This window comes from Simochromis diagramma, unplaced genomic scaffold (assembly GCF_900408965.1).
Source record: "Simochromis diagramma unplaced genomic scaffold, fSimDia1.1 OVJJ01000663.1, whole genome shotgun sequence".
NCBI classification, from domain to species: Eukaryota; Metazoa; Chordata; class Actinopteri; order Cichliformes; family Cichlidae; genus Simochromis; species Simochromis diagramma.
In genome coordinates, this window is record NW_024387049.1 from 970,004 (window position 1) to 1,258,361 (window position 288,358).

Genomic DNA, 288,358 nt, shown 5'->3' on the forward strand with positions numbered 1-288,358 from the left:
CCGCTTTTGTCATAATAATTTCTGTGCTGTGTAATAGATCTAAAGGGTTTTAAGGGTTTTCTGTACAAATAGGATATTTTTGTGTGATTGCTAGACATCTTGACTACTGGATTTTTCTGAAGAGCAGTTCTTTATGCAAACAATAAAGTCCACTAACTGAACATGAAACAGCTCCGGGCATGACAGAAGCTTTTGTGTGTGTGTGCGCGTGTGCGCGTGTGTGTGTTCTCTTATTGCTTGCATCATGAGGACATATATCTGTGTAAACAGTCAAACATAAACTCTTTAGTCCCATTCATTTTCCAGCTTCAGGTTAAAGATTTGGTCTACGTGTAGGTCGACCATTCGAACATCCAAAATCATGGCTGCACAGCTGAAGGTGTTTTTGAGAGAGAGAGAGCGTGAAAGACCATACTTATTAGAACTTAAAACCACTTTGGAGTTTTACGATTCCTCCATTTGGCTTAACATCTGATGGCTTTTTTTTTTCATCCTGGAGTTCACCGTGGCGTGGTGATGAGACTGATAATAATGGATGGATTAATAATAATAATGGATTGCATTTATATAGTGCTTTTCAAGGCACCCAAAGTGCTTTACAGTTCCACTATTCATTCACTCTCACATTCACACGCTGGTGGAGCCAGCTACAGTTGTATCCACAGCTGCCCTGGGGCAGACTGACAGAAGCGAGGCTGCCATATCGCGCCATCGGCCCCTCTGACCAACACCAGTAGGCGGTAGGGTAAAGTGTCTTGCCCAAGGACACAAGGGCCAGGACAGGGAGCCCGGGGATCGAACCGGTGACCTTCCGGTTACAGATACACTTCCCATCCCTAGAGACAGCAGAGCACTAAAGAATGAGAGTGAAAGGAGGTAAACAAAGGCAACTATGAGCAGAGACCGTAAGAAGGATCATAGTGCTGACAGAAAACGATAGAGACATGAGGCAGTTGGGAGATAAAGGAATGATTAACATTAACATAGAAGTCACTCCAACAAAAAAGGTGTAGCACTGACAAAGGATCGCATGTCATTCTAAAACAAAATGTGAGGTTGGTAACTTTGACAACAAAAACCACTTCGTTGAATAGATATTAAAGAGATATCGCAACATGCTCCCGGTTGATACAAGAGTTCAAAGGAACAACATAATAATGAAGTTACAGTAATAAGTCATCATTTTATTGGCTGTGATCCATCCATTTTTTTTTTTTGGCCTATCCAATTCAGAGTCGTCAGTTTGTAATGTTTAGAGGACCTGATCTGTCACAGATGATTATATGGATATTATCCAGATAGTAATATCATAAAATATTTTGTAAAATACAAACTACATGTATCACAAAGATCACAGATATGGCAAAATGTCATCAAAGATTATTCAGGAAATATAATGAATATAATATCTGAATATAATGAAATAAAACGGGATTATATTATTTTCACCTATATCACCATTACCGACTTGGTGAAATGAAAATATCAAGGGTCAGACACAGATCCTTCCAGATGTTAACTTATCTTAACTCATAGTTTTCTGTAAACTCACCCACACCCTGAAATCTTACTTGGCAAAGAATCCCTTATAACTCCCAAAAGATCCATTACATGCAGTTTTTTATCTGCCACATATAGGAGTCACTAGGATATGAGTGAATGGGACAAGTATCCATGATCTTTACAGAGTTCTGCTACTCCACAGATGGTGATAAATGATGTGATTACAAACCACACCAAGTCAGGGACTGTGAGGGGAAAAAGCTAGAATACCCAAGAGATCCCACAGAGACGCAGGGAGGACATTTATTTATTTATATTGGCCTTGTGAAACTCTTATTGATATAATGTGATTTAAAAACGTTTAGATACTTTCATGGTTTATAGAGCTAGATGTGTGTGTGTGTGTGTGTGTGTGTGTGTGTGTGTGTGTGTGTGTGTGTGTGTGTGTGTGTGTGTGTGTGTGTGTGTGTGTGGTTTTCTACTTGAGAAAAAGTTAATGCTTGGATTAGTTGAGTCACCTGTACTTCTTACACAATCTCTGTTGGGCATGTTCACTCCACTGCCAGGGTGGAATGTGTGCTTCTCCGTGTAACATGATGGAGTACTGTGACCAGTAACCCTGCTGCAGCCCTACGTTTTTAAGAGTATCAAAGATAAAAGGGACCTACTAAGGGCTGCAGATGACACTGAGCAGAGGACCTGTTTGCCCTGAAGGCACTCCAAGTGTCAAGAGGGCAAAAGTCGAGGCTATTTGTTCAGCTCGGGTGAAACTCGTTCACCTGTTCCCAGTTTCAGTAAAGCTTACTCTGATGCTGTGTAGTTTGTTTTATATCCTCTGGAAACGACTGTAGGCGGTCACTCATGCAGGATATGGTTATTTTTACTGTACTCGGTCACAGTAAAAAAAAACATCATGTGACATGGCAGACTTGTATTTTCCTCTGTTTGGAGAAGCAATGCTAATACAAACTATACAGGGGATCTGACTCTATTGAAACACTCCTTAAAAGCTTTGAGGTTACACTTCTATCCTTTTGGCAGGGCCAGTGATACAAATACAAAGGATTATTTATCAGGTGCCAGGAAGTTATAAGGAAGGTATTCATTGAGAGGATTGACTTGTAATGTATAAGCGACGATAACGGTGCACTGTGTCAATATTTACATTACACTTCAGTAAGTGAAATATTGACCTAAAACTGATCGACAGTTTTAGGTAATATAGCTTAATATATTGGCATAATATAGGTCGACACACTTCATGCAACTTTTAAGTCTAAAAATCTTGGAAGTAAGAAAAAAAAACATAAACAAAAAGAGACACTGAAAAACACACAACATTTCAGACTGATAATGTTCTTGCTCTTGTTTTTACACACCTGCCTCTAAGTGCCTCTTACTTTTACTGGCTTGAACGTTATATGAATATTAACATTTATATAAACCAAATCTTAAATCTTTTATCTGTAAGGATATTGGCGAAAGGAAGGAGAATAATGATGCTGACATCCGTTATTTCAAAAATAAACATTTACAATTATGTCATTTACCTATATACACACACGCGCACACACACACACACACACACACACACACACACACACACACACACACACACACACACACACACACACACGCTGTTCTTTCTTTTGGAAACTGTCCAAATCAGCTCATCTCATCTTACCAGCCAGAGCAACACCTACAAAATAACAGCAGTGACAGGTAAGATAGGCTTCTGTTTGTGTGTGTGTGCGTGCGTGCGTGCATGTTTTCAAGATACCTTTTCTGTTGGAGAGATATACAGAGTTACCAGTGTGGATAAGCTCCCATAGGAAACCAGTGAGTCCCATTTGTCTTATGCCCTGAAGTGTAACACCAGAGAAAGGACACAACAGCCTACAGAGCTGTGAAAGAGTATTTGCCTCCTTCTGATTTCTTATTTTTTGTATTTGTCACACTCATATCGTTCAGATCAACAAATAACTTTTAAAATTAGACAAAGATAACTTGAATAAATACAATAGTTTTTAAATGATGATTTCCTTTATTAAGAGAAGAAAGCTATACAAACCTACCCACCTTTATGTCCCCTGAATTGCCCCCCTTTGTTAAACCTAATAACTGATGGTGCCACTCTTGGCACCAAGTATTGCAATCAAGCCTTATCCAGTAACTGACACTAATAACGCTGGATTTTTCCACATCACTGTGGATGAATTTTGGCCCAGTCTTCTTTGCAGAATTGTTTCAATGTAACCTTCCGGTTGTGATCGGGTCAAATCGCCCTGATTTACAACTTAAAACACTCATAAATGTTGTGTTTTACATTTGATTGCCTCGAGGCTTTGTGACATCCTCCACACTATGCACTTGAAAATATAAATTGAAGTTTGAGTGTTTTAATCAACCTCTTACATCTGTGGTGTTCCCGGTTCTAAAGGAAATGAATGGGAATCCCCCCCCCCCCCCCCCCCGTTGGCCCCCGACCCCCTGAGTGGCCCACTGAATGAGCAAATGAACGACCCACTAAACGACCCACTGAACGACCCACTGAACGACCCACTGAATTCCCTACTGAACTGAATTTGGTGATGAAAAAAGTTGTTATGCTAATTTAAGAGCAGAAAACTGGAAGCTTAAAGTCATGCCAGAACATCTCAATTTGGTTTAAGTCTGGACACAAAAATCTTCATTTTCTTTTTCTTTTTTTTTCTGTTTTTGAGCCACTCAGAGGTGGACTTGCTGATGTGTTTCGGTCACTGCCTTGTTGCATTATCCGCGTGAGCTTGAGCTTCAGTGCACAAACTGATGGCTGGACATTCTCCTTCAGGATTTTCTGATAGAGAGCAGAAAGTCATAGCTCAATCAAAACAGCCCCATACCATTGCTCTACAACCACCATGTTTGACTGTTGGTATGATACACTTTTTATTAAATCCTAGTTTTACCCCAGATATAACAGAGTACAAATCTTTCAAAACGGTTCAACTTGTGCCTTTTCATCCTACAGATCTTTTTAAATCACACACACTGAGGCCTTAACCGACAGCAGTGATGTCTGAAATTCTTTACAGATTGTTCTGGGTTCTGTTTTTGACCTCTTTGATGAATTTTTGATGCTCTCCTGGAATAATTTTGTCAGCCGGCCAAAGATGTTGTTAAGCAAAGTTGTATTTAAGTAAGTTCTTGATTCAACAGGTCTGGCAGTAGTGTGACTTTTATTATCCAAAGGTGTGACCAAGTGAAACTGAACTCAGCTTTTTATAAAAAATGTGGGTAATCACAGTTAATTCAAGATTTAACGGTGGATTAGTCAAAACATTTCTCTCTCTCTCTGTGTGTTTTTGTCCAACTAGATAGCTTTCAGACTGAATAGTTTTGACTATAGAGATTCTTTAAAAAGAAAAAGAAAAAAAAACTCTATGTGATCCTTTATTTGTGTGTTTTTTTGTTTTTAACTTGAAATATTCCTGCTGCTCTGGTAAATGATTTTAAGCTTGAGCCATTGGTTTTATTCCTGTGGTGTGAGCAGCTGTATACTGATTATAAGGTGTGTAAGGTAAATCTGATAAATATTCAGTTGTGTCCAGACATGTGTTTGCTGCTGGGCAGAGCACCAATTAGTGTACAATGGGTTGCCATAACAACAGCAAAAACTGATCCAAAATAGTGGAGTTACAGCTACACATTTCCCATTAGATGTTGACTTTTGTCCCACTGTTAATATAAAAATATTATCTTTAAGTTTTCTTTCAATTGTTGTTCCTGCATCCTGGCTTTGCCTCTCTTATTAAAGCATTAAGTCATTTAGTAGTTGATTTCCATTTCAAACACCTTGTGGAACATCTGATAGTTTAATATATATCATTGTGCGTGTTGGGGTACTCTGGGTTAATGCTGATGGCAAACATAATATTTGTAGTTTAGCCACATTATAGGGCCGTGCACTTTCGACAGTGTGCAATGGCTCCTGCTGTTTTGTTACTTTGGGATAGTAAAAATCTGGGTTACGCTTGGTTAAAAATCCACTTTAGCAGGCTACAAATGTAACAGTACCTTAGGTCATAAGCAGTTTTATTTTACTCACTATTTCCATTCTATCAGTAGATCTGAACATGTAAAAACACTTGGTTATGTTTAGGTACTTTAAAACTATATGGTCATAAATTATGGTTTTGGCTTGTATGAATTACTTAAGCGTCACTGTGGCCATAACTAGTTGCATCAGAGGATGGGTGTAAATGCTGGCATGCCATATCTCACCAAACAGTAGTTTTTAAACGCCTCGGAAATAAGAACAGGTCAATCAAGCTTTTCTGAATAAGAGTGACATCCCTGTCAGTTTGTCATGCATTATTCTTTAATCCTCACTTTCTATTTATTTGTTGATTTTCTCCACCAACATGGAAAATTTATGAGTGAGCCTATCCCTGCAATGCACTGATTAAAAGGGAGGGAAAACGTGCTGGACAGCTCACCAGTGAACACGCCAAAAATTCGCTCTCACACTCACATCTACACCTAAATGCATTCCATGTTTTACATAATCTTTAGGTCTTCAGAGGAAAACAGAGAAAATACCGTGAAACAGTAGAACCTTTCTGATGCAAGCAGCATTGCTACTGAATGAGTCATCCATCTACAGGTAGTTGTTTATTATGTTTCCAAGATACCAAATATGGAATTACTTTCCACATCAAAGACTCGGGATTTCATTTTCATTTGTTGTATAAAGACATAAAAACAAAGAGTCACCCAGCCTGACCCGTACAGTATGTGCTTTATCTTGTCAATGATGTGGAAGTAAACTACACTAGAAGTACAGTAAAGCTGAAAATGAAAACAAAACTGTAAACCAATGAAGAGCACAGACAAACATGTCAGATACGCTGATGATGCTGCTTTAGCTACTGCATATGAGAGTTGTTCCTAATAGACACAATTCATTTATGCTGAATGTGTTTATGCTGAAGGGGCTGCGAGTGATGACACCTGCAGAAATGCATTGTTGATTCTGCAGATGTTTGATGTGTTAGCAATGGGCAGGGGGAGGAGAACTCTGTTGTGTGGTTTTGTAGAGCGGTCTGGGAGGAATCATCTGCTTCTGAATTAGAATCAGATGGACGACCCATGTGTATTCTGGGACAAGGTTGTGTAGTGTGAGGTAGGACCTGGGTGTCCAGGCTGAACTGGAACACTGAATAAACTGATTAAAAAGGCCCGACTTTGTTACTGGCTGCAAATTGAACATTTCTGAAGCTGTGGAAGAGAGGAGGTCATTGAACCTGTTAGCTGTCACAGATGACCACCTTACCCTGCCACAAGAAAGGGCTGATTTTTCATACCACATGCTATCATCCACAGAAATACAGTGACAAGGTTAGCAAACTGCATCAATAAAGTGCATGGCCGGGCACAGCACTAAGTAAAAGACCTTTTTTTAAAATCATTTTTGATGTTCTGATATTGGATGGATTATATGTTAGGACCCTCCTTTTATTTTATTTCTTTCCATGACAAAGAAATTGCTAAAGCTAGACAAATTTCTGGTGAGTTGTGTCAGTCATGCAATTTCCTAAGCATAAGGGCAGATTTTACGCAAAGATGCATTCAGACAAACAGACAGAAATACATCCACCCCATCTTGTGAGAGTTCTGCAACTAGGTTCAGTCCATATCCTGTTACAGTGGTTTATTTCCAGTATATTTAAGGCAAGCCTAATTTATCTTCTTAGAAAGCTCTTTGTAAGCTAACACACTGTGCAAGAAAATTCATGTTTGTATCATTCTTTTCCTATTTCTTACTTGGGATATTTACCGAAAATAGTGACTTTCCACATACTGGATGACTCATCACTGACAGAGGAAATGAGATAGACGAGATAAAACGGGGTAGGCATTCATCAAATGAAGAGTCACAGAGTGTGAGAGAAAACTGTTTTGTAATTTAAGTTATGAAAGGTAACATAACAGTGCCGCAGTGACCTCACAAGAAATCTTCAATCCTTGTTTGGTATAAACACTGTCATTTGTTGACCAGTAATTCTGTGAGCGACTGTCATCTAAATGTCTTTAAATGAAGTGACGGCTCCTTTAAAAACATGAGAACACTTTGTGAGACTTTGTGCAGGTGCAAAAGCTTGTGAGACTGCTAATATCTTTTTGTGTGTGTCATTCTAATATGCTGTTAAGATGTTGTGTTCCTTCACTGCTAATGGTATAATTGGCTGTCGGTTTTTCTCTTCATGTGGTTGCAACAAGCGACGCTATCAGCAAACCATCGGCGCCATTTCAGGACCCAACCAATAGAAGGGAAGAAAAAAAGAATAGGGGAAAAAAAAGAAAAGAACACAACACCAGCAATGTGCTTTTTAGCAAAATGTGTGGTTTGCTCTTGATGTGAGGTACGCACTGGCAAAGATGGTTGTCACTATTAGTGTGTGGGTGTGCAAGAGAGTTGCAGTATATTGCTTGAAAATAACATCAAAGACCACAAAGCGAGCCAGACCCCACTCTCGATAAAATAATTAAGTACCCTGTATATCTCAGCAGGATTAAGAAAATAAATGTTTAAATAAGTATATAAACAAATAAGGCAAATGCAGTTTATTTAGAACGTAGCTGTGCACTATGTCCCACACCTTTGCATTCTCTTCCCCGTGTGGTAAAGACGTGCCTCACACGAAGCACTCAGAGCAGAGTGCTGCTCTGCCAAAGCAGCTCACTCTTTGCCCAGTATGTTGTATATATGTATTGAATAGTATTGTATTTTCTATATATTCATTTTGTTTTCTTTTAAACATGCTTTAAGAATTTTACAGTGCAGTAAAAATCAGGAGCAGCCTGACAGATGTTACTTTGATTACATAAACATTATGTAGGAGCAGATAATGGATAATTGGTTGAGCTGGTGTGTAAATGAACAGACATGAATAATTTGAGCTTATTATCTAATAATATACTACAGTACATTTCTAATTAACTTGACAGATCATTCTCTTTCTCACAATTCCTTCTTCAAAGATTCATACAGTCAGTCTAGTAAAACTTAGCAATTGCTGTAAAAAATTAAAAAACTTAAAAAATGGAATTTACCACATTGAAACAAGCACCATAAACAGTTTTTTGGCTCAATCTTCTCTTACTGATTAAGACTACAGTGCTGTTTCTTTTATGCACACATACATTTTTAAGTAGTCAGATCAGGCAAATGATGCACATTTCTTGCTTTAGTGTTAGTCTTGTTCTTAGGTGTTGCTACAAGTGGCTGATTAAACACCAGACAAATCCCAAAATGTTAAACTGTATTAAAAGATTTTCATCAAGCCTTCATATTGGTTACATAACATTGTTTCATTACAACCATCACTGTGCAGCTACACCTATGAACACTGGGCAAGGCAGCATAATTACTCTGATACATTCATTTGGAATCACGAGATTGATTGTGACAAACAGCCTGCATGTGTAGCCAAAACAATTAGACATGTCCACGCACATGCTGCATTACAAAATCATCCCATCAAAGTGAGAGAAACATGTCCAAGAGAACTCAAGTGTAAAATATCATTTAATTTGGTTTAGCAGCCAAATTAAGTAGACAAGTAAGAAAGGAAGTAACTAAGAATTGACACAAAGTTGCCAAAGTTTGCTAATCACAATAACCACCATCCTAACTACTCTCCAAGGTTTTGGAGACTCACTATCATCTTCAAAACTGAACTCTCAGTTTAAAAATAAAGAACCCCTTTACAATTACAAGAAGGCAAAACCCAAATAATGACACGTGAAACACTTGCTCACAGGAGAAAGACAATAGTCACTTTTATGTTCAAATCTTGTGATATCACCATATTTTCAAAAATGAAAATCTTTCAGAGAATTCCCTCTAATGACAGGAAGCTCTGGGTGAAATGCAAAACTGAGCTGTGGAAGACTAAAGAAAGAAAGAGTAGAACAAAACCAAGCAGCGCACAAATAAAACTAGAATTCCAGCAGCCAAAAGGCCAACTGAGTACGGAACAACATTTGTAAAGTGGAGTTATCTCCACTAATCTGTGGTGGACAGACTGGACAGAATAGAGGGCTAGGTGAGATAGCGCCTTCTCTCTAACGGACACACAAGAGGTCAGAGTGTGATAAGAGCTGTGAGGAACTGTCCAGGCCTCTACGTGCACCTCATGGATGAGGCGATAGCACATCAGCAAGTACGATTCTTAGAAAACATGACAGAGCATCTGCTCACAAGCAGAAACCTTCTAACCTACAGGATGGTCAGAAATCCAGTCATACTGTGAAGAATTACAGGCCACAGTTTACTGTTTACTATTGCACTTAATATGATGCCGATCGGGCACATTTAGCACATGCAAGAGAGGAAGATAACTGTGACATCACGGTGTTTGATGGAAGCAGTGCGGCTGTGGGAGACAGGAGAACTGCAACCAGGAATCTAATTAAATAAATATTTAAAAGCTAACTAATTAAGAGACAACTTTTAGAAAAAATCTTTGTGTACATTCACAGAACATCACTCCATCAAAGGAGACAAAACAGCTCTTGTTTGTATAGAAATAAATGAATATAGTAAAATTAGACTATAAAGATATTAATAGATTTTGACGAGAGTAAGAATTGAAATCTGTAAACTGACAGCTAAGGAACTGCTAAACGCTACCAGTCAACAACCACAAAGATCTGGAAAGTCGAACATGGAAAACATGGGCAAACCCAGAAACTTTACAATTGAAAGTTCAATATTGTAGCAGAAAAAATGCAGAAATGTTACCGATAATTAATTATGATTCTGTGCTTGTTTCTGGGAAGCATTGTGCAGGTATGTCGTAGTGCGGGTAACCTCTTTGTTCAAATTTGTTTTGGGTGCTTTGCTTGTTAAAACAGAGGTATGAGACAGACCTGGTCAAACAACAGTTATCTCAAGTGGACCCCATTAGCCCTCTGCATGTGACAGGAGAGCAGGGGTGAGTGATTTAGCAAAGTCAGTGGGCACATATGATGATAAATTAGAGGGAGAGAAAACTTGTCAGCCTCATTTGAAAAGCCAAAAGATGAATGCGTGGCAGCTAAGCCCCGCGGAAAACATCCAAAGACCACCTGAGGGTTCTCAGGGAAGTTCACAGAGGCAGAGAGGATTTAGCCTGTCTGTAGAAAATTACACCATTAACCAAATATAATGACAAATTAAGACTAAACAGCTGGCTTTTCAGAGAAAAACAAACAGATAAATGAGCTCAGATACCAGAAGATGACTCCACAAAGCAAGTCTCTTTTTGTGGGTACATGCTTTTCTCTCAATGACAGCGCACATAAAAGTCTGAAATTTCAATTTCCTCATGGCAAACACAACAATGGGAGGTATGGGAGCTGCTTTCTGTGAGAGAGGAAAAATAGCACTGAAAAAGCTTTCCCCATAAAACAGTCTAGACTTGGAGGGAGCAAAAACTCCAACAGCCGTGGCTCTGTGCCATGCTATAAAGATGTATGTACACATCACGTGAGGTACATGCCGACTGTCTACCAGAATGTGAAACATCCTTTCTACTGGTTGAGATTGCATCTAATAATATTTTATTCATACACATGCTTTCCTAGCATTTCATGTGTGCATAATTGCACCACAGTAGGTGTTGGATAAGTCATCAGACAAAAGTGACACTACAGGGGGGACAGTGGAGGGGACAGTGAAAAGGGTGGTGATGTGCAGTTTCAAAAATTCCTCAGAGATGGCTGCACGACAAATACCGAGGCTTTCAGCCAGCAGCTGGTCCTGTTCTTCTGCTCGCAGCCTCCTCCCCCCACATACAATATAAAGATGCAAGTGCAGGCAGGTTACAAATGAGAGGGAAAAAAATAGAATAAAGGTTAATAAAGATCAACCGTCACCAAAACACCAAAGGGTGAGGAACATTTTGCGGGAATAGTGGAGTCCAGAACCTTTAAACAAAAAGATCCAGAATTTTGTGGTGGACCAAAAGGCTCTTTATAATGGCAATTTTTTAAATGTGCATTCTTATTTTAGCAGCATACTTTAAAATACAAAGCATATGAGCCGAGACACATGCAGGACTTTAACTCAGGTGACTGAGGTTCTTGTTCCATACAATATAATTCTTTAATATTTTTAATACAATTTAAAAATTCTTACTTTTTGATTACCAACTTGATGTTTGACTTGATTTTACCTTTTCTTTAGGCCCTTTCCTTCCATGGTATATATGTGCATCCATACACAAACACAGAGATGCATGCCTTTATGCATTACTCTGCATTTAGAGTATCTTTATTTGCATGTGTGTGTGAGAGAGATAGACTGGATGCGTGTCAGGATCCCTCCTTGCAAGAAGGTAGGACTTGCTCTCTTTGATCGGGGGCCCTGCGGCTGTTCGGTCCTTTAATCTTATAATGGCTTCAATAACTGCAACCATATCTTCGTGACAGCAATTTCAAAGGCCCGACAGGTTTAATGTACTGTGCATCACAATGTATACTGACAAGACAAAACACAAGAGGATAGGTAACGAAACACTTCACCCTAGGAAAGAAAAAAAAAGACAGGCACAAAAACTGATTGGCAGTTTGCCACCTTGTGTCATAAAAAGTGTTTTGATGAAGGTTTGGCCTGTTGTTTCTGAAATTCTGAAAGTAAAACATAATAACAATGATTTAGAGATGTGAGCACCTAAATTTTACTGCAGTATTACCATTTTACTACAGTGGCTTGACGCATGCTCAAATATCCAGGTAAGGAAATCTGAAAAAGCTGATTGTGCGGGAAAAACGTTTCGTCACTTGGATGAGCGAGGAAACATTTCTCCCACTCAAAACACAGAACAGAACAGAATCAATAATGCTTCTCAATGGTCTGGCATCTACGTAAAAGATATTCTACTTTAGTGTTTCATCTGTTCAACTGACTTTTTGTCGCGTGTAGAAAAAAAAAACCCAACAACCCAAAAACCACAGCTGTTAATTATACGTAGTGCTGTTAAAACCACAATGTCAGGATGTTGTGCAATGACAGTAAAGTTCCTTAAGTTCATCCTTTAGATAATGTTTCAGACGCTGCCTTAAAGGCTCAAGTCAGGGAGCAAAAAGATGCTGAGATCAAAGTCATATTTGTCCGTTGCTATTTTTAGGTGGATACAAGGTAAATCCCTCTTTCCACGGGGAATCACACGCTGTACGCCAGCATGAAAACACCGCTGCGCCTCAGCAGTGCCGTCAGATGTGGTCTTTTGTCTCGAGATCGGAGCAGAAATGAAATTAATTGATTTGGGAGTAACAGCGTAGACAGTACTGCAAACAGTGTTCCCTATCACTTTTAAATTGACTTAGTCACTATTTGTTTGTTTTTTTAAATTGATCTTTAACATGACATTTCATTGGCAGGCTTGCACAAAGAAATGCTGCACTCCTTAACTGATGATGCGAAAGTCTTTCGCAATGTTTTTCTTGGATAGAAGTCACAGCAATGCTGGCATGGACTGAACGATTGCTTGCGTCAAGCTTTCGAGCTTTCGAGAATCACGAGAGTAAGGAGTGACATCAGGTAAAAGATGAAAAGTTACTTCACTAGATTGTTCATCAAAATATACATTTTTGTTTCTGTCTATGAGGTAAAGTGTGAGCACCATCCATGCGGGCGTGTGCGTCGTCCACATAAATGCTTGCGTGAGATTAAAAACAAGCAGATTTAATACCAGTTTCGGGGTTAGGTGTTAGAGTATTCACATGATTTCACAATCACAGCCACACACACATGCCACTGAGGAGGGATCTGGATTCTCTGCCCGATTTTTGTATGAAATCGCACAATGTGATCTGAAGCCAGCTGACACCTGCAACAATGCCAGATCTGTAAGTAAAGCCGTTCAGTGCAAGTGCTTGAGGACGTGCTCGAACATGTTCACGCACCTCAAGGCATAAAGGAATGTCATTAAATGCTTGGATGCTTTTATTACTTTCAATTAAATGAAAGAAAAAAAAACAATAAGTATGTTGTTTTAAGTTCTTTAAAGTTTCAGCTCCTTTCAGAAATTCCTCCCTCTCTGTACTCACAGATGTACACACCTGACCCCTCCTCCGCTAATGAAGAGCCTCCCAGCCTGGTCCCGGTCACTCATCCTACTCGACTCCCCTTTGTCTCCGTTGGTGGCGCGGGGGTGCGGGGTGGGGGTAATTGGCCGAGCCTGCTCAGGTGAAAGCAGGCCTCTTGTCTGGGGACACAAAACCGTCTCTCTGTGTGTGTCTGCAGTGCTGCAAGGTCAAAAGGACATGCCATGTTCAGACACACACACCACACACACACACATACATTGAGGGACCTCTTCACTCATCCACTAGCGCCCGACAATCAGTGCAGCTACCTGGGAAAGGTAATTATTTGCTCTTGTGTCTGTCTTCTGGCTTTCAGAGCGCTCAGCTGCCGGCTCTGAGGGGAAACAGAGACAGTGGCAAGTTTGTTGGATTCATTTTTACTGGGTTTTACAGTAATATTACCAGATTATCAAACAAACATGATTCCACTCGCTCAAACATCAAATTTTAATAACTTATTACAGCTGACTGATATAGATCAGGTGAGGAAACATAGATGGTTCCAGTCACTTTTCTTCTTCCTTTCCTAACCCACAATCAAAGCGTGTCATGCTCACTAGCTGTTGCTCAATAGCTTCTCTGCTATGTCATGTATGTGTCTATTGTCCCTGAGGCTAAGTAACCATAACATTTTAGTAACTTCAAACCTTAAGTTCGTCATAAACACTGGATTGCCCAATTACTTGTATGCAAATACTTCAAATATTTCCCATCCATCTTATTTGCAAACACATTCATCAAAGAAGTAGGTTGACTATTTCTGTTTCCACAGAAGAGGGAGATGAAAGCTAAAGGCTCTGCCTCCCATTCTACTTGGAGAAACTCTAGGAACCACAAGTAAACAAGCAGTTTGAGACTGAACTGCTGTATTGGAGTTATGGTACTTTAAAGTGAAGATAAGAGGGAGCCTTGTATGTGAGGAGAAGAATTTTTATTCATTTTGTGGATCTAACAGGTAGCCAGTGAAGAGAAGCCAGTATGGGATATATATGCTCTCTCTTTCAAACATTCAGGATCAACTGAAGCCTTTTTATGAAACTTTTATATCAAACCGATAACAATGAATTACAGTAGTTCCACTCAGAAGCAATAAATGTATTTAGTAGCATTCCTGCATCTCTCTGAGATGCTGTAGTTTTAGAGTTACTGTGTAAATGCACAAACAGTCACTGGGGTTTGGGTTTGTTTATAGTTTCTTACATATATGTCAGTGACTCTTTAACAGTTAAAATGCTCAGTGTTCACCATCTTTACTTTAACATGGGCCATGTGTGTTTGTTACTCATTGCAAACCATCCACAGATGTGAAGACATTTCAGCTAAAATATCCATTACCATTCTTGTGGAGATACCAGAGGAAAAACCTCTCAAAAACTTATCACCGTCATTTGGGTACATTCTCAGGAAATCTTGAATGTTGGAACAAAAATTTATGTCTATATGGTCAGTGTTTAAATGTAATCCTGGTTATGCTACGAGAAGTCAGGGGATCACCAAAGTCATTAGCTCTCTCTTCTCTTTCCTCTCACCCCCAACCAGCCACTGAGAACGACTGCCCCTTCCTGAGCCTGGTTCTTCCTGCTTGCTCACAGGGGGTCATCTGATTGTTGGGTTTTCATTGTAGGGTCTTTACCTTGCAATTTAAATCACCTTGAGGCAACTGTTGGTATGAATTGATTGATATATAAATGAAATTGAACTGAACTGAACATGGTTGCCCAGTCAGCCTTATAATGCCACAATAATCATATTTTAAGCATAATTTAACAATTAACAACTTTTATCCTCTCAGGACTGTGAACATCTTGAACAATCATAAAGCCAACAGAGCTGATATAGAATATGGACACAAGTACTGGGCAGCCTACACATTATAACTACAGGAGCTATTCAGCCATGGAAACCCATGCCATGTAGCTCAGATAGCACCATTTCTTTACTGAGTGAGCAGAACCTCTGTCACCTTTCGGCTCTATGTGCCTCAGTATGATTAAAGATTCCACTGTAACATTATGTGATCTTCATGACTGAGTTTCTATAGTTTCTAAACACTTCTTAGTACTACTTAGAGCTGATTGTTGAATATCTAGAAAAGAAAGAAATTCACAGACTGACTTCTTATAACAGAGGAATCCCATTACTGTACTAGGTCCTTGGTTTTATACACCTGTGGCAATGGGACTGAAAACTGAATTCCAGGATTAAGAGTCCCAATTCTTTTGCCATCATTTTAGTACGCACCAAGGAAGTGGCCTGATAACATAGCTGCACTGCTAGTATAGCTAAAAACAAGCACAGCACTGTTTGCTTTTTGTCAAAACTCTATAACGTACCAACCAGAGTCTTGCAGTGACAAAATTCTTTTCTCACAGATTTATGGTCTGCATGGGTGGCCCCACTGGGAAACAAAATCAGCACGTTACCATGAGACACTATACTGACACTGAATACACAAAGTTACACACAATGCATCACCCTTTGGCCTCTCACTCGCCCTTGTGGAGCACCAGCTTTATTTAGCTTCTCCACTGCCCGTGACAGAAGGCAAAGATCTGAATTTTTTCAGTTCTCACTACACCACTTGACATCCATCATACTGAAGCTGATCAGGTTGAATGAATCATTTCTGGTGAAAACACAAACCCACAAATTTGGTTTCTGATGCCTCATGTCAGAGCAGAAAAAGTGCTGGTGTGAATATGAAACTGTTACACAAACAGTGGATCAGCATCTTGTAATCTAATACTCTCTCAAATGAAATCAACACCAAGACGTGTCAAATAATAACCAGGAATTTTAAGCATCATATGTTTTTCTTATGCCTCTTTCAAGAACATAACAATGGGTGTAATTTTGTCCCTTTTGTCATGTCTCCAGCTAGAGTATCATTGCTGGACAGGAAGGTAACACAGCTTAGCTACAGAAAGACGAGCTAAGTGGGACAGGCAAACTGGATGAACTATCGCTTATTGCCCAAGAGCACAGTGATTGCACCTAAACATATCACATATGCATCAACAGCAACACTACACCATCTTCTCGTTTTGCACTTTTTCATATTTTCATATAACTTCTTTAATTGCGTTATTTTACCAAATGCAATTTATTATTTTACCAACAGCAATAATGTAGCTGTAGCGTAGTTGTTATTATTTTCACCTGGTGAGTGTCTGTCGTTATGCTAAAAAGTGGACCTGACAGGTGTTTGTACACCTGTGTGCACTGTCTTTGTTAACACCGCAGTGTTACAAGCTGCAGACATAACTACACCAGCATGCTGTGGAGGCCAAAAAAATGTTCTTTCCCATTACATTTCCTGAAACCTTCAAACTGCATTCAACTACTTTGCCTGTGCTCAAAGCCACATCATGTTGTCAGACCGTGCAATTAAAATAATGAATGCTAATGAGCACTGCAGCGCTGTGGTTTGACAAAACTGAAAAAAAAAACTGAAGGAAAAGCTGAAATAGAAGGAAAACATGCTTCTATGTCACCGTTGCTCAGATTTAAACTGAAGTTCCTGCTCTTGCTCATACTTCTCCCCCTGCCTCTCAGGTTGTTTCCTGAACAAAACAATGCTTAATGAACGAAATAACCAACACACGCACAAACTACTGATCAGAGGTTCATAATGTTGCAGACTAATAAACAGACTGAAAGAAAACAAAAATAATCCTTTAATTTGTGGCTGATTGCAAAATTGGGAGAAAAGCAAAAGTTCACCCACAGATAAGAGCCAAAGGACTCCACCACAGGCAGGAAACACACAAAGGAGAGGAGCAGATACTCGGACAAATACTAAAGTGAAAGGCAGGGCTTAAACACTCACACATGATGTAATAAAAAGAAGTAGACATGTGATGATAATGAGACATTGATTAAACTGATCAAATCAACACAGGGAACTAACAAAATAAAACAGGAAGTAACTCAACAGGTAAACACTGAACAAAGAAAAGGGCATCACAAAAAGATACTAGGGAGGTTAGCACAATACATCAAATCACTCTGGAATATTAATAAATATGAATAGCTCAGTGTACTAACAACACTCATCGTGTTCAAATAATCGTGGAAATGACATCAAAATCAACCAGTCATAAATCATAAAATTAGGAAGCGTAATAAAGCCAAAGTAAAAGTCTTCAAGAAACACAAAAAGCTCTAATCAGGAGGTCAGACTGAAAAATCTCAACTAAAGACTCAAAACAAAACTCACAGACCATGACACTCACCCTGAATGGTTGAGCACTCTGAACTGGCCTATATCAGTTTCATCACATCATTAGCAACAAGTGTGAACAGTTTTAAGATGCTCAGTTTACCCTCACTCTGTGACAGCTGGGATGGGCTCCATCCTGCCTGACACACAGAATTAGATGAGTGATTAAGAGTATGGATGGATGAGTTCATGGAGATTAATTTTTATTTTGATCATGAAAAAAAAAGTTGAAAGGTGTGGGAGACGATGTAACAGTGTGATTGCACTGCAAGGTTGCCTCTAGTTTTTAACACTGCTTAACAAAAAGATACTTTCTCCCCAACCGGTTGCTGCAGATGGCCCCGCCCCTCCCTGAGCCTGGTTCTGCGGGAGGTTTCTTCTTGTTTAAAGGGAGTTTTTCCTCCCCACTGTCGCCAAAGTGCTTGCTTACAGGTGATAATATGATTGTTGGGTTTTTCTCTGTATGTATTATTGTAGGGTCTACCTTATACTATAAAGCGCTTTAAGGCGACTGTTGTTGTGATTTGGTGCTGTATAACTAAAACTGAATTGAAAGTGAATTGAACACCAATCCAAACGCAGTGATATAAACTGGGTTTTTTGGCAAGAGAACAAAAGTTTTTTTGCTTTAAGATCCATAAAAGTCAATAAGTAAAGAAGTTATCATTTATTATTATTATGTTTATGAATTAAGTATCCTTATAGGACTTGTAGGAATATTCTAATCTTAGCATAAAAGGAAATAAACCTAAAAAAAATAGACATGAACATTTAGAGACCAAAATAGTTCACAGGAGCTATGGTAATATAAAAATATTGGCTAAATGATAATAAAACTAATAATAAAACCATCATTTTCTTGGATTAGTAAAGGAGCACACTACAAAGCCAGCTAAGACATTTAGGATACAAAGGGAAAGTAAGTCTCACAGTTTAAAAAAGTTGAACTTCGTAACTACTGGGTGAAATGTATATATAAATGATGAGTTTCAGTAATGTTCTCTGTGGTTTCTGATCTGGGTTTTGATATGTTAGCTGTATCAAAGCCAGCAGACAACTTGGAGGACAGCTTGAGAGCCTGGCTGCCTTCCTGTCTCACATACCAGGAAGATGCTTGAGGTAGATACAAGTATCAGGAGTTAAAAACACAGAGGAAAGCTTATTCTAAAAAAGAAACTCTTTTAGTTTTACTGCCACTGACTTTTCCTGAATCATTCCCTATTTACACATTTGCTGAATTACTTCACAGTGTTGGCTTTTGGTACAGTTATATTGTTTTGGGAGTGACTGTGAGTTTTTTTTTTAAATATATATAATTTTGGCTCAGAACACCACCGCAATAGATTTAAAATGAAATAATCATATAATATATTCATAGAAACAATAATCTTATCAAATACCACAAACTCTGTATTTTTTAACACATGTCATACAGTCTACTGATTCTGATTGGCATGACTTTACACAAAAGTGATCTCAACAGGTGGAACGGGTGAATTGCCCTCGAGGCACTGAGTGAATTGGTAGCTGACACTCAGCTGCTGTTACAGGCTGAGAGACATCAGCCTGAAACTAAGACGAAAAGAAGTGAGACCGGTTCTTCCCATCCCACATGAATAAAAATGCGAGGATTATAGATGACGTTAAATAAAACCTGCCAGCCTTTAAGTCAGCAATTTAGTTACTCAATCAAAACCTATCCTCTTTAATCAGACTCACTGTGAAATCTCTCCATACAATTAGTTTCTTTCATAAATCGTTTGAATATTTTCACATTTTTCAGAAAGTAGATAAAACTTTCTCTCTCAGAATTTTAACTTTTTTCCTTTTATTGTGTCCAAGATTTTTAAACACCACAAAAGTTCCACAGAAATCAGAAGCTTTCAGTTACTACTGAGCTGGATCCGTTTTCTCCACAATATCAGAGGAATGATAATTAAACCATGATTAATGAAAAAAACGTCAACTGTGATATCACGGATCAGCGGATCATCATTATTACTCAAGTTCCTCATTACATCTGATCCTGAATACACACAAAAGATATGTAATCAGCCAATAATCTACTCAAGAGCAGTCAAATGTGGAGCACCCTTATCTCATTAGGCTGTCACCTTGATGCAAATGACTTCATTAGTCCTGAATGCTACTAAACCATTTAGCTAAAATGAGTGTGAGTAAACCTTTTAGCACTGCTGGTAGCTAAATACTCTAATACAGCAGGGATGTAATCTTTTGTTTCACATAAGGAGTGCCTTAAATAGCAAGTGGGGTGATGCTGGGCCGAACATGCGATTCAGGCATTTCCAGATTTGTAACAAAATATAAAAACTCTTTCAGTTTAGGTTTGTGTCATCTTAGAGTTGCTGTGTTTCTGGATTTGAAAGGATTCGGTGCTACGGTACTTTAAAAAGTCCCAGTCTAGCCAGGTCAGAGGTAAAGAGCCTTCTACCCTTGTAATCAGACTGTTTAAGCCAACAGGCGTCAGTGTCTGGCCTCAGGAAGAGCAGAATTAAAGATTAGAGGGTCTCGGGGCAATGTTGTTGCCATACCTCTTTCCCATGATTCTCCTTGTTGGTTTGCGTTTGTTCTTATTTCCTCTCCTCCCCGACTCCTTTAGATATCTTTCTAGAATATAACTAGCCAGTCTCTGTGCTATCGTTATGCTTTCTTTTTTCTCTCTAACCACTTTGCTTATTCATGCCATGCATGGCAGCGTATTTATCCAAGATAACAGCTGGGTTTCCCCTCAGTTTGTGGGTGATGGAGGATAATTGCTGTTAGTGTGTGTGTTTGTCTGTCTCTCTCTCTCTCTCTCTCTCTCTCTCTCTCTCTCTTTCTCCCTCTTGTGTGTGTGTGTGTGTGTGTGTGTGTGTGTGTGTGTGTGTGTGTGTGTGTGTGTGTGTGTGTGTGTGTGTGTGTGTGTGTGTCCCCAAAGACTACATAAGTAAATTGTTCCTGGCTGCTCTGAACACAGCTACTGTTTGGACAGGAACAGAAAAACAATGTGTATTTATGGTCATGTGTGCGCCTCTAAATGAGAAAATGACAGTGATTGTGAAACATATTTTGTCTCAAGCCTGACTGCACTCAATAGCATAGAAGAAATGTTTTCAGAGGATCAGGTTTTGATATGATCTTGAAAATCTATGTCTAACATATCCCCCATAGGCTGTTGATCAAAGATGAACTTCAGTATTCTTTTGGCACATGTCATTCTCTGAATTCTCGGATTTTATTTCACACAAAATTAACAATAATTGTTCTTTTTTTAAAACATATCTACATTGATCTTTTACTTACTGTTGAAACTTTATCCTTTGCAACTATTAACTTGTTGTTGTTCTTGTTCTTGTTGTTAAATCCTTTACTTGTGGCATTAAACAGCTGTTCAGAGTTATTGCAACCATGGATGCATCAGTTTATTCAAGCCAACTGTATCGACTGACATTTTAACTAACTGTGACAATTTAGCTCAAACACAGTTCCTTTAGTTATTGCAGATCGTTAACAATGGAGCCAATCACTTCATTAACCATGGAGCTACTTTCAGTGAGTTACTTCCACTGTCAATTTAGTGAAACTACTCCTAGCGAGAACTGTGGTTTCTTTACTGGACTATCTTAACAATTTTTGCTTGTTAGCAGTTAGTGATAATTTGTTATCAACTCGATCTACATTTTACCCAAACTGAGAGCCAACAGTTGCTATGTTTGTCTGTTTTAATGCTGTTCCTTGCTTGCTAACTAATTTTAAAAGATCAAGCTTATAGTCAGGACTGGAACAAGTGAGTCTGAACTAGCTGCAATAGGTTTAGGCTGCTGGGTGGCTTTATGATGCACTGAGCACTTAACCCATTATCATTCACATGCTTTTATACACCACTATTGCATTAATCATTACTAATTATCCAACTCTGGCTGTCTTCCATAATGTGTCATCCCCCAACCCCCCGTCATGGTTCTGCTGGAATTTCATCCTGATAAAAGCGAGTTTTTCCTTCCCACTTTGACCATGTGCTTTCTCACAGCGATTTATATGATGTTGAGGTTTTCCCTCTAATCTTCTATTTTGAGCTCTATCTTACAATATTAAGCACCTTGAGGCGACTGTTGATGTGAATTGGCACTAAATGAACAAAACTAAATTAAAATAGTCTGTTATGTGTATTTAAAGGACGCACACCCACAGCACCGCACCACAACAAAATAAAACACTTTTCTAAATGACAACAAACAAAATGAGATATCCATCTTTTAGCAATGTTTTTAAATCAAGTAACATGACAAACCAAACACAAACAAAGGGGAAAAAGGACAGCTTTGAACTTAATTAGAAACGCAAAGAGCTGACAGTGAAACAGCTTTTTGTGTTTTCCGAGTTAACATGTTTGTGCATCCAGGGTAAGATCTGTCTGTCTGCTCAACTGTAATCTTAAGTAATTGTGTTTAGAAAGCACTCAAACTGAAAGACTTCCTCCCTTTTAAAAACCGTGACAAAAGAGAAACCTGAGCCCAGGGCAGTTCTTTATCTGTATCTGTCTCTCTAGTCTCTGTTACTTGTATTTTTCATGACATGACTGTAATAAGGTCTTTGACGACCCAAGGTAAATCGCTGATTTTTGCACATCGTGTGGGTTTGTTTTTCATTGTTTTTCTTAAGCAAAATTCAGCAGAATTCAGTGTGTTAGTGTTATGGACAAATTCAGTTATATTAATCAGCTATAAACCTCTAAACATCTATCATAATCCCACAAAACACAAAGTAAAGCAGACATACTTTTCTTTTCCAGCATAGGAACATAATAAGTGGTTTAAAATGCAACAGGCCCAGAGCACCTCAACACGTCTGTATGCTTTCAAGCATCTGAAGGTGATTGAGAGTGAAAGCAAGGGAAGCAAGTGTGAAGTTTTTCCTCAGGAAACAGAGTCCATTTCCACTTGGCTCACAGACAGAACCGGAATTTGTTTTGCGTAAGCTCAGCAGGTCAAAAATAACAGAGTATAAAAGCAGAGTGCTGCAGGACGCCGCCTGTGACAACACCTGCAGGAGCGGAGCGGGGTGGAACAAAAGTAACACTGCTTTGTGTGGCTTAGCTGCAATTTACGAATTTACAGAAACTAAACCCAATATCTGAGATACGGGCAAGTGAAATGTTGTGCTGCGATATCAGTTATCTGTAAGAATATTAGACTACTGTTATCTTAACATCAAATCATGTAATGTAATCTATGCATACAGTCTGTATTTATAAGTGTCTCCACACATACTGACATACTGTAACAGACGCATGCAGCCACTGAACATACTGCTGTACCTTCTTCTTTCTGTGCGTTTCTTCTTTAAATACTGAGTAAATTTCATTGGCTTTGTATCAGTTCTCTGCTCAGTGACAACAAAACTGAATACAAAAATGTAAAAACATTTTTTTAAAAACATTTTTCAGTAGACAAGAACTCCTTTTCTATATATCTGCAGAGCAAACTAAAAGTTTGAAAGGTGAATTCATCCTCCCACTCCAGAGGGAAAGGAATATAATGTGTGTATATCGTTTGTAATCTGTATCTCAACATTATTTTAGAAAGTATGCAACTAGTTTGCCATGGAATATTACTCTAATGGGGTGATAACAGGCATGCAAAAAGACAGAGACAAATGGTGGTTGGAGGGGGGTCATTATTCATGGATCTGTTTTCCTTCTTTTCTTGGAGTCTTCAGTTTTTTGTTTTTTGCTTATCCCACCACGAAACCCAGTCAACCTGTGCATTATCATAAGAATGACTGCAGGGTGCCGTATCGTTTCCTTTTGCGGGGGAAGACCGTTTCGAAACATGTAGCCCTTTGTTTACCATCAGATTAACCGGTTGTTCGGACTGGCCTCGGGAATGAGCAGCTTCACACGCAGAGATCAATGTAGGACAAATAAGTATGTCAGAGATTGGAAAGAAACTGGTAAGATACCAGATTTGCTGAGTTTAAAGGCACTCAATGTTTTGTTCTCGATTTCAACAATATCAGTTATAAAACACACAAACACATTACTTTAATCACTTCATTGTACTGAAGGGCACCTCAGCAAAGCATATATGCCAAATATATCTTGGAATATTTGATACACAGAGTTAAAATTCCATTCCTAAGCTGCCCTCTGTAGCTTCCTCACGGGAAATGTTCGGCTTCCCTGGGAGATACACTAGATTTACTGCTGTAGAGGTGAACTCGATGCTTTTCCACGCGTTTATGTTATGTTCAGGTATGAAAGTCATCGCAGAAAGCTGAAGAATAAATAAATAAATAATCTACAAGCACAGTGAGAAAGGTTAGTTTTATTGTTATTGAGCCTCATCATTATTTACCAGCATATTTGTGATGAGTGAAAACAAACCAACATATTCACCACATTAAATCAAAAATTATAAAATCCAGTCAATTCAATCAAAATAATTATTTTCGCTTTTGGAATTTATTTAAGTTTTCATTCATCTTATTTGTTTTCCTCTTTCTGTTTTACATTTATAGCAGCGGTTACCTGACACGAACCCGTGCTTGGTTTAACCTGTTTGCACTATTTGCTGTGTGAATGTGCAGGTGATGGGGGAGGTGTGTACGTGTGTGCGCGCAAGAGGAGGGGTTAACCCACACTTCCGTATGCTCGACCGTAGACCACTATAAAAAGTCCATCAGTCGGGCTGTTACTCATATCCTGAATCCTGGTTTCACTCAGAGAGCACACGGACGCGGAGGACAGCATCTGCAGGACTTCGGCGTTTTAAACTCTTTTTAAAAACGGTCAACATGGCTGTGGCTGAAGCAGTGATGCCTGCCTTAATCTCGTTTCCGAGTCTCAAAGGACTGGATAATGTAAGTAGAGAACATTTAAGTATGGCACATTGTGGTAACTCTAGTGTGTTATTATAATATGTTTGTAGATCTATTTCTCACTGTTGACCGACTATGCAGCTTGGCTTTCTTCTAACTTTTTTTTATTTTGCGCTCCTTTACATATTTAAAAGGTGGATGAGGGTGTGCAGAACAGCGCAACAGGTGACGCAAATAACCCGCCGTGGGAAGTGGAGTTCAACATGGTGCGTTCTCCTGCTTTACCCTCCAAAGAAGACGACGAACTGGGAAAGTTTTTGGATCTCGATTTTATTTTGTCCAACACCATCGGCCGCGATGCTCTAAGCGACAGCGACGGCAATGGGAACATCCCACCAACGCAGCAGCAGCAGAACTGCATGTATTCTCTCCCGGATTCGCCGGAAAGCTGCAGCGGTGGTTCTGTGACAGAGTGCAGCGATCATCCTCCCTCTCACCTGGGCTGCCACGGAACTGCAAACGTCGCAAAGTCGAGCCCAGCTCACAGTCTTATGGTGGAGCTTCTCAGGCCTGAGATAGGTTACCCGGCTGATGCTTCACCGGACTGCGCGGGCAAGGAGAGAGATGACCGGGAATTCACCGAACTGCGAGCTTTGAATTCAGCCTCAATTCCATCGGCTCCCCTTCACCGCCCAGCTGCCACCGCACAGATCCCGCTTGGATATAAAATCAAAACCGAGTCTGGGGGTCCATCTTGCATGATGGCCGCCAGCGGTGAGAACTTTATGGAACACGTTCACGGGAAAAACCTAATGCAACCAGTAACCTTTACGCACCACCAGGCTGCATTTCATGGTGGGTTGCAGGCTCACGGCGCGCATCCCATGCAGCACGCTGCATCCCACGGACATACGGCACACTACCACTTAAACGCGCAAATGAGCTCTCACCATCCCAGTAATCAAAGCCATCTCCAGGGTCAATATATGAACGCGCCATATCACTCGATTTACGCACACCAGGGTGTGCCATCGTTTCAGGGACACTACAACGCGCAGAGAGAGCAGGTCCACGTTCACCAGCAGCAACAGCAGCAGCGTCCACTGTCGATGCAGGGGATGGTGCTCACTCCTCCCTCTTCTCCTTCTCCGGTTCTGCTCGAGTTTTACTCGCAGGATGAGACCGGGTGCATGAAGCAGAAACGAGCCCGCAGATCGTGGGCTAGAAAACGCGCTGCCACGCACAACTGCGAGTTCCCCGGCTGTGGAAAGACCTACACAAAGAGCTCCCATCTCAAAGCGCACATGAGAACACACACAGGTGAGAATCTAAAATCTAATATCCTTTTTGTTTTATTCTGCTTTTTTTTTTGTTTGTTTGTTTGTTTTGTGAGCATGTCATATAAAATATGTTAATATGCTTCTGTTTACATCTTTCAGGTGAGAAGCCCTACCACTGTAACTGGGAAGGATGCGGCTGGAAGTTCGCCAGATCAGATGAATTGACCCGCCACTTCAGAAAGCACACCGGACACAGACCCTTCCAGTGCCACCTCTGCGAACGTGCCTTCTCCCGCTCAGACCACTTGGCTCTCCACATGAAGAGGCACATGTAGGCCACAGTTCTTCTGGACTCTTGCATCCATAAGAATCCACCCCTCAGAAGAGGACCGACTTGGTTTCTCCCTGCTGGACTGTCCAAAATCTGTGTAGCATGAACTGTTTCCCCCCTGACAGACAGTTGCAGTTGTCCTCTTCCACTCCACTCTTATTTTTTTATTACCACTTGTATAATATACTGCTAAATTAAGTGCCTGTGGTGGTTACTGTACATATAGAATCTGTGCATACATGTATAACACTGCCTAAATTCTAGTTCAGTAGTATTTAAGACACTTCCTCACACTGTCTCTAAAATAAGTTATTGCCGTGAGTGCCTTACCAGAATTGCATAGGCCTATCTGCTCATCCTGAGCAGTTTTTGTATTTTTGTAATGTTTACATCTTGTATCTTTGATACTATAATCAGTCAGGGTGGTAATTACTTTTTTTTTTTTTTTTGGTATTCTGTTTTCTTATCGTAGATTGTAAACATTTGCTAAGCATTGTAGACTGCTGTGGATCTTTATAGTCTGGTTCAGCAAAGATTCAGGTACTAAAGATTGTTTATAGGATCCCAAGAAACTGGTGCAGTGTGAAATGTTTTTTTTTTTTTAATGAGAGTTTTTGGCAAAGTTGTCCCTGTGGTTTTGTTTTTTGTTATGTTTTTATGTTTGCTGTGAGAAAGAATCCACTGCAACCAATGGTCGATTTGGTGAACTTGAAAAGTGTCATTCTCCTAACATGCAGTTGTTTTAAATTGCGCTCAAGGGCTCCAAAATAAAAGTTTGTTTACAAATGCACCAAGTTTGTTATTGTGCATTTCTCACTCATATGTAATCTCTCCAGAAGCAGGTTTGTCTGGTCATGGTGTTTTATCCTTCCTTCTGGCTTGTGTGTTCCCACAATCCCAAGAACGGGCAAAATATTAGTAGGTGCATGTGTTACTCTAGTCCATGGTTGGAAATGTAGGGGACAAAGTTTGTGCCTAACATCCCATCAAACATTAACAAAAAAATAAGACTCAAAGTGAAATCTTACTGAAATTGCTGGATGTAGAAGCATCAGTAAGCTCTTGTTGCTTTACTTTACCTACACAAAATGTACTCATTTAACTCTGCTTCACTTCCTGTCTCCTGGCTTCAAACCCCACAGTTTAAAACCATGGTTTACCCTTAATGGCCAGGTGTTCCTGTAATAACAGAACACATCCATGTTATTGAACAAGGATGTTGCTACCATATTTTTCAAGTTGAAAAAACTGAAATGCTTTCATTTATTTTATATGCTTTGATATCCTGACATGCTCTGTACTGAGACCTGAAATCACAAAATTTCTAACTACAATAAAGCCACTTTTCATAGAGGATTAATGACTCAAACAGCTTTGGATCACTACTTATGAAAGACTGCCATCTAATGTCATTTCATATAATAACATTATCTTTAACAGGGCGTTCAATGTCTTAAACTATCCTCTTGCATGTATGTAATGTTCATCTGTCTAATATTTATTTAGAGATGGTGAAATCTGGAATCAGGAATATGTTCCACACCGCTTTGTGATACAATGACTTCTCTTTCCTTTGTGATCACTGTTATACTTAAGAATCAGAATATTTTAATCCCAGAGGAAAATTATGTTTAGAAACGACTTTAGAGTCAGTTGAAAAGATATGAAGAGAACCCAGAGTAAATCATGAGACAGAAATTCAGCCAGGACAGTCACAGCACTGTGCTTCTGCCAAGAGGAAACTTGATATACAACAGTATGCTCAACGTGTTCAATTTACAACCAACATTCAAACGGACCACTACTTAGCGTGGGAGCAATAAAGGACCAAACGGTCAAAGAGGACTGCTTTGTTGTTCCACCTCAGTTTCATTGATCAATTAACCGTGTGAAAACACTGGGGACTGGGGTCCTGCTTCTGTGCAGGTATCCATATGCTAATTCCCCACAAGCACCCGTGCTTAACAGCTCACAGGTCCTCCTACACAGGAAGGCGGACCTGCCCATGTATGAACTGGGGATCTATTGTGAAGCGATTTACTGATAATAAAAGCAACCGTCTACAATAAAAATGCATCCCAGGCGCCGGCGCACTGTCACCACACCCGGACATTTCACGAGCTTTTCATGTCTGCTTAAGCAACACTGCCCTCTATTGTTAATGTATATGATAATCTCCACCTGTTTGTGGGCGAAATGCGACGAACTGCCATTTACTACAAATATTTAAATGTTGGTTGTGAATGGGAAATGGTACTTAAACCATGAAAGGTTGCCGGCGAAGATAAAGGAGCCAACGATGGAACAAAAGCTGTTAGTTTTCCCACATCAGGCAGTTAGAACAACAGCGCCCGTTGACTGTCTCACTCCTCCCCTGTTTTAATAACCTTTCAGTAAAAATGTTAGCAAAGAGCCAGTTATGCCACCTAGCCCTCACGGACTGATTTTTGGGCTTCTTAATTAAACACAATTCATTTTCTGTTGTAAATGTTTATTAATTGTTCTCCTTTGTCGTTTTGAATCATACATTGCTAAATTGAGGGATTTTACACATATGGAATCAAGGTTATTATAGTTCATTCAAACTAAACTAAACTAAGACTAGATGTGGGAAAAACGTAACATAAGTTAAACGCATTAAAAATAAAAACTAGACTTTAGAATAAAAAATATACAAATTGAAAACTAACTAAAATAAAATAAAATAAAGTGTTTTAGTATCTGGTATCACTCTACAAGTCTCAATAAACATGCTTACTGTGTTGACTGTGAGCCAACTGCTTTCATTTCATGCTCCTGATGTGTATAAAAGACTAAAACTAACACTGAAACAAAGAGGAATTAAACTGAAAGTAAACACGTTCATAAAAACCAGAGTGAAACAAGAAAATCAACTATGGAAACTAAACCAGATTAAAAAGTCAAAATGAAATATGAATAAAAGCTCATTAGAAAATACAAAATTTAATAACTCAAATAAAATCTACGTGTACCAGTAGTTTAGTTGCAATTAAGACATTTCCTCACACTCTTTAAAACAAGTCACTGACTTAAAATAAATGTTTTACCTGGATAATAAGATAAGGAATTTTTGTAATGTTTATTTCTCATATCGCTGATACTCTTATCATGCATTATATGAATCTGTATTCTTTGCCTGCAGATTACTTAGTGGATTCTTTCTGGTTTGGCAACTGTTTTCTTGTTCAAGACCAAGAAATAATGTTGCTAACAATTATTTTCAGGATCCCAGTAAGGAGGCACGGTGTGAAATGGATTTCTTGTTTCTGACAAATTGTCTTTTTACTCATTTAAAACATAATTCAGAATAAAGAAATCTGTATAAATATTCTATGTGCTACACTTTTCTTCTGAAAGTTTTTAAAACTGAGCTCAAATATATCTGCAGGACAATGAAAAACAAAAACAAAACATATAAATGATTGGTATTAAGCCAACAAACTGAAAGATTAAAGTGAATTCTGCCCTCACTCCAGAGGAAAAAAGAAATGAAATCTCTGCACTAACAATTTGTATTTCCAAATTGTTTAAGAATATACACAACTAGTAAGTGACTATCTCGAAGGTGATACTACACAGACAAAAAGACAGAGCCAAAGGGGGACTGGGGGAAACATTATGTAACCTGCTTTTCTTCTTTTGGAGCCCCCTCCTCCTTTTGTTATTGATGAAAAATGATGTAGGCAAAGACTAAAACTGGAGCACCGCTGTTTATTTTAAAATGAATACATGATAGTTCAATAAATTTCATCCAAAATTGGTGCACTGTACATGTTTGCAAAACAAGGGTAAATAGTAGTAGGGAAAGTGAGAGCACAGGTAAGACTGGAAGGAGGAGAGAGGGTAGAGGTTTGGGTTTAGATCCTCTGCTCGAGCTAATCTCTTTTCTTCTTTCTTGCTGCTTTGCGTCTGCCACCTTTTCTCGTTTCTTCTCAGCTGTTATTTTGATCTTCTATGTTCTCATCACATCTTTCTCTCACTCTCAAAGTTTTCTTCACTTTCTTCTTCTGTTCTTCGTTTTTCGTCCTTTTCCTTTCTGCTTTCTTTTGTCCTTTCTTTCTTTGTTCATTTCCTCCTCTTCTGCCTCTCTGATTTTCCAGTTTTTCCTCACGAGAACTTGTTTCTAGGGTTTGTTCCTGATGTTTGGCATTGGGTGCAAGCTCCTGGGTAGAAAGACTACAAATTATTTTGTTAAACTCAGTCTAAAAAAGATGTTAAGACCAAAAATGACATTATGATGGAGTGACACAATCAGCTAACCTGAAGCAAGGTTTCCCATTCAGCCTCATTTTCCTTTAATTTCTCACAGAGAAGGGTTTTCTTAATTTTAAGCTCATCCATAGGCTCCCCTCAGACGTCTGGTAGGTGCAGCTCCAGTGTTGTTTCCTGCTGTTCATCTCTGTGTCTTTTTTAATTAATGCTGGTCTACGCAGGCTGGGGTTTGAGCTCTCCTTTTTAAGGCATCTTTGAAAAGCCTCATCCTTGCGCTTGAGACAGTGCAATGAAAAACATCCATTTGTTCATATGAGTAAATTAGCCAAAGCATAAGTAATTTTTTAAAGACCCCTGTAGTGCATCCTTTTGTCAGATTAGTTTTATCAGATTAACCATTTGTTCTAATGAACAGCTTCACACCAAGGTATTTATGCTTAGACTGCCAGAAATATTATTCACCAGATTTCTGGGTACCCAGTTGGGTTTTTTGCACATTTGTAGTTTCAGAAGATTTCAAAAATCTTTAAGCATACGACACACAAATTTCAAAAATTTCCCAAAATCAATTTCGGAAATCAGAAATTTTGTTTTGGATAAAATGTGATGATAAAACGTGATGATTACACTATGAAATAAGTCACTATCTAAAGATTTATAATTAAAACAACCTACATGGATTAAGCTACAATACTACAGTGAGAGCCAACACCAAGTGTAGCAAGAAACACTCAGCAGAAAGTATAATTAAAGAAAATGTTGCACAAAAAATCATTTTAGTCATTATGGATCAGAGAAAGTGTCAAGGTATAAATAAACCAGTCAAACAAGAGTCACAAGTTTATACACTGCAATTGCTGCCAATTTCAACTGCCATAAGACTTGACTGCAACGTGCATTTAAACTGTTTTTACCATTTACCACGAAAGTAACAGTTGTTAAAGGTTTTAAAAGGAACAAAAAGTACTAGTTTTTAGCTCTGTTAGTACTTTTCATGTTGTTGGAAACATCTTAGAATTAGGTTCTCCTTCTGTTTCAGGCCCCATGCAGTAAAACCTGTTTTGCACTGTACAGGTATGCATATGTAAATTCTCCCCACAAGCACCCGTGCTTTACATCTTTAAGGAAAGTGTTGAAGGGTGATTCTCACATGTCAGCATTGTTAACATTTGCCAGTTTAGGAGTGCCTGAAATGAGTTCTTGACAAGTGATCTGTTTCCCAGCGAGCCATATCACTGCTGCAAGTCCAGCTTTGTTAGCTTTGTTTGGAGAATTAACTGCCCCATCTAACCTAATGAGATATATAATGAAATAGGAATGTAAAGTTGTTAACTAATGTTAAGGTTTATTCACACAGAATGATTTATCACTAAATACAACATGAGGATACTTGGAAAGTCTGTCAATCCAAACTTCATATGCATGATTGTTTTCCTGATCCCTGGTACAAGCCCCTTTGCCACTTTGTTTCTCTACCTTTAGTTCTGAGCCAAACTTATGAAGATCATTAGATTCATTTTGCCTATTGTGGGTTTGTGACTTCTTTTTGGTTTTAAAGCATGTTAAAGCTCCTTAGCTTCCTGTTTATGATGTTACTTTTACTTTCCTTGTACTTTTAAATTGCTTGTTTCTCTCTGTCTTTAGTTCTCTTTAAATCCATAACTGTAACATTAATTACACAGAGTGTTACACATTCTACCTGACAAATAACCCTTGCCACCAGGGCATTACACTGATATAATGATGCTGAGGGCGTCAGCATGCAGACACACTAAGTGAAACGACTTTGCAAAAATACTGGGAAGAATGGCTTCATTTCAACATAGCAGACTCAGTGTCAGATTTGATAACTCCAGTTTTAGGTGTATGAGTAATCTTCATGGAACAATAGGGGTAAGATTTTCCCTGTCAACTGGGGAACTGTTTTTGAAGTCAAACACAGAAACAGAAAAATCAAAACATAAAAGAATGTCACTGGAGGGAATATCATAGACCAGGAGCTTCAGGATGAGAGATTCAGACTGACAAAACTGATTGCTACACTCCTGTTTTACTCATCTTTCTACCATTTTCTGCAGACACATTATCAGTACAGTCATTTAAATCACAATCCCTCTCATCTATAATTGCTTTCAGATTACTGACTGTTCGGCTGCACTGTCTAGCCACACTGCTAGAAGGTGTTAACCTCTTACAAACCTGAATGGGAAACGTCATTCCCTTCACTTGGCATGTTAGAATAAATTTTACAAGATCCCAGCTCTCCGGCTAGTTCTTCATAAACCGTGATTTCCTTCTCTTACAAACAGTAGTAATAGTAGTAGTTTGTAAGAGGTTAACACCTTCTAGCAGTGTGGCTAGACAGTGCAGCCGAACAGTCAGTAATCCCACCACCTTTGTTAGAGGACCTGACATCATATTTAGGAGGTAACAATGTTTCGGTCCTTAACACACAGTACTCACCCATCAGAGCTAAACCATTTTGGACTTTTGTACTCGGCCCTGAAAAGCTTAGAAATATGGTATCTAACCAGATTCTTACTCTGGATGGCATTACCTTGGCCTCCAGTAACGCTGTGAGGAACCTTGGAGTCATTTTTGACCAGGATATGTCCTTCAACGCACATATTAAACAAATGTGTAAGACTGCGTTCTTCCATTTGCGCAACATCTCTAAAATTAGAAATATCCTGTCTCAGAGTGACGCTGAAAAACTAGTTCATGCATTTATTACTTCCAGGCTGAACTACTGTAATTCATTATTATCAGGATGTCCAAAAAACTCCCTGAAAAGCCTTCAGCTAATCCAAAATGCTGCAGCAAGAGTCCTGACAGGGACTAGAAAGAGAGAGCATATGTCTCCTGTTTTGGCTTCCCTTCATTGGCTTCCTGTTAAATCCAGAATTGAATTCAAAATCCTGCTCCTCACATACAAGGTCTTAAATAATCAGGCCCCATCTTATCTTAATGACCTTGTAGTACCATATCACCCTATTAGAGCACTTCGCTCTCGCTCTGCAGACCTACTTATTGTTCCTAGAGTATTTAAAAGTAGAATGGGAGGGAGAGCCTTCAGTTTTCAGGCCCCTCTTCTGTGGAACCAGCTTCCAGTTTGGATTCGGGAGACAGACACTATCTCTACTTTTAAGATTAGGATTAAAACTTTCCTTTTTGCTAAAGCATATAGTTAGGGCTGGACCAGGTGACCCTGAATCCTCCCTTAGTTATGCTGCAATAGACGTAGGCTGCCGGGGATTCCCATGATGCATTGAGTTTTTCCTTTCCAGTCACCTTTCTCACTCACTATGTGTTAATAGACCTCTCTGCATTGAATCATATCTGTTATTAACCTCTGTCTCTCTTCCACAGCATGTCTTTTATCCTGTCTTCCTTCTCTCACCCCAACCGGTCGCAGCAGATGGCCCCGCCCCTCCGTGAGCCTGGTTCTGCTGGAGGTTTCTTCCTGTTAAAAGGGAGTTTTTCCTTCCCACTGTCGCCAAAGTGCTTGCTCATAGGGGGTCATATGATTGTTGGGTTTTTCTCTGTATCTATGAAGCGCCTTGAGGCGACTTTTGTTGTGATTTGGCGCTATATAAATAAAATTGAATTGAACTTCATGATTGAGTTATTTCATGTCATTGAGATTTGGTTTATTTTGTTTGAGCATATATCTGTGTATGTGTGTATACATATGCAGCTATCTATGTATATGTATATATTGGTTGTTTGTTTTATATGTCCAAAATAAAAGATTATCTTCATCATCATCATCAAAAGGGTGAGTGAAGAAGAAAAACGCAGCAGACTTGTCCTATTGCAGTGTAACTAAGGGATGATTCAGGGTCACTTGAAGCTTTATCAGAGAGGAAGGTTTTAGGCTTAATCCTAAAAGTAGAGTGGGTTTCTGTCTCTTGAATGGAAACTGGGAGCTGGTTCCACAGAAGAGGGGCCTGAAAGCTGAAGGCTCTGCCTCCCATTCTACTTTTAACTACTCTAGGAACAACAAGTAAACCAGCACTCTGATAGAGAGCTTTGTATGAGAGGAGAAGGATTTTAAATTTGATTTTGGATTTAACAGCTAGCAATGAACAAACGCCAATATGGGAGAAATATGCTGTCTCATTCTAATCCCTGACAGTACTGTCACATTTTGGAACAACTGAAGTTTTTTCACAAAGTTTCTAGAAGAACATGAAAATAATAAATTAAAATAGTCCAGCCTCGAAGTAATATATGCATGAACCGTCTTTCAATGGAATGTTGTGTACTTGAAATAAATAGCACGTGATAAAACCCACTGGTATCCCAAAAGCTCTTCTGTAGAGAGGAATAGGCTGAAATTCCTGTTAAATTAATGTTTAGCTGAACCTATTACTGCAGTCACTCTGAAAACAAAGGCTCATACACTGCAGCCTCTCACAGTTGTGTATTATTGGATTTTTTTCCTCAGATCATAAATGACCAAGTCTAAATTACTTTGTCATGTGTTGAGTTGAACTTCTCTTAAGATTCTTCCACCTGGACATTACCATAATAATGGGTGCATAACAAAGTAGAGAAATTTTATGTGCTATGAGGTTGTTTTCTGGATTTCCAGCAGCTCACAAATACCTAAAATATATCACCAGAAATCCATGTTACCAATATCGTTTGTGTTTTTAAAAAATAAAAATGAATTTGATCCAAACTGTAGTTCAGTTTCAAGGGTTATCTCTACACAGCCATGTAATGTGTGTTTGTATGCAGGAAGAATACTGAAAGTAATCCCAGTACAAACGTCTGGGCATCGTGCTTGTGTTGTTTTAGGCTACTGCCAGTTGGGGGCAGTGTATCAAACATACTGTTAGCTACTTCACTTCAAGTTTTTACTTGAAGTGTTTACTTTTGTTGTTGCTTTTCCCATGTTACTAAGAAGACTAGTTATACAGAGAAAAGGCATGCTGGGATTCAACTAATGCTTGTGTGCAATTATCCAAAAAGCCACAACTTGCAGCTCATCACATGTACACTAATCTGGTGAGAGCGAAAAGTCAACAGATAACTGTTAATCATTAGATTTATATCGCAGGCTGACTTGTATCGAAGGCTGAACGAGACATAAGACGCAGAGAACTGTAGTCTTATACCCTTCGTCCAACTCCAGTGCTCCAGTGCTCGTGTTGCATTGTGAAACTCTTTGTAAATCCTGAGGTTCCTCACTAGTTGTCCTTCTTGTTTGCAGATCACAAGTAGCCGACCACTAGTACTATATTTAAAAATCAGATTAGCTTCTTGTTTAAACCTCTTATAACTCATTATGCATAATAGTTATGTTCATGCATTTTAGATCCTACAGTCCTTTATTGATTTTGTTTCCACTTTCTTGTGATTAAATAAAATAATGAATTTTGTTTGTTTTGGATCACTGGATTGGTTAAAGTACCTAAAGACTTACTGTGACGCTTTGCTTTAATGTATTTATGCATGTATAAACATGAATACTTAAATCATTTTTAATCGGTGTGTCCAAAAAACGAGGAAGTCCTAATATTTTGACCACACATTTTTTTGTATGTTTGTCGCTCTGCATTAAGTCAGCATGCGGATTATTTGTTTAAAGAATTTACAAGAAAGGTGCCTAAGACAGCTCAGACTGTGTTGAAGAATTAAGGTGGTTATCATACATAAGATCCTTTCTTTTTAATACTGTCTATTTATCTAAATTTGCTTATCCAAATCAGAGTCTCCAGAGGTCCACTGGAGAGGTTGGTGAATCGTGGGAATTATTACAGCACCCTGCTACCAGTAAGGACTACTCAGCTCAAGTGCATCATCTTCTGGAAAAATCTGGCTATTGCTAACAATGCACTAAACAAGCTAAAGCAGTACCTGGAAATCAAACTTCGAAGGGGGATGAAACTAACCGAAAAGGCTGTTAAACCACTTATTGGCTTGACTGAATGTATTGGGTAAGGAGATGGAGCTAAGGCATATGCTAGTGGAGTTTAGTGTAAGGCTGAAGAAACATCACACAATAACAAAAAAATTCTGCTGCCACACTAGGTTGAGATATGAGAAATGGGCTATAAAACATCCCTCTGTCTTAGGATGTAAACATAAGAGGAATTTATGACATAGAGGCTAATTTGCACAAATAAGAATTGGAAATGGCACAATACCACTTTTTTTTTTATGTCCGACACTGATACCGATATCATGAAATTGGATATCTGCCAATACCGATATGAATCCGATATAGTCTATTTTATAATCAATAAAAATGTTTGGTTTTTTTTTTTTTTTTTTTTAAATATCTCGCTGCATTTTGTATACTCAAGCTTAAAGAGACAAAACACTAAAGCTATGCTATTACACTTGTATGCAAAAATACACTGCACCCAAAATATTTTGCAGCAATACTGATCTTTTTATTTAAACCTTTAGGAGAACTTTAAATCTTAGTATTTAAAAAGTAATTTAAAATGCAATTTTATACTGATTTCAAAAACTCTTTGGTTCTGAAAAAAGAAGTGCAATATCAGCACAAAATGTTTATATTCAACAAGTTCAAAAAAACAAGTTGTAGACTGGACCCTTTTATACTTAAAGCTTAACATAAATAGACATCCAGAGTGGAAAACAGTGCAAATAAATGAGAAAACAGCTTCATGACACTCATCTTTTATCAAGATGGATGTCAGTGTGAGCTGTTTCTATCACATTTAACTTGAGACTGAATTTTGTGTAATTTCTATACAAAACTTAACACAAGTATGAAAAAAAAGTGTTTTTCATAGTTTTTTTTTTCCTGAACCACAAAACTGTTTAGCCTGCAACACATTTTTTTTCGAAGTATAACTTGAGTCTATCCATTGTATGGTCAGACTTAGCAACAACAACGCACAGACCTCCGAGCTCCATATATCGGTTGTTAAGCTTAACATCAGAATGCTTTAAAAACATTCAGAGATGAACTTAAACACTTGCTTTACTTCTCTGGGATAGCTTGCATGGAGATGTAACGCTGGTTTGGCAGCACGTAGCGAGGCTCCAGGTGCTTTCAGTGTGAAAGCAATATCCCCGATATCCGATCCAGTAATTTAGGTCAGGATCGGACAGATACTCTATATCAGATTGGTCCATCCCTAATAAGAATTCAGGTGAATCTCCAAACTTTGCCATGCCCATAAGTGAGACCATAGTTTGAGCTACACTAAGGTTAGAAGCTACTTTACCGTTGCTTTGGTAGTGACCAAAATAGTGACTTTGCAATGTACCCCATACAGAAACAGTGTGAGAAGCTCAGACACCCAGAAGGAGCTCAAAGTAGCTGTGGGCATCCGTTGCAGATCCCAGATGAAAGACTTCCATCATTGTTTTTTGGGGGCATGTCAAACTCGATAGAGATTGACTGGTAAACTCACAGAACACCCACAGAAAGTGCTGAAAATATTCATCGTGAGAGGGATGGGTGGGTAACCTTCTTCGGCCTGCTGTTACCACGATCCAACATTGTATAAGTGGAAGAAAGTTAATGAACTGATGAATGAATTTAATTATAAACAGAATCCCATAACCTACAGCAAAAAAAGGACCATTTACTTAATGATACACTTCCTGCGAGGGTGCTCTTATAACTGTATAAATCTAATAAAGAAAGATATGCTCAAAAGGAGCAATGTATGGTGTTGCAAGTCCTCATGTTTTGAAATAAACGATCATGTATTTAAAATCAATCTCACTAATTATAGGTTCGTTTTTCAAACATGAGTCAACAATATTATGTATTGAGCCACTCTGTAACACAACTCCTTGCTAGTTCACTTTAGTGGAATATTTGCATTCTGTGTGAGTGTTGTCAAGGAGGTTAAACTATGTATACATCTCTGGCTTTGTTTATCTAACCCAAGGGATTCTGGGCCTTGTCAACTGTCACTAGGTCAGAAGTCACTACCCATCTACAAATGCTAGGCAGAAAATGGTTGATAATGGTAATGAATTCAAATTTTTGACTACTTAATCTTATGTCACCTTTAGTTACACTTTGCCTGAAATTATTGAAGCAGTGAAAAAGTTGTAAGTCACTTATTTTTGTATTTTCTGAAAACATCCTTTTTGACAGGGTTTCCTTTCAGACATGCCATTCCTTAAACACTTAGATGCTATCTTTTGGGGTCAAAGGTCATGAGAAGACTCATCCTTCTGCACCATTCAGTCGAAATAACTTTCAGTTTTAACTAGTTGAAAAACAGCTTAGTTTTACTTACTTTTCAAAGTGACTCACAAAAAAAAATGTCTAAATCTATTTTGTGCATTCTATTTGTCAGCTGAAAAAACTGCACTGTAGAAATCAATGAATATTTAGTGGCTGTACTGAGGTCGTAAAACCGCACTAGGCAGTATGTTTACAGTGGCAAATTCACAAAATCACATAACTAGATAATTGATAAATAAAATCAACATTAAATTAACCCATTAGTGCAGTTCATGAAATATCCAGATAAATATTGTCACTCATCGATACTTTCTAAACGCGCATATATATATATATATATATATATATATATATATATATATATATATATATATATATACACACACACACACACACACACACACACACACACATATAAATAAAATGGCACTCTGCGCGATTCCAGTTTCTTTTTTAAAAGCAACAGACAATAGAAATGCTTTAAATGTCCTGACATAACTTTTTTTCCATTCTTAACATATGTAACCGGTTTTATTTTAAGCTATGTAACAACCATTTCTACGGAAGGCGTGTTTCTTTACAGCAAAAAAAATAACTTCAAAAGCACATTAGACCAAAGAAATTTGAGGAACAGTGATAGACAAGAAATGGAACAGAAAAGTTTCCTCTTGTAACATCTTGTAGAGTTTTAAGTAAGTTCCTGTTGCAGAATTATAGCCTCTTATTGTAAAGTACGCTGCCCCTAAAAAAAGAAGCACAAAGCAAGAAGTCTCTCTTTCCTCCTCTTTCGGTTTGAGTGATTTCACACGTGTTTGCATCGACAGGTTACTAGATTTATTTCTAAGAACCTTTTTAGTCGATAGACAAAACATATTTTCTAATGCATGTTTAAAGTACGTCTTGAGTAATGAGTCCAAAATTGTTTGTACTTAAATACAAAGTGTCCAGTACTATTCAAATGGGCTTTAGAGATTGGTGATATTAAGTGAGTGACAAAAATTGTGCTATCCTTGTCCACATTACATACAGATCTACATAGTATAGATTTAAAAATATTTACATCTCTAGGCTAAAGACATGAAGGCTAATTGAATTCAGGAGTTAGCAAGCCTCAAGTCTAATTCACAAGATACACCTGCTGATTGAACCATATCTTCCAAAAATCAATTTTACAAGGCTTATGATCATAGAGCTGAAAAGTCTCAAAGATAGAAATGCATAGAATATGTAATATAGACTCAAAACACACAACTGAATGTTTAGCAGAACAGGCCACCAGAGCAGAGCAGACCAAATCTGCAAATGTATCAGATCACAATTTACAAATGGAGAAAATCAATAACTTCATGTACAGTAATGTGCAAAAGTCTTGCACTAACTGCCATTTAAAAAAATATTTTGCAAGGACAATGGGAAATAAGTACAGCAATTTTTCAAAACTTGTTACAAGATACATGGAAATACAGTGTATACGGTAGAAACTGTTTGTATAATTCTAGCACGGCTGAAAGACTAGATTTTGTATCAGAATCAGAATCAGAATCAGAAAGGGGTTTATTGCCAAATGTTGAGCAGGTTTACAACATTAGGAAATTGCTGCGGTGCTTCAGTGCAAACATAGTGTCATAAAGATATAAAAATAAGAATAAGAATTAAAAGTGCTACATAGAAAGATATGTGCATGAGATATACATGAGATATATACATGAGAATAAGAATTAAGAGTGCTACGTAGAAAGATATATACATTAGTGCAGGTGGTGATCAGTGCCAAACATGGAATGATGCAGTGACACAGCGTAGGGTCATGTGATAGTGGCGGGGACAGTCATATGGTTATTGTTCATGTGTCCAACAGCAGAGGGGAAGAAACTGTTCTTATGGCGAGAGGTTCTGGTGCAAATGGACCGGAGCCTCCTGCCTGAGGGGAGCAGGTCAAACAGACTGTGTCCAGGGTGAGAAGGGTCAGCTGAGATCCGAGCTGCACGCCGCAATGTCCTGGAGGTGTACAGGTCCTGCAGGGATGGGAGTCTGCAGCCAATCACCTTCTCAGCAGAGCGCACAACACGCTGCAGTCTCTGTTTGTCCCTGATAGTGGCTCCAGCGTACCACACGGTGATGGAGGAGGTGAGGATGGACTCGATGATAGCAGTGTAGAACTGCATCATCGTCCGTGTTGGCAGGTTGAATTTCTTCAGCTGCCTCAGGAAGTACATCCTCTGCTGGGCTTTCTTGATGACGGAGGTGATGGTGGGCTCCCACTTCAGGTCCTGGGTGATGGTGGTACCCAGGAAGCGGAATGAGTCCACAGAGGTGATGGGGGTGTCAGTCAGGATGATGGGGGGGAGTGGGGCTGTGTGCTTCCTGAAGTCCACAATAATCTCCACTGTCTTCTGGGCATTCAGTATGTATATCAAAGTATGACCACCTTTATTCTTTAACAAAGCCTGAAGTCTCTTTGGCTGGTTTTCTTATAATTTCTTTAAGTGGTCTTCAGGAATAGTTTTTCAGGCTCTTGTGAATAATTCACAGGTCAGTGTTAGGTGGCTTCCTCTGAAACGGGTTAGGCACAAAGCAGTCAGTATTGAAAGAAAAATTATTGAAACCTTCGAAAACCTGAAGAACTACTGCTCAAAAGTACTTGGAAAAAAATGCATAATAAAATGTGTTTCCTTGGACGCAAATTATAAAGAAATGAGGGGTCGTTCAGTACTTTACTTTTTCTTGATATTGCAAGACTGAAAAGAATATTTTTTGTAATATTATCAGTACATTGTTGATTTGCAATAGATGTTCATATTTTTATATATTCTTATGGGTATATATGTGTATTGTTTATTTCCATAGGTTTAAGGTTTATGTCCATAGTGCTCATTCAGCAATTTGATTTTCTGGAAGAAATATAAAGATAAATGAAATTGTCAACTTCAAACTTAGCTTTAACTTTACCCAAGAGCCAGCTGAGGTAACTGAGTTGCTTAGAGGTTGTCAAAGCCCACAGAGATTATTCCACAATCCTATTTTGTTATACATTAAAAGAAAAACTTCCAAATCCCCATAATTGCCATATTATTAATTTCTAGATTATATAGTGTTGAAAGAAAGAAAAATGTAAGCATCTATTTGTGGATCCATTTGCTTTCATACCTTTATTGGCATTATAGATAGACATTATTATACGGCGTTCAACATGAACACCTTCACCAAAATGTTGTTTACCACCCCGACTGTAGGAAAACCCTCACCTCCCTCCTCTCACTCCAGCCTCTGACCAGCACCATGCCGGCGTGCCTGCTTTCTCCTCGGCGTTAAACCTAACGAGCCTCCAATCTGATCTCTCCAGAAGCAAGGTAGAAGGTAAAGCCCATATCTGCATGCCATTCAAAAAAACCCTCCGGAGTATTATCATTCATTCTTCAGCTGCGTCTTATCATCCGCCACACACCCATCATGTTTTCTGTGGACGCCCAGAAGCTTCATTCTATCAGCAGTGGCTTACTGCACTACACAGCCTATAGGCTACCGCACCTGTCTGGGGCATCGCATGGACTCATTACCTCTGCCTTTATTGGGCTCAATTCGCTTCTTAATCAGAGCACACTAACCCATACCGGACATACAAAATGTCAGAAAACACGCACATGCGGTGGTCACAATCACACTGATCTGCGAGAGGAACCGCTGCAGTGTAACAAAAGAGAAAGCGTTCAGCACACCGCTGAACACGTGTAGCTTCACTAATTATGCATTATGTAGAGGGGGAGGGAGTGACAGGCACCTACATCGTGTCACAGCAGTTTAAATGCTCCCGTATTAATCTACAATGTTTCCATGGCACCCAAGTTTGGCTTCTAGTCACCATATAAGGGCTTGTATTCATATATAGAAAAGGCACGTGCTGTTCGGGATCGATACTTAAACGCGTAATTGGTGAGTGTCTGAAGCTGGCCATGCACTACAGTGAGCAGATACAGGGTAGCACCGCCAAACTGACGCAGTAACCCGCATCAATAAGAGCCTCTGACAGGTCTGTTCAGTCAGTGTGCCCCACATGGTCGCCGATTTTGGAGTAAAGCGAAAGAAAGAAAAAAAGGAGGAGCTGCTGTTGGCCAGGCGGTGACAGACGCCGGGGGGTGGACGACAAAACCAAGGTGATGCAACTTCCAATAAGCAAAACTGACGGAAAAACTTGTACACAGTGCAGAGTGCGACCAGGTGGCAGGATCACCTCTACACGGCCAGATCTCCTAACGACCGGCAAAAGAAAAAGTAGGTTGTGTTTCAGTTTTTCACCTCAGTGGTCTTTTAACGCGGAGTCATTAAGGAGCAACTTTGTCTTTTACCTCGTTGCGCGTCGAGCGGCTGATGTTAAAGGGAGACAAAGCGTACAGCCGGCGGTCTCGGTTTGAAGTAAGGGTGATGATTGCTCTGGTAACTAAGTGATGTTGAGGAGCTGTTATTTTAACGGCAGCAGGGAACACGTGGCACTGCTTGTAAACCCTCCTTGTTACTACTAGAAGGGGGAAAGGGAGCATTTTGGGGGGGATGCTTGGAGATGATGTGGTGGTGGTGTTTGGGGGCGGGATAAAGAAACTGAAGGAGGAGGGGGAGGGGGGGGATTTCCGCGGTAGAATGTTCTTACTTCCTCTCCCCTTTCTTCCTGTCAGATACTCAAGGGTGAAAGGCTTGTATCACTAACAGAGACACTGTTGAATGAAATCAAACAAGCCCACGCTTGAACTACAGAAACTTAGTTGTAGCGATCTAACATGCTAGATAGGTTTAAAGTTGGCCTCAATCAGCAATTGTCCAACTTGATCAAACACATTTTTTTTGTTCTCATGCAATGACATTGCGGTGACATGGTTGTGGCCTTTGTCAAAGTGGGTGGGAATCAAGTGCAGCGGTCAGACTCTTTTCTTGGCACCGTCTTGATCATTCCTGACAGCTCTGTTGCTGCTATTCTTCCTTCCTTACTTTGATGTTGTCTACCATTACATATCTGAAAATTGCTTGTGCTCATAGTGAACTTCTTTGAAAACTTCACTTTTAGTTACATGATTTGTTATGTACCTAAAAGTGAATAACAAATTATGTACCTAAGGTAAGATGCCAGTGTTACATTTATTTAATTCAAGTAATGGTTATTGAACTTCTAGTGTTATTACTGATGATAAATGCTGTAATGGCCTGAAAATCACAAAATTATGCATTTCTTGTAATATTACAGCAAGCCAGGTTGTTGTTGTTGTTGTTGTTGTTGTTATTATTATTATTATTATTATTATTATTATTATTATTATTATTATTATTAGTGGTAGCAGTAGTAGTATTTACAGAGAATTTCTATACAGAAAATTAAAAGTATCAAATCCCTGATGATGTTAATTGAGACAACTGTCAGTTTTACATAAACAAAGATAAACATCAAATAAAGAGTTGCTGTTTCATTGATGATAAAATGAATCATTATGTCATCAATGGTGATTCTCTAGTTTTTCAATGCAGTCTAAGCTTCCCACTGATCAGTAAAGAATTAATGTGTTCTGTATGCTTCAAGTGCATCGTCACAACTTATTCAAATTGTGTGTTGGGCTGAATGATAAATGTGTAGTATGTCAACAGAGACTGTGCATGCATTAACAACAGTCCAGCCCACTATAAAAAGACATGCCACCCTTTTCCATTGAATCTTTACTCCCACAAAAGAGTACTTTTCTTTAACATTTTCTATTTGTTTTCCCGAGGCACTGCTCTCTAGGCCACATGGGTTCCTTTACCGTGATCACAAGTCCAGCCCTCCTTTGAGTGTTTTAAAAGCTAGTGAAAAGTAAATTACCAATAAGAGTGTTATTTCAACAATATAATGTGGTAATTTAATGCTAGAAAATGAAAATTAAGCTTTTCCAACTTTGTTATGTCTCCAACACATCCTCATAGCTAAATAACAACGTTTATAGGTAGTGACTCCTGAACTGTCAAATCTAACCATTTACATGAAAAACATCAGTGAGTTGCTCTTGCTCACATGGTTTCATAATGCACTTCCTGACACAGAGTCTCATTCTGTTAAAGAGTTCAGGTTTTCTACAAAACATGCGTGCATCTGAACAATCCAGGTTATACAAAGTGGAGAAGGGGTCTAGACAGGGCTGGCAAACCTGTTTTGATAGCTTAATTAAGGACATTTAAACTTTAAAATGAATAGCTTTGTGTACTTAAGCTATTATTCAGTGGCTTACCTGCAAGTTTCTTGTTGAACATTGAAGGGGAAGTGGTAGTGTAGGAGGAAGCTCTAACATTTGCCAAGTGGTAAACCAGCTACCAATAGTTAACACGAGCCTTCATTTTTCCTAGTTTATTAAATAGTTCATAAAGTTATAAGTGATAAAATTTGTTCCCCATCGCCGGTTCTGTAAAGTTAAACCCTACCTGTAAGTTGTCACATTGGTTCCTTATGTTTTCATATATAAATAGGAAATCCTACCCGTCTGGAATTGGAATGCCAACATCCAAAGAACAGTTTCAAAGTTAAATGCATTAGGCCTTGGTTGCTGGGGGCTTTCCATGATGAGTGTTTTTTTTCCTTCACTCGCCTCTTACCACTCTCCATGTGTTTATACACCACTCGGCATTTAATCATTAGTTATTATGAATTTCTCTTCCACAGTATGTGTTTTCTTCTGTCTCCTGCCCCTCATCCCCAGCTGGTAATGGCAGAGGGCTGCCTCTCCCTGAGCCTGGTTCTGCCAGATGTTTCTTCCTGTTGAAAGGGAGTTTTTCCTTCCTGCTGTCACCAATTGCTTGCTCATAGTGGGTCGTCTGATTGTTTAGGTTTTCTCTACTTGAGGCAACTGTTGTTGTGATTTGGCACAATATGAATGAAATAGACAACATGAATTAAATAAACTGTCAGCTGGAAGTGGAAGTAGTTAAGTCTTAACACGTATGCCATAAAAAAGGTTAGGATAATATGTCAATGCTCTGTTTAAAAACATGTTGTTGCTCACTTAATCTTTAACTAAATGGTAACTCTGGGGTTAAAAGTGTTGCAGAAGAACTGCATTGTAGTAGGTTATAAAAACTGAGCAGGGCTGGCTCCAAAAACTGGTTAGTTGCCGTGGTGATGTTGGTGCCTTTTTGGATGTTATCTGACAAACTGTGTGACAGCTTGAGAAGTCTGTGGTCCATTCATCTATGTTCACTCAATCATCATCCATGTTTCACCTTGTTACTTAATCATCAAGTTATAGAAAAACTGTATCCTTTGGCACTGATTATCAGTCCAGATGTCAGTCATGTGTCACAGAAGGGTTTCATGTGCTTTAAGGTATCTTGCAACACATTTGTCTATAGCTTTGAATACCTGTAACTGTGGAATTTTCCCATGGCTTGCATCAGACAGTTTTCACAGAATGCTCTCAGATATTTCAGTGTTATTTTTGTGAAGCGTTGGGTCGGACATGTCCAGATGTCTGGAATGCCCAGACAACTAGAGCAGAAGATGAGCTTTACGCACTGAAAGACATCAAGACAAAAACAAAAGAAAACTGAGCAAAGGTATGCAGAGAAGTAGCAACACAACATCAGCGGGTTAGCTGTGGTGTCACAGATCTCTGTAATTAATAGCTGTAATTGCAGCTGCTTTGAAGTAGGATCAAAATGAGTAATTGATGGTACCGTTAAGTAATGCATAAAAGCTTTCTGTTAAACTCCACCCTAAAGTGGAGGAGATGACACTGGACTGGTTTAAAGGGTGGATGGATTCTAGCCACAATATATGTTACCACCACTAGGGGGCACCGAAGTTCCTCTTTACTCTTGCTTTGTGGTATTTGTCCTCAAAGATCCAGTCATGAAAAACATCAGGTGTTTTTTGTACACAGCCCAAGTGGATCTGGTGCAAAAATAATCTGCAAGGAAATCAAAAGCAGCTCATAGTGGGGGGAAATTACTAATTATGGCAACCCTGCTTATGTCCTGCATGTTTCGCTGGACTGACATATTTTCACAAAATCCACAGCAAAAACCTGCATATTTTATTCAACTTCCAGAAGAATTTGACTGACTTTTCATTTTAAAGAAAAAGACTCCTTCTGAAATGACAGCAACTGTAAATTTACACTGTTTTGGATTTTTTCCACTCTTCTTTGCAGAATTTGTCCATGTTCGACAGGTTTTGAGCACAAATGGCTTGTTTATGCCAAAAAATCTCAATTGAACTTGTGTCCAAGGTGGTCACAATGGTAATAGGAGTGTTCGGAGCTGTAACCTCCAAAGCTTCATTCGAGACACAACATCAAAGGTCTCTGTGCTAAGAAGAACTAAGATACTGCACAGAACCCCCAAACTCTTACTCAAAAATGCTGATGTAACAATACAAATTTTTGCAGCTGATAAGACATCAAATCAAGCAATAAATTTTCATCAAAGGATATACAGGGTGGGCCATTTATATGGATACACCGTAATAAAATGGGAATGGTTGGTGATATTAAAGTCCTGTTTGTGGCACATTAGTATATGTGAGGGGGCAAACTCCTCAAGATGGGTGGTGACTATGGTGGCCATTTAGAAGTCGGCCATCTTGGATACAACTTTTGTTTTTTCAATAGGAAGAGGGCCATGTGACACATCAAACTTATTGGTAATGTCACAAGAAAAACAATGGTGTGCTTGGTTTCAACGTAACTTTATTCTTTCATGAGTTATTTCCAAGTTTCTGACCACTTATAAAATGTGTTCATTGTGCTGCCCATTGTGTTGGATTGTCAATGCAACCCTCTTCTCCCACTCTTCACACACTGATAGCAACACCGCAGGAGAAATGCCAGCACAGGCATCCAGTATCCGTAGTGTCAGGTGCTGCACATCTCGTATCTTTACACCATAGACAATTGCCTTCAGATGACCCCAAAGATAAAAGTCTAAGGGGGTCAGATCGGGAGACCTTGGGGGCCATTCAACTGACCCACGACGACCAATCCACTTTCCAAGAAACTGTTCATCTAGGAATGCTCGGACCTGGCACCCATAATGTGGTGGTGCACCATCTTGCTGGAAAAACTCAGGGAACGTGCCAGCTTCAGTGCATAAAGAGGGAAACACATCATCATGTAGCAATTTCAAATATCCAGTGGCCTTGAGGTTTCCATTGATGAAGAATGGACCCACTATCATTGTACCCCATATACCACACCAAACCATCACTTCTGTTGTTCCAACAGTCTTGGAGGGATCCACCCAATGTGGGTTAGTGTCAGACCAATAGCGGTGGTTTTGTTTGTTAACTTCACCATTCACATAAAAGTTTGCCTCAGTATTGAACAAAATCTTTTGCGTGAACTGAGGGTCCTGTTCCAATTTTTGTTTTGCCCATTCTGCAAATTCTGTGCACCGATCTGGGTCATCCTCGTTGAGATGCTGCAGTAGCTGGAGTTTGTAAGGGTGCCATTTGTGAGTAGCTAATATCCGCCGAAGGGATGTTCGACTAATGCCACTCTCCAGTGACATGCGGCGAGTGCTACGCTGTGGGCTCTTGCTGAATGAAGCTAGGACAGCCACTGATGTTTCTTCATTAGTGACAGTTTTCTTGCGTCCACATTTTGGCAAATCCAACACTGAACCAGTTTCACGAAACTTAGCAAGCAGTTTGCTAACTGTAGCACGGGAGATGGGTGGTCTCGCATTGAAATCTGCTGCAATGACCCGGTTACTGTGTTCACCAGATATCAACACAATTTCGATCCGCTCCTCACGTGTTAACCTGTTCGACATGTCGATGGCTGTGAACAAAGAGAAACTTGTAAATAACTCATGAAAGAATAAAGTTACATTGAAACCAAGCACACCATTGTTTTTCTTGTGACATTACCAATAAGATTGATGTGTCACATGGCCCTCTTCCTATTGACAAAACAAAAGTTGTATCCAAGATGGCCGACTTCTAAATGGCCACCATGGTCACCACCCATCTTGAGGAGTTTGTCCCCTCACATATACTAATGTGCCACAAACAGGACTTTAATATCACCAACCATGTTATTACGGTGTATCCATATAAATGGCCAACCCTGTATATTTCATCCACTCATGAGGGATCAACAAAGACTCTTACTGTTTTTGCACTAATGTTTGACGGGTTTTCCAGGAATGGTGATGCTATTTTCAGAGAACCTGGTGGTCAGTAGTTAGGCCTTTACAATTATGACCAAAATGATTATTTTTGATCAATATAGAGATCACGATTATTTTACAGTTTTGTTTTGTTTTGTTTTTTTTTTTGTTTGTTTGTTTTTTGTTTTTTTTATTACACTTTCATGTAAGGATAACACTGCTTTCACACTCATGTTGCGCAACATTCCTGATAATGTAAAACCTTTCGCCTAAAAATAAATAAATAAATAAAAAACCCTTCTTATTCATCTAAATTCAGTGCAGCTTGTAGAAGAAATATAACAAATAGAAAGATGTTTCAAGGCTTATCACAAATTAATTCAACAGGGCTTTCACCTTTATACTGTGCTGTGTTCCTGTTCATTAATGCATGTTTGCAAGTGAGTTGTTTATTCACCTGGCCTCAGTGCATCTCCTACAATCAAAATGTAAAATATTTACCTTCATTCATTCAGGAGTCAGACTAAAGCACTTTTTGAAGCACTTTTTACGCTGGGAAGTAGCAGAGACTGAGTTTATTTATTATCATAAACTGCTTGAGATGTACAATCACAAGGAGTCCCAACATATAGTTACTGTATGACAAAACACAGTTGACAGAGTAAGTAAGGATGGCTACAGTTGCTACAAGTATCTCTACACCAATAAACACACAGATGACGCAAGAAGAGATACAAACTGAAAATTCAGAAAATGACAACTCAGAGGCAGAAGTTCAAGTTGTATCAGCAGTATAATGCAGTTGTTTCTGTCCTTGACGCAATTTCCATTTCAGCATTGCGTTCTTATCTTTTAGTATGATGCCAGGTCTCTCTTGGAAATGACATTTTTAATCTCAGTGAGATTTTTTTTTTTTTTTTTTACCTGGATAAATAAAGGACTAATAAAAAAAAAAAAATAGAATAATAATAATAATAATAATAATAATAATAATAATAATAATAATAATAATAATAAAAGTAACGCTGTGGCCGCTCCACCATTTTCCACCTCCCAGCACACACAGCATTCCATAGAGGTCTGGGAACTAAAGACACCGCTTGCTGGAGCTTTGGGAGGGAATGTTTTCCTATTCTTGTCTGATAAAAGATCCTAGGTGCTCAATGGTTCTTCATCTTTGTTATAATTATTGTTTCATGATAATCCAAATTATTTTAGTTGTGAAAGGCCTAGACTTCTGGCAGGTCAGTTCAGCACCCAGACTCTCCGACTCTGAAGCCATGCTGTTTTAATGGGTGCTGTATGGGGTTTAGCATTGTTTTGCTGAAGTATCCAAAGCCTTTGCTTAAAAAAAAAAAAAAAGTAATTTGGATGAGAACGTGTTGCTCTAACACCTGCATATAACTTTCAGCATTAATAGTGGCTATCCAGATGTGCAGGCTGCCTATCCTACAGGCTCTAATGCAGCGGTCTTAACCTTTGTTGCCCCGTGGACCGGTTTATGTCCAACAACATTGTCATGGACCGGCCTTTAAGGTGTCACGGATAAATACAACAAAATAAAACCAGTACCAAGAAAGAGAAGATTAACAATAAAAACGATTTTAACAAAAATGACAATAAAAAACCTGAAAACCATAAATTTCACACCCACCTCAACTCTCGCGACCCGGTAAAATTCGACCAGTCCGTGGCCCGGGGGTTGGGGACCGCTGCTCTAATGTACGTCCATACCATTAGAGATTCAGGCTATTAAACTGAATACTGATAACAAGACAGATTGTCCCCGTCGTCCAGAGGATGTGGCCTCTGTTTCAAATTTTAATTCATCTGACCAAAGAACAGTTTTCCAGTTTTGCTTCAGTCCATTTTAGATTACCTTTGACCCAGCGAAGATGGCAGTGTCTCAGGATCATGTTCACATATGGCTTCTTCTTTGCATGTTAGAGCTTTAACCTGTGTTTGTGGGTGGCACTGTGAACTATGTTCACAAACAATGAAGCGAAAGTGTTCCTGAGCCCATGCAGTGATTTCAGTCATCATGTTTGTTTGTTTGTTTGTTTGTTTGTTTGTTTGTTTGTTTGTTTATTAAATGCAGTGCCACCTGAGGGTGCAGAGATCATGAACATTCAATACTGATTTTTGGCATTATCTCTTGCACACCAAGATTTCTCCAGATTACCCAAATCCTTTGATGCAGACATGTATGCTAATGATGAGATATTTTAAAGCCCTATACTTTACTGTACTGGAATAAGTGTACCTTAAAGACACTTAATAGATCACAGTAATTAGAGTGATATTTAATTACCCACTGATACAACCTTTCTCATATGACATGAGATCATGTGAGCATTTTCTTTTGTGGCATATGTCTGTAAAGCGATGTGTATTTGTGGTCCTTTAAATCGTTATTATCTCTGGGCCAAAGTCTCCATTCCATTAAGATAAGAGAGGTCAGGCCCTCTTCAGGTATGTATATGCCTGTGTGTGTTTTTATTGTACCGGTTGCTTCTCACTGATTGTCGTCAGAAAAGGTTTTCTCTGCTATCTGCATTTCTATATTTAGCACTAATTTTACCTGTTGTCTTGGCAGGAGATTTGCTCCTATTGATGATATGTTTCTGTGTTTTTGCAGCAGTCTCCTTCCACTCAAACTAGTGTGCAACAGCAGACGATATAATTTAAATGCCACAATACAGAAATAATAAATCACGTTTGTGTGCTTCACAAATCCCATATCTTCTCATTCCCAATGCCATTGCCTTATTGTGAGAATCCCTTTTTTTTTTTTTTTTCTGCAGTCCACAAGTAATGCATAGTTTGCTGGCTCTATTTACTGGATGCTAAACAAAGGCCCAAGCATAGTTACCGCTGTTTTGAGTACCCTCACAATGTCTTAGTTGTGAGGAACACGACTGCCTGCTATGACAAAACGGAGCTTGTGGAGCTCCAATCATTCTGCTGCATATTGACTTTATTGAAAGTAAACACGGCCGATTTGCAAAAATATGATGCATTCTAAACAATAATAATGGGTGCTGTTTTGTCTTAATTCCACTGCGTTGTACGTAGTGTCTCACAGTGCTACAGTGTAGATGTGTACAAATCAAGTACAGGTTGTGTGACTGTTTCACGCAGGAGGCTGGTGGTGCATCTGTCTGGTAAATAAAGGAAAGTAATTCATGAGCTCTTCTTGCGTGGATCCACCTTAGCTCTTTTATTTGCTGAAGCGATGGCTCAGCAAAAATGTAATTACAACAAACTATCTGTCATTTGTGAACCTCGTTCCTTCCAATTCTTTGACTCAGCAGGCCGTTTTATCCCCAGATCAATGGGGCCCCAACAAAAAAAGAAAACTGCCTATGCATAGTGTTTAATGTGTAACTATCCAGGGCCATCATGGCTTTTTTCCCCCACCTTGATAAACAGCATAATTCTAATGCAGCATTTAGGATAAGTGGATTAACTTTGAAATATATTAACTACATTTTCTTTTGCTTTGTGAGTTTGATGGAATTAACTTGAAAGCAAAGAGCAAACCTTGAGCCTTGACTTTTGAACCCTCTTTATTATTACTCACTTGTTATTTTGCCATGACCTCTGTCGTAAGTCGTCTGTCACTTTTATGAACTTATTTAAATGTAAAGATATGGAAAGTCAAGAGGTCATAAATCAAGGCAAGGAGAGGCCCGAAGTGTCGGGTTTTGTTTGAGAAGGATTTTGTCCCAACCCAACGCTTTAAGGCAAACTATATATTGCACATTTTCAGGCAGCCTCCTACTCTTTTACATTTGGGGATTCACAATGAAATGCAGATTCTTTTTCTTATGTTGTTAATCATGTTAGCTATCTTAGTTTCATGTATTAGCATGCATTTGTTTTCAACATAAAAGTAGTGCATGTACTTGGGCACAAGTGTGAAAATCTTTGATTTTTCTCTAATCTTTGCAAAAAAAAGAAACGTTGGACTTCATCCTCTGACAGCACCAATGCTGAGGTATTTTATTCTGGACTGGAGAAACGGGCTGACACTGCTACTCACCAGGGTCTTGTAGTTGCCGTCGCTGAAAAGTGTCCATCCTCAGCTTCTACCTCTATTAACTACTTATTAATTTACTCATGTTTTCATTGATTAAAGACTCTACTCACGCAATAATATGAACACAAAAAAACTCTATTAGAACTGAAAAGTAGCCTTGTAAAAAATCGAATAAGACTTTTAATTTTGTAAGTACTCGCTCAGGAGTTTGACCCAAATGCAGAGCTGAGCAGGAGGATGCTTCTGAGGGTCTGTTTGGGGCCCAGGGTTGAAGACCAAGCAGTTCAGGAGGCTAGCCCGCAGGTGGGCAGCGGCATCAGAGGGACCTCTCCAGAGGTGGCCAGAAGTGGTGACTGAGGTGTTCTGGGGGCTATATCGCCACTTCTGGCCAGGTGGCCAGTGATGGAGACGAAGACCCTCTAGAGGCTGGCATTTACGAATGAGGGTGACCCCCTCATGGCAGGATACTAACAACAGAGGCAGGGACCATCTGAAGTCCAGTAGTGGTCAAAGAGACCTTCTGGAGGCCAAACAGATGATCAGCAGTGGAGTCAGAGACCTTCAGATGACTCTCAACAAAGGAGACTGTCAGTTGGATGAGCTGGAAGCCGCTCACAAAAGAGTCATCCTGGCTCAATCTTAGGCTGTTCAGACTCGGGGTCAAACAACAAGTCCCTCGGGCTCAGATTCTGGAAGCTGGGGCTGCACAGTGCACGCAGTCTCCTCTGGCTGGGATTGTGCAGGGCACACAGTCTGTACTGGCTCGGGATCTGGCAGCTCCTGCTCAGGCTTCGGATACACCAGAGGCTCGGGACAAATGAAAGTCACCAGCTGAGGCACAGTCTCGGAGGCATCCTGCACAGACTCTGGATTACCACATAATCTGGAGTAGCACAAACTACCCAGTTAGTCTGGATCTGAACATCTTGTTTCTTTTGGGCGGTGAATGCAGAAAACCATTATCCATGGAGCCTGGCTACCTAACAAAAGAACTCCTCTAATGTAAACAGGTTGTGTCTGCTGGGGCTGTGCCTGGTCAGACCATACTGTCACTGTCTGTAGGTCCTGAAGTCTATGTGAAGTTGAGGACCCAAAATGCAGGCTGATTTCTACAAAAGGGAAACTGTTTATTTGACAGAGGCCAAAATGCAAAATATAAAATGATTTAAGAAATTAAGTATAAACAAAACTATAACTTGGAAAAAAGTTCAATTGCAAAACTAGGAAAAGCTGAGAATGTAAACCTTGAGAAATCAACCAGGAACCATGTACTGGAAAACGACAAACTAAGAGCTGTTGATCTGTATGGCCATGCATACAGATCAGTTTGAATGGTACTGAAACAGCTTTTACAGATAATTTTGTGCCAGAAATGATCTCTTTTTATGTTTTATAAAGTTGACCCCTTTTTATTCTGCAGGCTTTTGATTCTTTTGCTCTTTATAGTAACTTCCTATGCATTTCTTCATACAACATCTCAGTACTGTAGACTCGGATTGTGATATGTCGAACTCTTAGAGAGTGTTCTTTATTTGGACTTGATGTTGTGATGCATCCTGCAAACAACTCCTGACCCGTTTAATTTATGAAGAAATAACTAAACAATAGCACTCACCTGCTCACGAAATGGCTTTTCAGTCAACTTTCCAATTACTTTTGGAGTGCTGTAATTCCTAAACCCTCCCTCTAATTTGGTCGTGAATAACCTCAAATTAAAAATGTCAGTCTACACAATAAGCTCATATTCATCATTATAACTGATTTTTTTTTTTATTTTTTTTTATTTTTTTTTAATATTCCTTAAATTTTGTAGATGTCCAAGTAATTTTACATACAAGGGTGGAAGAAATGAGAGGTAACCAGAGGCTGAGGAGCTCATTCTTACCGGGTTTATCATTAATGCTGTGTAAGCAGTCGGCTCTGAAAATACTTTGCACCATCCTTGGCTTTTTGTGGTGTAGTCGGGGCACGTATTAGTGTTCAGTCTGCAGCCTGTCTTTTTACTAAGGGAAATGTTTAAATTCTATAAAGAGCCAACGTCATCCAAACCAAAAACGTTTTGTTTTTTTATCTTCAAGATTCACCTCCTGAGCCCGTCTTGCCAAGCTCATTGGTTATGGATATTTCTGCTTTTTTTTTCCCCCCTCACAAGCAACTTAGTGGTGAATGGGGCAGGGAATAACATAATTCTCATTCTCAGTTAATCCATTAATCCACTCCTCTGTGGAAAGTAATATAAAGTTCAAAACCAGAAAACACTTCATTTAAAAAAAAAAAAAAAAAAGTTCTCACATTTACAATAATCAGACGGTTTTTGGCATTTTTTTTATTGATAAGATTACTTCATGTTAGGGACAAGGCGGTACCGTGGGACATTATGCAGTCTGTGCTTGGAAGCTACTTACCTCACAAGGGCCAACGGACACGTCAGGTTTCAGAGTAAGTTGGACGTAACCTCTTGCTGACACGCCTCCCTGGATTGCCCAATAGGCTTGGCTCAACTCTTACCTTATGTACATACATTACCCAGCCAGTGAGAAGGAGCCAGAGCACGGTGATTTGATCAAAGACTTCAGCCTTTGTGTCAGTGAGTTTCTCACGGCCGAGCTGCTAGCCCTTTTCCTCACGTACAAGGTTGTGTTTTGGTTGTGTGGTTTTTCTCTATTCAGACATCATATTGTGGATGGTAAGGATCAGTTTTTAACCTCGTTTTGTTTCTTCCCATCTTTTTATCAGTGTGCATCATGATGCGTATGATGGTTGACCCCAGGGGGAGGCATTTTTTCCAGTCCCTGTAGGCTCCCGTGTATGTGACATGTGTACATGTGTGGGGGATTTTTTTTTTTTTTTTTTTTTTTTTTTTTAAAATGCCTGTAACAGTAAATAGTGGCTATATTTGGCCACCTTTTCTCTCCTTTTTTCACGAGCGCTTTTAGTATACTGAAGTTTTTTTTTGGGGGGGGGGGTTTATTCCCTGAGCCAAATAAAGGGAGACATACTTCAGATTTGAGGGATGTCTAGTTTATATCTGTTTGTTTTGGACTGTTGGAGAAATATAAGCTACTGGGAAGACTGGCTTTATCAGGTTTGGTAGACCAAATTGATAATTAATTCATGAGCAGAAACAGCTGCAGATGAATCTGTAGCTGTAGTATTTATAGGTGTATATCTATTATAAACTACTGTTGATGTTGTTTGCTCTGAACATGCGTGCAGGGATGCAGTGAAAGGTAAGTGCCCAGATGCACATTTCAGAAACTTTTCAATCCAAAGTATTTTCGGCCACTTTTCTTCCAGATCCAGGCTGAGTGTTCTTTTCCCAGTCTGGCTTCCATACAGCAGTAGTCAGTGGGCAGTCTAAACGTTTCCCTAACAGTTAATCTCTTTACACAAAAGGGCACTTTGTTATGGCAGCTGCTTTGCTAAAAAAAAAAAATGCAAATCTGTCACTACATGTTTTCTGAATTGTTTGCCTGCATCCACAATAACTGACACTTTACCAGTTACATTCCCACCTTTTCTTTAACTCTCACCATAAACAGTTGATGTGTGGTTTTAAAAATTTTGACCTCAGAGCAGGTCATGTACTAAGACTGACAAGCTGTTTTGAACATGGCCAAAGGGGACAAGAAACTAAAAAAAAGTGTTGCTTTGCCTCCCCCCCTATTCCCCACTTACCCTACCCCTTTCTCCCCCCCAACTCCTGTTCTCCCTCCACCCCTCTCTGCCTGTCACGTGTTCTTTTCACAGCATAGAAAAGTTTCTGGATTAGGGCAGAATTAGCACAAAGCAGCGACGCCACTTCAGCTACACTTGCAAGCAGCACAGAAGAAGGGGGGACAGAGACGGAGAGAGCGACGCGACGGGGGTGAAGACGCTCCAGCGAACCTCGACCACCTCAGAAAACTCCAAACTTTGCTGGGCGAGAGGCAGACGAGTCCATCCCAGACACAGGGAGAGAGAGAGAGAGAGAGAGAGAGCGCGCGTGTGAGAGAGAGAGAGGCAGGGGATCTTTGCCGACGAGGTCCTGAAGGATGGAAGAGAAGCAGTTTGCTGGGATCCTGGTAAGTTTCACTTTTGTTCAGTAAACACGTGTGCGCACACTCGTGTTTTTTAAAAGCAGTAACATGCGGATGCAAACACATCTCAGCTGTAGGCCGCTGGTGGGATGCAGCTGCTGGACCACCAGTTGAGTCACCCTCTGGCTCCCCTTTGGAGGCCAGGTGGTTTGGCTTCATTTCACTAGGGGATCATTCACAGGACTCTAACCTGTTATGTGTTCAAAAGTAGGCTGTTGTGCTCATACTTTCCTACTTTTTCTCCCGTTTTTATGTTGAAATTCTTAACCTGGGATTAGGATTCACAGGTTTTTCACTGAGTAAAAAAAAAACAAAAAACGGCCGCAGTTTCCCCACCAGGGTGATTATCCTGTCGGTGTTTATGTGCAGGAGACGGAGCTGTCACCCCCTGCTGTTCACAATGGCACTGCTTAACTAGACATTAGCAACTAAACACGGTCCCAAAAGCCCCCAAAGTTCATTTGCAGGCATAGAAGCTCTCCTCTCAGCACACTCTCACCAGCTATCTGATCTCTGCAAGAGCTGAAAACAGTAAAAGTGGATTCACTTTTTTTTGTTTTGTTTTGTTTTTTTTTTTTGGAGAGGAGGTGGCTGCTGATAAAACATGAGGCCAAGAGGTAAATGTGTCAGTGTCAGGCCTACACTGTTGGGGAAGCTTTAAATAGAGGTTTGGCGTCATTGGCAGTCCGGTCACCTCTCCTTCCGTCTCTCTCTCTCTCTCTCTGGCTTTCTCCCTTTAGTCCGTCTTGAGACGGCGATAACTGAGCTCCAACTCTCATCTGACATTCTTGCCTGTTTGAAGCCTTGTTTTCCTCCCCGCTGACATTTTTTTCTCTCTCTGTCTCTCTCACTGCCGCATCCTTTTAAGATGTATATCCCCGCTAAAATGCAAACACACCGTCTGAAGTTAAGAGGGCGCCGTTATCAGCGTCTCTCCCGCACAAACATTTGAAGGTGCTTGGAGGATGGAGATATAATTTTGTACTTTTTTTGGCTTTCAAAAATTGTTTGTTTGTGTTAGAGAGTTTACAGCTCAGTGACAGATAGCCAGTCAGTTGGTTGATTGCTTTGGCACTGCCGGGTATTTGGGGGGGGAAGAAAACCAAAAAGTTCTGTGTGTTTGGCTGTAGCTCAACAGGAGATTTTTAAATGATTGTGTCAAGAGGTAGATGTGAATACTCTTGGCTACATGTGCCTGCATTTAACTGAGATGTAAGTGGCACTCTGTGGCCACTAGGAAGTTACAGACCTCACGCACACAGCAGGCAAGTATAGAGGAAACAACTGAAGTATCAATCAAGTGTTTCTGTAGTTACTCCTCGCCGCCAGCAGCGGTTTGAAGGCTAATAATAATAAAGTAAAGTGAATGGATCAATTCAGGATATTGTACTGTTTCAGTGCAGGCTTTAGCTATTCATCTCACCTGAGAGAAGTTAAAATTCTATCATTTGTAATCTTTAAACTGAATTTTGTCGACTCAAAGCGTTTGAAGCCATTCTGCTGTACTGCTCAGTGAGTGCTTTACTTAAACTGCTTCTTTATGATGATTTAACACATTGAAAAGCGTAATGGAGGCACAGAGCTGCAGGTAGATCGTACGCCACCTGCAGCAGTGATGGCAGACAGCAGCTAACACACACACACACACACATAGTTTCTCATGGCTGGGATTGTTGTCTTCAGCATTTGTGGACAGTGATGCCAATTGTGTCTTAGAGATGGCAACAACAGATAAGTGTGTGTGTATCTTGCTCTCCCATCGCCAACTGTCACTTGTGTTTTTTTCCCTCCCTCCCTCTCCTTGAGCTCTTTTTTTTTTTTCCCGTCTCTCCGTGTTAGACCATGTTCTCATCCAGAAGATGATTTTGAATTTATGCAGTTATTTATCATGTGACTCAGTCTATTCATCTTTGCCTCTATTCAGAGGGCGGAAATGGTCTTTCCCCCCTCATTGTTTGATTCCACTCAGCAATACCAGTTTTTGAATTGTCTGGTTAAATTTATTTATGCAGGTCCAGGTGGTTGGTGGATGGACCAGTCACCGTAAATCTCAGGACACACAAGGCGCTCGCTTCCTGCTACTGCTTGGCTCGGCTGGTAGCCTTCTGCCGGGACTCTTTCTGTTTCAAACTTTACTCCCTTGCTCTTTCACAGCGGTCAAAAGGGAGCCCCGTCTCCTCAATCTTCCTGCGTTGTCTTTGACTGCCCTGGAAGTTACCACTTCCACTGAGCGGATGAGCAGATGGTGCCCTGGCACAAGGTTTTGCCACATGGATAGCTGTCTCTTTGTCTTTACTCCTTAAAGCGTCTGCTGTTAAGATGTATGTATGTGGATGTGAGAGTAGGGAGGGGAAGGAGGAGGAGTTGGACTGAGGTTTTGCTTATATTTTCTGCTGGGCGCTGTATTGATATGTCTGGCCGTGCTGGGCCAGAGCTGGCCCTCCATCACCATCAAGGCCAAAGGAGGAGGAAAAGGTCAGCGAGGACTGGCTACTGATCAGAGTTTAATGTTGGCAAGCCTTTAAGAGTTTGCTTGTTACTTTTCGTCCATAATTGCTGAGACATTTGGACTTGGGAGGGATTATCAGTGATTCTAAGTTCAGTTTCTCAAACCCTGACATTCTTACATGATACAATTTGTGTTTCCCTCAAAACTGAAACTTTCTGGCACTCTGTGATAAGATGATGTAAAGTCCTTAATGTCAAATGGTTTGTTGTAGCATATTCTTGAAGCTACAATGTGCTCTCAATGCAATTGTCAAGAGATTTTTTTTTTTTTTTAAATGCTATTTTTCATCCATGTTTAGTTTAAGTTACGAAGTAACCAAAAACTACAGAACATAAAGGAGTGATTTCCAGGTTACAACAATGCCCTCCACGTTTGTGCATTTAAGGATGCACATGCACAGGTGCAAACAAAGGGTTTTACCTTCTGACAAAACTTAAAAAACAGAAAAATAAGGCAATGAAAAACTGCATGAAATTAGATGCAATGCTACCCCGAATCATACAAGACATATTTCTTTGTATATGTAACTAATGTGTTTGAATGCTGCCAATTTGCAACATTTTATAGACTGTAATTCCTATTAGTGTGGGATGTGGACAGTAGCACAGAAGGTCCTTGGAACAAGTTATTTCCTGATCCACTGCATTCTTTACACAGATTTATACTGCCAGTAATGTAAAAAGTTGGCCTATACAGTTATATACGCATACATACATTTGGCATGTACAGTTACTCATTTAATCAGTCATGCAACAAAAGTTATGTCACTTTATTATACAGGAATGTGTTTTTCTCTGTGCCCCCTGAGTGGTGAACCTGTGTGTGTGTGTGTGTGTGTGTGTGTGTGTGTGTGTGTGTGAGAGAGAGAGTCTGTTTCTCACTATGTTTGTGCGCGCGCCATTTCCCAGGGGTTGTGAGGCTAATGTGTGCTATAGGCTGTGAAGTGGAAACTAAATGGAAAGAAATAGTGGGACCCACAGCCACAACCTCCCTGAGGTCAGGATACACACAAACACACACGCATGCCTCCACGCACACACGAGGCACTGACACAGTTTAGAATACCACATAAACATATGTGAGCAAGCGCTCAGATATGAAACTCGTTACCACCACCTGGATAAATACAGATGCACACCCACAAACAATCTGGGTATTTGTACATACTGACACACGCAGAACAAAACTCACACATCCAGTCTTTATGGCTCTCCTCTGTGTGTGGAGTAAAGGCCGACCAGGCTGTGACTTTTGGTCTGAAAGTAATAAATGCAAGCCCAGAGGATATATTTGGGACTTTGCAGGGATGTGCTGAGCCTTTTTAAAGAAGTGTTTCTTTTTTTTCCTGGCACATCACTTTGTTAATAGCCCTGCTTCATGTGCCTGAGCCTGTGAATGTTGCTAAATGATGTTTTTTCTTGTAGTTTCCGCCCCACGGAGCTGCCTTTTGTGAGTACAATGTTGACCATGTGCGCCGCATACTCCTCATACACTTATTACAGGTGAAACAGCCTCTCTCCTTCTTTTTCTCCACTTATGTAAGAAACATATTGAGTTGCCAGTCAGCCGGTTTAGTTAACAGCAGTGCTCAGCAACCGTGTTGACTGCCTTTGGGGCGAAGGCCCAACAAACAGATGTGAACTAAGAGAGACTGATCTCTGAAGGCAGGTCGGGGTGGAGGAGAAGTCAGACATAATTTCTGTTTTTGATTTCACTCCACCCTCCAACTGATCGGCTGAATGAGGAGGGGGAGGGGAAAAAATAAATACAAGCATCCGCACGGGTCACAGGCGGCGCCCAGATTCAGCTGCTGTGGCAAACATACAATTGAGCAACAAGGGCCGCAAATGCCAAACACGTCCACTGCTGGGCACTCTTGAAAAGGTAACCCACCACCAACCAACCTCCTATGTATGTTCACACACACATAGCAGAAAAAAGGGGAAAAGGGGACTCCATTGTGTTTCAGAGCTTTTTAGATTTCGTTTGGAAAAAACCACTCAGGCTGAAAATTTCGTATTCTGATTTTCTTCCTCTCCACTTCTTCCACTTTTTCTTTCTGCTCCTTCAATAGATCCCGCTCCCTCCCACTGCACAAAAGGGACGAGCAAGTTAAAAAGCAGGGACTTAACACTTTTTTCCATTTTTATCCTCTGTAGTCAGTGAAATTATGGACAGGTTTGTGACATTGTGTCTGCACAGCAGAGCCCCTAAATTTCCCCCCTTTTTTCTTTAGCGTTATTATCATTTTCTGCAGTTTCCATCAAAACCTTTTTTTCCAAGGCCTTTTCACAACCATATTTAGGTAATTTGTTGCGCTTGAACCCAACCTGATCTCTGAGGGAGGAGGGGGGTCTTTTCTGGATGGCCCTCTAATGCGTGGTTCCACCCCTCTGCACTTTTCTTCATTTCTTTGTTTCCCCCTCTCTTTACCCCTTTTCATGGGATGGAATCTATAGTATCATTGGGTGCATTCCATCACTGCCATCTGTGTTAGCCATGATGTCAACAGTGGGATGGATGGTGGATGGATGGTTTGTATTGTCAACATATAGAAAGTACCGTATAAAGATTTAAAATATCACATATTTTAACATATCAGACATATCAGTGCAAAGATATAAAATGTCCCTTTTGACCTCTGACCTCTACCTGAAGGTCAACAGAATGATTTGAAGGTCAAAGTGATAATAATGCCATGTAGAGCTTTTTAAAACTATGTTTCTTTCTTCTTTTGTTTCTATTGACAACATATATTGATACAGCGAATGATATATGGGGACGCTAAATATCCCGTCACTTCAGCCCTCTGACCTCTTCAAGGTCAAATAAGGTCAAACCTTCATAAAATGTCTTTTACCTTAAAAACTATGTTTAAAATTCTAATGCCTTTTTGTTTGGATTGGCAACATTAACGAAATGATAATGTATAGGAGGTATTCTGAATATCCCGTTATAGTTTGAATCCAAATATCATGTCACATCTGACCCTAAAATCTGTTACATCAATAAAGAAAGTATTGTTAAGAGAAAGAGTCTAGTCAGTCTGATATCCTGTAGTATAATAATAAATAAATAATAAATAAATGCTCAATTTACTCATATGCAGTTATTTACAAATCAATACCTATTATTCATTATCTGTTCATACATAATGTTTGTGTAATTATCATCTGTCATGCTGCTGTTATCCGTTTTTTTTGTTTGTTTGTTTTTTACTGCACAAAATACAATACTGTTCCCTTAAAAGTAAATGCTGAAGCACTCCGAGAAGATTGCACTCTCGGAGTGCTTCTTGCTTAGTATCTGTATCAGGTTGTCCTAATGGCTCCCTGAAAAGTCTTAAATGGATACAAAATGCTGCACAGAGAGTACTAATGAGGACTAGAGAGAGGGAGAGAGACAGGTCTTTTTTCTCCCATACTTGCCTCTCTTATTGGCTCCCCGTTAAATCAAGAATTGACTTTAAAATCCTTCTCCTTGCATACAAAGTCCTGAATGAACAGCTCCCAGTTTAGCTTTAGGAGTCAGACACCATCTTTGCCTTTAAGATTAGGCTTAATCAGTCCTTTTTGGTAAGGCTTTTTAGTTGAAGCTTGATCACTTGACCCTAAATCATCTCGAAGTTATGCTGCAATAGGCTCTGAGGGAACATTCTCTTCTCCTGCACTTCCCTCTCATTCCTCCAAATATGTTCATCTTCCACTACTACATGTTATCAAACAGCAGATGAATCCTGTCTGAACCTGCTTGCTTGTGCTGGAGGTTTCTTCCTGTTAAAAGGGGGTTCTTCTTTCCCGTTGTCGTTAAGCGCTTGCTCATAGGGGACTGTCAAATCAATAGGTCAAATCTAATATTTTGCAGTATTAAATAGAGCAGTGAAACAGAACAAAAAGCAAATGAACAATACATTACAACAAGGCCAAAGCTTATTTTAAAGCATAATGAATAACAGGAGGGCTATTGTTGTCCCTCAAACCACAGGTGCTCATAGAAGGGCAGTCAAGGTAGCTTTAATCTCTAATGCTCTAATCTTCAAGTCATTTCTGAAAGATTTGTGTTGCTTATAGACTCAGAGTAGAATATGTAGTTGGTGTACACTGTGCATACGCTTTTGCCATAAAGAAACATGTTTGCCTTTTTTGTTCGAGTGGCTGTCTTCGAAGACGTTTTTTTAGCGAGTGAAGATGTCACGTCTCTTCCTGGCCGTTTGCCGCTCTTCCTCTCTCGCCACATTTTAAGCGCGACAGTGACTTTTGCCACGTGAGGCCAACTTCACTCACATGTTCCGCACTTTCATCTCCAGCAATGGTCCCATATGTTTGTCAAAATGTGTATGTTGTGTGCTTTTTCCGGCCCGATTTGTTCCCGTGCCTTCTCTCCAATGAGCCCCGCGCTCCCCCGGGGTCCGAGCTAAAGCCTCACGCTATTTATACAGACCGAACAGCTGGGGCCCTCCCAGCCAAAGCAGAGAGATGAGGGGTCAGGGGGATGGGTGGAGAATTTATCATGGAAACTTCAGGTTAAACCAACCGTTGGAAATGTCTCTCTGTTCCCTCTTTCTTTTTCTTTTTTTTTTTTTTTAACTCTCTCTTCCTTTCCTTCATTTGTGTTTCTCTCCTGGGTTCTCAGGTGCTGGCTAGGCCAGTTTGTGTTCAGGTCAGCTGGACGGCTGGACAAACATCACTCACTAATACCCTATTCCATTTCCCATCTCCCTTCTATGTTTTCTTTATCTCCCTGTTTGACTTTTGTTTTTTTCTTTTTCTCCACAGCTGATGTCCCCCCCCCCCCCCTCTCCCCTCCAATTAAAGAGCTAGCTGTTTTGGACTGAATAAAAAAGGTTGATTTTCCCTCCGACTGCGCTTCAACACATTTTGTCCTTTGTGGCGCCAGACAAAGCCAAAGTGCTGTTGCAAAACTGATCTTTTTGTGTTTTCCTCCTTTTATCCCTGCTCTGCGGCTCCTGCAGTGCTTGTCCTATTGTGAACCTCAACCCTGTGAAGTTCTCTCCTCACTGCTCTTCCGTGCACTTATGTCATCCCGTCTTCTCTCACAACCGCTCGGGCCTAAACGCTGTGTCAGATACTTGTCACATGATCCGCTCAGGAGGCAAGAGAAAGTCTGGGCTTATCGATGCTTCAGCTGGAGGTCTCTATCACAGTCAGACGTTCCATCACAGGCGTGCTGAGCTAATGAGAGGTGAAGAGATATTAACCTAATTGCTGTAAGGGACAGATATATAGATTGTGGTGGATGTAATAAGTCTTGACATGATGTTGGCTCCCTGTGAGATTAGCGGTTCAGTCCGAATGCATGTTGATCTGTGAATGCTAAAGGGCAAGGAGACATGCTGTCAGGCAGTGAAAAAGGTATTTATTCAGTTAGCTAAAGCCCAAATTGCCAGAAGCACATAGTTACACTGAGGGTTTTTTTTGTTTATTAACCTCCTAAGACCCGAGTTCTTCCACGGCATGCATTTTTAATTTCTCTTTGATATTTGGGCATATTGGGGACCGATGAATGTAAAAACAAAGAATTACCAGATTTATTTTTTTTTACCTTATTTTTGCTTTTAAGAAAAATAAGAACCACATATGAGGATATTCTTTTAAAATTTTGATAGAACAGTAGCAGTATAATGCCCTCGAAACTGGATATCAGGCCCATGTAGAGCAAAATTGAGTATTTTGGTCTAAATAACCCAAAAGGTGATGTCCACATATGTGGACGCCAAGTCCTAGGAGGTTAATGGATATAATGGAAAGATTACCTATATATTAGGATTGCAAACAGTATCGAGGCCGAGTACTTAACTCCAGGGTACACTGGATGTGGGTTTGCGACCAAAAGTCTCCAGTGTGGTTTTGTTTCCTCGTTCAAGTGGCTTCAAAGGACACAGCGAAGGCTTCGGAAGTGGATCTTTGAGTCAGCACAGAGCCCTTCTTTTTTTTTTTTCTTTTTCCTTAAAAATTCACTTGATGGTCTGTGCTGTTTCTTTGTGTAACTTCCTGCTCTTCTCATCTCCTGTGTGCTGCTCGAAGCAGTGCAAGTCAAAAATAGACCTATACTTAGACTACATGGACTGGAGAGACCCTTCCAAAGCGTGCTCTGGTCTGTCTGGTAGACTCCCAAGCACTGGCTTTAGTAGGCACAGTAGCTGACCAATACAGTGTAAATAGTGAAGCTACACTTTGTGGCTGCAGATTAAAACTTACTCGAATGCACGTTTTAATATAAAAATGGCACAGTGTCAGGCTGGGCTAGTATGCTCCAGCTGACAGATGATGACTGTTCAAAGTGATGTTTATTGTCATCGCAAGTAAGTGCAAGTGGCATTATGCTCTCTATATATTATATATTCATTACAGAGAGGATGGAGGGATGCTGGGATTAACAAACAGGGTCCTGAGTGTATCTACAGTACTGCGCTAGGTATGAGTTCCATGTGCAGATATAAATTACACGAGCTATATAGCTACAATGTCCAATATGGTTAGAATAGTGCTTTATTTATTGAATGTTTGCCTTCATCAGGGTGCACTGTTGTGTGTGTTTGTTCTCAAACTCACTAGTTTAGTATTAAGATTGCACCACTGTATGAGTTCAGCCACTGATCACCAACTGTGTTTGCTTGACCTTGCATTTGGAGTTTGCTCTTTTTCTCTTGTTCTTTTCATCCCTTTTGTTGTGTACCACAGTTTTGGTTGAGTCAACTCAGTTCAAAGTAGATACGTTGCACAAGTTGTGCGTTTGTTTGAGTTGACGATGTAGTTGAACCAGGAAATTTTTAGAAAAAAAACAACAACTTGATATCAGAAATTGTGGAGATATTTTTAAAATAACAGAAGACATTTCTTGATTGCATTATAAATATAAATATTGTATGAAAGACAGACACTTATCCATCCTGTTAGCACTGGATGGAGGTCAAGGAAAAAGCAGCCGCCTGCATAGATATAGTGACAGTGCCATTACACCTATCGGCATCACCTTTAGAGGAAACTCGTGTCAACTCACCTGAGTGAAAGAACATTTTGTGTGACTGTGCAGTTTAGTAACTTTTAGCTGAATATTAATTGTGTTGACTGGCCTTTAGGATTACAAAGCTTTTTTTTTTTTTTTTTTTTTTTTTTTTTTTTTTTTTTCCAACCAACAAAAGAAAGGCATGAGTTATCTGTCATGATTATGCAGTGATATTTGAGTTTATTTGTCAGTGCAGATAAGGGGGCTTTCAAAAAGGAGAGACGAGCATGACGGCCGAGATGAAATGGAAAGCAAAATCAAATGGAAAGCGATTATTTCTGTCTTCACACTAGTGTTTTCATGTCCAAGTGGTGCATTTTTCTCACTTTCCTCCATCACGTGCCCTCCACTGTCAAAGCAACTTTCTCCTTTATACTTGGGAGATTATCAGAACTCTGTCATTACAAAAGTCAAAGTTTAACGTACACAACATTACCACAGTAACCATAACTGTTAGACTACACTAAATGGCCTTTGTCAAATTTGATCTTCTGAAATAAAAAAAATAAAAAAGATTTTCCATAAGAAATAATGTTACATAAAAATTAGGTGAACTTTTCAAGCTATGAATTGGTGTTATTGATTAATATTAGGATTAAACATATGGCCAGACTTACTGAACAGGGCAAAATAGCATGTGGGTGCAATCCCCAAATAACGCCCATCCGTGCTTAGAGTTTCACAGCTACAAGAGAAGGAAAGGTTTGACAGGAGCATCAAGCCTGATTGTGATTAAGTGGAACTGCCTATTTGAACATAATCCTGAGTATAGGGTGTGTAATACCAGAGGCATTGTACTAGCTAAGTAGTTTTTTCCTGATATGTGATTAATTTAACAAATGGCCAATGTAAACCAAAGTTCTCCTGCTGTTCCAACTTATAAGCTTTCATCTCCCAACCCAGTTGGATGCTACAGCTGCAGGACATAAAATATCTTCTATTACTAATCTTCTATTAAGTCTAACTGGAAATGGGATCCATTTAATAGCTAACTGATATTTCTTTCAAAACATTAACATATGTCTTGCTATATGGATATTTTGAGCAAACCCTAATAGTGGGAAATAGTATGAGCAAATCAGTGAGCTGGTAGATGAAGGGTAGCAGATTCTGCCAATGGGCAGACCTTAAGATAATAACATTAATACTTTTTACCATATGATTATAACATGTGGACAGATAAAAACAGCTGAATGCTTGAGGGCATGGTCATAAACCCAAATCCATGTGCAACAGTTTGTACATGTACAACACTTTACATCTTCTATAGCATCCTCTTATAGTATATTCTACAGTACTGTCTTATGTCATTGCCAGCTGCCAACTATTAAGAACAATGTGTAAACAACCAATGCTGATAAGTCACACACCACACACGCATGCCATCTCAAGCCCACATTCTTCTTTCTTTTAACCTAAAATGAATCAAATAATGCATTAAATTAATGATTCATTTGTAAAATGTTCCCCCACTTCTCTTTGTGTGCCCCAACGTCAACCTGCTTTCTTATTAGAGTTGGATGTGCTTAAAATAACACAGCAAGCACATTTTAGTACCTGCTTTACAAAGTCTGCTTAGTAAGCCTCCTAAAGAAACGTAAGACCCAGGGTACATTAATCTTCAAATTACTGCATATTGTTTAATTGAGATTCGGTGTGAAGCCATGTTTGGCCGAGCTGGAGCTTTAAAGTAATTCCTCTATTTCCATTGTTTGCTTAAAACATTTAATGGCAGAGTCCAGGATCAGTGTCTGTGTTAAAGCATTAGACTTACCTGTAATAGAAGCTGGCATGTGTTTGGAAGCTAAATAGACAGCCTTGAGGAAAAAGGAGATCCATTCTGACCTTATCAGTGTTCTGCTGCCTGCCCTCTTCATTATTTGACTTTCGGCTTTTGGCTGTTGATGTTTCCTTTCTTATATTTGAAAGCTACTAGAATCCATGCCAGTGGTTTCCAGCCAGACTTCTCTTAAGTTTGAATGAATTAATCTACTAGGTCTCAGGCAGGGCAGCTATTTTCATTTAGTTTTTTTGGCAGCTGCTTCCATCTGGAGTTAAAGTATGAGGTTTCTGCTTCTCCTCCCTCTGCTGGCATTACAGGGTTCATTCTCTATGATCTGCACTGAGATATCTGTTTGTGCAAAGAAAGATATCCTCTCTTTGGACTTGTTGCAGTCGAAGCAAGCAAACAGAGAAATTAAATGTGCAGTTTAACAAGTTGGCATTATTTTCAGATGCAGCATCTGTGCTTCTCCAATTAGAGTTAAATGACCTAACATAATGGGGCAATTAGTTAATGAAACAAGGACCCCCTCCACAAACTGCAGCTGCAGCCACAACAAACAATTGTTTTGAGATCTGTTTGACCCACCAGATTCATACTGGGTTTTCACTGATTACCCCGACACTTACTGCCTGCATGATTTATATGTAGTTAAGTGTCAGTATGCGTGTGGGTGGGTGCACTTGTGAAGCTTTTCATTTTCTTTGACTTAATCTGAGGCCAACAGACTCTCTGGAGGCAAAGCTAGTAAGAAGTGGCTGGATCCCTGTGGAGGAACTAATGATTGGCCGTAGTTTTGGCCTCAAATGTGTGCTTGAATACCCAGTACGCTCATATGCACATGCACACATCCATATTGTTACAATAGGTTGTTATATCCCTTAAATAGCCCCATAAAAGATACTAAGATTCACTCCAGTAATCTTATATTTCACAATTTCAAAAAAATTTGCTTTCACAAAAATGGTCTCTGACATACATTGACACAAAGCACTGGCTCCAACACCAAAATACGCAGACACATGCACATGCACACACTGAAACTTTTGCCTTGGAAAAACCAGCCGCCATTGCCTGCTCCACTAGTATTTGCCGTCATAAAAAAACCTCTTTACATAAAAGCAGTGAGGCATTATCTATGCAAATGTGACTCTTACAACTAGAAGTGCATTCTACATGTTGCACAAAGCCAAACTGATACCACACTGTAGAGCAGTCCCACTGTAGGTGCCTCAGATGCAGAACTGCGATTATATATCAGATTTTTCCCCAGTGGTCGCACCACCCCAGCAGCAAAGGAGTGGGTCGCACTGACAGGCTGTATTGTGCTTTAATTATATGTTTCCCAGCTCGTCTGGATAGCTGCTGCAAAGAAAGCCGGAGCCTTTGTATTCATTAACATGAGAAATAATTGCATTTCGAGAATGTAGAGATTGCACTGAGCAGGCTTCCTGAGCTAGTGCTGTCTTCGCCCTGTGAATAATCACAGATAGTGATGTTATCTAATATGTCTCTTACAACTTTAGGACTGACCTGTACAAAGACTTAATGCGTTTTATAAATTTCTATCTAGTGTTGGGGTAGCTACTGTGAATCTATGCACACTCATTAGCCATGGAAGTGGTTACAAAAGTAGCAAGTTGCTCTACAAGGTGCTAAAAAGTGCCGTAAATAGCAAACTAGGAGCAACCTCTGGGCTGAAACATGAAAATAACAACCACGGCTAGATGCTAGCAAGCTAGCTAATTTCAAACATTTCAGAGCATTTTAATAGAATTTATGAGAGTGTAGCAAAGATTTATTGTGTAGTAGAATTGATTCAAGAAGTCTGAGTGAAGTCCTAGAATTTTCTTTGCCTTTTACTGTCACATATTACCAGGCATCGGTCTCTGTGCGCTACATCGTTACAATTTACCGATGTAAGTTGCTAAACAAGTATGCTAGCACAAGCTGAGAACATAGCATTCCACCATATTCTCTAAATAAAGTCAGTTATAAAATAACAATGAAAAATGTGAAAACTACAGAGTCAATTTCTACTGCTACTATTGCTAATACTTCCTCTTAGCACACTGAGTAGGGCGGGTTTATGCTAATGACTCTTTTATCGCCTTCGTTCTTTTTATTCCAGGGGAGATTCAAATGCTGTGAACTGATAGATGAATGAACAGCATCCTGTCTGCAGTGCTTGTCATGTGTTAAATATAACTTGAGGGCTTCCACTCAAGTGGTGTTGGCCTACTATTGTCCACGGCTATCAAACACCCATTAGCCTGGGGGCCAGTTGCCTGTCAGCTGTTGACATAACTTCACATTTTGATGTTAAACCACATCCGGAGGTTGAACTGATGCTGAGTGACTTATTTAAAGACACCGTCTTATTCTCCCGCATGAGTGATGTTTTCTTCGACCTCTCAATCACGCCCCCATTTTGGATGCAGGTTTACCCCCCCCCCATTTCTGCTTCCTCTTTTTGTTGTGGGTAGCCATTAGCCATATGGTGCAACAATGCGCGCATCAAAACAGAGGCTTAGGAGGGAAGCGCTTAAAATTGAAAGGGTGTTACTCTGTGAACATGTTGCGGAAGAAGAGGAGGAGGAGGGCTTTGGCTTGGCCAGCCTCTCGGTGTGACCTGGTGGGTTTGGGGGGGCTGGAGGCTGGGTGGGCATTGGCAGTGTCAGGGTGTAGAGACGGACGAGGATTTGGAAGAGTCAAGTACTGCTGAAAGGGAAGTTGTTGGTGGTCTGCAGAGTTGCAGCAGCTGCCTCTGAAAACAAACGGAAGAAATAAGGGAGACAGAGAGAAAGGGTTGGCAGGGTGGGGGCGGTGGGGGGGTGGGGGTCCGGTGGAAGCCGTGTGGGCTCTTCACTTGTGGGCTCCTCACTTTTTTTTTTTTTTTTTTGTTTCCTTGCTTTAATCTGTTCGGAGAAAGAGAGAGGGAGCGCTTGGCCAAAGCCAATGGGACCTCCACGGTTCCCCCCCCCCCCCCCCCCCCCCTTTCCAACTTTACTCCGGCCAGCTAAACTAGAAGTTCGACACCCCCCTGTCCTTTCCACCATCACCACCACCATGGGTCCTCCTCTCTCCCACTTACTTGCTCTGTATTCAGCCTAGGTGCTGGAGTGACAACGAGCCATTCATTGTGGAGGTAGAGGGAAAAGACTGTGGATCTCTCCTGTGCGTTTTTTTTTTTTTTTTTTTTTTTTTTTTCTGGGGAGGTGATGGTGGGAGATGAACGGGGGGGGCAGTGGATGGCGAAGGAGAAGGTGGGAGGGGGCATATTCCTGAAATGGTGAAGTACGACAGAAAAAGGAGGAGGCGGGGAGTGAGAGAAAGTAAAAGAGTTAGAGGAGAAAGAAAGGGAGGGGTGAATTAAAGTAAGAGCGCAAAACGAGGGAGGAAGGGAGAGCGGGGTGGATGGAGGGGAGGCAGAGCTGGACTCACAGTGGGAAGGTGGGGGGGAGGGAGAAGGGAGAGAGAGTGGGCTACCATGCCGAATGAGCAAGAGAGGCGGAGAGGAAGCGGAGCTCCATCAGATGAAATGAGGTGAAAGTAATTCAGGCATTAATCAAGCCAGGGCAAAAGGGAGGGTATACTGTGTTTCCCCCCCCCCTTTTCGCTGCGGAACTGAAAGCCAAGGTGTGAATGAAGGAGCCCACAGTGGCCAGCAGAGAAGCACCACTGGGTCACAGCATCAAATCATGTCCGAGTCGAACACCATTGCTGCTTCCACTGCGGACCAGGTCAGTTCAAGTTATCGTTGTTTTTTCTGGGTTTTTTTTTTTTTAATTTCTTCTTTTTTTTTCTTCTTTTTTAAAAATTTTGCAACAGAAGCGGGCACGCAGATGTTTCTTCTCTATCAGGTGCACCTGATGCTTAAGCGGAAGGAGACCGCTAGGAATACAAAAGCTGAATCCCCCCCCCCAAAAAAAAAGAAATCACAGGTTCAGGTCAGATGTATATTATCTTTAGATCCTAATTCGGAAGTAGTTAGAGGGAGTTTCTAAGAGCAACCGAGTGAGTGTGTGTTTCTTGGACTATCAAAGCAACGATTGTTTTGCCCGGAGCTGCCTGGACAACGGTACAGGGTCCTGAAAGAATTGAATTCATCAAGACGAGCTATTGTCTGCGCCGCCTTATTTTTCGGTGATCATTCAGGGGGTCTGTGACGACTCAATACCCCCCGCACCACGTGAGGAGGGGGACGCAGCTCTTTAAAAACCCGACCACGTGTGGCAGCCCTGAAAAGTTTTATAAGTAATTGCAGTGGGAAGTCCGGGCTAGCGCTGTGAGAGATGGGGTTGGTAAGGAAGTGGGCTGGTCCGCCGTGTGTGTGAAAGAGAGTGACAGAGTGGAAAAGCAGTAGCGTCCAGAAAGGGACGATATTTATACCCCCCAGCCCCCAGCAGCCCCCCTTTCCTCCTTCGAAAGCGCCTTTAATTGCACACTTTGGCACATACATCCTTCGCTCCGCTTCCTTTTATTAACTCTCGGCTGACTTTGAAACACTTTGAAACAATTAAATCCTCGGATCCGCTTAAGATAAGATATACAGTTATTTCTTACAGCAGGTAGAGACAAAAAGACGGGGGGAAAAAAGATGTGTGTGTTTTGTTTTGGGTTTTTTTTTTGTTTTTTTGTTTTGTGTGCATGTGTGTGAGCGTTTGACCTTGCTGCTGGCTTGTGTTGTTCGCCAAGTCCTTGTCTCCTGTTTCCGATTGCTGCTGTCAAGGCTGACTCAGCCTGCTGTAGCTGTGCAGGCAAATACACGCGCTGAAAAAACACATACAGACTCACACCTGCGGGCATATGCACACAAATGTTTCAAGTTATATGTGTTCTCATTCAAACAGGTACATAAATTACTCACGTACACATCCATGAAAAAGGAAAAATCCTGGAGTGTAAGGTTTTGGATCAGAATTCTGAAGAAATCTGGACCTTCACAGTGTGTATGTGTATGCAGGTGGAGGCTACTTGGGTGGATGTGTGTGTTTGCTTGTTCTTACTGTGAACAATTCCCTGAAGTGGCATTCACAACTGACAGCAGTCCACATGCTAATCCGCTGATTCTGGACAGTTTAGGTTTGGTAGCACAACCGCCACATTTCTCCCAAAGCTTTGACTGACAGGACTTACTGGATCTTTCAGGACTTCCAAAGTAGGGTTGCCTGTGCATATAAATGCAGATTTCACTCCATTGCCCGTCGAAGCTAAATGCTGGCATCATTACCCGTGGAGTGCGAACTGAACTCTTAGAGTTCTAATTTGTGCATGTTTGCAGATCTGCCTGCTCACATTTGAAGAGAATTATAATTATTCATTCAGTTTTGATGGCAGACTCACTGTCATATTTTTTTTTTTTTTTTTTTTTTTTTTTTTGGAATAGTGTTATTAGAAATGTAGAGTTTGCAGATGCTGCTTTTTGTCTGCAATAAAAGCTGAGGAGACGTGGTTTGAGTGTTGACTGAAAAAAAAAATGAAACAAAAAAAAAAACAACCATGACCTCATAGAAGCCCCCCAAAAATGGATAAAATACAAGTATGGTATCTGTTCATTGGAGCAAATGTGTTTGGGTTTTTTTCATTCTTTTTTTTAATCGGCAATTAACAAGCCTACGAATGAAAGAAACCTGTTTGAATGTGGTGTTCAGTATTTTATCTTGTATAAGGTAACGTCTGAAATGGACGATTAAATTTTAAAAGACGAACAAAAGCCTGTTAATGGTAGTTTATTAACAGTGTTCAGGAGATCGGTTTTTTTTTTTTTTGGTTTTTTTTTTGCAAAGGCAGCCTCCACCACCAAAGTTGTGGTGCTTTCTTGAGCTGTCTGCATGTGCAAAACGGCAGCGATAGCTCAGTGCTCGCACAATGACCATGTCATTGTGGATATATCCACCAAAATGTTCATTAAAACCCATTCAGAGATGGTGCTACACATGTTACAAGCTATTTCGCACACTGACTTGGTGACCATTCCCTCACCTGAACCCTGTATTTGGGAAGGCAGGTGTTGGAGCGCTAACATTCCCGCATTTCACCATAAATGGTGGGGTATTTGTAGTTCCTGTGAAGAATATGCATGTATGTAACTTTTTAAATCATTATTATAGCCTGAGGCTTATTAAAATATAACCTCCACAAATCAAGCGCATCATTTCTGCAATATGTACAACCTGAGGTTGTGTTACCAGCTTGTAAATGCTTGTCATGCTATAAGTGTTAATTATATAGTGCTCAAAAAATTGAAGGAAGGTTTGAACCATGAGCAGGTTTTGCTTTCATTTTGGGTGTGATTTTGAATTCAGCCCTCAAAGGGTTGATGATTTGTTTTCAACACTGTCTCCTTTTGTATGTCAGTGAAGATTTTCAATTTGAAATTTTTATTCATGAAGTTCTGATGCGTGATTAAGTCATTTTTTAATTTCTTGAGCTGTGAGTGTGTGTGTGTGTGTGTGTGTGTGTGTGTGTGTGTGTGTGTGTGTGTGTGTGTGTGTGTGTGTGTGTGTGTGTGTGTGTGTGTGTGTGTGTGTGAGAGAGAGAGAGAGAGTAGTTGGCTTTTTAATATAAATTATGTGTCAGTTTTCTACTAGTCATTGCTTTTTTTCCCCCTAGAGGTGAAGGATATAATCAGGAGGTTTGAGGGAAATCTCTGTGCCGGTACTGTCTGAGCTGCTTACTGTGGAACGATTCAAGTGCTGGCTGAGCTGATAAAGTTCATGAGACAGACAGACAGACAGACAGACACACACACACACACACACACACACACACACACACACACACACACAACCCCGTTCAGCTATCTTCCTCAAAAAGGCCTTCAAATTTGTGAGGACCGGTGTGTGTGTGTGTGTGTGTGTGTGTGTGACACGATCAGAATATGAAACAAATAACATCTGCTAAATTTGGCAAAGGCATCTGTGGATTGTGTTACAGACATATTTACTGAAGTTTGCATGTTAACTAGGTAATCTCAACAGGTACTCGTAGGTAACTATATAATCCAACCGTCCTCTGACCTCTGTCCAATCTGAGAGGAGAAGAGTAAGTAGTGCATCCCAGAGATTATATTCATCTTTGCTATAGTTTGTTATTCTGACCTGTTGTCAGTCATGTTGAAGGGCAGTGACTCGATGAATGAATCATGTGATGTGACATCCACCCACTCTAACACTAATTATGTGGTAAAGACAGAACAGGGCATTTCTGACACAGGAGAGAAAAGAGTGATGCACCGTGGGCATGACACCAGTGAGATCATACATAACAGTAAATGGTTTAACCAACTGCAATCCCCTACTCAGTGGCCTTTAAGAGCATCGGTATGAGAAGAACTGAGCTGTTCTTACATGTGTACAAACAGTAAAGTGGAACAATAGGCTGGTAAAGTATTTTAGTTAACTTAAAGGTTATAGCTTTTGTTTTAAAAAGGAAAAAAAAATACTCCTTTTAATTTAAAGTTACATTTTTAAAAAATGGGTTACATGAGCTTTATTTGAATATTTGATTTCAAACCTAACATTCATCCAACGGCACCATTGATTTTATTTTGCTTTCCTTTTATCTTTTTTTTTTTTTTCTTTTTTTTTTTTGTCCAGGTGCCTTTTAGTCAAACTCGTGACTGAAACCAGTGCCGTTGGATTTCCTCATTTCCAGACAGTCTGCATGTAGGAAAAAAAAGAGTTCTGTTCTGGCACAGCCCTAGCCATTTTCCTTATCGTTATCACGGTCTTCAAATACTTCTCCATTTTCTAAAATCATCCAATATCCTGTCTCAAAAGTAGCGTGGCTGCCCAGCTTCGATCAAAACTGCGCTCCTTCATTTCCGCTGTCATTACACGGGTCACGTCCTTCCTCATAGACTATTGTCCCAACACGGCAAGTACGATCTACCGCTGAGGTCTTGTGTGATTTTAAGGCACGCTTGACTAATAATTGCAATAATAAGAAGTTCAGATGGATCTGGTAATTGCTAAGTGAGTGCTTGTGATTGGTCTTGACACACATCCTAGTGAAAGAAGAGATCAGATAGATCAGAAACTATTTCCATATCCCGAAAATGGCTCTGAGTGCTCTGTTATAGCTTTGACTTCATATTGTTTTGAGAAAGTGATTCAGCCTGTCGTTACTTTAGCAATCAATTTTTTATATATATATATATATATATATATATATATATATATATATATATATATATATATATATATATATATATATATATATATATATATATATACACTAATCAAGTAAATTCTGCCAAATTTACCATTTTACATTAGACTTATATAGCAAAGTTGCATGTAATCACATTACTCAAAGGCAACATTTTTTTTATTTTTTTTGAGGCTTTTGAGTTTCTTAACTTTTTTGTTTCAGGTTTTCATAACTCAGAGTGCATTTATAGCTTCAACAGCTGACCCAGATTGTTGCTTTGCAGATTTTCACACAGTGCTTTGACAAGAAGTGCTGTTGTGCAGAAAAGTTCTTCCACTGTGGAGGCATTCATCCAGCACTGCTGCACTCCAACACCGACCTTTTCTGTTTATGTCTGCCTTCACGGGCGTACGTCGACATATTTAGCCTGTCTGCCCTGCAGGCGGTCACGGTTTTAGTGCCAGTTGATGTTCTAAAACAACCCTTTTAGCTTAAACATCACAAACGGATTTTTTTTTTTTTTTTTTTTTTTTTTGGCCACAGTATTGGAAAAATAAACATTATCAGGAATTAAGAACCATATTGGAATGGAATCAACTGTGAAACATCTTTGGATGTCACATATAATGTTATGGTTGCTGCTAATACAGTTCAGTACATTACATCTAGCGTAGGAAGCCAGCAGGGGCCCACACATGAACACACACACACACAGAAAGAGAAACTCTGCCCATCTGGGGGCAGGTGTTGCAGTTTATGGAGCGTAAGTGCAAAGTAGCCGTGTTCAATCACCGCACCAAGGCTTAGTGAGTAAGGGAACAGACACATGTGGAAGCGAGAAACGAGAGAGGCTGAAACAAATTTTTAAAAAAATGTATGTGTTTGAGTGAGTGTGTGTGTGTGCCCCTTGTCCATCTCCCTGTGGTGGCTCTAACCTTCGGTCTCATTCTGACTTCACTAAGTTGGGCTTCCGGGCTCACAGCTGCTTTGCAGAAGCACAGCCTCATACTGCATCACACACAGCAAACTGATGATACATGCATGGTTCAACAGAAGAATAGAAGAATTAATGATGGATAGTAAGTGATTGGCTTGCTAAAAGGAGAGCTGTGTAACTGATGGGAGGGATAGAGAACTGTGGGGAATTGTTATTGCTCAGCTGTTTTAACGTGCAAGTCCAGTTTTCATGCTGAGATATATAAATTCACACAATAGATTCATTTTTTGTTTGTTTCTTTGCTTAAAAATGAAATGCTTTTTTTTAAATTTTTTTTAATTTGATTTGATTTGATTTGATATACCTTTATTAGTCCCACAAGGGGAAATTTTATAAGGCTGCCGACCTATTGCACGCAATGGCGGCGCCATCTTACCCTCCGACCATACATACATTACACAAAACATCACATGGGGAAGACAGGTCAGAGAGGTATAACAATGGAAAATGCACCACATTAATTTACTACAAGTTTGTGCTTGGACTTCAATTTGACTCATGAATGTAAAATTTAGTGTAATAGCTTCTCCTTAGTGTTTAGTGCCACAGAGTTTCAAAGTTTGTGACCAGATTTTGGGGGGATCATAACTTTCCTTAGCAGGAAAGCAGTATTTGATATTTGATAGCTAAAGTCAAATCCTCCTTTTTCTTTGGTAATCTTGGGATGGGATGATCCATGCTTTTATCACAGCCATACTGGATTATTGCAGTTCTTTATTCAGTGGAGTGGGTAAAACACTACTATATCAATTACAGTTAGTCCACAATGTTGCTGCTACTATGGCTCCTGAGTGGTACAAAGAAAAATATGTTCATATTACACCAACTCTGGCATAGTTCCAGTGGATACCTCTGCAGTTAAGGACCCAGTTTTCATATCCTTTAGTTCACTTATAAATGCTAAGAATCTGTCAGAGATGTTACATATTGTTGCACCCCTGTTGAATGCTTAGGTCAGCTGGTCAGCAGCTGTTAATAGTTCCAAGCATCAGACTGGCCTCTACTGCCGGTCAGTCCTTTGCAGTCACAGCTCTGTAATTCTTCCCCTCCACATCAGGTTGTCTGATGTTACTTCCAATGTGAACCTAGGTTAACACTCACTGATTACTCACAGCATTTTTTCCATTTCCCATAGGGCTGCCACAGGAAAAGCCTCCATATATTTGATTTAGCACAGATTTTTACACCGGATTCCTTTCCTGACGCCACTAGGGTCATCTGTCTCTGGGGCTACACTAGCTTGTTCGCCCCTGATTCTACAGCTAAATACTTTGTCCCTCCATGCAAACTCCTGTGGTACAAATTATATGGCAATTTTGGAATTTTTTTTGAAAATTTGTTGAAAAAAGGGAAAATAATATTTCTTTCTTATGTACCTTACTTAATATGCACAAGGCTCAAACACTACAAGATGTATTTGCAATGATTTGTGTGTCATAAAACCCAAAGTTTTGCTCACAGAAGCCAAACCGCTGAAATAAGAAACTCTGGGAAGACTTTTTCTAGAATGTGTTTCACATGCCAGAGATACCTAAAATGACAGGGTTTGGGCTTGAGGCAAAAGGAAAGATGGAATCAGGCTTTGACCTAGGGGGCCGGACCATGAGGTAGCTTAAACAATAATTTTGTTGTAGTTATTATCTTATTATGTAATTCTATCTCTAAAAGTGGTCAGGTTTTTTTCCCTCCTGTTTTGTGAAAACTTGTGAACGTCTTGCTATATCGTAGACTTACTGTCAGTTCAAGTGATCTTTCATCATCCTTAAAGTTGTTATAAATGGTATTGATGGATAGATGAAAGGAGCTCAAATGTGAAAATGCACTCTTGACCATTTTTAATAAAGGGTAGGGAGCAAAATGTGTGTGTGTATAGGTGGGTCAGTTAGCCCTGCTCAAGTTAGCCCTGCTAGAGTTACCATCTTCTTCCAAAAACACCCTATTCAGGAATGTTGGGGTCATGGCAAGGGTGAAAAAGCCTGAAGCTTTTAATGTCACTGGTCAGCACCTTTCAACCTGGGGGTTTTAGCCATTGGGATTGACATAAATCTTTTTTTGTCCTATGGTAGCATTGATATTTATCGTTGGCCTTTGATATTTTAGGCCAAAAAAATAGAGACTGAATCTAAAAGATGTTTGTGGGGTTTTTTGTACCTTTTGTGTTTGAATTCATTGATTTTGACTAATTAACATTATATTGGTCCACATGGTCACATTTTCAGGAAGCCATAGAAGCCCTTGACCTTGGACTGTACAACACTGTGGTGACCACTGTATTAAAAACTTCCATGAACCTGAATAAATCAAACTGGAATTAACTGGATCATTGTGCGGAAAATCTGCCTTTTTTGGTTAAGGTCAGTCTCAGGCTAATCAGGTACTACCGTTAATTTTGTCATTCTGGGAAATTAGGATGGAAGCTCCTTTTCATCTCGACTGCTGTGATAATTAGTTAACAGTGACGGATGCTTTTACAGTCTGTCAGGCTGAGAATCAGACTTATGCAGCGCTTTTACTGCTTCACATGCAGCTGATTAACAAATGCTCTCTAAAATACCACACAGGCAACATGGTAGAGTTAGAAGTTTGTATTTGTTTAGCATTTGCTGCCAGCGTCTCTGTCCAGGACAATCTTTGTTATGTTAAGAAATTGGACGTCCAGTTTAATGTGTCCATATATCAAGTACATTTGCCACATCTGTGATGCAACATCCTAGGACTTTTTACAGTTTAGCTTGGTCTTATTTTTTTAATTTTGAAAGGCATTTGTTTTGATGTCTCACTGTGGGATGTGCCTCCCTACGTATTCCTCATAAGCATTTATCTCTTTCCCACAGTCCTGATTGGCTGGTTATTACAACAACTATGTTGGGCAGAATCACCCATCCTTAAGTTGCACTATTCAATAGCCGTTAGTCAAACAGCTCTATAATTCATTTGAGATAAGATTACAGTTATCTGTAAATTCATCCAGATGCCTCCTTATTTATTAGTCATTTCTAAAGTAATTAAGAATCATAGCCTTTCCACCAAAGTGGCCAACAAAAAACACTCCAACATTAGTTTCCCTCTTCTGTGTTGCATCAATTTGGGTTGTCCAGACAGTCATTCTTCTTTCTTCAAAATAACTTACAAAGCAGCAAGTCGGTGGCTGCAGGAGTTGCAGCGCATATTTAATTCCTATTCAGACCACATGTGCTTCCATTCTCAGCTGGTGCAACTCTTCCCTCCATAGACTAAAACAATAAAACAATATCTTTTGGATAACAGCTGAAGAACAATGTTTCAATTTTCTCTGTAGGTATAATTACGCCCTTAGTAAAGTTAAATGTCAGTGTGACAACTTTATATTCCAAATCACACTGTAGTGGCGCTTTTTTTCTTTGTTAATGGTTATGCTGTAATGTTGCTATAGGCATTCTTGCAAATGTATCTATCTAAAGGCATCTAAATATATAAATTCTCAGTATATTCACATACATTTTTTTGGCAACTTTTTACAAAACTGAGTGAAAAAGTTCATTATTATATTGACAGTAGTAAAAGTATAAAGCATCAGATTAAGCGATGCTTCAGATTACTGAGCAGGGGTGTAATTTCCAGGGGGGTCATTTCAGTTATTACCAGCAAAGTAGTTGCATGTTTAATCAGCTGGGAATTTACCCAGATTTATTTATTCATTTAGACAGATCTTGACCTCCCCCCCCCCCCCCCCGAATGTTCAGCACAAAGTTACGCCGATGAGGGAACACATAAATGGGAGGTGGAGGTTATGATATTTCATAATGTCGTACTCATACTTAAAGAGAAGTGAAAAAGAATAATGAAGGACTTGTTACTGTTTTTTTTGGGAGGGGGATTTGTCTGGGTATTTGACTCAGAGTTGATCAGGAACAACTAATAAAGGAAGTACATAGACTTAAAGAAAGTCCCAATCAGGAGTAATAATCAGGAGACAATACTGTCAGACCTGCTGAATCAACAAATCACATAAACAGACGAAGTGGAAGTAGTCTAAAGAGGCAACACATCACGCCAGGATCTAAAGAGACTTGAGAACAAATAAGAAATAAAGTCATCAGCATCTATCAGTCTGGAAAGGGTTAAAAAGCCATTTCTAAACCAAACCATTACCCATAAATGGAGAAAACCTGGAACAGTGGTGAATCTTATGAGTGGTCTACACAATTACTGTGAAAGTGACTCCTGACTCATCCAGGAGGTCATAAAGAACCCAGAACAACATCTAAAAAACTCAAGTTATTGGCAGTGTTTATAATTCAATAATAAGAAAGAGATTTGGGGGGGAAAATGGCATCCATGGCTGAGATGATTTAAAAAAAACACAAACCCTAATGCGGACCAAAAAGAACACAAAGGCTCATCTCACGTTTGTCAAACCTGTATTTTATATTTACACAAGTTATATTTGTCTAACATTAAAATTTGTTCAACGATCTGAAACATGCAAGTGTGAGAAAATGTGCAAAAAAAAAAAGAAGAAAAGAAATCAGAACTAAATTATGTATTTACTGCAAAAGCCCACATTGTTCAGCAGTGGAAGGTGCATTGCTGTAACCTACATGCTTCACATTTACATTACGTTGCACTGCAACTTGCAGAAAGAGGAGCAAGTTTCAAGCAAAACTCTGAAATGGGCTGAGGAGAAAAGGCTGATGAGGCTTATTCATCAGCTTTGTCATGGATTTGTAGGAAGCAAAAACCAGGGGAGAAAAGAGCTGATGATGGGGCTCGTTGAGGCAGCATGTTCACCGTGTTAGCAAGGAAACACAGGAGGGTTTGGGGCTGATAATGCTTGTTGAGGCTGCATAAGTGTGTGCGTGTGTGATTTTGTCCATGCACACTCTTGTTGAAGCAGCACACTTGCTGTGCTGTTCGAGGATTGAGGGCGACTCTATTGAGATAATGCTTGTTAATTCTGCCTCAAGTGAAGAGGGCCAAAGCAATGATGGAAAACAAGAGCAAATAAGAGAGACGGAACAAGATTGGCCCTGGCATTTTGATGAGCGTTTGCTTTTGAAAAGGAGGAAGAAAAGCAGATAAATGTCAGCGATGCATCCATCAGTGATGGCACAAAATGATAAGTCGCCAAAAATCAACTAAATATGTCAGAAATAAATTTTGATTTGCTTAACAGGAAATTCAAGTGGCATAAAATGTTGACTAGGAATAACTGACCCCCTTTTTTCCATTAGCTTTCTACTTTTAAAATCTCTTTGCTTTATTTGAATTTTAGGTTAATCTAGAAGAACAATACATGGATCTTCTATTGTGGCTGTTTAAAAACTGTCTTTAAATGTAGTCTACAGTATATCAAACAGTACAACCCTAACCAAATGTATGGCAGGTATCACCAATGTCACAAATAACTCTACTTCAGGTGACTCAACAGGGTTATGAAGCCCTAAACCATCATCTGTGAATTTTCAACTGACCAAATGTTGTTTAGTGAACTCTGTAAAGAAATAAGCCCATCATAAACTCTCAAAATCCAAAGGTATTCAAATTTAAATCAAAGAAATATAAGATAAGTGTAGCCATGAATTTTCACTGTTTGGGAATCATTTCAGCAACGCAAGCCAAAAACAATCTGAAATACTGCCCTGCAGCCCAAGTTGTAGTAAACACTCCGACTTGAACACACTGTTTACTCACACTACTGGCATCACTGGATGCCATGTCTGTGCTCTTGCATAAGGATGTGTGTCCCTACATGTGTGTGTGGGTGCGTGTGGGGGTGTATGGGGGCGAGATGGATGCAGGTGAACAGCTTGCAAGGGCCAACAGTTCCGCAGGCCAGTCTCGCGCATCACTTGACAGCCATGTCCGATGAAGCTCTATGCACAAATGAACTTGTTAAGCAAATGAGTGAACAAGCAAGGGAGGGGTGTGGGTATGGGTGAAGGGTAGCGGCAGGAGTGTGTAGGTGCACATGGCTACAGCAGCCCCTGCTAGACTTGCCTTCCTGTCTGCGCATATCACCCCTCTTTTCCTTTTCCCTTTCTGTCATTCTATCCTCTCAGAGAGCTCTCGCTATGCGACTCTATTTCAGTCTGCCTCTTCCCATCTCTCTCCTTCACTCAGCTCATGTAATACTATTGTTTTATTAGCCTATTTCTGATTTGGATTGGGAGATTATCCTCACAATGTCTTGACAAGGTACTGTCATCCCATATTCACAAATAATGGACCGTAAAACAGACTGTCGCAACAGATCAGGGCTTTGCGTGAGATGGTAATGGTCACGCAAACTTTTCATGGTATTTACATGCATCGGCATGTGGCTGAGATACACAAACAGGGCTGAAAATGTGGAGACAGTCGGAGAGTTGGTGTTTATTTCCGTCCTCCTTCCTGAAATAAAACTCTGATCACATCACCTGTACTGACTACATACATATGTAATATTAATGTGCGGCACATAAATGAAAATATAAAGGTCCACTAGCATTCACTTTTAGAAACTCGTGCAGTCAGTCATAATGACAGTGCACTAACCTTTGTGCTGACCACACCCGTCTTCCTTGCCCCTTCTTAGACCCAGCCCCCACCATACTTATAAAGATGTCAACACATCTAGCCCCCCCCTCACCTTCCTTTTCCCCCAGGGAAGGCATTTGGGGATTCCAGCATGGTAAGTTTAGTGCTATAAGTATCACAGAGGTAGAGAAGTTGGCCATTCACAAGAACGTTGGGAGCATTTGAGGGGCTCATGCTGCTTTTCCAAGTTCCCCCACCATGAAAATGTATCTCAAGGTAAGGAGGTGAATGACATAGTCCGGATGTTTAAACGTGGAGGTCCTTTTCAGATTTCAATGAGCTACGCATGTGAGTTGTTTAATACAAGAGTGGCTAATCAATTTGAGCTTTAGGGTAAACAGTTGAAGTAATGTAAGGGTAAAATAGGTTCCCAAAAAGATTATTTTTAGTAATATCCAGGTTTTACTTTGATCGACTAAACACTGCTTTTTGTTAGAGTTTGTGCTTTCAAGTACAGCCACTGAGTACAGATTTGTACTTGCTGGTCTTGTTTTTTAAACAGCCACATGGTTCTACTTTGTGGTTCTATTCACTCAGTTCACTAGATATCATCTTACCAATCAACTGACCAATCACCAAGTGGCTGACTTGGTTGTTGTTGTTTTAGCAAGCAAACCATTTCACAAACGCCTTCCAGAGTAACCTGAGGATTTACGGCGTCTTTTCTTTGACAGACTGAGCAACTGCACACACAGTCTTATACTTTGTAATATGTTTGAAGCAGAATTGATCTCCAAATATCATTACCTCACGTCAGAGAGAAACCGTTTTGGGTTTTTTTGTTTGTTTTTTGGGGGGTGGGGGTGTAAATGACTCGAGAAAGGTAAACTAAAAAAGAGACCTCTCTAAACAGATTCATGTGAGAATGTAAATGTCTGCTGCAGCTAAAAAAGACATTTCTAAAACAGGTCAGTGTCATGTTGGACTGTGTGAGAGTGGAATACTGTGGACAATCTGCCAACCTGATTCTTCAGAAATTGGATATACTGGGTAGAGACAGCAAGTGGAAGATGATGGCACATACTTATGGGCAGCATTACCACATATTTATGGTGTTGTACTTGGTTGTACATATGTCAGAATTGCAAAGAATTACAAAAAAAATCCCACAGACATTCTTCCTTTCTCACATTATTTGTTGGAAACTTGGAAACAGTTGTGAAACTGAAAAGAAGCATGCTGATGCTTTAAATTTATCCGGGTATGTTCAGCAGAATTGTCAAGACACTTTCTAATGGGTTTTCAGTGCTGTAGAAATGCCTACCAAATGACACCTCAAATCAATCTATCGCTAACCAGCTTAATCACTGAGATCTCATGTTTAATGTATTTTGGGAAGAGTAACATGCATTTAGAGCTTCCTACTGATCGGCCAAGCACTTGCTTTGTAGATCATGAAAGGAGGTTTCCTTTTTATTTTTCTATATAGCATTTCTGGACAGGCTGTAGTAGGTTAGGATTTAACTATGCCATTGCTCATACTCTTTGACTAGCTGTTGTGATATTTTGATACACTCCTCTTAATCTATACTGTGCTTAATTTCATTCACTTGTGAACGTGTCACTCCTAAATATGTGCACCTGGAAGCAAAGCTGAATGTTAATACATCAGCACTTTTTAAAAGTGAAATAGAGATGCCTGGCCTTATGAAAGACACTCAGCAACGTAACCTGTAGGTGACCCTAGCTTCTGGGCAGCCATCTATCCACCGTTCATCTGACAGTGCTTGGTTTTCTCTCATCCTCCTCTCTCCTCCTCCCAACACCCCATCCATTGGTTTCAATTAATCAGCCATGGAGCGGAATTTATTCAGTCCCTGCCCAGTGGGATTCTTTGGTATGTGGCCCCAATGGTAGCAGGTTGAGAAGCCACGGTCTGCAGTGTCTTTAGGCCTATTACTCTCACCTCACAGCCCACTCATAAAGAGAGCTTTGAGCAGACTGTTTTTGCGGGGGGATCCGGTAGGCTTTTTGTACCATAATAACCAATTGGATTGAGTCACTGCAGACAGACATGTTTACTAAGCTTCTGCATAGGTGGAGTGAGAGAGATTACATGTGCCACAATCAAACACCAGGGCCCTGATTACTGGCTGAAGGACAGTCTGGGAAAATGATAATGTTTCTTCCCTGATCAACTAGAACTGGTGTTGACATTTTATTTCACTAGTAGTATCAGGACAGTATATGTAAAATGGTGAGCAACATATTGGGTTGCAAAGTGGATTGCAGTGGGGCAGGAACTATATACATACTGAAGTATCTTAAGCAGCATGTTTGTTGTAAGACTAAAATAGGATGCATAGATGGAATCGGCTGAGGCCCCAGGTGGTGTTGGCTAACATTTACATATAAGCTGTTGATCTGCTGGGATTGAGCATGATCTTCTTGAACTAACATAGGTATGCAAAAAATGTGTACAATGATTTAAATGTAAAAGGAAGATAGAATGAAAAGCACAATGAACTGATGGGAAGGAACAGACTATACTGTTAAATCCTTCTTGAAGAGTTATTCTTTTAACATTTAATAGCCTTTGATTTCTCATAGAATTTATATGGTCATGAATATACTGAATACTTTCTCTAGTTTTCCTCTTTGAATGACATTTGACCTTTGCTTTTAATTTCAAGAGACTGGGTGAGTTATTCTGGTGCTAGAGAAGTACCGACATCAAAAAGCCATTCTGGTGCTAGAGGTCCTCTTTAACTGAAAGCTCTACATAGTGCCCAAAATACAAGATTAGTGATTTAGAGATCTGGTGTTACATTTGGAGCTGCTTGTGAGATTGCACACAAAATACACCTGACTACCGATTTGACAAATAGTGTGTGAGACAGTTATGTGGTCTAATTTTCACTTTTATCTCCAGAAACAAGAAAATGTGTTTTCATTGCATTTTGAGGTATAATAAACGATTTTTACTCAGTCCCTGAGTGAGTAAAAATCATCGGCTAAGCAAACCCTCTTCAGGTAAAGCAAATAGCTAAAGCATTTGTAGATGTTCCAGAAGGATCGTTTCTTTGACCTCTTTTATTTACTCTGTAGACAAACAATATTATCTCTGCCACCCAAAACTGTAATGTACATTTTTATGTAGATTACACTATTTTATATGCCACTGGCTCCTTCCTTGACCAGCACATGTACAGTCTGCTTATGATACAGTATATTTCAGAAATCTTTTCATCAGACAAAAGCTGTTTTAAACTCTGATGAAACTAAGTGCACGATATTCACCAGGTCACCTGAAAGTATCCAGCCTACAGTCTGTATTCAAACCCTCCACGGTTATAAAATTGAAAATGATTACACTTGATTAAGGCGATTTTGTTTACATGAATGTTCATCCACCTTGAAGCCTCTTTATTCTTTGTATCTGTCTGTTATGATTTATCACAGCCATTCTTTTCTTACTCACCATTTCATCATATAATGATGCAACATGGCTGTACTGCAGACTGGCTGCTTACCTCCTTGATTGAATTTAAACACAGAACTCACAATGACAGGTCAAAGGACACTTTAACATTAGCTGTGCCTCTTATTTACACTAAACCTGCAAAAACTACATACAATTTATGTTTATAATAACAGCTATTTTATTTCTCTTTGCACTGCTGGTCGAATCCAGATTGGTGAGTCAGTGACTGTAATGCTAATGATAAATTTAATCTATACAGTTTTAACTGGATTAGGAGAAAACCTTGACATTTTTTTTTAATCAACCCACATATGCACACTGATTTAGACAGACCTATCCCCAGTCTCCATTTCCTTTATCTGTCACATTTATTTTTCTCCCTTATCCAGTTCCACTTCAAGTTCATAAACCCAAATGAGGTATTAAGAACTAACTGACCCAATTTGAATTAAAATAGCTGAAGTTTCACGAAACAACAAGGTCTTTTTTAATAATAACACCTGGATATCACAAAGTAGCATGTACGTACATAATACAGCAGCATGAGTGTGCACATGCTAATTATATATTGGATCCTGTGTGGGTTTTCTCTCACATATATGACAGTATGTAATGAAATGGTGACCAAAAATGGTCACAAACAAATAAAGTAAGTAAAATAATCACAGCTCCTATCTGGTACGTCTGATTAAGGCAACGCCCACATGTAAAAAGGCCATCTTTCACTGGCTGCTGTAATAAAGCTCCATCTTTACCACTGCTTCAGATCTGTTTGAGATTTGAACGGACAAAAGCAGTCAGACTGATGTTCTGGCAATTTGTTTCAATGAGTGCTTCGTTAAACAGGCTAATAATGGCACCTAGGATAGGTCTTCATTTGAAATATGCCTTCTAGAGGTGGGAATCACCATATATCCCACGATACGATATTATCATGATACTTAACGCACGATACGATATTATTGCAAAATTTAAAAATATTTTGCGATATTCAGATTCTGTACATAAAGGTAAACTTTATCAATATTCATTTTATCTAATATCAAAGTCTCACACTCAGTCTTTCTCTCATTTCAGTCAGTTTTATTGTTGACAAACTGAACAGTTTGTATTACAGTCTAGTCCAACTTAACTGAATGCAACCATCTGGTACTATTATAGCTATTCTGAACTATGCAATTTATGATAACTATGCAGCCCCTTCAGCAACTGAAGAATTTGAAAGTAAATTAAAACAAAATATAATTTTACATTAAATAAAAGTTTTAAACTTAATTAAAATAAAACATGTCTTAAATTAAAAGAAGTAAACTGTCATGTTTATTGCTGCCAAAAAACAAGTTAAACACATTTGGACAGTGAAGGAATGTCAGGATTCTTGCTCACAAAAAGGAGCTGATCAACATGCTCTGAAGTCAGAGTTCCAGTCCACAAAAACTTTTTTTGTAACAAAATATCGATTTGTGCTGTCCCTGTATCGATACATTATTAGCAAACAAAATATCACGATACTACACAGTATCGATTTTTTTCCCCCACCCCTAATGCCTTCATGCGTAACCACAACGAATGTGTGCTTTCTGTAGGGCTCTAACACTGTAACATAATGTTCCCCTCCCATGTAGTGTTTTCAAGCGCTGGAGGATGATTTGCAGAGCACAACTACAACCACGAATAGTAACATCTGGATTTATATGAGGAAAACAGAGATTCTACATCTACAATCACACATAAGTAACCCGAGCGTCTATGAGCGTTTAAAAGACATTTTATGTTACAAATGAATCTCGATTTGTGGCTGTTTTTTATTCAGGTCACACCCAAAACTACAAGTGTTATTAGGCAACAGGACAAACATTGTAAACTCATCCCCACGTGCAAAAAGGCAGACTAATCAGTGCCTGTGTGAAATTAACAGCTGTTGTTACTCACCTACATTACGGCATCTGTAAAGAGCTTTGCATTTACTGTGGAAACCTTTGGTACAGTCGCCCCACAGTGCTGTTACATGTCATACACACATGAATTATTAGCAGGATGATTCCAGTTTATGGCATACAAAAATTATTATCAAATCCTATTTAGTTGAATTGTTTTTCTTACTAAACCACTTCTGTCCCTGAATATACATATCACACAACTGATGGTGTCTCTAAAATGAACATGGATGTAACTATTTGCTTAAAGAAGCCATTTAAACTTTCACTGGATGGAACTTGCAGATGTGCATGGAGAACCAGCTTCCCATGTGAGACCGCTGAACTGTCGGTAAAATGCCATCGCTCTACAGGAGACGTCTCAAAAATACATTTCTTTCAGATAGGAAATGACACGCACAGTAAGCAGTTGCACGATATTAACAAATCACATTCTGTTAGGAGAGATTATCAAGTCTTTGCAGAGCCCAGCACTGTGCTCTCCGTGACTATTGAAGTGTGTGAGAGAGATGGAAGTAGTACAGGGAATTTTCAAAATAAGAGAAGCGCCAGTACACTGTGCTCTAAGAACATAGTGTCCTAACCACATTTGTGGTTGTAGAAGCCAAAGTAAATTTTGTGTGCGTGTGCGCGTGCATGTGCGTTTCCATAAGCTGAAAGGAATTTTGTTGTTCTTGCCACACTCCAGTGGACAGTATCTCTTACAAACATGGCTGCAGCTGTCAGGAGATGTCGGTTTGAAGGTTTGTGCTGCTGTCTGTCAAATTGACCCGGTGTGTGCATTTAAACGCATGTGTGTGTGATATTGTGTATAGTCCACAAAGCTGAAGTGCTCTCTGTGGGCTGTGAGAGGAGGGAGGATGAGCAACAGCAACTTCAAGAGGAAACACATGAGGGGAGAGGTGCAGCGGCGGGATAAAACTGAATTACTTTTGCAGCGAGAACACAAACCAATAAGGTCTATTACATTTATTTAATATTTATGACGGGTTTCCAAAACGAGCAGGCGGTGATACTTGACACTGATGTTGAATGTGATACATCCTAACATGCTTTTCATTTATTTACACGTCTATGTTTTTTTTTTTGTTCTGTTTTTTTGATAAAGCGTTACCTGCAGCAGACATGTGACATGCTGTGAAAAACATCTTAGTGAGTTTTTGAAGGGCTATACATCCGTCCTACTGGAGAGCATTTATTCTCTTCACAGAACACCTGCAAGCCTTTAGAGTTACACATGTTTGTGTAAATCGCACTGATTCCACCTTATGTTACTTTCCATTCTAAGCCTGCACAATGCAGATCAGCAGTTCTCGTTTCATTTACATTTCAGGCACTGAGCTGACAGTCTTTTCAAGTTAAGCTTCTGGGAGAGAAGAGTTAGATGGTCTTATTTTGTCAGCTGCAGTTTGACAAAATGTTGGAGTCCCACTTGTGAGATTACTTTTGCAGAATAGGTAACTAATGGCCCTTAGTAATATTGCGAGTATCGATGTATTGTTACTGCTGAGTGCCCATATGCAGCAGGCTCTGAATGTAATTAAACGCTGGCTAATCAGAAATGAATCAGACACAAGCTGAATCAATACTTGATTTCAGCTTGTGAAAGCAAAAGTACAAACCTGCCTCAGCTCCATCTGTTCTGTTTATTTGGTGCTGGTGCAGAGCATTCAGCTAATCACACTTCCTGTCACCTTGTTTAGTAAACCATTTAGTAAAATGATAGTGATGCAACTTGTGTTGTGCAGCCACAAATGATGTCATTTGATATTTTACTGAATGTGTCTAACAGGTTCAGTGTGTCAATGGTTCAAAGTCATTTTTAAATATATTTTTGTATTTTAGTTTCTGTTTGGTTGCCATCTTTTTTGGTAGTTTTTATATTTAAGGGTAGATTACTTTTTTTTTTTTTTTTTTTTTTAAATGTAAATCATGTTTTTGTATGTCTATGTTTCATTAAACTATTGCTATAAAACTCCATTAAGATATTTTGAACTCCACGAGTCAGTTTCCTCAATAAGGCTGAATAATAATTTGTTATTCTTGTAGTCTCTGTTTTTTAACAACAAAGGCTGTAAAAATGAAGCTATTATGGGAATGTCTTAGACACCTCTGGTTTAAACATAACATGAGGTTGTACAGAAGACTATGGGACTCTGCAGTTCCTTCACTAGTTTAATGTCTTAATAAATACAACACAATGCTGATGTTGTAAATTTTGGTTCCACATTAGAGTCAAATAGGAGGATAAATCAGCTATGCTTTTCTTTGTAGCTGACAAGTAACTAGCCTATGAGCGTTCACTGTCCCTTGGTTTCTTAGTCAGATCTACTTCCTGTCTTCTTTGTTTGACATAATGATAGTAATGGGCCTCAGTCACACAGGCTTAAAGCCCAGCTGGTGACCAACTGACCACTAGTTGCAATAGAAAATGTGTATTCCCCAACCAGTTGTGAATGCTTGCTGTTGGTTGCTGTGAAATCGATTGTGAAAGCCATGTTCAGGGAGGCCTACATCAGGTCAGTGAGCGCCTGACAAACAACCAGTCACTAAGAAAAAAGCATATTCCCAGACCGGTTGACAAGTGGTTGCTGGAGATTACTTGAAGTCTCTAGTGTGAAATTAGTTACACAGAAGGTGCTGCACCAAAAACGTCCCTGTGACTGGTTTGACTACAAACTGTGGTTTGTATGGGAAATGATAACTTGTCTGCAGATGCTCGCAAGCTTCCAAGTGAAAATTCAAAATGTACATTGGAAAACAGAAATGGAAATTATTTACTTTCAAAGTAAAAGTTGCCAACTATCTTTTCTTTGAAGGCAATTTCTGGTTTGCATCACACTTTTTGAAGTTTAGCAAGGGCTCGGAGGGTAAATGGCAAATGTTTGCAGACAAGTCGGAGTCTTCAACATACAGCGCGGGCGACGACAGTAATCTGCTTTTAACCAAAGTAAAGTCACAAGGAGGTTTCTGGTACAGCAGGCTCTTTGTGACCCTGGTCAGGAAATGCACTCATTATATGAAGCATAATGTGACACGATTTAAGAACTGATTTAAGCTGAACAAAATTTAGTGGTTCTCATTTTAAGTCTTTATGAGCAGTTTGGAGTACCGAAGCAGCAACTGAGATGATCGAGTCATGAGTCTCAGTGAAGTCACCGTCACTCGAAAGAGACCCTGGAAAGAGAGAGAATTTTAAAGCTAAACAGAAGGAGAGCCACGGGGAGAGGGCACGCGTGGGTCTTATATAAAGCCCAGATGGTTCCAGGGAAGCGCATGATGGGGACATGGAAGGGTGGAGGGAAATAGAGAGCGGAATCTGTGCATCTGACTGAGTGACCGAAGGCTACAACACCTGGATGGAAAGATACAGATATTGGGGTCAGTCAAGGAAGCAAGGGGTGTCATGAAAAACACAAAGTGTTGCTTTTGCGCAGTGCAAACAGATGTGTGTGTGTGTGTATATAAAGTAGTTAAACCTTTTGTTTTTTACTACAGATGAGCCTAAAGTCAGCTTCAGTAAGCCCAACAATGATCTCCAAACACTATACATTTGCCTTATACGTTTTCTGATAAAGCACTTTTAAAGTGACGTATCTCAGTCTGCTCATCCACATCTTCAAACAAATGTTGTGTTTTCCACATAGTGTTAATCCAACAATTGCTGCTGCTGGGCATCCATTTCTGGATAAATCCAGCAAGCCACAGGACCCAACAAAGCAGATGAAGGAGGCTTTACTGCATCTAAATAAGCAAACGAGTCTGGAAAATGTATGCTATTAAAGCCCAACCTCTAAACATCTACATGTTAAGTGCTCTCAAATGGTTAATTTAGCTTTTGAGAGTTTAAGATGGTGACATCTGACATTTAATGTTACTTTTGGGGGGGGTTATATTCAAAATGATAAAGGTACACTATATAAAAGTTCAAGTTGCCCAGTTAAAACTATAAATGCTCCCACAACTTTTATATGAATTGGTGGACTTGGATGGAAGGATGGATGGAGACTGCTGCATGAAAAATAGTTTCTCATGATGCAAAAGAAAGATGGTGCCTCATAATTATCCTGCTGTCTGATCGATGAGGACTATTCCCTGTGATTAAATAGTTGCCTGCTTTTTCTTCAGAGTGATTTTAGGTGTGACCTTTAATCTTGTCTTGATGATACTGTTGTGTTACTAAGCAACCAGTCAGGTCTGGTTGCATGTTTCAGATAGCTGAAAATACTCTGAAATTTAATCCCCAGCATGTTGTTTTTATGCACCCAGTCTCTCCTGTTTACAGCAAGTTAGCCAAGCTAAGCTACTGCTGGCTGTCCGTTTGCATATGGCATACGTTAGAGCAGTATCAGGTTTCTCATCTGACTGTGACCAAATAAGTGTGTTTCCCAGAAAAGGTCTGACCTAATTGGATACCAATTCATTCCAATGTATTTTATTGCTTCAAGAATAATCAGGTTTTTCACAGTAAATAATGATTTTTGCATTTTAAATGTATGAACTTTGCACTGACACAGTGTCTGTTTTTCAAAAGATTCATGTCCACTGCTTGTTTTCAACTTCAAATTCACTGTGAGAGAGGTGCGTGCGTGTGTGTGTGTGTGTGTGTGTGTGCGCGCGTGCGCGTGCGCGTGCGTGTGCGTGTCTGTCTTAAAACATCAGGTTGAACTTTTGAAGAGCTGACACCTAAGATTTAGGGGTCAGTACTATTCCTAGTGTTTTGTCTCTTGCTCGTGTTTGTCTGGTCTCGGACACACAGCGTGTGTCAACCTGTGTTCGTGTGCATGTGCCTGTGTGTATCTTCTAAAGGCCCACACCTGGTTTCTAATAGGGAAAGACGTACAAGAGGCACAGCAAGAACACGCAGCTGTCTCGCATGTTTCTTTTCCTTCCAAAGTCAACTCCAGACGGAGATGTCATAATGTGCGACACGCTGCGCTGGCAGGCCCACCGCTGATGGTTTCCACTTGCACGCCGCTGTGGCCATGGTTTTCACTGCGAACAGCTCCTCGTCCACGACACTTGTGTTTGCTGATCTTCCTGTGTGTCCCACCTGCAGCCTTTAGCCTAGCACGACGAAAGGTCAAGGATGCTAGGGGGAAAAAAAGATCTTTGTTTTGCTCTTCTAACATGCAAGCACAGCTAGACTCAAAGACAAACTACAGGGCTTTGGGGAAAATAGCACAGCTGTTTGTTTGTTTTGTTCGGTTGTTGCTGTTTTGTTTCTGACTTTAAAAAAATTCTATTTGTAATTTTCTGTTTATGAACAAGATGTCTCGCCATATTCTGGAAGCATGAAGTGTGAGGCTCGTGGTTCTTTGTCTGTGCACAGTTTTCTCTCCAGAACATCGTGTCCTGAAGTATTTTTGTAATATTAAAACCAAACATGCAAATCTAAGAAATAATAATATATATTTTTAAACTTTTATGGCATTGCAGAAGAATTACCAGTTTGCTGCTGCACTGAGGGGGTGTGTTTTTATGACCAGTATTCCTCATTTTCGTCAGATTCAAAGCCAATCGCATTGAAAATACCAGGGTATTCATGCAACGAGTCTCAGAGAGCAGCCTCTGCCGCACATAGATAACACAGGGAGCCCAGATGAATGAATGGTGTCATTCATACAGCAGACTGCAAGAGCTTATAAGACATATATTTATATTGGCCAGAACCAGACTGCTGTATAAAAGCATCTTAAAACAAGGAAAATTCATAAAAAACTGGCAAAGTAAATCCTAATGTAATAGTCCATCCAACCATCTTGCTTTTAACACAAAGGTAAAAAACTTAAATGTATGAAAATGAAATAATTATTCCAAATCTTTGCATGCTTTGTCAGGCCAATATCAAAAAGAAAGTTTCCACTTATTTCACATTATGAATCTCATACAAATCTCTCAAAAAATTGTATTCATATATTTACAGTACCAAATCCCTCTACAATAATACAGAGCAAAGATCAGACAACTCACTGTGAGCAAGCCCTTGGCAGCAGCGGGAAGGAAAAACTCCCTTTTAACAGGAAGAAACCTCCAGCAGAACCATACATAAATACAGAAATTTTACCTCTTGAAAACTTAAAACTATTAAAAAATTTTGCTGTCTTGTTGTACTGACCAAGCCTTTATCTAACTGAATTACCAGAATGAAGGCAAATCTATGTAAAACCCCAAGACTTCGTAGATCGTAGCGAGGCGGGTGAAGGAATGCATCTCTGGCAGTGTTCAAATTTCACTAAAATAAAGTACATCCTAAATTAGCAGCATTTATTACACTGAAAGAGCACAAGTACCTTGCTGTGCACCCACAGACAGACACACAGCCAGACACAGCTGAGGTTATAGAGGAGGTCAGGGGAGAACGACCATCTGATGCCAGCAGATGGAGGGATGCAGGGAGGGAGTGGAGGAAGAGGAGAAGCTGCAAATCAGGACGACATGACCGAAAGCTTATCGGCTGTTCTTAAGGCGCTGATTTCACTTCTCATCCTGTTTGCTCCAGCGCACCCACCTTATGTTTATGTTAAACTTTGCAGTAGACGAGATAGTAGCTTACAGAATATATTCCATGAGCGGGAGTGCAAGCAGTGAATAATTAAACTCATGCACTCCAAGATGATTGCTAACAATCCTTTCAATCCATGTAAATCCGATGGCCAAATAAGTTTTTAAAAAGTAGAAAAAAGAGGCTCTCAGGATTCTTCTCTCTGTCATAGCATCCATTTCCCGTTCATGCTTCTACATGAGATGGGGTTTTTTTCCCCTTTTGATTTTTCATTTGCCTGGTGCACTTGCCGGACCTGCTGCAGCAGCACTATCTCAGGAACACACTCGCTTCCGTGTCACCTGAAGTCACCTCTATCTCTCTGTGTGTCTTTGTTGTAGAACGGAGCAGTTCCAGGAGAGCCAGTGAAGAAGGATGAAAACTCCCGGAGAGGGAACTGGGGAAACCAGATTGAGTTTGTCCTCACCAGTGTGGGCTATGCTGTGGGCCTGGGCAATGTCTGGAGGTTTCCATACCTCTGCTACAGAAATGGAGGAGGTAAGCATCACAATGACGACCTGAGCCCATTATCTTTGCATTGACAAACTAAACTACAGTGTACCCATGTTCATAATATGATACAGACACTGATTTTTATGAAACATCAGAAGCCGCATTTATTATAATTGTTCTATTAATGAGGTCCAGATATATGTAAACGAGTGGCAATCAGTGTAGTATGGATATCCTGCTCAGTTTGTTGCTCCAGCCTCATATTAATATTCAGTCTCTCGCCTGTATGGAGCCATCAGAAAGAGAGTAATGACATTACTACATTTGCTGCTCTTCAGCAGACTTCCACACAAAAAGTGGGTTTGAAATCTAGAGAAAATATTTTCTTTCCCAGGCTAAACTGAGGGGCTGCATTCATTTATTTATTTATTTATTTTTGTACATTTAAATGATGACAAATTACTGCACTGGAGTACTAGAATGAAACTGTGAAGCTGAAAAGAAGCTTACTATGTATATATCATATATAATTTAAGAATGAATTCTAACTAAAACAAAAGAAAATAGACTTGTGAACCTTTAGACTTGCTTCCCTCTCATACCTTCCTAGCAGGTGTAATACTTCCATATCAGTTATGTACTATTGTTCTGTTTATCGACTTTTATAAACTTATGATGAGCTGTTAATATCTTTAGAGGGAGTGTATTTCTCCTATATTGGCTCCTCATTGGCTCCCTGTTATTACAGGCTCGAAGTTAAAATCCTCCTCCTCACATACAAGTACTGGAATAATGATATCATATTTAAAGACCTCCATAGTACCATGTTATCCTAACGAAGCAGTTTGCTCTCAGACTGCTGAGTTACTTGTGGTTCAGAGGATATTCAAAAGTAGAATGAGATTTCTTTCTGTTAAAAGGGGGTTCCTGTGCATAATATAGGCATGCAGATGGACACAGTCTATAGGTCGAGAACTGAGAAAGTTCAGGTTTTCTCAGGGTTCTTTTTCTGTTTTTTTTTGTTGTATTGAGATTGTACTTTGCCATTATATTCTCTACACTGTATATATGATCAGGTGCGTGTCAACTTAGAAATAATTCAGTCGCTCAGAGCCAATACCACTGTTATTTAATCAGATGATGTTAGACAGTGTTTTATTCTTGGTGGATTCAATAGATATGTTTCCTATCATGGCAACTAGTGGGTGTTTTCAAACTTGTATTTTGGGTTGTAACCCTAGTGTAGTAAAGCTGCTGAAAAATCCTCTGTTTGAAACAAGATGGCTCCTCTCCCTTTAAGACCCCCCTTCCTTTAACTTCCTAGGACCTGGCGTCCACATACTGTATGTGGACATCACACTTTGGGTTGTCTAGACCAACATACTAAATTTTGCTCTACAAGGGCCTGCTATCCACTTATGAGGCCGTTATACTGCCACTGTCCTATCGAAATTTAAAGCGAATGTCCTTATATGTGGATCTCATTTTTCTCAGAAACAAAAATCAGAAAAATCACGTAATTCTTTTTTTTTACATTCAACAGGTCCCAATCAGCCCAAATAGCAAACAGAAATTAAAAATGCATGCCATGAAAGAGTTCGGGTCTCAGGAGGTTAAACCTATTTTCTTCTAATTGGCTGCAAAGCCTTCTGTTCTGACTCACGGAAACTACTTTTACATCGTTGTTCGAAGCGTTGTTTAAGTGTTGTTTAAAATGATAATCCAACGCTGTAATCGGATATACAGTTCCAAGAAAAAGTGTTTGAGTTCCAATTTGTTTTGCAAATTAGCCACTCTTACATGTTTCAGATGATCAAACGCTTTTAAATATTAGACAAAGAGTAAATCCGGGTAAATACAAAATCCTTTTTTGGATTGATGATTTTATTTATTAAGGGGAAAAAAACTTTCCAAACCTGTCTGGTACTGTGTGAAAATGTAATTACCCCCCAAACCTAAGAACTAGTGTTTGTGCGTTGGTGATGACTGGGAATGAGTCTTTCACATCGCCGTGGAGAAATTTTGTCCCAGGGTTTTTGAGCATGATTGACCTGTTTAAGGTCATGACAAAGCATCTGTATTGGATTTAAGTCCACACTTTCACTTGGCCACTCCATGTCATTTTGGGTTTTTTAGCCAACTCAAAACCCACTTGTACAAAATAGCTTATCCCACATAACCTTTCCACTCTCCTATTTTATTTGTTTATGTCTTATGCTTTTATGATTCTGTAAACTTCTTGCTTTTATGTTGCTTTTATTCTACTGTGTACAGCAACCTTGAGTGTTTTGAAAGGCGCTTTCAAATAAAATGTATTATTAAATGTATTATTATTCAGAGGTGGTTCGGTTTACTGTCCTGCTGCATAACCCAAGTGTGCAGGAGCTCCAGGGAACAAACTGATGGCTGGATATTCCTCTTCAGGATTTTCAGTAGAGAGCAAAATGCATTGTTCCATCAGTTATGGCAAGTTATCCAAGTCCTGAAGCAGCAAAGTAGCTTCAGACCATCACACTACCACTGAGTGGTACAATAATCAGGTCAGCTCAGGCTTTTGAGTAGACTCACTAAACACTCAGTTTCAGTTTTGTGTTTTGTTTTTTCTACTTTTGGCTCCAAGTGATTTCATATAGAGGGGATATAATAATATTGTCTATTATTGTCAGCATACAGCTCTAACTGTAAGCACACAAGGCCCATCCAGCTGCTGTACAAACCTTCTGTTTATGAGGGGCATCCAATCAGAAGGCAGTTGGCTTTGACAGAGTTAAAACAGCTTGTTCCAGACATTGGACGAAATAGGCCCAGCAGTAGATGATTCACATTTAAATCGGGATTCAGCTCTAGCAAAATCCATGAATATAAATATAAAGCTGAAAACAAATATGACTGTTGGTATGATGTTCTTTATATGAAATGTTGGGTTAGTTTTCAACTTTTGTCTCGTCAGTCCACAGAATATTTTCTCACAAGTCTTGGGGAACAGTAAAAAAAAAAATTGGGTTTTTTTTAGCTAATCTGTGGGTAGTTTTCTCTTGGGACATCTCCCATGGATGCCATTTTTGCTGAGACTTTTTTATTTTTGAATCATGAACACTGGCCTTACCTGAGGCAAGTGAGGCCTGCAGTTTTATAGATGTTGGTCTGGGTTCTTTTGTGACCTCCTGGAGGAGTCATTTGTGTACTTTCACCGTAATTTTGGTAGGGCTGCCACTACTGGGAAGGTCCACCACAAAGTTTTCTCCATTTGTGGATATTGGCTCTCACTGTGGCTCACTGAAGTACCACATCTTTAGAAATGTCTTTGTAACCCTTTCCAGACTGAAAGATGTCAATGACTATATTTCTTAGCTTTCGGATGATGTGTTGCTTTTTGATATCTTTTACCTTGCTTCATTTTGTCAGACAGGTTCTGTTTAAGTGGTTTTTTTGATTCAGCAGGTCTGGCAGTTATCAGGCTTTGGTTTGGCTCGTGAAATTGAACTTAACTTTCCAAACAAATGTGATTAATCACAGTTAATTCATGATTAACAAGGGGGGGGAAGGTAATTACTTTTTCACATAGGGCCAGGTAATTTGGATAGTTTTTTCCCTCTTAATAAATGAAATCAAAATTTAAAAGCTGCATTTTATTTTATATATCATATATGCACAAAAAAGGAGAAATCTGGAAGGGGGGAAATACTTTTCCACGGCACTGAATACGTGCCAGTAAAAAGGAAAAGAATAATAGGTCTTTAACAGTTAAACTGGGGTTAGAATCTAAAAAAAAAAAAGGAAATTTAGCAGATATGATTACTTATTTGTGCTAACATTATTAGCAAGATCTTTTATTGTGTGTATTTGTTTGAGATATAAAGTCAGATCATTGTGCAGGCCGGATGTTTCAAACATATTTCATAGACCTATACTTGGCGAAGCTGTCTTTTTTCCACAATAGCTCACACATTACGTGCTCAACATCAATGCAAAACATCTTTTTAGGCATAAAGGTTTGCAGTTATTGTTTGTTGGGCTGTGATTGCTGTCAAAATATGTCTGAGCACATAGAACAGATCCAGGTGCTGCTGCTGTTATGCTGCTTTCATAATAAAGCTACCGTATTCAGTGCGTAAGAACATCGTGACAGCAAAATAAGCTCTTTTGTCAGTATTTTGCTCCCTACTCTGATGCATCCTAAAAGCTGTGGATTAAACATTAAACAGTCTAAATTGTGTTTTAAATACCTTGCATCTTCCTTTGAAAACATGCGCAAGAATTGTACCAACGTGTAGTGAAAAGCAGCAGTGTTGGTCCAGTTCTCCTCACTCAGTGCTTGATTTCCTTGGCATGACCCCAGCTGCAGATAATAAGCCTACAGTGCAAATATTTGGATTTGTGTCATGCATGCAGGAGCCTTGAGTTCCTGCGCAAGGACTTTGTATATGGAGGCCATGCATTAGCTCAACACACAGCTGCAGATACTGCAGCAGTGACCGTTCACTTTATCAGCAGTTAAAAGGTTTGGACAGTATCAGCTGGTTGCACCAACATAGTTCACATGTGGAGTATCTTATGAAAGCATACTAACGCGTGCACACACGCACAGATTGTCCCTCTAGTTGACTGTCTGGTTTTTGGTCCAGTCTGAACCACCAGAGAGTTGCTGCACTGCTGAACAGACATTTAGTGACCTCTCTGCTCACTCTAGGGAGGTTATATAACAGATGAAATTCATTTGCTTTTTAAAAAAAAAAAATTAATTGCAGGTTCAGTTATAAGTCTGTATGGCATGGGTCCAATTCATGTAAGACTTGATTTGGTTAAGTTTTAAATTGCACGTCATTGCTTACACGTAAGTATTTTAAACCGTATAATAGCACAGCCTGTTTTTAATGACAACATATGGTCCATTTTACCTCTCTGGCTTGTAGCTGGAGAGCCTACCTATGTAGAATACTTATAGACTACGTCTGCCAGCTTATATAATGTGCCTGATTTCTTTTGTCTGCTGGTGTCTGTGGACTTGGCATCTCTGCAGTAATTATGCTCATCTGGCTCCATGGTAGTTATTATCTTTGTCAGGTAACAGAATAGGAGGCAGCTGACTTTTGTTTGCCTTGTAGGTTTGGATATTTTTGTCACGACTAACACAAAAAGTGTTCTCACAACAACACAGTAATTTGTACAGACCATGCATCTAGCTGTTTAAGAGTTTGCTGGCAACAAAACACTGAATAGGGCACCATTTATATCAGAGGGGACGAGTTATGCTTGTCTTCATTTTCTCTCATATATCTTAATAAGGTTGGATGCTCATAATAATAATGAGGCCAAGTTTACAATAATCAGGTCAGCTCAGACTTTTGAGTAGACTCACTAAACACTCAGTTAAAGTTTTGTTTTTTGTTTTTTCTACTTTTGTCTCCGAGTGATTTCATATAGCGGGGATATAATAATATTGTCTATTATTGTCAGCATACAGCTCTAACTGTAAGCACACAAGGCCCATCCAGCTGCTGTAATCAGAAGACAGTTGGCTTTGACAGAGTTAAAACAGCTTGTTCCAGACATTGGACGAAATAAGGCCACCAATGCCCAGCAGTAGATGATTCACATTTAAACTGGGATTCATACTAAGCTACTCTAGCAAAATCCATGAATATAAATATAAAGCTGAAAACAAATATGACATGTCCCTTTAAATCAATGTGTTCGTGTATCCTTCCCAGTCTTTCTGGACCAGAGAAATTGACTTCCTTGTTAATTTTCTCCTCCAGGTGCCTTCATGCTGCCATACTTCATCATGCTTGTGTTCTGTGGCATTCCACTCTTCTTCCTCGAGCTCTCCTTTGGTCAGTTTGCCAGCTTGGGCTGTTTGGGGGTTTGGAAGATCAGCCCCATGTTTAAAGGTAAGTATATGCGTGTGTGTGTCTTTGTGTGAATATTGATTTTATTGTTCATATGAAAATTTAATTAGGCAGCAGTAGTTACATCCACTTCACATTTTAGTTTCTAATGTTCTCTACCTGGTTATCTTTTCTCTCCATCCTGTCCTACCTTTAGGCGTGGGCTACGGCATGATGGTGGTGTCCACCTACATTGGGATATACTACAATGTGGTCATTTGCATTGCCTTCTACTACTTTTTCTTGTCCATGACAAACCTGCTTCCATGGACTTACTGCAACAACCCGTGGAACACGCCAGACTGCAGCGGTGTCGTTAGCAGTTACCAGTTGAACGCTAGCCTGGCAAATGCTACCAGTAGCTTGGTAGCTGGGGTGTCTGAGGTAGTGAACCGGACCAAGAGGACCAGCCCAAGCGAGGAGTACTGGAAGTAAGAACAGGAAGTATATGATGCACTTAGGCTGACACTAAAAATACAGTTAAACCAAAAGTTTTTCTCTGCGAAGTAGTACTATATATAAAATAAATCAGGATTGCTTGCTCATGCAATGATTGAGTTTTGTAATGCACTTTGTTTTGCAGAGTTATACCAGTAACCTCTTAGAACTTGGTTGTGTAGGCCTATCATTCTTAACAGAGGTCGAAATTGACTCGGAGCTATCAGATAAGCTTGACTCAAAGAGGCCTCATGTTTGCAGAAAGTATTCAAATATTTGGACTAGATCTGACTGGACTAGCAGAAGTTTCTGTACAGTGTTGGGTCTGCATCATCTCAGCTGACATGCAGGGTGTTTACCATACCCCTGCGCACTCTGTTGTGCAGCACAGTCACAAAAATCTGCATAAAGTAGGAGATCTTTAAGCAGATATCCAGGTACATCTACTGTTTAAGTGCAGGCTTTGCTATGTTATGTAAAAGTGAGAGTGGTGCATATGCATCAATTATCAGGGATGGGACAATGCTAGAAATTTGGTGGTTTGCATTGTAGAGTGTGCATAAACCATGAGGTTAGTAGCTGGCTTCTGGAAATTGCATTTTGTCTCAACTTTAGCATTTTGACTCTTACTATGTTAGAGGCCGTACCGTACTATATATAATATATATTATACTGGCAGATGCTGCTTGTGTAAGAACAACTATCAGTCACAGTAGCCATCGGTACCCAAAAAGATGAATTAAAAAAATAAACTCAAACAGCATACAGTTATGATGGGGGAAGGCTGGAAATGTGCTTTTAATCCTATGGTGACTGACTTGACACTCCAGGAACTACAGATTTTGGCACTTCCGCGTTGGCTTCAGTTTTTGCCCTCACAGTTTGTTGCACAGGGAGCAAAAGTGTAAGAGAAATATCACGATTTTAATTACTAAAGTTGAGGTAGACCTGTCCTGCACCTGCTGCTGCCATTCCACACATTGTTATTGTACAGGATCTCTAGTGCTTGCAGAAATCTCCAAAAACATTGGTACTTTCAGTAGCATTTCACTGTCAACTTCTTTAGAATTTTATCATCATTTTTGTGCCAGTGTAGCAGTTCCTGTGGCATTCGCATCACTTAACATCCATAATTAGTAGCATTAATATAGGCCATCAAAGTGGAAGTCAGAGTGTTGTCATTATCTGCTGCCTCTTATTCAAATGTGTTGCAGAAGGAGCAGCCCTGTAATTGCACTCCCTGATGCTTTTCTTGGCATTTTAATGACAGAGGGTACATATGATTATGTAATGTGGAACTGCTCAGCTTGTCGGTACAGACTACCTGTTCATTACTAATTACAATACCACATATAATACCATTTCAGATTGATGGATCTGTTTGATCACAAGATACAAGGTTTTTGTGGCTCTGCTTAAAGTTTTCTATTATCTATGTGCTGAAGACTGTTGATAGAGTGCAAAGCTGGGCTTTTTTTCCTCTTTCAGAGTTTTCTTCTCTTGCACAACTTTAGTCAGACATGTAAATGTAAAGTATTTAAAGCACCTGAAACCTTCTCTGTCTGTGTGTCTGTCTATCAGACACTATGTGTTGAACATCTCTGATGATATTGGGAACTTTGGAGAGGTCCGTCTCCCTATCCTGGGATGCCTGGCTGTATCCTGGGTTGTTGTCTTCCTCTGTCTCATCAGGGGCGTTAAATCCTCTGGAAAGGTGAGCCTAGAGCACACACACACATGCACACACACACACCCTGGCTTGATGGCATTTTAAGGCGCTTGTGTATAGGATGATTTTATCAGCTTGTGTGATCATCTGTGTGTTCAGGTGGTGTACTTCACAGCCACATTCCCTTATGTTGTTCTGACTATCCTCTTCATCCGTGGCATCACCCTGGATGGAGCCATCAACGGCATCAAGTACTACCTGACTCCACAGTGGCAGAAAGTCCTTGATGCAAAGGTATGCACTTCCATTAGCATGTAGATAAATGAGATGCGCTGGATGTAGAAATGTTTCTGAACTGGGTTTTTTTTCCCCATCTTTGTACTGCCTCTGACGGTTTGTGGGTTTGTTTGTGTAGGTGTGGGGAGATGCCGCCTCACAGATCTTCTACTCCTTGGGTTGTGCCTGGGGTGGTCTCATTACCATGGCTTCATATAACAAGTTCCACAACAACTGTTTCAGGTTGGTAAAGATGATGAGTAAACTCATTATAAGCTATGCTTTAAATAAAAAAGAATACACATTCAGGGCCAGGCGATGATGAGTTACTAAGCAAGAAATTCTGAGGAAAAGACTTTGCTTTATCTAATGGGATTAAAATCCAACTGCCAGCACCTTAAAAGCACACCTATAAAAACATTACCACGATATAGGTTTGGTTTTGTCATTGTGGTGAGTGCTGTGCTGAGTATAACTCGCTCTGGGAAAAAAGCCTGACTTTATTTGAGTTTATGCATCAGATGACCTAATGAGTCAGAGCAAGCGCTAAGGAGCAACTATGAGCAGTGGGGTAAAATAGTCATTCGCAAAAAGAGAAGGTGAGGTAAGTGGGCACAGAGATAAACGCTCTTTTGGACTTGTGTTAGGAGGCTGGTTGCCATGTGCTTGAACACCAGGGGAGCGTGCAAGAAGCCAAAGAGAAGGTGAAGATGGAGGAAAAAGGACAGAGAAGGAGATAAGGAGGGAAAACGATGTCATTTACTCTCCTGAGCTTGTCCACACATGCTGATGGAGTGAGGGTGTCGGGGGAGGGGGCTAAGGAGAGAAGCTAAAGATATAATGTGTTCCTCTGCCAGAAGCTTGAAGTTGTGCTATCAGTGCACACAGCTGCACGGCAACTTAATCAGCTTGTGTTCTGCAGCTCCATCCCTGGTGGAGATGCTTTTTGCACTCCTGTAACACCACCAGTTGGTGCGCATGCAGAAGTGCAGATAGAGTGGGATCGAACAGAATCCGTATGCGTGGGGAAACGGACTGGCATCAAAGTGATCAAAGACATCCTCTGCGGTAACCTTAACAGGAAATGTGAGAAAGGAAAGCAGTGTGGAAACACAGTATTCCCTTGTTTAGATCTGAACACGGTCAAAGTCCGAGTCTGTGTCGGAGGAAGAGAAGATGAAAAGGTGTTTCCCGGGCAACAGTCAGATGTCAAAAAAAGAGCAGAAAACCAGCACTAGTGTATTAGTGTAAACAGAGTAAATGAGCTTAGGGACACTATCCTGACTCATACATCGTGCCTATTAAGACTAATGAAGCCATCTTCTATATTAATTCACGGTTTTATTAAACACTGATATTTCAGCAGACAGATCGAGATCAGCTGATCCCATTTGTTTTTCTTTAACCATTTAAAATGTGTTCGGTATGTATTCATATAATTGGCTTTGTTCTTTGTTCCTTTCAACATACAGAGACAGCATCATCATCAGTATAACCAACTGTGCCACCAGCGTTTATGCTGGCTTTGTCATTTTCTCCATCCTGGGCTTCATGGCACACCACCTCAACGTCCCCGTGTCAGAGGTGGCTGACCACGGTCCGGGGCTGGCCTTTGTGGCCTACCCAGAAGCCCTCACTCTGCTTCCAATCTCGCCGCTGTGGTCGCTGCTTTTCTTCTTCATGCTCATCCTTCTGGGACTGGGAACTCAGGTGAGAGCAAGAAACTGCAGCGTCACGTACCGCTCAAAGATTTCATTATGAACTGTGTGAAATCATATAATTAATTTCTTAATTAAGCTTAGTAATCAGTATAAGTAATTAATATGCATTGACCTTGTGGATATAATTAATTAAACATTACACTAAATGTGTATGGAGATAGACGTATAGATGGGTGACTGTATATGTGCAGTCATTAGTATAGATTGTTTTTCATGTTTTCAGCTGGAGCGGTCTACCAAATTCCAGTTTACCTTCAAACAACAAAACAACGTGCAAATGCTGTCTTTAATCCATATTTGTTGCATGCTGAGTGAACCTCCATGCTGATACTCTAAATAGACCAAATAAACTCACTGGAATGAGAACTGACTGGAATTGTTTGCGTGGGGAAATCAGGATTAGATCTGATCTGGATCTGCTGATGTGTAATGCTAAAAAGCTTACAAGTCATTTACAGTCAACAGTTAGTCTGCCTGTGTGCCACGTTTTTCATTGCTGACTCAGGGAGACTATAGGTGCTGTTTGTAGGTATAACTTAGATGCTATATTTTTGAAGTGATTGTGGACCCGTAGCTACAAAATTATATTCCTGCTAAAATGAGATGGTGAACATTATGTCCCACTAAATAATAGTCATTGAATTTAATAGACGTAACCTCTCATAACCCTGATTCCAAGTTTGGACTTGCTAAACTGCTAAATATTTAAAATAAAGGAGTGGCACGCTCTGTGGTCTTCTGCTGCTAACCATTTGCATCTTACTTAATTATATATTTAGGTGAAACTGGGAAATTTGTATCTGGAATGATGTATTTGATGCCAGCAAAACAAAACTATCGAGTGGAAAGAAGCTGAAATGGAGTGTTTCAGAAGTAAAGATGGGCGTTCACCCTCCTTAACATTTCTCAATGTAAAGTTAATCAGTGACCGTGGCATCAGTGCTATTAATGCTAAAGGATATATTCAAGTTTGGAGCAACATATGCTGCTATCCAGGGGACATCTGTGGCAGGGATAGGCTTGTTTATTTCATCAAGATAACATGCACAGCACATATTACAGTGCAGCTCTGAACTGTTAAGCTGCTGAAATCTTATATTAAGCAATACACTCAACAGCCACTTTGTTAGGTGCACCAACTGCTCGTTAACGCAATTGTTTAATCAGCTAATCACACGGCAGCATTTAGGCACGAGCACATGGTCGAGACATCTTGCTGACATTCAAACCAAGCATTCGAATAGAAAAGAAAGGCCATTTAAATTACTTTAAATGTGGCATAGCTGTTAGCCAGATAGGCTGGTTTGAGGATTTCAGAAACTGGAGATCTGCTAGGATTTTCCAGCACAAGCATCTCTGCAAAGGATGGTCCATAAAAAAGAAAATATCCAGTTAGCAGCAGCTTTCTGGGCAAAGATGAGCTCCAGCAGATTGGCCAACACAGAACTGGAAAAATAGTCTGAGTCTCATTCAGTCGGTAGTGTCACAATTTGGTATAAACAAGATGAAGGCACCAGCATCCTGCCAGTGTTTCAGGCTGCTGGTGGTGCAGTACACACTGAGCATTGTTTAAATGCAACAGCCTACAGTAGTATCATTGCTAACAATGTCCATCCCTTTATAGCCACAGTGGTCCATCAATGTGGCTATAGTCAGCTTACAGTTAGTTTCTTAAACATGAAATTGAGTCCACTTCACCTCCACTGAGTATTTCCTTGTTGAATCTGTGCCATGAAAAATTTAGTTGGTTGTGAAGGGAAAAGGGGGTCAAACCTGATACTTACCAGTATCTGCCTAATAATGTGGCCACTGAGTGTAGAACAGGAAAACATTTGGCTGTAGAAATTGCTTGTGTGTACTTGACTTTTTCAGAATCAGGGTTGTAGTACTATTCTAACCTTTTAGCCAGTATGAATAAAAGGTGTTTTATTCTCAGACATTTATTAGACTTTCTGCGTATTTTTGGTAAAATATAGACATTATGCTTCAGAGGTGGATTTTTACTTCCATATATTGAATATTTACAGATCAAATTCACAGTACAGTGGATATATATGTGGCTGGTCTTAAGGAATGCTGTAATAAACCAATTGTATTTCATTAAAAAATACATTTAAATAGACAGGACAATGAAATTGAGGAATTTTTATTCTCACAATTACTCAACAATGGATTATCCCTTTGGTCAAGATTGCTTTTGGTCTGTCGTCATGTAAGCAGAAGTTTGATCAAGAATTCATCTCCTCTCAAATTTTTTTCCCTGTTCATGTAGTTCTGTCTGCTGGAGACCTTAGTGACGGCCATCGTCGATGAAATTGGTACAGACTGGATCATCAAGAACAAGACCGTAGTCACGCTGTCAGTGGCCATAGCTGGTTTTCTACTGGGAGTGCCGCTAACGACACAGGTACAAACACATGGAGAGCACATCCTTAAACACAATCACTCTCTCACTGGACTGATGTTTTTTACTCATTCTTTGTGTGTGTGTGTGTGTGTGTGTGTGTGTGTGTGTGTGTGTGTGTGTGTGTGTGTGTGTGTGCAGGCAGGAATCTATTGGCTTTTACTGATGGACAACTATGCTGCCAGTTTCTCTTTGGTCATCATCTCATGCATCATGTGCATCTGCATCATGTATATTTACGGTAAGGAGGGAAAAAGAGTGAACATGGTGCACTTTCTAAGTGTGGTAGTTCAATTTTACAAATATGTAATCACACAAGCACAAACTGAAACACACCGAAATAAGTGTTCAAGCTGATCTCAGATATATGACCAACACTCAGTGGATGATGGAAAAAGGTCTAATTTACTTATGGATCCAAGTTATAGACGAGTAGCAGGAACAGTGGGGTGTCATTCAGAATATGAACAGGAGAGATAGTGATACCACAGTGGACCATACCCACAGTGAAACCTGGTAGTAGGTGTTGTGCATTTTGCCTACTCAGGAATAGGACACCTGCACTGATTAATAATAATAATGGATTGCATTTATATAGTGCTTTTGGAGGCCCTCAAAGCGCTTTACAATTCCACTATTCATTCACTCTCACATTCACACACTGGTGGAGGCAAGCTACAGTTGTAGCCGCAGCTGCCCTGGGGCAGACTGACAGAAGCGAGGCTGCCATATCGCGCCATCGGCCCCTCTGGCCAACACCAGTAGGCCAACGACCAAGACAGACAGAGCAGGGGATCGAACCGGCAACCTTCCGGTTACAAGATGAGCTTCCCAACCCCCTGAACCCCCTGATTCAACTCAACACTGGCCACGGGTCACTCCATCCAAGTATCACTCCATCCTTTATAGATGGCTTTGTTATCCATCTTTGTGTAGAAGGGGTCATGGTTCAGTATGAGCCCAAATACACCAAAGGGCTTTGAAAGAACTCCTTAAACAACTAATTCAACAGTTACCTGACCTTTATCCCTATGACTCACCATTTATAGACAGTATCAAAGACGGACGTGGTCACTGTGATGTCACCCAGTGGTTTTGGACTCCATAGTTTGAAGCGCTACGTTAACAGACCTAATAAAAACTAGAATACCACTTACCACAGCGAGTCATAATATTAGTCACATAATCCAGTACAAGTAATCAAAGCTGATGATGATGACGAATGCTGGGTTTTTGTTCCTTTGCAGGCCACAGGAACTACTTCAAAGATGTAGAGATGATGCTGGGCTTCCCTCCTCCTCTCTTCTTCAAAGTCTGCTGGAGATTCATCTCGCCTGTGATTATCTCTGTAAGTGAACACACACAAGCACACTGATCTAAGCATAGACATCGTGACAAAATAGCTTGTCAATATTTTGCATAGTCTGCAGGATGTTGAGTGGAAGGTTCTCAACTTCCCTGTGCTGCTGACGCATTGTTATGGACCCGACCTACATTTGAGCTGCCATCAGTGCTAATCTTTTTGGCTTTGTTTCCAGTTAAAACCTCCAAAAGCAAAGCTTTCTGACTGGGAAATGGACACATGCAGCTGATATCAATGGCATTTCCCAAGCAGGCGTATTAGTCCACTAAGCTGCTGGGCTAACCAAGAAATTCATTGTTGTGGATTACTGGTCATTTTTCTCTCTCTGTCATTTCTTTTGCACAGAGTGCTGCCCTAATCATCTGCAACTTTTAAATAAAGCTGTCAACGGTGATTTCACCTGCACTGGCTTAATTTTCATGCTTTTACCCACCCATGTGACATATGTCTTTATTACTGTGTTATACATGCGTTTTGCACACATTCAGGCTCTTTCTATTCTCTCTTTGTCCCTGCAGTTCATCCTGATCTTCACAGTGATCCAGTACAAACCCATTACTTACAATGACTACGTGTATCCCGGCTGGTCCTTGGCTATTGGCTTTGCCATGGCTCTGTCCTCGGTGGTCTGCATACCCATCTACGCCCTCTACAAGATCTCAAAGTCACCAGGAGCTACCTTTAGAGAGGTACAGCTTCCCCCGAAAGTCTCCTCTCCGTTCAGCTGACATAAACAGCTCTATAGTTCAATACAAAAGGCTAAATTTCCCTCTGAAGCATTTAAACAAATTTTCAAAAAGGTCAATGTGTTAAAACATTTTTGCATGCAAGAGCTGCACTACAAATTAAAGCACTTAAAGTTTTAACATCATCTGAGCAACTGAAAAGCTCTCAACTGCATATCAGCTAAAGTATGTTTGCCGAATAATGGAAAGAGCTCTTTCCATGATTCAATTGCCCGTTTGCATTATGTAAGCTCTAAAAGCAGACGAACTATTAGTTTACACCATAAACGATGTTTAAATATCAATCCAAGCATCTCTGCTTTTGGCAAATTAGTTTGAGGAGGAAAAAATGTGTTGCTGGTGTCAGTTAGTGCTGAGGTCACTTGAACTGCCGGTTGAAATTTTATGATCCTTATTGCCGACAGCTACACTAGGAGGGAAAAGCTGGTTATCATAGAGACTGGGAAAACAGAGGAAGGCACCACATGCGCTAAGTCTTTGTTTGGGGTAGAGAGCCTAAATGCAGACATTGCAGCAAACAGGCAGGCAACAATGAACAAAACTGAAAACACAAGAAGATATGACGAGATATAAACAGAAAGATATGACCTCACAGTGAATACATGGCTAGCTTCCTTCTCGTTCTTTCTCCTTCTCTCTCTGCATGTCTGAGTCTGGCTCACTTCCTGTTAAAAGGAAGTTCTTCCTCCCCGCTATCGTCAAGCATTTTCTCACAGGGGAATTTTTGGTCTACTGATGTTCTCACTCTAATACTGCACCACCCTTACCTTACAATATAAAATGCCTGGAAATTATTATTATTGTGAACTTGTGCTATGTAAATAACACTGAATTAAGAAACACAAGTGAAGTGCCATATTTTTTTTAAAAAGAAACAAGAATAACAAAAAACCCACACACATGAAAATGAGCAGGCTATAACAGTGCACTTTTTTTATGCAATCTTTGGAGGACAACCACACTGATGCCACATGTTTGGTTTTATAAAGACCACAAGTGCTGCAGAACTGTTAATAACAAATGGGAGAAAGTATAGAAAGTATAATGTGTGTCAGCACAAAGCTGCCCTGCTGTTGGAATGCTGCAATTTCTGACAATTAGACAGGCCATAAATCTTGTTTAAGAGATGTGAATGTGCAATGGCAGCTGCTAAATTATCAGATGAACTAAAAAGCATGGAGGGAAAATGAAAGTTAAATGGAGTTTAGTCACAGTGGTTATGTGTGGGAGCTGCTGAAGAAAGGAAAGCGTCACTTAATGAAAACCTAATTTGACTTCATAAGTCTTGATGTTTCTGCTCTAAAAGGCGCGTCTGTCTTTCGCTCTCAGAGGTTGAAGGCAGCGTGCCGGGCGCATCCAAAGTGGGGTCCTGCCCTCCAGGAGCACCGGACAGGCCGCTACGCCCCTATGGCCTCCGAAGACACTGTGGAGGCCCGTCCCTTAAAGGAGAGGGATGAGCTGAAGGAAGAACAAAAGGAGAAGGAGAAAGAGAAGGAGGAGGGAAAGGAGAAGGAGAGGAAGGATGAGATTAGCCTCACCATCCAGGGAAGCAACGGCTCCACCAACACACACAACAACCCCAACCCCAGCGCATAGACGGCACTCCGCTCTATCGGCATCAGGGGGCAAAAGCCTCACACCTTTCCCTTTTCCTCCCTTCTCCTTCATCCTCAACCCCACTTTCCCACAGTCCTCTGTGGGGGAGATCCCATTCACTGGAGACCTTTACATATTGTAAGGGCTTATTATATCTATCCTAACCTCTTCTATCTATCTATCTGTGTGTTGTCTCCACATAAGTGCAGAAAAACAAAATGAAAGGAAGAAAAAAAGAAAAATTGGCTCATCACCCAAAAGATTTGTGCGTATGGCATCATGTGCGTGAGTGAGTTTTTAATTTGTTCTACATAATTTAATAATATTGGGGGGGGTTTTCCTTTCATTTTTTTTTTTTTTGTGAAACTTGTATACGTCATCTTCATATGCCATTAGAGGTACAGTAGATTGTGATGCTGCATGGTTATGTTTTTGTGCATGCAGCAGCATAGAGACACACACTGTTCTCCTTTATACCGTTAGCTGGTTCTGTTTGGGATGGGCGACTTTGTAGCGGCAGCTGGAGACTTGTTGTGGTGCTGTAACATGGAGGAGAAGGGTAAAATGTGCCTGTACAGGCCATTTACAGTCTGACAAAGATGGTAAAAGGCTCTGTTGTTTAGCCAGACAAAAAAAAGAGGCGAATACTCTCATTCACACTCATACAATCTGTATATTTTACAGCACACAGTGACCTCAACCGTAGTTGATCTCAGTTTAAGACTAAGCCTGTTGTTTTTTTTTTATGCTGCTTCTTCTTATAAAAGAAAAAAAATCGAAAGAGCACAAATATTTAACAAACACCCAAGATGACAACTGACACTTAGGGCTTATTTTCTCTGGAAATTTCCTCCACTGGTAACTTTTTTTCCTTCTACTAAAGCTGCTTAAACCTTAAGCAGAGAAACATCAGTGAACTGTACTGTAACTCTGCATTCGCATACATGTGCACACACAAACAGACATGCAATCATTGTTTTTAACAGAAGAGGTCCCAGTGCCCAATTCGCTGGATCGAAGCGAAGGTGAACTTTGTGGTTCCTCGCTAGTGGAAACCTTGCTTCGACTGAGCTGGCCTGTTCTAGATTTTAGGGACTTTCCTTGTTGTCCAAAAACGCATACGCATACACATACACGCAAACCAGGTCAATGCAACTCCGTATATACAAGTATATAAATATATATATATAGAAGTGCCATCTCTTATTAAGTCTTCCAGAAATTCTGTTTGAGTGAAACTCATCATGAGATGTGATCTGTGAAGGAGAATCCAGGCTAGGAAGTATTAAAAAGTGTGCCGTAGTCTGTGTGTCCTATGGGTCGTAGCAATCTGCCCCATTCAGGCATGTTACCAAAAACATTTCCTAAGTTACCTGAGTCCTACACATGTTTTTGGTAACACATGTTTCTCAGAGACTGAAACGTCAGTCACTTACAGTCAGTGTAAACCTTTAATGTATTTACAGACATTTGTTTTTAAAAGCTCTGAGCCAAGCTGTGCTGTAACTGGCAGAGACGGATAGCAGAGAAGATGCTGCTTCTTTCCAGAAGAAAAACCTTTTCATTGATGTAGTTTTACATGTAGCTGCATAGTACTGTCTCGCTAGACGTCTCTTTATTACCTCTCATTCTTGTAAACTTAGTAAATAGTAACGACCGCATATGTTTATTTTGTACAAAAAAAGTGACACTACGGAATCACCTTTAACCGTGTTTACCATTCCTCATCTGTTACTTGACTTATTGTGGTTATGTCGGAGGGTGACACGCATTAGGGAGTGGACTCTTTAGCATGCAGGGTCGGGCTTCCCCGGAGACCAGAAGGCCTCTGGTAGACTGCTGTATAAGTGTGATGTCAGAGATTTATATGGTGGTGTGAAGGAAGAACAAGGCAAGGGTTTTCTATTCACTCCTTAGATGTTGTGAGATGCTTTTAGCTTGAAAGGCAAAGTTGTCTCTCCAGGTTCTTATAGTTTGTCAGATTATCCAGACTGGTTAAATGAGGGCTGTGATGTGCAGGCAGTGAACATGTTAGTATAATAAACCAAACTGTCTATTATATTCCCCATATTTATTTGTAGAAACCATATTCACTTTTTTGCTCAGAATTAGAGTAGAATATCGATGTCAATCTCATAGCTATAGTTGGCTTACATTAGCATAACAACTGGACTACAGCTAGCCCAGCGCTGTGCCTTGACTGGTGTCTCAGTCATTAACAGGCAACTTATTTCATTTTCGGTTTAAAAAAAAAAAAGAAGTAATATTAAGAAGAAATATATAGCAAATTCATTTTTAATTAGTGGCCATTTGAAGAGCAGGATGTGAATTTTTCTACACAGTCACAGTTGCCTAAGCTAACGCTGTAAGCTTAGCTAACACAAGCTGTAGTGTATTCAGTCTTTAACTTTCAGTAAGAACTCCCAAAAATGGTAAATGATTCAGTACATACCTATATCAGATGTATTTAAGCACAATGTCACCATGAACTGGCACATATTCTTGTGACTCTAGGAAAAGCGCAGAAAAGCTACATACTGCTTTATTGGAGGGCCTTCTTTTGACCGTGCCAGAGCACTTTCACAGCTTACTTCTACTCTTAATGGAACTGAGCCGTCATTAATTGCATCTGTGACCAATAAAATGTCAAGAAACAAGTTCAGGTCCCCACAGTTGTTTCTTCGGAAGCAGAAAGTGTTTTTTAGTATATCAGCGCAGTTGCTCCAGTAATCCACAAGATGGAGCACAAGATTGGGGGGTGGAAAAGTTGGCTGAAGAGGCTAAATATCCTGAAAGAAACATTAAGAGAGCCCAAAAAGCACAGTGATCATTCTAAGATGAGCACAATTCTACTGATCGTATTTAAGGAGCTTTTGCACAGGAAAGGAAAGCTGATAGGAAGCTGTTCTTGTAGATGAACTTTAGTTGGTTAGCCGACTGTTTGGACCCTTCTGGTTCTGATTTACTCCTAAACTATCAGGCTACATGTGGTTTTGTGTTTTTTGGCAGGGGGGTGATTAGTGTTTATTTCTAATTAAATTACTCCAAAACCAGGTGCTCTGTGAAACAATACATTATCACCATCTGCTAACCTAGCTTAACCTACCACGTTGGATAGGTTAGAAAGTCTGCTTTATAGGTAAAGTCGTGCTTGCTGAAAAAGATGATGAAGAACTTGATTATTCTCAGTGTATGTCGGGACAGCTTGTAGCTCAGACCACGTCCTGTCTGTGATTGCCTGCCTCGTTGTGTTCATGTTGTAATAAGTGAAGATTAGCCAGCCTGCTGCAATGCTATCTCTATATATTTCAACCCTGGCCACCTCTGCTGGCCCCCGCATCTCCTCCTCACATTGTACAGTAATGTAAAGAAAAACGTATATAATCAGACTGTGCGTGTTTTACTTTGCTTTTATTTCTGGGGTGGGTGTTCATTTTTTTTTTTTTCTTTCTTTTGGGGGGTTGGGTCTTGAGGGGCAGATATCGACTGAGGTTTTTTGTTGTTGTGTTTGTTGTTGTTGTTGTTGTTGTTGTTGTTTTCAGTTTTTATTTGTTTTTGTTTTTTTTGTTGTTTTTTCCCCCTGATTTGTAGTGTAATGTAGAAAATGTCGAGTGTACTGTGTATTGTGTGTAGTGGATTAGCTCTAACTGCTGAGCCTGCATGTAGAGCAGGCGTAGTGTCAGTATTGATGTCCATGTACCTCTAATCTAGTCCTACTCTGCTAATCATATACAGTCTATCTTTTGTACTAAAAGAAGGACAAGTACATATTTTATCCTCTGATTTTTAACCGTCGTTTATCCACGTTCAGTGACGCAACTTTTTGTTGGTTTTTGACACTGTATCCACAGAGAAATTCCGACGAAGCCAGCTGGTATTAACAAAAGCATTGCCAAACAAAAAGCTTTGTATTGAAACTTGAACTACAAAAGAGTGGTTAGTTTTTACTGTGTGCTCTGGTGTAGACAGTGGCAGCCACTACATGACAATGCTTTTTTTTTTTGTTTTTTGTATGTGTGTGTGTTTAACAGTATTACATTGACTTTCATCTGTGCAGTGCCAACAGTCATACATCACTGTTTACTTTTAATATCCTGTGGCCCTCAGCGTGAACAGTTTGCCTTTTTTTCTGTGTAGTCCTTAAAAACAAAAAAAATTAATGAAATCAAAACACCAAAATTATTTAGCAACCACGATGGAATCGGCATCAGGAATACACAGTTTTTATTCTTGCGTGTAATGTTGTTTTGTGTGGAAATGTAGGCAAATTACATGGCACATGTTTCAGAAATGGGTCCATCTATTGTTTGGTTTTGATTAACTATGATTTCTTGATAACTGCATGAATAGAAAGATAAAACTTGACTACTTACCATCGCTTTCCACTGCTGGCGGCTGTGCAGAAAGTCACTGGTGTTGATGAAGAACATTAGCTAGGCAAAGGTTTGCAGGACAACTGCTCCACTGTAGTGAAAAAACAAAACATTTTTTGCATTTTGCATTGCTTTCTCTGTGAATTACAAAACATTACCTCTTGTATTTCTTACTACTGGTCATAAAAGCATAATGTCATGTCACAGCACTTTAAAGAGATCATGAGTGTTTATATAAGCAACACAATGTATAAATATATAATTACAATAATAACTCAAACTTCCATTTTTTTAAAAATTAAACAAAACAAGAAAAGTAAATCATGTCTGTTCAGTGTTCTGGCTGAAGGACATTGCTTTGTTGTTGCTATGCCAATGTGAATTGTTTCATGGGTGGAGTGGAGGGGGAAAAAGCACAAGTAAAAAGAAAAAATGAAAAGAAAAGAGAGCACAGTTCTTCTGGTACCTTCTATCATATCTGTCTGTGTATCTAACCATGTCTGTTCTTCGTGTTCTTCAACCTTTAGGGCCAAAATTCATTGAAATGTCTTAGTCCTGTCAGCTGTGTATCGTAAACTGTTGAATTACAAAATGATAAATAAAATCTATTTTAAAGATCACTGCTCGGTGTTGTCTTTTAAACTTTTGTTGATTTTAATGCACGTGCATTAAAATAATGCATGTACTTTATATGTATGGAAATGACTTGAGCTACAACCCCCCCACACACACAAATCACAGTACAGAGGCTACAAGATTGAAATGTTCACATCTTTTGGGATGGGAATTGCTAAGAATTTAGCGATTCAGATTCTATTATTGATATCGCTTAAAGATTCAATACCTTATCAATTCCCTTATCGATTTTCATTGGCTCCACTTTGAGAGTCACCAGCATATCAAAGGCATTCATACAAATGAATTATATGCTGCGTGGTCAAATGTTTGAACATGTTGGAGGTATTTCTCCTCTTTGTTGTGATCAGCGTTGGGGTTATTACTCAAAACAGTTACTACACATGTTATACAGAACGCTCTTCTTAAAGGTAACGCAGTACGTTATTTAATTACACTAAGGAAAAAGACATTCGTTGTACTACTTATTTCGTTACTTTCATGTTACTCTGTAAAATGATCTTAAACACACTGTCTCATAATTACCAATTAACCCTGTGATCTTTCCCTTAGTATTTAGGTATGAACACAAAGCCGACAACACAAACTTTAAAGCGATCGTCACAGTGATTCTACTGCACAAACATGAACAGTTAGAAACAGGCTGCAGCCTTACTGCTCATCCGCTTCACTGCAAATGAAGGCTCACTTTATAACTGTGCTGGGCTTGGGTTTACCAATCACTCAGCTTTAACATCACTCTGGCTTCTTGGCCAGATGGATGTTCTTGGCTAGCTTAGCGTTAGCATGCTGTCTGTACAGATGCTTGTGAAGAGCCGAAGTTATGTTAACAATTTAATCTAGATTTTTCTGGCCTGGAGCAGTCTCCACTTAATCCATCGCAGTCTCATCCTTTTGTGCAATATGGACTGAAGTTAAAGTTGATAGCATGCAGTGTAAAATGCACCTTTACTCAGTTTGATACACTGTATTAGGACTAATGTTAGTTTTACATCTTTCTGTACAGCTGACAATTAGTTTGGACACACTGTTTCTGCTCATCCTGTTGCATCATATTTTGAAGATGTACAGATGGCCGACCAACTTTTCTTTAAGTCTCTGAACACAACAGCAAAACTTAAATCTTCCTTCCATTATCCTTGAACTTCTCGCAGTATATAGCTAGCCTTCCCTGAGCCTGGTTCTGCTAGAGGTTTCTTCCTGTTAAAAGGGGTTTTTCCCCCCACTGTCACCAAGTGATTGCTCATAGAGGTCATTTGATTGCTGAATTATTGTAGGGTCTTACCTTACAATATAAAGCGCTTTGAGGCAACTGTTGTGATTTAGTGCTATATATGTAAAATTGAATTCAATAGAGCCTTCGTGTTTAAAATGACAGTGTACAGCTACTAAATCAACACTTTGATTCAACTTGAGATATCATGTTTGCTTTATTTTTCATGAAATAGTAAAAGGTCACAGACCTAACCTGGTCATGAAACTACTTGTCCCTAAATTTTAACTTTCAGCCTCTTAACATGTAAAAGAATTGCTGCAATTCACTAAACACTTGATACTTTTTTTTTTGTTCAAAAACCCATTTAATTTAAGCTGAAAGTCTGCACTAACTGTTTGATTTAAAATCCACTTTGGAGGTGTACTGAGGCAAAACTGTAAAACAATGTTACAATTTTAAGTACGCCCTCATGCGAGAACAGAGGACTTGTATCAGGATGAAAACTTTCATCACAGGAAATAAGTGGTTGCTCTGGTTTGATCCCACTCAAAATAATTACAATCTGCTCCTCATTCTATGGGTCAAAGGGTCAAGGTTTACAATACAATGCCTAGAATTAAACATGGTGACTTAAGAAAGTCTTGGGAAATAAAGGGACTTTAAAGGGAAAGGGTATTAAACTGTAATTTCCACTGTTAAGCAAAATTTTCAGTCTTGCTAACCTCTTAACATTTAATTCTTTAACACGGCTAAGCTTAGATCCATTTTCTTCTTCACGCTTTTTAAATAGTGCATGTACAGTGATTCAACATATATGCACCCATGCTGCAGAAACATGAACTGCACAGGTGATCACATACTCCACTGTATGTCCTGGATGCTGGACTTAATGATCACACTACCCATGTGGAGTCAGAAGAGGGCAGTATGGCTGTAAATATAAAAGAAAATCATCAACACGTAGGCAAAGCTTCACCCTTCTTAGTCAGCACTGATGTGAAGAGTACAAGCAAAAGATGAGCAACAAAAAGACACATTTTTATTCATGTGGGGGGAAAGATTGTAGCTTTCACTTCTCTTTTATTTGGATATGGATATTTTAATATCTTAGTTGAGTCCTAAAATGAAGCCATGCGTGGTGGTGTAATGTTCATCGACACCTAAGATACAAAAGAGATGCCTTTAGAGCCTTCTGTCTTATTTATCTTCACTGGTACAACAGCCCCAAAAACCATCCTTGATATATAACCTGTATCACTAAGTTCTCATTCATCCATTTGTTTCACTGGCATAAAAATATCTCATTATTGATCTAAGGAAACTCATAAACACAGTACAGTGCGTAACTGATTAATGGCTCAGGGATTGTAAGGTTTCAGAATTAGCCTGAGGATATAAAGATTTCTTCAGTATTAAATTAATTACATTATAGTCATCAGTAAAAACCTTTCAAAAAAAACCCTCAGTTAATAGCTCAGTTGTAATATTTCTAGATTCTGTTTCAGCATTTTTGCTAAAGTTTGTGCCTTTTCATCCAAATGAAGGCTTGTAGTGTGAATTCTTCCAAAATGTTTTTTATATTTATGCTGATATTCATTGCATTATATCAGATACATCCACCGCTTCTGTCATCTCAAGTTAAGTGATGATTGATAGATAACAGCCTTAACCTTTCCAAAACCTTTGTAACACATCAAGATATCATAAATATCAAATCTTTTTTTGTACCCATCAGACAAGATTCTGAGATAAGCAGCCCAGTAGTCACCATAGGTGCAGTATGTAACCTCTACAGCACATTCTCTTCATTTGTGAGGCATCTTGTCGCAGACCAAAAGCATTAACCCCACAGTGCTAAGAGACCAAAATCCAAAGGAATCATCGACTGAGACTGATGACTGCCGGACCCCGCAGCAATTTGGGCTAAAGTGGCTGAAATGTCACGTAGGATAGATGAATGGACACATCAGATTCATCATCCTTAAAATGTTCAGTGAGGTCCTTCATCAAGTGTAATCAGAAAAGGGCAGTGAGAGTGTGACTGTAAGACCCAACAGACTCTTTTACAGGCACAGCAACTGCAGCCAAGCTATTTTATCACTGGGTCATAACATCCATCATGGGTACCACCAGACTACAGGATTAAGCGACATAATGAACACAGCTAGATGTCATTGGCTTGTTAGCCGCTAACACACACACACAAGGCTTGTTATTCTCTTTGCTGGTGAACTATCAGGTCTGCTTATAAGTTCCAGAATCCCATCAGTTACAGCAGTTTTGTTAGGAAACTACATGATGCAATGAAGTGCCTCATAGCTGCTGAATTCTAAGTACCTTTCTGGACAGTAACAGACAGAGGACAACTGTGGAGGCGTAACTGCTGATTGTTATCCACGAATACTTACCATATTCTACTGAGAACAGCAGTGGAGTGTTGCAGCCTTTGTGTTGAGGGGTGGCTGAAGGACATTTCCCAGACTGAGGTTTTCATTTTTGACAGAAAGTAATTTTGCTGCTTGTGGGTCTATTGTTGCTTGTTGTTTGAAAGGTGACTTTAGTTCTGGGAATCCATCTTACGAGAAAAACAGCCTTCATTCAGGGTCACAGGCAAGCAAGCTATTGGTCCTTCACCTTTGTCAGGAGTAATATATGACATACCCACTGCTGTGACACCTTTATAATACTGCGGGCCACATGAGTAAGTTCAACCTTAAATGTTAACCTACAGTATATTTTGTATAATGGATCCATTCTTTAAATAATTTGTCAAATAAAAGCATGCAACTTTTTTCTCCTTTTTTAAAAGAGAACTCTTTTATGAGCCTTTTTATTTCAAAAACCTTGGCTAACCTTGGCTAATTAGCATAGTTATATATTCTGTTGATTAGCAGCAGTTGCTGACCTCAGAATAAGTTCCACAAATACGACATATGGGAGGAATATAGAAAGCTTAGTTATACTAGGTTAGCTGATGTTTTACAGCTTGATGTAGGAACTGAATGCTGAAGTATTGAATGCTAGCATGAAGTTAGCATGAAGCTCACACCACATTTTGGCCCGATTTTGTAACTTTTTGTCGGTTACAAAAGTTCAGGGGTCTAGAATCGAGCATTCCAGAGTGGGACACGACTCTTTATGTACAAAAAAGTGGCTTTGACAGAAAGCCAGGTGGAAATGAATATGGAAATGCCATTTATCCCTGCTGGGCTTAAGCCTAGCTATCGTGAAACACGTACGTCTCTGGACTAGGAGAGAAACCTAGAGGACATGCAAACTCCACACAGCTAGATTGTGGATTTGAACCCAGTGGTCTGTTGTTGTGAGGTAAGAGTGCTAACTGCTGCATCACTGTGTTACCTAGTATGGGAATGCACGATGTTTGCTCATTTATTCACTTAATAATTTATTTAAAAAAGACAAATTTGCTGTAATTCTGTGATGTTGTCTATGACAACATGTTACCAGAGATCAGGGTATGCTGAGAAGATCCTGCTGTGGAGAATGTGGTGGACAAGAAGACATTACTGATGTAAGGGATTCTATATATTCTCCAGTAGTAAAAGTGAGTAAGTCTTACAGACAACTGCAACAAAAACATGTTGTTACTGCAATGAAAATGTGATGCGAAAGTATCAAATAACCATTCAAGTTCAGAGATTTAACAGATGGAAAAGTTTTTAATTATTTACACCTATACCTATTACACCTAATACTAATGTTGACAGGCCCATTTATTATATTTTGGACCAAAAAGAAGTCCAGCTGCCTTCATTTCGAGCCCTTAAGAATATTATGACCTAAATTACTGTGGACCGACACAGAAATCAGTGACTATGACATCAGTGATTTGTGGCTCAAGGATAAACACTGTAGTTGGTGATTCTAATACATAATTATATTTATGAATACAAGAATGTTGCTTTCATTGAGCTGTTCATGAAACAAGTCCCTGTTAAATAGCTGATCTGTCATTTGATTTTAAGTCATAATTTGTTACATGGCAATATCTTTCCTAAATTAATTGCATTATATTTAAAGCCTTGAACTTTTTGAACTCTCACAAGCTAAAATGAAAATAAACCTACCCTCAGATAAATCTAGTTTTAGAATAAATAAAATATTAGAAAAAAAATAACATGTACTGGCTACCATGACATCAACCTTGTGAAATCCATATTTGAATCCCCAATATTGACTTTCTGGCTACCTCCATCTTGGTGTTTTGAAACCACATGTGAGAAGTAAGGGGGTAGATCTGACTGGGAAACCGAAGAGACACTCCACACTCTTACGGCAGGGACTTGTTGTATACAATCAGAAATCTTTTTAACAACCAGAGAAGTCGCCCCCTGATGGTTGTTAAAAGAATACAAGTTTAAGACACTCCGGCTTTGGCTCTGAATATTTCGATCTCAAAAACTTTGTTGTTCTCTTGTTATTTTTTACAAATGACCACACGTCCATTTTCATAAGCTTGGTAGTTGTGGCTAATAAACATGTCAACCTGATGACTGCACTTGATCATTACGTTTGCCTCTTTTTAATTAGCTGATTTGTATTTATAATTGGTAAAAACTACTGATTTAATTGACGTAGCACTTACTCTGTCTGATTCATTCAGTAATGTAGTGTAGCCTTCTTCAATCTGTCTGTGTTGCTGACAGATTTGAACACTGTCTGAGCATTATGTTGGCTGAGCTGAATGTTCAGCCGCAAACCTGTCAGTCTCCCAGTAATTGCTTTGCCACTCTGTATTTCTTTTCGGATTACCAAAAGATAGTAGAACATGTCAGCTGTTAAATTGAAGGAAAACAGTCTCTGTAGTAAGCTAACAACACAGACTTTATTGAATTAACATAGTGTTGTCTTTGCCAAGGTTTTCACAATATGTCCATCTCAGGAAAAGTTAATTCCTGTTTCCTGAAGGGTGACTCAGCATATCTCTTATGAATTAAAGAACAGCGAGTGTTGTTGTTGGTGCTGATGCAAATATTTATAGAGCATGTGGGGAAATGTGTTTTCTTGGCACTGCATTAGCGTTTAAATCCCACATGTGCCAAGTCTGTTGTAATACCAAACCTCTGATGCCAGAATAGAGTGAAAATAATTCTTCCTAGGGTTTTTCTTGCTGATATGACCTATTATTTTATACAAAAAGAACATTTAAACCACTTAACATCTTGATATCTTCTGAATATTGTTGTTTGTGGGTATAAGTATTCATGTTGTACAAAAACCCTGCAATGCAATGGTCTGGTGGATGTTACCTCCCAACTTTTTGGGGGTAAACACCCACTAGTAAAGTAATTAACTTATTTGCCAGGCCGAAGTTTGAGAAAGCCTTGACAGTGCTTAAGTCAACTGCATTAAGGTTTAGGTTGACGGGGGAGTGGGTTGCATAGGCCACATGTGGAAACTGAGAACTTGCTTAGACTTCCCAGGTCAGTCATTCTCTTTCCCTTTGCCGAGGTGTTGGGCTGTCATGCCCACATTGACTGATTCGGATCAGTGGGTCCTGCGAATTATTCTGGACTGCAGAAGGTTGGAGAAACGGACCGTTCATCACCTTAATGGAAGAGTATTGATTGTGGTGCAGAAGCACGACCCGTCTGCAATAGTAATGGACTTCCTGAAATCACAAATGAAAAGGCATCAGGGGATATCGAGGAAGATGGGAGACACTGCTCCCATGATTGTTAGCACCTTGTTATCTGTTTGGATGTGTGCGTGCCAGGCAGCACCATTTTGTCTAATAATGTGCTCACATAGATAAACCTATTAAGGGATCAGTTCTCCATAACATGAAAAATCTAAATCTACCAGACTGGAAGCGAACCCTATCTTGTAGTGCTGACAAGATAATTACCTTCTTAAACTCAATAGGTTTCCTTTAGCCTTCAGTTGGAGTCAGTCTTCTGTTAGTGCAATAATCATTTGTTGATTTTTTTCTGTTTTTGGCCATTGGCCTGTGAGCAAATATTTTGGTCATTAGGTGCTCACTTCTAGCTCGCCTTGAATTGAATAAAGCTCCTTAGAGCTCCGGACTCATGGTTTCTAATTCACAAATGGAAAATGGAAAATTTGGAACCTAATCCAGAGTCAGTGGTAGACATGTGCTCTGTAATAAGCTTATTAATATAACCAAATGGTGAGAAAGCTGAGGTTGAGTACCCCAAAACCTCATGCATTGCCTCATGTTGCAATGTGCTCATTGTAACATTGACCTTTACCAAAATCTTAGCCAAGTGTGTTTTAGCTTCTTAAACTTAACCATGCACTGATGCACTTTAGATGGCCTAGCTTTCAAGGCAAGAAGACACTCCTTAGTGGACACCGAAAAGGAGAAGTTCTTCTTATTGCACTACTAGCCATTGGAGTCTAACAAAAACTTGGGGGTCAGGGGGTCCATAACTACAAAGTCTTATTTACAGCCTCTGATGATGACATTTGTTTAAAGTCTTACAATCTAAAATTGCCTTCTAGTTTTTTGTTCAGCACAGATTTTTTCTAGGATCAACTTTGAGGATCAGTATCATAGTTTCAGGAATGAAACTGCACCAATTCAATGCCTGTGTCATAGAGTAATGAATGTTTCTGCTAATTTACTGGAAAAAAGCTATAAAAATTGCACACTGGACAAACGCTCAAGGCTCATATCGCCATATGGGTTAGGGGGTTGTTCAAAACAAGTTATAGCATATGAAATGTGTCCTTTGACGATGTTGAAAACTCGATTTTGTTGCCCTATAACTAGTTTTTTATTTTATTTAAATAGGTTTAAGTCTTTAATCTGCAAGCTTGTACAATCCACCACTGTTTACTTGATGTGTAGCCCATGCTCTCTGATGTATCTGCTTGAAGCTCTCCTTTTCTCCACCGGTCAGTGGATGACGGACTGCACACTTGTCCACAATGTGCATGTATGTTTGTGTTGTGGCGTTCCGACTGCAGAGCCTAATATCATAAGACTCTCTTGGCCTCCATTCGGTCGCATTTGACAATCCCCTAAGTGATTAGTGGAACAAATATCTGCCTGTCGTATTACAACTGTTGTTTTGCCGGCCATTTGTAAAGCTCTTGTGCCTTGCATGTTTTTCATTGGGAGATCATCTCATTACACAGCAGAGTGTGTGTGTGTGTGTGTGTGTGTGTGTGTGTGTGTGTGTGTGTGTGTGTGTGTGTGTGTGTGTGTGTGTGTGTGTGTGTGTGCATGCAGGTCTGCCCTAAATCGCTGTTATCCCGGCATCTGTTCTGTGCATGTTATTGATTCTAACCTTTGTAGACCACACCACAAACAAAAAGGCGATTTCCTCACCTGGATATTTTCTTCCCCGCATTTATATGGAAATTGCGCTCATTTATAATGCTCCGTAAAATATGTAAATGGAAATTATACTGCCCCACTGGTAATTTGGTTTCGTCTGTATCGCTCCATCTCCATCTGCCTGTCGGACTGTGAGTCGATTCGTCAGACTTTATCTTTGCCAGCCATTTTGAAAATTGCTCAAACCTGTAAATTTTAGTAAGAAAAAGATGAATGATTCAGTCACAATTATCTTTCTTGCAGTGACAAAGAGCTTGTGTCTTTTTCTGTGCCAGTTTGCATGTCTTAATTTAAGCCTCCTCCGCATGCTGTGAGGGAAAAGGAAAAACAATTTTTCATTTTTCTACTTGAATTTTCTCGACTACAGAGGAAGCGAAAAGCTACAAAGGCCCATCATTGCAAGATCAGAGGTGGGAAAACCTCTGTAGCAGGGTTGTATCCAACGTGCTCCTTTGATATAGAGGTGTTTTCATTTACAAGGCAAGTTTAGAAAAGAGAACATTCCTAATTACAGTCAATCCCTGTGGGAGTAGCTGCAAAGGGATGAAGGCTTTTTATTCAAGCACACACACACAGACATGCCCACATACCTGGAGACAGTCCAGAGAACCTCAGTCTTCTAAGGCTGGACTGAGAGCAGCACTAATGGAAGTGTGACTAGTTCAAGTGCACTTAGACAGTTGAGCAATGTAGTGAGTGGGTGTAGTGGAGTGATTTCCCTGCAGATCCGGGGATTCATGCTGGCAACTATGACATAAGCCAGATTGTCTCACATTAAGCTGTTTAATAAGGCGCTTTTGGTTTTTATGGCTGGAAAACACAACTTGTTGGGGAAGTTTATGGAGCAATTAATGTGCAAATAAAATGTGTATGGGACTTTGCATGCATACAAATAGCCAGCGGGTTGTAATTTAGCATTTGTTGCTTCTCCTGTGAGCCAAAAAAAAAAGAGATGAGTTAAGAGCAGCAAGGAAGATGGTGAAAGGATCTCTGTGCTCGTACAGACATTTGAGTGTGATGTTAATTATCCAGATGTGGGTCGAAATAGGCTCATCCTGGCCCAGAGGGGGAAAGAAGAGATCATTAAAATCCAAGCCCAAACACACAGTACGGCGCGCTCAGTATCACAAAGACACGCAATTAGGCACCAGCTAATATACCTGCTTAGGCATGGGAATCTTTTCACATATGGCTATGCATCAGTGCACATTTAAGTATGTGCGTATGCGTGTGTGCTCGAACACGCACGCACAAGCTGTCAATCAAGCAACGCTAAATATGGGTCAGCATGGATTTAACTACTGTGTGATTAGCGTGCGATCAAGTCAACATCAAAGACACACAGGAGCATGCATGTGTGTCTTTGATTCACAACCAGGTTTGGAAACTACAGCTTACACCAGGTGGACTTGAGCAGTGACAGTGGCAGTGGGTTTTATGGTAACATTTCAGTACAGCATAAGTACTTAAAAAAAATGAAAAATACACGCCCTAACACCTAAAGGCATGCCACCTGTTGTAACTAAGAGTGTGAAACTGGCTAGCAAGTAAAGAGAGTGATGTAAACTGTTAGCTAACTGCTATATAACTGCTAGCTTAAAATTATATAAAAAGATTTTGGAAAAAAAATGTACAAAGACTAACTAAGAGAATTACAATAACAACGGAGTGTCAAAGATAGTTTACCTAAAAGTAATCAAAAAAATAGCTAAAATAGTTAGCATGACTAAAACTGCTAGCTTAAATTAGTAGGTAATATGTTCAGTTAAAACAGCTAAAAGCAGGTTTATCTAGCTTTTAACCATTAAACAGTTGGAATAACTAGAATTACTAGTGATGTACAATACCACTGATTTCCTTTCCGATCTGATACCAAGTAAAATTCAGGGTGGTATCGACGATACGGATCCGATATTTTGTGCAAAAACTTAATGTTTTATTGTATTTCAAATTATAGCTTCATTATGATTACAGGACATCAGACTACTTGTTCCTATTGTTTAATAGGTCTGCCCCAGGGCAGCTGTGTGTGAATGTGAGAGTGAATGAATAGTGGAATTGTAAAGCGCTTTGAGGGTCTCAAAAAGCGCTATATAAATGCAATCCATTATTATTATTATTAATAATGCAGAATTATCATATAGAAATAAAAAAAACCTGAAGTTGTGAGCTATTTGAACACGCTGCCTGCCTGCAGCACTAAAGGACTCCAAGAGACGTCTGTCTCACCCTAGCAGCACCTGTCCCTCTCCTCTCCTCCTCTTCAGTTCACCTCGTCATATTCTGTGATGTGATTTACTCTGAGGTGTTTGACAAGGTTAGTAGTGTTGCCACAACACCTCACTGTCTTGCCACATGTATCGCAAACCGCATCTTGGCTGTTTGTGGAGGAAATATACGTCTACACACAACTCCGTTGTTGTGAGTGCACATGCCAAGGGGCTGCCACACATTCATACAGTTGTAAGAGAAAGTAGTTCCTTCCAAATGATATAGTTTCTTTCCACTGTGTTCCTGTTAATGATAAACTACAAATTTACCCCAAATTACTAAAATATTGATATTTTAATATGAGAATCGATTCTAGAACATAAATAACTGGTATCAATATCAATCAATATCGATCCGCACATCACTAAGAATTACCACCTCACAGCTGAATGCCCCCACCAGCCAAGTCTGTCCAGAATCCCAACTTACAGTGAAGACTTGAAAAGGACTGGATCAAATGTGCTCAATGTATTTATCCTCGCCCAATAAAGCTGATTCTGACAGAACACCAAGCTGAGGCCGCTGGTGTAGACGGTGCTTGAAACGTGACTGTTGCTTCAAAGATGCTGCAAATTCTAACTAGTGGATGACTCACACATATCAGTCTGGCAGGTTCAAGCTATAGGGAGGGCACCTAGTTTTAGTGACGAAGCTGATTCAATGGCTTCCCCCCATGTGAAATATAGTTACAACCTCCCTGTTTCTGAGTTATGGCTTTGAATAATGACATAATGATATTACAGTGAAGAGACGATCAACCTATTGGAAGAAAAAAATGTGATCACATCGTTAATTTCATCCTGTTTGACATTTTGCATAATTAGCATATGGAGCTATTTATTAACAAAAACACTGAGTCGACCATTTAACTGTATTTTATATATCCTATCTGTTCAAGTTGAAGTTTAATGGATGAAAGAGAAAATTAGCTAGAAGAGGTGGATATCGTTAAGTTGAAAGTTATGGATAAAAGTGAACCCAATTTACAATTTGACTGATACTAGTGATTTTCATTAACCTCCAGACATGTCTGTTTGTGTGCCCCTGACACATGCAAACTATGTTTTTTTCATTCTTTGTAATTATTTCAATTAAAATTCTCACAAGAGCCACAGTATACGTACATTAAAGTGTCAGAGGATAAAGAGTCTAAATGACCATATTTTGTCAATCTAAGGAGTATTATGCACATCAACATTAACATTTGTTCTGTATTCAGTAATTGTGTAGGCTGTTTAAACCTATTTAAAATGCGATAAATCGAGTGCTGTTGATATCAAGCTGTAACGTCTTTGGATAAAAAATGAAGCCAAGTTCTTCTTATGCTCATTTGAGGCTGGCTCCAAAAGCAAGTCAGTCCCCATAGACTCTCTTTGTAAGATGGCCAACTAAATGGCATTATAAAGCATGTTTACAGCCTAGTTAAACTAATTGTTTTGGATAGTTTATGTCTAACGACTGTACAGAGGGTGATTTGTTTTCAATAACTCATGCATCATCGATACTGGTAAGACATAAAATCTAAAAGTGTGGCTGCTTTAATCAACAGGACGCTGTAGCTGATTGCTGTCTGTTAGGCCTCACCCCTGCAAATTTTGGCTCATCAGACTGGACATGTTGACTGTGTTTGTACTGTTGGGTATTTTTTAATGCCGTTATAAGAAAAATAATCAGGCTTGCTGAGAATGGAACAGAGCTGGTGAGTATAGGATTAGACTGTTAGCACTCATTAGCAGATATTCATCAGATCGCTAACAAAGCTTGTCATCTGGTAAATATGCATGTCAACCTTTCATCTAGATATGGTCACATCTGATTCCTAAAAAACAATATTGTCATGGTTCTTTTCCAAATGCTAACTTTACAGTCCAAACCAAGTTGGAACTCCACGGTGGCTATGTCTATCATTTATAAACAGTCTATGGTTGATACAGGAGCTGGGAGCTCATTGAGTAGGACACAATATGTCCAATATACGGTACTGTGCAAAGGTTTTGAACCACCCCTCAATTCATTACAGTTTCCTTCCAAGAAGCCAGAGTTTCATGTTATTTTTAAAAAGTGGTCTTAACCCTTTCATGCATGAATTATGACAACCTCAATCAGGATTTTTTTTTTCTTAAGTATTTTTATTCTTTAGGCATGAAAAGGTGAATAAAGAAAAAAATCCTGATTGAGGCTGTCATAATTCATGCGTTAAATAACAATAATTACAGTGAAACACTTTATACACCTATAGTAACATTAAACGACCAGTGGGTGGCAGGGTATGAAGCGTCACATCAGTCCAATGTAGTGGTTTATGTGCAAGTATGCCATCAACACTGACACAAATACAAGAAAACACCCTTTGAATAGATGTCCACTGTAGTGACCACTATGAGTGAAACGGTTAAGGAAATAGTTGTGTAGGCTTTCTGAATGTCTTTCAATTTTTTTTTCTTTGGACATTGGTTGCGTTTTCACCAATTTTTTAGTCTGGTCCGTGTTTTCAAAGAATTTTTTTTAGGTCACCTAACACTGACCTATGATTGTTTAAGAATAAATATGGAACCTAACTCAAAGGATGGACCAGTGTTGTTTCCATGGCGATCCAGGGTGGCTGTAAATAAGCCTTTCCTAAGGAAAGGCAATGGGAAGAAAACTTTAGGAATGCCAAATTCCATGAGAACTGTCCACTAATCAGACCGTATTTAAATCACCTGTCTAATATTTTGTAGGTCCCCACCATTCCAGGATATGAACAGAGAACCTCTGACACCAGGGCGTTGGCAGCTGACCTTCTGAGTCCTGTGGGTTTTAGAGTGGGACCTCCATGGATCTGGTTCCTTCTTGCACGTCGCATACAAACTTGATCAGACTGGGATCTGGGAATGTTGGAGGCCTTGGGCTGTTACTGGTGTTCTAATACAATAACTGTTTGTGAAAATTGCCATTAGTAGCAGCGTAGCAGTGACGTTTTCCTGCTGGGAACGAGTGCTGCTGTTGAGTGGATGTCACCTGTCAGAGGAGCAGAACAAATTGATTTATATTATTTACCTGTCAGTAGCTTTAAAGTTGTTTGTATTGTGCCACAGTACAAGACAGCAGACTGCAAAATGCTGCAAAATAGAATGTAACCTGTGCTCAAAATCATCCTCTGCCACACAGCCGGTAATGAACTGTGTCTGCAGTATGACTGAGTAGTGTGGTTTTTCAGGATATTGAGAGGCTGGCGGTTCAGCTTGGATTCTCTTGCCCTTGGCCAGATCGAAATAGGACTTTTTCAACTCAGAATCTCATTCCTGTCGTCGTCACAGCCGGAAATATATGATGAGCGTCTCTTTCTCAGCAGTAGACCATGGATGATCACATTTTACACGCCCGTAACCTTTCACAATAAAAGACGAGGCCGCTGTCCGTGGTGCTGAAACCACTCTGCTTCCCTCCCTGCTAATGTGTTGTTTCACAGTAACGTGGCGCTTTTTCTTTAGCGTCCTTCCTTCTGCTGTGGAACTGTCACTTAAAAATAACTGTAACAAAAGGTTGACGGCGGCAAGAGGATCACCTAGTGTGTTATGAAAGTGAATAAATGAGAGTAAAAGGAGTGAGGGATCTCCATCTCTATTGCTCTCTCACTCATGCACACAGAGCGAGAAGGAGAGAGAGAGAGAGAGAAGGGGGAGGGAGTCCGTTCAAGCAGAGATAATTAGAAGAGTGGGTCACTATTGGAAGAAAGCAACCGATAAAGTCAGGGGGGAAAGGGGGAATACGAATCAAAGCCGCATAATAATATGAGAGGAGGGAGACAAGAGTCTTAAGTCTTAATGGAGCATCATCAGCACTGAAGTCCAGCCCTGGCAGACGCGAGCAGTTTCCTCCGGCTCGCAGCGTCCAATTACAGCGGAGCAGCTCAGCCTGTGTGGACTCCTCAGCGCTGCCCAGCCAGGAGCGAGCAGGGCAGAGGGAGGGAAACAATGTTCCGACGCTTTCCCCTGCTGTGATTTCAAGTGGAATTCCTCTTTTTGTTTTTTAAATTATTGTTATTATTGTTAAAAATTCTTATTATAGTTTTTCTTTCAAGTCGCCCGACCGCTGCTGCCGAGACCAAGTCCGTGCACGCAAAGAAAAGGGTAGGTTTTAAATGCGCTTTCCTTTCCTTTCTCTTTTTTTTTTTTTTTTGGCGGCGGGGGGGGCACAGCGAGCCTGGGATAGTGAGACTGAGGTATCTCACACTGCCGGTTGTTAGCGACCCCGTTTGACGTTTGATTTAAATCCAGATTGGTTGGTTTTGTTTGTTTGTTTGTTTGTTTTTTCCTTTTCTGTGTTGAAGTAACAGAAAACTGTGCAGCCCACTCACACAGATACCAGAAAGGGAGTAAAACAGAAGAGGTGGCTTGTTTTGGGAAATGTTATTATTATCATCTCATAGTTGAAGCTGGGGAGAACACCATTTTTAATATTTTTATTCCTTTTTGGGGATTTTGTTGTTGTTGTTGTTGTTTTCCCCCCTGTCTGTGAGTACGTGTTACTTAAACTTATAGGTGACATATAACAGTTCCTAGAATATGTTAATTGAAGTGGAAAAAATAAGACCCTTTCGTTTCTGTATAGTGTTAATACTACAGTATCTAACCTGGTCTTTGTATTATTATTTTTTATGTGTGTGTGTGTGGGGGGGGGGGGGGGGGGGGGGGGTAGTAACACGCCCTACAGACTTCAAATTCAGCAGCCTAGTGTAAAGTCCTCACATGGAAAGTCTGTCTAACGGTGTGTATGCTAAATCACTTGTTATTGCTGTGTATGCTTGTGTAGTTCAAATCAATCTGGTGCATCTGCTCACTTCTCCTTACATGATGCCAGATTTTTGTTTGTTTGTCTTTTTTGTTACAATGATTGTACATGAGACGGACAAAAAATGTAAATACCTCCCGGTATACAACACATATAACACACATATCGAGTACAAATACTGCAAGTCCAATTCTGTATTGACACACGCATCACTCAAAACGCACCTTTGTATACATGACTACTATAACAGGGTTATTGCATTGCACAGCATTATACTTTGCAGGTGTACCTAACAAATGGGCCAGTGAGTGCACATAAATAAATAATGACCTATACAGTTCAACAGCAGCACAAAAGGCAGCCGCCATGAAACAGAATCAACACCTGTCAAAGAGAAAAGAAAAGAAAAAAACTTGAGGAATGATGAGCATCACATATTCTGGGTTCCGCTGCAGAGCGGTTGTATCTCACTGCACTGGGTCTGCCGGATAAACTGGGTCATCACTGTTTGACCAGCTGTCAAAGGTTCTTGCTGTTTGTCTTGACACAGAACTCCAGGCGTGATTAATTAGCAATCCGGTCACAGCAGTGATTGGGAACTTTGTACTTTGTGTCCTCATGTGTCAGCGCTACGATGCTTAAACAGTTCTCTTAGACTGTAGAATACCTTTCAGACAACTTACACTAATGTCACTGCAGACAGAGCTGCAGCATATCCAGATTATCTGACGAGCTGCTGCTGCTATTGGAGATATTTTAAAGTGAGGGACCAAGAGCGATATATGATTAGCATGCAGTAGTGTAACCCTACAGGAAGACCACCCTGCTTTCTTATTTGGAATTTTAGACGTCTCTCTTCCCTAATGTCAAGAGTTGTAATGTGCTTGCCTCTGCTTAATTGCTATTCTGCACATGAAGCGGTGTGGAGCCAAACAGCAACCCCCCCCCCCCCCCCCCCCCCCCCCCCCTTAGATAGGACCTCGTTTGTTTAACTCTGAGGGTGGGGAATCTGTCTTCCGTGGACATATCCGTACGGACAAGTTGACTTCTTACGGCTGCAGAGATGTTTAATTTTTCATTGGCTACTGTCTGCCAGACAATGATGACTGAAATGTCTCATGGCTGTAATTGTATAGTACCCTCAATTCTGGCCTGACTTGATACGGGCAGATGGCAAAGATCAGCTGAAATAAGAAATTCATGAGAAAAAAAAAGAAGCAGATTCTGTTAAAGTTTCATTAATTCCTGCCTGTATGCCAGACTGTACAGATAACCACAGTATAGGCTAGGTGTCAGAGTGCAATTTGACACACGCCTGACATCCATTACTTGGAGTCAGCAGATGCTGTCACTTCCATGGCAACAAAGAAACATCATTTATGAGGATTCAGTGGCTCCTACCGCAGACAACCACTGCACACCCAAGTATTACAGAAGTGCAATATATACGGATGATAAGCAATCATTATCGGAGCATTTCATTTCATTTCTGGACACATACGCTTTCACACACAGTTTCACTGCTGCTTGAGTAATACCTGCACTTTCAACTCGACTGCTATAAACAATATTTACAATTCAGATTCGTCCATCCAGAACAACGGGGGAGGGGGTGGGGGGGCAAAAATGCAGCCGCTTAAAAGAAAACAGTCGCATAGAAAAAGAAAATCCATTCAAGTTAATGCTTCTGTCAAATCCAGGGAAATATAAAAATGGAAGGGATTGTTCTGCTTTGCCATACAGGATGATCTGTCTTCCCAGCATTTGCCTTCAAACTTGTCTGATCTCATCCATCCTTAAACCTTCAAACGTGAGTGGTGTTTGTCAGTGTCGTACTGGGCACAGCAGAAAAACAAGAGGTTTGAAGCCCGACTGATGAAAACGGACCAAAATGTATATAAATATTAAAATAAATCAATCAGTCAAACTGCTTATTTTAATCTGGGGCAAATTAGGCAGCCTGTCAGATGCGGCTACTGTGAGAGAAACGGCTGGGACTGATCGCATCCACCAAGCTTGACAATTAGAATGGACAGTGTGCGACAGAGAGAGGCTGGAGGAAAATGTCTGTGAAAATGGAAAAAAGTTGTGAGAGAGCACATGCGTATGTGTGACGTTGTGTTCGAAAAGGTGACACAGCCTGCTGCCAGCAGTGTTTACTAAGTGAGTAATTGAGGCACGCATACACAAACACACAATTGGCTCATTTATGTTTATTGTTCTCTCAAAATTTGCACTTAACTATAATTTCTTCAGGCAGGAAGACTGACACCATGCTCGCAGCTGTAAAGATGAAGTTAGAGCCAAAGTTAGTTTGGCTTATCATAAAGACTGGATACAAGAAACAGCTTGCTCTAAGTACCCACTCAGTTTTGGCCGCTCAGCACATTTAGGCATGCAGACATGATCAAGATGATCTGCTGAAGTTCAAGCCGAGCATTAGAGTGGGGAAGAGGGGTGATTTAAGTGACCATTATAGTGGTGTTGTGAAAGCCACGGGGGCTGGTCTGAGTACTTTAGAAACTGCTGAGATTTTCCTGCACAACCATCTCTAGGGTTTACACAGAACGGTCGAACAAAGAGAAAATATCCAGCGAGTGGCAATTCGCTGAACCAAAATGCCTTGTTGATACCGGAGGTCAGAGGAGAATGGCCAGACTGCTTGGAGCGGACAGGAAGGCATCAGCAACTCAAATAACCACCTGTAACAACTAAGGTGGCAGAAAAGCATCTCTGAAGCCACAACTTGAAGCAGATGGGCTAGAGCAGTAGAGGATCACTCCAGGTGCCACTCCTGTGAGCTGACAACAGGAAACTGAGACTACTATTCGCATGGGGCCACTGAAAGTAAACAACAGAAGATTGGAAAAATGTTGCTAGATCTGATGAGTCTGTTTCTCATCCAGATGGTAGGGTCAGAACTGGGCATAAACAAAGTGAAAGCATGGATCGATCCTCCCTTATGTTAATGATTCAGGCTGCTGCTGCTGCTGTAATACTGTTGAGCATATTTTCTTGGCACACTTTGAACATTATTTAAACACCGTAACCTACCCGAGTATTGACCACAGTGTACCCATCTCCTGATGGCTGTTCCCAGCAGGATAACACATCGTGTCATAAAGCTCAGATCATCTTATACCGAATGGTTTCTTGAACATGACAATGAGGTCAGATGGTCTCTACAATCCCCAGATGTGGTGGAAGAGGGGATTTGCATAATGGATATGCAGCTGACAAATCTGCAGCAACTGTGTGATGCTATTACATCAATGTGGACCAAAATCTCTGGGGAATGTTGAATCTGTGCCATAAATGATAAAGGCGGCTGTGATACAGTTGCTGCACTTGTCTAATCATTGTAGCTTAAACCAAAGCAGGTGCCGACTCCTAACCTAAAAGCTAGTCAACTCAAAGTGAAAACAAAGCTCAGCTGTTAGTGAAAAAAGAACACGAAACATGGCGTTCAGGTTAACAGTGTGGTGATTTTTGTCACTGACAGCCCACCTGTTTTTTTAAAAACAAGTATTAAGGCCGTCCAGATAACGTCCATCTGCTTACACACACATATACTAATGGTGGTTATTACAAAGTGCTGTAACTTTGGAGCTTGTTAGAGATTTAAACATGGTGTTCACTGTTTGTGCAGCGTCTACAAGCAAGTGTCTCCACATGAATCTGAAGAAACTGAAGACAATGGGCCAAAGTTTTGCTAACTGAAACTGTCTGCATTGTATTTGTGGTCTGAGTCTGACTTAACCAATCATGTTTGAGCAGGTAATCCATCACCAATCCATCAAATAGCAAGCATAGACCTGGATATACTGATACTGTGGCTAAAGCAGAAGATCTGGAAATTTGGCTCCTCCTCCCAGAGGCTAGTTAGTGAGGTTCCCAGACTGATGTATGTGTGTTTGCCTCTTATTATAATCATGTAGTCTGTTAGTAAGTGGACAGCAGTTTCATGCTCTGTATTCTTTTATAAAAGGTTCTTGGTTAGTGAAAATGAAATGCTTTTGCTTTGCATTAAATCCATCTGGATATCCATCCATGGTCAGTATACAGTATATAGTGGACTGTGTACGGCACCTTCATGGTGGTGCAAATACAATGACTGATTTATTACTTTATCTGGTTTCCTTTGAATTGTTAGCTGTGTGTACTTTGTCAGTTAGGGTCGCACTCTACACCTGTTGTCTGAGTACAATTTAATTGTCAAAAATAGCAAAACAGAAGCAAAAGCACATCCTAGAAAAAAGGTTTAAAATGCATTTTAAAAAACTATGAATTTAAACTTGTTACATTTTTGGCCACATTAGTTTGTCCTATTCATATATAATAAGATATACATGTGATATAGCAGCAGCCTTATTTTTATGTCAGACATTTTCTGACACACTGCTTTTGCAGTGTTGCTTGTATTTCATCATACTAACCAGATTTGGGGGAGAAAAAGAAGGCATGGAGCAACAGAAAACAAGTCGCAAGGCTAAAACGGGTCGAAAACCTTCTCCTGAGCTGTGAGCAATTATGACGTGATGTTTCAGCCACCCTTCCCGGACCACGAAGGCATAAAAATAAATCTTATGTGGAAAATGGAATATTGATTATGCAGCGCTGCAGTCGCCGCTGTGCTTTTAGTTCTCAATTATCAGTCGCAAATCAAACTGACTTGCAAGGATTCCAGCACACAGACTTGTTGAGCCTGCGGGAGACACCGTACGCTGATATTTCTAAATTGCTCCGCTCATGGTTGCAGTTTCAGCCAGAGCAGCAGCCTGTATAAAGCGTCGCATGAACCTCAAAACAAAATCAGAGTTTGTGGGTTTATTCGAGGCTCCGTGCAGAATATGTCAATACCTTCAGAGTCTATCTGCTTGCCAGCTTACATTAGCAACAACAGCCTCCATGTCACAGACAGACGTGTCACAGCAGTTTATCATGTGAACTCTTAAATAGCAAAGATTTATCGAGTTTGTCTTAGTACGCGGAGAGGGAGTGAAGGTTTTAGAGTAAATGCTCCTCTGGGAGCGGTGGCGGAGTGCTGCTGCTGCTCAGAGGGTGATTTGGCTCGAGGCAACCTGACAGTGAGCTAGACACACACAGACAGGCACACACACACACAAGTAACCCAGCAATAAGCAACATGCAGTCATTTACTCTGTTTCTCCTCAACACAGACATTCACAAATGCCAGCTCCCCTCCCCACTGCTTTCACGGTGAAAATCAATGGTTGCAGAGCCCAACTGGACAGAGTAATAGTGGAAAAATAAAGAAATCAATGCAGACTTATTAACTGAGCAGAGCTTCCTTTACCGCTGACACAAAAATATGTGAGTATTTGACTTGTCTGTGTCTGTGAATGATGATAGCTGCTGCTGGTTGTAGACAAGATGTGCGAGCGCATAAGCATATGAGCGTCTTCCTCTATGTGTGTGTGCGTCTGCCAGTCAAGAGTGTGTGTCCCTGAACGTTGGTGGCTGGTGCTTGTATATGAGTGTTGTATTGTAGGCGTGCTTTGCATGTTCATGAGCGCTCCTGTGTGTGTTTGTGCATTTTGGTGCGCACCAACAAGACTATCTCTCAAAGTCAGTGTGTTACTCTTGGGTTAGTGCCACAGTGCACTGCCGGAGCCTTGGTCCTCGGTTTATTTGTGGACAAAAGGATGCTCGGAGACAAATGATTTAGCACCCGTCAGTCAGAGCTGAAGGACGGGCGATGAGAAAAGAGAGAGGTCAGAGACTATGGAAAGGGAAAATGATGGCGGCTTTTCAAGGAAACTGTGAAGGGAACAAGGAGAGAAAGAGGGAGGGAAAAGTTGAAGCTGGAAAAAGAGAAAGAGATTCAGAACCAAAAAAAGAGAGCGAGAGAGAGAATTTACAATTTAGCTCTGGGTCATCACATAGCTCAAGTGCCTGTGAGCAATTTTCCCCTGGAAATGACAGCTTCTATTTCTGCAGAGTTGTTTGCCTAACAGCAGCTCACAGGAACTGTGGCTGGCCTTCAGGCCCTGCAAGCAGAAACTTCCCTGATTGCGAGAGTTACCATAACAACGGATGAGGCCGACCTGCACCGATGGCAACACGGGAATGTGAACTTTGATTCCCGCCTCCAGCACTCTGGCTAGTCTGCTGCACCTCTGACATATCAACACCTACCCTTCTTGGCAAAAACAAGAGCGAGCTGTCGGCGCTGTGAGTGTTTGGTCAGCCAGAATGTAACTGTTCATCAGTGGATGATGATTTTGTTTGCAGAAACAGATCACTGTGTCAAGAGCAAAAGAGACATTTGTAATTCAGAAATGCCCAAATAAACAAGTCCAGTGCAAAATAATGTTTGCAGAGATGTGCGTGGGCGGACGTTAGGAGCTGCTGGTGAATGCTGAGCAGGGCTTTGTGTGATGCCAGGTTTATTAGATTTCCTTTGGCATTTGTTGACTGACATCTGCCCTGGCAGGTCTCTGCGGCCGCTCTCTCCCTGACTCTTGGCTCGCTCTACAAACCAACAAGCCTTAATCATCTTATGTACACTTTCCCACGTGGTCAATAAAGATATATTGCTGACCTCGTTTTTTTTTAATGCCGAACAAAGCGCCTCCCTCCACAAAAACGTGGACAGCACAGACAGAGGCTTAGCTAACAAGCATCTGATTGTGCAGATTACCGCGTGTTCCGCGAGGGATTACCGAGACAGAAATGAACAAATTGACCTCTTACCACCAAAATCCCACATCAGCAAAACAAAAGATAAGAGTCAAGTCTCTGCTGAATCTAGAAAAAGTGGAGTATACATTGTACTGCAAAACAAGTGTCAGCAGCATTATTTAAAGAAGCCTGCCCCCGCCCGTTGTGTTATTTTTGTCACTGAGTCCTTTCAGTTTGCAGAACCTGATGACTCCATGGGTACCCTTTGTGTGTGGGCCATCCAGACTCTGTATGCGTGCGGTTTTTAAAAAACTGAGCAGCCCTGGAAGCAAGGAGAGAAATGCACGAGCTGTATTCTGGCAGTGCGTCGTTTGCATTGATGTTGGGCTCATGTTCTAACAACAAATATCTGACTGTGCACCCTGTTCTGAGTGTATTCTTAGCCGAGGGCAGGCGTCTTCCTCTCCGGTTCCCCTTCTGACACTTTTCAAGTTAAGTCAAAGCTATTTAGAAGTCATCTCACTGTGAGAAGTAACAAAGGCTCAATGACAGACCAAGGCCTAATTCAGAATTCAATTTTTGTGCTTTCTCTTCCCAACAATAGAAATACCTAATTTCTCTGCATGCTTGTTTGGCGAGCTCCAGAGAGGAAATGGCACGCTTTTGTTAATAAGTGTTTTTTTGGTGAGAGGAGACGATTGAAAAGCTTATGTAGGTCACATTGTATTAATGAAGCTGGCTACCCTTGCAAATGCGCTCTAAATGAAACACACAATGTTAAAAAAAAAAAATTTTTTTAAAAATCCAGTTTTATTTCGTATTTGCTTAATACTGCAGCGTGACCGCACTGAGAATTACTTCTCAGCCACTGAAACAGCAATCCCAGTACTTTTACGCTTAGGCATTTCGTCTGGATTATAACGCTGCATATGGCGTGGACAGGCTTGATATCGGACCGACAGAAGAGTTCAAACACCCGGCAAATGAAATATTTATCAGTCACAGTTTATTTCAGGCACAGGACCCTTTCATCATTTAGCTTTAATGAGAGCTGTGTGCATTCTGATGATTAATAAACTAAACGATCTTCAGATCGTTCCGAGCAAGATGCAAATACTATCAGTTATTTGTCCGGGAGACTCTTTAAGTAAACTAGGATTTTTCACAAGTTAGACAAGCTTAACGGGGGCCGGGGTACGAGCGAATGTTTTCTAACAATGTGAGATTTTAGATTGGATCAATGAGACATCGTCTTCTCTGCTGGAAGAAGCTGCTCCAGGACGAGGCAGGTGGCACAGTAAAGCACGGTAAATCAACCTGCTGTCACGGGGACAGAATGACAGGCTCAGTGTGACATTTCAGTGCATATTATATCTCCAGCCCTCCGATATCCTCGTGTGACCTGCTGCAGATTAACTATTTCGAACACTGCCGGCCAGCATTGAGTTTTGATGTGAACAACCAAGCAGAACAATAAATCCCTTCTGGACCGTATAGATGCAAAAAAAGAAAAAAGAAAGAAAAAAGAAAAGAAAACGGGTGGAAAAAAAGAAGTGCATGGATGAGTTGCTCTGCGATGGGTTTATATCAAAGCAAGACGTTGCTGTAAGGTGCAGCGAGCAGCCAACGCTGATGGTTTTGATCAGATGATTAGAGCTGGTTACCACTGGAGAGTTGCTTTGAGGAGGTAAATGTGCTTTCTGAGATTACAGAGTTCAAAACAGAGACCGTGACTCTTTGCTACACATTTGTGTGTGTGCGTGATTGGAAGACAAAGAAAGAGACCGAAAATGAGGGAGAGTGTGTTTGTGCATGCATTAAGCAGACAAGAGAGAGGTCCTTGAGGCAACCTGAACATCTTTTATCACATCTTTAATTAATTGAAGCCTATAATAGAAGCTGCTGCAGTCCCGCAGAATAGACACAGTTGAATGGATAATAGCTGGGGATGAAGAGATACGCTTGTTTTTGCTTGCTTTCTTGTCAATCCTCCCTTGCCATTTCACAGTTATATGCTTTAACAGCACATCTGGAGCTGCTGTCAGTCTCCGCTTTGAGAATAAAGTGCATTAACCAAGAAGAGAGAAATGTTTTCCCCTTTTTTCCCATCTTCTCTTTTCAGGTTCTACCTCTGAAGACCTACTGTAAAGCCGTCATGGGCCTCTTGTGGTTCTCCAGACTAATCCTGATCATCCTAGTCCTCATCCCTCAGCCGTCCCTGGGCTGTCCCTCCGGCTGTCGCTGCTACAGCCTCACAGTGGAGTGCGGATCTCTCGGGGTCAAAGAAATCCCACAGGGCATCCCGTCTGTCACCGAGGTCAGTTGGACTGTATGTTAGGGCACTAGTTGCCCCCGCCCCCGCCCCATCCAAACACACACACATGCACACCAGAGGTTTTCAGTTGACTTCCTCTCTGATCCATTCTTATTACCCTGAAATGATTGTGGTTAATCAATTCTCCGTGACCCTCTTTGATGTAAGCCTGAGGGAAGGGCTGCGCCGTTGGCTGTGTAATTATTCATTCTTGCTCAGAGCGCGACTCTCGCACGCGCTCTGATCATCTGTTGCGAAGATGTTTAACATTATGCCGTGGTTTTTTTTCCTCTTGGGTTCAAACCCCCCCAACATCACTGCAGCTCATGAATATTAATGTAAAGCATGCCCTGCATAAATTGTTCCATTAACCTCAATCAGCAGGTCTATCTCGTCCATCACACTTTACCTCGTGGCCCCCGTGTTTTCTTCCAAGAAAGCGTCACAGATGAATGTGTGAATCAAGCTGCAAAATTGTGCATGCCAGATCCAACGCAGAAAGCACGTCTCGTAAAAAAACTCAGTCTAATGTTCTTTTTTGGGGATATGCTGACTTAAAAGACCTGTGATTTCTGACTAAGACACGTGAAACGCAACAAACTACCATTACTACCACAGTGCTCATTCAGGCAGAATATAACCCATGTCCTTCTCAATTTACAGATGGCCCCTAAACACATCACATGCAGGTAATCATATACTGACAACAAGAAGGTTGCACTAGCAGAATGTGCGTGGGTGTGACTGTGCCGGCTCAAAATGGGGCTCTGCAGAACAGGCAGATTGTTGGCTGCAGCTAAAAGATGTAAATAAAAGATGGACCTAGCCACTGTGACATCACTCATTGTGGAGGCTCAATATGAAGCCTGATTTTGAATGTCTATGTCTTCACCCGGTGTTTTGAAACTGAACGTGAAGGGCAAAGGGGCAGATCTGGTTCAGAAACAGAGGCTTGAAACTTTTCAGTAACATAGTAAAGCATACCCTCAGCCGTCTCTGGGCTGTCCCTCCGGCTGTCGCTGTTCCAGCCTCACAGTGGAGTGCAGATCTCTCAGGGTCAAAGTTCCGGTTTGTTAAGTCAACACATTTTACTCAATTAAAATGATGTTGTATTCATTATGACTTGAAATTAGTGATGTATCCTATTGGGAGAGTAGGATCGCAGACAAGTGAGCTGATATGAGAACCACTCAGCCAAACCTATCTGAAGCTTACATACTTTGGATGTTATTTGGATTCTCAGCAACACATATGTCAGATTTGAGAAAGATCAGATGAACAATGATTACCGATGATAGGTTTAGAGCATACAGACATCATTAGAATTAGTAAGATTATCATAACTGTGAACTAGTTCATTCTGCGGTACATGGAACACCACACATGACTACATTTAACATGCACAGCCCAGTGAGACAGTGTTTCAAGGTGGGTCTGTTTCTGGTTTAATCCATTGTGTGGTTAATTTCTACCCGCTGAGTGCAGCACAGCTATAAGCCACACTCATTTTCTTGTACAAAACAAACCTCAGATGAAACCTCACATCCTATCTTCTGTTTCCCTAATGTAATCAATGTGTGATCACTCTGCTAATTTCATTTACCCTGTCGTCCATAAAGACCATTTTCCTCCAGGACAACGCGATAGTGCAGATCCGTCTTCAGGACCTGACTCGCCTTGGCAGCCTCCATTATCTATACCTGCAGAACAACAGCATCTCAGCCCTGGAGCCCGGGGCTTTTCTCGGGCAGGGGCAGCTGCTGGAGCTGGCCCTTAATGGTAACCTCATCCACCTGGTTACCTCTGATATGTTTCGAGGTCTGGAGCACCTAAGGATCCTGTATCTCGCCGGCAACCAGATCACTCGAGTCCAGGACCACACCTTCAGAGGACTTCAGGTTAGGTTGTGTCAGCCCGAATGTATTAGTTGGGAATAATTAATGCAAACTTTGAAATAGGTGTTCTAGGAAACAAATATAGAATGTTTTTACAGAATGATGTCTTCAAATCTAAAGCTACGTTCACACTGCAGGCGAAAGCGCATCAAATCTGACTTTTTTGACCCTATGTGACCCATATCCGATCATGGTATGACAGTGTGAACGGCACAAATCCGATATTTTCAAATCCGACCTGGGTCACTTTCATATGTGGTACTGAATCCGATACATATCTGATGTTTTAGAAAGCGACTGCTGTTTGAATGGTCATGTTGCATTAAATCCAGACGCCAATTATCAGCGCCGGAGAAGCGCCCAAGAAGACATCGCGAACGCTTCCTGGCCATCCAGTGAAACTGTTGGGAAGACAACGTTGGAGAAACGTGAACATTTTATTTGTACTGTATAATCTGCAGATTCTGACAGAAATCTGCAGCTATCCTTTGAAGCACCGCTCCTCAAAAAACAGCAATAAGGATAATTATTGGGCCATATGTAAATAACAAAATAACTTTATAACTTAAAGCAAAATTGGGAAACGTAAAGTCCGAAACAAGTCTTTATATTAAGGGCCATCAGTCAAACAATACTGTTTGGTCTGGGTCTAAACAGAGCGAGTTGTGTGTGACGTCTTCTTTTGCGCATGCGGGCCGCTTTGAGGGTTAACACTAGAGCACGTTTGCTGTCACATTTTATTTGTAGTGTGAACAAGCAGACAAAAAAATTGGATTTGATCAAAAAATCAGAATTGAGCATTAAGACCTTCAGTGTGAACGTAGCCTAAGTCTTATTCGTGACTGATGTCTCCTTAATCCCTAGCATGTGGTAATACAGTACAGACTGACTCAGGTGGAGCTGAGACACCCTCCTGTCACTATACTGGATAATTCTATCCCTTATGAACTTGCACATTTTATACTTACCTCTGCTTCCCCTGCTTTGTGTCATTTTTGCTGTCTGCAGCGTCTGCAGGAACTCCACTTGCAAGAAAACAGCATTGAGCTGCTAGCTGAGCAAGCCTTGTCTGGATTGTCGTCTCTGGCCTTGCTGGACCTCAGCAGGAATCACCTCCGCACCCTGGGAGCTTCATCACTCAAACCGCTTGTCAGTCTGCAGGTGCTCCGTGTTACAGGTAGGTAGAATTCCTAGATTATATTAAGTGTTACTATAATATGATAGAATCATCCAACACTGATTTTAATTCAAGGTGCCTTGAAAAACTCCTCTCTTTCCACACTTCTGAATAACTCACACCCCTGCAATAATGTATTTCCAACCACTGAAATTCACACTCTACCAATGAAATTATAACAGCGGGTCACAGCAGGCAGACTTCCGAGAATTAAAACCAGTGGAAAAAGCCAACTAAATTAACAAAACAGCTAATTAATGGGACCTCATGTGGAGGAGCCTGTTTACTCAGATAAAATCTGGTAATCCCTCCTCCCACACTTTTCTAAAGTTGGACTGACCCTTACTGTAACTTCCAAGAAAGCAACAATCCCAACTTCACACTCGTTACATTTAATGACAGAGGCATTAATGGATTCAAAGAGTGAACTTCTCTCCAAGTTTGACATTTTTGTCACTGTCTATATGTCCCAAAGAGTGTAAAAAATGTACACAGTCTGTTTTTGTTATTATTTAAACAGCTCTATGATGTCTCTGTGACTATAAATATGAACAATGATTTAGTCTTGATTACTAAGGCCCATGGTCTTGCGGTGGGCTCAAAAGAACTCCACAGCACCACAATATGTTTTTTGTCCTGTCTCACTACTATTATCCTCAACTGGTCACGGCAGAGCCTGGTTCTGCTGGAAGTTTCTTATGTCCTGGGTTTGAAATCTTGGTAAAACTAAATTGCCCACAGGTGTAAATTTGAGTGCAAATGGTTATCTGTCTCTCTGTGGTAGCCCTGCGACAGGCTGGCAACCCGTCTAGGGTGTACCCCGCCTCTCACTCTACAGCAGCTGGGATAGGTTCCAGCCCCCCTTGACCCTGATTGGATAAGCGGAAGAGAATTGATGGATAGATTAATTGAATGGAATTAGAAAGTTGATATTACATGAACAAAAAAATATATTTAACAAATCCACTTCAGTAGATCATGCAGGTGGCCAGGGTTACTTTCCACCATGCTATCAGATTTATGCTAGGTTAATTTTGACCTTGAAAACTGCGTTCCGTTTATGTCTGTTTCCTTAACTGCTTTCTTTCATTCCCCTATAGAGAACCCATGGCGCTGTGATTGCGCTCTTGGCTGGCTGAGAACCTGGATAAGTGAAGACGGACAGCGTCTCTTGAGTTCTGCAGAGCAGCGTCGGCTAATGTGCTCCGAACCTCCTCGCCTCTCCCACCTCAGCCTGGTGGAGGTACCTCCAAACAGTCTGGTCTGCATCCCTCCAGTAGTGCAGCTCGAGCCAAGCCACCTGACCGTTCGCCTAGGAGAGAGTCTTCGAGTCTCCTGCCAGGCCTCGGGATACCCTCAGCCTCAAGTGACTTGGAAAAAAGCCTCCCATGGTAAACCCCAGTTGTCACCTCGAGGCCTGGTTCAAGAGCTGGGACCCAATGGGGAGCTGTTTAGGCCTGGGGCTGGTGGAGCGGTGACAGCCTTACCAAGCAGTGGAGGGATCAAGGTGGGAGGTGTTGGAGCAATCCACGGGCCTGTACGTGGAACTGAGGAAGGTGGCGAGAGGGACAGCTTTGATCCAGACATGGGCAGCGGCATGCTGTTTCTCAGCAATGTCACCGTAGCACATGCTGGGCGCTACGAATGCGAGGCCTGGAACCCTGGTGGTGTGGCTAGGGTTACTTTCCACCTAGCAGTCAACATGTCTTCTTCCTCCTATTCATCTCAGTTTTGGCCTCGTTTGAACACTCACTCCTATGTTTCATCTTCGTCCAACTCCTTTTACCAGCCTGAGGTTGTGGATGTTAGCCAGGAGCCTCTGTATGAGCAAGACAGCATGGACTTTAATGCCCTGGGCCCTGCCACACAGACTGCTATTGCTGTTGGCATCTCCTTGCTGGCACTCACTGCTGTTCTCCTCTTGATTATGATCTACACTCGTCACCAGCAGTATCAGAAAGATGACACTGGCTCCTATTGCACGAGCAAGGAAGAGAGCATCCTCTATGTGAACGACTACTCTGATGGACCCACCACCTTTGCGCAGCTGGAGGAGTACCGCGATGACCATGGCCACGAGATGTACGTACTCAACCGAGCCAAGCCGGTCCTGGGTTCCACTTCGTCTGCATGTCCCATGATGAGCGGGTTTGTCCAACAGAAGGGCATGAAGGAGGCTCTCCTCCATCACGAAATGGTTCAGACTCTGACACGATCGGGGGGATTGGGACTACGCAGAAACCCAGCGGATGGGGGAGAGGGGCCCCTAACAACAGACCCAGAAGAGCTCTTCCTCAGTCAGAGTCTCCTGTTCGGATCACAGGTTGCCTATGAGATCCATTGTTAAGGAGTCATTATTATGCTCTGGCATGAAACAATATGTTGATGGACTTTTAATTAAAGACAATAATGGAAATCACCTTGGTGCAGTGATTTGAAGCATCAGATTATTATCTGGCCTTTTAAAGAGGGGAGATTGTCAGTCAGTAATTTCTGGGGGAGCCTGGTTCACAAGTGGCCTCTGAGAGAGCTTCTTGATTGATTGTATGACACTCGTGATGGGTTAAGAAGACTGACGATTGAAGGGGAAATAACACATGAACCACAGCTTTCTGTCTCAAAATCAACCCTTTAAGGATAACTCTAGGTGGCTAACCTCGTCAGAAATGTTTAGTTACACTAAAAAGAGGCTGAAACGATGCAGCACACAGTGTCTGCTTTATTCCAATTTCGTTCGTTACGTTTTACTTTTCGTGTTTCGTCTATGTTTTGTGTAGTATATTACAAAGTTAATTCTCAGAGTGAAGTACAGTTGTTTTGTGAATCCTGCTACACATCCCATTAGAATTAGGCCTAAAGCAATCCTCTTACTGAAACTACATTAACATTACCCATATGTGCGAGTGGGTGTGGGTAGGTGGATTTGTTTATAGAGGTTCATTCTGAATGCAGAAATCTAGTCTTTTTTATGATTGTATCATAGCATTGTTTTTCTTGATGTTAACATGTTGTGTTGTTTTATACCTGCTGACTGCAACACTAGAACAAGATATTAGCATTTCTAATGTGTGAAGTCGACTCTCTGAAAGAACTCAAGCTTCATTAACGCCAGTCTGTGATTACCATTATGATGTTAATAATGTACATTTTGTCTTTGGTTTCTACATAATAAAATGTATTTTAAAAGAGAAAGTTTTTCCCTTTTCCCTCTTTTTCTGACTCTATAGTCCATATTTGAAGTGTGTAGTTTTTCCCTGTGGTCTTCCCTTCATTCTATGAGATGTGAAAAAGGCTTTATAGAGAGACTGTAGATCTGAGTCACAGTGTAGAGGCCAGTCTGTGAGAGGTCAATGGTTCATAAACCATTTATTCTTTCCCTTTTCCGCTAAACACTGCAGATATCAAGTGTCCTTTCACAGCTACTTGTGGACTAAGATAGATGGTTGCAACTGAAAATGTGTTGAAAACCCAAATAATCTCTGCTGCTTTACACCAAGACCCAGAGCTGTATTGATTCTTGTTCAAAAACATGTCAATATTCTTTTTAAACTGGCCTCTCTGTAGGTATTTTAAAGCTGTTTATTACTGAGTATTAAATGTCATGGTTATGCTATGCAGCTTAATAAGGATTACAGCCAAAGGACATGTTTTAAAAATGTAAAAGCTGCTTCTGTCTGCCACTAACACTGAAAGTATCAGCACGATGCCACGGAGCCAAATAAACAAAAGTATTGTATAGTCTGAGAATGCTCTCTTAAATAGTCCAGAACTGGTATATGCACAAGTGAACCATCCTGTGCATGTAGTACATTTTTGTTGCAGTATGTGTTTGCTGAAGGTGGTTTCTATATAGCTATATGATAAAACAAGCAAAATTGCTTCAAAATTGTTTGGTTTCATGAACTTTCTAGACAAGAGCCATTTTTGAAACAAAAAACAAACAAGCAGCTCTGTTTGGGGTTGAAAATAGAGAAGGTGGCACAGGCTTCAGGTATCAACATACTAACTAACTTTTAGTGCATAAAATACGGACATGCAGTGCCATATTTATGATTATTTGCATCATTATGCATTTTGGAACCTAGAGCTTGGCAGACTAAGGAGTAGACATTTTTGTATATATATCTACTGTAGCCGCCACTATTGAGGTTCATCAAAATTAAGCAATAAGGCACCAGAGAGGTTTGGTGAAGTGGGTCTTACTGTCTGGCTGAAGAGCTTCAGTTTAAAATCATGATTCTTTTATTTGCTTTCCTCTAAGTCTGATATAGATTCTCTCCTGAAGAAATAACTTTTATATAAGCGATCAGTAAAGCTTAACATTACTGAATGAAGCCCACTTACAGTAAACTGTGCAGCACATTATCACTGCAGTGTGCATGTATACAAGTACACTTAGTCCAAATGCTGCTGAGTTACGCTGTTGGACTTACAGACACTGGAACACAGATTAGAAAACTGATTAGTTACATTTGTAGCCTATCACCAACAATGCCTGTTTAATAGCCAGAATTTTAATGTTGCAGAGCTCTAACGTGGAACTGTCATGTTAGAAATAAACAGCAGTACTAAGAGCATTAAAACATAAATGTGGCACGAATGATGGACCCCACCACATTATCACACTTGTCAACACACACTTTATTTCCTCTTGTGGTTTCCACAATACTCGCACCTGCAGCTTTTCAGTTCCCACCCGCCCATACGCCACCAACAACAGGACCCAGTACAGACTTTTATACAGAGCTTCCCCCGCAGCCACGCAACGAACCACGCCTCACCACATACCCCCACCACCCAACTGAGACCGGGGCCATGTCCAGCTGAAGACATCAGCTAAGACTTGTACTTTTTCATAAGTCCTCTAGTGACTGCACCTACTCTGGAAAGAGGTAAGCACACATATACAAACACATGCCAGTGGGAGACACAAAACACAGAAGGAGAAGGACCTCAATGAATGTATCGGCCGTTGCAAATGAATATCAAGAATGTTTTGGAAAAAAGGGAGATCAAATAATCAATTGGCCAACCAACCCATATTAGCATAAAGACTGAGACTAGAAAAACAGCTAGCCTGCCTATTCATTACTACAAATAACTCTGGATTCGTTTTATACCCAGATTTCCGTTTGATGGTATGATCACTAATGGAAAACTCAGTTTCAGGTGACACTGTACATACAGATTTGCCAACAGCAGCATTACCGCCAGGGAGCTAAGCTAACACAAAGGATAAAAGTACAGCATTCCCCAGACAGAAAAAAGACACAACCATCTGGCTGAAACTCACAACAACACCTTCTTATCAGAGATGATGTATTATGCTGCCTATCTCACACAATGAAATGTGAAATACTCTTATTCCAGTTGCCCCCACCAAGTAAATGGATTTTCTTTGTGTCTACTATAACACAATTCGCGGGCTGTGTCATTACATGTCCGACAAAGCTCGGCTCACAATGGTTGTCATGGGCACAATGGATTCAGTACATATAAGTCATCAGGCTAATGTTGCTGTGTCTGATTGAGTCTTACTTTCTCTGTGTGGATCACAGCAGGTAGACAAAAACACAGAAGCAAGCATAAGACTGTCCAATAAAACTGCAGTACATCCAAAAATGGCAACGCTTGCTCGTCTCCATTAAGGCATAAAAGCTGAATGCACTGAAACCACATTGTGCACCTTTGCTAATCACTCCAAATGATTCCCTCGACCAGTTTACCTGCAGACCCATGCTGGTTATTAGAGACCTCCCTAATTGATTTAACAGACAGAAAGTTATGCAAAAATAACACTAATGATGGCAGTAATATGGAAATCAAGTCTTTTAATGTACTGCCACTGCTAAGTGCACCTCAAATGAGTAGTCAGTACATGATTTTGCTATTCCAAAATACACGGGTACTTTGCAATACAACATTGGTCACTGTGTGAGTGGATTATTCCCCATTTTTCATGCAGGAGGCAGTTTATGGTTTCTGAAAGGCATATTGTAGGGATGAATATGTTTAAGATTGAAGAAGAGATTAGAGTTTTTGGTTTATTAAAACCCTTCAAGGACTGCCAAGGGCAGCTGTCAACATTAAAAATTGAATTCTTTTCATTAAAAAGATAGAACGGGAGAGTTTAGCACACGTTACTAGTATAATATATATTCACAATAGGTATGCACACAAGCCTTTATTGCTGAGATGTTTTGCCAGTCTGATGTAGCTGTCTCTTTTTTATGCCTAAGTGATCCCATCAATCAACACGTGAGTGAGGATGTAGCAGAGAGGAGTGAAAGCTCATGGTTCTCATACTGATGCTGTTCTTTTCTTTTTTGTTATTTTTTTATTTTGCTATTTTATTTTTCCCCATCTACACCTTTTCTCAAGCATCTGTTTTCATCTCTCTTCAAACTCACTTCCACACAAGGGAATTAATTTTTCTGTAAGGTCAAATATGAGATATGTGAGACTGAATTATTGACGCATTTCTGCCTCGCCTGTCCTTTTCCCAGAAGAAGGGTTTGCACAAATTCCATCTAATGCTTCATGGCACTAACTTTGCGCACAGATTTCCTCTGCACATGCTCTTTTGTTTTGGATTTATGCAACTTTGATGGTGTTTAAACTGTTTTACAACGTGAGATCAGATGTGAGATTTATTCATATTTAACAGCTGTAGTAAATATGAATACCAGAGCTGGGATTGTAAGCTTGTGCGTAACTGCAGAAAAAACAAAGAGTAAGAAACAGTAATTAACCCCCTGTGTGTTGTTTCAAGTCAAGTGGAATGTTTTTCAGCAGCGGTGTTTAGTTTGGATGCTCGGTTGAAAATGTGGAGTTTTTTCCATAATCATTTTTATTCGAGGCATGATTGAACACAGAGTGATATTTCACCCAGGTTTACATGATCCAAAGCTAGAAAATCTATTCAGGTCATTGCTATGTTTTTTAGCACAAACTGTGGAAAACAGAAGAGAGATATAAAAATCAGCCATGGGTCTGCTTTCTGTCCCTCGCACTAACCTCCATACCTTTGGGGACACAACCTTCAGTGTGGCGGCCCCCACTTTCTGGTACTTTCTCCCATATGATCTCCCCAATGCCACGTCACTGGACCGTGCATTGGGCTGGGCTTCTCAGAACTCACCTCTTCAACAAAACCCTCAACCTCAAGCAAATAGTGTTTTTACTCTTGTGTAAAGTGTCCTTGGGTTTCTTGAAAAGCGCTATACAAATCTAAGTTGTTGTTGTTATTATTATTATTATTATTATTATTATTATTATTATTATTATTATTAAAAATTCTCACCTCACTTTGTTTCTCCCAAGCCAACAGGCACAGCAGAGTCCTGTGGAAAGAAAAATGTCAGGTAATCACACTGATAAAAAAAAAAGATTATAAATCTCAAATATGACTGATTATGACTGTATTGATAAAAATCATTATTTTTTTAATGTTATGACACGAGTAAAGTCACCAGCTGCCATAATAAAGCAGTGACTTTATTAGGTGCTCATAACAAATACTGACTTTTAAGCTTCCCACATAGCAAAATTGGTATGGCCCAGACGTGGCCCACACAATGTGCTTACACATGGCCCACATACTGCAAAGAATGACGGCCCTTTGGTGGCCCAGATCTGGTTTGCCAAATGTGGCCCATTCATGGGCCAGCACAAGGCCAGTTGCAGACACACTGGTGGTCGTGTCCTGGCCCATGTGTGGATTATCTCTGGCAAACCTGGTCTGGGCAACCAAAGGGTTGTCATTCTTTGTGGTATATGGGCCATGTGTAAGTTGTGTGCAGCCACGGGCCAGTTGCAGACACACTGCTGGCCCTGTGCTGGCCCAGAACAGTTTCAGCTCTGGCCCCAGATGTCAGCCTAATGTGTACCTTAATTAAGCCATGTAATAACAACATGTGCAGTGCAAAAGTAACATGAAAAAACTCTGTTCAGACAGTGAATGGACTGATTCTTATATAGCGTTTTCAACTCTCCCAGATTACTGAAAGTGCTCTATACAACATGCCACATTCACCCAATCACACACTTTCTCTTAACTGAGTGCTTCCTAACTACATTCATACACTTTCACACTCTTGACATGCAGACTGGATGAGCCAGGGGACCGAACCACTAACCTTTGAATCAGTGGATGACCTGCTCTACCGCCTGAGCTACAGCCACCCACTGGCAAAGATGAGTAAACTCTCACTAGGTTTTGGATAAAGTGTACACTCACAAACCTGTCAAACCTGTGAAACGTTGGCTACCATAGCAGTATAGTATTGCAACTTGGCATTTGGGTCTTCTAGCTAAAATAGGAAAATAGGAACATAAATAGTGCATCATTGCCAGACCTGGCCCACATCTGGTTGACATTCACCCTGCCATAACACCAGTCAGTCAGAAGTGCCAGATTGATGCCAGATCCTGGCCTGTTTTCTATGGGCCTGGGCCACATAAACCAAACCATAATCGGGCCAGATATGGCATGCAATTGCATAGAGAGTGCCATCATTGCCAGACCTGGCCCATATCTGGATGACATACGTCTTATCATGCCAGAAGTCAGCCAGCAGAGCCGGCTTGATACCAGATCCGGGCCAGACCTGCTTGCTATGTGGGTTATCGCTTATATACTGTATTTCCAAGTATGTTTGCTTATGTTTCAATAAACCTCTGCACCTATTTCCATTTTCCAAGAAATAAAACATAACAAAATTAGGGTTGGGTAGACTTTTCCACAATACCTTAATACGTCTTTTCATATAAAGCACATTATAAAGCTACAAGGATTTTTTTAAAGCTTTATATAAGGACTGAATAAAATGTTTAGCCTTTTGAAGATATACTGTAGATAGGCAGTTGTGTTGTCTGTGAAGTAAATCAAGACTATAAACACGGAGACTGTGTGTAGTATACTTTTCCTTCAATATGGCTACTGTTAATGGCAAAAAATGTTAAACACATAAAGACATTAAGCTTATGCAATGATAAATATAAAAGTACAAATTAATCATGCATTACAGTTGTAATGCACTCTAAATCTAAGCAGTAAAAGTGTACAGTACAGTCTAACTTTAGGGAAACATTAAAGAGTCACACTTAGCTTAGAAAGCTACGGCTCCACTGATGATAGGCTATTCGTGCACTACAGGCTATAATACACAAATAGAACAAGCTAAAGAAGAGTCTGAAATCCCCTAATGGCTGCATCTACTGCTCATCTTGCAGGAACATAAACATTTCAATATACTAAAACCCCAACAGCACAGTGATAGACAACAAATCAAGATAAATTGCATTGTTGGGGATTCTCTGCTTTAATTAGCAGAAAGGAAAGCTGCAACAGGGTAACAAGATGATGTGGCTATATTACAGAGTACTATCACAATATGCCATTATGCAGTCACTACTATGGCAAAGTCAGCTACAACAATGCCAGTAACATAAGTAACAGAAATAAAAACAAGATTCCCACATTACTCTGGACGCACAGGAATTTATCAGGTACAACAACATGGGAAAACTGATTTAACAGAAAAATGAGAAGACACTTCCAGCCGGCGCAGATTTAGTCAAGTCTTTGTCACAGCTCTTTTAAGTGAATTTCATTTGCAAAGCTCCGGACTTTGAACGTTTACTGGGAATACGTGCATTGAAACTGTGCGGATAATTGGATGAACGCTCTGAAGGGCTAGGTTTGCCCACTGAAGATGTTAACTCTGCATGCTAAAAATGGTGTACGCAAAGCCACTGCATTCAAATTTGACGTTAAGACATCCTACTCAAGCGTGCCTGGGTGACGAGTTGGTAGTGAGACCGGTGTCAGTGCTGTGACAATCGTGCACTTGTGTCTCTGCACACTGCATGAATCTCTGTGCAGCAGAAACAATAGGGGCTGGGACTTTCAGTACAGAGCAGCAATAACATTTGGTAATTATTATATATAAACTGTTTTGTACCATTGTCATCAGAATATCATTGCTATGTCTAAGCTAGCCACAAAATAAATCATCAGGTAAACAGAGCAAGCTAATTAGTTTCATCAACAGCTGACACGTCTACATTCAAACTCTCGAATCAATGTTTTAAATGTTTAGCTGAAAGTAACGCCCTCACTGTAAGTAAAGTGCAAACTTGACCAAACCAAATTCAAACGTTATTGATTTTTGATTTGTTGAAATGACCTTATGAATTGCACTTGATATAATTAGCAATAGTGTATTGATTTTTTGAAGTGTGGCAGTAAGCCACAGAGCAACTATTTTAAAGGCCTTGATTCTTTTTTTGTACATATTTTTATTTATTTCTTTATTTTTAATTTTTGCATTACTGTGGTTTGTAAGAATGTCACACTGTGTGTGATTATTGAGCATTGAGACACACGATGTGCAGTTCCTACAGAAGCTGATGTTCATCAGCTTTTGTACCAGAGTCAAAGGCTTTTTTTACACTGAGCTAAAGTTATTATGATACAGCTATGCTAGCGTTTGATCAGCTAGTAACACCTTGTAATTTAATTTCATTCTTCCTCTCTGTAAGAAAGAAGATAACAAACCTTTTTAGTCCAGAAAAGAGTCCAACCTCAACTATTGTACTATTATTGGGGATGTGCGTGACTGTTTGGTTAGACATTCAAAAGTTGCTATCATTGTTGGTCGATGTCAGAAATACTAGTCAGTTAAACATGTTATGTTAATGTGTAAAGGTAGTTATCAGATCCAAGATATCGCAACACCATAAGCTACTCACCTGGGCTGCAGCCGTGATGGTCACCCTCTCCCTATTGTGGTTTTGCAGACATGTGACCATTAACCATGTGACATTAACTTATCTGCTATTTTGGATATGTGACAATCATGGTGACAATGTAGGATCGAGTGAATAAAGCCCCAGTCACACAGGCCTAGAGATTGGTCTGTAATCATCTGGCAATCACCAGTACTGAGGAAAAAAATGACTAGTGGTTTCTGGAGGTTGGACGCAGTCGCTGGGGAAATGATTTGTAGAGACGCTGTGGCCATAGTTTGAATTAAAGTGATGGACTTGTCTACAAACAATAGCCAGGTACTTTCAGAGCTGTAGTTAAACTGTGAAAAGTGCAACCAGATATGAAGATCGTTTGCCTTCAAAGTAAAAGTTCAACCTTATGAAACATGTTAGCAGTTTTTCAAGTTGTAAAACCACTCCGATAGTTGCAATGTTTGCCTGCAAATACTCACTATTTGCAGGCAAACATGGAAAATTATAGGCAACTGTGGCAGTTTGCTAACAAGCAGTCTGCTAGCAACTAGCTGTGCCTACTTTGAATCTGATTCCACCTGAGAAGACACAGCAACCTTTGGAAACCACTGCCAACCAGTCAGGGAATACGCATTTTTCCAAAGCAGTGATTGTAGCAGATCCAATATCGAGAATAAATCTCTAGCAAAGCATGCATGACGTAGCATGTATGATGTCATATCCTCTATATCTGTAAATAGAAGCAGAGGTGGAGAGTAAACAGATGCCTATGCTAATCAGTGCTGTTCTGCTGCACTTTGAAGTTTTAAAAAAAATATCAGAATAAAATGGAATTTAACCAAGAAACCAAAGCCACGTTTTTCACCGAGGGTGTGAACGCTATAAGGTAAGAAAGCATTGCTGCTAACACTGCAAAGGTTAGAAAGACTCTGCAGACTAATCTGATAATATGTTTGTGACGTCATGATGCAATATGCTGCACATTTCATATAGCTCCTAAAATACACTCATGGTATTTGCGTGGCCAAAGTTCATCTTCATGCATTGAAAGCGAGCTCAGTTTTACAGGTTTTCTGAGGTTTTTTGCGCTCGTTTCGTCTAATCAACTACTCAATTTTGTTTCTCATTTAAACAACTTTAAAATTAGTTGCCAGGGACATACTTAGTACTTTTGTCACTTAGTACTTTTGGTTTGGAAAAAGCCCACTTACACACTTGCTGAAGTTGTTGTGTTTTTAACTGCATAGTTATTTTGTCATGTCATGACATGACCCTTTTGGACTAAAGAGAAGGCTGTGTTCCAATGCTGTGTTTTCATTTATTAGCTTAGTTATGGGTGTCAGTGCTGTTTTCAGTAGGGATTTTTTAGCCTCTTTCTGTAATACAACTGGTCCATTGTGGCTGTTTTTAACAGCTACTTTAAAACCACAGGTGGTACAAAATGCCTTTAATTAAATTGTTTCCAACATTGTTGTCAGCATACTACAAAGAAGGTATACAGTATGTGACCAATCCATGGTTGTCATTGTGTTACTGAAGTAAATTGTGTTTTTTCTCTTACTGTCACGGTGGCTGTATTCTTCTCATCATCCCCCAGCATGCACATGCCATAGTGAAAATGCAGTGGCTGTACAGGAATGCAAACCTTGGCAACGCTTCTAATGCGAAATATGGAGCCACTGAATAGTGAACGATGTTGCTGCCTTCCTCTGCACTGCTCGGTCTAATACTGACCACCAGCACAAATGGACCATGAACAAGAATATTATCATATGTTAGGATAAGGTTAACTAGAAAGTCAATTGCTTTGCCATTGGTAGCATGGTAAATTAAGTCATGGACCAAATATTCTATTACAATAAAAGGACTATTTTCCAAATGTGAGCTTTGTGTAAAGATTAGCAGCCTCTTGATGGTCCATTTAGATCGAGGTGATTTAATTCTAATTTTAATTGATTTCAAAGGGTCTCATTACACTAAGAGCAGATCTGCCTTATTCTACAGTGCCTACTTTTGCATTTTTAAAAACGTTTCACAGGCAAACTTTAATTTAAAGCTAAGCAAATGTATGACTTTTGATCACTAAAATCTTTTAACATATTTAGACATTTCTTATTTATCATAGCTGTAGTAGATTGACACAGTATTTTTAAAGGTGCACCGATTTGTTTCAGTAACAGTGGCTTCAACAGCAACAACTGGGCTTAGGGAAAAGAAGTCTAAAATCCCAGTTATGCCATTTATGAGACTAACTGGTGAGCAGCAAGAGGTGTAGATTTCTCCGTGAGTTGGAAGAGACCAAAAAAAAGTAAAAACGGGAGTTCATACTAGAGTTACATCATATGAAACAGAAGTCTCTCTTACACAAGCCTTTATCTTATCTTCACGACCACCAGCGTCAAGACTTCAGGGCGTCCTGGCCTGGTCCGCTGGGATTTCATGCTGCTGTGATGAGCCATCAGAGTCTAATTGCCAAATAGTGTAATTGAATTCTGACACAGAATAAATCATGTCCAATTACTTATAATGATCTCTACTCACTTAACTACTAATGTGCACAATCCTTTCACTTTGATCCTACAGGAAACTTTTTGATGCTGTGGATATTTAGCAAACTCATAGGCAGGACGCATGCAAACAGCTGGAAGCATCTAAAGAACTCCTCTTAAAATTGTATGAAACTTTCTGTTTAGCCACATGCATATTCTTACAGCTAGGTCTGCACAGGCACCTGGTATCTCCAGCATCATCCAGGTGGAAGGTGGACTCTGCCCATAAAGAAACGGATATCAGTATCAGTACTAAAATAGATACTAAAATAGATCCATCCATCCATCGTCTTCCGCTTATCCAGGCAGGATCGCAGGGGCAGCAGCCTAAGCAGAGAAGCTCAGACCTTCCTCTCCAGCTTGTCTGGGGGAACAGAAAAGGCATTCCCAGGCCAGCAGAGAGATATAATCTCTCCGACATGTCCTGGGTCTGCCCCGCGGCCTCCTCCTGGTGGGACATGCCTGGACAACTACATCCTTGTCAGATGCCCAAACCACCTCAACTGGCTCCTTTCGATGTAAAGGAGCAGCGGCTCTACTCTTTGCCCCTCCGGGATGGCTGAACTTCTCACCCTATCTAAGAGGGAGAGGCTGGCCACCCTTCGGAGGAAGCCCATTTCCGCCAGGTGATCTCGTTCTTTTGGTCACTGCCCACAGCTCGTGACCAGAGGTGAGGGTAGGGACGTGGATCGACCGTTAAAATTGAGAGCTTCGCTTTTACACTCAGCTCTCTCTTCACCACAACAGACTGGTACAGTGTCTGCATTACTGCAGCCGCAGCATCAATCTGTCTGTCGATCTCCCGCTCCCTTCTCCCGTCACTTGTGAGCAAGACCAAGATACTTAAACTCCTCCACTTGGGGCAGGAACTCATCCCTAAAATAGGTGTGCCATTTCAGCAATGCTTAGTTGAAGCTTAGGGGCCCAAAGTGTGCTAAGAAAATATCTACCAAAGCCTGAACAATTGACATAAGACAGGATACACACATCTTTCCATGTAGCACTCTGAGTATCACAGTTTCCTAATCCTAGCTGACAAGTTTCAATGTGTTGTGCATTCAGAAATGCTCTTCTGCATACCTTTGTTGCCATGAGTTCTTACTGTTACTGCCTTCCATTTCCTCAAAGCAGCCTGGCCATTCTCCTCTGCCCTCCATCATCAACAAGCCATTTTCATCCAGAGGTGATATCCAGTGCTGCTCATTGGATAGCTTCTCTTTTTCTGACCCTATTCTGTAAACCCTCGAGGTGTTTATGCAGGAAAATCCCTGTAGATCAGCAGATTCTGAAATACTGAGACAAGCCCATCTGGCACCAACAACCATGGTGACAAAAAAAACATGATTATCCTTGCAGCTGTTTTAGAGCAACCACAGACGTCTGAACTGAAAGCAAAAAACAAACAAACAAAAAAAAAAAAACTACAGAACTACAGAAAATACACTATCCCAGAAAACATTAGGCTCCTGCTGAGCACGAGCTGTACTTATGAGTCAGTATTGAAAATGACTCTGACTGCAACATAAAATCCATGGACATCATCAGCCTCTAAATGACCAAGCTCACCTTAATGTCCCCCTATGCTCTGTGAGCAGGCCAAAACTGAGTTGTAACACCCATAAATTGTACAGTGCCAATGGTAACATAGAAGCATGAAATAGATATTGATCCATATGTGTCCCTCTGTTTTCACCACGATATTCTCTCTAGCAGAGAAAGATAATTATCCAGCAAGAGCCCACTTATATTTTATGACAATGTAGAGTATGATTATGACACTTTTACATTAACAGAAAAGTAAACTTTTTGATGAACAAATCAAAAGCTGAGTCAGTTTAAAATGCAAATAAAATTAGGGGTCTGTAAACACTTTGCAGATGCAGAATTCCTTAGCTGTGCAGAGTCCCCAACAACTGAGTCATACTTTTACAGCAGAAGGATTTTTTTATGCAAATAACCAACATATATACATATATATATGATAGTAATCTGAAATACAACATTTCTGTTAGGACTTCGAATCCGTCTTCTTAAAGAGGCTGTCAGAAATAACAGTTATCACTGAATAACTGTTGAGAGATAACTGTTATTCGTTTTAAACTTCAATGAACCTTTTCCAGATAATTTGTGTCATTCAAAGTCATTGCCGTCTCCTGCATATAGATATTAGCTGGACTGGAAGGCGTTTATCTTGTTCTTTTCACTCAGTTAATTCAGTTTTGTGCACTTTATGTTTGCTTAAAGTAAATTATGTTCTATATTTGGTTCAAGCAATGACAACATGATGTCAAATTGCAGAATTTTCTATATTTATTCTATATTTTCTCTGGGAAATCGAGATAGCCCATATTATATGCGCCATGGGCCTCTGTCAGCCCTCAGTGCCCGTTCTTATCGCTGTGCATTTTCTGCAGATGATGAGGACACAATGCTTCTTGACCCAATTGGACCACATCGCAGGAATGCTGCTCCATGCTGGCAATGACATTTAAAATCACAATGCTTATTGTTGAAGGAACTGAACCCTGACATAGGCCCAATCAGCAGCATGGTCAAAACGGCCTCGTTTCTCCAGGCATTCTCCATGGCTGCTTCGGGAGAAAGCAGCTATTCTGCAACTATTAACGTAAACCACCTGAACCTTAGTTACATGTCAGAAGAACTCAAAATAATTAGCAGCAAGTTGCAAATCCTACTGCAAATTGCTGCTAATTATAGTGCAATTATGTGCTAAGAAATGTTACGGTCTGTAACACAGCAAAATGTTCAGGGTGCATAAATAATAATTGTAATGTCTGACTCTGAAATAGGTGTATGAGCGCACAGGTTTGATTCATAAAATATGATAATTTTCTGTTCTTGGCTTACATTTTTCTCCTTGTGTTGCTGTGTGTCTGCGTGACATGAAAACTACGAATGTTCTCTTGCAGCACCCTTTGTTCATGTTATGAAACATCCTGAATCACAGCTAACTGGAATACTTCCCATTATTTTACATTTGACCCCAAGAGATGAAATTATTGTAGCTTGACAAAGCAACCAGAGCTCCAAAGTCTTCAGCGGATGGAAATATCAAATGAGTTAATTCCATCCACTGACTTTCTTTCTTTTAGTCATCTTTTTCCCCACCCCAAGGTCAAGGATACACTTGCCATTAAAATGTCTACATTCACATTTTTAAAGGCATCTAGACTTTTGGATGGAATGGGATTTATAAATAGCAAACACTGCGATAACTGAGATTTCTGTAGCATTTGTAAATGTATTTACTGTTTAAAATGAGGTTGTATTGTGCAGCTGTGGTCTCACTTAAGCAGCTAGAATAATCTCATCTGCTTCCCTGCAAATCTGAATGCCTCTATTGGATGTTCAATATTAGCGATAGTTGGTGAAAAGAAGGAAAACCACTTTAGAATATTGGAGGTAAAGAGGATAAAGACACCTAAGCAAGTCTGCTTTACATGCGTGTATTTTTTATTATTCTTTGACATACTGACAATAGGTATTTTCTTTATTTATAAGAACATATTGCACTCATTTTGAATAACACTGTGTCCTATGCTATGTCCTTCTGTGGTCTTATGTTCCATTATAAAAGGGCTCGCCTTTTTCTCAAGGTGCTTAACCTTTCTCTCTTGGCTATAATAAAACATCCTTGGAAATTTGAGAGTTTAACAGTATAAAATAATATAAATCTGGACCTTGAAGATAAAACAAAAGGCAAAAGAAAACTACAGTATATATTATTTTCTCATTAAAGCCTCCATACAATGGATAATAACTGCTAAATAGATGTGCTCAGAGGAGTTCAGATGTTCACTGCCACAGCACACCCAGAGCCCTTATTTCAGGCCAAGTCATGTGTTCTCATTGGGTGAAAACGATAACTAGGTCCCTTTTCAGGCAGTTTTGTGTTATTTTTAAGCTTCCATCACTATAGAAACACTGAGGGAAAGTCTTTCTCTAAGCAGGTTGCAAAGGACATATTCAGTGTCTAAATTATTGATTGCAAAGTATGCATTAATTTCTTTCTTTTTTTTAAAGCTGCATAGAATTTTGTGGATGAAACAGTTTCTGTGATTCAGAGAATCCAGAGAAATCTTTGCTCACAAAACCTGTTTGAGTAGTTATGATCTTTGTGCTCTCAGGCATGATTGCATTTAAACACCAAAGAGATCTTAGTTACATGTATTGGTGCTTTTTCTTTTTTTTAGATGGCTGTATGCTTGTGCAAGCTTGGCCTTCAGACACTGTCACAAAGCAAAATCCTATCCTTAAGCCTGGGCCTTGTTTCAAGCCGATGCCTTATTATCAGCAGCATCTGGGCGCAGGGCGAGTACAAATTTATTGATTGTTGCCGTCCTCAAACCGCAAGGGCCGAGAGAATGGTTACAGACATGTAATTTTATAAAGCATGTAGACATCAAAATGAACTGAAATGCTGTTACGCTGAATGAAACACAAGCACACCCTAACGCATTTTTAAGATAAGAAATCCTGGGTTTTCTTTGTACAGAATTCTGTTGGGAATAGCAGTAGCCTCTCACGTTTCTTCACTTCCTACAATTGTGTGCAGCATTTGAAAAAAAAAAAGGAATATTTGTGTGCATGAGTAGACACACATACCCACAAACACAGATGCACACGCCCACAGAGATGCGCACACAATATATAATGAAAAGAACATATTTCATACAGCATTGACCTCCATCTAGTGGCAGAATGGATTCCGCTTGAATGCATTAAGATTAATGATGAAGCTCCTGTAACACAGTGGAGACAAGACCGTACTGAAGCTCTACAACAGATTGAGCTACAGAGAGCAGAACAGACCACAATAAACCACGATAACAGAACATACAGGACAGTACAAAAGAACATTGTATTTCATTAAACACACAAAGGTTGAAGCTGGGTACTGAACAGTACTACTTCACCTCCAGTGATTATTTTTTGTTACATGTCATGCTTTCTGTCATGCTTGTTTTTTTTTTTACCATTTCTGTGTCGACTTTATCCTTGGATCTCTTCTGCCTCTCTTTCTGCCAGCCTGCCTCTATGTTTCTGTTTTGTGCCTCTTTTTATGTGTGGTTTTATTCATTCAGCCCCTACAAAACGGAGCAATATGTTCATTCAAATAGAAACGGCAGAGATTTGAACACCCTGTTACATCACATAAGTGGAGCAGCTACGGTAGCTTATCTGTTACACAACCTTCCACACATATTTGCAAGTAATTTTGCTGAAGTAAAAGCCCGTTGCTTAAATGGTGTATGCATGAAAAAAAACTGATGTTTCTGCCCAGTGAGCACATTCAGATCTCAGTGACTCAAAGCAGTTTAACAGCTGCTTTTGAAGTAATTGTAGTTGCGTTTGTATAGTTCGCATGATGACCATTTACATGTGAAAGCTACCTAAAACTACGGGCTCAAGTGAACACCCAAGCTTGTCAACTGCAAAGTTCACATCAGTTCCTGACAGCTCGATGCAGTTTTCTGCACTGCCGAAACATTTCCAGCATCGGTGCTGCTAACTGCCAAAAATCCCCCTTTTAATAATTAATAATAATAATTAAATTCAAAGTGGTGCATAAACACAGGGTTGTTGAAAGGAGGTGAGAGAAGAAGAAACAGTCAGTGCATCGTGGGAAGCCGTCAGCAGCCTAGGCCTACTGCAGGATGACTAAAGGAGGATTCAGGGTCACCTGATCCAGCGTTTACTGTAAACATTTAAAAAAGGAAAGGTTTAAGCCTCATCTTAAAAGTAGAAAGGGTGTCTGTTTCTTAAATCCAAAGTCTGAGCTGGTCCCACAGAAGAGGAGACTGAAAACTTAAGGCACTCCTTCTTATTCAACTTTTAAATACCTCAAGAACCACAAGTAAACCAGCAGTCCCAGAGAAAAGCACTCTAGTAGTACTATGAGATGGGAAAAAAGATTAACATGATGGTGCCAGCAATCTTTGGTTTATTTTTTTCTTACACAGCAATATTCACTTTAAATTGCATCATTTTTTAAAAGAATTATGTGGTTAAAGCCAGAAACATCAGTGTGGACAAAATGCAGTTTTCCAACTGATTGTGCCCTATTATCAGTTTGTCTGGGTTCACTGTTGATTCCTTGTGTTTTTCCCTATAGTCCTTGGCCTTCATCCTACAAACTGACCTTTTTTAAACAATCCTTTAGTTCCCATTTGGCTCCTTTTTTGAGCTGACATTAGATAATGATGATACACATAACAAGCTTTTTTAAGTATTGCCATGATTTAATTATTTGTGATTCTTAGGAACTATAAAGATTAGAATGTTATTATAAGGAATTTCCAAGTTGGAAGTAGTAATTGCACTCATTAAAATTACACCAATAACGTGTTTTTTTAGAGAATGTGATGTAAAAAGCAATATTAGAACAAACCAAGCTAAAAACAGACCAAGCAGGCTAAGAAAGATGTTCAAATCAGTCATTTACCCTGGTCATTATAATGGCCTTGGACTTGGATTCTATTCAGAATAGAATAGAATAGACAGTGCAGATATACACAATGAGAGTTGCTCTCTCATTGTGTATATCTGCATCGTATATAATTCTATATTTTCTTAAGAGTAAATACATTTTGGCCATGGCAGTAGCTGAAACTAACCTTTGCTTTGTTACCTTTGAGCAAAGTCTGCATTGCTATCAATACTATAAGTTTGCTGGGTTGTATCATCCAAACCTTTCCTTTTAGCAAAAGCATATAGTTAGGGCTGGACCAGGTGACCCTGAATCCTCCCTTAGTTATGCTGCAATAGGTGTAGGCTGCTGAGGGATTCCCATGATGCATCGAGTATTTCTTCGTCAGTCACCTCTGTCACTCATATTTGTGATTAATCTCTGACTATCTTCCACAGCATGTTTCTTCCTGTTAAAAGGGAGTTCTTCCTTCTCACTGTCACCAAAGTGCTTGCTCATAGGGGGTCATATGATTGTTGGGTTTTTCTCTGCATGTATTATTGTGGGGTCTACCTTACAATATAAAGTCCCTTGAGGCTATTGATGTTGTGAATTGAAATGAATTGAATCCTAACCTCTGGTGATATTAATATAACCTAAAATAACACATGTTGCTGCTATAAGGGGTCATAGTTGATGAGATGTCAATTTCACTCTATTATCAAGGGGCTGCAGTTCACAAACAAAATTATCACCTGCCATGCCTGAACATAGGTGCCGGTATGGCACAGTGAATGAATCTTGACTCTTTGAATTTTGATATTTTTTTCCCTCAAATGAAGGTGAGCTAAATATTAATATAATATTTTCAAGGTCTAGTTGACTCGTGGGCTCCGCATTCATTTCGACGGTCTCATTAGCTTGTTCAATTTACAATTCTAAAGCCCGGTTTGTGGTTCAGTATGAGAACAGACAGTTCAAGCATAAAATGTAGAGCTGTTCCTTTCAGAGTTAATTTGCCAACTCCTTCTAATGCATTCTGTCTTCATTTACTTCCTATTTTCTGAAGTGCATTTCACAACTACGCTAACGTCATGTACATTTTCCTCCACAAGTTTTCAGTCAGACTGTATCCATGTCTAAACGTGTTAATTAGCCATATCATTATGATGATATTACATATCAAACAGTGCAGTCTAGTTCCACTAATAGGAGCAAAAACTGAAATCATTTTTCCCCTCTGGGTCTCATGGGCTTTTTAGGCAGACAAGATTTACTGTTTTGCATTTCATATTCTTTCTGTTTAGCCTTTGTAGCAACAAGCAGCAGTTTGGAGCTGAAAAAAATGACCACTGCATATGACCATTATATCTACAGGCTTTATGATTTCTTGGGCTCCATCAGTGTTAACATGTTATTTTAATTGACTGCATAATTATGTTGCCTTATGATAACAGAAAGAAAGTCTTACAATGTTAAACTAGTCAATTTTATTCTCAATTGGTAGTAGTTTCACTGGCATGTAACAGTTTCTTCCTCTTGAAACTGATGTACTCATGGATGCATTAAAGACTATTAAAGTCTGTGTCTGTGTGGGTCTGGCTACACTTAGACATAGAAAAATGTAGCTTTTTTGTAAGCATGTACACAGCTTTTTAGATCACTGAAAACAGCACTTTGGAAAACTGCTTACAGGGTGAAGGTTTTCAGAAAGTCAGTTTATGTGTTCACATGTGAACAAGGAAAACGGCCCACACCTTTGATGTCTGGGAGCATCAAAGGTGTGGGCCTCTATTTCCTTCTTTGATGTCAGAATGTGCACGGTGTTATTGTTGGTGATGGTTCCTCCTAGGCTTCTGATTGGCCAGCCTTTTAATACAGACAAGATTATATCACCACGTGTAGCGCTGCTGTGCTTTTGACAGTATTTGACATCATTTTGCACTTTCTACACTGTTAGAGTACAATTTTGACCTTTTTGAGCAAATGCAGCATTAAAAAGCCCTAGTCAATTGCATTAATAAACAAAATAGACAGAAACTAAAGCAGAGCCAAAAGTAAACTATACTGTCCATATACGCCATCTGTGAAACACAAACAGTTAAACCCCAAGTGAGTGTTTCTTCTCTTCAGTAACAACTTTGATTGGCAGATTCAACAAAATTTAATTTTAGTTATATAGCTCCAAATCACAACAACACTTGCCTCAAGGTGTTATATATATTAATGTAAAAACGCTACAAGGAGCTAACCCTGAACAAGAACTTTGCAACAGTGGGAAGGAAAAACTCCCTTTTCCTTTTTAACAGGACGAAACCTTGGGCAGAACCAGGCTCAGGGAGGGGAAGACATCAGCAGTGACCGGTTTGTTGAGGAAGACATGACAAAAGATACACAGTGGAAGAGAGTCAGAGGTTAATAATGACGATTAAATGCAAAGTGGCATGTAAGGTGGTGAAGAAGAAACCATCAGTGCATCATGGGAAGCCCCAAGCACTCTAGGTCTACTGAGGTGTAACTAAAAAGGAAAGTTTTATGCCTACATTTCCACCTGAATGCTAAACTTGGTTGATATTTGTGTGTGATTATCTAGCTAGTAACTTTGCCATATGACCCCTATAATTAGTAAAAATCTTTCCCTCTTTTCCAAAAAGGTCACAGGTTGCATAAACACATACAGTCTGGTACATAAATAAAAAGTCACATATAATTATACACGTGTATTTTGTTGGTTTATTTTATTGAGTCTAAAATACTGAGTCAAGACAAGACTATAATGTCCCAAATTTATATTGCAGGAAACAGAACATGTAGCTCTGTTCAGACGTGGTTTGGTATGGTAAAAAAGATACTGGAACAAAGACCATATGTTTTGTGTGGAAAATTAATAGAAAAATTACATTCAGTTACAAACAGTAACAATTAACAGTTCACAAAATGATCTTAGTAAGCACGTACGTCCATGGTAGCCTTGTTATGGAAAGCAGTAGGAACATGTTGCAGGTCACCCATGCCCGATGGATTATCCTGTAGTTGACAGAAAGAAGAATGAGTGATCTGATTAAAAATGATCCCTGATAATTGTGTTTCTTAAAGAATGTAATAGATCAGAGATGGCCATGATAATGGGGGCTTACAGAGAATCTCTCTTTCATCTCCTTAAAGTGTCTAAGTTCAGAATCCTCCTCTAGAAAGATGATGTGAATGAACAAATATGAATGCAAATTAGTAGTCAGATAAATTTAATGCATTTTTATATCATATAAATCTATATAGAGGATTTGTGGCCGATGCATGCACAGACACACACACACACACACACACACACACACACACACACACACACACACACACTTCATAATTTAAAATTCAAAGGAATATGAAGTTGCCTTACTGTGCAGTATCCACAACTTTCTTGCCAATACAGCCAAGCCCACAAGGAGCAGGAGAGACGAACACACCGCTACAGACTCCAACATGTAACTAGGAAGCAGGCACAAAGCAGACTGAGCAGACAACCCACCTTCAACATCCATTAAAGTGAAGATAAAGAAGTGCTTGACTTTTACCGGTGACTGCTCCAGGACTCCTTAGTGATGGGTTTGGGTGGAGGGAGGTACACAGCAGACTGACTCGGAGTAGGTGGGGATGTCACAGGCTCTGCTATTGAAGGTAAAGATATTGTAGCGCTAAAAAAATACTGTAACAACTCTGTACATGTGCTGTGATAGGTGAAGAGTGTTTGCAGTGTCCTAACATCAATATTGTTGATAGGTGACTTTTAATAATCAATACCCCAAACAAGTAGAGACTTGAGAGCTTCTGCCATCTGTCACAAACACATATTGATCTTTAAAGCTGCTTCTTCTCAATTCAGGTGACATGGAGAAAATGCCAAGCAATCACGCAAATACCTAAAATGCATGATTTAAAATGCTAATAGGTTATCCAAATGATAAGCTATGACCATTTATTTGTCTTGGAAATGTTGCTTTTCCTCTAACCTAAGAACACAGAGATGGTAAATATGCCTTTAAAAATGAGCATGTAAGGACTGTGAAAAATGGGAAGGGTGTTAGTATGTTTTCTTTAACTTAAAACAATGCTGTAAAGTGGCAGTATGTATGTTAAAATCATTTGCAACCAATGACACACAATAATGAAACAATCTCTGTTTAGCATTTTAGTTCATTCTACAGTTAGGGAGAAATTTCATGTCTACAGGCTGTATCGACCAAATATTCACTTCGAGCAATGATAAATATTATATTAGGGCATGGTTGTTTTTAATAATTTTTTTAAAAATCAACCATTTCCATAATTTTTTTTTTCCTGGCCATTTAGCTAAATGTCAAGTTTTGCTATTCAAATTAACACTAGGCTGCATTTTAGGGGTGACATGTTAGCGAGGGACTAAAATGAAAGAAATGTCAACTGTGTTACCTGTTACCATGGATAACACAGTCGACAGTCTATCATGACTTAGACTTATTGTCATATATAATTTTGTCTTGTTATTATTATGACTCAGAAATTACATGGTACATGTGATAAAAGTAGAAGAGATTAACATAACTGACATAAATATTATTATAATGTTGAGGTTTAGTACTGAATAAATAATCACACTCTAACTAGACCTCACTACCAGATGAAATGAGCATTTGTTTTCAACATGATCTGCATTGCCTTCAGAAATACTCATTTCAACATAGCAATGATCTCATAGTATGACTCATTTTGATGTGACGCGGTGGTTTGAAAGGATGGGCTCCAGCTGACATTTGTGTAATCTGGTCAATAACAAAGTAAGGTTGGAAAACTGAAAAGAATTGCTTTCAATCATTGCATTCACAGTGTTACAACGGCAGCATACATTATTAAACAGAGTGTTTTAAGTTGTAGGGAGATGAGGTTACCTTCTGCTGAGAAGCAGCACCACATGCTGATTTTGAGAGAAGCACTTAATATTTATAGAAACACAGAGAGAAAATAAAAAGGTTTTTATCTGAATACAGGTTTCTCTTTTCCTCTTAATGCCGTGAGCTGTGTGGCTCCTGTCAGTTGTATTTCTTTTACCGCTGACTGTGTTACATATGACTTTTGTGTCATAAATCTTTTAAATGTTGGCTGAACAGAAATAAAAATATCGGGGTACATTTCTAGAGAGGGAAGTCTTACATAAGGATGTTGAATAACTCTAAACTCCCTGTGATGAAAAATATATTCATCCTTGATGATATCAGCACATAGAAAATCCATAATGAAGCTTAAACTTCACAGTTTCAAGTCAGTTAGACAGTGAAGTTCAAAAGTGTAATTTGTTATGTATTTTATGTCCAAAAAATGAAAGGCTCTTTATCAACTTACTAGTAGAGGCGCGCGGTGTGACCTGGACCTGTACGGCTACTTGCTGCTGCCCTGCAGAACATAAATACCAGCCGGCATCTCTCATCTGCAGCTTCTTTAAGGTTACAGTGAAAGTCCCAGTTCTGTCATCGCTGATGGCCACTGAAGTATCTTCGTAACTCCCTTCAGAACCCGTCGACAGACAGGAGCTCCAGCCTCCGCTCCGACACCACTTCTTCTCACTTTCTCTGTTGGCAGGCAGTCACAGGGGAGTCAGTGAATGCTCACTGTCCACCAGCGTTTGACACCAGTGGAAGTTTCCGGACAAATTCCCACATTTACTGAAGTGTGATCAGTTCTTCTTTAAGGACAGTTCTAAGAGTTTTAAAGGATAAAATGTGGATAAAATCCTCCAAAGCAAAACCAAATACCTGAATCTTTCACTGTAAAGGCATTGAACCGTGACACTACTTCCTTCTTCCCCACTCACCATGCTGTTCTCGACTGACATACCTGCAGAAATCATGAAAATGCAACAAACTTCTTTAAAACTGTGGGTGAAGAAATGTTTATCATCTTAATATTTCTCCATTACTCACCGTGAATAACTTTCACTTTAGTGTAAGCAACATCATCGGCCTTCCACCCATTACCTAATTCCACACCACACAAGTACCACCCAGACTCCGTCTCTTTCAGGTTGTTCATGGTCACTGTGAACATCTCCTGGGCTGGGTCGTCAAAAATGCTCACTTTGTCTTTACTTGGATTGGTCGAGGAGGTCTCGTCAGTTCGAGCTAAGCTGGTGCAGAACTCTCTCATGCTCCCACGACACCAGTACTTGACATGGTTAGCATACTTAGGGTCATATCGACACGGGACAGTGATGGAGCCACCCTCCAGGACACTAACCTCGTTCTGAGTGGTCACCCAGCAGGGAACAACTGATAAGAAGTGGAGATCATTCAATGTTAAACACCAATTTGAAATGAAACTTTCGGTTATGACACAACCTTAATATAGCAGTTGCTCACATTGGACACCTTTTATCTATAAATGAGATGTGGGGAAATGTAGCCTTTGGAAACACTTGTACCATATTTATCGCTTCAGTTTCCTTTGTTATGAAGCACATTTCCTGCTTCAACTTCCCTCTTCATACTTCTCATTCCAAAATTGGATTATCCCTTTATAATACACAGGCTTTTGAAGGCCTGACAAAATAAACATCAAACATACTGTTTGCTAAAGGGCAAACTGTACAGACGATTGGAAGATTTGCAAAAACACAAAAGCCCTCTCCGGCTCCTTGCAAGCTTTTAACAACCTTCTAGTCTGTCTTAAACAAACGATTAATAACAGAAAAGTCATAAAATTGCAAAGAGAAGCAAAGCCTAAGAAGTATCATACATTTTAGCAAGAGTATTTGCTAAAAGCACAGCAGAGAAGTGAGGAACAGGCGGCACAGACATAAATTATCTTTGTTTTTTCCAATTATGTGAAGCAGAAAACAGCTTGAAAGTCTTTTTTTGTCTGACTTCTCTATTCAAATGCACACAGTCACAGTGAATACCTGGGATCCATGGTAACAGGCTGAGCGTGAGTATAAAGAGTCGCGGCATGTTTCCACTTCAAGTTTGACGTTTAACAAGAAAGTGTTCTCTGCTGCGCAAACACAGACTGCAGGTTCCACAGAGTGTCAAATTCCCCTTTGTCACGTGACAATTGGCTGGATCCAGATGCTCCAGATGTTAACTGCATAAATGCCAGGCAGATTTTATTGACACTGTTCACCTACTGTGGTGAACACTAAAATTTGAATAAGATTAATGTCATGCTGATGTTAAATCTATCTTCTCTGTAGGAAACCTACTCCTTGTTTCTCAGCTCATGTATAGCCTATATATAAGTATATAGGTATTTTTCATGTTTGATTTTGATTCACAATAATGTGCGTAGAATATAACAATTTTAAAAAAACTCCATATTGGACTTTAGTGGCTCTTTTTTTTATCGCAAGAGGAACATTTTTAATGCTCAGAAATACATTTTATTTCGCAATACACCTTTCAAATTCCAATATTTTGTCTTTGTTGTGATGAGAGATGGGAAGTTTAATCCCAATCATAGCAATTTTCTAAATAAAGCTACAGGTAATGAACAGTTAGCTGTGCTAGCATAAAGACGAGAAAACAACCACATCATCTTGGCAATGTCGAAAGGTGATCTGGGTGGCGGCGCATTAAGTTTCACTCATGTTTTTTTTTTACATATATGCAGGAATGCACGACACCTATAAAAGCAAAACATGATTTTTACACAGTTTAGTTCTTGCATGTCCTATTTGCTATACTTATTGCTTTCTGGATCCAGCTGCAAATGGATTTTGCATAAAACATCCAGCCATGTGAGGTATCATCAATCTTATTGTCTAACTAAACAGCACATTTTTGTTTCCCCTAAAGAGACTGTCATTCAAGGTTTAGGCTTGTAACTTAAAACATGACATACTTAGCCTTTTTATTTTTACAATAACGTTATTCCCCCTGACAGGCACATACTAAGCCTCTCCCTTCCATAGCTGGGGAGAATTCATTTGGCAGGCTGCAGTGAAATTACTTGATTCTGGTGCCTGAAAACCTTGGATATGGTCCAGTCTTCATTTGTCGGATTAAGCTTCAAAGCACAACCCCCTCAGACACTGAATTAACAAACAATTATTCCAATCCTTTCAATTTGCTCTGTGAAGGATGTCCCTAAAGCCCCACTTGCTCTTTTGTTGTTGCTTCTGCTACAAAACCTTTTATGGTCATCTATTTCCTGGAAAGATTTGGGATGATCTCAGAAGTGAAACTCAACTTTTTGCCCAGTTTGACCTTTCTGGAGAAATGAAACCTAACATTTCCCAAAGTTACTATTTTCGGATCCCTAACCCATATCCTTGTATTGCTTTGAAAACTGTGGCAGACTGTATGTCTTTTTGTATCTTACAAGAAATTTCAGACTGATGAACTTGATAAGAGGGCATGTTGATAAAAGGAAAACTTATTTTAATAGCTTTTCTCAGATTATTTGAAATCTTTGACTTTGCTTTTAATGTTTATGATGTCTCTTTATAATATGTCTAATGGTAAGCAGCAGTGCTTTTATATAGATGAAAACAGAATACTGTAATAATGCCTAATGCTTGTCTTTATTTTTGTGACTCTGGTATTCTTTGTGGTGTGATTGTTAGACAGGTTACTGTTCAAAATGCAGACTGTAAATGACATTTTTTTCTACACATTTACTCTTCAAATGTGGTTTAGTCATTTTCGAGTAAAGTGTAAATGTACTAGTAAAAGTTTGTATTATATAACAAAACATTACAACTGAATAGTGGCCAAGGTTATTTAAAGACTAAATCTCAGTCTTATTGATTGCATACAATTACTGAAATATTGCTGTTGGTGGTGTTATACAATGAAGTTTTTGTGTGTTTGCATGTTAGGAATTGTTGTGGCAGATTTCTTTTCTGATGCATTAATCGTATATGATTAATGCATTATAATATAATATAATTATAGTCATTATACTATAGTCATAATCATAATCATTATAATATAATGATTCATGATATATGACTTTAATCATATCACATTAGTAATAGCAATATCACTTTCTTACTTTAGTATAGCAAGATCACTCCTGTCACCAGTTGTATGTTATCACAAGTGGGCCCCAGGTTTTATTGCACCTTCACAGTGGACCCATTGTAGACTTGAAGATCTCCAGACACCCTGCTCAAGGGAGGTGACGGATGGTCGTAACTTAGAGTGGGAGGCGGTCAAGGATGAGCTGGACTGAAGGTATAGGGATATGTGATGTGTTGTGCAATGTTCTTTGAGAGTGTCTGTGTGAGATGTGAGGGCAGAGGCCAAATTTCAGAGATCATCCTAGTTTTTGGCTGGGATGATTCTCTCCATATTGAAATATGTTAGTAAACCACTTCAAAACGCTCGCTGGGGGTGTTTGCAGGTTATTTAAAATTTCCACAACAGAACCAAGTATTCAAAGTACAATGAACCTATGATTTTAGAGTCATCCAGATAATAGTGGTCTAAAGTGCTCGAGTAGATAACAGCTGGAATTAATTTAGGATCTCAATAATGTTTCCTGTACTTCTAGCTGAAGTTCGGGACAAATCGCGTTCCTTTTCATCTCAATGTGGAACTTTAAAGTTCTACCTCATCGTCCAGCCCAGAGGCGATCATGACCAATTGGCCAATCCACCACCTTTCATTGTTTATACCGTTACAAAAAACAAACAAACAAACCAAAAACAAAAAACATCAGCCTGTAAAAATGAAAAATCACCATCGGCCCACCGGGCAAATGCCCAGTATGCCCGATGGCCAGTCCAGCTGTGGACGTTCTCCCCTTTATAGTGATGGAGGAGACTGGCGAGGAGAGAGTATGTAGTGGAGGAAGGCACAGAGAGAGCTGGCTCCGGGCTACAAGACAGTGCCGGACCTAAAAAGAGTGCTTGTGGTCAAAAATAGCTTAAACCACATCAATTGTACATTGTGTGGGTCCGGTCATTTCACAAGTGTTTTGACTGCCAAATGTAAAGTTTAGTGGAGTGGGGATTAAGGTGTGTGTGTGTGGTGGTGAGGGGTCAGTTTGACTCGGCCACAGTTACAAAAATGAACTGTTCATATTTCGGCATACGAAGATGTTGTGAAAATTTTCTTTCTACCAACTTAGTGGGAACAGTTTGGGGATGGTGCACGAACGAAGCAGGGTCCATAAAGACATGTATGACCGAGTTTGGCATGGAATCATTTGACAGGCCTGCACAGTCCTGACCTCAACCAGACAGAACACCTTTGGGATGAATTAGTGTGAAGACTGCAAGCAAGGCCCTCTTGTCCCATACTGGTGTCTGCCACCAGAAATGCAATTGCATTCTGGAATATTCCCATAAACACACACAGCTTCTAAAACCCTATGGATTAAGAATGGATTAAGATTAAAATGGCATGAGTATTACCAATTACCAAAATATAGTATGCATGAACACACACATCCACACATGTGCAATAAAACTAAGTGCAATAATCTTTTCTGGCATCGTTGTATTTTTACTCAGTTGTATATAGCATTTGTATTCTATTTTTATCTTATTGTATATTTTATTCTACTGTATATAGTATTTTATTTTATTCTATTCTGTACAGTTGTGTACTGCATTTATATTTATTGTATTCTAATTTTTGCTTCATAACTTTGCACTGTCCACTTCCTGCTGTGACAAAACAAATTTCCCACATGTGGGACTAATAAAGGTTATCTTATCTTATCTTATGAAATTCTGAAAAATATGGACACATAAAAAATCTTTAAAGATACAGTAAGTAGTTTTTTGAGTGTATTTGACAGGAACATACTAACATTGCACAGTAATCATTAGTATTTAGTTACATCTACCAACAAGTTGATGTATTCAAAATACATAGTAGGCGCAGATTTCTGGAAGCTGCCATGTTGCCCTGCCATCTTAAATACAGTAGCCAAGATAGACATACAGTGGGGCAAAAAAGTATTTAGTCAGCCACCGATTGTGCAAGTTCCCCCACTTAAAATGATGACAGAGGTCAGTAATTTGCACCAGAGGTACACTTCAACTGTGAGAGACAGAATGTGAAAAAAAAATCCATGAATTCACATGGTAGGATTTGTAAAGAATTTATTCGTAAATTAGGGTGGAAAATAAGTATTTGGTCACCTCAAACAAGGAAAATCTCTGGCTCTCACAGACCTGTAACGTCTTCTGTAAGAAGCTTTTCTGTTCCCCACTCGTTACCTGTATGAATGGCACCTGTTTGAACTCATCATCTGTATAAAAGACACCTGTCCACAGCCTCAAACAGTCAGACTCCAAACTCCGCCATGGCCAAGACCAAAGAGCTTTCGAAGGACACCAGGAAAAGTATTGTAGACCTGCACCAGACTGGGAAGAGTGAATCTACAATAGGCAAGCAGCTTGGTGTGAAAAAATCAACTGTGGGAGCAATCATCAGAAAATGGAAGACATACAAGACCACTGATAATCTCCCTCAATCTGGGGCTCCACGCAAGATCTCATCCCGTGGGGTCAAAATGATCATGAGAACGGTGAGCAAAGATCCCAGAACCACACGGGGGGACCTGGTGAATGACCTGCAGAGAGCTGGGACCAAAGTAACAAAGGTCACCATCAGTAACACACTACAATGGCAGGGAATCAAATCCCGCAGTGCCAGACGTGTTCCGCTGCTGAAGCCAGTGCATGTCCAGGTCCGTTATTTTTGTTATTGACCAAATACTTATTTTCCACCCTGATTTACGAATAAATTCTTTACAAATCCTACCACGTGGATTCATGGATTTTTTTTTTTTTTTTTTTTTTTTTTTTTTTCACATTCTGTCTCTCACAGTTGAAGTGTACCTCTGGTGCAAATTACTGACCTCTGTCATCATTTTAGGTGGGGGAACTTGCACAATCGGTGGCTGACGAAATACTTTTTTTGTCCCACTGTAGCTGTTCCACCTAATCAGGTTTAATGTATGTGGCCACATATGTAGTATGCCACAAAAAGAGGAGAATATAACTTGTAGGCATTTGTGTGGCATGGGGATAATTTTTAATTTGTGTCTACATCTTCAGAGTTCAGACTTATGAAGGATCATACCGATGTTTTATTGTCAGGGAAGGGGTCACTTTCACCAAAGAAGCGAAGATACGAAGGAAAGAGACCATGCAACTGATAAAACATTTTCCTCTTCCTCCTTCCACCTCAAACCTCATTTCCTAAACGTAAGTCAGGAGTCCAACACATTAAAATTTGCATAAACATACTCATTTATTCCAGACATTTTCACAAACAATGTCAGCAGATTAGATGCACAACCTTCCCGTCTTTAGGCAGCTGACAACAATGTCAGCTAATGTTAATCCCTAAAAGTCACACTTTACCTGTGATAAACAGTTTGATTACATTCTCACACTGTGTCTCATTAAGTGTGCAGCAATCTTAGATGCACTTCAAAGACAGTTTTACTACCGCCAGCTAACTGCAGCTAACCATCAGTGTTTACTGACAGAAAAGTTTAAGAAATCCTCAGCAACTCAGTTACTGTTATCATTCAGACAGAGTAACTGTCTGAATGATTCATTTTGGACTCCTTTCACAAAGTAAATAGATGTCGACGCATATTGACAGCTGAAGTAAACAGTGGACTGACAGCCTACACTCGCTACAGATGAATGGTGGCCAGAGTTGTTTGTCTTACAACAGCCACTGTAGCTAGGATTATGCACTTGAATTAGGAGGGGGGAAAAAACAAAATTCAGTTGACTGCAGTTTTCAACCTACTTACACCTACTGGTGATATTTTTCACACTGTAACACTGTATTTCAGTTCACATGCAGGCTTTCTAGTCTACTCCAGATGTCATGCGCGATAAGAGTCCCAACCTGAACATATCTGCATGCCGAGTGATTGTTGTAGCAACAGCTAGTATACATACTTAAAATGTACGAAATTTCAACTCAATCTGAGAGCATTTATGTGACTTATCATGTTCACTCAGTCTAAAGACCTGTTTAATGCTGAATTGCAACGCTTTCATTATAAAAAGTATTTCATAAGAGTTTCATTAGGTTGCAGCGTGATGAATTTAGATGTTCAATCACAACACAGGAACGTCTCACTCAATGTGAAAAGTCCAGCTCTTATCAAACCAAAATTGAGTCACAGTCACAATCAAAGCCCCATCAAGTGACAACGGGAAGTCAACATTATTAGATAAACATGAACTGATATGCATGATGTATGCACTGTATTCTATACATGTTATACAGCAGTATTCTTTGTGCATTTATAATGTTCCACATTGGTCACATGAGGATCACTGCTGCTTGTATCTTTAATTCCACCAGTGACTGTTTATCTTCCAGTAACCTTTACCTGCCCTGTACCCATGACAGGTCCTATAATGAGAGAATGATGACACATTTATATTTAATATGTAGAGACAGGTAGATGGACTGCCTAACTGCTTGCCATAAAGTCAGCACAGCAAGAAACTCAGATCTGACCTTTAAGGTTTCTGAAACATGGCCTGGTGTACTCGATTCTATTTTTCATCTCTGCATGCACCGGGAGGGGGTTTCATTTCCAGTTCAAACACCCCCACAAACTCACACGCCAAGACCAAACTAGCTGAAATGTACCCTCGGGTCAGTGTTTCCTGTGACAAATATAAGCCTATATTGGCTCTGCACAGTTTAAAGCAATTTTGGTAGGAATGTGTTTGACTCAATCACTTCTCCCAGAACAAGTAATAGAAGCAAACCCTCTCTTTGCTCTGGGGGTAATGTTCTCGCTTTGCCCTCTCTTAGCAGAAATAGGGCAGCAGGGAAATGCGAGTTCCTTTGCCTTCGACTTGGAAGAAAGAAATTATGCAGTCTGTGGGAATAACAGAATATCTGCAAAGTGCGGAGTGGTGGGGAATATTCTCTTCCAAGTGAAAACATATTTTACCAGGACCTACATTAAAAATGGACATGAGAAAAAGTATCTTAAGTATTCTGAGCGAAATAAATAGTCCTATGTATAAATATCAAGGGCTATGATATAAATGTGGCTTACATGTATAAATAAATATCATGTAAGCCACAGTGACAACAAGACGATTAACTGCTTATCTTGTTTCAGTGCAATCTTCTGCTGGGAAACCTTGGTCCTTGCACTCGTGTAAGGCCTACTTTGACACTGAGCCTACAGAGCCCAGGTTGTGACACTTAGAATTAAATGTAGTGTAAGAAATACTAATCCTAATAGATTCACTTCAACACTGAAAGGATTGTGTGGGAGTTATGGTCCTTCTAGTGTCGCTGTTTAAAGGTAATTGGACACTTGGATGCATTGTACCTTGAAAAGTGAAGGCAGAGAAAAGGTGGAGAGAACCCCGGGTGTCTGCAGTAAAGGTCTGTGAGGGCATCTCCAGGGAAAACACAAAGTGTCTGCAGATATCTAAGACTTAAAGCAGTCATTCACCACATGCTTTTCAATAAGAATTATTAAATATCACTTTGGATGTGGATCTGTGCAATTATTCTCAGACCCCTAAATTCTGCAGTAAAAATTGCTGCATTTTTATGGAAGACTTTTCAATACTGCTGTAAATCCACTCCAATTAAAACTGAGACTTGGCACATTAATACAGTATGCATTTCTTTATGTAGAACTGAATATGCTTAAGCTTAGATCCCGAAGTTAGAAAGAAAAAAAAGCGAGGGGAAGAAAAAGAGACATTTTGGACTGTGGCATAAAATGGAAATGCACAACTTCTAAAGATGTGAGTTCCGCCACTGAGCCTGGAGTCCTTTGCCACAACCATTTGAATGTAGAGTTTTCTTCCCTGCTATCCTTGAAAAGAAGAAAGGATTTCTCTTTGCAATAACCAGCACTAAATGGTAATTTGAAAAGCCAGATTTGAACAATCCTACTTTTTATGAGAAGCTGCAGAAGAGGGGGGGTGGGGGGGATGCACAGATATACAGTGCTGTGCAAAAGTGTGGAGTCATCACTAATTGCTTTATATTTTGCAAGGAAAATGTGAAATAGGAAGCATGTGTAAATACATACGGAAATACAGCATATAATGCAAATAAGGGCCTTGTATAATCCTAACAAGCTTTAAAGTCAATATTTAGTATGACCACCTTTATTCTGCAACACAGCCTGAACTCTCTCGGGCAAGCTTTCATCTAGCAGTTCTCCGGGCTTCTTGAAGGCCATTCAAAGCTTTTCTTTGGATGTTGACTGCCTTTTGTTCTGGTGTCTGTCAAAATGCTCTAACACCGCTTCAATAACATTTAGGTCTGGGCTCTTGGGAGGCCGATCCATGCCTCACGGTGTTCCATTACGTGTTTTTCCATCCAGATATGCTGTAGCGCACTGACAGAGTGAAGTGTTCCCAATCAGACACATTCCAGATGGTATTAGATGGTGAATCAAAATCTAATGGTATTTTCCAGCATTCATAATACCATCAAGTTTGACAAGATCCCCAACACATCTGGCTGGAATTCCACCATCAAACCATGGCATAGCCTCCATTGTGTTTTACAGATGGCTGTAGACACTCCCACACATACATACTGACCACAGGACCTGTTTACAGCCCAGTTCTTGTGTAATTGGTACACCTCAGCCTTTCCCTTTAGAACATTTGTGATGAGGCTTCAGTAAACTGTAGGTGTGCTGAGGAGACATCTCTCATATCCTATGTCAGGTCTTTCCTGAATTTTTTCCTCTTTCTTAAAGATATGGTTTTCAGATACAGTTCATTTGCTGTAGATAGAAGAGGCAGGCAGGAAAAGCTTTTGTCTTCCACCTGTCCAATTTCAATACATATTTTAAGGACACACTGCGCACCATGCTGAGATATACCAAGCTGTTGCTTAATGCCGCTTTGATAATCACCTCGTTGGAGCAAAAATACAATTTTATGCCTGTCAAACTTTTCTTCTGCATTTCTTAGTAGATTCTACTGAAGAAATTGGAACAAATTGTGTTTTGCAACAGGCTGCTAATAACAAATGCCTAAAGATACACTTTAAAAGTGGTTCTCTGTTCTGTATTACCTGCAGGCAATGCTGCCTCATCCCTTGAGTTAGGTGCCTTTTTATGCTTGAATGATTCATAGGTCAGTGTTAAGTGGTTTAAAAAAGGAAAACCGACAACGAAAAACTTTGAAAGGGCTTCACAAAGCCAGGAGAGCTACTGCTCAAGGCCACTTGTAAAAAAAAAAAAAAAAAAAAAAAAAAAAAAAGAAGAAATGTAAGAAAGTGTAACAAAACAAGCACAACATAAAGCAATGAGGCATGACTCAAGACTTGTTTACAGAAATGCATCAACATAGCACTTTTTGCTATCAATCACAGACCTAGCTACTTGTTAAATCTAATTACATTAAAAAAAAAATTATATAACACACACACACACACACACACACACACACACACACACAGGTAGATAGAGTCAACCACTGTTTAACAAGGCCACCATTTCAGTTGTTTTTATTTCTTTGTGTCAGTGCAAAAAAGGGAATGCTGGACAAATGTTTACATAAAAAATGTTTCCATAAAAGTAGAAAGAAAAAAAAATAGCACTGCATCATATGTGACCAGATCCGACTTATTCGGTGAGGATGGGATAGTCCACATCAGCGGGGAGTTTAATAACTTCTTCTCGTCGTGATCTGTAGAAAAAAAAACAAAAAAAACCGCGGCGTTTGTGTGAGACAGCAAAGTTATGAAAGCAAAAAAAGAAATGACACATTGTGACCTTCCCAGCCAGCAGCAAGTCTAAAAATTCAATATCACCATTTTCTAGTAAAGCAAAAGCAATATGTGTCATCATGTAGTCCTCAGAGAAGCATCTTATCACATGTACTATCTGCTGTGCTGTTCCACAGAGAATGAAGTGACGAACTGGCAATAACGTCTAATGTGACAGAGCACCTGAAGGACAATATATCTGTTTACTTTTCACTGACAAAAACAACTCAATATCCACAGACACATATGGCAGATTTAGTTTGGATATTTTGTACAATTTCTACAGTTTCTCATCGTGGAACACTTAGACGCACTTACATGTTTGCCTCAGCCAATGAAATTCATCACAACGAGATGGAGGACTGTGTGAGCGAACAGGAAGTCGGCGAAGGCTCTCTCTGGGGAGATGGACAGAAAATCTCCTTTGTTCTGTGGGTTGATCTGGATACGAAGACACACTGAAAAACAAACAAGGGATTAAGTATCAGCATGTACCTCTTTCACTTGTCAATGCACAACTGCAGTGGGGCTACAGCGGAGTTTTTTTTCCCCATGATAATTTAATAGTTTTAATATTAGGGTTAGTTGTTTAGTAGTTAAACACCAAAAGTCAGACAGCCTAATTTTTTCAAAATTTTCAGCTCGTTACCTGTTTTTGCATTTAGATGGAAATAGGAAGCACAGATACTACGCAGTATAGCTGAAATAATTAACTGAATAGCTGATTGGTCAATGCAGACTGATAATTTCTCCATTTTTGTCATCCTAAAAACACCACACCTCCATCACATTTATAAACCAATTAAATTCTCATACTTATTAATGTCCAACATGAGTTGTAAAGGCCAACCGATTTATCAATGGGCTTAAATTACTGACTTCTAGTAGCCATTTGAAGAGCCATTGGTTTTGGATTTCATACCTGACAATATATGAAAATCTGATATAAAGTACTGATAGGAGAAACACCCTTCAATCATGTTATGATTACTGATGTTACATAGTGTGTAGACCAGAGGGCACTCTGCAACTTCTTGTTGGCATCATGTGTGTTTGTAATGCCACAAACAACAAGCAGCCGACAGAAAAAGAAATTCGAGTTCACCAACATAAACCTCTGGTGGTTGCAGCAACGGCAGATCTTCTAATGGCTAGATATACAGATATATGAGCCTATGTATTTATGTTTTTCCAGATGGACAAAACAAACAATTTCCACTAACATATGCTAGGTGTACATATGTATTTACTTCTTTACACTCAGGTCAATCCAGCTTGAAGCTAACATGGTGAAGGGTGTTTCTCCAATCAGTATTTTTAAAAATTGTATTTATCGTCCATTACAAATGCCAATGCCTTCAGCATAAATCAGTGAATTGATACTAATGGCCACTTAAGGCTGGCTCCAAAAGCAAGTCAATGCCCATCTTAAAATCCCGAATTTTACTGTATTTTGTTTTTTTGTTTTTTTTTAAACAGAATGCTGGTTGTCAGCCAGGGATACCCCTCAGCCTCTTACTAGATGCACCAATGGAATGAATTTCAAAATCCTACATCAACTTGTTCTCAAGTTATCACATTCACAAGATTTTCAATTGATAAAATTGCTTCATTCTCGAGTTTTCACATTCACAAACATGGGTGCCCGCATCAGCTTTTCAGGACAAAGGGGTAAAAAGTTTACAGCACCGAACAAAAAACTTTTTTAGCTTCTATGCATGGGTTCCCCTTCACAGCAGCTAAACAGTGGGGTTTATTGTTATTGTTATCCCCCCCAATCTCCATCTGTATTATAAAACATTCCACCATGTTTGTGCTTTTGGTACCTTGAGCATTTTAATAAGAAACGTATGAAAACCAATTCAAAATCTCTGCACACCTGAAGGGCCGACAGTGTCGGAGGAAAAAACGTCCTCATATACAACTAAACGTAACCCTACACACTGTCTCACTTACAGATGAACTTTTATTGTTTTAATGGAATTACCTGACAAACGAGCCTATTCAAAATAGACTTGGTTTGTGGTTTGTTTTTATTTCTGATATTTTTAATTCTGATATTTTATTACTTGATTAAAATGTGCTTATTTACGCTAACAGTTTGAACCAAGCTTGCTAGTGTTGGCTAATATTTTGGCACACTATGCCATCATCCAAATAAGGTGATTGTTGGCTTTACCAAAATAAATAAATAAATATGGCAGAGGACAAACGTAATATTTTGGCTTGTATATGCAGAGCCTACAAGTCAATGGTCCAAATCACTGTGTGACCATCTAACATTTAGTCTTTGAGTCCATGGCCTTTCCATGCACCTGCGGTGGACAGTCCTGAAAGGTTCAGGAATACGGGAATGTATGAAAACTGCTTAAAGCACATTTTTCTAGGTGCAAAATAAGCATCTGTGCAGCCTTGAAAATAATGAACCAATGCCACCCAGAGAGCTACTCGGGAAACACGTGTATTCATTTAATTTTAATATTAGCTGAAGTCACGCTACTAGTTTAGCATAGATAGCTAACTTGTGCCTGAGTACACGTTCTGGATCACCCCATTTTGTAAAAAATAAAATAAAATTGCCAGTGACACGTTTAATCGAATAAACACTTACCTGCGAGAATAAAAGCACCCACGCAAGAGATGAAGCCCGAGAGAAAGCTATTGAATGGAAAGGTGCCGACGAGGAGACAGTAGAGGAACTGCAGGGCTCCAGTTAACAAGATGTACAGCAGATATGCGTCCACCACTTTGAGTTTGTTGGGCGTCGTGGTGCCGTACTCGTCCAGAAACCGAGAAATAACAGATATCACTGAGTTCGACATGATTTTGGCCGTCTAATTAGCAGAAAATTACTCAGGATTTTGTTGCACGAAACCTTTTCCTCGGTCGAATAAGTGACGTGTCCCAATAAACCGGAAACGGACGTGGTGTTGCACGTTATACGTTCCGACCAAATCGGAACGAAAAGCCAAGACACACAGAGTAGAGCACGGAGATGTAAAAATAAGACAGATGATTTTCTCTGCTGCTATCTTGAGTTGCAACGATATTAAGTTGTTATTTCTCTCTTTTTTTATGGCTTAATTTGTGACCTCAGGCTGTGTGGTGGTCAGCACAGTAGATAATAGCAACAACAACAAAAATGAAGAAAAAAATGAAAGGATATGGAGGCTGAAAGTAGAAATATTGAGAGTATCAGTACCAACCGTAGTATTGGTATTTATACTATTAAAACCCACCCCTAATCGCAACCCCCGAACGTGTGACTTTTTTTTCGTACAGTTCGAGCATCATTTCGAGAGACGATCTTTGTGTTTGATCAGCTGACGTAGGAATGTACTTGTTACAAAACATTAGAAATTAGCATACAGCAGCTGAGTGTAACTTGAAAGCAGAGGAGACAGAGCGTGTTATCAAACGTGATCAGACTGAATGTAGTCACCGGAATATGCCCACCAATGGATAACCCTGCGACCATCGCACCTGTGCAGAACGATTGTGAAACAGAGTAAGTAACTTAGCTTAATGCAGCCGAATACAACCATTCACAAAACGCTGCTAGTCGCCTTTAATCATATGTTACTTAAATCTCGGAAGACTGGCTGTATTCAGACGCGTTTTGGGCTCTGGGCGGGATGAACTGTAAGACTGTGCTGTGTCATTGTTTGTGAATCGGTCTCTAGCTTCTTTTAATGTAAAATGTAGATGTTGCCATGGTCTTTGGCACGTTCTGTGTGAAATTACTCTTGGAAACATAAAGGCAAATACTAGTATGGCAGAAAGTTATTTAACAGTTAGCTTTAAGTAACAAAGACATACAAAGTTATAGTAAAATGATGGTAAGTGTAGTCTACTGTTGACTTGTGAAGGTAGGTCTAATAAGGTAATCATAAGGTAGGTAGGACTCTATTGGAGTGTCACCTGCACTCTTGGCTAACAGGTGCGTTCTACTTGTTATTGGCTGACAACAAAAAAAAGGAGGAACAGGGGTGAGTGTGACTTATCAAAATGACTCAGCAAAGCTAAACTGCCTTGTTGATTGGTGAATAGGTGAAAAGCTCCTGGGATGTACCTGATGTAATGATGACAGAAGCAGAAACGCGATCCTGTCCTTTTGGTACCTCAGTGTAGAAAAAAAAAAAATGTATTATCCTAAAAATGAATGCTAAGAGAATGGAGGTAACCAGGATTTACCCCACCACCATCAGTCCTACAAGTCTGACTTTGATTAACAGCATGATGAAACGTGACTCTCGGCTCTGGCTCTGTACCACTCAAGTGTCAAGTGCATTATCTATGCAACATTATTTGCATTTCAAATAATGATAACATTGATTTTACTTGCTTGGTTTTGCATCGGAGGAATTTGTATTGTGTTTCTACTCCACTATCTAATATCCCTTCATTCTTCAAATGTCTTTCTCTCATTCTGTCCTCGTCAGGACAAGTTCAGCTTGGAGCTGGTGGCCTTCCTGGCGCCCTACCTCCATGTCCCTTTTGAAGACAACTGAATCTAAGATTCTTGCCTGTAAGGATATGTTGATATTAGCTGGGTGATTACATAACAGGAAATGATATATAACTGTTTTTGTTTAAGACTTTAACCCTAATGATTATTCCTTCTTGTCTGGTAACATCAGGTATTCAGAATGATCTATGGGCCAGATTTGTGACCCTACAAAACCAGTACCGGATATGGACTCTGACCATCACCAACAAAGCGGTTCGCAAACCTGTAGAACAAGGTAGAGATCTCAGCTCCCCTTTTCGTATTCTTTGTTTGAATATAAGCAGACATAGCTGTAAAGTATGAATTGTCATAACAATGGCGTAATACATCATTCTTTCCTGTTCCTGTATTGCCTATAGTGCCTAAGACTCCACTGGTAATGGTTCATGGCTTTGGAGGAGGGGTGGGTCTGTGGATCAGGAACCTAGACGCCCTGAGCCGGTCAAGGCCCGTCTACGCGTTTGACCTCCTTGGTTTTGGCAGGAGTTCCAGGCCTCCCTTCCCTTCAGATGCTGCCAAGGCAGAGGAGCAGTTTGTGGACTCCATTGAACAGTGGAGGCAGTCTGTAGGCCTGGAGAACATGATTCTGCTGGGACACAGCCTGGGGGGTTACCTGGCGACCTCGTATGCCATTCAGTATCCATCTAGGTAAGAAAGCTGATGAAATACGCAGTCCATCATCTGCGGTCAGAATTACCTGTGGCTTACATTAGTCACTAGTATTTGAATTACGTGCGTCACATGTGTCATGTTGAATATTAACCAGGCGTGGCCATAGCAACATGATAAACCTGTTATGTTATTAAAGGCTGGATGTAGCTTAATGGTACTGTATAGATATGAACAGTATACAAATCATCTTATATTACTGTCCTCAAGAAAGCAACAGTTTCCAAAGTATAATCTGACTGTCCACTTTATTAGGTACACCTCTTCAGCTTCTTGTTAATAGAACTCTAATGAGCCAATCACATGGCAGCAAATCACCACATTCAGGTATGGAGACGTGGTCAAGATAATGCGCGGAACCTCAAAATGGCAAAGAAAGATGTTTTAAGTGACTTTGAATGTGGCATGGTTGGTCCAAATGGGCAGCAGTAAATTTATTAGATAAAGCTACTTCTGGGAATTTGTTTCCTCTGGGGTTAACAGAGAATGGTCCAAAAAAGAGAGAATATCCGGCGAGCGGCACTTCTCTGGGAGAAAATGCCTCGTTGATGCCAGAGGTCAGAGGAGAACGGCCAGACTGCTTTGAGTTGTTGGAAGGTCACAGTAACTAAATAAACAGTTGTTACAAAATATCCAGAAGAGCATCTTCACACAGGCTCACCAAAATTGGACAGGATAAAAGACGGGAAAATTGTTTGTTGAGATTCGGTGTTAGGGTCAGAATCTGACATAAACAACATGAAAGCTTGGGGTCGTTCTCCTTTGTGTCAGAAGTTCAGGCTGCTGCTGGTGTTCTAATGATGTTGGGGATATTTTCTGGGCAGGCTTTGGGCGTTTAGTGTCAATTAAGCAACCATCCAACACTCTGTCGACCATGTCCATCAATTTATAGTCACAGTGTGTCCTCTTTGTGATGAATGCCTCCACCTGGATAACCCACTATGTCAGACATCAATATAAATGACATTTACTTTTTTTAGCAAATTAAACTTAAATCTGCACTGACTAATATTTGTTGTGCTAACAGCGGGTCACGTTACTGTCTGTAATGTGAAAACTATCACCAACCTCATCAGCTTCCCTTTGTTTTTACAGCCTGTTGTTGTGTTAAAGCTTGAAACTGTACTGTGTTGCTTCAGTCTCAGCCATCAGTTATTTCTACTGTAATGTTTCATTTTTACCAACTCGTGACTTTTTTCTATAAATGAGCTGGCGACTCATACTAATACATCGTGCTGTATGTTATCGTGATTATATTCTGCTTTCTTTTTCACAGAGTATCACACCTTATCCTGGTAGATCCCTGGGGTTTTCCAGAGCGACCCAAGGTCCAGAACCAGCAGGGCCAGGGGACAGATGTGGTGAAGAGGCCGTCCCCTCCCCGCTGGGTGAAGGCTATCCTAGCAGTCGTTACCCTCTTCAACCCACTTGCTGTGATTAGAGCAGCGGGACCGTTGGGTAAGAAGTGCGAACATCGTTCTGCTGCTGCGCTGTGGCACGCATAATGTTGCGACCTCCTTCTCACAACGTGTTCTGCATCCAGGTCCGGGCTTGGTGAACAGATTCCGTCCTGATTTCAAAAGGAAGTTTGAAGATCTGTTTGATGACGACACCATGACCCAGTACATCTACCACTGTAACGCACAAACACCAAGGTATGTGAAGAAACACCCCCCCCCCTCCATATTAAAAATGCGATTCTGATTAGAGAGAAGTGACAACCTTCTCTTTCTCTTCCTCCATCCAAGTGGAGAGGTGGGTTTCAGGGCCATGACGGAGTCCTTGGGATGGGCTAAGAGGCCGATGCTGGATCGGGTTCATCAGCTGCCCGCCTCCATGCCCGTCACTCTGCTGTATGGAGCACAGTCCTGGGTGGACAGCTCATCCGGATACAAAATGGCTCAGATTAGGAACCACTCCAACACCAGAGTGCTGGTAAGTAGAGACACACACATTTGTATCCATAGAAACACAAAGACAAGCATATGAGTCTAATTCAGCTTAATGTTATGTTAATATAATTAAAATCAACTTTGCTGTACATTCCTGCTGACTGCTCCTATCTGCTCCTCTGTGCAGCTGATAAATGAAGCCTCCCACCACGTGTATGCAGATCAACCAGGGGAGTTCAACAGAGTTGTTGAAAATATTTGTAAATCTGTGAACTGACATGTTTTTGGACTGAACTTGTTAAGAAAAAGTGGCGATGGTCTTAGCACCGGCACTTTTGCATGTGAAGTATGCTGGGTGGGTTTGCATATTGAAATGCCATGATTTTGATTGTAGTTTCTTTATTATTATCATTATTGTAACAAGTTGTTGTTGTTGTTATTATTATTCCAGAAAAACTCTTATATTTGTTAGAAGGGGTTTTTAGTGTTATTTACATTTATTTTTGACATTTTCATGAAGAGCATTAACCGAACTGCCAGTGCCGAAATATACTGGGTTGTCATATTCCTTTAACACTCAGTGGAACACGCACACGGCTCTGGATGTGTTATTTATTACCCATCAGCCACATGATTCCCGGTTCACACTTCAATATGTGCCTGACAATTTTTCTTTAATCCCTGCTCTTAATGTCTTCCTCATGTATCAATCAGCTGTATTTTGTAAAATGAAACCAGTAAAAGCTTATTTAAACTACCCACGAGTGATGCACTTTATTGCCCCACCAGCAGGGGGCAGTGACAGCTGGCATATTTTTTAGGTTTTATACTCTCAGTGGGTTTTGCCCATCAGTGGCACTGTATAGCGGTTAGCATTGTTCCCTCACGGCAGGGGTGTACCCACCACCTACCCAGTGAATGCTGGGATAGGCTACACCCTATCCACCCCTGTCTGCGACTCCAAATGGACAAATTGATGAATGGATATGAATTATAAATATCAAATGAGAAAGTCACTTAAAAATATATATTTACCAATTGTTAGAACAGCCGTTTAAAACTGTAAAACTTACAAGTATATAGATTTAAATTAACCTGTAAAGTAAATGTAGCATAAAAATAAATGCAACTGAAGAAAAAAGTATATTTGGTAAAAGTTCCATAACACTTGTGATAAATCAGAAGTTGATTAAGTAAAAATACAGTTTTATATATATTTCTGTACCGTGTTTGAAGGTGGTAATAAGTTAAGAAAATATGTAACATCAAAAGTATAACAAATTATAAATCTAAACACAAAACTTGATTAACAGCTATAAAAGGTAACTTTTTTTTACATTTACTTTTCTTACTTTACTTTTAAAAATCTTAAACTTTTAATTTTATGTGATAAGTTATAAAAATTGTGCCTGAATGCAGAACTATAAAACATAAAATTAAAAAAAAACATTGTATTAATATGAAAGGTAATATTACATCATCAAATCTGTGACAAAGTAAACGGTAAAACTGTTATTCCATCTCTTTTTGGCATACTATAATTACCGGGACATAATACGCTACATTTAACATTCAGATGAATTTTAAAACCTGAGTTTTTAAAATGTGTCAAATTCCACTTCAAACTGTCCTACAAGCCCACCGTCACAATGCTTGATGAACTGGAATTCAGGAAATACGTGAGTTCATAGCACTGCAAGGAATATGATCTGACATCTTTCTCTGATGGCTTCAATGACAGCGATTACTTCCTTTATGAACTCGTATATTTTCTATTGCCTTGAATGTGAAAGAGAGCTACAAATTAGAGCTGTTAAACGAGTCGAGTGACATAAAGGGCGCAGTATTTCTCTGTAAAAAAATGCTAAAACTATGAGCCACTGCCTTAGCACAGTCAGCTTTAAGTACCTGGGAATACATTACTCATCCTGATTGGTGAAACGCAGTAAAGGTGTGTCACCCACCATAATTTGTAAGGCTGAAATTAGTCACTCTCTTTTTTTTGCGCCATAAAACATTGTTCAATTGCAAAAGTGGAAAGTTTCCTGTTTCCTCTGAGAGGCTTACATCGGCTTTAACCAGCACAGGCTTGTTTAATAAAGAGCTGCAACATCATTTTAGTGTGACTTTTATTAAAGACACAGCACAGATGATAGAAAACCCAAAACATTCCAGGTAGATAAATGGTCTCGTTTCGGATATGCAGACATTTGAGGGGTTTGGGTTTTTAATAAAGGCGGACTTTTCATTTCATTTGACAGTTGAAATAAGTGGTAATCTGTGTCCTTGCAGACGACATCATTTTCTGTTTTCTGAATTGGTACATTTAAACGTTACATTTGCCAAAGTCAGCATCGTTCCCTTTCCAAGCACGTCACAGTTCCCTCCCTTCATATAAGCCATGTGAGGTTCATTTTGTCAGACAACGGTTTTCACATTATGACTAGCAACATACATAGTATTTACATTAGCTCAATGTTGCCTGACTTTCTGCACCTTCACAAGTTTTGTTCAGTGTCTTCAAATGGACTTGTTTTAGAAGTCTAAGGATACAAACCCTTGTTAGTCAAAAAGCACCTTGTCACACGTCTATTACAATTCTTCCACAGCAAGACACAAGTGTGAATTTCTGTTATTTAAAATGTAAAAATAGTAGTAATACTGATAATGCTACAGTAAATCATCTATTAATAGTTTTATGAATATCAAAAATGAAACATTTTCTGCAGTAAAAAACAAACAGTATAGCTCAAGATACGGGAACTTAGCACACTTAATATGATGAGGCATTGTCAGTTGATATTTTATAAGAAATAAGTGTTGTGTGAGAAGCTGATCATTGTGGTGCCTTTCATTGTTCAAGAACAACAATGTCAGCCACTCCATGCACTTGTGAGAGCTGTTCACAGTCGAGGGACGCCACCAGCTTCCTGGGTCCAGGTTGGGAGGGGATGAAGTGCTCTGTCAGCGTCACTTTGGAGTGGGCGCTGACGTCACTGAGAGGGGCAAGATGAAATGAAACGTTAGTCTCGACACAAAAATGTTAGTGGAAGAGAAAGGGAGGCAAAAAAGAGAAAGACTTGTTCTTACCCCACGACCACCTCATGGCCCTCCTGAAGGCCCAGGCCCTCCACTCTGAACACCACTCCCTTCAGTGTAGATGGCAGGGGGTTGGTGAAAGTAATCTTGGCAGCCATCTCTTTACCAACAACGGCGTCTCCAATAGGCTGCCAGAGAAAGAGTTAAATTAGTCAAGAGGGATACCTTTAATAGAAATAAATGTTATGCATTTGTGTTAAAATAATGCTCACTGTATGAATAAGGGGGGGAAAATGAAATCTTACTGTGATGGTGATGTCAGGTGTGCGAAGCCTGAAAGTTGTCTGGTTAGCTAGCACTTGCTTCGTTTCAGTGACTCTTCCACACAGGGTTAGCATGAAGGCTGCTTGATCCACCAGCTGGCTCTGGTATTGTTGGTAGGGCAGGACCCAGTCAATCGTTTTCTCTATGTGATGGGGAAAAAAGCAAATTTTGTTGTTGTTGTTTTCAATTTAAATGAATGCTTAGACATTTTGGAACAGCAGCTAGCTGCTAGTTAGCTTGGCTTAAGTAACTTCCCACAGGACGAGCTAGCCTAGCCTAAGCACAATGTAAAGGTTTCAGAAAATAAGTTTGATTTTCCACTTCAGTTTTCAGTTTGATTAAAAATGATCCTGTCCCCAATTTTCTTCATGACTGTGCATTTCCAAAACTCTTGTTACCTTATCTTTTTTCACATCTAAACAAAGAGCTGCAGTTATGAGTAATAAAATGACTGTTTAGTATCACACAGTTTTATCTTCTTAGCCTTTATTTACTTTAACACTTTTTAGATTAAAATATTTGTTTAACAAACTAATTTAATTGAACATGACATAAAATGTTAGTATTTCGCATCTTCTACCTTTCATTTATGAATAAAGTTTTCCAGACCTTTAGTAACTTATTTATTTTTTGTGATGCGAGAGCAGCAGGAGCTAAAAGATGGAAGTTTTGTCCTATTATTTTAAAGCCTTGAGTTTAGCGTTTTAGCTTTCACCCTTGGGTTTGTTTGAAACCAGTCTTGATAAGCAAGAGAAAATCCAAACAAAAGGTAGCAATTGTTAATCACAGAGGTGGGGCTCTCCTAATCGCGCCAAAACGTATCATATTTTTTACTCTAACTGGGCCTAGATGTTGCTGATTTCACATCAAATTGTACTGAAGAGGTTTTGACAATAACGACTAAGACCAAAACCCTACATAGATAGTGCAGCTTCATAATTGAGCTCGAAATCCAACCTTCATTAGGCGAAAGATCCACAGGCATCTGCTCCTTCTTGATGGTGCCCTTCAGCACTCCAGTGTAGTACATGACAGCCACCTGGCTGTGGATTGTTGCCTGGCGGGGCTGTGAGCTTAGATTCTTCACCAGAATTTTCAACTGGGCATCAGCACCCATCCTGGGTCCCTCGCCATCCACCTTTACCTCCACTGACACATCTTCTGCCACTGGTGTGGAATAGACATCTGGCTTGCTGCCATAGCGACTTGCAGTCTCTACTGCAATGCGTTCTTCTTCTGAATCTAGTAGAGGGAGGAGAATGTAAGTGCACCTCATTCTGTCAGAGGTTTCAGGATTTACTGACATATGCAAGAGATATGGTGCACAGTCTTTCCAAAGAAAACAAACAGAGAGCTATATTTAAAGAATTGTGGAGAGCAGGTGAACAGTTGATGAGGGTTGAATAAGTTCAACAAAATGATCTATAGAGAATGACAGGACTAAATCACTGCTTATTAAGACATTTCCAGGTGGTGCAGAAATGATTCTGTCTGTTTCTGGAACATCAGTCTAAGGTAGACTTACAATTAGACAAGTAAAAAATAGCTGCCAGTACCTTCTTCATGTTTGTACAAGGATGTGATATCTGCCCGCTTATCAGAGCCCACCGCTTTGGTGCTGATGCAGTGGCCGACAGCTTTCTTTTCACTGTAGATCTGTTTAAATGTGCCGTCCAGGTTTCTCTGCCAGTAAATTTTGTCACTGTTGACCTGCCAGAAAAATACCAATAAACACAATAAGCTCAAACAGAACAGGTTACCCTTTTTACATATGATTACATGATTCATCTTTTGCTGACGGTTCAAGCTGCAAAGACCACTTCTGAAATTTTTACATATCTATATCTAGTACATGCAAAACAACAAAGAGTTCAGTTCAAGAACACGCACTCACCTCAGCAAAGACAAACGGCGTGTCATGTTTAAGGTAGACATGGCCAGAGCGGATGGCGTTCACAGAAGCAGGGCCACAGCGGAAGGTGCCCTGGCTAGTTTCCTGGGGAGTGGCGTCTACGGCCTGCCAGCCTCCATTACCTGGAGGTAAGTCTGGTCTGGCCATCCAGCAGTCATTCCATACGTGGAAATTCCTACAGTTAGACAGAGTTTAGGTATTTTGAATTTAAGTAAATTAAACTGTTCCTTTTAGGTTAATATAATAATACAATTAGCATGTAGTTAGCTTAGCTTAGCATAAAGCAGTTAGCTTGTTTATATGCCACAATTTTACACTTTAATTTTTTATATAAAATGCAAAGTGTTCATTAGAGACTTTTGGTGGCATTTGTAGATATATTTTACTGACTTTAAACATAGCTGGCAATTTTTGTAGAAGTGAAACACATCTTAACAATTTAATAGGAATTAAGGATATGGGTTTAGTTTTTGATACATTAGCTACATTCACAACATGTGCCCTGTTCCACAGTTATAGTGAACGGGTGTTCAGGCAGTTATAGGGATATGGAAAATGCAGACAGAATGTCTAAGGGCTCTTGTAGGATACCAGTAATACAGCATAAAAGAACACATAGACACAAGACAAGCCTATGCACTTTTAAAAGAAATTTCAACTTGGGGATTTTCAAGAACATTTTAGAACATTTCTTTAGCATAGGTTTAGATGATTTTCATGGCAGGATGCCATTCTACGTAAAGCTCTATATCTTACCAAACAGAGTCTCTATTGAGATAGTCAATTGGCTCCAAATTCTCATTAAGGTATACATCTGTAGTAAGGGATACGTCGGTATCATGTGCTGACTGGAAGTTGGTCACACTGCGGGAAGGAATGCCAAGGCAGCGCAGCACTAAAACCAAAGACACAGATATAAATAGATCAATTAAAATTTATTTCTGCAAGGCCATTTGATACTTGAGTTAGATTTTCAGATGGTAATACTTTAGGCAGCAAGGAATTTCATTATTCTGGTTGAATGAAAGCAACACATGTGGCTCTATCTGTGACAAATATAGATGGTATGTTAAGAATGCCAATGCAAGGTATTTGGAGTGCATAAAAGCTATGACTTGCTATCAGGGGCAATATTATGTGCTAGGGTCAGCTAGCTATCATGCAAGCTTCCCTGGATGCACACACAGTGAATATGAAGTGCTCTATGACAGAGTTACTGTGAGAGCTAATGCAAAGACACAGACTGACAAAAAGCCATGATTATAATAAATTTGTTGATTTGTAATTAAATTGACATCCACACCAAGACCCACTCTTGGGTATTCTTTACAGCTTTTTTCCACACACAAGCCGAGCATACAGTACAATCCATTCGCATGCCTTCTAAGGCTTGCAACTGCCAACTAAAGTTTAAGGTTTCACCACAGACACACTTTTAACTTTCACTCAGCCATCCAGCACCCTTCCTTTTTAATGTTTTTTTTCCTCATAATCACCTGTTGTAGTGATCCCAGAGAAGACCCAGCACTGTCCATATGACACAGGCGTTCCATTGGTCGAGTGGTATTTCCTCAGGATCTCCACGCTGCTGCTCCACGCCGTAGGTGAGACTCCATCAGAGTAATCACCTGACCAGTTTCCAACTAGAACACCGTAGTCATCCTGAGCATTTATCTAAAAAGGACACAGTGACACGGTCATTGCATTTCCTGTATTTTTTTCCTACTTTTTCTAGAAAAAACGTCTTTCTTTTGTATATTAGCTCACCATGGCAGATATGACCCTGACCACGTTGACCGGATCCCCTCGACCAGATGGCGGCATTTCACTCTTCTCCATGATAAACAGACATGCTTCCAGGATTCCCTCATGAAACTACAATGAAGAAAAAAATTCACTATGAAACCAAAGTTTGGAGAATTGTCCCGTGAACACTAAATACTGTAAAAAAAAAATGAAAACATTTTGTTTTTAAACAGAAATTACCAGCTACTGAAAAACACAATGAAAATATAGGTACTGGGAACAGTTTAAAATAATTCCATCTTCAGCAGGAACAAACAGGGTAAGTGCCACAGGGTCATAATCGTGTAATGATAGCTTAGAAACCAAGCTTGCTCTTCATAGCTTGTACCTGTCCGAAATTCCACGTGCGAGCACCGATTTGTTTCTCCGTTCCGTAGTAAATCCTCCCAGTGTCATTCAGCACATACTCCTTCCTCTCCTCCTCGTTATCCAGGAACACGCTGTCCTCTAGAAACACAGGAATTTGCTCTTATTTAGCTTCATGTCACTGAAAATGTAATCTTCCAAGAACAGGCTTTTAATAATGCATGCACAGTTAAGTACATTTATGTGGTTATCCCTGACGTTCAGTCTAATTAAACCAGGGAATACAAGGAAACCCTTTTTTTAAGTAGATGTTTTAAATTTCTTTTAATGAACGGAAACATTCGAGCTCCCCCCCTGTTTGTGAAAACGACCTAAAATCCCTGCTTTATTCACCTCCTTTGTGACTGAACAACTCAAGAATGTGTTTTTTTCTTACTTATCATGTGAAAAAAGTTCCCAAGGCCAGGAAATGGTTAAGAAACACAATGACTGCATAGATCTTGCAGTGAGGCCCACACTCACTTATGGGAAAAAGTCTGGTTTTGGTGACCTCAGCACTCCAGACTTGGGCGTGTGCCCCTCACGCGAATCTATGTGTTTCTTTTTCCATCCCTTTTTATCTGTTACTGTCACCACCTTGAAAATGCCCATGGGTGGGGACGAGGAACGGGACAAAGAGAAAGAAAGGAAAAGCAGTAAAAGTAACAGACTGTTTGAGATGGACATAAGAAAATGCAAGTGGAAGGAAGAGGTTTAACAAAGTACGGGGGGCATAGGAGAGGAAGAGGGGAAGTTATGCTTGGGTGGGAAAAGAAGAGGAGGAGGAGGAGAGAGAGAGTGAAGCATAACATATTGTCTCGAGATTTTAAGGGATGAAGCTGATAGTATCTGGCAGCTGTGATAATTGTGGTTTTCATATCTTGCTAAAAAAATTCCTGGAATGTGGGAAGAAATAGATTCATAGAGGAAGATGTTAGGGAGGAGGTCCAAGAGTCAGAGTGAAGGTCAGGTCAGCAGATAGCAAGAAAGGTACAAAACAGGGAGGGAGAGGCATAAAAACGGGAAGGAAATACACACGGAGGCAGTAAAAGCAAGGGAGAGGACAGGTTGTCACCAGCTGTAAGGATTTCTGCGAGCTCGCCCCATGGCGCTTCATACAGTAATTGTAGGATTTTGACTTTTATGAGTGTGAGGGAGAGATTGGTCTAGGGAAGAGGAGATTGAAAGAGGGAAAAGGAGATTGGGCATGCCGCCAAAAGCAGCAACCCCATAATGAAAGACACACAGGCTTTTTATCACAACCAGGTCCACTGTTTTTTCTTTTCTTTTCTCTTTTATTTTGCTGCTTTGCAAATGTGCTTTTTTCTGTCGAATATCAAAGAAAAAAATAGAATTTTGGGTCTAAGATAGCAGTTCTGAGAATGTACAACAAGACACTATACGGTTGAATTTCTTAGTGGAGCTTTGAATAGGGTTAAGATTAGCAGATACAAGCAAGGGCCAGGCTTCACATAACTTATGTCAAGGTAAAAAAGCTAAATTAGACATTTGGTCCCTCTTGCTGGCCACTGGCAAGAAGACGATAATAATTCAATTCAATTGTAGTTATATAGTGCTAAATTGGAACAAAAGTCACCTCAATGTGTTTTATATTGTAAGGTAAAGACCATACAATAATAATATATGAGCAAGCACTTTGGCAACAGTGGGAAGGAAAAACTCTCTTTTAACAGGAAGAAACCTCCTGCAGAACCTGGGCACAGGGAGGGGCAGCCATCTGTCCTGACTGGTTTGGGGCGAGGGGAGGGAGACATGACTCTGATTATGGGATTTCTAACTGAGGGTTTAATTTGGAAGACATGAAAACTCAGTAACCATGCTGCTTTCACCAGCCCAGAGAAGCTTTACCCACCATGCCTGACAAGTTAGCACAAGTGCTGACCCCTGTCTTTCTAAGAATCACACACTCGTAATGCTGTCTGAAGCTCAACATGTCCATCATGCTGAGCTTCTGTGCCATTGTGAGCTTTCTGTAGAGGCATTTTTTTCCTTTTTTCTCTTTGAAAGAGGAAAAGCCCCTCTAGCTGTTGAACCCTTCAAAGAAAAATGTTTTCTGCAGGAGTGAAAGACTACATTGTAAGTTTAACCCTCTAGGAAACTGCATGTGCAACAAACATTGAAAAACTATGAAAGAAAGTTTTAAAAAAAAAAGTCAATAACAGACAATTTTTTATTTCAATGAGTGCCCAATAAGTGGCTGAAGAATGTCTTATTATACCAAGAATTCATATCAAACCAGTTCTACTGAAAAAAGCACAGTACACAAGATTGAATATCACATGAATAAAGCCACATAAAGAGAATTTGAAATATGCACAAAAAATACTCCTTCAAATAAATGGTAATGTATTATCCAAATTAGGAAATAACATAAAATCATTAGGTGACAGTTTCATCCCCTAAAAGCATTACAACTATCTGCTGTTATATTTAGACTGAACCTCACTAGTCCAGATTATTTGATGCTGGTCAAAGTTATGACAGAGGTGTGGTAATCCTCCAGGTGGTGTGGTCCTTCATCGTTATTTGTCATCCATCCATCCATCCACTCACCCATCCATCCATCCACCCATCCACCCACCCACCAATGTCACTGGGGCAGCAGTCTCAGACCTCCCTCTCTGCCTCTGCCAGCTCTTGTGGAGGGGGCTTTCCAAGCCAGTCGACACACTTAATGTCTCCAGTGTTTCCCAGGACACCAGGGACAGACGGCCAACTTCTGGAGCTTTATTAGTAACCGAAGCACCTAAAATTGTTTTTCTTTTCTTTCAGCCATCTCCATTACTTATAGTCCACCCTGGCTTCATTTCCATTGTAGTCTGTGCTACGTGCAGCATTTTTTCAGCTTTTTCTGAATGTATTTTTCTCTGCTGTGCCTCTGTTCTGTAGAAATGTTCCCAATTTCCTTGTTTGTTTTCTTAAGTCATGGTGCTTTCAGCTCTTTGAACAACGGGCATTTAGGCATACACAATTAGCAATCATATCTGCATATCGAATGACCCCGCTAAAGGTCTCCCTCATCTTACACCCAAACTGTTTTGATCTCCAATGCAGGTGAAAGTCGTGTTCTCACTTGTGGCTAAACCAAATACGGCAGAAGTTTTGATCCAAGCTGGGGGAGTTGCATAACAGACCACAGTCACATAGACACACACAGTCACGCTGTTGCTATTCATGGGCAACAACACACTCGTGGACTGACTTGGCCTCTATCACCCAAGTGTAATATTATACCAGAGCTGCTCTAGGAGATTAAATGGCTATACAGGCATCCATTTTATCTGAGTATTCGCAGTTAGACAGATGGAATCTGCTGCTCCCAGAAAAATATTGACTTTTTCAGATACTCAATTCTACCTAAAGCCTAACATAAATCCAGATAGTAAGTAATTCATTTCTGGAATGGTATGTAAGGTCACACGTCTTCTCTTTTTTTATTTTTCCAATCATCTGTGAGTCGTCTTCTTTCCTTCCTCTCTTCCAAATTCCCTGGCTTCAATCCACCCACACCCACCCCCGCCTTCCCTGTTCCCATTGGTGCCAGCTTACCTTCACACCAAGGGTTGAAGAGCATGACGATGTTCTTGCTGGAGGTGTAAGTAGTTGTGGCGTCGCCTTTGAGCGAAGAAGTTGTCACAGTGAGCTCGTAAAGGCCGATCACAGCGTTGGCTGGAGAGTTGATGGACAGCTTGATCTTATTGCCGTTCTGTTCTACAATTTTGGCCTCCCAGTGTTCGTCTTCCAGGTGCTTCACCAGCGGAATGATGACATGGGTCCCTTTGGATACCAAGGGCAGGGAACCTACACCAAACAGATACATAACCATATTATTCCCTTTTTTTAAAAAATTTATTTGTATATTTCTACTCAAACTACTAATAGTCAAAGCACTTGTTTAATAATTGAAATCCTTCTAAATGTTGCAGCGATATTAACTAAGGTTGAAGATGTTGAAGATGTTACAGCGAGTCAGAGTATCCAGGCTTAGTGTTGTGCTTGTTAACATGAACAGGTAAAAATGGAGGCTGAAGCCGGACTGTTCATCACTGATCTATCACATGCTGAAGTTCGGGCTGCTGGGCTGGGGTTAGCATTCACTCTTTATCATCACCCTAGGTTCTTGGCTAGCTTTGTGTTAGCATGCTATCTGTGCAGATGCTTGCAAAGAGCTGAAGTTGCATTATAGTATTACGTAGTTATTTCCGTTCTGGACGCAGTATGCACTTTACCATCATGCTCCTGTCAGTTTATGCAATAAAGATAAAAGTAACGTCCATAGCTCCACCATTTTCCTCCTCTTGACAAGAACTGAAATTAGCTCAATGTTTTTTCTTTTTTTTTTCTGGCTGGGTTGTGCAAATAACGAAAAAGCTTTGTAATGCAAGTGACAATAAACTTGTAATTACTGGATTGTGTAAATGTAATACGATAGAGCAACATGTTACTTTGAAAAGCGTTACATTCAACACTGATTGCGATGACAAAGGATTTCAAAAATAGTTGTAAACAACTGCAACTTTTTTGCTAAAATGCTGCCACCTTGTGGCAGAGGTTCTTTTCAAATACACTTTATGAAGAGTTATGAAGAGTTTTTACAAAAAGTACATTTAAATTCATTTTCATGGCATTCAATGTTTTAAAGACAGTCAGAGAATTTGTCTTTTTAATGTAAAACTTGAGTCAGGACACAGTCAGGTGTATTTGAGTGTACTGTGTGTGTATGAGTGCATGCACATAACCTTGTCAAGGATGTGGTAAAATATCTTTGCTTTATGTTTTTGAATGAAAATTTAACCTGCACAGCTCCAAAAAGTGTTTTCCTGTTTTCGCTTATTTGTAATTATAAGCTAACCTTGAAGATTTTGATCAAATAAGGCAGCAGCAACAACAGCAAAGAGACCTCCTTACAAAATCTGGTTGCAAACCTTTTCACATCACAGTAATTTTATGTTATTTCCAGTGTATGGCAACCATTCTAAACTGTAAACCACATGTGTATGATAGTCTTTGGCCCAGCTATGTGTGGGTTCCAAGAGTAAACACTAGAGTGGGCCTGGAAAACCTCCAAAACTCCAGGATGTGCACATCTCCACAGAAAGCGTGCACATTTGTGTGAGTGATTATTTAGCTTTAATGTTCCTTTAAATGTGTTTTTCTCATGGACTAGCAAATCCATTAGTTAGATTAAAACCCTCTGGATGTTCTCCTCCGAGCTGCTTGCTTTGTGCAACCCTGCTGGACGACCATTCGTCCAAACAGAAATACGGAGTTTACCAAGAAACCATTGTTCTCCATTTGACCGCATCCAGGACACCCCTCCCTTCCTCTCTCACCTCTGAATACTTTTTTTTAGCATACTTTTTTTTAAAGCATGAAAATGATGAAAAACAGTGTCTCTTTTCTGCTCAAAACAACAGCTTTGAAAGCTTTACTGATAAAAATCACTGCTTTTGGAGCAACACTTCGAGCCTGTTCCCTGCCCACAGTGACACTGATGGCAACCAGTCTGCTGAATGTGGACAGCTCAGACACTTACATGCAGTTTGTTTCTTTTTTTTCTCCCCTCTCCCCATGAAGCTATCACAGCAGAAGGAGCAAATCACTTCTGGGTGGTGATGTATTGCCAGAGTGTGTAGCGTGAGGTCTGTAAATACCAGAGGGAGGTGTCCAGTGTATCGAGGCCTGGAAACTGTTAAGACTGCGGGCTGCTGGGTGGAATCCAGAACTTGTTGTGCAGCCATGAGCTGCTGTTGAAATCAAATGTGCTAGCTATGCACAACATTTGGACTGTATTTCCCATGATTTGAGCAGTCGCTGGTTTCTTTCTTGTGTTTGCAAATGCAGCTAATTTTGGTTAAAAGGCAATCCAACAATTTTAAACGCAAAAAAACGTTTACAAATAGTTAGTGGCACTTTTCCTATGAAAAATCGAAAGCAGCGTTTTATTGGATGACTTACCTTCCAGTAACGTCAGCGTTAAATGTTATCTCCCACATGCAATGTTTCCCACATACACTTAATTACAATGTGCATCTGTTACTTTTAAAACTGTCTTTTAAATGGCTAAAAAAAACTATTGATCATACTCATTGTTACAATTTTTAATTTATTTTTCTTCATATTTTGGTTTTAAAAAGATGGACACTGTCCAGCCACTGGCTTCATACCTGTTTTCAGCTCCAGGTACAGCTTGTCAGTGTCAGTACTGAAGGGCCTGTTGAGCTCAACCTCTATCTGGAAAGTCTGGCCTCTGCGAAGGATCAGCTCATCCCCGTGATACAGGTCAGTGTGATGCTCCTGTCTGTTCTGACCTGCCTTGGAACTCAATAGGTCCACCGAACACACTGACAGCTTCCCTTCTAACAGGAGAGGGTTGAATATCAGATTTGATGCCAAAAACAATGTCATGTTTTCACACAGTTTAAAATAAGTGTTGTTACCATCTGTTTCCTTTGCCTCTCCGTTCTCGGGCTTCGGCTTGGGGGGATCTACGACGGCGGCAGGGGTTGGGAGTTTGGTGAATTGCACCTTATCTGTGACATCATATGAGGTGGCGTTTGGGTGCTTACAGCAGCACGGGCACATCTTTCTGAGCCACCATAGACAGCCCCCCTCCTCCTGCTTCTTCTCACCCTCCTTCTGGATGGTCAGCTCCACCCTTGTGGGTGGGGCTGCTCCGGGGAATCGCCCAATCTCTGATGTAGTTCTTACTGTTAACCGCTCACCTGGCATTCTGGAAAACACGTGAAAAAATGTTAACTGTAATTCTAAAGAGAAGAATTTTGGATACCGATTATATGCACTATTCTCTGGTCTTTTAATTCACTAAAATTCAATTTTCATTCAGTTTTATTTTTTTTATCGGCCAGTTCCCAACATATATAGTAAAGTAAAGACCCCACAATAATAGAAAGAAAGGAGATTAATTAAGTACACATACAGTTAATATTTTATGCCAATTAACTGCTCACAAGTAATGAGAGGCCACAGGCAGTCCAATTTATTTCATATCTTTGTAATAAAAACAATGCGATGGACTAAATGAACAGTTTCCTTGTTTCTTAGTTTCATTAATTACTACATTCCTGACATGGACTCTACTCAGCTGCAAGTCCTTCCCGAACAATTTCGGGGAATTTCGCCATTCTTCCTTCTTAGGTGCTCTGCGTGAGCAAACATAACTGCTTCGAGCAGCTGGATTCAATCTGCTGCGCCTCAGCTGCTGGAGAGCAGTGTAGCTGCTGTGCTCGTGATGTCTTTTTGCGTGCACATTGACTGCAAGCGCAAGTGGACAGGGTCGTGCACCTTACGAGCATTTATCATACTGTCACATCCCCACCCTCATACACTGCACTAATAATCACAGTGGAATGAGATCGTTAGTCTCTTTGAGGATTGGCCTGACCTTCCTCGCTCGTTCTTGTGTTTACTAGAATGCAAATCTGAGGGAGGAGACGGTTTTCCCTCAATCCTTCTTTTGGTTTTACCATCTGCATCTTCTCTCTATCAAAACAAAATCACAAGCTGTGTGTGACATGCAACTTTGCAAATGTGAGAGCTATTTTGTTTTTCAAAACCAAACCATCAGTGAAGTTTTGTTAGCACATGTAAACTGTAATGAGCTGCAGTGATGCACATTGTTGGGAGAAAACAGTGTTGTTAATGAAACGTTAATAGCAGACACGTGGTTTATAGAGCAATACAATTTAAATAGCCATGAACATATATGTATGTGCATGTGTGTGCTTGTTACCAGTTCTTACTGGTGAATGAACTGGTTCTTATATAGCTCTTTTCTACTCTACTTGAGCATGTGGCTTTCACCCATTCATTTATTAATTCATCAAAAGCACTTTATTTCTACGTCTGAGGGCTTTTTGATCTAACATTAGCATACACAGTCAGAAATGTGGTTGTTCAGTATGTTGCCCAAGGATACTTTAGCATACCGACCTGTGCAACCAGGGACTGAACCGCTAATCTTCCGGTTACTAGATGATCGGCTCTACTTTCTGATTCACAACCACCTAAACATGAGCCACCGTCAGCAGAACATGAGCATCTTGACTTCTAGGCAATGTTAATACTTTTGAACTTAAGCATGAACTGTACTGTAGTTAACTAATAATATGCTCCTTAGCTTTGGGGGGTAGCCCTAAGTTTCCCTATAAACAAGATACAAGGTAACATTTAGGGCTTACTTTGGAGATCATTTCTAGTTATAGTGAGTGAGCTGTGATTGGACAGTTACCACACATTCAATCATTTCTGTACATAACTTCAGCATACCAGTTTACAGGTACAGGTTTGACCGGCGAAGTAAAAAAGCATTACAGGAATGTTTAGATGATAACGCAGACAGATGGGAGCTGCTGATCCAGTGTGGCTGAGCTGATTTTCAAGGGTAACTATTTGCATGTCACGACACAGGGTGGAAAGGGCAGAGGTCAAAGGGCAGACAACAGCTGAGGAAGAGGGAGGGGCGCCTCATAGCCTCAAAGCTTTTAAAATCAATGCATGTGTGCACCATCTGTGTGACGGTCACGTTTTGTATTTTTTAACTCTGTGGCTTCCTGAGTTCATCTGAATCCTGACGGAAAATGATAAAGCTGTATGTTTTTCACACAGTGACCTCACCCAAAGCTCAAGTCGATACTGTTAGGCTCACTGAATCTAAAAAAAAAAGGAAGCGAGGCAGAAAAACAAACACCCTCCATATGAGCTATTACAGGGTCTTTTGAAACATAACTAAGTAAACAAGCAACTTACAAGCGTTTTTTGTCCTTTTTAAAATGAAGCCTTATCTTCCTCTTGCACCAAGGTGGTCTAAAATTGGCCAATTAGAGACATCCACTGAACCCCCTAGAACCATGAAAAGTCATTTCACAAGCCTAATTTTTTGGCAGCCTTTCTCTTCCCTTGCTCACACTCTAATGCACAAACTTAAAATGATCTATACTGTAATACAGCCATCAGCCAAGCTTGAAATGAAGTATTCTTCATCTCGTCTTCCCTTTGCTACTCTCACTACCACTCATATCACTTTCTTCCATTGTACTTTGCTCTGTATCTCCGCAGTCCTGCACTTTTCTTCCAGTTTTTGTTAGCATGGCTGGTACGCCTACTAGGTCCTGATATGCCCCCTACAAATTTAACTTTATCTTGTCTACAGCAAAACTAGCTTCAACTGGCTTGTTTGTCCAGTGAGTTTGGTCCCATGTAAAACTGACTGATTATTAAACTGTCGCAACAAATCCCTGGAGTTCCAGTGTAATTTTTTTTTTAAGTACATAGAGATATTGCTTAAATCCTATACACTACACATCGTCTAGGTCATTGAGAAAAGAAAGGGATGAGCTGCAGCAGCTGGCTGCCAACCAAAAAGGCTGAAGCCATGAAAATACCTGAACTAATTGACTGTGTTTGTTTGATTTTAAATGAACGTAGAAAACGTTTAAACAACAAAAAACGTCTTAGAGTTTGGAAGGTGGGGTGACCAGACATGTTCTTTCTACTGGACACAAATTGGATGAGGTGGCTAATTGTAATGATGAACATAGCCCTCAAATTCGAGCTTTCCTAACTTGTTTTTCCCCGTGGAGAAAGATCCAGTAAGAGTTTAACTGTACAACAAAACCGAGAAAGAATGCGCACAACTCTACGCCTGTGCCTGACTTCAACATCTGTCTTAAGAAAACAAAATGCGAGTGGTTGAAAAACTTACTTTCTCTGTATGGATTCTTCTTTGGATCAACGATGAGACCTGGATGTCGTCGTGAGTAGCTATCTCTCAGCCTGTGAGAACTTTTGGAAACTTTTCGTCTTAATGCGCTCCGTTCGTGGATCAGAATTTTAAGGGTGTCCTGGAATGTCCTGCGCGGTACTTAAAGCTGACACACACACCTCTGTTTCACACCGCTTAGCACCACCGCCCCGCCCTTGTTTGAAGTTTCCCACTCCCAACAGAAGCTGCAGCTGACTTTTGTGCGCGATGCGTCAGAGAGCGTAGAGTGGGACAAGGCGGAGGACCCAAAGTTTCGTTGTGCAACACTTAGCAAAACTTTATCGATGGAGGGAAGGTGACAGACAGTGAAGAGGAGAGATAAGGACGGCATGCCTGAAGAACTATTTTTTGTGTTTGCTCTATACGGCGCATACAATAGGACCAAAAATAACAAAAATCTCATGGATGTTTTCAGTTATGAACTCAGGAGTTCAAGAAAGTGCTGATTTAGCCAAACTTCCCTTTTTTCTCTTCTCCTTTTCTTGATTGCTGTACAGGAAAACCTCAAAGTCAAACCCATTCTGACCTCTGACCGCGCAAAGTTTGAACTTCATAATAACCAAGGCATAAGTTCATAATTGAACACCTATTCGAGGTTTTATGACTCATAGGCCAATGCAAGCAAGCAGAGTGAATAACTGAAGTTGCATCAGCAGCTTTGTGGCTTGGCAGAATAGAATTATGAAGTCATACCAGATCGTGGTGATGATGACACAGACAGCCCCATAAATATCAAAACCTGCCCTCCTGTGCCAATCAGCATTAGATGGTTGCTTAATCAGCTACAGCTAGAGGAGAGAAATGCTCTCACAGGCTACAGTAAGGCATTACAAATTACTATTACTTAGAATTAGGGCTGCCATAAGCAAGCAAAATATTTAGGTGATGTTAAATGTAAATGTTGGTCTTATTATTATCAATATATCCTTTAAACATGTTTCCGGATGAAATTGCAGATGCATAAGTTTAACCTTTTAAAAATGTGGTGCATATGTTGATGTATACAGTTTGATATTCTTGTAGCTCAATCCACGTTTAGGCGATAAAGTATATCACTTTTTTTTTCATTTCACTGTGTTCTATAGCTACCATTTCACCTGACATGCTGTGTACTGTATTTAAATTTAAAGCAGTAACAGACATTACAAGTTACTATAGCGATGCCGGGGGTTTTCCTAGGCATGACAATTAAGTCACTTGGTTCCCCTCTTTTATAATGGGAGAACCTCTGTAGTATTCCAGATCTTTGGAATTTCTGTGACAAATATGAGCCACTAAGAACAGCTATTTTCATACTTTCCATGTTCACAGTCAAAACATTCAGCCATGCTGGAAATCATTAGGACACATCTGTCCCCGGACCACACGTGTTGCCAAGTTTCATTGCAGCTAATCTAATTGTCAGTGAACATGTGAGCTTGTGGGGATACAAGAAGTAAAGTCTGGGTTTTACCTTAGGAAGAGCATCCTGATGTTGGTTTACAAAGTTTTAAAATTTTGGTGTGAACCTTCGTAATTCTTTATTTTTTAAAGATATTCAAGACTGAACTTAAGTGTTGGACTAAATGTACCTTCGGCAAAGGTACAAGTTAGGTGCCAGCATGGCTGAGTAACAATGAGTTAAGGCATGTTTTTGCACTGTATGCCTGAGCGAAAACGTTCAGTCTGTCAGCCCAAGAGGGGAAAAAACGTAGAAAAGAAAAAACAACATTGACCATTCTGGAGGTGGTAGATTTAATAGTACTTTATCTTCTGTCACAGGACACAGGCATATTGGGTCAAGCAGTCTGGGTTGGGGTTGAAGAGAGAAGGCCTGCAAAATGCATCAGCAAAGACACAGTAAACAGCACAGCCACAAGTACAGTGCAGTCCGGAACATGAGTTTAACATTTAGTTAGGGACTTACTGGAACACAGAAATGCATTCATAAATGTCTAATCTAAGAGAGAGGGCTGTTATTATTTGAACCATTTGATGCAGAAATTAAAGGCCTAATGCATTTTTTTTTACAATATAATTAGAAATAGCAGCTAAGAACCATAGATTTTTGTCATGATTTGTATTTTGAAAAGTGCAGAGGGTTTACCAGTCTTATTCTTGATTCTGTTGGCTTGGCACTAGCATGATAAATGGCTCAGACAACATTTGCGGCTTCTGCAGAGTGGTGGGCGTGATAGGAAACATAAAGGTGACTTGGGTTCGCTGAGTATCTGAGTATAACAGATGGGACTGGGCCCTTGTTCTTATATTGTACTTGGGAAACTAAACACCCAGCAGCAGGCCAAAGGAAACTTCCTGGCTGTGAGAGACATAACTTATTAGGAGTTGGAAGAAACCTTTTATTTGTGTGTTATATACATTTTTTATTAAGAACAAAAAGTGAAAAACATTGGCTGTCATTTATTGTATATCATTTTACAATTGGATTTTTTTTTTCTCAGCAAACACACAGCAGGTTACTGTCGGACTGACCCTGTGTCTGTGAGAATATTTTTGGTATGTGTTGTATTGGTGTGTCTTTGTTAAAAAGTAACCAAGTTCCACTGACTTTTTTCAGTGGCGAGAGGATTAAAAAAAGCACAGAGAGCCAAAGCACACATTATGAGTTTAACATAAGAAGAAAGGGAAAATAAAAAAAGACCCTCTGCACACCCATGTTATGCTAAAGGAATGCTTAAGGCAGTTCTTTTATCTGTGGGCTGGATAGCTTTGTTTGCATAAAGACTGGAAGACAAGTGGAAGAGGAGAAGTAAAGCATTTTGAATAAAAAAAGAATATAAAACTAAAAAAAAATCAAAACCCCTCATTAAACATTTGTAATGAAGAAGCAATCAGTTGCCATTTGCCTCTTTTTATTTTCTCTGTATTCAGTCTTTATTTAGGAAATTATGTAATTAATTAGATAATTTGTCTCCTATGTGTTAATTCATAGACATAGATGATGTTGTGTAGAAATAGCCTGGAAACAGATCAGTTTAGCATAATAAGGGAAGTTTAAAATAATAGAGGGCTAGCTAAAAACAAGAAAATCAATTAATAAAATAAAATAAGTAAAAAAATATTTCTAGAATGTTTCACATAAATTTCTTTAAAAAAGCTACATTGTATTACTAAGCTATTTTTTTATTTTTTTATTTTTACCTTCGGGATAGATTATCTTGATCTGTTCTAAGTTCTGAAGCTAAGTGTCTTATTTAGCAACCAGACAAAGTTGTTTGTTGGCTAGAAATAGAACCACTCAAGCTCAGGAAAAGAATGTTTTATACACTTTATTCCTTTAAAAGCTTAAGAAGATAGACGTGGATTTAGCTCTAGGGTGGAGAAATAAATCCATTGCAAAAGTTTTCTCTGTAATATTAATCCTGCATCCTATCTGATCTGATTACATCTTCAACTCGTGATGGATTTTTACGTTTAATCACTCATTTCGCAACCTTTACTTTGAAAGTGTACGTGCTCAGTTTCTGGGTTGCATCACACTTTTTCAACTTTTACTGCTCGGCATTTAGGTAACAAGTGTTTGCAGACAAGTCAGGACCTTCCATGCAAACTTAAGGTGACTGCAGCAATCTGCCATTGACCAAAGCGATCATAAGGCGTTTTCTTTCTTTTTTTTTGGTACAGCCTCTTTGCAACCCATTGACTGGCAACAACCTCCAGGAACCATTTATCAAACAGTTTGGAAATACACATCTTTCCCTTTGCAACTGGTGATTGTATCATGTTCAGTATGTTGAGCTATTTGCATATGAAACTTATGGAGAATTGGAAGTCTTTGTGCAAACACAGCTATTGCCTCTTGGTGGCATTTAAAAACAACAGAGGTCTGAGGCACTTGATTTCACTTTTAAGCCCCTTAGGCTGGATCCATCTTTTATGCTGTCTATGAGCACTCCTTGGGCTCAGTGGAGAACTTGTTTACCAAATGCTTTTATGGACACAACCCTTGTACTTTATTTGGTAGAGAGTTTGAAAAAAAAACACCTTTTGAACAAGCTAGCCCTTTTTATGTTAGGCTTGTTGCCATCACCAGCATCTAAACTAGTTTACTCATAGTGTGACTCCACCTCATCCACCCATCTTTAATAAAGAATTCAACCCTGAGATAAAGAGAGATGTTTCATTAAGCGTGACACAAACGTCATACCTAAAGCCTGGTAAATGGGAGTGGAGGATTTAACATTCAAAGTTCTGCTATTGTCCCGATTAACATGATTCAACAAGATTCAGCGCATGACATCAACAGCTGTCTGTTTTATAGTGATGTGATGAAATCTGTCTATGCTGCACGCCTGCATAGACGGGATTTTCTTTTTTCATAATTGAAGCATTCCTTCACAGTTTGCCGTGTTCAGGCTGATTCATGCACTGCTGCCGTTGCTCTGGAGATGAATACAAACAGACAGAGCCGACAGGAACTCTGCTGGAGAACAAACAATATCTCTGTTCTCCTGCGTCCCCGCTATCAGTTCTTTGTTCCCACAATTTAAAATGAGCAAATCCAGAGAAAGTAAGATTCTCTTTCATGCATGATTCAGCTCTCCGAGTTAAAGGCAGAGATATGTGCTTTCTGATAGCAAGTACCCTTTTTCAGGGACTTATCTAAATCGAGAGTGGATCACAGAGTGTGTTCTATAGTATACAGATTGCAAAACTGACCGGACATTGTCTGTCTAAAACTTTATGGTTGTATATACTGCTTGAGCTCTTTTCAAGTGGAACTAGACTAATTGGAATGCAATCAAACCTGTAGTTAGGCTGTACAGGCTGAGTGGTTAAGAGATTTAGATCTGGTTGTTGCTTAGAGCTAAATGCTAATGTAAGCAAGCTATCAAGCACAGGCTGCTCAAAAAAAAAAACCTTTTCATTAATCCCTTTAGGGTAATTGTTGCTCCAGATTGTGGAAAGTGTAAAATTGTATAGCTTAAGCACGAAGGATGTAATGTAATGTCCTGTAATGTTCAGTGGAGCCTTTAGTCTATCTAATCCTCTGGGTGGGATAATGATGCCCCTCTAGCAAACCAAACACTATTTAAAAGGTGGGAGACATTATAAATGGTAGAGAGAAGTTTTGACAGTATCCTCCACTGCACAACTGTGTAGTGATTGTCCAGCTCTACCCGCAGGACTGAGACAGCTTTCTGAACGTATTTGTTTAGTCTCCTTGTATTGTGCAGCTTTAGCCTCAATGGCCAATTAAATGGAAGCAGATTCTACATACTGATAAGAAGGAATGTGAATATTATTTAGGACTTTTTTTTTTTTTATCAATTCTGTTTATATGTCCAGTTCATTATTAACAGAGTTATTGATTCCTGATCTATTTTTGTGTAGAAAAAAAGCCCTGTGTAGGTTTCAACTTTTACTATCTGAATCTTAACACAGTGCAGCAACAAAGTAGACTAAAGGTTTGGATGTAAGCCTTTTATCTATTGGACAATTTGCATTTACTCATCATGACTAAAACTACAATGTTATATTACGATGAACTAGGACTGAAAAAGGAACACTAAATTGCAAAGCCTGCAGTTCCTCTGATGGCCACTTGAGGCTAGCTCTGAAAACAAACCCCACCCCATGACTGAAGTTTAAAGGTTGGCACAGAACAATGGTTTTGGCCCTGTTGGTAATTTCCTCCTTCTTAAGAACTGTACAACACATGTATTTCTGAAATGACCTTTGTATTTAGATTTTTTTAAGCTTAATGTTAGGGGTGTTAGCCAAGCCAAAACAGGCTAGCTGATGTTAGGTAGGCATCACCACCTGTACTCAGGAAGGGCAGTGGCACAGCTTAGTTGTGACTGAGCTATTTATGATCTGATAAATAAATTGGCCTGTTTCGAGGTTTTATAAGGGAAATTACAGTTTTATTAGTGTATTTATTAGCTTGTTAGCAGTAATTAGCAGTTGTGGACAAGCACTTATGAGTGCGATTTGATAATCCAGATTGATCGCATCAGCTAAATGACTTTTCACCGTCCGGTTTAAATATGGTCATTTCCATCTTTTGTATACAGTCTATGGATAGGACATAATTTTGACAAATCTTTTGCACTTGCTGGCTGACTGTGTCATGGCTCTGAATGGCTAAAAATCTGTAAATAGTCTCCTTTCTGCTACAGCTGCCTGTGGGTTTTTTATTTGTTTCCTCTGCATGCATCATTTACCTGTGAAAAGTAGAACCTGCATTTCTCATCTGAAAGCACAATATTTCGACTTACATCACCTCTAACAGCACTCCCAGCCACTTACTGCATCCACAGATGCGTCACCTAGCCAGAAGAAGCACGCTGGCGTCAGAAGCATAAGTAATTGTTGTAACTTGAGACTGGCTCTAACAGCAGTCTCCCATAAATACTGTTTAAAGTCTAGTATAAAAATGGTTTGGGATTTCTAGCTGAATTTTTCATTCTTAACAATTGTACAAGGTATCATCTTTCTTTCTTTTCTTTTTTTTTTGTCAATATAGCATCAATTTGGATTTTGTTGACATTTTGTTGAAGTTAAGGGTGTGGCAGCTTTGACAAACAGGCGAGCTGAGACAGTAAGCTATAGCCGATCTCTGCCTCCTGTAAATCCACTCAGTAATCTGGACCATGCTTGTTCCTTTCTGAAAATTTCATTAATGGAATTGCTAATCCAGCATAACAATGTGAACTGAAAAGTATGCACTTGTCCATAAAGTCACAAATCTTCTAAATCTCCCCAGCAGCTGATTATGTTTCTTTCTATTTTCTGTATGGATTGGCTGGCATTTCTAATACCACACATCTCTAAATGCTTCTCTTTACCAACATCTCCTTGTGTGAGATCATTTTTCTTAGATACAACACTATGGAAGGAGAACAGGACTGGTACTGATTGGCTCGATAGAAAGATCGAGCTGTATCAAAGGTAGAAATACACTAAAAAGTGAAGAGAGTGTGTTAGGAAAAATGTGCTTTGAATAAATGAAGAAAACGAGAGAGACAGAAGTTCAGAGGATTAATAAGGAGGAAGAGAGGGTAGCTGTGAAGAGGATGAAGAGTGGAAAGGCGGGTGGTCCAGATGTCATGGAGATGCCTCAGAGAGAGGACATTTGGACAGAATTTAACACAGTTCTGGAGCGTGAGGGGATGCCTGAGAAATGCAGAAGAAGTGAAGTGGCATTGATTTTCAAGAACAAAGGTCCAGAAGCTGTAGTAACTACAGAGGGATAACGTTGATGAGTCAAACCGTGAAGCTACGCTGTTGAAGCTAGGTTAAGGGGAGAGGTGATGATCAGCGAGCAGCAGTGTTGATGAAGAAGTATAGAGAAGTTCACAAGTTACACTGTTTCATTGTGGATCTAGAGAAATGTGATAGGATGTCAACATGAAGGAACTGTGGAACTGAGGAAGTCAGGAGGGGTAGAGTGGTAAGTGAGGATGGAGACTTTGGGATGATGAAGATGAAGCTGACAGGCAGGAGGAAAACAGGAACACCGCAGAGAAGGTTCACAAAGGGTTCATGCAGAGGGTTGGTGTGACGGAAGACGAAGCTGGGAATAGAGTGAGATGGAGACAGATGAGAAAATCTTAACTTACATCACCTCTGATTCATTTAATTGTGCAACATTTACTGTAGCCACGGATGTCATTTTCTGTAGTTTCAGATGAATGGGTTTTTGTTTTTCCGTTACACTACAGTCAAGTCCCAGCAGAAATCCAGAATGTTGTGCCATGAGCAATAAAACCACTAACCCATGAACAAACAGTTATTAGGAAACAATGCCCCCACCCAAATGCAAAAAAGGTGGGATGCAGTAAAACGGCATTTTTAATGATTTGGTTAGAGCTCTCCCTTCACTTGTGGAATGTATCTATTAACCTTGAAATAACCATGTGTTGATGATAACTGTGATATTAAGAAGAAAAAAAAGGTACTATGTTGATTTTGTCCTTTATTTTATTTTATTTTATTTTATGCCTTTAGGCAAACCTTTTCAGTAGCTCTTGTAACACATTTGAGCTCAATCTGCCCAAAAAATACAATTTTTATTTTTATTTTTAAATCAACGTCATATCATTTTTGTGTAATTATGACGCCAAATTGTGATATTATGGCATTGCTACCATGAAAAAAGCACGTTTTTTGTTTGAGAATTATGAGGTTTAATTTGATAACCTTGCTGCCAGTTAAAAATCCCAAGAACATTAAAAGTGGCTTCCTATTTTATGCCCAACGAGACTGTTCTGTTTTGTGGGTTGGGATGGTGTAAGATGTCGACATTTGATTATCACAGGTTTTTTTTAATTGACTCATATGCCTGTTGGGCACACCTCTGAACCCCCATCGAGAGGTCGTCCAGAATCAGCCTTTCAGGAAAGTAGCTATGCTGCCCTCTGCTGGTGTCAACCAATAAGGACATTGAAGAAAAGACAGCGACGTGCTAGTTACGGTAAATACAACCAGTTTTTATTTAGGCTACATAAATAAAGCCTTTTCGAGCATGTTGAACTATTTATTTATGTATTTGTTTATTTCTTTATCCATTCATTAATCTTCAAGGAAACTGTAATAATATTTGTCCGCGTGCTGTTACGTCATCATCACGCGTCAACGGCACAGTGCTTCTGTCTGACTTCTCTCACACGTGAGTAAAACGTTGCTTTACAGAAACGATATTATTATACACATTTTTCCGCAGAGTAACTTAGCAGTGTGGTTTACTCATTCTTTAACAGTTTGGGAAACCATAGTTTGTTTGTTTTTTATTTTGGCAACGTTTTCGAGAGTTTGTGTTGTTGTTTGGAGTGCAGCGCGTTAGCATGGACAGTCCCTGTGCCTGTTTGCTTATATGTTTGCATGTTTTAGTCGAACTCCTTCTAAAATAATGACAGCTTTATTTATGGCCACTTTAACATTATGCCAATATTACCTTTTACCTGTAACAGCTTTTTAAAGTACAGTCTTGATCCGTATATGTTGCTAGGAAAGTGCAAAATAGGTGCAGCTATTTATTGAAACTTGCAAATATGCACGGAAAGAGAGTATATAGAGCAAAAAAAACAGTGTGTGCAATGCTAATGAGTTTGAAAGTCAGTATTTGGTATTCTTTATTCCAGCCTGGACCCTGTTAGGCAAGCTCCCTTCTCTCCTTACTTCCTTCTGATATGCTGACAACGATTTGAACCAAACATTTTTATTAATCACTCCAAAAGTCCTGTTCCTGCTGATCTTTAGTCCCATTCTTGAGTAATATAGTATTCCTCAGTCTGTTCTCGCTGTTTCCCTTCCTTAAGACTTTTTTTTTCTAGCCACTCTTTCACTGAAACCATTTCCGATGAGGCTTCAGCATAATCATCATCCATCTCTCAGGTCCTTTGCTGAAATGTTCTTTCCGATTTCTGAAAGACATGACTTTCAGATACTGTTAGCTTGCTGTAGGTAGCTTTTTAGACCTCCCAATGCTTCTTTTGTCCTTAAAATGTTCCCTAAATAGTTTTTTATTAGATTTTCTTCGGACAATCACCTGTTTTTTCTTTGGAAATCACCTTTTCGCTGCACAGATACCATTTTATGCTGGTCAAATTGCGTTATCTTTAGCAGCTGAAAACAAAATGTAACCAGTGTAAAACTGATTCTCTGCTAAGTTGTCTTTTATGTTTAGACACAGCGTTGGTTCAACCCTTAAGTTAGGTATTTTTTGTTTTGTTTTTAATGCTTGAATAACTTGAATAACTCTGAAAATGGTGAGGTACGAGGACAAATGATTACATAAGCAGCCAGTGTCCAAAAAAAACTTTGGAAGACCTTCAAAGAGCCTGAAGCCCAAAGAGCCTTCGCTCAAGAGCTCTTTAGAAATCACAAGAACATCTGGGTCTGTGGAAGCAAAATATAAAGAAATGAGGGTTTGATCAAGACTTGTGCACAGTACTATATATCTATTGAAGTATAATAATCTGTCTTACTGGTAGCAAACATGCAGCAGTGTAATAAGATATGTTATGTAGTTAATTGGTTCAAATCTGCTTTAGAAACTAGCTTTATATTTCACTTGTATCCTCGTGTTTAAAGGTTCAGGATATGCTGTCAAAAGCAGAAGACAAGAAGCCACAGAAAGGGGGAGGAAAGAAGAGGAGGCATCCCGGAGAAGATGGAGGAGGAGAGAGGAAGAGGAGAGAAAGTCCAAAAGGAGAGAAGGGTCAGGGTGGCAAGAAGCGCTTGGACGCCCTCAGTGTGGGCTATTTCCGCCGTGTCGGAGAAAGGCTCAGTGAAGGCTTTGAAGATGATGAGGAGAGAGGTGAGAAAGGTCTTTTTTTCTGGGGATCTGAGTAAAGCACAGGACTGGAACTTTAAATAAGGGGTGCAGCAGAAGGTCACATTACACAGCACCATGTGCAGCCATGATTCATGAACTTTATCTTTTGAACTTGGCTGCCATAGGGAACAGAAAATCACAGACTAGTGATATGTGGAGCATCCTCTGCCGGCTTTGCTTGGATGAGGTCTGCTGAAGCAGACTTAGACTGTAGAGAAGAAACACATAAGCTGACAATTCATTAAATGCATTTTTTTTCCAAGGAGTACATTTACTTATTCCATCTTCATAAATCGAATCATTTTTTCACATTTCTTGAACTGCAGGATATTGATCTGGTCGGTCAAGTATCAGAGGGGGCTGTTAATCAGTTTCAGCTGCTTTGGTGTTAATGGCATTAACAACAGGTGCACTAGAGGGGGAACAATGAGACAAGCCCCGAAACAGGAATGTCTGTACAGGTGACATTTTTCACTAGTTTTGCTTTTGGCTAGGGTCAGGTAACATGAGGTGATACATGGGCCCTACAGAGGTTGCACAGGTAGCCCAACTCCTACAGGATGTCACATCAATACGTACCATTGCCAGAAGGTTTGCTGTGTCTCCCAGTACAGTCTCAAGAGCATGGAGTAGATTTCATGCGACAGGCAGTTACTCTAGGAGAGCTGGACAGGGCCATAGAAGGTCCTTAAACTATCAGCAGGACCAATACCTGCTTCTTTGTGCAAGGAGGAACAGGTTGAGCACTGCCAGAGCTACAAAATGTAATTAATTATTATTTTTTTGAGCTGTTTATGTATAGTAGATTGAATATTTGTGAGTTTTGAGCACAGCACATAATCTGTGCACTGTACACACATCAGTTTGGCTGCTTTCCCCTTCAAGGTTGTGTCCTTAAAGTGGCGTCAGCATTCATGCTACATTTACGCTGGCTCACTTCTTGGAAGTTTTTTTAACCACTTCTACTTAAACTTTTTTTGGAGAAGAGGTTCAGGTTACAGGGAGCCAAATCTTTGTGTAAGTACTGTCTTGGCTGGCCCAAAACCTCCTGTGTTTCCAGTGTACTCTTTACTCAGGATGGCACGCACCTCAACTGTTTATGCCAAATGTCCTATCTCAGCATGTCACAGCCGAACTCCTCTGAACTCTGCTCCTCGCCACATTAGTTTGCTTTTTATTGGTTGATCTCACCTGGTTTATATCACCAGGATGTCCAAAAGAGGATAACAGGAAGTTGAGCCCCACGTGGAGCAAGAACAACTAAAGACAGCTCAAACTCCCCCGATTCACGGTACACTGGTGCCATGAATCTGGGCCCAAAACAAGAGAGGTTTGATTATTTAAATAACAAACTAGAAGATAATTGGTGGTGGGTTCAATAAGTTAATTAAATGTGTTTTCACACAAAGCTTGGTCCAGACTGTGGAGGTCGCTCAGAAGCTGTGTTCTTGTGCTTTCTGACTGATTAATTTCTGCATTCCCACAAACGACCATCTGTTGGAGGAATTAGCTGACCACCATCAGTGCGAACATCTTCAGCTCTGCTCTGCCACAGAGCCGATGGTGAATGCGACACATAAATCACCTCCAGCCTTTCCAGTTGCTTATGTAGCGAAGCAGATGTCAGGTTTATTTACTAGCATTAGATCTGCTGTCACGTATATATAATGAAGAAAAAGAGGAGAAAGAAGAGAGAAGCCTGAATTGAAAAATGGTTTCAATCTGTGATTGATCGCCCTGTCCGTTTTATTTTTATTTTTTAATCTCTATTTAATACAGTACCCACCACTACTTCATACCAAAGATGCCCACTCTGTTTTATGCTAATTAATTCATTGTGTTGACAAGTGATGTGTTAGTACGCAAAGTTGGTACTTTGTGTGTTTCTGGAGCAAAATCCTCCATTAAGTAATTGCTTTAAGAAAAACTGCCTGGAGCTGGATATAACCGTCTCTTGCACTGACCTCGACTTATTCACGTCATGCACTGATCTTAAATGACTGCTCATTGCACGTCCATTGCATCATTTGACCTTAAACATAACAAACAGGTTCCTCTCCCTCCTTCCATTATATTTCTGCTTTAACTCCAGCAGCTTTCCTCTCTGTTTATACTCACCCCGTCTTTCACAGAGATGTTTGTCGAGAATGTCCTCACAGAAGTAAAAGGTAAAGCGGCCTTGGTGGCGACAGATCGGACCGGAAGCATCACTCTGCAGCGGCTGCTCCCGCTGTCCAGCCCCCAGCAGGTCGGGGAGGTGCTGGCTGAACTGGGTGGAGAATCGGGCTCAGAGTTTAAGGCGGTTTCTTGTGACCGGTGTGGAGGCCATGTCGTGGAGAGCGCAGTCAGACAGATGTCCAGGTGGATGGGTAAGTTCACACAAGTGTAAGTTTGCTTTACAAGTGAAATATCAATTCAGCTTCAGTTTAGTTTTATTTACACAGCTGTTAATTACAAAATCATTAACTTCAAAGTGATTTATATTGTAAGGTACCTACAATAATACAGAGAAACCCCATCAATCAGATGACCCCTTATGAGTGAGCACTACTTCACTTTACTTTACTTTAATAACTCTTTTTTTTAAAGGGAAAAACCTCCAGTCAAACCAGGCTAAGGCAGGGTCGGCCATTTCCAGTGATCGGTTGGGAGTGAGGCGAGGGGGGGGGGAAATGAACTGTGGAAGCTGGAAGAAGGATAAGAGTGATAAGAAGGGAAAACATTCCCATTTTCTACTGTGACAGAGAACAGCTGCGGTTGAGAAAATCGCACCAACCTAACTCCTGGTGGGACTCTGTCCTTTTTAGAGTCTTCAGAGAAGGAATCATCTCCGCCCACAGAGGAGGAGGGAGAAGAAAGCTGTGGCCTGTTGGAGGCTCAGGTGTTGTCTTTCAGTCAGGTGGTGAGGGACAACGCTGCCGAGTTCATCAGACATGTTCACGGCTCACACGCAGTCCGCACGCTTTTACACGTGCTGGGAGGCTGCCTCGGACCACCTCGCACCGAAACCCGTCCAGGTAAATGCACGCAGACACACACTCACGCTTGTATGAAAAAATGACGATTTTTAGTGGATACTTTTTCCCATTTAATTAATTAAACAAAACACTCAAAAACAACTACCCCTGAGGGTTATAGTTGTAGGGCGTCGTATTGAAAAAAATAAAAAGTGTGTTGCACTACTTTCTCTCTGCTCGTTCATGTCATATATTACACTTGATTTGGTTTCTTGAATATATTTTTTCAAGGTCAACTTTGATCTTGGGTGCAAACAGTGAAGGTCTGGATCAAATCCTTAGCCAACCTAGGTGCTCACGCCCCCTCATTGCTGTCTATTTCCATAAAAAATTGTGGGTAATATAAAATCTTTGCTGCTTTTCACACTTGGTGTGACCTTGACCTTGAGCTGATTTTCACAAAATTGAATCAGCTCGAGCTGTTATTGGTACCAACCATCACACAAACTTCAATACAAGAGCGGTAAATTTAGGTCAAAGTAATGAGTGATGTCACAAACTAACCACCTCCTATCATCAGTTTAAATTTGCTCTTTACATAAATACATTTATATGCATATGGAACTGTACCTACTGCAGCCCACCCGCAGTACATTAACGGCCTACCGTGGGGCTCCAGCCCTCACTTTGGGAATCCCTGTACTAAAATATGCAGAAACAGAGAACCGTGTTTGGTTGTTAGACCTCCAACAATGAGAAGCACCTTTATGCTGTTTTCTGAGCAGTTTTTGAGTTCCACAGCAGGATGCTCCTGTCTTTTTTTCAGGCCATGTTAAGTGGGAAAACAAACAAACAAACAAGCCGAAAAATATAAATGACTAAACTAACCGAGCACTCAAAGCACTTTTTATTATTCACCCTGTTAAACGCACATTTGTACAAGCGCTTTTTTCTGTGCCTAAACACCTTTTCTTAACATTCACACACACACTCACCCTCCAGCGGATATGCATGCAGACTGGAGGAGCCAGAGATCAAACCGGATCAGATATTCTGGATAATCCTCTGGTCTGACTTCTAGATCATAATGATCATAATTTAGAAACAGGACTTCATGTTTAAGATGTTCACATATGTCCTGTCAAAGGCCTGTTTTCCCATAGATTCTATAGAAACAGTCTTTTTGTAACCCAGGTACCCCTGTTAGCCAATAAAAGAATGGAGATTGAAAGCACTTAGCTGTTGGTAGGATTGTGTTTTCAGGCCTGGAAGCTACATCTATTATTTCACCCATAGATGAGTAGAATAAGCCGGCGTCCATGTTTTTTTGGGGTTTTTTTGTGATCTTTACGTTTTGTCCAATTAGCAGCACATAAAGTATGCTGAGTTAACCTCTAGATGTTCCACTTTGCAAGATACCCATGCAGGCACAGGCTGTTATCACTGTAATCCGCTGACACCAAAGAACACGTGAAATACGATTATTCTCTGCCAGGTTCTGTAGCGATCCAGCTTGCTTTATTTGTTAGCTTTAGAGATAATGAGATCCCCAGGAAGCACAAGTCAAAAAGAATCTAAATACACATGCATAATGCGTGTATGCTAAGAGCTGACTGAGTTATGACTCAGAGAAAAAGTGCAAATTATGATACAAATTGCAGCAATTGGCTGAGAAGGCATGTAGAGTAGCTTAATTGGCAACACTGGCACTAGCTGACATTTGCTATACAGAGAAAGAGCTTTCGGTTCACCCTACGAAAAAAAAGCAATTTCTCCCATTTGGCCCGATGTCTCACTTCAGTTTCTTTTTCTGCAAGATGTAACAGAAGAAAAATACAGCTCTTGATCTGCTGGCTTTGTCAGTGCGCTTTTCTTTTGAGACTATGTCAGGACCTTTATGCCAAGAGGTATATTCTTCTTCTTCTTCTTCTTCTTCTTCGTGTTTTCTCTGTTCATATTCTTGTTTTTAACCAGGAGGAAAAGAGCGAAGCATCCCTCCTCAGCTGACAGACTTTCAGATTCCCACTTCCTTCTGGTACGAGCTTAAAGATCTCACAGAGACCTTGATGGAAAACATTAATTGTAAGTCATCTTTCATAAAATAATTGGTGGTTTTATTATTATGTTGGAATTTAACTGTTGTTGTATGATAGATGTTTTAAGTAGGTCATTAAAAAAAGAAAGCAGCAGTGTTGCCTCCCTCTTCCTGTGCTCTCCTGACTCTTGTAACATTTTTCTGGGAATCTGAAAACCATAGAAGCTGTTTTTGAATGCAGGCGAGGATTTGGAGTAAAGGCAAAGGGGAATTGCCTAAAGGCAGTCTTGAACAGAACGCTGACCAGCATGTGTTTAGAATTTATGTGCTCAATTCAAATTCTTGCAGTCGTAATATCAAAACAAAATGAAATGGGCAGTAAATAAAGTGAGGGCAAATGCATACGCTGCAGAGAAGCCTAAGTGGCTTTTAGTAGAGCTCTGTGTCAGAAAGAAATGCTGTTTAGTCCACAGTTTTTCCATTAGTTAACGTATACACACACACACACACACACACACACACACACACACACACACACACACACACACAGTCTCTGATTGAAACTATAGGCTTTAAACTGTAAGCCATTAATCTGACAGAGCAATGGTGGAATCTGGCACAGAAGACGCAGTTTAGCAGGCCTTGTAACATAAATTGTATTAAAATGAGATATTAAATGCAGTGTGGCTCCAATGCACGTTCAGTTTTCTGCGTTTGGTGAATTTAATTTTTTTTTAATGTCAGTGTGAGTTGAGTGATCAGAATTTTTTATTTGTCTATAATTTGAGGGAATAGAGTTGCAGTCGAAAGTTTGAACACATATTCATGAGTTTCTGTCATTTATTTCACAATTTTCTGTCATTTGGCAAAAAACCCAAAGGTGGATAATTAAACATAACATGTATGGAATTGTGTAGTAAACATTATGTTTAACTTCCTTTAGACTTCAGCATTTCCCTTTAAATGTATTTCCTATGTTCCAGCCATCATACCAGGCTAACAAATATAGCTGGTGTCAACAAATACAACATCTATAATGGCTAAACAATAAAAACAAAAACTATAGCTCAGTGCAAAATGACATTTATGTATCTCCCGAAAATCTGGGAAGGGTTATAAGGCCATTTCCAAGCAATTTAGAGTCCATCGCTCTGCAGGGAGAAGGATTATTCACAAGTGGAAAACATTCAAGGCATTCTTCCCAGGAGAGGATTCCCAGCAAATTCACCCCAAGTTTAGACTGCAATGCTCAAAGGAACTGTGAAAAAACAAAACGGACAACAAAACCCAGGAGCTACATTTCAGACACGACAGGCCACAGTTAAGATGTTAAATGTTAACATTCGTGAGTGCACAGGTAGAAAAAGACTGAACAAGTACGGCTTGTTTGGAAGGATTGCCAAGACACAAAGCCTGTTAAAAGAACAGGAGGTGCCCACCAGGAGTGTTTTTTTTCTTTCTTTTGCAGCCTGCAGCTTTTTTTTAATCTGCAGTTCTTCGAATGACCACTTGAGGCTGTACCCAGCTGTGGATTCAATCCATCCTTTCTTTTCCAGGATAATTGCTTAATAGCTGCAATTAAATAAACCCTCCTGCATTAATTAAATTAGTCTGGTACAAAAAGCAATTTTATTTTCTAATTCTTCTCCTTCATAACTGTATGGAATTAGGTTTATTCTTATTCATTCATTTACCCATTGGGATATTTTAAAGAGAAATTATGAAAAAACTTCAGATGAGTGCTTGCTTCCAATTTCTTTTGACTGGTACTATTTCTTTAAAAATGTGGCCTCGATCACATTTTGCAGTTGTAGTGAAAGAAGAGTGTTTCAGTCTTATGATGGTCTCTCCTCTGGGTGGACCTACTTGTGGAAATGCTGCAAACATGCAACAGTGAATATTGTGTATTTTGTTAAGGCCGTTAGTACATAACACCTGCTTGTGTATGCAGTTTTACTCTTGTACTGCTGGTGGCAGTCACGCACTTGCAAAGACAGGGAAGACTACTACTACACAGTATTAAAGTATTTGCACACAGTGTGTTTCAGTGTGGAAGCATCTTTTGTTTTGTTCATGATAGGGCACCTTTGTACTGGCAGGAAGTCTTAACAGTGCTTCTTCTCTTTGTAGTAAGTGTGACTGACGCTGTTGCCAGCGCAGTGTTCCAGACCATGCTGACTGTGTGTCACAGAAAACGGCCCAAACTCTGCAAACAGCTCCTCCGGCGCATCATGGAATACCTGACGAGTCGCAGCGCTGCTCCTGGAGTTAGGTAAGAGGCCAAAGTTTGCGTTTGTGAACCACTGAGTGTTTTTTCTTTCTTTATTTTAAGAATGTTGTGTTGTGTGACTTTTATTTCCCCGTAGTCCGCTTCTAGTCTTTCTGAAGGACCAGGCCTCCAGTCGCCTCATAGAGACCATCATACAGCTGTCCCACAAGCCACTTCTCCGCGGGCTCTACAAGAACCATCTCAAGGGCCAGCTGGTTGACCTCGCCCTCCATCCCATCGCCAACTTTCCCATCCAGAGGCTAACAGCAGCATCTGCCAAATACAAACTGGTAGGTCACACCTTGTGATTGAGAACGTGGGAGGGGTCATTTGCTGGAAATTTTCTCACCGGCTTCCTGGTGTCGTTCCTTTTTCCACAGTTCCTGAGAATATTTGATGAGCTGGTCCAGGGAGTGGAGGCAATCTTGGCCGCAGGTCACATGGGTGTGATAGTTCAGCTGGCAGAGAGCTGTGCAGAAAGTGAAGAGAGGCAGGACGAGATGATGCAATGCCTCCTCAATGTAAGCTTAAAAGAGGGTTTGTTGTTGAAATGCAGGCCCACGTGGGCCCTGAGTGATTAGAACAACCTTCTTTTCATTTATCCCTGTGTTATGATTGGTGTTGATGGAGCATAACAACTACTTCATGTTTGATTTGTGGATAATGAAGCCCTGTCGATGTGTTGCCTCCCAGGCTTTCCACTGCGCTGAGCCTGGCTCTAGACACGTCGCCTGCCTCCCTCTCTTCATGTCTCTGCTCACCTATGAGGTGTACTATCACTCTGACACCACAGAGGGCAACATAAGCACGGAGGTAAACTGCTGGGAGGAAAAACATTTGTTTGATTGTAATTGTAGTGTTAGCGTTTCAGCTGGACTAACAGTGCAGCGCTTCACCAAAATACATGTTTCATCAGTTGTCAGGGTTTTTTCTAGATCCCACTGACCTCCATATGTTACCACGGATCCCGGCTGGTCCAGGCACTGGCTAAATTCAAGGAGCGCTCACTCCTCCTCAGCAGCCTGCGCACTCTGAGCCCTTCGGACCTGCTCAGTATGGCTACTGACCCCGCAGGCAGCCACGTCCTCCAGGCCCTAATCACCACATCCAGTGACAAGGGCAGGGGGAAGATCCTAAAGAGACTTGAGGTACGTGATACTTAATTCAGAAAGCAAAATTACTTCAAGTATTACATGTGTAAGTTTTAATGATCATTCTCTTTCCGTATCACGCTCTTTGTTGTTTCAGGGTCAGTACGTCCAGATGGCCTGCTCCAGGTTGGGCAGCCGGGTACTCGAAGCCGTGTGGAACAGCTCTTCAGTCGGTCAGAGGCAAAGTATCGCACAGGAACTAGGTAATAATGACAAACATTCTCTCTCAGAATCCCACTTTTCCTGTGACTCACTTCCCTATTCATGACTTCTGTTCCTGTCTCTCCTCCCCTTCTCAGTTCCAAGTGAAAGCCAGCTGAGGGCAGATCAGTTTGCTCGTCACGTGTGGGCCAAATTTGCTCTCTCCCACTTTGCACACAGAAGAGCCCACTGGCAGGAAATTCAGACGGGCGAGTCCAAGAAGCGGAAGCTTTTCAGTGACATTCTTGAATGACAAGTGCATATTTGTGAAGAATTGTTTTGTTGTGATTTTCTTTTTGATGTAAATAAAAAAAAAAAAAATCTGAAAAAATCTGTGTGTGTGCTGAATTAAAGTTTAGTTTTACCCAATGTATGCTATGGATTGTATGAATCAGCCTGACCTGTAGGGGGCACTGTAGGAACATGTATCATTTTAGACTTCATCCCATGGATGAGGTCTTCAGTTAACTAGAGCAACATTAGTTTAAATGTGTGAGCACGCAAGGCCCTTTTTAACATATTTTTAGTGTGTTGCTGAATAGTTACTGAATCCCCCTTATTTACACATTAACTAGGCACACATAATAAACATGTAAAAGGGGTTTTGTTAGATTGGGGATGTAACAAAGAAAAGGAGTCAGATTCAAGGCATTTGTTAAAAAGCACCACCACCCACCAGTGAGTCTGACAATGAAATACATCTTAATCTTGAGCTCATCTAAATGTCATCTTTCCTCAGGATTCTTTCATGGAAATGCAAACAAATTCAGGCAGTTAGAAAATTGCTCAGTGCCTCAGCAGCGGGCAGGTTTTGTTGTTGGAGACACTTTTATTGATCATAAATTGATTTGAAGGAGGAAAGTCTTTATTTGGGAAGAGCTTCTCTTCTGAGAAGAATCACAGGGCTGGGAAGAGCAACCAGAAGAGAACCAGAGACTAAAGTACTCAAAATGCTGTCTATACAGTAGTGGGTGTGTTAAAAGCTGTTAATCCTTGTGGAATACCTCCACCCATCTTTCACTTGTCCTTTTAATCCATCTTATGAAACAAAGACTCAAAATACAGATTATAAAAATGGGCTAATTATTAAGGTGTTTCCAAAAGTAACCCAGTAAAGGAACTTGACTAAGATTTATGGCAGACTGATTTGGTATATCCAGATATTTTGATAGATCCTGTATACGTCCATTTAGCAATCTAGGGTTGCACACGTATATATATTTTGAGATGTGTATATTTGACTTCACAAATACATAAGTCACTTGAACCAAAGAGAGTGATATTACCAGCAGTGAAGACCTGGTTATATCATTAATGTGTATATTCTTTGTGCTCTTGTTAGCTTCTATGTTACTTTTTCCAACAGGCTAACATGTGTCGTATAACATCAAGCGAACTGTATTTTCAGATACCGTAGCAAAATGCTTTTTCAAAAATAAAACTATAAGAAAACTATTTTGCTTACTTAGCAAAAAAATACACAAAAATAACTAGCTAAGGTAATAGAGAAAACACTAGGAACCACAAATGCTAATAGTAGTGCTGCATTCATAGAGAGTATAAAACCATAAATAGTTTAAGAAAAAAGATGCTAGTACTGAAGAAAAATGAAGCTAGCACTAGCATTAAGTATTAGCATAATTAGCATTAAGCGCCTCAAACCTGCATTTTATTTGGCCACCAGATGGCGATAGCTGTGGTTGTAAAAAGACTTCTGGTCCTATAGAAGTATATGAGAAAACTTGAGGTTACTCTATTCCGTAACCCCCGTTCTCTGATAATATGAGTCTCACTATGGGGAACGCTCTCTCAGCGTTGTCCTCAGAAGCCTCCATATCATTACTCCAGCCAGTATTGGCTGGCAGTTGTGACGCTTGCGTCAGGGAGGGGCCACCCTCCTCCCTATAAAAGGGTGTGACGCAGTGTCACCCGTCATTGACCCGTGCTGGAATAAGCCAATTGGATCGCCTCAACAATCCAGTGGGAAATGCGTTGTTTGCTAACGGGCTTGCCAAGATGTGGTTTAGCCCACACTATTCCTCAAATACCCTCCACTTGTTCTCATACAATGATCTTGTGGAGGGGGCTCTAGCACTCTGAATAGTGGCTATAACCCCCTGGGGGAGTCCTGCCGTACTCAGATTCAACCTCTCATGGGCCAAGCCCACAGGGCGAGGCGCTCGGGGTGAGGGTGAAAAATCTCCCCCCCTGGCTTGGGAGACTAGGTCTCGTCGGAGAGGGAGAGGCCAAGGTTCGCTCCACAAGAGGGGCATAATCTCCGCTAACCAATGGGACCTCATCCACCTTGGGGCAATCAATATTATTGTTAGCCCTCTCTCTCTCACTCTGGTTAGAGTGGGAGAAATTAAGGCCAATGGAGGGAACGCATAAAGCAGAGCATGTGGCCAGTTGTGAGCTAATGCGTCTACCCCTAGCGGAGCCTCCTGGTCCCTCAGGGAGAAATACAGTGGACACTGAGCGTTCTCCCTCGAGGCAAACAGATTGACCTGTGGCTGGCCAAAGCGGGTCCAGATTTGGGTCACCACATGTGGGTGCAGGGTCCAGTCCCCCTACTGCGGGTTTCCCCTGGACATTAAGTCTGCTCCCAAGTTCAGAGCTCCTGGAATGTGAGTAGCTCTCAGTGACAACAGATTGATGCTGCTCCACATTATCAGTCTGTGAGCCAGCATGTGCAAAGGACGGGAACGTAACCCGCCCTGTCTGTTGATGTACGCCACAACAGTGGTGTTGTCTGTTCTGATCAGAACATGGTGGTTTCTCAACAGGGGAAGGAAGTGTCTCAGTGCTGGAAATGCTGCTAGCAATTCTAGCCAATTTATGTGAGCACCCCTCTGTTGTGAGTCCCAGCTGCCGCTCACTGCTCTGCCCTCGTGAGTGGCACCCCAGCCCGTGAGACTCGCGTCTGCGGTCACCACCTTTCTGGCTGTGACAGCCCCCAGTGATCCCCCCTGAGTGAGAAATGTGGGATTTCTCCAACAGTGGAGTGCTGCAGCGCAGTCTGCTGTCAATCTGATATGGCGGTGGGTATGGCGCTTTCGATTCAGTCTCAGTGATGCAACCCATCGCTGAAATTCCCTCATATGCAGTCTGCCTAATGGAATGACCACCAGTGAAGACGCCATTAATCCCAGCATCTGCAGGCATTTTCTGAATGGGAGATATCTTCCCAACTGAAAAATGCCGGCATGTGATAGCATTTTTTTTACTTTGTCCACAGAGAGACACGCTCTGTAAGAGGCGGAGTTTAGAGCTATTCCTATGAAAGAGATGGCCTGAGCTGGCTGCAGGACACTCTTTTGGTAGTTTATGGTGAAACCCAGAGCCATCAGATGATCCACTGTCAACCTGGTGTGCTCTCTTCCCATTATTTCTGACTCTGATAGCAGCAGCCAATCATCTATGTATGTTGCTATGCGATGCCCCGCCTCTTCAGTGGGGCTATGGCTGCCTCTGTGCATTTCACAAATACCTGAGGGCTCAGTGAGAGACCAAACGGCAGGACCTGGTACTCATACATTCTGCCCTGAAACGCAAAGGGCAGGAATTTTCTGTGAGGCGGGTAAATAGGGATGTGAAAATATGCGTCCTTCAGGTCTATTGATGTAAACCAATCGCCTGGGCGCACTACATGCAGCAGGGTGGTGGTCGTCAACATCCTGAATTTGTATGACCTCAGATGCTGATTCAGAGCCCGTAGGTCCAATATCGGACACAGTCTCCCGCCCTTCTTGGGCACGAGAAAATACTTTGAGTAAAAGCCCCATTGGCTCTGCTCTTGGGGTATTTCTCGTACTGCTCCCTTTGATAGCAAGGTAGTTATTTCTTCTTGCAGGATCCTGGCTGATTCGCCTTTTGCAAGAGAGAAAATCACTCTGTGAAATCTGGGAGGGGTGGTTGCGAATTGCAAACGATAACCTTGCTCTAATGTCCTCACAACCCATTCTGGCGCAGCGAGAGCTCACCATTTCTCTATTCTTGCTGACAGCGGCCCCAAAGACAGGCACTCCACAGTAGACGGAGCTCTGGCTCCCTCTTGTGGCGGAAACTGGTCCTTCGGGCCAGACCCGACTGCACATGCACGGGCTTGCTTGACCAGCGCTTATGGGGCCGGACACCACTGAGGGAATCAACCCCGGTGGTGTCTGGGTGCGTGGGGGCATTATGTTTTTCAACATGCTTTCTGTGTTTTTCACACATTTTTCCCGTGCCCTTGGCAACATGCCTGGATGCAACGGGTGAGTTTTTAATAAACAGTGTGTTTTGTGAGACTGACATGCTTGATTCAGCTGAACAGTGTCTCGTCGTCTCTTTGTTGAAATGCGCTCTGTGGGATCCAACTCGAGTCCCAGGCGCTGAAAGGTGGAGGCAGAACACACTTCTCCGAACGGGCTCCGGAACTGAGCCCTGGAGTGAACTTGGAGCCCGGGCATCCCCCAGGGATGCCTAACATCCCTGGGGGATGTTAGGCAGTCCACTTATTCTTGCGGTCCGACTGCTTGGCTGGTGATGGGGCACCCTGAGCGGCAGCAGGCGGGACATGTTTCCTGGGCCAGTGGGTCTCAGGGTTCTGCAATCCTAGGGGACCCTGGACCGCGACCTGCGTGGCTGGGCGGCCAGGGATTTTAAACGTCGGCATGCCGGCTGGAGACCTGAGTGAACGTGCGGCGACCTGGTGGAGGCGGGGGCGCAGCCTGGGTCTTCCTAGGGAGACACAGCCGCAGGGCCTCTCCCTCTTTCTTTTTTCTCGCACCATCTTTGCATGGTGGCAACGGCGGTCCCAAAAAGGCCAGCGGGGTCGATGCTTTCATCCAGAATGTCACGTTTTTCTCTGTCCGAAAACCTGACAAGTTCAGCCATCTTGCCCTCTCCTGTAGGACGATGATGCTGAGGGCTCTGCCCGCCGCTTGTACTGCTGCTCTAGTGAGGTGGATACACTGGTCCGTAACTACGCCCAGCTCTTCCCACAGCTCGCTAGCATCCGGGTTCGCAGCAGCCTGGTCCTGGAGCTTCGCCGAGTAGGCTAGCAGGAGCGATGAGGCGTTCAATGCCCTCGCGGTAGTGGCAACCGATTTATACGCCTTGTCAGCCAGGGAGGACTGCAAGCGTTCGGCCTTGGAGGGCAGGGACGGACCAGATGACATGGAAAGTTTCTGGTTTGGGTGGAGATGAGAAGCCACCAGATTCTCCACTGTGGGAATTTGGTAGATGCCCTTCTCCTTCATTCCAGCGCAGTCAAACGCCGCCGCTCCCTGCACGGGGTTGGGTGACAAAAATGGCTTTGTCCAGCAGCGTGTGACCTCGTCCACGCATTTGGGGAAAAGCGGCAGTACCTGCTTAGTAGTGCGCTTTGCTTTGGGGAGCATTTTACCCCTCGTACCGTGAGGTCGAGGTCTCCATTGTCACCGCGGGCCATGGGATTGTCAGCTTTTCAGCTGCCCGTTTTGCAACGTCAAATAGCTCCATGCTGCGGGACTGTGTGCCGGGGTTATCACAATCGGCTCCTTGTGTCGCAGAATTCCGACCAGAGGGGGCAAAGAAAACATCGTCATCCTCGTCCGAGACGAGATGTTCCGACGCTCCCTCAGAGGATTCGCTGAGCAGCTCGTCATTAGCCTCGAGGGAATCAGACAACATAGCTTCGCAGCTGACCTCGGCATCATCCACCAGCGGGAGGACGATATCCATCTCGTCGACCCAGCTGGTGCCTGGTGTGGCGGACTCAGTGTGCTCCATTGGTGGGCCGATTGGAGACAACATTGGGTCCTTCTTCGACAGGCTAGCCTGGTGGGCTAGCCTTCGGCGAATGCTTTTAGGGTTGAAGCGAGCGCAGTGTTCGCATATACCCAGTGTCGAAATAGCCGGGCGTGTTGCAGCCCGAGGCACATCACATACGCGTCATGTGTATCTGAACCTGAGATTTTGCAACCGCAGGGGCAAATTCTGGGCAGCGGTTTGCAGTCTGCCATATTAAGGAAGCTTGGTGTAGCTAGCTTGGAATGGCTGGGCGGCTCGGTCGGGTAGCTATGGTGAGTTAGTATGACCTAGCTAGTGTGGTGGCTAGCGCTTGTGCTACTTGGCTTGGTGACCGTGTGTAGCAAAGACAGTTAGCTTGGTCAGCTAACTGTTGTGCTAGGTGCGTGGTGGCAGCTAACACACTCTCCGACCTGGCTCTGTGGTGAAGAGCAGGTGACTCAAAACGCAAGCCGTGCTAGCGCCCGGTGACCAAGGTGTTAGCTTGCTCGCGTGGACAGTTAAGCTAGCACTCACGTTCACAGTCAGGAGAGATGAGGTTTCTAAGAAGCGAGAAGAGGAAATTGAATGATGGGTGACGCTGCGTCACACCCTTTTATAGGGAGGAGGGTGGCCCCTCCCTGACGCGAGCATCACGACTGCCAGCCAATACTGGCTGGAGTAATGATATAGAGGCTTCTGAGGACAACGCTGAGAGAGCTTTCCCCATAGTGAGACACCGAAACGAATGTTTGAAAGAGAACAGGTTTCTGTAAACAGTTACCTTTCGATTTTACCCTGTCCCTCATTTTGGGTCATATGAAATAAAAAGTTGATTTTATTTAATCAACGTTGGCCATACTGTGGTATGAAACCGCATGCTCATTGGCTAATGACCTGTCAATCCCAAGCCAATGAACACGTGGTTTCACAGTCAGAGCAGCCCTTTTCATCACATCCATTTCTTTTGCAACCAAAATGGAGATGGTGGAAACGCTCAAGTTTCACATCGGGACTTCAGAAATCAGTGGGAGGAGATCACAGTAGCTATATCAGTCTTTTATGTCCACATGAATCCAAGTTCTATAGAGTTTGCTGTTATTTGTAGAGAAATACAGGGAGTGCAGAATTATTAGGCAAATGAGTATTTTGTCCACATCATCCTCTTCATGCATGTTGTCTTACTCCAAGTTGTATAGGCTCGAAAGCCTACTACCAATTAAGCATATTAGGTGATGTGCATCTCTGTAATGAGAAGGGGTGTGGTCTAATGACATCAACACCCTATATCAGGTGTGCATAATTATTAGGCAACTTCCTTTCCTTTGGCAAAATGGGTCAAAAGAAGGACTTGACAGGCTCAGAAAAGTCAAAAATAGTGAGATATCTTGCAGAGGGATGCAGCAGTCTCAAAATTGCAAAGCTTCTGAAGCGTGATCACCGAACAATCAAGCGTTTCATTCAAAATAGTCAACAGGGTCGCAAGAAGCGTGTGGAAAAACCAAGGCGCAAAATAACTGCCCATGAACTGAGAAAAGTCAAGCGTGCAGCTGCCAAGATGCCACTTGCCACCAGTTTGGCCATATTTCAGAGCTGCAACATCACTGGAGTGCCCAAAAGCACAAGGTGTGCAATACTCAGAGACATGGCCAAGGTAAGAAAGGCTGAAAGACGACCACCACTGACACCACTGACACACAAGCTGAAATGTCAAGACTGGGCCAAGAAATATCTCAAGACTGATTTTTCTAAGGTTTTATGGACTGATGAAATGAGAGTGAGTCTTGATGGGCCAGATGGATGGGCCCATGGCTGGATTGGTAATGGGCAGAGAGCTCCAGTCCGACTCAGACGCCAGCAAGGTGGAGGTGGAGTACTGGTTTGGGCTGGTATCATCAAAGATGAGCTTGTGGGGCCTTTTCGGGTTGAGGATGGAGTCAAGCTCAACTCCCAGTCCTACTGCCAGTGTCTGGAAGACACCTTCTTCAAGCAGTGGTACAGGAAGAAGTCTGCATCCTTCAAGAAAAACATGATTTTCATGCAGGACAATGCTCCATCACACGCGTCCAAGTACTCCACAGCGTGGCTGGCAAGAAAGGGTATAAAAGAAGAAAAACTAATGACATGGCCTCCTTGTTCACCTGATCTGAACCCCATTGAGAACCTGTGGTCCATCATCAAATGTGAGATTTACAAGGAGGGAAAACAGTACACCTCTCTGAACAGTGTCTGGGAGGCTGTGGTTGCTGCTGCACGCAATGTTGATGGTGAACAGATCAAAACACTGACAGAATCCATGGATGGCAGGCTTTTGAGTGTCCTTGCAAAGAAAGGTGGCTATATTGGTCGCTGATTTGTTTTTGTTTTGTTTTTGAATGTCAGAAATGTATATTTGTGAATGTGGAGATGTTATATTGGTTTCACTGGTAAAAAGAAATAATTGAAATGGGTATATATTTGTTTTTTGTTAAGTTGCCTAATAATTATGCACAGTAATAGTCACCTGCACACACAGATATCCCCCTAAAATAGCTAAAACTAAAAACAAACTAAAAACTACTTCCAAAAACATTCAGCTTTGATATTAATGAGTTTTTTGGGTTCATTGAGAACATGGTTGTTGTTCAATAATAAAATTATTCCTCAAAAATACAACTTGCCTAATAATTCTGCACTCCCTGTAGTCCTGTGGATTTCAGTTAGCAAAAATTAAACCTAATCTTAGCACAATAATGCTAAGCTAAGCTAAGTTCCAAATAGTGATGGGTCGGTCGCAAACGAAATGGCTCTTAGAGCCGGATCTTTGACGTGAACGACGCGAGCCGGCTCCTTATCGCAAGCCATGGGTTTTTTTTTTCTTTCGCTCACCCTCTCTCGCACTTTTTTCCGCTTTACTCAGCATGCGAGGAAGAGGGGGGAGGGGCAGTAGTTACACTCAGTAGCACAGGAACAGAGCAGGAGGGAGAGACAGAGAAAGAGCCAGGGACAACAACCTCACATTAGAAAGGTATAGTAATCATCCACAACTGTTTTCAGTTGCAGATGATAAAGGATTCAGAAAGTTTATTCATGCAGGTCCATATGACAGAGAATATGCATGTTCTTTTTGTTTTCATATTATAATTTATATTTAACTGTGTTGTGGTTTGCAGTGTTTTGTGTTGTTTCACTTTAAATTTGTAAAAGGAGAAAGCTGAAAATTTAAATAGTTAAAAGTTGAAATGTGAATAGTTGATTTTTGTATTATATGATTTATTTATTACATTTTATGTGGAGTGAATAAATAAAGGTATATTTACGGTGGCCCCTACAGACAAAGCACATACAAACTTCAAATCACGTACAAACTCCAAAACACGTAAAAACTCCAAAACACGTAAAAACACGTACAAACTCCAAAGCACGTACAAACTCCAAACCACGTAAAAACTCAGAAGCACATAAAAACTCAAAACATGTACAAAAGACAACAGAAGTGCTCCAGGATGCTAGGGGCAGTGTTGAGCTTTTGTTACCTAGTGGCTACACAAGCCAGCAAGTACCAACGACCGGATTTGGTGTGTGGTAATAACAGGTAAATGAACTTTTTTTTTTTTTTAATATTTGACTATATATGAATGCTTGTGTATAAATACATAAACAATACACATATACTTTCATGCTTTCAATTGTGTAATTTAAGTGATCTAGGTAGCTCTGTTTTGGAAGTTCAGTTCATGCTAGAAATGTGTTTTGGAGTTTGTACGTTTTTTGTCTCTAGGGGCCACCGCATATATTTATATATAAACATATATAAATAAAACCACTTTTTTTTGGTACATTAGTAATTCCTTTTGTGCATAATTTTATATTATTGTTAATAATAAATTAATTAAAGCAACAAAACAACCTGAAGAGCCGGTTTGGAGCCGAAAGAGCCGGCTCTTTTTAGAGAACCGGCTCTTTCGGTTCGGCTCACTAAAAAGAGCCGGAAATCCCATCACTAGTTCCAAATGCCCATGAAAGTAAAGACAACATTGAGAACAGATCTACTCAGCTCCTTTAACCTCCTAAGACCCGAACTCTTCCACTGCATGCATTTTTATTTCTCTTTGATATTTGGGCATATTGGGACCCGATGAATGTAAAAACAAAAGGATTATCAGATTTTTTGAGAGCCACATATGAGGATATTCATTTAAAATTTCGATAGAACAGTAGCAGTATAATGTCCTCAAAAGTGGATATCAGGCCCTTGTAGAGCAAAATTGAGTATTCTGGTCTAAACAACCCAAAATGTGATGTCCACATATGTGGACGCCAGGTCCTAGCAGGTTAAAGTGATTGATTTATAGCAGTGATTAATAAATAAATAAACTTTCTCTAGTTCTACAGAGTGAATCTTTTTTAGGGTTGCCATATTTTGCAACACACGGCTTTGCTTACACGTTTTGACCTGCTATTAATCCACATTACTGAAAATGTGGGGAGCACTGTGTGGGGAATTCAGCGCATAATGAGGTTGTTATTACAATCCCCTCGCCTTATTGTTCACCGCAGCTTTGACCAAAACAATTTTTATTACATCAGCGGGAGATAGTCAGGCTATCGTCTGGCTCATCCTCACTCCTTTTGTTGCGTTTTGGTTATCATAGCTCTGCGAATGTATAATCGGCTCTATGCACTCATGAGACAAAGCAGAAAAACAATGACCTTTGAGCTACAATGAGCCGTTGCTCCTTGAAAATAAATCATATGAATTCCCCATAGCTTCCCTCCAATGCCACTTAGTGCCCTGCCATACCAGTGTTGCGGGCATCTCTGCAGCCTCCACATGTCCCGGTCCCAGTTACCATCATTACCCCCTTGCTTACATGCCCATACCAACATATCAGGGAAATATGCTCCTTATTAGTTATGCACAGCACTTACTGAAAATAGTCTATCTGTGGTGCAAAATGAGGAGTAAGTTTGACAGCCTTTCTCTGGCACGCAGTAGGTGGTGTTTCGTCTTTTAAGCTCCCTGTCTTCCCTGCTCCCGAGAAGTATTCTTTTTCCCGAAAATCACAGTAAATGCCCACAGAATGAGTCAGCGACAGAAATACAGAGAGAGGGAGGATATCTGTCACGATTTAAGAGACTGATATACTGTCAGTGAAACAAATTCTATCATATTTTCCTTTTCTTTTTCGTTGAGAGATTCTGTATGGCTGTCAAATATCTGACAGCTATCTGACCTGTTTAAAATGCCATAAAATCCGTTCTGCGTCTTCTCTTCTGAGAGACACGTTGCACAGTTATTTTGAAGGGCCATCCAGCGTGTGCGCGTGCTTATCACCATCTATTTGCTTATTCAAAAAAAAAAAAAGAAACAGAAAAGTAAAAGCGAACATGCACAAAAAAATCTCCCCTGTTTCTGAAAATCAACATAAATATAGGACATTTGAGATGCCAAAGGACTCTAGGACTCATCGTCTCCCTGACAACGGTCTCCAAGCAACCATTACTCCTCAAAGCCTTTCTCCAATCCCGTCTCTGCCTCTGAGTCTCTCTCTCCTCAACCCCTCTCTGTGTCTTTGCCAGTTTGCCTTCCTCTCAAGTGTCCTCCCATGTATCCACTCCAGATAGTTATTGTACCAGTGTAAGAAAACACATCAGCCGTCCGATGTGATCGTGCGTGATTGGTTGTAGGCTGTGGCGCTCTTGCATTTTGGCATGAGGCTTTTCTCTACACCTGCTAAATCTAGGGTGGAGCAGAAAGCGGGTAATGTTCAGATTCTTCATGGCATCTTTTTTTTTTTTTAGGTTGTTCTGTCAAAAAAGCTTCTAGTACTGGTGAAGCAACTTAGTCCTAAAGGGGCACTATATGATCGTAGTGATATCCATGCTGATTTTATTTTTGGAACTACATTACTTCAGTAAAACAGGCAGGGCATAGTTATTTTTAGCTGTGTTTTTGTTTTGAGGGAGAAACTAATACCCCGAAGATCACAACACTGTTTTTGTTTTCATCCCAGACTGCATGAAAAATTTGTGCATGACGTAAAAGGCTCTGAAACTTTTCCTGACACAAAACTGGTTAAACCAGTAATAAAATAAGACTTATGCTGTTTTTTATTTTGTTGTTTTTTTCCGCCTTTCTTCATACTTTATGTGGCATATTGCTCGCTAAATAAATCTTCCTCAGGGCACTCGTGGTTCTTTTATTGTTGTACAAGAAAAAGTCCCAGGCAGAACTGGAAACATTAACAATGCTTCAGTTCCAGCAATCATTTCATTGCAATGTGGCAATTACCAGCCATTTTTTATAAACTGGCGTTAGAGAAGATGAAATGTCTGCTGTGAAAACGGTCTATTTAACTTCATTTTCCCATCGTCATACGCTGCCCTCTGGAATTACGCTCTGTGAAATTAAATGTTCTTAGCAGTGCGAGTGGTACAGATGAAATTCCATTTACTTCCGTTTTACTGGGCTTAAAGCAGACATCTGAAAATCTGGCCAAATAAATCCAAACTTTCTGCATGGTGAGATACTATTAGGTGTTCAGTCAGTGAGGAGAAAAATCATGCAAGTTGGATGAACCACAGAGCTGCAGTTCCCAACCAAGAACTAAAATTACAAAGTCAAAAAAATAAATATAACTGAATAGGTTGGAGCTGAGTGTGAGATTGAGTTAGCAAGTGAGCAAAGTTGAAGTTAAAAAGTCCAAAAAGTATGGAGCTACTGAAGCCTATAAGGTTCAAATAGTATTTACAAGTTCTTTGCAGAACATCTTCATACACTCCTCGGCCGCTTTGCTCTGGACACCTGTTCAGCTGCTTATTAACACACATATGTAAACAGCCAATCTTAAAGCAGCAACTCAGTGCATTCAGGCATGTAGACATTGTTAAGATGACCTGATGGAGCATGAGAATGTGAAAGAAATGTGTTTTACATTACTTTGAACAGGCTGGTCTCAGTATTTCAGAAACTGCTGAACTGAACACACAACCATCTCCTAGGTTTACAGAGAACGGTCTGGAAAAGGGAAAATATCCAATAAGTGTCAGTTCTGTTTGTGAAAATGCCTTGTTTGATTTGATTTGATTTTTTATTGATTAGCATTCAAATATCTCAGTGAAAACAGAACAAAGATCTACCACAAAGCAAGAAAGCATGAGGCTAATCAAAAGGTATTGGCTGAAGCATTTGCTTATTACGCCAACCCTTTTCACAAAATATCTTTTTGCATGCAGCTCCTGTACACAGGGCTCGAAGCAAATAATAAAACAAAGCAAAAACCAAACAAACAAACAAACAAACAAGAAAAAAAAAAAAAACTTTCCACCTTAGATAAGTAACTACATCAAAGCAAAAGAATCAAGAGGTTTTGGGGGGTTTTTTTGGGGGTTTTTTTTTTGGTTTTTTTTGCTCTTTTCATTCTTGATTTATATATTTTTCTAATACTCTATTTTTAAACATATTTTTAAACAAGGAAAATGAACTACACCTTTTTAAATCACTGTCATAACTATTCCACAGGTTAACTCCTCTAACAGAAACACATCTCTGCTTTATATTTGTCCTTATCTTGTTTTTTTTTAAAGAAATCTGTTCCCCTTAAGTCATATTGACTCTCTCTGACTTTGAACAGCTTCTGAGTACTGGGGCAAAGCAAGTTATTTTGTGCTTTATACATTATCTGTACCATTTTATATTCAACTAAATCATAAAATTTCAGGGTATTCAGATTAATAAACAAAATGTTAGTTGGTTCTATATAGTTTGATTGGTTTATAATTCTTATAGCTCTTTTTTGTAACTTGAAAATAGGAAGAGTGTTCGTTTTATATGCATTACCCCATATCTCCAGACAGTAAGTCATATATGGAAGTAACAGAGAACAATAAAGTGTGTATAATGATTTTTTGTTCAGGACATGCTTTGTTTTATAGAGAATAGCAATGGTTTTTGACATTTTTGTTTTCACATGGTTTATATGAGACTTCCAACTCAGCTTATCATCAATTATCACTCCAAGAAATTTATTTTCGTACACTCTTTCAATTTCAATTCCATTAACCCTGATTTTAGATACATTTTTCATTTGTCTAGTGCCAAAAATAATCAATTTTGTTTTCTTTATATTTAACGATAACTTATTTACATCAAACCAGTTTTTTAATATATTTAACTCCTTTTCCGCTGTAGTCAGAAGCTGTTCTAGGTTTTTACCTGAGCAGTACAGAGTGGTATCATCAGCAAACAATACACATTTTAACAGTTTGGAAACATTACACATGTCATTTATATATAATATAAATAATTTAGGGCCCAGCACAGAGCCCTGAGGAACACCACAAGTTACCTTCAACTGCTTAGATTTTACATTATTGAATTCGACATATTGATATCTTTCATCCAGGTAACTTTTCATCCAGTTGTATGCTATCCCTCTTATGCCATATCTCTCTAGTTTATTCATTAATATAGAATGATCAATTGTATCAAACGCCTTTTTTAAGTCTATAAAAACACCAACAGTATATTCCTTATTATCTATAGCATTAGATATCCCTTCAACAAGTTCCATCACTGCCATCGAAGTATTGTTGATGTTAAAGCAGAAGGTATTGCTGCTTCAAGTTGATAGGAACGCAACAGTTAATCAAATAACCCCTCGTTATAGCCAAGGTATACAGATCTCTGAGTACACAACATACCCAACCTTGAAACACCTGGGCAACAGCAGCAGCAGAAGACCACACAGGGTGCCATTCTTGTTAGTACAAAGGCAACAATTCACACATTCTTAACACGACTAAATATAGAACACTGGGAAATGAGGAGTCTGAATTTATGTTGCGATGATTTGGGAGGGTAAGATATTGGTAAATAACATGAAGTCATGGATCCATCTTGCATTGTATTAACAGTTCAAGCCAATAATGCAATGCAACATTACACCAAAACGGTTCAGGCTGATGGTGATGTAACATTGTGTGAATATTTTCTTGGCACACTTGGGTCTCTTAATAGCAATGGATCAATGTTTCTGCTTCCAGCAGTCTAAAGGAGCACCTTTGGAATATTGTGGAATGGGAGATTCACTCCGTGATTCAATATGAATATATATTGAAAAAAACACCCAGCACACCCCTGCGGGCGGTTTATCCTTCAAGCTCGGGTCCTCTACCAGAGGCCTGGGAGCTTGGGGTCCTGCGCAGTATCTTAGCTGTTCCCAGGACTGCACTCTTCTGGACAGAGATCTCCGATGTTGTTCCCGGGATCTGCTGGAGCCACTTGCCTAGCTTGGAAGTCACCGCACCTAGTGCTCCGATTACCACAGGGACCAGCTCGAGAGGATGTGGAGGGTGACTCCACATCCTCTCGAGCTCTTCTCTGAGCCCTTGATATTTCTCCAGCTTCTCGTGTTCCTTCTTCCTGATGTTGCTGTCATTCGGGACTGCTACATCGATCACTACGGCCGTCTTCTTCTGTTTGTCTACCACCACTATGTCCGGTTGGTTAGCCACCACCATTTTGTCCGTCTGTATCTGGAAATCCCACAGGATCTTAGCTCGGTCATTCTCCACCACCCTGGGGGCATCTCCCATTTTGACCTCGGGACTTCCAGGTTATACTCAGCACAGATGTTCCTGTACACTATGCCGGCCACTTGGTTATGGCGTTCCATGTATGCCCTGCCTGCTAGCATCTTGCACCCTGCTGGTATGTGCTGGATTGTCTCAGGGGCATCTTTACACAGCCTGCACCTGGGGTCTTGCCTGGTGTGATAGACCCCAGCCTCTATGGATCTTGTACTCAGAGCTTGTTCTTGTGCTGCCATGATTAGTGCCCCTGTGCTGTCTTTCAGTCCAGCTTTGTCCAGCCACTGGTAGGATTTCTGGATATCAGCCACCTCCTCTATCTGCCGGTGGTACATACCATGATGGTTCCTCGTCTCCCTCCTCTTTCTTGGGTTTCTGCTGCCTGAGGTATTCACTGAGCACTCGGTCAGTTGGGGCCATCTTCCGATACCCAACATCCACAATGACGGCGAAACAACTAGTAGCTCAGTGTTCCAACATTCAAAAGAAGGGACTGCTCTCACAGCTAGAGATTGACGAGGTACAACATAAATGCTACGGCAAGGGGGAGCCAGGACGCCAGGTCAGGGGGGAGATATCATCACCCCCACCCGAGATTGGGTACCAAGCCCCAAGTGCGATAGGAGAAGGATCGTTGAGTGCGAGAGGAACTGACCTGAAAGATAGGACCATGGCCAAGATTGAAACCTGGACCCCCGTAGCCGGTTACCAAAGGTGGAAAGTAATGAATTACATTTACTTGCGTTACTGTAATTGAGTAGTTTTTTTGTGTATTTGTACTTTTTAAAGTCATTTTCCAAGTCGGTAATTTTTCTTTTACTTAAGTATATTTTTTAAAAAGTATTGTACTTCGCTACATTTTCAATCACACCCGTTACTGAGTAAATTAAAAGAACAAACAAAAAAAACCCCAACATTGCGCTTCGGAAATACTGCAGGGAATGATGGGTAGTAGAACAAATTAGCGTTGGGTCACGATAAAAATGGAGTCTGACATCGGTGGTACGGATCCAGCGAAAAAAGAAACCCCATCGAATTCTGCTGACCCTGAACTCGAAGAAACCGATGTGAACCCCTGGCCGTATTTAAGGGACCATTTCAGCTTCAAGTGCAAGAAAGGCAACAGCTTTATTATGCAGTGTAAGCTGTGTTTGCACAGAGAGACCGAGTTAGCAGCTTTGAAAAATTCCACATCAAACCTGCGCAAGCATGTAGAGGTAAGTTAAATGAAACTTGTACATTTATTTTAGCAAAAAAGGCTGTGCTCAAGTTAATCACATTAAGTTAAGACATAAGCTGTTATTGGGCACGTTGTTGTCCATGCAACTTAAAATATTTTTACTTGATTGGTAAATTGCCAAAAGAAAATGTGTTCACTTTTCCTGTTTGTTAATAATAATAATTTATTTAAAAAAAAAAAAATTAGTTAAATTAGACAGAAGACAGAAGCGGCTACTTTCTTACTTAACCCACATATGTTCACACTGCAGGCAAAAGAATAACATGTGCTATGTGCAGAGGTGTTTTTTTCTGTTCTCAAACTGATCTCCCTGTTGGAGCTCAGTCTAGGGGGACTTATTTTTTTCTCCTTATCTTTCCTCGCATGGTGCATTTTCCATCGTTATACCTCTCTGACCTGTCTTCCCCATGTGATGTTTGTGTAATGTATGTATGGTCGGAGGGTAAGATGACGCTGGCAAAGGTCGGCAACCTTAACCCAATTTCCTTCTGGGTCAACCTTCAGGATCAATAAAGTTTTATTGAATTGAATTGAATTGCTCCTTTTAACAGAGCAGGGCCAAGTTTAAAAAATTAAAACACATTTTTATAGCAGCTGCCGTACAGCTCAATTCAGTACTTGTTCTCTTATTTGACAGTTTAAAACACATTCACATGTAAAAGAATTATATGGTTTTGACAGTTTGGTTGGTTGGTTTGGTGACCATTATCCATTTTGATGTATAGACTTGCAGTTTAACTGCCACTGTGCTTTAATTTGTAAAGTTTTTCTTTTAATTAAAAAACAACTACTTTGAGATTTATCCCATTGTCTTTTTTGCACTACTCAGAAGAGGTTGTCCTCCTGCTGACAAAAAAGTAACTATGTAACTTTTACTCTGAGTAAATTTTAAATGAGCTACTTTTTACTTTTACTTGAGTAAATTTTTAGACAGGTAATTTTACTTGTACTTGAGTAAAATTTCAGCAAAGTAATAGTACTTTTACTTGAGTAAAATATTTTAGTACTCTTTCCACCTCTGCCGGTTACCAAGATTACGTGAAGTACCCTCAGAAGGTCTGCTAGATGATGTTAATGCAGCACTACGGACGATACCTACAGCCACGATTACCGACACTAACAAGCTGATGTACAATACGGCAGCAGTGATCAGTGAGATGCTTGGCTACAAGTTGAACAGCCACAAGGGGCAGTACCCTCCATGGAGAAGGAGGCTAGAGGCTAAGATCAAGGTAGCACGGAGGGAGGTTAGCCAACTATCGGAGTTGCAGAAAGGTGCGATGAGGAAGGTGCCTAAGAAGTACAGGAAGCTGTCTATACCTGAGGCCTTGGAAACTGCCATATATATATATATATATATATATATATATATATATATATATATATATATATATATATATATATATATATATATATATATATATATATATATATAGATAGATAGATAGATAGATAGATAGATAGTAAAAGGATATCCTAATAAAACAATAAGGTAATGGCTAGGATTAACATTTTTAGGCAAAAGTAACTGTTAAAAAAGTGTTGAAATAGCTAGCTATTAGTTATGGACATAGCTGTATTAGCCAAACCTGTTTAAAATCCTTAGTTACAGAGACACAGTTAAAAATAGATATGTAGCTTGGAATAATGGCTAAAATGGTTAAAATGTCCAAATATCTGCACACTTGAAGAAAAGTTCCACAAAACAACACAACTTAACTCCTTTGTATTAGCAGTAAGCTAATGTATTTATTGAGTCACACATCTGGCTTCAGCTGACTTGATTGAGGTCTTTGACCTTAAGCGCTGATGTTTTATCCACAGTTAGCAACACAGTTTGCACGAGTTACATTTAGCAAGACTTAAAGTAATTAGCTCAAAGCTACAGATAGCCTATATAGTGCTAAAAACAATGGTTAAACTAAAGGCAAATGGTGTGCTTTTGTTTATCTACTAACTCAACTACAAAAATTGTAACGATATTCACTTTCATATTAATAAAATCAATATAACATCACTTTAAATGAGCATATTCAGAGCAGAGGGCTGTGGGAACAAAGGGGTACCTCAGTTGATCTGCATGCACAGGTTTGTAAGACTGAAAAGGCTAGGAGTGAGTGCTATAGAAGGATTTGTTTTTTGCACTCTCATCATTAAGCAGGTAATTTATCACTTCACACAAATGACAAGTGTTCTGTATATATGGTGGAGTTCGGGCAGTATTGCTAAGCCTTGGTTCATATTCCTTCCTCCGATCTATTTTTAACCTAAGATTTTGTTACAGGCGCACAATGATGAGGCAGCATCTTTTTTGCTGCTAGCCCTAAATGGAGCCAGTGTCCTGAGAATCCATCTCCCAGTCTGTCCAGAATACCTGCGAGTCATCTGATGGTTTATTACACCATCCCTCAGTGTGACTGACAGCTGTAATGAGGCGCTCGTTTTCTAGTGGCGTCTTAAAAAACTGACGAGACACTCGGACTGGATGTCAAAGAAATCTTTATTTATTCTCAGTGGTAAAGACGAGAGTGCTCAGTAGACGATGACAAACAAGTGAGGAAGTGTCAGTGACGCCCCCACGCTTGATGAGATATCAGAACAACGTTTCCAGAACGTTCTTTTCTGGGTCACCTGTGTGGCCAGCCCCCACAGAATTCAGTCGAAACACACATAATAATAATAATAACAATAATAATAATGATTATAAGAATCATCATCATTCATCATAATAATGATGCCGGTGGGTAAAAAAGGGAAGAGAAGGAATACATCAAACAGCCACAGGTAGATTAGGTTTTCTTGTTTTGTCCCCCTGCGCTTCGAGAGTATCTCAGTGTTCTGTGACTCAGCTTCGATTGAAGAAGAGTTCAGTCTGGTTATCCCTGCCAACGGCTTAGTCCTTACAGCCGTCTTGACCTTTTCTCCTTTGCTTCACATCCTCCAGTAAAGGGTTCTTTGTGCTGATCACTCGTGGTGCGTTCAGCAAAGTTATGGCTTGGGTGCTGACGTTTTAAACCGTGTATAAAAGTCTCAAATGAACATGTGCCACAGGCAGTATCATCAAACACTACTTTAAATCAATATGGGGACAGAACAGTGGATGCAGTGTGGAAAGTGGCCAAAGATGCGTGGAGATGGAGCACTTTTATAAATAGTCTTGCCTTTGAGATGGCGTTGCTAGAGACACTAGCTAGATTGTGCATTAGCTATTGGCCACTGAGGTACAGAATCGTGTAACTGTAAAACCTACAGGATCATGTCTTAAATCGTCTACTCTGCATGCTATAAAACAGGGTCTATAACAGGTATACATTAGATTGCTATCAGTCTCTACGTTATCAGTGCGTGCTACTTGGGTGTGTGTTTATTTGTGACCCCAGTCTGTTTCTCATTTCGTGACATTAAGCGTCAAATTGCCAGCTTGATCCAACTCTCATGCTAATCTTCCCTCGCCGGCTCTCATCAGGTAATGAGTGCTCACTGACTCACCCAAGCCAGAGCAACAAATGGAGCTCACCTCCTTATCGTTGATTTTTTGTTCTCCCGAAATGAGTTTCGGGCTATCTGTTCATTGTTTTCTCCCACTTTCTCCTCCCCTGACCTTCCTCTTCGGCGGCTAAATTTCTCTCCTTACACCTCTCTAATTTTCCCATTCCCGTGAGCCTGCTCCAGTCCTTTTCATGTTGTCCCTCCAACTCGATCTCCTTTTACTCCTCAGTCTTTTAGCCCCCCACCCACCTCCATGTCTTTCAATTTGGTGTATGTCTGTGTTCATGTTGAGTGTGTTTATTTGCCTGCATTTATGTGTGTGGGTGTGTGTCACAGTGCACTGAGGTCATGACAGGAGCGGGACTTCTGCCGAAGGATTTTGCTGCCCCTGTGGCGGCTCATCTCCCTGTAGCGGCCTCGATCCCGGTCCCTGTCTCGGCCATACGATCGGGGCACGAGACCAGCCAGGAAGCGCTTGGCCCGGCTCGTCAGGCTCTCCCTGCGGCCAGCACCGGGGTCACCGTCCGTCCATCCGGGGCCCACGCAGTCTCCCCTCGCGGTCCGCACTGCCGCCTCCAGCAGCTCATTGGTGCCGTGTTCTAAGGAGGCAGAGAGCTCCAAGTAGAGGCAGTCAAACATCATGGCGCTGGACTGGGCCTCTGGTTGGAAACAGAGACATTTGGGAAGCATTTTATAACTAAGGATCTACATAATGTCAGCTGTAGATGGCATTTAGAGGCAGCAGTTTGAAATTTACGGACACTGGATTGTGAAAACAGCCCAGCTGCCGTGTGATGCGTATCACCACGAGGTAGTACTTGAGAGCTCACTCACTGCAGTTTTGAAATCTCTATTAGCTTTCTAAGTGTTTGGAAGTCCTTTCACAGAAAATCGTGACCGGCTGTGTGAGATGGGAGGATTGGACTCTCCCCCATGTAATGTGCTTCTGAAACTGCCTGAAAGCTACGGCAGTAAAAGAGAAATAAAAGAGGAAGGGGAATTGTGGTGGGTTTTAGACTGCGCTATTTTATGCGTTTAAAAACAACATTATATTTCTCATTCATGAACATTGAGACTAGAAATCAAATTATTTCCTGTCACGTGTCCTGATGTGGCTTACCAGGGTGGCCCACAGAGTTCAAAAGCACTGCAACTTAAGAAAACACAAAGAAGAAATGTTTCAAAAGCATAGAAAACACAATGGAAATAGAAAAAAAACAAAGTTGAAGCTTCTTTGAGGCAACAATAATGTGACAGAATGGCTACTAGAAAGCATGGCTCTGCAGTGTTATAAGAATAATGCATTTAAAACACAAATTACCTGCATATTTTCCCCCCTCACACAGACACATCGTTGGCTTCTTTTAAACGTGTCTCAGTGAGATCATTCGCATGTTTCCCTTTCTGTCACTTCCAAAAGCTGTTCTGTTGTTACTCACTCCCCAAAAACACTTCCACTGTATTTTGTGAGTTTTTGCCATTCTTCTACTTGCTGATTTTTCTAAAGTTGCAGTGCGTTTGAACTCTCAGGGCCACCGTAGTTTACTTCTACGTGAGCAGCCTCCAACCACCTATGGAGGTTGTGTGTTACTGTTAAAAGACTCGGAAGAAAAGTAAGCCAACCTGGGGTTAGGGTTATGTTGCTTTTCCCAAATTCTACAAAAATACTATGAAGTATGAAGTCATCATATATGAACAAATGCAACTTCATGACAATGGATGAAACACTGTGATGCAGCTGAAATAAATTAGTACAATAAGAAACTTGCAGTACAAACAGCTCTCTATCATTTACAAATGTTGTTTTTTATCAAGAAATGCGCGTTTGTTATTTGTAATTTTATTTGCCTCTTACAGCACCACAAAACTAAGGAATCTTAATTCTACCACAAGGCCCTGATTATTGTGCATTTGTAAAATCAACATTCACAGGTGAGTCCACAAGGACACAGTGAGACAGTTGAGCCAAGATGGGGTTAAATGTGGCCTGGGCTGTATAAGCTCAAATCTCTTGGCAGCAGGGAAATGCTTTCTATCTCAGTGTGACTCTCGTGAATAAGGACAGGTGACTAAGCATGTTGTTGACAAGGCTCAGGATATCAGCTAAAAGCGCCCGTCTGTCCCTGGCCAAACAAGCCACAGTGATAAGGAAAGCTGACAGATACAGATCATTCTACAACAAATGGCTTTCTTTGTTAACTCAAATGGCACAACCACTGCTCTCCCTCAACTGTGCTTTAGCTTTTACTCCTGCTCTGCACAGAGCTAAAATCTGAGAGCTCACAAGCAGCCACGTGCTGGAAAGGTCTTTTAAGTGTATTATTGGCACGCACAATAACTGTTTTTAGAAATACACCGCAGGAACTTAAAATGACGGCAGCGGGAAGAGGTCACAGCTGTAGAACAATTATGTTTGGGTTTTGTGAGGACATTTTAGAGTATTAGTTTAGAAAAAATGATGTCAAGAGCACAATAATACTCAGATGAAGTGCTGATAAAAACTCAATTGTCTACTCACAATGGATGGAAAACAGCACAAAAAGTAAAGCAAATTCAGATAAGCTGAACCTTTCAGTTATGTAATTTTATATTAAGTGTGCCAGAATGACTGAGGCTCTCCTGAGTAGTTCTGATTCTTCTATTAAATGCACGTTACAATGAACTCTAATTGGAATATTTCTGAACAATAAAAGATTTATAGCTTTTTTTTAGACCAATAATTGCATAATTACATAAATGTGCATTCCATTTTTTTCACTTATCCTTAGCTTATGTTTAATGCACGATGTGTGTTCCATCTTTAGGCAATATCCCCAGGTATTTCTTAAATCTCAGACTCTATTACAATGGCTCTGTTTGGTTCACAGTTCAAAATAGTTCTCTTTTGTTTTATTGTAAACTGCTTCTCTCCTCTTCGTCTGTAACGTGCTGGTTTAACGAGGTGCAGACAAAGACAGGCCATATCTAAAGGTCACCTCTTTACGTTCCGACTGGGTTCCACTCACAAACTGATGCTCTGAGTAGTACACTGTATTGCCAAAAGTATTCACTCAGCCATCCAAATAATTGAATTCAGGTGTTTCGATCACTTCTATGGCCACAGGTATATAAAATCAGAAACATTTGGGAAAGAATGGGTTGTTCTCAGGAGTTCTGTGAATTCCAGCATAGTACCATGACAGGATGTGACCTGTGTAACAAGTCCAGTCATGAAATTTCCTCACTATTCCATAGCCAGCTGTTAGTGGTGTAACACAGTGAAAGAGATTGGGAACAACAGCAGCTCAGCCACAAAGTCATAGGCCACGTAAAATTGCAGAGCAGATGCTACAGACCTGCAAACTTCATGCTGCTTTCACATTAGCTCAACAACAGTGCATAGAGAGCTTGATAGAATGGGTTTCAGTGGCCGCATCCAAGCCTTACATCACCAAGCACCACTGCGTGTAAAGCATGCGGCCACTGGACCAGTGGAGGCGTGTTCTCTCGAGTGACGAATCACGCTTCTCTGTCTGCATGGCCCATGAATGAGTCTGGGTTTGGCGGTTGCCAGAAGAACAGTACTTGTCTGACTGATTGTGCCGAGTGTAAAGCTTGAAGCACGGGGAGATTATGGCAAGGGGTTGTTTTTCTGGAGTTGTGCTCATCCTCTTAGTTTCAGTGAAAGGAACTCTTAGTGTGACATTTCATGCTCCCAACTTTGTAAGTGGCTCCTTTCTGTTCCAACATGAGTGCACATCAGTGCATAAATAAAGCAAGGGTCATAAAAACATGAGCAGGTTTGGTATGAAGAACTTGACTGGCCTGCAGGTTGAGTCTTGACCTCAACCTCATAGAACACCTTTAGGATGAATTAGAGCGGAGTCTGCAAACCAGGTCTTCTCGTCCAACATCCATGTCTGACTTTAGAAATGTGCTTCTGGAAGAATGGTCAAAAATGTCCATAAACATGACATCATACATCATAGGGTGACATCATATTAAACCCTATGCATTAAGCATAGCATCTCCCTCAAGCTGATATGCATGTGAAAGCAGACAAGCAAATATGTTTGGCACTATAGTGTAGGTTTATGGGACCTTTTCCTAAAATAGCTGTGTACTTGAGATGACTAGATATGCTCTCTTTTTTACTTAAAAATATGCTAATGTCATTATTTGAAACTTTGGCAATGATTAAAATGAGCCACCATTCTAGCAGTACAGTGGGGGAGCTAATTATTTTATCCCCTGCTGAATTTTTACACTTGCTCTCATACAAAGAAATGAGCAGTGTCTAATTTTTATGGTAATTTCATTTTAATGGGGGAGGGAGACAGAATATCAACCAAAAATCCAGAAAAAAACTTACATAAAAGGTATAAACTGAGTTTCATATCATTTAGTAAAATAAATATTTGGGTCTTCATCATACTAGAAGATCCACGACCCGTCATCAGTGTTCCAGCTGAGGGAACATTTTATGGACACTGCCCTGTCCCTTGGCCCCTCAATGCGGTGAAGTCATCCTGTACCGTTAGCAGGAAAAACACACCCAAAGCATAATGTTTCCACCTCCATGCTTGGCTGTGGGGGTACTTGTGCTGTAGGGCAGGGGGTGGTGTTCTTTAAGTCCTCCTCAGCATTTCTCTTCCTCCAAACATAGCAGGCTGCATCAGTGCCAAAGGGCTTGATTTTACTTTCATCTGCAACGTAGCACTTTATCTGAATCACTTACATGTTCACTAGAAAACTTAAGACAGTCCTGTACATGTGCTTTCTTGAACAGGAGGACCTTGCAGGTGCTGCAAAATTACAATCCAATAATGGTGTAGTGTGTTGCCAGTGGTGTTTTTTGTGACTGTGGTCCCATCTGCCTTCAGATCATCAACAAGTTCCTCCTGTGTATTTTCTGGCTGATCAACTACCTTTCTTATGACCATCCTGACCCCACGTGGCTAAATCTTACATGGAGCTTCAGACCGAGAGTGACTGATGGTCATTTTTGTATTTCTTCATTTTCAAATAATTGCACGAACAGTTGTCACTTTCTAACCAAGCTTCTTGCTGATGGTCTTGTAGTGTGTGCAGGAGACTTGTATGAAGGTCTACAATCTTGTGCGTCCACATCAGCATGTCATTTGCATCTCATTGGTATTCTGTCTCTCTCCATTAAAAACTACAGTAAAATTAGAGACTGTTTTTCATTCCTTTGTGAGTAAAACTTAACAAATTCAGGAGCTGATCAAAAAATGACTCCCCTAACTGTATATCAAAGACAGAACATCAAAACAAAATCTGATCATCTTAACCCTGTAAGACCCAACCCATCAAAAAAAAAAAAAAAAGCCAGAAAATTCTGATTTTTTGGAACTGAGATGTTTATTAACCCTTATAACAAATTCCACAAAAACCTTTTTGCTATATTATGTTGTGTATGATATATTTTTATTATATATTTTTGTATCACATTTGATCAATTGGGCATTTTTGGCAACTTTTTGCTAACAACAATGTTCATTTTAGACCAAAAAAAAGAGAGTTTTGGCCATTAAATTTTGAAATTATAGTAAGTATCGATCATGTTGATGAGATAGAGGTCTCAGAAACTCATGTATCAAATATGATACAAATGGCATTATAGGGTTAACCTTACTTCTTGTGGGACTTTTAATTAAATGGTCGATCAGTGGGTGAAGTTTCCAAGAAGAAGAACAAAAACCAGCCTGTAAAATAACAGAATTCTTCTATGTGGTCACATATGATCATCTCATGGTGACTTAAAGTTTTCTTCCAAAAATTTTCAGGGCTTTCAGTTGGTGAGTTTGGTCTGATTTCTTGGATGTGGACTTGTACCTGAAAATGAGTTCAAAACACTGATCCTATAATGCTTACATTATATTATGATATTATATTTCAAATTAAGGCCATTCCAATGCAACTTGTCAGTCTGGTTTTGGTGTGGCTGCTTTTGCACAGCATAAACATATGCACACCAGTGTTACACGGGTATTGCACTAGGGAAAAACAGCTCCAGATTTGATCTGGGTCTAATAATCCAAGCACACAGCAGCTGTTGAACGTCTGCAGTGTCACCTAATAGTGGGTGAGGTAAGAGAGAGAGGAAATACAGCAAATCCCAGACCAGATTACCAGGACTTTTACTAATACCTACAACAGCTGATTGAATAACCTGTTAAAAGGGAGCTTGCAAAATTGAATTGAAGGGGGAGAGGGCTGAGAGGGGTACAACATGAGAGGATGAAGCAAAAGGAGAAGAGAGAATAAAAAGATGAGGTAAGAGCATTAAACGAGATAACAGAAGCAAAGGAGCAGATCGAAAGCAGGAGGAGATCAGACAAAAGTAAAAGTGAAGAGGTGACAGGAAAATAAGCAACAAAACAAAGGAAACGAGTGGAGGAGAAAAGCAGAAGAAGAGAAAAGGAAAGGAAAGGAGGGAAATAAGAGGAGATGAATAGAAAAGCAAGAAAGATGATGAGAATAAATGAAGACAGAAGGTAAGAAGGAGAGGGGTGGGAGGAAGAATATGGAGAGGAGCTGAGACAACGAGATGAGACAAGGACAAGAAAGATATCAAGAGCAGGGGAGGTAGGAGGGAACGAATAGGAAATAAAATGAGGACAGGAGAACAGAAAGGAGATGAAAGAGGGGGAAAAAAGAAGGGAGAGCAAAGAGGAAAGCAACCAAGATGAGAAAACATGGTGAGGAGATGAGACAAGGGATGGGGTTCTCTACCTATATGCTGACCATTAGAAAAGAAAAGACTGGTGAAGAAAGACAACAGTGATGAAAAGGAGGAAATGTGACTCATAAAGCAAGAAGGAGATCCCGACAGGGAATGACATGCGAGACGGCAGATGATGTGAACATGCAGGAGAAGGGGAAGGAGACAGACGGAGACAGGAGGGGAAAGACAGAAAGAACGCCAACTAAGCAAACGGAGCCAGAGTGCATATTAATCAAAGGCCTGAGGAGCAAGGCCACACCAACACCATATTGAGCAAATGATAAATATGTTCCCAGAGTGACAGTGTGTGTATCACTGGGTGGTGAGGATAGAGAGGCAGGGAGAGATGTAGCAAGAGGGGGTAGGTGAGACATAGCAGCATAAAAGTGTCACTGTACATGCCATAAATAGACTTTATGACTTTAGCTCTCTCAGAAAGGCCTCAGGTACTTTTAGAAGGATGTTGGCTAGGCAAGCAGGTCGGAGAGCTGCCTCTGTCAAGTTCACATGTCAGAAAAAAAACAAAAAAATGTACACATGGCCTGTCCAGAGACAACATGAGAACATTGTTGTCATGCGCCCCGGGAACATGGATGCAGCATTTGCATATCGCTGACCACAATCCCCCCTTTTTTTTGTTGTTGTTGTTTTTCTATGACAAAAGAATCTGCTGAGTATAGGCATCTCTCATTATTCATTCCTACCCTCTCTACCGCCTCTTTCTACTCACATCATCAAGTGTACGCTGAAGCCGAGAGCCAACACGAGTTGACAGCGACGAGCATGCGCCAGCGTGCACATTTTGCACTTGCTGCCTTGATTTAAGTTGCACAGCAAAAAAAGCAAAACCCCCCAAAACAAACAAGAATTTCCCCTAAACCGTGTTTCCACTCATTTTGATTGACTATACAAAGCTTGAGGAAAACAAGAAATGCACAGCCTACTGTGTCTTGAAACTTAAACCATGCCAAAAACAATATCCTTTATAGAAATTTATGATAATCCTAAATCCATAAATTAATCTAATGTATAACTATGTACAGTACTGTGCAAAAGTTTTAGGCAGGTGAGAAAAATGCTTTAAACAAAGAATGCTTTCAGAAAAATTAATGATTGTTTATTGACCCCAAATGTTTTCTGCAGCAGGACAACGACCCCAAACATACAGCCATTAAGTCATTAAGAAATATCTTCAGCGTAAAGAAGTACTGGAAGTACTGGAAGTGATGGTATGGCCCCGAACATCATCGAGTGTGTCTGGGATTATATGAAGAGACAGAAGGATGTGAGGAAGCCTACATCCACAGAAGATCTGTGGTTAGTTCTCCCAGATGTTTGGAACAACCTGCAAGCTAAGTTCCTTCAAACACTGTGTGCAAGTGTACCTAGAAGAAGTCAGTGTGGTCACACCAAATATTGATTTGATTTAGATTCCTCTTTTGTTCATTCACTGCATTTTATTGATTGATGTATACAGAGACATCTATAACCAAGGATAAGTGTAGTTATTTCAAATATATCACAATGCAAATACACCGAATGCATGTTTCTGACCAAATTTCATTAAAAGCACACAGTAGTTGACATATTATTGTCTGACATTACTGCAGATAAAAATCTAACATTGATTTATCAAATTCAGTTTTCCAACTAACAATCCTCAAAGCTTTGTTATTATTCCCTGCCCAAACCCTTTCTTTATGGTTTTTTTTTAATATTAAAGCTGCAAATATCATATTTTGGCCACTAGGGGTCAGAAATGCTCCAAAACAAACCCATCAATAAAACCTTATAGCAACAGGTAGGTACATTCTTGTTGCTTCTCACACCAAAGCACAAACACAACACAGTGCTGATATAGTGCCGATAGTTAGGTTCTTTATGTGAGCAAGTACAGTCCAATATGTGTACACAATACTCAGTCTATTAATCTTGATTAATAATACTTATATCATTGTGCAATATGGCACACATATATGCTCTGGACTAGTAACTCAACAGCTTTGTCTTTACTTTTACCTGACCCTGACACATAAACAAACTCCAAGATCATCACTTTTTGCAGCAACTACTTCTCAACATAAAATGGGCACTCTGTCTTTTTCCAGCTGTAAACCATGACCATGACATGACCATGTATTTTGCTCAACTCTGTGATGTTGACTGTTAACCTTTTGGCTATAATAGATAGGTTAGTGTATGAATTCTTGAGTTTTAGGCATCAAAGAAATAAGTAACCATACATTTAGTGTGGATACTATAACAAACTGTAATCTCAAGAGAATTTGTGCCAAACTTGAAGATTCCCTCATGAGGATGAGAGAGTTGGATTGCTCTAAGTCTTTAATTGTACATTGCCATATTTAATCACACATATTCCTTTCATCTTATTTTACCAGTGTCAACATCCCTTAAACAAACCTAGTAAACATGCCTGTGTGCAGATGTTGGTGAACTGTGAGCCTGCATAAGCACAAGCAGACCCACACTCATCATGCATGGGCCCCAAGTAGATGTGGCCATAGTGCTTCTGTTTGCTGGGTATTTGTTAAACTTCCGAACTCAGAAAAAAAGCATGAAACTTTTCTGACAAAAACATATTCAAGTTTTGAAAGAGTCTGTCCATCTATAGATCATGAAGTTATCTATCTAGCACATCAGCATATCATTTGCATCTCATTTAAAACATGTTCATGGCCCTACTTTACTTTTTCTTTTGTCCCCAACAGGTCCTTAAAATAATATCAGGGTCCACATATTTACTTTGACTCTGTTGTTATGTGATATGAGTACACGTTATCTAGCCTAGCTTTATTATAAGTGGTTTGAAAAGGTTTTATTTATTCACTGGGTTCCACTTAAATGATCTATGTACATTTACAGTAATAAAACCAATCCAAAGAGTTAAAAGTAAATGCATGGTAGAGCTGCAGAGATGAGTTGGCTTTTTTAGGACAGTTTGGTAGGACGAGCAATCATTCCACATTACAGTAAGTCACTGGATGTTCACATCAAAATTGCTTTAGCATTAAAAGCTGAGTCGAGTAAGGGCTAACATGCACTCTGTCCAGACTTTGATTCAGACTCACAATTTAAGCTTTCATTTTATCTGCTAGTGAAGCTGATCTCCGATCAATGACAGTTCGTCCAGATTACAAATGAGACAATTTAGCTTTTACGCCTGTCACAGCCAGCTGCAGCGGCTTGTGGGGGTCTTTTAAAAACTTTTGTGACTGAATAGTCACAAAAGAGCAGAATTCAATAACACTGGCAGGCCATTAGTAATTTTTAAATGAATGCTACCTAATAACAAAAATTTTAGAGATGCACACTCACAATATTGATGTGTGGCAAAACTGGCACATGGATGTAGCACAAACAGTATAACCTCTGCTGAAATATGCCCAATCTGATTGTGTAAGAACTCAGAGTGGTTCTTTTGAAGGGCAAAATAAGCCGCACTCTTCCCCAGCGCACGCGCCGCTCCACTATGCATTTCACACATCACCCCAAATTGAGGCTCTCTTTCATACGCACAGCATTCTCGTACATTTGCCCTTCCCTGCGTCACTCCTCTCCTTCCCGTTCCTCTTATCAAAGCCCTCTCTTTGAAACCGCCTCGCTGACATCAAGCAGCGAGAAGATAGAGCGAGATGAGGGAGTCTGCTTGTTAGCACGTTTAATATGTGGATGTAAATGCAGCCAGTTGTGAATATATGATGAGGACAAACATACGTAAAGATTGTAAGAGCAGCTGTGCCCTGTAAAAGGGAGATTATCCAATCAGAGATATGCCTTCTGGAAAACAAACAAAAAACAAAACATCAAGCAGCGCCGAGGGACACGGAGTTAAATATATAAATGAATATAAATTGAAACTGCAGAGATGACAGTGAAGGCTTAAGATCACAGCCATATATGACACAATTACAAATTTAGATCAAGGTCAAACTGGGCTGTCACTCTTTCTCTCTCTTTTTTTTCAGCTACCACCACTCTTCACCCAGCTCCTGTTTGAAACATTAATGAAATCCGGGTAATGGGTTTGCCTGGCAGAGCTTCATAAAAATTCACCCATAAAAGTCCAGCCAAATTATAACCTGCCCGTGGTCTGATCTGTGTTCAGTGGATTGTCACCAAATGAATTCAGTGTAGAATTGCTTGTTTCTCCCTCACTGAATTTATTTAACTTCAGTGCCGAACGCCAAAAATATGCAAAAGCGTGCGAAGCTCGCTGCCCAGCAGGGTTGTTTAGCAAAGAAAAGTTAACTCTAAGATCTGTGGGATTTATGCTGCTTTTTTAACTCAATAAATAACATGAAATTATGGTTTCTTGACTTGATTTGGCTACCTGTGTATACAGAGGTGAGTAATCAACCACCAAGGAAATCTTGTGTTTGGTCAACTTTTCTTATTTGATTTTTATACTATACAGTCATTCTGTTCATCACTCTCAAAAAGCCTAATCACGCCCACTTTGATTGAGTTCGGTAGAATAATACAACATTTTTGTTTTTTAAAAAGCCAACTGGGGTAAACAGCTTTCATAGTTACTCCATATTAACATCTCATCAGTTTGTAGCAACAGATCTCCTCATGGGAACTTTGTCTACCACAGAGCATTAATCCCTGGATATTGTAAACAGTGAAGAAATTGATTTTGCTGATCAAAGATAGATCCCCAAAGACGGCTTCTAATGGAGATGATGTCAGCCTTGAGGAAGATTTATGGTAAAACAGCGTGCAGAGAGAGACAGATGAGCCAAGGCAGAGAAGAGGGTAAACAGAAGGGACTGATGAGTAATTGTACAAAGCACACACTATTCTCTGGGGGAAAATGCGTGCCTATTAACTAAACATTTTCATTTTGGGCTTTTAGGTATTCTTATCTATTATAACCAGCACCGAAAGCATCGGTACTGACCAGATCCTATTGTGTGTTTAGGATGTTACATTTGGGGAGGAATAAAGGAAAGTGGACAAAGAGAGTGCATTACAATTTTTCATTTGTTTCTTTTCTTGCGTCATTCACCCAGAAACATCATTTCCAATAAGCCCGTACATGATAAACATTACAAATGAGGCAGAGTCCATGGGAAAGTTAGGCAGCTGCGTCACGCTCAGATATGTCAACTGCAGAGATTAAAGGTTTAAAAACTGGAAAACAGCAATGACAAAGAAGGCTTCTGTGATTTTTGCAGCGCTGATGTTAGGACTTTGTACATTTTCAAAGGAATTGCATATTTGTCTGCGCTCACCACTGACGCTTTAAACTTTAATCAGATTTAGTCTCGCAATAAAAACAGTAAACCTCTGGAACACACTTCTTTTGTGAGAGAAGCTACTGCAGGAAAATGTCTGATTAATTTGTTTGTCGTGCATTTTTAAATCATCATTCCCCTGCGAATGCAATGTTAGGTTCTCTGTTTGTATCCAAGATGGGATTTAGTTAGATTAATCACTAAATACAAAATGAATAAAAAGTGCAGCACAAAAATACGGAGGTCCAAAGGTGCCAAAATGAATAAAATAAATTATTAAATAATTAATTGAATGTGTCATTAATGATTAAAAATGGGAATTAATTAATTAATTAGATATATAAATAATTAATTACATGGGCTTTCGAATAATTTAAAACATTTAATAAATTATTTAATTGTGTATTCATTTAATTCATGTTGGCACTTGTGGCCCTCCATACACCTGGATTTTGCTAATATAATAAATGAGTCATCATGAATGCACTGGTGTAAATGCATTTTTTTACATTTCCCTTGATGATTACAGCTAAAATTCTAGTTATGTGTTGAAAGTGTCTTCTTTTAAAATCCAGAGAAGGCACTAATGTTATTGCAGTAATGTGTATTCATATTACCACAACCCCATGCTAACAGTTTCAGCACTGAGGCAGTCTAAAAATCTGCTCCCTGTTACAGTTGGTACAGGGGTGACTGGGAGGTTACTGGGAAGAATGTGAGAATTCATCATGGGTCTTTCTTTTTTTACATACAGGTTATACTACACACCAGCATCCATCCTTCTACCTACCCTCGGAGCTGATTTCACGGGACCGCACTAGGTCACTCTTGTTGCCCACAAGGATGATTGGGGTTTGTGGCTGGGACTCCCTGAGAAGGAGGCGGAGCTGGGCGGTGCGGTGAAAACTTCGCCTGTCTGTCACTGAGAAGACCAGGATACACACATCGCACTGCAGTGTGGAGAGGTCCTGTGAATTGCAAACACACACATGTATTATACAAACACCTTGGTGGAGCAGACCAGTGTGCACACGTAAAAAGAGAGATCAGGTGACAGCAGAGCAGGTGTGGAATGTCAGGTGTCTACTAACCATTACAGAAGATCGTGTTGCATTCCGCCAACAAATTGATCATTTGTCATTCAACTGCTTTTTAAAATAGCCTCTCCAGTGCCTGCTGGTGTGTTTGTTCAAAGCCATGGGAATGGCATCAATGCTATTTCCAAGTACTCAAATTTTTATCACTGTCCCATGAGAGGACTCAGAGGGGTTCTTTGCTCAACTTGACTATGTGCCTGTCACGCTTCACTTTGAATTGCCTGACCCTCTTAAAAGTGAGCACCAACATCCCGTCGGGGCTTCCTGTCACAGAGGCTCAATTAGCCCGAGTGGCTCTTGCAGAAACAGCAGCTTGTAACTGCCTGGGACCATGTTCGCCCTCTATTGCGTTTCCTCTCGATTCAGCTGGCTGCGTTTACATTGGACTGAAGGTGGTCCGTGGGTGCAAAATCGGTCATGGCAAGCTAACTGAAAAAAATCATGTCCAGCAAGCAATCGTGGCTCAGTCCCTCCCAGCTGATCACTTGCTGACCCAGTCTAGCATGCTTTCAAAATAATGTCTTCTCTGCTGTTGCAGCAGTCACACAGCTATTGTTGGGTGAGTGATATTAGACAGTCAAGATTAAGGAAACTGAACTGTCTGTGGCTAAAACGTGCTTTTACATTTAAGTTTGACCTTGTGGTCAGGGAGATTAGACTTTCATTAAAGCCATGATAAATGGACTGGTTCTTATATAGCGCTTTTCTACTTGAGCAATCAAAGCCCTTTATAAAACATGCCTTATGTAGACCAACACTTTTTTCTATGCTTTCTGTCTAACACTCCAGTGAACGCATCTGAGAAACTTGGACTTAGTATCTTTCCCGATGGCATTTGGCATGCAGACTGCAGCAGCCAAGAATCAAACCACCAACCTTCCTGTTACTAGATGACCTGCTCTACCTTCTGAGTTGCATATGGCCAAGAGGTAATAAATGAGCACAAGGAATGTGAATGGTATCTTCCTTTGGTGAAAAACCCAAAGAGGTGTTACCAAATAGCTGCGTTAATAAATAATCTGGATCCAGATTTGGTGGCCCATTGACTTACAGTACTTTCATCAGAGCTATGTTATGATAAACCGCTGTACACTAACAGCACCCACGGCAATCATTAAAGCTAGAACCTAGTTAGTTTTTCTGCTGTTTGTTGTTAAAGAGAAAGTATTCACTGCAGGAGACCAACTATAAAACTAAAAAGATCTGCCAAGTGACAAGATGTACAAGCTGAAACTTTTCCTGGTTTGGAAAAATAAAGCCAAACTGAAAAAGCTGCAGTTACTTGAAGAACCACTTGAGACTGGCTTCAATATAAAGTCAGTCCCAGAGACAGTATAACCTCCATGACTGCTAAAAAATGCATATGATGTGGAGGGGTGGGTCTGACTGTGATACTACACAGTCTTTGGCAAACAACTTGTGATTGACAAGTCATGCAGTTGCGTGTTTCATACCCAGGATAATGCTCAATTTTGAAACATGGTGTAACCGAGACTTGGCTTTTTTTATTCAGTATGACCCAAATCAACTGACTGACCTCTCAGCAGTTAAATGTTTACAGAAGTTAAGAGATAAAGCGGTTTCCCCATAGACTTTGATAGGACCAAAGGTCTTTTTGCACTAATATCTATTGCTATTAGTGCATAGGAACATATTTGCATCCATAGCTAACTGCTCCCTTCATGACAATGAAAACATGACACTGAGGTTTTGTGGGTTCAGCAAAGTTTCTCCACAATAGCGTGCACATGGAAATATAGATTTGTGAATGGGTCAGTGGGGTCAAAACGGTTAAAACGAAAGACATTTCATCTTATGTTGAACAAACTGAATCAATACAAACCATTTTTCTCCCAAAGACAGAAACCTGAAACCAAACCACACAGTGTAATGTCAGGCCTCGTTCTCGAGGCTACATGTCGATAATACAGGAACCATTATGAAAATAGAACCATAAAGTGGAAAGTACAAAGTTTTATATCCAGTCTTTGGGAAACACAGACTATGCATGCAGTCTTTAGCTATAAAGGAATACAAGTGCAGTGCATTTCTGTTCCCATTTTGTGGCGCAATAGCAGAGAATTAAGTTTATATAACATTCTTTAGCTTGGAGCTTTTCTCTTGACTTTACTGTAAACTAAAGGAATTATATTTGATGGTTGGTTTAATCCAAAACCTTAAATCTATAGCATTCCATCAGCAGACATAATCTATTCATAGTTCAGCTGAAAATAGGACACAACCATAAAAGACTGGATCAATAAAAAATAACTTATTTCAACCAGATGATCCAATCTGCCTGCTGAATTGGGACCGCATACAGTCTGCTTGTGTGAGCGTGCCCATGCCCGTGCCCTACATCTACAGCTCCCAAGGTAAACATCCCAGCCCTCCAGAGAGTTTCAGACGGCTGAAAAATTCAAACAATCTGAAGCGGCCAAGAACTGCCCGATCAGACCCCGGAGCAGGAAATTCATGGGGAGCACCTTGGCAGGCTATCTGTTTGACAGCACACAGCAAAAGACAAGCAGAGGAAAAGGAAGGAGGGGGACGGGAGCCACCGGCCACCTGTCACTGATGAATTGGGGGGAGATCAGGAGGAAGAATGAAAACAAGACAGAGAAAGAATCAGGGACAAATCTTTGCGAGACAAGCCGTACAAAAATAGAGTAGACATCGATTAGATGGGCAATGAACCGATCCAGGAAGAAGGCTGTGACCAAGTAAATACACCTCTCTATCAAACGGAGGCAGAGCAACTCGGGACAGCGCCAACTCTCTCCCTCTCTTGATTAAGCAGCTTCTCTCTGTTCACGGAGAGCAGGCCATCTGTCAATACCAACTCCTCCCATGCACACACAAATACAAAAGCCAAGCACGCGTGCACATACAATCATCTACAACATTCACACAGTACTAATAGAGCATTCAGGGGAATTTAATGGAATTATCAAGATTAAAAACAGGGACTCGCCTGGCTGAATTGAACAACATTTTGCCAAAATGTGAAAATCCAACAAACCAATGCAACTGAAGAAGTGGAAACCAAATGCAGAGAGCCAGCAGGATGAATGCAAACTGTGTAAACACCAGGGTGAAGTCAAACAAGAAAATAACAAGGGTAGGGAAGGGAATAAAAGAAGGAATTAAAAACCCAAATATCCACAAAAAGAACTAACCTTTAAAATAAACCAGGAATTGAAATGAAAGCAAGACAGACAAAAGGCAGCGATATTCAGACAGGTGCAACACAGGAGGCACAGCTAAATGCTCAGAAACACAAAAGAAGTGTTCATCAGTCCTGGGACCACTTCGTTTTTTTTTGAGGGAAACCTTTTAGTGCTAAGTTTCAAAGTCTGGAGGACTTCTCAGTAGAGTTGAAAGAAGTCAGAGTAGTAGATTTGTTTTGGAATAACACATTCAATATTCACATATCCCTGGATCTGATCCATAAGTTTGACTATCTACCCATATGGAAAAGAAATAGTAAAAACTTATATGTGACTACTCATGAAAGTGGCCACTTTCATGAGTAAATCATATAAGGCTTGCATGATTTACTCATGAAAGTGGCCACTTTCTCATTACTTTCATATATTGTTTTAGTAGGTATCCAAAACATACAAGTTTCATTATATAATTTTTCAAGGGATCTTATATCTGTTTTCACTCTTGTATGCTTTTCATACAAGTTTCACACAAGACAGATACAAACTTTATAAGATTTATATATATATTTTCCATATGGGTAGGAATAATTATGTATAAATAGATATGTCTGAATTTTCCCTGCACTGGGGCTGAGCTTCTCAGACTCAGATGATTACATAGTCATAAGTCCCCGATTAAAATAAAGGAACAATATTTGTTTCCAAAGCTACAGTTGTGATACTGGCTCTATATTGAAATTATGAATAAAGAATGGCCTTTTTTTCTGTGGGTGAATGTAGCTTTGGGCTAAATCCTCAAACGACTCCTCCTTATGCCTCATGCTGTTACCCATCATTTATGACTGTGCATTACTTTCTCTGTTATTGATAGCCTCAGTTTCATGATGCTTAGTTTTAGTGCTGACTTTTAGGGGCCATAAAAACAGCATAAACATAAAGCTTTAGTTAGAATCTGTTCTAAATGACAAAGAAAAGGCTTTCTAAGACTTAACGTCTCCACATTTCCTGTTCCTGGCAAAGATAATATTGATGGAGCTGCGCTGGAGTACATCTCATTGAAACTTCAAACACTTGATTTTGAACTGGTGGAAACTATTTGAGAAGCTTAAAGTGTGTAACAAAGTTTCTGCACTATTCTCTGAATCAAAATCAGCACTTTTTAAAGACTCATATAGGTGGTGAACAAGGAGGATGATGAAAACTGCAACATTAAGAACAGTAACTTAAAACAAATTTCATGTGATAGATCATGTTCTCGTTATTTCATGAAAATAAGTGAAGATTGAAAATGTGGGAACACTGAGTTGTTGAAGACTGTGTCATTTCTGCAACAATCACCTGGGTGATGTTTATCTTACGTTAAAAACGAAATAAAATAAACCTCCAAATCTCCTCCAAGAGTAAATATTTAAAATGTGTCTGCTTTTGTCTTATAAGATGTCTTGTTAGTGCAATGATTAATTCAACAGTATGAGTCAGGTAAACCTCGTGAAAGTAGACCAAAGCATTTCTTTTCCACTTTGGACCAGCGACCCTCTCCTCCAACGCAGCAGCATTGAAATGAAGCAAGTTTGCAGACAAAGGATCAAAGATCGGATCAAAGCCTGTCCTCGGGCCTGACCCAGCACCGAGACGTGACTCTGAAGCTGAACGAATCATTCGTCGGCTTCAACTTAGCAGGTAATTCAAAGTACACTGTAATGCATTCACTGTATGATAAAGAAGAAAAGCTAGTTTTCCCCAGGAACCACATGTCCTAAACACTGTGGGTTGGGTTTTTTTTTTGTGTGTGTCAGGTTGTGTATATGGATTAGTTCTGAGAACAGATAAAATGATGGAGAGTGATTTTACCAAAAGAGTCCGAAAAATTGTAATGAAGGGAATATAATCAAGTAAATCAGTTAGAAACAGTCAAATAGAAGGGTTCAATGGTGTTTCATATACAAATTCCTTGGGGGGGGGCAGAGCCTAGAGTGTTTTGCTCATCATAGCAAAGATCTTCTGCAAATGCTGCTGATGTCAGACAGACAGCCTGCCCAGGACTTACCACCTTGGTAAATTCTGCCCCAGAGCAGAATGTCTAATTTACAGATGTGTTTTTCTAAGAAATTGTTTGTACAGAGGAACAGCAGATATAATTTGTGCAGACCAAGAATAGCTTTTAAGGAGATACAGCCTGAGAGACAGGGCAGCTTGTAATCCTTGATTCAATTATGAACTCTGCATCATATCAAAAAGTGCCTGAAGATAATCGTGACCATTGGTCCAAAAGTAGAAGTTTAATCACAAGCTGACTTTGTGACAGGACAAAAGTAGTAAATCCAAATATTAAATAGAGGGCTACTGAAAGGACTAGTTAAAGTTCAGATCTGAATCCTCATTGTGATGTTGTGGGGGATTTAAAATGAGTTGACTTTGCAGCTGAAATAATTTGGGGTGGACGAGTGGTCATAAATTTGCACAGAAGGCTTTTACTGTTCAAGCACAACACTTTTATCTGTATGTTTCAAAGACGATCAAATGTGCGTTTTAAAGGACTATTTTCTTTACACGACTCTGTCATTAAACTGGAAAGATTACCAATTTTCATGCATTGTTGTGTTTTTTTTTTAGCTTTTTTATAAAAACAACTTTTTCCACACATGCACACACACATAGATTAGCATGCACTCTAAAAACCACTCACATGCTGGCTAGTGCCACGCACTACATCAGTATCCATTAACAGTGAGGACAATGAATCACTTATCAGGCATGATTTGCATAACATGTTGTGGCTCTGTGAGCACTCAGACTATTATCCCCTCCAGTTGTGGTTTTAAAAAAATAGGCTGAATCAGAGCATTTGGCCCTTTTTTGAGAGGACGTGTGAGCATCCTCTCACTGCTTCAAACACACATCCTGAATGACTGCAAGCTGTTTGCTTTGCAGCACAAAATACATAAGCAAAGCTACTTTAGGGCCTTTACATGGAAACAAAAGGGTCAAGCACATCCCCACACAATTTTCACAAACATACACAGACATATATATATATATATATAGGCGTATATAGCCTCCATTCATCTTTATGAAAAGTAATCACATGCACTTTCCACACGCCTGCCTCTTTGGCCTGTGCTGTATTTGTCTGACTGACTGGCTGTCAGAGCAAAATGAAAGAGCAGGAAGATCAATAAAGATGCGAAGGTGATGAATGGAGGAACAGAAAATGACAAGGAAAAGGACAAAGGAGGAAGGCGGAGCAAATGCAAGAAGAGAGGACAGAGGAGCACCTTGCTCTGTGGTAGTCAAAATCTGATAATAGGATGATGAAGCTTAGTGCAGATGGAATGCTGAGTTAGTGGGTTCGCTCTTTCTCTTTTACTTACTTACTGCTGCACAAAGACAACCCTAAGGAAACATATATCTGAGTCCATCTGGCCTGCACTGAGTAAGTCAGACACACGCCTGCACACACATACCCATTCCATAATCCAACCATGAATGACCACAGCTTGCTGAATAAAGCTGGCATCACAGCATAGAGTTAGTACACCATAAAGACCGTTAGTGCACCATGGACACTATTGCACGCCACCTCAGACACACACAAGTGCACAAGCAGAACATACACAAAAGGATAAAGTAGTAATGGGTGTCCCTGCATGACCTAGTTTCAAGCTGAAATATGTCAGTGTGTGGAACCAGCTCCCTGCAGAACTGTCTATTAGTAAATCCCTGAATCCCTGCCCAGATGCTGCTCTGTTCTTGACCCATGACCTCTATGTACATTGAGGATAAAAGAGGATTTCTTTCCAAAACACAATAAAGTATTAATAATATTAGAATTGTTCCATGACCATAGAATTATAAGGTTTGATCTGACTTTTGGGCTTAGAAAAACCTTGCTAACATTAGATTGTTCTTTGCCATTATTACTCTTATTTTATCATTTTAAAAAAGAACGTTGCCCGACGTATGTACAAGCTATGCAGTGTTAACACTCATAACATGGTTGAAGGCTATTTCTCCCATCTTTTTTTATTCTTTTCTTTATTCTTTGCCAATACTGATAGACACTGACATAACAAAGAAGCTGAGGGTAATAAGTCAATCCATCTGAAACAAGCCAGGTCAGCAAATTTTTACCATTAGCTTAGGGTGACCAACCGTCCTCTTTTCCCCGGATATGTGCACTTTTCACGTTCTGTTCGGGGCGTCCGGGGGGATTTTCGAGGACCCATGTGTGTGACGTCATCCCCGAACTGCTGCTTTGTGAGCGCTTGTTCTGCACTCAAGGACAGGACTGACAGCGCGCAGCAACGTGCCTAATGATGTTCAAACGATCCCAAAGCGCAAGTGCATCTTTTCAGACGAACTGCAAAAGAAATTTCCCTCGTACTGACCATAGCTGGACTGGCCATCGGGCATACCGGGCATTTGCCTGGTGGGCCGATGGTGATTTTTCGTTTTTACGGCCGATGGTTTTGTTGTTGTTGTTTTGTAACGGTATAAACAATCAAAGGTGGTGGATTGGCCAGATGCTGGCCGGTGTGTAAAAATAACTCAGTTATTTGGTGGTGTCTATGGCGGAGCTTCCACAGAGGCTAGCAGGTGGATGAGGGAAACGGGAGGCAGGAGGAGGAGAGACCCGAGGCGGCCACCGGTCCGAGTGTCAGGTGAACTGAACTTCAGGTGAAGTTATGACCTGCAGTCTATCTGGGTCAGATATAAACCAAGTTTAGGTGTAGTTTATTTTCATTGTGCTAACTTTTTACAGTCAGTTACAATAACTCATACTGCGTACTAGCTAGCATGACGGAGTTTCTATACAGGTGGGCGGGTGCTATGATGTTACTGATAGTGATATGATATCGGTTTGGATATGTGGTGAGAGGGAAACATGAAGATGAAACCAGGAAATGTCCTTACTGAATCATCAGAGCTAAACAGGTGATGGAGAAACAGGGTTACCTTTAAGGTGGCATATATGAGTTGAAGGGAAGTTATGAACTGTTTCTGAGAGACAAATAACACCAGGATCCTTTTCTATGTAGCTGACAGCTGGTAACTGTGCAGGGGTGGGTCTAGCAAAGTTTTGCCAGGGGGCCAGGTAGGGCATTAACAGGGAAAAGGGGGCACAAAGAAATACCTTTCTTTCTTATTCTCATTTAAAATGTCTCGATTTTAAAAAATAATTATCTGAATCTTACAACCAAAGTTTTTTTGGCTTTATGGTTTTTCCTATGATACCTGGTGGGCCGGTCTCCAGTCAAAATACCCTGGTCAATTTTTTGTCCCAGTCCAGCCCTCATACTGGTAATTTTTTTTATGCAGATTAAGCATTATTTCTGTACCATTATTTAATTCCAGAGGTTTTTAAGTTATTTTTTTGCACTTGTTGACTTGTAAAAGCCTATATGACATATTTTTTTCACAATTAATTAACCGCACAGAGAAGGCATCGTTTAAATATGTTAAATATGTTTCTTTAAGCAAGTTCTTCATGATTGAGCTAAGTGTCCTCTTTTTTGGAAATCAAAATGTGGTCACCCTACATTAGCTACCATGCTAGATAGCTACTGATGTCAAATTATGCTGGTGTTTACTAGGTACAGTGACTAGAAACAACAAACGGGCTAATGGATAGCTGAAGCAGCTAGCAGAGTTAGCAGCAGGGTTAGCGGAGCGCTAATGCTAAACAACATGCTTTTTGTTGATGTCGTGTTCATCTACTTGTGACCAACAGTATAAATCTTATATACAGTAAATCAATTTCTCTAGTTGACATTGATCTCTTAAATATAGTACACAAAACTGTGACTTCAACCTTTATTTTTGTTTGCACACTTATCTGCACAAGATGAGTGTCCCACCGGAGACTAAAACAAACAGAACTGCTTAGGTATAATAGCTTATATGGATTTGGGCAAGAAATGGGGAACCGTAAATAGTGCAGAATGACTCTCTTAAGACTAAACAACAGCAAAACAGGAAAGGGAAAAATGTCCAGGGAGTTGCTTCTCTGGACAGAATTCAACACTGAAGTCTGTCTCTGCTCCAAGAATTGGCTGGTTGAACTGTGTTTTTCTTCCTTCCTAATTGAGATAAGAAATGTGGTCAAGCAGCAATTATCTTCTTCCAAATTGCATCCTGACTTGCTTTAACATAATAAACGATCCTACCCTTAGGTGCAGCAGCAAATTCTCCTCACTCCATGCTGATAAACACGCATACTGTGCATCATTGCCCTACATTCTTCCAGGCCTGAGGCTGCACGTTTTGGTTGCTTACAATAAATATAAAGATTTTAAGCTATCAAATAACAATGGAAACTTCAGGACTCACTTAGGGAAAAGGTGTCCACTTGGTCTTTGACACAGAGACCCTACTGGCTGTTTAAAGCTTAAATCAATGACCAATCTCAGGCTTAGAGTGGAGGACAACATAGGCTGGCTAGGTCAACGCCAAGTGTGCCAGTGTTTCTATTTCTGGCACATCGTGACTTATTTAAACCATCCTATCCCTATAACGTCATCAACACTCACAACGTCCCAGTGTCTGGCCAAGCAGACTCTCAGCCTTCTGTGGCTGTGTTTGCTGGTGTTGTTTTACACATTTGACCAGGCCGATGCAGAGTGTGCATTCACGCACGCGGGTACAGTCTGTACATATTTACAGGTTCTTTTGCCCTTACGGTGCGCTCTACCTGTGATTTGTTGTGCAAATCGCTCCCTGCAGTTCGGGGAAAATTGTAGCTCCGACTTGACGTCCATGTACCAATCAGTTGTGAGTCGAACCGAGAAGTACTTGAAGGAGCAATCTATGGGTGTAAATGCCACCTTTTCACATTTTTTTGGCAGTTTGCATTGCTGGGAAAGGAAGAGGATGGGGCCAGGCCAGAGAACGGATGAAGCCCCAAAGCCAGCAGGGTTGGATGCTGACTATTCCAGCATCATTTCATGCGTGAGCGAGTGAGTGATTAATTCAGCCACATTTGAGTGCGTATGTGTGTGTGTGTGTCTGTGCATGTTGCTATGGTAACTTGGGTATAGGATGGGTTGCCCCATGGAGAACACTTGCGGCTCACTACAAGACCAGAAGCCTTGCCTCTTGGGATGGAGAGTGCCCGGCGGTTAATGTTGTGCTAGTTCAATGCCCGGCCACGCGTTAGACATCTGGATGACATCTGTTTCTGCACCTGATTGTTTGTATGTGGGACACTCTGCCTTTAGACACTGTGTGCATATATATTGTATCTAGTGGCATTACTGCAAAACAAAACAAAACAAAATACTAGCATAAACGCGATGCTGAACAGGGTTGCTGCCCCTCGCCCCACCAAGTGCAGACGGCCCTGGAGTCTTTCCAAGCTCCCCGCTGTACTGCTTCTGTTGCTTCAGCCTTAATGCCCTGCCTTGTATAAACACGCACATAATAACAAATATAATTAACTCTCAGCAAGATTTAACCAGCAGAATGAGGCGAGCAAGCACGAAAAAAAGCCACCGAAAGAACAGACGAGGGTATTCAAACACAACGACTGCAAGGCGACAACACTGGAGGTGAGAAAGGGGGACCAGGAAAAGTGAAGAAGTGAGCACCCCTGCTGTGGATGCTCCTGAGTTAAATGTGACTAATTCAACCTTAAGAAAAGAGAAAGCCCAGTGGACATCTGGAATAGGATGATCTACCCTACATACTAATTAGAGGGCTCTACTGTTCCATCACATTATTAACAGCCATTAATAACTGCACGCCTTTTGGTTTTGCATAATACGCTCTGTGTCAAAAGGATCTTTTTTTTTGACAAGCTGGCTGCTGGTGCTCAAGTTTCTCCTGCTACGACAATCACCACCACCAGGTCACATTAACTTGCGCGCACTGTTCAACTGTAAAGACCGATGATGCGTAGCAGGAGCAATTTTAGCCTGCGAAGAAGTCGTCTTTTTTCAGCAGATTTGAATCAAAACATATGTTGTTAACTACTGAGTGATTCCCACTTTTGAGAGAGAGAACTTCAAAGAGATCAAGTACAGTGAACGCTTCTCCAGGATTCCCTCTACAGTGGAGGACACACACGCAAACGCACAAGTAGGTGTAAAAGCAAAAGTAGGAATGCACTCTCTTTACACCTCTTTACGCGTGAAATCAGACAAATGGCTTTCCCTGTTCTTCAGTACAAGCAAAGATTATAAAGAGTGGGAAGAGAAAGAGGGCATTGAGTGAGAAGGGACACAGAACTGGTTTAAATGTGTAAAAAAGAAGACAGAGAGAGGACGAAGCTATCAGTCACTCACCTGTTTCCAGTTGTCAAAAATGATGACTTTGCTGTCCTCGTCGTCCACTGTCACCGTATACTCGTAGCCCTCACCTGCAAACAAAACGCCCTCGTCACACATAAGAAAGGACAATGCAGCTCATGTTAAGAATAAATAGGGGGGTCTGACAGGTTGTAAAAGAAAATCATAACAGGAATTGTGGCGATAAAAAGAATGAATCACAATATTCACTACTTAAGTAGATTGTCTGCATATTCTGCCTCAAGACACTGATGAACCAGTTTAAGTCTTAAAAACTGTCCTTGACCTACTCGAGAGTTCTTACATCATTATCTGTGAAGATTACAGCAAAGCATTTAAAGACCAGGCTTTGGAGCTAAATGATGTGTTTATGAAGGCGGTATAATGCAGATGTTTTAATGCTATTTTGCTCCAATTTAAATGATGATGGTGATATTCCGCATTTTCTTAACTGTCAAGGAATCCCATGAAACAAATGTTTTAAGCCTATATGTTAAAGCCCAGTCTAACTGCTCTGCCTTATCGGCGACTCTCGGTCCAAGCCTCTTTACTCTTACCGAAGAAGGAAATCTTTTCAAACAGCTCGTCAAAAAGGTAGATTTTCCCCATTTCCTATAAGTCAAGGTCAATTTTTACCAAATGCTACTTGAAACGAGATTTATTATTTTGGGAATGAAATGTTTTCAGTTGCAGATTAATAGACATTTTTGAATATTCACAGCAGCAGCGTATATGAGACAGTGAAGATTGAGTCCATATAGAGCACAAGTGTCGAACTCCAGGCCTTGAGGGCCGGTGTCCTGCAGGTTTTAGATGTGTCCTTGATCCAAAACAGCTGATTTAAAGGCTAAATTACCTACTCAACATGTCTTGAAGTTCTCCAGATGCCTGGTAATGAACTAATCTCGAACTTAAATCACGCTGCTGTTATTGTGTATATGCTGCTGTTATTGTGTATATATTTATTTATATTTCTTCATACATTCTTATATAGTTCTATATTGTGTATTTTGTTGTACAGTTATTTTATTTTCAACTTTAATTTATATATTTTATCTTATTCTCCCAGTTAAATTTACCCTTCATTCTAATTTGTGTTGTACAGTTATTTCATTTTTAACCTTAATTTATATTTTATTCCTTCCTAGTTAAATTTACCCTTTTTCATTTTTCATATTTATTTCCTATCTTATTCATAGCCTTTTCCTTTTTCGTTTTCTTTAGGTCACGAGCAGTTGTCCAAGCATTTCACTACATATCGTACTGTGTATGACTGTGTACGTGACAAATAAAATTTGAATTTGAATTTGAATTTTAATCATTTGATTCAGGTGTGTTGACCCAGGGTGATATCTAAAACCTGCAGGACACCGGCCCTTGAGGCCTGGAGTTCGACACCCCTGATATAGAGAAATAACACATCACGTGTCACTATTTTGAATCGCATGCTTAATTTTCCATCATCTGATCTCAAAAGGCAATTTTTTTGAGTAATGGACATTGAATCTTATGATACATTTAAAATACAGGCACGTCTGGAATCACTGCGGCGACTGCCGTTGGTACGCTACCTTCCAGCAACCACATGAAACTCGCGAATCCCCTCTTTCTAATTGTGCGTGTTTTAATTGTTACCGGCAACAGCTGCAAAATCAAAGCACTTTGAAAATCCGATGATTCTTTTTGATACACAAAAGCAGCCAGATGGAGCTACTGTACGTGCCCATTAAATATCGTAAATTCATTTAGGTGTAACAAACTGAAGCTTCCTATCATTACACAATTAGCACAAACACTTCTTCTTTAAAATGCACAGTAACTGTGGAAAACTCACCGGGATCAATGAGATTTCTGCTCTTAGGGACAACAAATCTCCCAGTGTAAATCAATGCTGTCTTTGGAAAGTAATTACTTTGCGTATTGGCTGGTAAGGTGTTACTCCACTCACAGATGCTATGGTTCTGAGCATCTGTTCAAAACTACTAAAAAAGTGCTAATTAAATAGGTGTTGTGTCTTTTTTTTTTTTCTTTCCACACTTTGCAATTTTAATGTGTGAATAATTGAACAATTTAGTGCACCACTTAAATTCCCCGGCATGATAAGAGTGGCATTGGGGAAACATGTAAAGGCTCCTTGTCTGAGAGGGGTTTTTGTTTCTCTCCCTGTATGATGCATAAATCCAAATGTACAATGTTGGCAGCAATGAATACCACATGATGATGTCAAGGATACGTCAGCTTTATGCATGATGGAGAGCGTTCGTCTCTTAATGACAGTGACTTATCGATTGGCCGAGACAAGAGCTGATTATCCCCGGTGTTAAACTGATCTTTGCCACAGACAGACCTGCTGACTGATAGAGGGGGAAGGAGGGTCGGGACAGTTTTAATGAGCTTTAATGGTAGACGTGTATACCTTAAGTAGAAATATACCCAATGACACGAAGACCAATAAACCAGAATATCCCATTTGCCTGGCTGAGGTCACTGAGACCTTTTACATGTCTCTTTATTATATTTAAAGCTACAGCTAGTAGCTGGTTATCCTAGCTTAGGCTAAAAAACAAAATAGTTGGAAACAGCTGGTACGGATTAGTGCAGAATCCCTTGGTCCCACCTACCAATCTGCACAATGTCTGCATGCTAAATATAAAAGCATTTGCTGAGCTGAGCAAAAAGAACAGGAAAAAAGGGAAACCTGTAAACCTCTCTTGGAGGTGAGAAATTCAGGATCAGAATTGTAAACCTAAACATAGTTTTACTCTTTGGTTTTATACTTAATGTAAACTAAAAAGGTATAGCCTTCATGCATAAGCGCTACTGATGTACACCAGTCTTCTTTAGACATTTGGACACTACATGATTTAGGTAGTCATGATATGGCAAAACAATAGTGCTCAAAGAGTGGTTGGGTGAATTTTGTGGTTGGATGAGCGTGCCTTACTGTTTTCTAAAGTTAAACCTAGTTAAAAACTAAGTGGAAACAAACTATGAATATAGGTGAACATGCATGTATGAAGACATTCCATCAATCTCTGTCCAGGTCATTACCACATGCTTGTGTCTCAGAGTCTATAGAGAGGGATCTGTCTGACTGCCCGGCCAGAGATAAGGCCAGCGACGACTTGCCCACGCCATTCTGTCCCAGTAGCACTATCCTCAGTGCCCCGCCATGGCTGTGGTAAGATGACTGGGCAGCAGTCGATTGGCTGAAGGACTCATCCCGAGGCACCGCTGTGTCACTGATAGGCAACGTGGTAGGCTCCTCCAAGCCCGGGATCCAATCACAGTCCTCGGATACGGCCTCTTCCCTTCGCAGCTGGTGCTTGACAGGCAGGGGTGTGCTCCCTCGTCGAAGCGGGGGTGCCGTCGTTAGAAACATACTGTACTAGAGTGAAATAGAGACAAAATGAGAAAGACTGTCACTGGGCATTGCGGGAGGTGTTGCTGGCACGAGTGCATTCCCAGATTTTTAAAGTTCAAAGCAGACAGCTGATCTACCTGTAACGCTGCCTATTCTTGTCCATGTTATCGCAGGAGAATGTGGGAGGGGGAGGGTACTTCCACTGTGTGCGTATGTGTGTAAAAAATAAAAGGAGAAGGAGGGAGGTGATAACAGCAGAGGTGAGACAGATGAATGGCAGTGTGAGAGAAAGATGCTGATGAAGACACAGAGCATGTCAAAGGGAAAATTAAGAGAGGAGGAGGGAGATGTTGAGGTGGGGAGTGGTGATATGAGGGCAGTAGGAGCTGCTGACAGAAAAGTGACAGCAGGTTGATAAGGATGCAGAGAATGAGGTGGAGACCAGAGAACAACAAGAAGCGTGCATGTAACACGGAAAGATTTGGCAAGGATAGACAAAAAGAGACTGCAGCTGTGCGTAATAAGTGCACTCAGGTGGCTATATGCTGCACGGTGAGTGTGTGCACAGCGGGAATTCACATGCAAACAGGTCAAAAACATAAAGTCTGCATCTTTATTCTTAGTCTTTTAAAAATGGAAATCTATAATTGGAGCCTTCCAGTGGTTTTGTATAGAACAATGGCTTTGCTGAGAAAGCTGTGAGTGTTTCTGCACGAGCACAATAGTGCATGTGTGTGTGTGGGAGTGTGTGTTTTGCAGCCACAGCAGGTCAACCACAGAAGACCCGCATTAATATTAATACAGCAATTAATCTAGCTCCACAGCAGCACCGAGCATTGGTGGCTCTGTGTCTGTCTGTGGCACAGCCAAGTACAGTACTGGCACTTAATTAAAGGGGACTGACACAATAATAGGAGCACACTCGAATACATTACAATGCAGTTTACAGCTACTGTTGTGTTACTGAGCTGAGCACGTCACAGGACACGAGCTACAAGTCATAAACTTGCGTGTTGAATTAGATTTGGGTAGGTTGCTATAATGTAGCAAACTAAAAAGGTATAGCAGAAAGGTTAGGTATATTGTAGCATATAGTATAGAATAGTATAGTAAGTATACTATAGTTTATTTTAATATAGTATAGTATAATGTAGCACATAGTATAGCATAGAATACTATAGTAAGAGAAGTAATAGTAATACTCTATACTGTAGTGTAGTTTAGTATACAATAGTACACTATAGCATACAGCACACACACCAAACTTAATATTTAATGGTTTTTTAAATGAATAATGAAAGTTAATGGAAGAAACCCAGTTTCTATTTGGTTCCACAGATATCACGATGTATCAGAGAACTGTTGTCCTGTGAATGTGATACCATCACTATTGTGACATTCACAGGACTATTGTGACAGTACTGCATTGTTAGTTACTCTGTACATACCATTTGTAGTGTTTTTGTATAGTGTTGCATGGAGATGTCTTTTTTTTAAGAAGTCCACCTACTACTGATGAAACTGAGATATTTTAAGAAAGAAAGTGTAATTTCAAAAATGTGTATTCAGTCTGTCTGCTGTTGTCACAAAGCAATGCTGACAAGAAAATGAAAGAAAGCTGTTGCACAGCTCGTTGACTTAACCACTGTGTGGTATGACTGGTATAATGTAAAATTATGTTTTTGCTAGTAAGGAGGCTGTAGACCTGACACTGATTCAGACCTCTGTCTTGGATGAAATGTAATAGTTTAGACAGCCAGCCTCAAGATAGGATCCTCTGACTGCTAACATGACGCTTTTCCTGGTGTAAAATAGAGCACAGAGTGTAACAGTGCAGTCCTTTGAAGTGCACTATAGCGTAATTGCAGTGTTGTTAATATTGTATAGTGTTTTTACAACAAAATGCAGTTAAGGTGTGGCTGATTGTGACACTTGAGTATGTAGCTCTCTCATGCACACACAGACACATCACTCAGAGCCTGTCGCTCAGGTAGCAGCCAAAGGATCTAATCAATTAAGCACGCCTTTATTGTCTGCAGCGCTCAGAGGAGCTTTCCTACGCAGAGACCGTGACCACGGATCGCGCCAGCGTGTCAGGGGTTAATCTCTCTCTCGCCAGGCTGTCTAGAAACTGGGGCAAACAGCAGTGCATAATACAAAATTAATACTACAGGCTATGTTTTTATTCTCTCTTCCTCGCAGCCCAATCACACAGACACTGCTGTTTCTTTCCAGCCCAGTTAGTCTTTTTTACTTTCGAGTCTTACGAGCCGTGTTTACTGTACAGCTGATCCATAATTGTGCTCAGCATCTATGGAGTAACCTGTGGGATTAAGTGCTCCACTATATGAACGGATCGAAGGCGTTTAAGAAGTGTAACACTTGCCGACGGTTTACAGAACACACAGATATCCTGTCACAGCAAACGCCGAAACACCTAACAGCAAGTGGGGTTTAGACCGGGTGAGAAAATCTGGTTCATTAATATTCAGTCTTTAAGTCACCAATGAGCAGTCAAAGTTCGCGTGATAGTGAAAGAAATTAAGAGCCTAAATAATAATAATAATAAAACAATTATCTAATAAAAGTGGGGAAAAAAGGATTCCTGCACATAGAAAGTGTAGCTGTGAGAAACCAAAGTGTGCTGCAGAAAAAAACACGTAGGCGGTGTTGTAGCAGCGTACCTGGAGTGTGTGGCTGGCTATTGTGCAGAGCGCACGAGGCTGTAGTGGAACATCTGCGTCCCCTTACCTGGTCAGCCATGGTTATCGGTGAGTCTTCTCTTTGCAGAACGAGGCTCAAGTCATCTGTGCTGCTTGCAGACCCGGCATCACATTAACCACGGCTTTAACGCACGGCACCCAAAAGGCACGCGCGACTCATTTAACGTGATGTTATTTTCCCCTTCTCCGCCGAGTAAAACCTCCCCCCTCCCCCTCCACCTCCTCCCTGCCTTCCTCCTTCCGCTCGCTAGAAATGAGAGGTGCGGCGCGTGGAGCGCCGGGATGGGAAGAAGCAGGCTGCCAGGTGGAAGAAGACTCTATACCTGCGTCTCCGCTCGGCATAGGAGGCGACTTTCTATGTGAAGGAGATGAGGACGGACAGCCACCGGCACCGAAACGCATCCCCTCATGTCCTCTGAGAAGAGTTCCAGCGGACAGCAGTTTGTACGCTCCTCTCTCCACCTCCAGTTAATACCTGCATGTATCTCTCTCTCTCTCTCTCTCAGTCTGTGTGTGTGTGTGTGTGTGTGTGTGTGTGTGTGTGTGTGTGTGTGTGTGTGTGTGTGTGTGTGTGTGTGGGAGTGCGCCCTTGAGTGACTGCAGAGTGATCTTTGGTTGGAGGTGAAGGGAGTGATGAGTACGGGGTGGTGTGCCCCTCCCTCTTTCCTCCAGCGCAAATATCTTTCTAATGCTTTCAAAAAGCTTGTTAAGTTCTTTTCAATAACTGTGTGTGTGTCAGACACCAGGGTTTGAGCTGCTCCCGTGGAAAAAATATCATTCAGTTTTGACAACTGTTAGCAGTTTCTGTGTCTGTGAGGCGGAGCGGCCGCCAGGGGGAGGCAGAGAGACATCTCGTGGATGGGGAAAAAAAGGCGCTGCCGCTGAACGCTTGTACAGAGAAATGAGGGTGTTGCCAAAAAGTGATTTCCGGTGTTTCAATTTTTTAATGTATAATATTTTTGCTATATTTTTGCCAATCTTGATAAATAGTCTGGGATCATCGAGATTTAAGGAGGAGTTATAAAAGGATATATAAAACAAGCAAATGACCTGTTTTGCAAGTATCTTTACGTACCTGCTGCTACATTATAATCAATCCAGCTCTTTTTGACCACTTAAAATATCTTTATGTAACTATTATGTTATATTTGTTGCAATTTTACTGCTGGCCCCACCTCTCTTGAAAAAAACATTTTTAATCAATCAGAGTTTTGTGTTCATAAATAATGGGTATATAAAAGTCGCTTTGCTCTCCTTTTGGCCTAAAACAGCTTGATATCATTCACGGGAGATATGTTTGATGTGTGTTTCACAGATTATAGGTCAACACGTAATTTAAAACCGTTTAAATACAGACAATCTTTTTTTTCTTTTCTTTTTCTTTTTCACACAACAAGTGCCAAAAAATGATTTCCAGTATTTGCCGAAAACTCAGTTGTGGTAATTAAGCTGTATAAATGACTTGTTGGCCTATGATCTGGCAAAAATATTTCAAACATATCTCTCATTAATGATATCAAGTAATTTTATACCCAAAGGAATATTATCACAAGGTAGAAATTCCAATCAGCTTTAAAAAAAAGTAATTTTCAAGAGAAACCTGGGCATGAAAAGTTATAACAAATATAACATAAGATTTCTATAAAAAATATTTTAAGGAACTACAATGAGTATAATGTGGGTACAATAATGTAAAGTCACAAAGAGACTTGTAAAACAGGTCATTTCTTTGTTTATATATAAGCTCTTTGTAAATCCTGTTCACTGCAATCTATTTGAAAATACAAGTGAAGATACTAGACATTAAAAACACATTGGAACTTCTGAAATCACTTTTTTGGAACAACACCGGCAGCATCACAGAGAAATAAATAGCAGTAGATGGCCTTCATACATAAAAAAAACAGAGCTCATTTCAGGAGGGGATTTCAATTCCAGCATAAGTAGAGTGTAACAAGCCCAATTCCACAAAAGCTGGGCTGCTGTCTGCTTTGAGGTCTGTTTTGATTTTATGGAGCTACTCGAGGTGAAAAACATGAACACTACTTTTGCATTACCTAGCAACACTTTTGCATCCTCCGACAATATGTTTTATAAACCAATTCCTTCGGAACAGATGGTGTGCGAGGCCATTCCAGTTGTGGTGCCACTTAAGGAAAAGACTGTGGATATGGAAAGGAGAAATGGCACATTTAGTGCTCATAACTCACTTTAAATGGCTGATGTCTGACAGTATCTAACTGGTCGCTGTGACGACAGCTGTAGCTGCTCTTCCCACTTTTACTGGTGAAACACTGACTGGATGTATGAATATTGTTTGTCTTTTACTGGCTGCTGTGACCGATCTATAGTGCTGTGGCTATATATGTCCAGTTGTATTAAGCTTACATTTTTAGCCTTGGGTGTGTCTACTACAAAGTACCTTCAATACAAGCTCAACCAGCTCACTGGTCACAGACACACACGCACACACACATATGCACTAGCGGTTCATGTCCAGTACATTGGGTTACACTCAAAAACAAACACACGTCGGCCATAATCGTAGCCGAGAGTCTGCAGTCAAGGTCTCAGAGACAGCAGCGATCGGTGAGAGATCTCCCTACATTCTTAATACAGCAGTACAGACTTGTGGTCAGCCATGCAGCTTTGGTTGCATTGATTCACACTGCAAACAAGACCAGTAGAAGACTAATTCAATACATGATGTTTCTGTTACACAACTCAGTCCTCTCCCATGCCAGGTGAAGACATTATTGTGAGGTAAAACAACCATTTTTGAGACATATGGCAAACTTATGAAAGATGACACAAAAGCAGCCCTTAAAACTATTTCCTGTCACATTATTCTGTTGCTGAAATAGACAATAAAATGAAGGTTTCTGGGAAAACTTCACCTGCTTCCAAGGCACACGGATAAGCACAAGGGTCTAAAGAGGTCGCATTTCCTGCAACACTTTTAGCAGAAAGAACAGATATTGTCACTTGACCAACGGGCTTTGGCATGAGGCCTTCATTAACAAGAATTATATCACGGACAGCACTTTAAAGAACTTACTTGTTTGAGTAGAGAGAGAAATAAATCCCAATTGGAAAATGTTTAAATGTGTAGAGTGTACCAATCCACCAATCCAGTTAATAAATATTAAGCCAGCCCTGAAATTGAGGTAGTCTGGATGAAAACATACAGTCTCAGTCTCATGATCACAGGTGTCTAAAATCACACACTTTATAAACATTTGTGAAGGAATGAGTTGCTTTAAAGAGCTCACTGAGTTTGAGTGTGGTACTGTAACAGGATGTCTTCATTGCAAAGTTCTTCCCTCTTACATAAAGTGGAAATGTTTAGGAAGCGCAGCGACTCAGCAAAGATGTTGCAGACCACATTAAGATACACAGCAGGGTCTCCGTAAGTCTGTAACTTTTTAATACACTACGTGCTGAGGCATAAAGTGCATAAAACCAAATGCTCGGCTGCTGCTCTAAACCTCCTCTGCCTTTAACATCAGCACAAAAGCGATGTGCCAGCAGCTTCACAGCATGGGTTCCCACGGCTGAGCAGCTCCTGTGGGTGTAATGTGTAAAGCTCTGGTGCTTTTATGTTGTAAAAGCGAAGCTCTCAATTTACCGGTTGATCTACGCCCCTACCCTCACCTATGGTCAAGAGCTGTGGGTAGTGACCAAAAGAACAAGATCGCGGATACAAGTGGCGGAAATGGGCTTCCTCCGAAGGGTGGCTGGCCTCTCTCTTAGAGATAGGGTGAGAAGTTCAACCATTCGGGAGGGGCTCAGAATAGAGCCGCTGCTCCTCCACATTGAAAGGAGCCAGTTGAGGTGGTCAGATGCCCCCTGGGCGCCTCCTGGGTGAGGTTTTCCGGGCATGTCCCACCGGGGCAGACCCAGGACACACTGGAGAGATTATATCTCTCAGCTGGCCTGGGAATGCCTTGGTGTTCCCCCGGATAAGCTGGAGGAGGTGGCTGGGGAGAGGGAGGTCTGGGCTTCTCTGCTTGGGCTGCTGCCCCCGCGACCCGGCCCCGGATAAGCAGAAGAAAATGCATGGATGGATGCTAATACATGAATTATTATTTTTATTTTTTTTAGCTGAAATCCTGTAATTGCTTAAATATTTGGGAATATTTGTTAAATACTTGTTAAATTTAACTGCAATACACTGAATCATTCACCTGTAAGCTGAAAGTGCAGAACTGTTGAAAGCTGAAGTTCACACGAAAGTAGTTAAACATCTTTATAATGTACATTAGAAAAAAATTTAGTATTGACCAAAGAAAATTTAGAGTCAGCAAAAATCTGAATGAATATTGAAATCTAACATTCTTTAACTTCACTTTAATGACTTTAATTAAATTACTTTAATTCCATTTTAAGAGTGGAATTACATATTTTAAAGGTCTAAACTCAAAACTCTAAAAAAAAAAATCTGAATCTTTGCAAAACATCTGCTGTGTGTGAGTGTGAGCAGTCCTCCCACAATGGGAAGTGTGTTAATTATGAATATTTTTGTCGGTTCTGGTGGTAAGTTGAATTTTACAAAAATCTATTGAATCATATTTACTTTGGTGGACAGAAAAAAAACTTTTCATAATGTGGAACTTTAGTATTAAATTTTCAACAGTGACTTTTCTGCTCTTATTTGTATTCAGCAACCAAAAATATTGTGGCAACACTGAGAAGACAAATTATTAACGGTGTGTTGTCAGATAGAGGTGAAGGTGTGGCTGTCTTATAGCTTTCTGTAGCAGAACTTGAAAAAGCTGACTCAATTCTTATGACCAGTTCTCGTCTGAGGTTCAGACCAGAATAACGTAACTATAATACTGAACCTAAAGTATGATCCTCGACCCACCGGGGAACCGCTCCCAGCTGAAGTCACAGAGTAGCAAACAACCAGTCCAGAGACAGACTCTAATATAGCATCACTTCATCGCTCACTCCTGAACTCCTGTGAACCACAATGAGTGTGAAGAATCTGCTGAAAATCTGTCCATGTCTAATGTTCTTCCAAGTGAAGAACCTCTTTCTGAAAGTCTGCGAATGTCAAATGTTTTTTCCAGTGAGGAATTCCTGTTTGAAAGTCTGTCAGTGCTTGATGTTCCAGCAGTTGAAGAACCTCCTTAAAATCTGTCAATGCTGGATGTTCCTAACCCCTAAATCCAAAATCTTAACTCCTATCAAAATACTTTTTAAACCATGTGGGTCTGAAAGATTGTTCTACATAACAGTGTGTTTTTAATGTTCCTGGTGTAAAAATGTGGTCACAGGAGTAAAAAACGTTCAGTCTTTCCTGCTGTTGAGCACATCTCATCCCAACACGTAACATGCAGACGCTATGTAACAAATCGTTGGTATGTTACGAGATCTGAGTGATGAGAGCAGGTTGGAATGAATCTATACATGTAAGGTTATGGTTAAGGTTAGGGGTAATGTTTGTCATGGTCCCGGGACTTCTACCCGATGTTTTGTGTTTTCCTGTATTTTTGTCCGCTGTTTATTTGAAGGGTCCCCAGGTTATTCTGTTTAGATGTCGTTATTAGATTTCCCCTCGTGTCTTTACCCCTGTGTCTCCCTCAGTGTATCAGTTCTTATGCCTTGTTTCCCCTCCTTGTGTTTTATGCCTTCCCAGCCCATTATGTCTGTACTCTCCCGTGTTCTCCCCCCCGGTCTGCGTCTCGGTGTACTTCCTGTTTTACTTCGATAGTCTCCCGTCAGTGTACGTCACGTTGTGTTTGCTCCTGCCCTGTCTCGTTGTGATTATCAGTGTCAGCTGTGTTCCCCGTGTTCTCCCACGTCCCTCGTTATCCTTCTGTGTATTTATGTCCGCGTCTCCCTCAGTAACGTGTCACGTCCTCTCTCTTGGCTGTGTTTCCTCGTGTGCCCCAATTCCTGCCTGCACACAGCACATGACAATGTTAGGGTTAAGGCTGCATTAGAAAGCCACGAAGTAAATAAAAAGTGCTTCAATTAACAATCCGGAGTGTGTCATAGGGACGCAGAAAGGTACAGAAAGGTAAAAGGTACTGTGGCAAGGCTGTGTGACACATAGTTGGAAAGTGGACCACGATGGCAACGTTTTGAGGGTAAAATGATGGCTGTAGAGCGAAAACTGTGGACACAGCAGCAATTGAGAGATACATTTTAAAAATGAATCTTTTGGTTTCTGCCACTGTGGCAGTTGGTCTTCTCAGTGAAACCGCCAACACTCTGTCCCATAGACACCCATTATAAACTCTGAAACACATGAAAAAAGCATTAAACCTAAACTGGAACTGAAGAAAAACTATAAAAGACAGTGGAAAGATAAATAGTTCAATGTCTTGGCTTTGTTTTAAAGTTTGAATGATGTGTGTAGGTCAACGTATGTGGAAGTAGATAGAGTTGAAAGAGGAGTAGGTTGAATCCTCTTTGCACATTCTCTCCATTGAAATACATTATAAGTTTTTTTTTGAATAAAGTTGTTTATTTAAAAAAACATAAACGTTAGAAATGAAATAAAATAGAAGCACACACGTCTAAAAGAAGAGGAATCTAATGGTCTAGAATGGTTTGGAGGTGTTGGAGGAGATAACCTGTGAAAGACATACAGAATAAAAATAGCATCTCAATACTGCGAGTGCTTAATCAGCATTCACACTAAAAATCAGCTTCCCATAATGCTGCGTTTCTCCTTGCCACAGTCTGTCCCTGAGTTCAGACTATTTTACAATTCAGTGCACTTTGCTGCTAACAGTGACTGGAACGAGCTGCAAGGCAAGCTTTAAGTTTGGGGAAACAACTCTCTCACTGTGGAGTTATATAAGAATTTTATTTCACAGACTAAAACGGTTAGTCTGGTTTTTTTTTGGTTTGTCTGTTTTTAAATAAAGCAACAATGACTACAGCACTAACAGTGATGCTTGTTACTGTTGCTTTTTTTTGTTGGAGATCTTGTGGCAGAGGTTGGTAAATTGTATGCTGTTAGTATCCATGTCAGAATTTTCCCTCCACTACTATTAAACACGAGACATTTTAATGCCTTCTGTTGATCCATGCAAACCCAGTTTTTCCTGGTTTTTCATTTTCATTTTCATACCACTCTTTTAAACCTGTCATCAATTGGTATCTTCGTTCTTGCAGTCCGCACTGAAAATCCTTTTATGGCTCAGACTTCTACTATTGCAGATACAGAGATTTTTATCCAATTTTGGTTCCTTCTGAAAGTGCACCTGACTCATATCTACCGTCTTTAATATAAAAGGAATCAAGCCTTGCAAATGTACTCTGCTTCTTCCTCCGTGCAGACAGAGAAAGATTAGAGATCAAACTTACAAGCCAGGTAAAGCCAGTGAAAGGCAACTTGGCGGTAATGTTAAGATGTCATTTTCTCTTGATCTTTTTTTCCCTCAAAGCTTTCAAAGAGTTACAATGTCATAACTTAATGCCATAAATCTTGTCCATGGGCAGTGCCCATGCTCATTAATTAATAAGTTGAGCAATTCAGATTTATTGAAACATGTTCAAGCAATGGAAATAAAAAAAAAAACAGACTTTGTTATTTCTAATGAGCTTGAAAGTCAGTATTTGGTATGACAACATTTATTCTTCAACACAACCTGAACTCTCTCAGGCCGATTTCTTGTAATTTCTATAACTAGTCTTCAGAAATAGTTCTCTGGGCTTCTTGAAGGACATTCAAAGCTCTTCTTTGGATGTTGGCTCCTTTTGTTCTCTGTCACCATGATCCAACACTGCTTCAATAATGTTGACATGTGGGATCTGAGCAGGCCAATCCATGACTGATAGTGTTTCATTGTGTATTTTTCTATCCATGTATGTTTTTACTGCATTGGCAGTGTGTTTGGGATCATTGTCATGCAAATAAAACACTTTCCAGATGGCACTGCATGGAAAGTGCATGACTGAAATGCAGCTTTAAACCATCACAGAGCTTCCACTGTTTTACAGTGTTGTACATCTTTTGTGACCTCCTCCATCCATATTGACTTAAACCAACAATTTCACAATTAGATTCATCACTCCATGAGACCTGCTGCCACTGATTTGTAGACTAGTTTTTGTGTAATTTGGCAGCCCATGATTTTTCCTGTTTCTTTGAGACATTCAGATACTGTTCACCTGCTGTAGTGTTTTAGGCCTGCCACTTCTTCTTTTGTCTTCCACCTGTCCAGTTTCCTTAACTTTTTTAAGGACACACTGCGAACGTCGGTTATCGGAGCATCCTTTTCAGTTTTGGCTTGGTACTTTTGTCATAATCCTACTGATAAAAAGAGGCAAAGGCACTGATCAATATGTCTAAACTGTGTAATTACAATAATAACAGTGATCTAATTATTATCATTTAAACACCTCAAACTCAGCTCTTGCTTTAGCAAGATGCAATCTTCTAAACCTTGTAGGATTTAGAGCTATGCTAATTAATATGCAAATTAATTACTACATCACATTGACCAAAGGACAGAGCAAAACTCTGTTAAACATGTGTTAAGCTAGTTGTCAAACAAACACAAATGCAGTGGCTAGTAGACTTGTAGTCAAGACCGCCTAAACCAAGACCAACACAAGACCAAGACCAGAGGGTAAGTTCTTGCATCATATTACATCAGTCACGCTTAATATTCAAGGGATTACCAAATGATTTGCTTTTATCAAGTGGTCGGACACGGCTTGGCTCAATGAGGGTGGCCGATTATCTTGACTGGTTATGCTGTGAGGAACTAAAGCAAAACTAAAAGCAGTGAAAATTAGACTTACATTCACCAGACACACAGAATAAAAGGTTAAGTTGCTCTGTACCCTCTGGAAATGTGCATCTGTAACTTCCAACTAACATAACTTTTAAAGTGCTAATCAACAGCGTGAGGTAAATAAGACTGATCATCTTGTTGCACTGCAATGTTCTACAGGGAAACCTTGGTCCTGGGTTCATGTGGTTGTTATTCTGGCACTTTCTACCCACCTAAACATCGCAAAAAAGGCTCAGTAAGCTCAAAACACAATAAAGAACACGTAGGTGTGATGCTGAGCCAGCCTCTAAACTCCCCATGCCCCAAATCTATTTGAGCATCTGTGATGCCCAATGCCTGCTGTATGGAGGTCCCACCCCACTCCTCACATGACCCGAATAATCAGCATTTGAGAGCCACAAGCCAGACATGCATAATCAATTTTAGGCAGGTGGTTTTAATGTTTTGGCTGATTAGTTTATGAGTTTTAAAGACAAAAACTGCATGCTTAATCCACTGCTCCAAACATAAATTTGTCAAGCAAAACTGAAGCTCTATCATTCATGTCTCAGCTTTAGAGAAAGTCCTACGTGAGTCATTTCAAAAACCAAGGATTTAAAATAGACAGACTTCAAGGTAACATTATGATGCAATGCACAGGTAAGCCCACACAAATCATCAAATTATCTCACTTTGAATATAATTTAAAGTGAGAAGGATTTTTTGTGTGTAATGAAAGATTAAACATATTCCATGTACTTACAAATATAACTCTGAAAAAACAGAAAGTAATGATTTGCAAATGTCATCAAACCATATTTTATACATAATAGAACATAAAAAAACACATGAACTGTTTTTAAGTGAGAAAATATTCATTTTGAATTTGATAGCAGCAAAAGAATTGGGACAGGCCCGTGTTTATCACTGTGTGACATCCCCTCTTCTTTAAACAGCAGTCAGTAAACATCTGGGAGCTGAGGAGAGCAGCTGCTGGACTGAAGAACATTTTTCCCATTCTTGTCTGACACGCGATTCTAGCTTGTCAATAGTTCTGGGTCATATTTGTTTTCATATTTTTGATTTTATGATGGGCCAAATGTTTTCAGTTTCTGAAAAAGTCTGGACTGCAAGCAGACCAGTTTAGCACAGAGACTCTCCTACTACAAATACCTGCAGTATGCAGTTTGGCATTGTCTTGCTGAAATGTGAAAGGTCTTCCCTGAAAAATTTTTTAAAAAAAATGTCTGAATGGGAACATTTGTGGCTCTAAAATCTGTATATTGTCATTCCAGATGTGCAAGCCACTGATGTACCTACATACCATCAGAGATACAGGCTTTTGAAATGAGTGCTATGGTCCCTCACCTCTTTAGCAGGGTCCATGTTTTCCCAAAATAATTTCAGGTCGTCTGACCCCAGAGCAGTTTTTAACTTGGCCTCAGTCCATTCTAAATGAGCTTTGACCGAGAGAAGGCAACAGCATTTCTGGATCACGTTCACATATGGTTTCTCTTTTGCATGACAAAGCTTTGACCTGCATTATGAATGCATGGTGAAATATGTTGACAGAGATTGGTGTCTGAAAGTGTTCCTGAGCCTGTGCAATGATTTCCTTGAGAGAATCATTCCTGTATTTAATGCAGTACCACCCGAGGGCCCAAAGAACAGGGACATCCACTATTCATTTTCAGTCTAGTGCCCAGATTCTCAAAACCTTTTGATGATATTTTGTACTGTAGATGATGAGATATTCAGTCATTAGAAGAAACACTATTCCAAAATTCTACCACAAATACATGCAATACTTGCAGACTGGTGAACCTCTGCATTTTCATGATGATCTTTTTATATACGGTCATGTTACCAGTTAATCTAGTTAGTCCCAAAATGTTGCTGCAGCTTTTTCTTTTTAGTGCCACTTACTTTTCCAGCCTTTTGTTCTCCCTGTTCCAGATTCACAATGAGCTAATATTTTTCATGAAACAGTGGAATGTCTTTTTTTGATGTTTTCTATGTTCTTTTGTGAATAAAATGTGGGTTTATTAGATTGTTTTTCTCATGTGTTTATGAAATATTCTTATTTTACACAGTGTCACAACGTTTTCGGAAAAGATCATTCAGACAGTTGTGTGTGTGTGTACAGGGTATCATTTTAGTCTCATTAAACACATCCTCTCTGTGGGATTTAAACAGTACTCAGTGAGAGTGAATGACCTAACATAATTTTAAGGCTATTAAGTGGTAAGTGTCCAGTCCTGAACACAATCATACTTCGCCTAAATGTCCAAGCAGAAGTGAGATAAAAGGGCCTTCCTTTGTATCAACTGTCTCCTGAATCCCTTGGATATTAATATTTTGTCAGCTTCACTTTGCAGCCCATTCTGCTCAGTGTCTGAACTTGCAGCATTTTCAGTAATACAGCAGGTCCCTAGACATGCTGGGGCTTCAGTCAATACAGAGAATGGAAATGGGAAGGATTCTCTCAATGGGCCTGCTGAGCGTGACTTATATTTTAAGCTTTCTCTAATCTAGAGACTTAATTAAGTCTCATCAGGACATCAGAGCTTGTGAGTGCCTTGCACCGCATGAGAGGATCACAGCACAGACAGATGACAGAGATAAGTGCTCTCATTAGCCACCAAGATAGCATTGACAAAAAACCCCCGCCTGCTCCCTGCTAATGGAAACACTGCAGTCTGTCATTTGAATATCCAGCTGTGCACTCTGAGTCAGGAGGTCAAGAGGTAACTAAGGCAGGATTTGTGGCTGTCAATGAGAAGGCCCCCACAAGGTTAGAGATCACTGTATTCACAGACACATCACTGTATTCATTTCATTCATTTATTCGTCATGGTCCTGTGCATCTAGCCACAGATCTAGATAACAAAACGGGTGGAACTGTATTACTTTTACCCATCCAAGGAAATGAATGACTATCACTTTGGATTTTATTTAAGAATTCATTGTGCTCATGTGCACATTTAGCTGCTGAGGAACCACATGTTTAACTAGTTAGCGAGAACATTACCATTTACACAAGTCGCCAGTGGCACTGGATTTATATTTAAAAAATTAAATACATGAAAGGCTGGGACCAGGAGCTGAATTTTTTATATTGATTAATGATACAGAAACAGAACAAGTGGACAATAATGCAAAGATTTAAAACTGTCCTCTCACATACAAACAGATGGCAAACAAACCAAAGAGATTCAAGATTCATTTTAGGAGAGAAAAACAAACAAACATATTCTTCCAATAAGTTTCATGTTTGTCTGATCATTTCAGATCATTTGCTGAAGTGGTTAATAATATTTCAATGGGAATATTACACCTTTCAAAGATTGTGGGACAGGAGTGACCCTGGTTAGAAACACCACACAAGGATTGCGGCTTTGTGGTTGCTGGATGTACAAATAGGCGACTAATTCCTCGTGTCCCCAAATGCCCCAAAAGATTAACAATAACAGATTAACAATATATGCTTGCAGTAAATAAGTGCTTTCATGCTGATATTTTCAGTAAATATATGTGTTTGCTAAATATAAAGCTTCAGTTAGCCATCTGCTAGCTTAGCATAGCATATGTAAATATATGAAACAGGGAAGCTGCTAGCTTGTCTCTATCCATCACCAGAAATACAGAACTTAAAAAACCAGACCTCAGGTTGTTATGTCCAATATAGATAATACATTTAATGCTAAATTAAAAGAGGTGTGAGTTTAAACGTGTATTAGACAGAGCAAAGTTGACCCTTTTGCAGCACCTACTCTGTATGCTAACCTTCCTGGTGCTTTACATCAAGCAGACACATTTGAGAGAATCTTCTCATCTAACTCTCAGCAAGAAAGCAAGTAGGCATGTACCCAAAGTGAACCCCTGCATCAAGCAAATATTAGTGATAAAAATTTAAGCAATCTTCACTTCAGCTGAAAAACAAACCCATTATGCAATATTTCAGGGCAAGTGATTGCAACTCAGCTGCTTACTAGAAATCTTGAAATGAATAGGCTAACAACAAAAAAATCCAATTACCCGCCCTCTGCCAATTTGTCAAACAAAGCCCCCATACCCGCGCAAATACATGACATGCCCTTTACATTGTGATATTAAATCAGCGTGGATGTAGATAGGCTCCACTTGTTAAGAAGTCATTTTCCCATGCAGTCATCTTCTGATGTGAATTATTGTGTCAAATCCCGATTTAATAAGCACTTCTACGCATTACAGTTCAGAACA

The 288,358-nt window shown here is 40.3% G+C and overlaps 9 protein-coding genes across 14 annotated transcripts; 5 read left to right on the top strand and 4 right to left on the bottom strand.

The window, feature by feature from the left end:
* The first annotated feature begins 24,535 nt into the window (after nucleotides 1–24,535).
* Nucleotides 24,536–27,062, top strand: klf17 (Kruppel-like factor 17). The gene is made up of 3 exons (XM_040044942.1): nucleotides 24,536–24,703; nucleotides 24,856–25,981; nucleotides 26,101–27,062. The coding sequence occupies exons 1-3, from the start codon at nucleotides 24,638–24,640 to the stop codon at nucleotides 26,274–26,276; spliced, it is 1,368 nt and encodes a 455-aa protein (XP_039900876.1). The 5' UTR covers nucleotides 24,536–24,637; the 3' UTR covers nucleotides 26,277–27,062.
* A 14,887-nt stretch (nucleotides 27,063–41,949) lies between these two features.
* Nucleotides 41,950–117,418, top strand: slc6a9 (solute carrier family 6 member 9). Of its 4 annotated transcripts, none has more exons than XM_040044899.1 (14): nucleotides 41,950–42,056; nucleotides 56,608–56,921; nucleotides 96,213–96,369; nucleotides 102,084–102,215; nucleotides 102,370–102,643; nucleotides 104,232–104,364; nucleotides 104,479–104,613; nucleotides 104,735–104,838; nucleotides 106,068–106,305; nucleotides 108,589–108,723; nucleotides 108,862–108,961; nucleotides 109,968–110,068; nucleotides 110,602–110,772; nucleotides 112,159–117,418. In XM_040044899.1, the coding sequence occupies exons 2-14, from the start codon at nucleotides 56,892–56,894 to the stop codon at nucleotides 112,423–112,425; spliced, it is 1,977 nt and encodes a 658-aa protein (XP_039900833.1). In that variant the 5' UTR covers nucleotides 41,950–42,056; nucleotides 56,608–56,891; the 3' UTR covers nucleotides 112,426–117,418. The 4 variants fall into 4 exon arrangements, with proteins under 4 accessions (XP_039900833.1, XP_039900832.1, XP_039900831.1 ...); XM_040044898.1 differs by lacking the exon at nucleotides 41,950–42,056 and adding an exon at nucleotides 42,514–42,968; XM_040044897.1 differs by lacking the exons at nucleotides 41,950–42,056; nucleotides 56,608–56,921 and adding an exon at nucleotides 71,731–71,997.
* Nucleotides 117,419–131,918: 14,500 nt separating this feature from the next.
* On the top strand, nucleotides 131,919–148,538 carry LOC120741864 (leucine-rich repeat-containing protein 24-like). Of its 2 annotated transcripts, XM_040044955.1 has the most exons (5): nucleotides 131,919–132,360; nucleotides 141,789–141,983; nucleotides 143,600–143,878; nucleotides 144,884–145,052; nucleotides 146,153–148,538. In XM_040044955.1, exons 2-5 carry the CDS (start codon nucleotides 141,822–141,824, stop codon nucleotides 147,397–147,399), a joined length of 1,857 nt encoding a protein of 618 aa, XP_039900889.1. In that variant the 5' UTR covers nucleotides 131,919–132,360; nucleotides 141,789–141,821; the 3' UTR covers nucleotides 147,400–148,538. The 2 variants fall into 2 exon arrangements, with proteins under 2 accessions (XP_039900889.1, XP_039900887.1); XM_040044953.1 differs by lacking the exon at nucleotides 131,919–132,360 and having other exon boundaries at nucleotides 132,750–141,983.
* Nucleotides 148,539–165,071: 16,533 nt separating this feature from the next.
* Nucleotides 165,072–171,848, bottom strand: pigr (polymeric immunoglobulin receptor). 2 transcript variants are annotated; one of them, XM_040044940.1, is made up of 8 exons: nucleotides 171,700–171,848; nucleotides 170,726–171,070; nucleotides 170,558–170,639; nucleotides 170,148–170,374; nucleotides 168,347–168,437; nucleotides 168,172–168,260; nucleotides 167,915–167,964; nucleotides 165,072–167,804 (listed from the first exon to the last, which is right to left on the bottom strand). In XM_040044940.1, exons 1-8 carry the CDS (start codon nucleotides 171,746–171,748, stop codon nucleotides 167,721–167,723), a joined length of 1,017 nt encoding a protein of 338 aa, XP_039900874.1. In that variant the 5' UTR covers nucleotides 171,749–171,848; the 3' UTR covers nucleotides 165,072–167,720. The 2 variants fall into 2 exon arrangements, with proteins under 2 accessions (XP_039900874.1, XP_039900873.1); XM_040044939.1 differs by having other exon boundaries at nucleotides 168,347–168,440; nucleotides 171,700–171,846.
* A 9,361-nt stretch (nucleotides 171,849–181,209) lies between these two features.
* On the bottom strand, nucleotides 181,210–184,422 carry dad1 (defender against cell death 1). Its single transcript, XM_040044880.1, has 3 exons — nucleotides 184,110–184,422; nucleotides 181,817–181,956; nucleotides 181,210–181,419 (listed from the first exon to the last, which is right to left on the bottom strand). The coding sequence occupies exons 1-2, from the start codon at nucleotides 184,318–184,320 to the stop codon at nucleotides 181,826–181,828; spliced, it is 342 nt and encodes a 113-aa protein (XP_039900814.1). The 5' UTR covers nucleotides 184,321–184,422; the 3' UTR covers nucleotides 181,210–181,419; nucleotides 181,817–181,825.
* A 115-nt stretch (nucleotides 184,423–184,537) lies between these two features.
* On the top strand, nucleotides 184,538–189,326 carry abhd4 (abhydrolase domain containing 4, N-acyl phospholipase B). The gene is made up of 8 exons (XM_040044879.1): nucleotides 184,538–185,006; nucleotides 185,941–186,026; nucleotides 186,139–186,243; nucleotides 186,368–186,656; nucleotides 187,954–188,135; nucleotides 188,221–188,332; nucleotides 188,426–188,612; nucleotides 188,757–189,326. The coding sequence occupies exons 1-8, from the start codon at nucleotides 184,957–184,959 to the stop codon at nucleotides 188,844–188,846; spliced, it is 1,101 nt and encodes a 366-aa protein (XP_039900813.1). The 5' UTR covers nucleotides 184,538–184,956; the 3' UTR covers nucleotides 188,847–189,326.
* Nucleotides 189,327–190,681: 1,355 nt separating this feature from the next.
* Nucleotides 190,682–205,981, bottom strand: tgm1l1 (transglutaminase 1 like 1). Its single transcript, XM_040044877.1, has 14 exons — nucleotides 205,741–205,981; nucleotides 202,457–202,749; nucleotides 202,184–202,375; nucleotides 199,566–199,817; nucleotides 195,979–196,097; nucleotides 195,612–195,719; nucleotides 195,341–195,518; nucleotides 194,601–194,739; nucleotides 193,827–194,019; nucleotides 193,489–193,642; nucleotides 192,890–193,174; nucleotides 191,914–192,074; nucleotides 191,660–191,796; nucleotides 190,682–191,565 (listed from the first exon to the last, which is right to left on the bottom strand). Exons 2-14 carry the CDS (start codon nucleotides 202,746–202,748, stop codon nucleotides 191,421–191,423), a joined length of 2,355 nt encoding a protein of 784 aa, XP_039900811.1. The 5' UTR covers nucleotide 202,749; nucleotides 205,741–205,981; the 3' UTR covers nucleotides 190,682–191,420.
* Nucleotides 205,982–214,311: 8,330 nt separating this feature from the next.
* On the top strand, nucleotides 214,312–225,024 carry LOC120741815 (nucleolar protein 9). The gene is made up of 12 exons (XM_040044878.1): nucleotides 214,312–214,414; nucleotides 215,839–216,064; nucleotides 218,215–218,451; nucleotides 218,890–219,099; nucleotides 221,014–221,121; nucleotides 223,205–223,346; nucleotides 223,441–223,633; nucleotides 223,724–223,864; nucleotides 224,037–224,156; nucleotides 224,279–224,491; nucleotides 224,592–224,697; nucleotides 224,794–225,024. Exons 2-12 carry the CDS (start codon nucleotides 215,848–215,850, stop codon nucleotides 224,946–224,948), a joined length of 1,842 nt encoding a protein of 613 aa, XP_039900812.1. The 5' UTR covers nucleotides 214,312–214,414; nucleotides 215,839–215,847; the 3' UTR covers nucleotides 224,949–225,024.
* Nucleotides 225,025–243,741: 18,717 nt separating this feature from the next.
* Nucleotides 243,742–276,037, bottom strand: rem2 (RAS (RAD and GEM)-like GTP binding 2). The gene is made up of 5 exons (XM_040044908.1): nucleotides 275,404–276,037; nucleotides 272,340–272,676; nucleotides 269,286–269,359; nucleotides 257,527–257,704; nucleotides 243,742–245,407 (listed from the first exon to the last, which is right to left on the bottom strand). Exons 1-5 carry the CDS (start codon nucleotides 275,413–275,415, stop codon nucleotides 245,079–245,081), a joined length of 930 nt encoding a protein of 309 aa, XP_039900842.1. The 5' UTR covers nucleotides 275,416–276,037; the 3' UTR covers nucleotides 243,742–245,078.
* Between the last annotated feature and the right edge of the window lie 12,321 nt (nucleotides 276,038–288,358).

What these genes read in the sequence shown, in the direction of transcription:
- LOC120741815 (XM_040044878.1), top strand. Translation starts at nt 215,848, where the DNA reads ATGCTGTCAAAAGCAGAAGACAAGAAGCCACAGAAAGGGGGAGGAAAG. An exon ending in CATCTGCCAAATACAAACTG is followed by an intron (nt 223,634 to 223,723) that starts GTAGGTCACACC and finishes CTTTTTCCACAG; the next exon opens with TTCCTGAGAATATTTGATGA. An exon ending in AGATCCTAAAGAGACTTGAG is followed by an intron (nt 224,492 to 224,591) that starts GTACGTGATACT and finishes TTGTTGTTTCAG; the next exon opens with GGTCAGTACGTCCAGATGGC.
- rem2 (XM_040044908.1), bottom strand. An exon ending in CTCTGAGACACAAGCATGTG is followed by an intron (nt 269,360 to 272,339) that starts GTAATGACCTGG and finishes TTTTGTTTGCAG; the next exon opens with GTGAGGGCTACGAGTATACG. An exon ending in CCGTGAAATCAGCTCCGAGG is followed by an intron (nt 245,408 to 257,526) that starts GTAGGTAGAAGG and finishes GTTTCCAACCAG; the next exon opens with AGGCCCAGTCCAGCGCCATG.
- pigr (XM_040044939.1), bottom strand. Translation starts at nt 171,748, where the DNA reads ATGCCGCGACTCTTTATACTCACGCTCAGCCTGTTACCATGGATCCCA. An exon ending in CCTGTTACCATGGATCCCAG is followed by an intron (nt 171,071 to 171,699) that starts GTATTCACTGTG and finishes ACTTCTTATCAG; the next exon opens with TTGTTCCCTGCTGGGTGACC. An exon ending in CTTTACAGTGAAAGATTCAG is followed by an intron (nt 170,375 to 170,557) that starts GTATTTGGTTTT and finishes GCCTGCCAACAG; the next exon opens with AGAAAGTGAGAAGAAGTGGT.
- dad1 (XM_040044880.1), bottom strand. Translation starts at nt 184,320, where the DNA reads ATGTCGAACTCAGTGATATCTGTTATTTCTCGGTTTCTGGACGAGTAC. An exon ending in GGGTGCTTTTATTCTCGCAG is followed by an intron (nt 181,957 to 184,109) that starts GTAAGTGTTTAT and finishes TTTGTTTTTCAG; the next exon opens with TGTGTCTTCGTATCCAGATC.
- LOC120741864 (XM_040044953.1), top strand. Translation starts at nt 141,615, where the DNA reads ATGAAGAGATACGCTTGTTTTTGCTTGCTTTCTTGTCAATCCTCCCTT. An exon ending in GCATCCCGTCTGTCACCGAG is followed by an intron (nt 141,984 to 143,599) that starts GTCAGTTGGACT and finishes TCGTCCATAAAG; the next exon opens with ACCATTTTCCTCCAGGACAA. An exon ending in ACACCTTCAGAGGACTTCAG is followed by an intron (nt 143,879 to 144,883) that starts GTTAGGTTGTGT and finishes TGCTGTCTGCAG; the next exon opens with CGTCTGCAGGAACTCCACTT.
- klf17 (XM_040044942.1), top strand. Translation starts at nt 24,638, where the DNA reads ATGGCTGTGGCTGAAGCAGTGATGCCTGCCTTAATCTCGTTTCCGAGT. An exon ending in GTCTCAAAGGACTGGATAAT is followed by an intron (nt 24,704 to 24,855) that starts GTAAGTAGAGAA and finishes CATATTTAAAAG; the next exon opens with GTGGATGAGGGTGTGCAGAA. An exon ending in GCACATGAGAACACACACAG is followed by an intron (nt 25,982 to 26,100) that starts GTGAGAATCTAA and finishes TACATCTTTCAG; the next exon opens with GTGAGAAGCCCTACCACTGT.
- tgm1l1 (XM_040044877.1), bottom strand. Translation starts at nt 202,748, where the DNA reads ATGCCAGGTGAGCGGTTAACAGTAAGAACTACATCAGAGATTGGGCGA. An exon ending in TCAGGGTCATATCTGCCATG is followed by an intron (nt 195,519 to 195,611) that starts GTGAGCTAATAT and finishes TGTCCTTTTTAG; the next exon opens with ATAAATGCTCAGGATGACTA. An exon ending in CTTGTACAAACATGAAGAAG is followed by an intron (nt 193,175 to 193,488) that starts GTACTGGCAGCT and finishes TCCCTCTACTAG; the next exon opens with ATTCAGAAGAAGAACGCATT.
- slc6a9 (XM_040044897.1), top strand. Translation starts at nt 71,956, where the DNA reads ATGTCCGAGTCGAACACCATTGCTGCTTCCACTGCGGACCAG. An exon ending in CCAAGCGAGGAGTACTGGAA is followed by an intron (nt 102,644 to 104,231) that starts GTAAGAACAGGA and finishes TCTGTCTATCAG; the next exon opens with ACACTATGTGTTGAACATCT. An exon ending in TTCCACAACAACTGTTTCAG is followed by an intron (nt 104,839 to 106,067) that starts GTTGGTAAAGAT and finishes TTCAACATACAG; the next exon opens with AGACAGCATCATCATCAGTA.
- abhd4 (XM_040044879.1), top strand. Translation starts at nt 184,957, where the DNA reads ATGGATAACCCTGCGACCATCGCACCTGTGCAGAACGATTGTGAAACA. An exon ending in CAGAACGATTGTGAAACAGA is followed by an intron (nt 185,007 to 185,940) that starts GTAAGTAACTTA and finishes TGTCCTCGTCAG; the next exon opens with GACAAGTTCAGCTTGGAGCT. An exon ending in TGAATCTAAGATTCTTGCCT is followed by an intron (nt 186,027 to 186,138) that starts GTAAGGATATGT and finishes TGGTAACATCAG; the next exon opens with GTATTCAGAATGATCTATGG.